This window comes from Ictidomys tridecemlineatus, chromosome 16 (assembly GCF_052094955.1).
Source record: "Ictidomys tridecemlineatus isolate mIctTri1 chromosome 16, mIctTri1.hap1, whole genome shotgun sequence".
Lineage (NCBI taxonomy): Eukaryota > Metazoa > Chordata > Mammalia > Rodentia > Sciuridae > Ictidomys > Ictidomys tridecemlineatus.
The window spans coordinates 25,858,095-26,146,452 of record NC_135492.1 but is presented as its reverse complement, the minus strand read 5'-3'; the positions used below and the strand labels follow the sequence as shown (position 1 = coordinate 26,146,452).

At 36.4% G+C, this 288,358-nt stretch overlaps 1 protein-coding gene across 1 annotated transcript; it reads right to left on the bottom strand.

Annotated features, from left to right (window-relative positions):
- Window positions 1-94,069: 94,069 nt before the first annotated feature.
- Window positions 94,070-231,987, bottom strand: LOC144371266 (uncharacterized). The gene is made up of 9 exons (XM_078033674.1): window positions 231,907-231,987; window positions 198,269-198,388; window positions 191,491-192,601; window positions 154,749-154,856; window positions 153,263-153,351; window positions 131,522-132,780; window positions 128,823-128,825; window positions 94,630-94,934; window positions 94,070-94,311 (listed from the first exon to the last, which is right to left on the bottom strand). The coding sequence occupies exons 1-9, from the start codon at window positions 231,985-231,987 to the stop codon at window positions 94,070-94,072; spliced, it is 3,318 nt and encodes a 1,105-aa protein (XP_077889800.1).
- Between the last annotated feature and the right edge of the window lie 56,371 nt (window positions 231,988-288,358).

The window sequence follows — 288,358 nt, the reverse complement described above, 5'->3', positions numbered from 1 at the left end:
TATAGCTTTGTCATGGGGAACCCAAATCCTGACCTGGCCTGATTGCCACCCACTGGGTGGTGTGGGAAATGGTTAAAAGCCCTAGGCTCCTCACTAAGGCTTGCACTCCTATATACATGGCTGCAAAAAGGCTCAGTAGAGAACTCATGTGAAAATATAGATTAGAAAAAGTCTATTCAACTTCATCCAGGCTGAGACTTAGAAAAAGTCAAAATGATTTTAGAAGTCTCTCTATATATATATATTGCACTCTCATGTTGCTTTTCTAAAATTTGCCACCATAAATGTGTCCCAACTATTGGAGTTGGCCCAGAAGGTTTTAAGAACTATGGCAGCACAGCTGATAAAGCTAAAAAATGTCAGGCTAAAATATTGTTACTGTTATAAAAGAGGCAAGAAAAGCTGGCTTAGAAGCATATTAAAAAATAAAACATACATATCTCTCAGCCTCCATCAATCTATAATAATTGCCAAGATATGGGGCCAATGTGTCAATCTTGCAGTGGATACCCAAGCAGAATACTCTTTCCTGAACTCTCTAATAAATCTCACAAACTCCAGGGACAATGCCACCACACAAGGCACAACAGAACCCAATTTTAAAGGAGACAATTCTCTCTCAAAAGTTTAACTGTTAGACAGATGGAAGCAGGCTCCATTGCTGCTTCTTTGGGGAATTTTTTCAGGGAGGGTGTGGACCCAGCCTTTGTTTATATTCTCTTACAATTAAAAAATCAAAATCCTTCTTTCTCTTAGTTTTCACAAGCCCTCACTTCTTTTGTTAAATGGTTTTTACATTTGAGGCTACATTAGGCCAGACACCTGGAAGGCTTTTATAATTGTACATATTTTTTGAGCTTATATTTTTATCTGTTTTTCTGACTAATCCTATTTTATCCAACTATGGAGGTTTCGTTTTTACACATTGTTTTGTTCAGAGACCAATTTACAAGGGTTAGCCCTCAATGTAAAATGTTTTAAAAAATCTATAAAGCCTTTGTTTATTGTTTTGTTTTGTGTATGTAGGTACACCATGTGTTTGCATGTCTGTATGTGTTTGGTAAATAATACAGGTTCAAAATTGCTGTCTGTCCTCACTGAAAAGAATTGTACTAAGAGTTAAAAGTACCAAAAGCCATATTTAAGTTTCTAAAAGGTGACTCCAAAGTGTTTGCCCCAGCCATGTTGTTTCAATTCCCCTTTTCTTACAGCAGTAGGCATACCTAAAATTAGAGGGGGAAAATTAAAAAAAAAACAATTAAAAGACAGTCAGTGTAGTTGCCTGGTGAAAATATTGGTAGCACTATCTAAGAGATCAGAAAAAAGGGTTTAGTATCAGATTTGGTCAGATCACAGAAATGGAAGCCAGCTTGGATCCAGAAATTGGGAGACCACCTGTGGTAGATTAAAATGTTAATTCCTCCAGGGCCCTACATCCACCCTTACCAAAATAAACTGCTTCTATTTCAAACTGTTGCTAAGTCTCTCCAAGAGGATCAACTTAAAGCTCATTAATTTCTTTGAAGATAACCAGTCCTGAAAGACTGCTGACTTTCAACACCCATTCCAGCCCACAGAATATTCATCACACCTGAGTAAAAAGAGAAAATGTGTGTCCTAAAGAAAGAATGAAAGCTCTCATGGCCCCTACCATCCTAAAAGATAAGACTGAAAAAAAAGTTCATAATGTATTTTTCTGTTTCTAGGACTATGTTAAAAGGCCCAAGCTGGAAGAAAAAACACATTTCACCAGTCACATTAATATTTTTACATGGCCATTGTTAGTTGCAGGGCAGGCTCACCTAAGTTGTTTTCAGGTCAGGCTGAACAAATGTTAGCTGCAGGATAACCCATTCACTCAAACTCTGCTCTGTTGGGTTCTTTATCACTTGTTTGCATCAAGTCTGAACTCTCAACCCCACTCAAGGCTGAATAATGGACCCCTACCTGTCTGATGCAATGGAAACCCATATCTAGCCCCTGCCACTTCTGTCTGAAGGCAGCAAATGACACTACTGTATGATCTAATCACTGTATTCTGCCAAGGCAGCTTGCAGCCCCAGACACCCCATTAGATTCGGGCTATAAATACTCCCTCCTTCTGGGCTCCTCTCTCTTGCTCTTTCTCTCTGTCTCTCTCTCTTGCTCTTGCTCTCCATCTTCTCTCTCTCTCTCTCTCTCTCTCTCTCTCTCTCTCTCTCTCTCTCCTTTCTCCTCTTTTGCACTGCTACAATAGAGATCTCTTGGTCATTTCAATTGTGGTGGTCATAGGTGTAAATGTACCCTACCTGCTGCACAGTGTCAGAGGTTGCAGAGGGGACTTGCTTGCTGCACTTCTCACGTGCCATGACAAATAAAGTTTTATGTCCTGCTTCAAGGCTGACCAGTGATTTAATTAAAATGTGCCAGAATAATGATTGCCCGACTGGAAGAAATATTTCTGAGGGCCTGTTTAGTGCCAGGGGGAACACCTTGTCCCAGAAGTATGATGAAGGTCAATGCAGTCTGGGGCTCTCAGGTTGGTACAGTGTAGTTCACCTCTCAGGAAAATCAATTATAGGGATTTAATTCTGACAAGTGTCTATTTTGCATTGATCCTGTGAGATTCTGCATTCAAGGATTGTGACCAGGAATGTCCTCAGGTCACTGACTCAATAATGAACAAAGAGGAAGGGATAATCAGTGTGGAGACTTTGTGAGGCACAGGGGACACCAGAGGATAATTTTCTGACTAAAATCTTCAAATTTTACCTAGAATTTCAGGGACATGGGAGGCTATAACAGGTTGCTAGGTCTAGGCTTGTCACAGCAGTTTAGGGGGACCCTGCCTCAGGACAAAACAATAAAAAGGATTGGAAATGTAGCTTAGTGGCAAAGCAAACTTTGGTTCAAGTAAAAGTATGAAATAAAGAAAAGACTTTAAAAAAACTTCAAGTAATGATGATTAAGTATGTTGATAATTTAAGTTTGTACTCCGTTTTGTCCTAAAGAATACTGGTTTCTATGTATCCTTGAAGAGATTAGAGGTGGAACAGAGAATCTACTAAAAAATATTAGCTATTTTTTAGGATTATTATGATTAAGTGAACTAAATGGTGTGATGTGGGAGAATGAGGCAAGCAGGTAAAATTTAGGTGGACAAAATAAAAATTCAGTGAATGGTCAAGTGATATCAAATCTTCTCCACAAAATTCAATGTTCTGCAAGCCAAATGTTGAGTCATCAGTTTTCCAAATGGAGTGTGGTTTTGAGACTTCCACAGGAATATTACATAGCCTTATTCAACATGTTTATTTTCCATCATGAAACAAAGAAATATTATTGTGTTGTTGTTGTTTTTAATATTGAACCTAGGGGCACGTTGCCACTGAGCCTTCTCCCCAGTCCCTTTTATTCTATTGTAAAATATTTAGACATGATATAATTTAGTTACTTATGTTCTTACTTAGAATTAGACTGGTCTTGAACTTTAAATCCTCCTGCTTCAGTCTCCTATTTGGAATTCCAGGTATGCAGCCCATTCTATGCAGGGATTATGTACTCTTAAAAGTAGACCTGAGTGGTTGGGACTTTTGGCTTGATGGAACAGTGCTTACCTCATGGTTGTGAGGCACTGGGTTTGATCCTCAGTACCACATAAAAATAAACAAATAAATTAACATAGTATGTTTATATAAAAGTAATAATAATAATTAAAAAAAGCAGCAAAAAAAAGAGTTTACCAGAATGTTGTTGTTTCATAGCCTGCAATTTTCTCTTCAAAACTCCATTATTGCATGGCTCCATCTGGAGGACCTGCTGTGTGCTGGGTTCTTACCTTCACAGACATTTGTAACAAGGATGAAGGATTTAGGTCACATGATCTGAAGCCAAGCTTCACATACAAAGAAGAAGCTCATATTAAGCTTATTAAGGAGAAGAGTCCTTGAGGATGAGAATGCAAACACTATAGTGGAAAGCCATCTCTATTCCAGGAACAGGGTAACCATGTCAAATATCAGAGCATATGCCTGTAACACTTTCTGCTGAAATCAGAAAAGCCAAGATAAACCCAGTCTACATTTGGTTTACTCATAAACTGTTTATTTGAATTATGAATTAGTAAGTTTTCTGGTAGTTTATAATAATTGATAGCTTGGTAATACTTGATAACTTAAATACATTTAAGAAAGACAGGAAGCCAGAATTCAAAACAGTAATTTCAAGTTAACTGCATAGATGTAGGCATAGAAGAAGCACTGAATTCACTTTTCTTGATTTAATTTTGAAAGTCCTATAAAACGATTTTGAGTAATGCCAAAATGCATGTAGATATGAAAATGTTATTCGTACTTTAACTCACAGCATACTCTACAAAAAAAGATAAACCATACAACCATCACTAAATCACTAGGATGAAGGCCCCATGGTAAAAAAAAAAAAAAAGTTTTAATATTTTTGTTCACAACTAACCTTTAATCTCAAAGTGTAGACAGAAATGAAGACATGAGGACACTTCCCTCTAGATTTGCGTCATCCTCTGTTTGCTGTTTAATACATGAAGATGCTACTTACCTTAACAAATATCAGTTTAGAAGAATGGCCTGACTTAAGCAACTCTCATCTTATAGCACACTCCTTGGTCTAAAAATATTATTTCTTTCTCTTTTGATATAAAGGAGAAATATTGTTAAGAAATGCATGTTTTCTCACCTCTAATAAGAAAGGAGGGTTTCAGTTATTGAATTTTCTACAGTCCAGGAAACCACAATACTCAGATATATACGTGTGATGTGGCAGCCATTTGCCACATGTGGCTAATGAGTTCTTGGAATGTGGCTGATCTACATTGAGAAGTATAAGAAGTGGAAATAAGTATAAGATTTGAAAGTTTAATGAAAAATACATGTAGTTAGCTAACAATTTTTATTGTTTTTATATTAGAATAAGAATATTGTGGATATACTGGGTTAAAAGTATAAAATAGTTTTTTGGAAATTATAATCATAATTTTATTATGTAATAAAAATTTTAAATTATTTCATAACTTACATTATTACAAAGTACCAATTATTTGTGATGACTTAATAATTATAATAATTTATAAATGTATTTATAAATTATTATAATTATTAATTTTACTTTTTTACTTATGACCTCTAAATGTTCAGTTGCACATATATTTATCATTTTATTTCTTTCAACTATGATGCTATAGAAGATTGTCTACTTTTTCTAAAAATCTAGCTACATCAAAATTTCTGAACATAAGCTGGATGTGTTGTTGTGTACTTTTAATGCTGGTGACTCAGGAAACTAAAGAAAGTTAATCACAAGCTTAGTGCCAGACTCAAAGACTTAGTGAGATTCTGGAAAAAATAAATTTTGAAGACAACTGGAGATGTACTTCAGTAATGCATCACTGGTGTCTATCCCGGGAACCAAACAAACAAACAAGCCTCATTTAGCCAGAGTATGAAGTTTATGGTACAAAAAAAATGTAAAGTATATTCTCAGTATATTATTTTCATTTGTGAATCTGTCATTTGCTTTATTATCATGAATAATTGATATAACATTATATTCAACATTAAATACTTATGTCCCCTTGTATAGCCTGGTCTTTTTGCACATAGAAAGCTCTGTCTTAGAAGGAATATAATTAATATTTTGATATTTTGAGGTACTATGGGCTGAATTGAAATTCGTTCACCTTATACTCAGAGGTAGAGGGGTGTGAGCTTTGTATTTTTTCTATTCAGATAAAAATTATTAAATCAGATGTGATTGGAGTGATAATTATTGAATCAGAGAAACAACCAAAGAATAGAGGGCATGCTTCAAAATCTGGGAGACAAATCATCCCTGTCTCAGGCAAATTTTTTGATCCATCTCCAGGTGTGATGCCTGGGTGGCTCTGTCACAGTCCTTTTTCCTATGACTTTCAGGGTCTAGAGTATTTTTAAAATGATAAATCTGCAGGGCTGTCAATTATTAAAACAGAAGAAATGAGCTGAGTAAAAGTAGTCAGAAGTAATTGTGGGAATGTGGACTTTTCAGAGGTCACCTTTGTAATATTTTAACACTACTCTAAATTTGATAGAGCTCAATATACTCCCACCTCTGATTCTCAGAATGGGGTTGACAGTCAGGATTCTACTTTTTGTCCTGTGCCAGATTGGTGACCTCTGCCTGGCCTGAAATCAACTCTGTAATTTCTTGCCTACACCGCTTCAGAGTGAATGTTAAAGACAAGATCAGGACATGAGAATTTTGACTAATGTACATAATTTATAGTTGGAAGGAGCTGTGGTCAAGGAAATTTCAGTTTCTTTTTCCTTACCAGGTGGCACCCATTTTTAAGTGTGTTTTCCAAATGTGTGGTAAGCACAATTTTCCTAAATGTCATCTTTTCTCAGCTAATTCACTATATTATGAAGTATAATTCCATGGAACATTTCAAATAACACATAGTTATAATTCTTCTTTTCCTCTTAGTTTTGGATGAAATTTAAAAAAGGGAGTGTGTGTGTGTGTGCGTGTTTGTGGTTGTACTTTTACATGAGAGGAATATATTGATATAACATATAACTCTTTAAAAAGTATTTGTACGTAATGTCAGGTGAGAAGATGCATGTTCATAATCTCAGCATTTTAGTAGGCTGAAGCAAGAGGATCAATATACTGAGAATAAAAAATAACAAGGGGAGGGGGATGTTGCTTAGTATGTAGACACTGCTGAGTTTAATCTTTAGTATTAACATTAAAAATATCTTTGAACCTTCTATTTGTCATTCATAAGCATAGATAGTAAGTTTAAGGTCCCCTTAAGAAACTTTCAAGTGTGATGTCTCTTAAGTATCTGCCATGTCTTTTAGTGGCCATGGTGTAAAAATTACATGCAGCTGAACCAAGGTGACCACAGGTCCCATGTTTGTTGAATTATGTAGAAAATGCCAACCAGTGTGCAATCCTCTCTTCCTTCAGAGCAGCTTAGATCAGGGAATGGAGTACCTTGTTAGACTAGCTGAAAACTCTAGATTCTCTAGAGATTACACAAATATCCTTTATAGGCTATTAAGGATTTCTTTTTAGAAGGAATAGCAAATAAATAAGGTGAAAGAAAAGTGAACCAAAGGAGGTTAGAACATTTGTATCTTCCTGGGCATATTAAGACATTCCAGTAATCCCAACGACCTGGAGGTTGAGAAAGAAAGATCAAAGTTGAAGCTTAGTGTAGCAACTTAGTGAGGGAGCGTCTCAAAAAAAAAATTAAATAGCCAAGAATATACCTTAGTTGTAGAATGCCCCTGAACCAAAAAAAAAAAAAATTCAAAACTTAGGAGTTTTAAGAAATTTGTGTGAATGTTAGTTTGGGCTGACATGAGATGGCTCAATATTCTAAGGATTTCACATAAAGGAAATTACGTAGAGAATACCAACCTTTTTTTTTAGTAAATATTTTGTTCTTATCCCTGAATGTAAAATTGTTCAATTATATATATATATATATATATATATATATATGTATTTTTTTTCTGGAAAACAATGAGAATATTCAGAATGAACATTTGAAACAGCATATTTAAAATAGTGAGGATCTTCTAAATCATATTGGGAAGGGGGCTCTTTTGTAGCAGAACAGAAAATTTGGAGGTAATATCTTCAACCAGTTATTTCCTAAAATGACCTATATATGTCCAATTTTCCTCTGACATTTTTTTATGTTCTATGCAAGGTTTCAATTCTCAACTTCCAGATTTATACAATTTATAAGAAGCTGGTATATAAGTGTGTTCTTTTTTATCAGAATAAGTAACTTGATTGAGTAGACTTAGAGACTCCTGATTTATAGGAAATGAATCATAAATATAAATATTGTTCTGTTCTTGGGCTTGAAACTGGCACTCCAGTTAGTAAAATTTGATAGTAAGGAACACCAAACTTGTGGGATCTGTACTAGATGGTATCAGAATTATTAAACTAATAGTTGTTGAAATATTGGTTGTTTTGCAAGTTTGCACATTTGGTCTCACAAGTGGTTGCAGAGTCAGGAGTGGTGGCACAAACCTGTAAGCATAGTGATGTGGAAAAATGAGGTAGGAAGAAAGAAAATTTGAGTCTAGAATCAGTAATTTAGAGACCCTAGGCAACTTTAAGCCCACTTATCACAATTAAAAAAAAATCAAAACTTCTTTAAATGCATTTCAGGGGTAGAGTGCCCGTGGATTAAATCTCTAATTAAATAATAATAAAATTCTCTTTCAGAAGAAAGACATCACAGATCAGAATGTTAAACTAACTTCATGTATATGTTGGTTCACTAGTGATAATTGAGACCCTGGAAAAAAAGAGTATTTCCATGCTGTCAGAGAGGAGTTTAGGGTGCCAAAACCTTTCAGAATTTTTTCTTAACTGCTTAATATTTTCACACTTTCTACTTTGAATTGAGCCAAGTGAGGATACAGTTTCACAGTGAGAATGGTTTTACAAATTTAGGAATGTTAAACCTGATGTGTCAGTTTCCTTATGAACTGAGAGATTAACAATCTATTCACTTAATTCATTTTTTATTTTTATTTTTTTGTTATAACTTTGTGCCATGTAATTAAGTTTTACTCAAGTACCTAAGAGTTTTGTAATAGTTTGATAATTAAAAATTTTATTCTTTGGTTTTAGAAGTGAGTTGTGATGTTGTGGTCTGCAGAAGTAAAAGTAATTTTTAAAATAAAGTATAGATTTATGGTATATTTAAATAATGAGAAGATAGACAACTTTGGAGATAACTATTCAGATAAATATGTGGACTGTTGAAAGTTTTGGTGTGTTTTTTAGTGATCTCTTATGTCTTCTACACACTAAGGTGACCACTGTTGTATAAGTATAGCTATTACTTTTTTTTTAAAGAGAGAGAGAGTGAGAGAGGTGGGAAGAGAGAGAGAGAGAATTTTTTTAATATTTATTTTTTAGTTCTCGGCGGACACAACATCTTTGTTGGTATGTGGTGCTGAGGATCGAACCCGGGCCGCACGCATGCCAGGCGAGCGTGCCACCGCTTGAGCCACATCCCCAGCCCTTTTTTTAATTTTTATTTTATTTTTTTATAGCTATTACTTATAATTTTACTATGCATGTCTCAAGTACCATTGTTTTGTTTGGTTGTGCTTCTTTTGAATATTCAGTAACTAATTGCAACTATTATTTATCCTTTGAAATTATGTTGGGTATTTTCCCACTTTATTATTCAGTGTTTTGCTTCACATGTGCTGCTTCCTGGGTTTCATTATAACAATATTATCCACCAATTTTACATAATGAATTATTGGGTCTGGGAATGTAGCTAAGTTGGTAGAGTACTTGCTTTTTATGTACAAGGCCTTGGGTTCAATCCCCAGCACCACACACAAAAAAATCTTATTGAATGGTTGACATCACTACCATATGTGAAAGCCACCTCTTTTAAATCTCATTAAAATTTCCATGAAATTAAACACTATGTCATTAATCATATGGTTTATGTGATATGTATTTATTAATTTTTATTTCAGGAACCATTGATATTAAGGGATGTGGTCATTGAGTTTTTGGAAGAGGAATGGACATGCCTGGACTCTTCTCAGCAGACTTTATATGGAGATGTGATGTTTGAGATCTGTAGAAACCTACTCTTTATTGGTGAGCCTAAATTTCATTCAGAACTTCTAATTCAAAACCAATATTTAATTTTTTAACTGTATAGAATATCTTATGCCAGCTTCTATTTTGCTTGAAAAAGTTTTATTTTCTTGTTTTTAGGACAAAGATTGGGCATTTGTTTATAGAGAAAAAAATGTTAAATATTTTTCTTCATGTTTGACTTATCATTTTTAAGTAGTGCTCACAATGTAAAGAATAAAAATGGTTTTAAAGTATTTTAGGGTTTTTTTTTCTAAAAAGAATGATTGGGAAAATAATTGTGTAGAATCTTATAGAGTGTTTTATCTTTTTTTCCTACTGAGGACAACATTAAAAAGACTTCTGTAGTTACTAATAAAATAAAAAAATGTGACATATTCCATTTTCCATGAAAAACGTCTTGCTCTCTGTAAGTTATACTTGGTCACCTTTCTGTCCTCAAAGAAATAACTTTGGTATTTGAAGAAAAAACTGACAGTAGACATATATCAAAGTGGGTAGGAATCAGTGAAGCAAAGAATACAGATAAGCAGTTCAAATGTTAAAGAGGAATTCATATTTTAAAATGTTAATTGATAAGCTAAAATCTGACACAATTATTTTTTTCCAACTTAGGTTTGTTTCTGTTGCAACAATTAAAGAGCATTTTATGCTGTATGTTTACCATGCATAACAATTATTTAAGCTCCTTCTTGCTCTCCAGTGATCTTGCTATATTCAAAATAACAAAACATTGTAAAAACAACAAAACAAAACAAAAAGACAGAGAGAAGAGGCAGGAAAGGTGGCATAATGGCAAGGAGTCCAAGCTGTCAAGTTCTGTTCATATCAATAGGTTAATTTAGGTCTTTAGTATCACTACTACATATTGTTCATTTTATTATTGGAAGGTTAGTAACTTAGCAACATTATGAATTTTATTCCTCAGTTATATACTAAGTTGCAGTGTGCAATGTTAGGACTTTTGTGTAGCTCATAAGAAAGTCCATTGTATAAAATTCCTGTTATGTGGACAGGTTTAGGTTCAGTGAAACATTGTGGTTATCAATGAAGAGAGTTTCTTTAGTCCCAGAAGCTGTGTGCCAGAGATCATACTTGAGGCTGATAACACTCTAGTTCAGAGCATTTTCAAGCAGGAAATTGCCATAGCAGCTTGACATTGCCCATGTCTTTTATTATTTTAGTAGATCCTGGAGAAATTGCAGGGCATTCTAAGGGTGGGAAACAGTGCCTATTACACCTGGAAGTTTGCTCACCAGAGGAATGCTTTTCTTTATATTTCCACAATCAGAATCCCTACAGAGTATTCCACAATGCCTGTGAGGATATTTACAACCTGACACTTACTAGTATTTGAGAGATTCCTAGAAAATTTGCTCATTTCCAAATATTTCTAGGTAAACCATTGTAATATATTAATATTATAGGAGAATTTATTTTATATATTTTAAATATTTAATCATTCAAAATTTTCTCATCAGAATTTTATATGAATGCTTATAGTGGATATTCTGTGAAATTTTTCTGCCATGTAATGAGTAGCAATATTTCACTATACCTGCTTCTAGTGCTTATAAAAGTATAGCTGATCAATGTGGTTTAAAGAAGAATTTTAAGAGCTGCAGCTGTAGTTTAGTGGCAGAGGGCTTTCCTCACATATGTGAGGTACTGTGTTTGATCCTTAGCACTACATATAAGTAAAGAAATATAATGAATGCATTCTGTCCACCTATTACTACAAAAAAAAGTTAAAAGAAATATTTCTATTGTAATACAATTATCCAGAATTTTGTTGGTTATATTTTTAAAATTCTCGTGTTTTTTTTTTTTTTGAGTTTCACTCTATAGAGAGCTTCAGTGTTGTTCATTAGGTTTTCTCACATCAGTGATATTATTTTTATTTTTATATCTATATAATTAAATAGAAATTATCATGATTTGTTACTTTAGGAAAACATTAGTTGAAGTTAAACTACATGTGAACCATGTGCCAATTTTCAATCAAGTTTTCTATGATTTTACTTACATGTATAAATACCACCCCTTTTTATATATGATTTTTATATAGTATCTTGATTGTTTATAATCAGTTCTTGTGCTTAACCATAAAATGTATCTCAGTTTTGATATATATACTGCATATTGAACTCAGAGGTTCTTATAATATTGAGCTACATCATCACCCCTTTTGACTTTTAGTTTACAATAGATTCTTGCTAAGTGGCTGAAGCTGAAATTATATTTCCATGGTTCAGCTTTTTTTTCAAGTGGCTAGAATTTATGTAGTATTCATTATCTCTCTAAATGTGAATCTGTTCTTTTTTCTAGGAGTAAGAATTTAGCATTTTAAAGGTACCATAAAAATGTTTCCAATTCTGTTTGCCTTTTATGTATTTGTCAAATTTTTAATTGTGATCAAAACTGTAACTGTATAACTTTCCTCAACTTACTGTCTTATATATTTTTAATTTACTAGTCAGTAGTGTCGTTTAAATTGTTTTGTAAGATTTTTTTTCTAGAAAGTATGTATCATGTAAAAAATAAGTTCATTTTTTCTCCAAACAAGTACTCATTGTCTCACCTTTTCATCCCTGATGCCACCATTTTGGTCTCTATATTTGGCTACAGTAGATATCTTTCATACATATAATTACCTGGTATTTTTTTGTGAATTACTATTTCACATATTATACTATCTTAAAAGTTGATCATTGTAGATATTATATTAATTTTTTATCTTTCTAAAGTTTTAAAAATTTTTATAGTTCATTCAAAATTTCTTTAATGTAGTCATGTGAAATGTAATTTGATTGGCTTGCCACATTAGTTTCTATTGAATGTTGTTTTATTGAGAATAGATCTATAAATATATTTTAATTTGACCATCAAGTTAACGGCTAATTGTTGTGCTTTCAGTATTATTACTCATGTCTTCTTCATTTAACCTCAAGTTAACATAAATCTTTTGAATATTGTAACTTTTATTATATTTATGTAAGGAAGCATTTTTTTAAAATTTTAATATATGTAGGATATTCCATAGAATTGTTCAGATAGCTTATTTTGTACATGCAAAAATAATATTGATTTTTTTTATCGGTATTACATGGACTTCATAGATTACTTTGCGTACTATAGTTTTTTTTTTTTTTCTGTAGCAGATGTGTTTAACTTCTGAGCCACATCTATACCCCTTTTTTGGGAAGGGTAATGGGGATTGACCTTAGGGGCACTTTCCCCTAAGGTACATCCCATGCCCCATTTTGTATTTTATTTAGAAAAATGGTCTCCATCAGTTGCTTACCACCCTGATTTTGATGAGGCTGGATTTGAACTCACAATTCTGCTGTCTCAGACTCCCAAGCTGCTTGAATTACAGGTGTGTGTTGTCACACCTGGCTGGCAGCTGTTTTTATGTTTCATTTTGTTACAATGTCTAGATAGATTGCTTAGGGCCTTGCTTAATTTTTGAATTTGGCTTTAAACTCATATTCATGAATTTTAAATATCAATTTTGCTTTTGATTTCCCACTTATTATGTTATGTTAGAATGCAACTTCAATATTGTAATATCTGTTAATGTTTGTTTGTGCTTTTAACCTGATCTCTTGGGAAGAATATTCCATAGACTATAGAGAATATTGCCTCTATAAACTGAAATGGCTTTTAATGTTTTTTTTTTGAAGGTTTTTTTTATTCCTTGGGTAATAACGCAATGCTATTTTTTATTCTTTGCATTTTGGGGGAGTTTGATCTCTCCTATTATTATTTTGTTGCTTTTTATGATGTTGAATTTTGTCTGTGTTTTCTTTCAGTATATGTAAAACATTATTTGAATTACAAATAAATTCATTATGATTGTTTTTTAGTGATTTGTCATATTTATTTTTATATAATATTCTACTTTGTCTCTTATTTATATGAATTTTATCAACAATTTAAATGTATTATTTGTTTTATCCTTTTGTTATTAGCCTTTTTGTGACCTTATATCTAAAGAGAATCTTTTGTAGATTTACATCTGACATAGTTAAAATCTTTAGGTTTAATCTTGTTAGTCATATTGTGTTTTGATTAGTTGTTTCTTCAAAATAGTTTAATAATGCTTAATTTACTGGTGAGGAAAAACTCAGTTCTGTAGTTTTCAAGTTGTGTTGTTTTTTTTTTAATATTTTCTACTATTAAAATATGCCTTAATTTGTAGTTCATACATTTTTGTGGTGGTATTTTATTTTTTTCTATTTTTTAATCTTTGATGTTTATTTTGTCATTACTTTAGATTCATTTAAGTACTTAAAAACAGTAGAAATAAATTGGAAATAACATTCTTATATTATTAAATGAATATACAACCAGTGTAACTCCACATACTTTACCACAACCTATTGGTTGTTACAATTTATGAATGTATGATATGTGAAGATGCATTCTACTGTCATGTATAACTAAAAAAAATGAAAAAAATAAAGTACTTAGTTTGCACTACAGTGTAATTTGAATTAATTTTGGTTTTCTAAAACAATCATTGTCTTACATGTGTTGCCATGATTTCTTATTGGTGTCACACGTGCTTTCCTAATTTATACTAATTAACAAAGATTTATGATAATTTTTATGCTTTAGTTTTCCACATTCTATAGTAGAATGAAATGTTTTTGTACAATAATGAAAGTATAAAAAAATATATATATTTGTATATATTTTTCTTTTCCACAGAAGCTCTCAAATATATGGTTTTTGTTGTACAGATTTATTTTAATTGGAAATATTCCACTGATTATTTCTCTTACAGCAGGTCAAGAAATAAAGCAATTTTTGAATATTTTCATATCTTGAAAGATTTATTTTTTTTAAAGTTCAAAAAATGGTATTGATAGATAAGGTATTCTAGGTTCATATTTTCTTTTCCTTTCAACATACATACCTATATATCCCAATTCTTTTCTGGAAGTATTCTGCAAATAAATCAACTGTTAATCATAAAATAATATCTTTGTAAATAAAATTTATTTTTTATATTTATTTTATATTAATTTTTCTTGAAGAGTTTTAAAATTTTGATTATGACTTGATTAACTCTTATTTATTTATTTATTGAGAATTTAACTCAGGGACACTCAACCATTGAGTCACATCATCAGCACTATTGTGTATTTCTTTTAGAGACAGGATCTCACAGAGGTGCTTAGTGCCTCACTATTGCTGAGTTTGTCTTTGAACTCATGATTCTCCTGTCTCAGCCTCCCGAGATGCTGGGATTAAGGACATGCGCCACTTTTTCCAGCATTACCTGTGTCTTTTTTTTTTAAAGAGAGAGTGAGAGAGGAGAGAGAGAGAGAGAGAGAGAGAGAGAGAGAGAGAGAGAGAGAGAATTTTTAATATTTATTTTTTTATTTCTCGGCGGACACAACATCTTTGTTGGTATGTGGTGCTGAGGATCGAACCCGAGCCGCACGCATGCCAGGCAAGCGCGCTACCACTTGAGCCAAATCCCCAGCCCACCTGTGTCTTTTAATTAATTCTAGCCTTTGATATATTTTTTTCTCAAATTTTTAATTTTTGAGACTGTGTGTTTGTGTGTGTGTGGGGGGGTGCTGGAGATCAAGCCCAGCTTTTTGCATGTGAGGCAAGCAGCCTACAATCTAAAATGTATCCTCAGCCTGAGATATTTTTTAAATATTTCTAGTACATAATTTCTACTTTTTTTTTCTAAATTTTTTTCAATTATCCACATTTTTATTTTGTTTAATAAACATCTTTCAAGTGGTTATTGGGCATTGCTTAGATAATAAATAACATCAATTTTTCAACTGTCAATTATTTACTTGAGGTGATTATACCCTTTATTGTGACAGCTATTATTTTCATTATGGTTTTTCTATTTAAAATCTGTTAAAGTAGATCATTATAGTAATTTTGGAAAATATTTGGAAGTTACAATGTAATCAAATACAGGTCACGTGCAATGACATATAAATGTAATTTCATATAATTGGGAATCTAAGGAAGTGGAATGCCAGTTTGAAATAAATTTCAGCATTGTTGTAATAAAGAGTCTCAAAAAAAAGTATAAACGTAGAAAGGTCTATGGATGTAGTTTAGTGATAGAATACCACTGTGTTTAATCCTAAGAAATACTCCCCAAAAAGAAAAAATAAATAAATAAGAAATTTATTTCCTGCAACATTTGAGTCACAGGTGGAGTTCAAATATGTTGAAGTGAAGGACTATGATTGTGATAATATCAGTCAGTTTGAATGCTGTCCTCATCTTTGGTGCTACAAAATTTTAAGATGATTTTGAAAGTTCTCACTGCTTTTGTCAGCATATTGTACTAAATTCTATATATTTCTTGAGTAGTAATGGCCTTAAATCATACTGTTCTTTGGCTTTCCCCAAACATTGTTAAGGTTTTATATATTTGCAGAGTATATTCACCATAGTGTCCTACGAGGAATAATTTGATATTTTAAGGTATTACTTCTAATCCAAACCAAGGATTTTCAGAAGAACAAGAAATAAAATATTTTTTGCAAAATTTGATATAAAGCAGGTATGGATACCAAGACAGTTAATACTTAATTTAAAAAATAGACATTAAAAGAGAGGGAAGTTCTGAAAATTTTTAATAAAAATTTAAAACATCATGAAAATTATTTATACAGAAAATTACAAATTCATCAGGTTATATTATTACAAACATCTCAGAAGACTGACTCCTAAAATTGTGCCAGCCACTTTTTGTTTGGTTAAAACTTTTAAGTATATTAATTGTAAAATATTTACTACTCAGTATTTTGTGTAAAACCACTTACAATGCACAGTATTTTCAAATGCAAAAACATATATCAAACTGCATGTATATTCAATGTTTACAGGCCATTATAAAGCTGAATCTTTGAAATACCTTCAGCAAAATAGTGATTCAACCAGTTTATTCAGCTTTACAAATAACATTAGAATAGAAATGTGCATTTTAGTGAAAAAAAATCTAAACAGTTTTAAAATGCTTATTAATCAGTTTTGTTTTAACTTTAACAATCTCTATGTGATTGCACATTAGATAATAGTCTACAGATCACTAATACAAAATTGCAAAATTCTAACCTGTCTTTTTTATGAAGTAATAAAGAGGTGATTTTCCAGACAGTATAGACAAATTCTCTCATTATTTAAACAGATGTATAGTATTTGTACTTACAGACAAGAAAAATACTTAGATTAATGAGAAATGGAAATGCTACAATAAGCCTCACTAGGACTTGCCATTGAAAAGAACTATTGAGTAATTAAATATGTTTAAGGTGAAGATTTGGTAGGCATTGCTTTTTAAATGCAATAATAATTAATACAAGAGTAGAGATGAAGTTAGATCTTTCTAAAACACATCAAATAAGCATACAGCTCATCTGTCATGTACAGCAAGTGAAACAAAGGAAAAACTCAGAAACTTCTAGCACACTCTTTCAGAAATCAAAAATCCAAATGGCTTGCAGGAATGCATCACACCCAAAAAGAAGATATGAGGGTCTTATGAGAAATGTGTAAGTGTTCTGACACTCTTCTGGGCTCATGCTGAGGGGAAGAAAATACGCCTGGGACATAAGCAATAGGGAAAGTGTGGGGCTACTGAAGAACAATGAAAGACTAAAGCTTCTAATTCTAAAACTATTAAGACAATGAAAACAGCCACATTGGTGAGGTAAGAACTCATTTGAATGGGGCATGGCTTACCATGAAATTTTCTTTATGAAACAAAGATCTATAATGTCTTTGTCATTCCATGATTCTGTCTACTGTTTCAGAATACCATTTTTGTAGACTCTTCTCCCTGAAACTTGATGGTTTGAGTCAAGGGTGCTTGTAAATGTTCATTTATAATTTTAATTCAACTTGAAGCAGTCTTTGTGTAGTTACCTATCTATTTATGTCTTATAAGTTAGCTTAATCATTCCAGGTCATGGGACCTCAAGCATCCCACCTGAGTCATTTTCTTCTTGGAAAGTTATGAACCACCTGAAAAAAAAAAGAATATCTGAAATAAATAGTAAAAGAATATGAGACAGGGCCATAACTTATGTTAAAAGTGGTAAAGCACTTTGTAGATTCTCTAGACCCACATAGGATCTAAAAAACAATGAGTAGATAATTTTTCTGTTCTTTATTTAAGGGAGTGTACATCAAAGGAAGGAATGAGATTTCAAAAGAAAGAGTCTTTCTTTAGACAGGTTGGTTGACATTCTGGCAAGTCTCACCCATCTCTGTGATGATAAGTGGCTATGTGGTTCCAATGAATGATACAATCTACAGTGCCATACAGAATTTAGACAAAACTAGGTAATATATAACATGTTCTGGATAGTGTCCAACCAGCTGGATTTCAACTATGAGTTCCCAGATACCAGTTTTGGTGAGGATGTGGGGGAAGTGGTACACTCATACACTCCTGGTGGGACTGCAAATTGGTGCAGCCAATATGAAAAGCAGTATGAAGATTCCTTGGAAATCTGAGAATGGAACCACCATTTTACACAGCTATCCTGTGGAGCCAACCTAGATGCCCTTCAGTGGATGAATGGATAAAAAAATATGCATTATATATACACAATGAAATTTTATTCAGCAATAAAAGATAAAATCATGTGTGTGAGGGGGAGATTATGGTCTTGTTCTCTTGGTTTCTGACTTTTAGGGAATAGAGTTTTCTGAGATTCTCACCAGTATCTTTGCCTTTGTCAAAGGAGTATTGCAACTTACTTCTATTTCTTGCTGTCTAACTTTTGTGGTTTTCCAAAATGAGGTATGAGATAGAAGTGGATTTTAAGTGGATATTTATAATGTAGGTGTTCACTAATTACTATTAGAAGCAACAGATGAGCTCATTACAGAAATAAAATTTAATATAATCAGTTATTTATGTGCATAAGAAAGTAAGTAGCAAACATAAAATTAAAGACAGTTCTAATGACCATAATATCAAAAGCAAAATACTTGGGAATTTTTCAAAAAATGTGAACACGATTTTATTCTTGTATTGCTGAGTAAAATTCCATTGTGTATATATGCCACATTTTTTAATCTATCCATTCACTTAAGGGAATCTATGTTGGCTCCATAGTTTAGCTATTGTGAATTTTGGTGTCATAAACTTTTATGTGGCTGTGTCCTTGTAGTATGATGTTTTTAAACCTTTGTGCTTAGAATGAGGAGAGGGATAGGTGGGTCAATTGGAGTTTCCATTCCCATATTTCCAAGGAATCTCCATACTACTTTCCATGTTAGCTGCACCAATTTGCAGTCCCACTAGCAGTGTATTAGTGTACCTTTTTCCCCCATCCTCTCCAACACTTATTGTTGTTTGTCTTCATAGAAGCTGCCATTCTGACTTTAGTGAGATGACATCTTAGAGTAGTTTTGATTTGCATTTCTCTGAACCCTAGAGATGATGAGCATTTTTTCATATATTTATTGATTGTATATCCTCTCCTGAGAAGTTTCTGTTCAGGTCCTTTAGCCCACTTGTTGATCAGGTTATTTGGTTTTTCATCTACCAGGATCATTTAAGTCCTCTGTTTTGGACAACAGCTGCTTCATTTGCTTCCTCATATTGTGAAGCTTCCAGCTTCTTGGACTGAGCTGTTACCAGTTTCCCAGTATTACCATCTTGCAGGCAAACATTTGGTAACTATTACTTTCATGATTATGTGAGTAAATAAAATAACCTCTCTTCTGAATACACATGTACATTCTTTGTGTATTCTATTTTTCTGAAAAATCCTAAAAATACAGGCATATTCTCAATGTCTGGGTCATATTGCATCTCTAGTTATAATTTTTTTAAAAAACCCCTTATATTTTTTTAACGTCTATTCAAATTTATATTCCTGGAAAAGATGTCCAAGTGTTTCCTTTTCTGCATACCCTCTGCAGTATGTGTTACCAACCAACATTTTGAGGATTGAGCCCACAAGCATGTGGTTATATCTCATTGTGATATAAACTGAAAGCATAGAAATTCCAGAAGAAAATGAGAATTTTTTTTTTTTTTGCCATTGGTGTTGGCAATGGTTTTAGGTAGAATATGCAGAGACTGTGAAAGGAAAAATGGTTGAGACTATATGAAGCTAAAAATGCTTCTATACAGCAAAGAAATCAATCAATGAAATGTAAAAGTAGACTGGGTTAAAGAAAACTGATTCTAGCCCCATGTCTGAAAAAGCTCAACATCCAAAATATAAGAAACTTGCACAACTCACCAAAATTTAATATAAACCCCTCATAACCTAATTTAAATATGGTAAAATACTTAGATTCTGCCCTAAAAATTAAACAAGTGTGTAAAGACATATGAAAGTTACTCAAGATCACGTATTAGACTACATAAAATGATAATTTAGCTTTTCTGCTTTATTTGTTTCACAGGATAATGGGTGCACACTCTCCAACCTTCACGGGGCATCTTGAGATCAATTAGCAAAATGCCAGGTTCTCATTTTCCCACATTATGCCTCCTTATTATTCCATGTTAATTGCCAAGAAAAATCTCAAGTCTGGAAAACAACAAAATATAGATAAATTGCTAGATAATCATCAACTTTGAAAATTACTTCAGAAATCAATAGAATACATTAGTAGACCCAGATGTGAAAAAATGCAAGATAGACCTACAAATCAACATTTAACTTTACAGCTGCTCAAAAAATACTTGCAGTTATCGTGATATGGGAGCACATGCCACTAGTCTTGACTACCTTGAGACCACAGCAAGAAGAAGATTTAGGCTAAAGAATTTGAGGCCAACCTGGCAAAAACCCAGCTCTAAAAATTGACCCACCAAAAAAACAAACAGTAATCACATTTTTAAAAAGGAGCCTTCACAGGTGATTTCTATGAAACAAGTAATAAGAATCAGTAACAATAATTCATGATCACGTTTAAATGTAGAAGAAGAAAATTGACTAATTCTTTCTGTAAGGCCAGAAATACCAGCTAACACAGCATAAGAATGGAAATTGCAGACCATCTTTTTATAGATGTTGACCCAGATATTCAAAACCCCTAGCAAACTGAGAACAACAACAAAAAAATGATTGGACTTCATGCCCAAGAGAAACATTGTCATATGAGAAGTTTCCAAAAATCATTTTGATAGAGCAAACCTTTGGAAAATCACTGATCAAATTACTGTAAAACTTATGGCCAATTATGACCAGAGAAAATTTTTTTTCAATCTACTTAAGGGCAGCTATGAACTGCTTTCATATTTAAAGATGTTAACTGAAGTTTTTCACAATTTAGTTTTAGAAAAAGATAAAAATGTTTTCTTTTCTGACTTTTAAATATTGTTTGAGACTATTAAACAGGATTTTCATCAAAAATCAAATGGCATATGCAGATGATACTATTATTTTTATAATGTTTCTAAGCAATTTCCATAAACTAATGAAACATAAGAATTAGTTCAATAATGTCATGGTCAACATTAAATCATTTAAATTATATACAATAGCAATGAGCAGTGTTAAAATCACAAATATAGAAAAATAATCTAAATGAAAGTATTAACCAGAGAATTGTTCACTGGAAAGTAAACAGTAAAGGTGAAAATAAAATGCAAAAAAGATAATGGAATCAAAATGGGAAAACTGTTAAAATTAAATGATTAAAAATTTGATTTTGGGTTTTAAGGGTTGATGGGCTTTCTCCAGACTAAAGCTCGGGGCGGGGCCAGCCTTCCTCCTCCCTCTGGCCTGGCATGGTGCCAAGCTTCCTCCTCCGGTCTGATATATATTCTATATATGTCAATAAAGTTATTAATTGTGTTATTGAGCTCTATAGTTTCTTTATTCAACTTCTGTTTGGAAGATCTATCCAATGGTGAGAAAGGTGTGTTAAAGTCACCCCAGATCATGCTGTGGTCAATTTGACTCTTGAACTTGAGAAGAGTTTGTTTGAACATAGGTGCACCATTGGTTGGGGCATATATATTTATGATTGTTATGTCTTGTTTGTGTATGGTTGTCTTGAGCAGTATGAGATGTTCTTCTTTATCTATTTTGATTAACTTTGGCTTGAAGTCTACTTTATGTAAGTATGGAGACCCCTGCTTGCTTTCAAGGTTCATGTGAGAGGTATGTGTTTTTTCAATCTATCACCTTCAGTCTGTCTTTTCCTGAGTCTCCTAGGGGCAGAATATGGTTGGATTTTTTTTAATCCAGGCTACTAGCCTATGTCTTTTGATTGGTGTGTTTAAGCCAGTAACATTTAAGGCTATTATTGAGTCATGATTTGTATTTACAGCCATCTTTGTTTATTTTTGCCACTTGAAGTGTTAATTATTAATTTTTAATTTGTATCTTCATATAGGATCCAGCATTTTAATTGAACATGTGTAGTTATCAAATCTGTGCATCTTCTACCTTATAAAATATCATTTTGATGTTCAAAACGTGTGAACTCTTTTTAGAATGTCCACAGTCTAATAATTACTTATACAGTTCAAATTATGGGATATAAAACCTAAGAGTTACTTTTCCCTCTTAACTGCTTTTGGGCACTTCTTGCCAACTGTCTCTTATAACAGATATAAAAAAATTTTCTAACACTCAATAAATGACATGTTTTAATCACATGGGTCTTCAGGCCATTGGATGAATTTAAGGTCAGTGTAGCTGAGGAATCTGCAATCACACAAACTGGAGTGTGCAGGTGCCATGAATTTGCAGTAATAGTCAACAACTCATGAATAGATTGTTTATTTCCTTGAAACTGTTGGAAAATTGTTTTCTGATGGTAAATTTCTGTATCAGTATTGGGAAGAACTTAGACCCTTTCCTGATAGCATGCTTCATATAAAGGGACACAATTTCTTGCAATAATGAGAAGTAATATTCATACAGATAGTGGCCAGGAGAAAGCACAGTCTGGTCACTCTGCTAGCTCTAGTTTTGAACCACAATCATCACTAAATGATGTGCATTAAGTATGATTAAAATTGTGTAAATGTACCATGGTAGTGTTGTGAAGAAATATCTATAGTAACGTCCCTTCTGAGGCTTCATTGTTGTTAGGAAGCATCCTGGGAATGGGAATGATTCATAGATGACTGAAATCCTGAGCTATGTACCTTCCCAGCAGTGCACATTATGCTTGGCACAACATAGTCCAGGATATCATGAGACATAACACAAACTCACTGATATCAAAGAGGTAATCTGAGAAACACCTCTCAAACAAGGGTCTATGGAGTGATACTTCCAGCTTGGTCCACAGATGCCCTATTGTACTGGGCACTCATGTCCTTTATGCACTGGAGAAATCAAGCTGCCCCCTAGAGTGGGCATTCTGTGTGGAAGAATATGTAAATCACAGGGAATCTAACACAGATTTCTAAAATAGGTTACATTTGAAGAATTCACATATGGTAAGAAGAAGGAAAGGCCAAGTGAGGAGATGAGAAAAAACAGGTCACACATGAAAAAAAAATTAAAAATAATCACAAGTTTTGTTTGTTAGAGATCATAGTAAAGACTCCCTCTAGTATCTGGATCCAAGAAAGAGTCATGTGAGATATGGTGCTCTCACTAAAGTCAGGGGAGGCTGTATGATACATGCACCATCATCTGTGTTGCAACCATCTAGTGAGGACTGCTCAGGCAGTGGACACGAGCTGGTGGTCAGGACAGAAGTAGAGAGAATTACAGGAGAACGACACCCCACTGCAAGTCAGGGTTATTTGGACCCTCTGGGTGGGCACATTCCAGGGAGAAAGTGAGAGGAAGAAGCATCTCTTCTCCCATATGCAGTGTGAGCACCATCCTGTTCATAAAGGGTGAGAAAATAGGATCTGTCACCCCTAACAACACATGTGCAGACTTACAGCTTGGGGTTGTCCTCATCTCACAGCTCAGCTTCTCCACTACTGCCAACCATCCCCATGTCCTCTTTGTATAAACTAACAGACAAAAGGGAGATGGAGAATTGAGACTGGTCTTGCTTCAAGCAAGTGGGCTTGGGACTGATGTCAGCCTTGGCAGAAACCTCTTACTTGTGTCTCTTTGGGTGCTGGGAATCTATAAATAGCACTAGGGAGAAATGAATGACACCTCAGAGAGGGCGACACATCACCCAGCCCGTCTGCTGCAAAACACACCCTCCAGTAACACAACGAGCAAACCCTGGGCAAGACTTGCCTTAATGGCAGCTCTTTGTGAGAAGTAGATATGAGAACCATGGATTGGTTTTGTAAATTGTCAGCATTTGAAAATACAGAAAAGGGTTAACACTTACATCTATGATATTTATATTACTATTATTTTAAATTTCTCCTGAGAAAGGCAACTAAAAGAGAAATTGTTCTTTAAAGTCAAGAAAGAAGCCCCAGAGGTGCTTCTCTGTGGGGACAAGTGCATGGAGTACTGCATATAGGGCATAGGTAAAGGGCGTCTGAGGGGCAGGCCACCCCCTATGCTAGGTGTGTGAGTGGCAAATTGCTTACCCCATCAGCACAACTCTGGTCACAAAGCCATGTGTTGCAGTTCCACTCTTTGATTGTTCACTGCAAGAACAGTTAGCAGACATTACATTGGTGGCTGTCTATATTTTGCTTAGGCACTGCCTGAATACATATAAATGGTAACTGTACAATAAAATCAGGCATGCTTCCTGATTAGACTCTGGAGAACTTGATTAAAGACTCCACAGCCACACTCTCCTCTCCTCTGTTCTGTGGAAATCCTCAGGGATCAGAGAGCCCAAGCACTTCTCTGCAGAACCCAAGCTCTCGTTACTGGAAAACCCACATGATCCTGCAAGAGGGTCCATTTTCCCTGACTGATATTGCAATGGAAGAGTCAAGTTCTGTTTTCAGCTTTCCTGCTTTATCTTGTTCAGTGTGTCTTGGGGTCTCTTTTTTTCCAAAATTCAATTTTTTATGTCATTAGTGCATGCTAATGACATAAAAAATTGAATTTTGGAAAAAAATCTGAAAGTGACCAGGGCAGGATGGATTTCAAGTGTCCAGAATGTTCCTCTAAGCAAAATTAAACTGACACATTTCCATTATTAGATATTGCAAAATGTTTTAGTGATTAAAACAGAATGGACTAATACATAAAAATATTCTTCCAAATTAATATGAATTATATTCACAAGCCTATATTTTGCCACCATGAATTGGAACTTACCAGCACATTTATTTGATTTTCTAAAAGACTTAATGTACTTCCTTTTGATCACGGTTTTTTGTTTGACATTTACCAACTGAAAGTTCTTAACAATGTGAGATTCCACTCTATAAAATGAGGTTTTGAACACAGAACCTCATTTCCCTCTAAAGATTTCAAAATGTATAATTACTCAAACCATAATTGTTCTATGAGTTATGAAGATGACCAAAGCAAGATTATCAATCAAAATATTAAAACTTATTAATTCCCTGGTAATAAGTATACAAATTAGTAGTGTTTAAAATCTCTACATGACATAGTATATGTAAGTTATGGCCCATGAAGTTATTAAATTGAAAATTGAAGAAGTAAAACTGCCATTCCCTATAAGAATAATTGACTCATTTTAGCAGGATCTTAAAGAAGCAAACATCTTTAGAAGACAATATACTCATTACATCATACAGAACATGGTCCTCTGGGCTCCAACAGTTCTAATTATCCCAGAGGACCATGTTCGGTATGGTGCAATGAGGATATTGTCTTCTAAAGATGTTTGCTTCTTTGAGAAGCAAAGAAGCCACTGGAAAAGCTCACTAGTAGATTGAACTTCCTCCTACAATGCCCTTTTTTAGAATCCAAACTAACTCTGCATCTGAGGACACAGAGGTACTTTGTCACCTGAATAAGCTGAGCAGAGCACAAACACTTGTAAGTTTTATGGAAAGGATGTGTTTAAGTTTTGTCTCTGCAGATTTGTAATTTTAATCTCTATAGAAAGGCAAAAAGTACCCACTGGAGAACACAGAACTGTGGCTTTCCCAGTGGGACATGTCATCTCTCTTAATTTTATTGTTTCCTCTGATGGATAACAACAATCCAAGAGATATGGGCTTCAAACCCTTAAATTTTCCTTGACAGATCTGGAAAAGGATCTTGATTGAGATAATTTTCTTATGTTGATAAGGAAACTTAAATTACTCTAATTCTGGTCCTAAAATCAAATTATTACAAACCTGTCTTATAACCTACAATGCCTCTACTTTGATGTGAGGGACTCCTGGCACCTTCATAATTTCCCTGAAGCCCTGAAATGTGTGATGGACCCCTCTTTCCTAGTTTTCACATGGAGCACATCTTCTTGGGGTTAGTGATGGTTTGGTATGTCATCCTTTCCAAAGTGACAGTCCTGTGGCTCAAGCTCTAAGTGAAATATTAAAATTAAGAAAAGAGGAAGACCTATAGGTCACATGTTTTAGAAATTACAGGCAGATGGAATCTAGTCAGAGCTGAGGCAGAGACTGAGCTGGAGTCCACTCTGAGAAACCTACATGATCAACTCCACTTTCTCTGAGAGAAAACAATGTAAAAAGCAGGCTCAGTATCCTGGGTACTGTATATAAATATACATAGAAGCATTAACGTGCTATATTAAAAAGGATCCCCATTATCTGGAGTCAAAAGAAAGGACAGTCATTTCAAGCAGACCCACTTATGTTCCAGTTATAGAAATCAATAGATAGTTCTTGAACACTGCCATTATCAACATGTGAAGGGTAAGTACAAGCGTGATAATGAATTAAACATTTATTTTTTCTAGAGGTAAAGGAAATTTGGACTCAATGGAAATATATAAAATGAAAACTAATATCCACAGACAGAAATTCCACATAGAAGGGATAAGGGAGGTTTGAAAACTAAAAAAAAAAGTCACAATAATTGCCAAAGCATGAGACCTCCAAAGCCACATCAGAGGGAAACATAAAATAGGAAAAGAGTGCAAGTCATTGAACAAGTATTTCAGCATATAAACAGTTAGGAAAGACACATCAAGGGGGTAGGAAAAGTATCCCCTCATGCAGCCCCCATCCTGGACCAGCCAAATGAAAGTTTTGTGCCTTTGGTGAATTGGGCTCTGTCTTATTTCCTGGCATAGCCTATTAATAACCAACGTGCCACCTGGAATTCTGTCCCTCATATATACTCACTTACTTGGAGGCTTCTGAATGAGCCATGGCAGAAGCTTGGCCAGTACTCTCAACTTTGTGGAGCCAAGAATAACTCTTTACACAGGTGGAGAATTGCAGACCACACCTTTGTTGTAATGTGGACATGCTGTGTAATTAGGTGTTGTTGAGTCCAAACTTTTTGTAGCCATGATTTTTCAAAGAGATGAAAATAATTTCATCTCTAGTTGTGATGATTAGACCAAAACATACTGAACAAGTGGGTTCCAACCAGTTAAAGAAGGCTCTCTAAGGAGCTGGGCATGGTGGTATTTTCCTGTAATCTCAGCAGCTTGGAAGGCTGAGGAAAAAGGGTCATAAGTTCAGAGCCAGCCTCAGTGAAAAAAAATTTACTAAGCAGATCAGTGAGATCCTGTCTCTACATAAAATAAGGATAGAGATGTGGCTCAGGGATTGAGTGCCACTGAGTTCAAACTTCACCATTGTACCACCCCCAAAAAAGAAGAATGTCTGGGGAGTGAGTCACAGGCATTGGATTTATAAGAGCTTTCATGTAGGTTATAAAGTGTAGAACTAGTACAGAATAAGTGTTATGGGCCACACTCTGGATTGGATGTGCATGCATTTGAATCCAGGCTTTTATATATTTTTTATATATTATAGATTTTATGTTGATCTATTGATGGAATATTTTCTACCCAAGGCATGCATGTGCTTTATTTAAAGTCTGAAATAATAGATTTATATTTTAAACAATCTGCAGCTACATATTGAAAAATAACAGTCATCAGAAAATCATGTATTTGAAGCTAGATCATTTCATGTCTCTTTAGAACATGTAGATCTATAAGGCAAGATAGTAAGAGAAACAATAAAACTAAAACATTCATGAACTTGGGATGCCATTTAAAAATCTGAGGTGAATTTTGGTACACAATCTGACTTCCATAACAAGACCCCTACAGTACAAAAATTAAAAATCAAGAATAAATAAAGGGGATAGATTCAAACTAAAAAGATGCTTCTCAGCAAAAGAAACAATAATGTGAAGAACGAACCTACAGATTTTATACAAGTCACTTCAGTCAGATTGGCAATCATTAATAATACAGGCAACAATAAATGTTGGTGAGGTTGTGGGTGAAAAGGAACACTCACACATTGCTCATGAGATTGACTCCAAATTGGTGCAACCACCATAGAAAGTAGTATGGAGACGCCTTGAAAAACCAGAATGGAAACATCATTTGACCCAGCTATCCCTCTCTTTGGACTATACCCAAAGGACTTAAAAACAGCATACTACAGGGAAACAGCTGCACCAATGTTTATAGCAGCACAATTCACATTACTTAATCCATAGAACCAACCTATGTTTCCTTCAACAGATGAATGGATAAATAAAATGTGATGTATGTATGTGTGTGTGTGTGTGTGTGTGTGTGTGTGTGTGTGTATTCATATATAAAATTTCCCCCACCAATAAAATATTACTTAGCTTTAAAGATGAATGAAACTATGCCATTTGGTGGTAAAAGGATAGAGTTGAAGAATATCATGCTAAGTGAAATAAGCTCCACCCCCCACACACACACAAACACAAAGGCCAAATGTTCTCTCCAATAAGTGTATACTAATTCACAATGGGTGTGGGGAATAATAGTTATTTATATTAAGTAGAGAGGATTGCAGGGAGGGGAGGGAATATGGGGATAGAAATGATAGTAAAATGAAACAGACATTACATACAATACATAATATATGTAGATGATAAAGCTCTCAACAAGAGAGGGGGAGAGAATAGAAATTCAGTGGATTAGACAAAGTTGGATTGAAGAAAAGAAAAGGAAAATAGGAGTACAAATGACAGTAGAATGAATCAGACACAACTTTTCAATGTTTATATATAAATACACCACCAGGGAAGGTCCACACCATGTACACCTCAACAATGAAATGCTATCTAAAATGAAATTTACTCCATGTATGTCAAAATTTGCTCTACTATCATGTATACCTAAAAAGAGTAAGAAATTTTAAAAATGACAAGGGAAAATTTGTATACTGAGAAGGTTTGTGAGTTAAAAACTCTTCAATGAAAGGTAATGTCATTAAGGTTAAGTAAAAGTATAAAAGAGTACCTTGAGCCCATACAAAACAAAAATGGTAAATAGAGTTGCCCAAGTCAGTCTGTGCAACTAGGTATAATCACAAAATTTTTGGTTTACAACTCTTTTCTATTTGTTTTACAAAGCAGCACAAGAACAATACTTACAAGTTGAGCAGAGAGGAAACATTATATAGCAGTGTTATGAATACTATGAATAGTGCTGTGGGCACTCAAAGAAAGCATTCTCAATTTCCTCCCCTGTGCAATAAAAAATCATGCAGTTGAAAGATACACTACTTACTGATTAGATAACACATACATGTGTTTGTGACATTCAGTATGTGGGCAGCTGCTCAACTTTGCAGGTCAGATGCAATTGATAAGGAAGACACTCTCTTCACACAAGACAGTGTTTCTTTGAGTAATACTATGAAAGCAAGAGAGAAAGCAAAAGTGAAAGACACAGGCAACTGTACTGCCAGACTAGGAAAACCTAACCACTGAACCTATGTACTGGGGCGTCCCAAATAGCTTTTCAGGGTCCTGACTGGGAAGTGCTGGGCAGAGCATCCTCTCCACAGGTGAGAGTCTGAAGTCTTGTTCTAACTTGTATTTAAAATGAGGCTGAATAAATACAAGTTAGAACAAAGAAAACTTCACTCTAACCTCTTGCATGACCTGGTGATCCCCTGAAGAACACCAAGTTCTCTCAAGAACAGGTCAGATCCTAGAGGAGGGAGTGATAGCCTTGAGATGACAAAATAAATTGGGATTTCAATGAGTGAGCCACCCAGCTAGATGCATTGAGAAATCAGCATTCTTTATCTGTTTCATCAAGGATTGCAGACATCATTCAATCAAGAAAAGGGAAGATCTTTAGTATTTTCCTTAGACCTCTAGGACTGAATCTTCCCTCCTGGCTTATAAATAGTTTAAAATCTCATATGTAAAATGAAGCCAGTTTTCTGCATAAAATAATGTGGAGATAAGCATGAAACTTAAGAGATTTACTCTTTGAAATAAAGAATGGTGTGAATATTATTCTCCTAGAACTTATCATTATATTTCAATATTTATTTTCCCAAATTAAGGTAAATGAAATGTTGGTGGGTAGTGTTTGTTGACTCAAGAGGCTCACATATAAAAACAATGTTGTGTTTTTAATTTTTGAACAGGACTTGTAGATGAGAGTCTAGAGGTTTACTTCAATCAAAATTATGTTTCTCTATCTGTGGTGTCATGGTCTGTTGGAGCTATAAGATCTGAGGAGAGAAATGGTTAGTTTATAGTATCTTATAATTACTGGGTTGCAGAGGGTTCTGAGAGACTATGACACAAGCTATCTATCGTATAATCCTATAACAAATATTATATTGTAAATTATTAAGTAGAACCAAAGAATCTACAAAATGAAAATACATAATGAAATAAAAAATGTGGGGGTATAAATGCTCCTATTGTATGTCTTTTTTCTTTTTACAGTCTTTTTCTTTCTACAGTCCTTGATTGGGAGCTTGTATAACTCTCCAGAGTTGTAGATCCCTTAGGGAGTACTGCTACTCTATAAGGTGAAATGTTAAACTCATGATTTAAACTAGGGATATCTGGGCATTATTTTAATATCCCTAGTTCCTTGCTATAACTGTCTTAATTTTTCCATAATTACAAACAAGAGAGTGTATAACTTACATACATAATATTCTCGAAATAATACTTGATTAAACATATGAAATAATTAATGGAGACGTTATAGCATTATTTACCGAACAGAATGTTTTACTATTGCATCGATCCATTAGCAAAGTGAATCGTAGGAGATGGGTGACCTAATAACATCATTAAATGCATGACAAGGTTTACATTTAAAAATTCACACTTTATTTAGTTTCAAATTGCATCTGTAATGACATATAAGTAAAAATGCTATGTAAAACGCACATGGTGGACTATTCCGTGACCCTAGGGATGTGAGAAGCTTTGCAAGTTCAGAGTCAGGCTCCATAACTTAGTGAGGCCCTATACAAGTTAGCAAAACCTATCTCTAAATATAAAAGAAAAAAACCTGAGGATGTGGTTTACTGATTAAGTGCCCCTAAGTTTAAGAGGCTCTTAAAAATTTAAATTTTAAATTTCATATAAATCTTAAGAGACATCTGAAATAATCAACTCTGAATATTATTATTTCTCCAGTTGTGAAAAATGAGACTCCTTAGTAATTGTTGATTTATACTAAAATTATATCCATTTAGAGATGCACAATTATATACTTTTATTTCCTTATTTCTACAATATCAGATAAAGATGTTAAGAAAATTTTCAGCAAATGTCAAAAGCAATTACCCATTTTCTAAATTTAAATGATTTTTTTCCACCTAGGTTCCAAATACTTCAAGGGATGGGCTATAGATAAGAAACTTACTACAATCTTTATATTTGTCTAGTTGTTTTTGTAAATATTTTGCTGTTATCTAAGGTACACACTTTGGACAAATGCTACTCCACATTTGCTACAGGTATGAGGTCAGAAATTCAAAAATGTCAGCTTTTTGAATACAGTCTTGGACACATTCTTTGGGTTTCTATATGCTATAAATCCTCCATTGTTTTAAAAATGTTTGATCAATAGCCAAAAGCTTTGCAAAAATTTTTCCACACGTCCTCTCACTTGTATGAATTCTGAGGTGCTGAGTAGGGTGTGAACAACTGTTGAAGACTCTGACACCTATTTTACACTTGTATGATTTCTGTGCTACCATATCTCTGGTGTGAAATGGTGTTGAACTACTGTGAAATAAGGGTTGATTCATCCTTAAAAACCCTGATGCAATGTTTTCACTTGTAAAGCTTCTCTCCAGTATAAAATCTATAATTTTTAGTAAGATATGATCTTCAATTTGAAAAGGTTTGCAATTCTTTACATTTATAGGACTTCTCTCTAGTATGGGTTCTCTGGTGTCGAGTAAGTATTGATTTTTGATTAAAAGCTTTGCCACATTCTCTACATTTGTAGGGCTTCTCTCCAGTGTGGATTCTTTGGTGCCGAGTAAGTGATATTTTGTGATGAAAACTTTTGCCACATTCTTTACAGTTGTAGGGCTTCTCTCCAGTGTGGATTCTCAGGTGCCGAGTAAGTACTATTTTTTGATTAAAACTTTTGCCACATTCTTTACATTTGTAGGGCTTCTCTCCAGTGTGAATTCTCTGGTGCTGAGTAAGTGATGATTTTTTACTGAAACTCTTGCTACACAATTTACATTTGTAAGGCTTCTCTGCAGTATGAATCCTGTTGTGGTAATAGAGATGTGAGTTTGTATTAAAACTTTTGCCACAAACTTCACATTTGTAGGGCTTCTCTCCAGTATGAATACTTTTGTGCCAATTACGCTGTGAGATGCTATTAAAAGCTTTGCCACATTCTTTACAGCTGTAGGGCTTCTCTCCAGTGTGAATTCGCTGGTGCCGAGTAAGTGATGATTTTTGATTAAAACTCTTGCCACACACTTTACATTTGTTGGGCTTCTCCCTAGTGTGGATTCGCTGGTGCTGAGTAAGTGATGATTTTTGATTAAAACTCTTGCCACACACGTTACATTTGTAGGGCTTCTCTCCAGTATGAATTCTGTTGTGGCGATCAAGATTCGACATTGTATTAAAACTTTTGCCACACACTTTACATTTGTAGGGCTTCTCTCCAGCATTAATTCTCTGGTGATTTTTAAAGCTTGGTTTTTGACTGAAAGTTTCACAAAGTTGTTTACATATGTGGGGCATTTCTTCAGTGTGTGTCCACTGGTGACAAATAAGATTTGAGCTTTTATTAGAAGTTTTGTCACATTGTTTGCATTTGCATGGCATATCTCCTGTATGAACACTGTGATGTTGAGTAACGTTTTTGAGTGTGTTGCATTCTTCACATTTGTAGGTCTTATCTGCAGAATAAATTTTTGGTGTTGAGTAAGAGTTGAAAATTTTTAAAAGCTTTGCTACAGTTTTTACATTTACAGGTCTTTTCTTCAGTATAAATCCTCGGATGCTTAACAAGTTATAATGTTTCACTAAAAGTTTTTTCAAATTCTTTATATTTATAGGGTTTATAACTGTCATAGTATCTACTGTGTTTAGAAGATGTTGAGCAAGCTGATGCTTTGATATTTTTTTTAAAAGTATAGGGCTCTTATTCTCTATAAATTCTCTTGTATTGAGCAAGCTCTGCATTGTGATTAAGAGCCCTTTCACATACCTTACACATACCTTACACTTGAAAGTATTGTCTTGACTATGACTATTTGGATGAGTAATAGTTTTTGAGCACTGAAGGAAGACTTTCCCACATTTTTCATCTTGGTAAATTGTTCTTACAAAATTACTAGGAGTTTCTCTATATTCATAATTTTTATCACCAATGTAAATATCCTGGTAATTACTCAGAGTAGAGACTTGGCTAATGTTGTTACTTATAGCATTATCTATATAGTGCACTTTCCAGAAATCTGTATCAGAATTGTCATTGAGCAATAGTGGGGAAGTGGAAACCTTTCTACAATTCTTAATATTGTCCATTTGTTTTGTTGCAGGAAAAAAAATGGACATTTTGTAAAGAAATTCTCAAAAGAATCACTTTTAGAAATTTGTCTTAAATATTATCTCTGTGCAAATGTTTGATGGGAAGTTTAACTCAGTGCTACATTTATAATGGGCTAAGTTAAAAACTTATGCATGTTCCAGATATCTTTTCAAATTTTCCACATTTCCTTTCAGAGTAAATATAGTCATCACAAATGGCTGTGGATATATGTTTAAGAATATATATATATATGTTTAAGAATATATATATATATATGTTTAAGAATATATATATATATGTTTAAGAATATATATATATGTTTAAGAATATATATATATATGTTTAAGAATATATATATATATATATATATATATATATATATATCTCCTTAATACTAATAGGAATGCATTAAATAATTTTTCAGATATTAATTGTTTATGGTGTATTTTGGCTATAAAATTTATATTGCAAATGCAGACTACTAATTGGTTTCATCCATTATAATATGATTTTTGAGCTTTACTCTCACCTATATTTTCCCATTGTTTCCTTAGTTGTAAATAGTCAAGGTCACACTTTCCATATCTTCTCTCTCTCTCTTTTATTCCCTGCTCTTGTAAAATTGCTCGAGGATGATGAGAAGTCATGGCTGAAATAAATAAAAAGTAAATAAAAAACATTCATGTTTACTTACTGTACTGGGCTGAGTATATTCAGCAAACATAGGAAACTACAGCAATTAAGGAACATCAGCAGGGGAGTGGATTATTAAATCCTAGTCTATCGTTATGGCAGAAATATATATGAATCAAAGAAAAATCTACACAGAAAAATACTTTGAGAAATTTTCAAATCATCTTACTGTTCACAGTATCCAAGATGCATACATTACTGTGAAGAGTAATACAGTAGAGGAAAATACATTGTGTTACACAAAGCCTTTCCTCCTTCACAATATATTTTAAAAATCTACCATCTTTCCTATGCTTCATTAAAAAAATATGAAACATGCAAATATTTGGGGACTGTTCAATAAAGAGGTTCCTGTTTACCACCTAAAAAAACACAACTAAGTCAAGTGTAAGAAAAGTTACGAATTAATCCAAAGGAATAGTATATTATCATTTAAATGAAGTTTACTGAACTAAACCAACACACAAAAACAGAATAAAAATTAGTCAAGAATTGTTAATAGTAACAAGCAGAAAATACGTGTTGAAAGAATTTCTTTAGAAAATGTCTGAAAGTGTCTAGGAGGACACAGCAACATAGGAGGTTGAGCCAGAAGGATCAAAATTTCAAGGCCAGCCAAAGTAAAATAAAAAAAAATGAAAAGTGGGAAATAATCCTTAAGTTTTCTTTCTAGTACTAATAAACACATCTCAGAAAATAGGAAAAATAAAACATCCAAGCCACTTAATTATCACCAAGTTGTAAAGACTCAAAGCAGGTATTCAACTAAGTTTTTAAACTCAGAATATTGAGAGCATCCAAGAGGAAAAGATGGGTCACCTAGAAATGTGTAACTATATAATTGTGAAATCCTTAGTTGAAACTTCACAACACAGAAAGGAATTCAGGGCTATTTTCAAAAAATGAAAGTATAAAATTATCAACCAAGACATTATATTCACAGCTACTATATTTCAATAGAGAAGGAAAATAATGACTTTAAAGATATAAAAATGCACACACTACTCATCAACACTAGCTGTTCTCCACAAGTACAAAAGGTAATCCTTCATACTACAATGTAAATGTGCCCAGCAACACAAGTCATATGAAATTTTAAACATGTCTTGGCACAAACAATTCTATTTTATTGTAATGATGGTTCACAAAATATGTAATTTTGCAATAGAATTTTAAAGAAAAAAGCATAAAAACAAAAGTGTAAATAGGCATATATATCTGTAACAATAATGTAATTTTAAAAGCACACATAAATATATTCAATTTTTTAATAAAGTGACGTCAAGTTGAAACTCATACAAAGTATGCGAAAGAAATAATTCAGTTTTAAGATTTTTTTGTTGCCAAATGCAAGATTACAAAATTCTGATCAAAACAAACCTTGGCTATCTGAATTAACTCTAAAAATTACAACTGTTGGTAGTCCGAAGGATACTCTAAATCTAAAAATACACACATATAGGGAAAGCAGGAGGATATAAGAAAGACACATACAAAGGTGAGCGAACACAATCTGGGCTGTCTAAATTATTTTACACAAAACATAGTTTAAGACAGTAATAGGATACAGAAGACATTTTAAATTTAAAAATAACCTTTGAAAATAGGCAAAATAGAGAAAAGAAACCTTTCCCTAGGTTCTGAATTAAGAGTAAATACATTCACAACAAACATCCTACTTTCCAAAGACACAAAGAAAACATTGAGAGAGTTGAATGAAAACCAAGAATCACTATCATACTAAAAGACATCAATCCCCACTTACTGAAAAGAGAAATACAGTAAAGCAAAATGGTAATTGCAAAGCATAAGACTTTACAATAGGTTCAAAATATTTTCAGACTTATTGAATCACTGTTCTTAATCACAAATGGGATATTATGCTGGATAGACCAATTTTATGTATTTAAAAAAGGTTAATAAATATATAAGTGATAGTTATTGTTTAACCAACATGGAATAAATATTAGACGTCAAAAGTGGTAGGGATTTTCAATAATCACTCAATATGTGTCAGTTGATTGAACACTCTTGGGCATGCTGTTTTCAATAATTGAAAGATAAAAATTAAAAGATGTTTATACTACTTGAAGTTTACTAGAGGCTCAAGGTAATATTCACTAAAATCGCATTGTTAAAAAGGTTTTGGGTTTTTTTTTTTTTTTTTGCAGAGAAATCTGTTAAATTTTATGAATATCCCCCAAATACAAATAAGAAGACTTTTCCTGCTAAAAAATATACTAAAAGTTACAGCATTCAATTGTAAATGCAGACATGGAGTTAGGTAAACGGAGTTCTTAGTGGGTGTGGAAATGAGCCCTCACATCAATAGCAAATTAAAAACGTTACACAACAGTGTTGTTACAATGTTATTCAACAGAGCCATCATGGGGGATGCAAACCAAATATACTTTGAAAAGAATGGATGAGCCAATTTGAAATATAGAAACAATAAAACTTTAAAGTCAAGTAATTTATTCTAATTTTATATTTTACAAAATGTATGTACACTAGGTTAACTGAAATGTCACAGAAAGAATACTGCAGAATTCTAGAACATGACATCTCTAAACTAAAGAATCAGCTTTCTGAACAAAAGAGAATGGTTTTGTGATGGGGAGACAGAAATCAGACCTTGCTTCCTATGCATTGTTGTTGTTGTTGTTGTTGTTGTTTTTGTTGTTTTGAGATGTAAACTTTTTAAAGATATAATGCATAACAATTTGAATTAATGTTACTGAACTGTATATTTAAAATTTTGGAGGCAGTAAGTTTGTCCAACTTGACATTCATATCATGGCAGATAATTTCACAGAAAATCTATTATACATATCAGAAAGAACACTGATAAGGAAATTTTAGTGAAAAAAAATGTACAAATGAGAGAAACTGACTTATGATAGTAATGTATTACAATGGGTGGACCTAGAGGTCTTGAGAAATGTGTAAAAACGTCCTGCAAATAATGAAGAGGGGTTGGAGTTGTAGACTAATGTTAGAGTGCTTGCCTAGCATGTATGAGACCCTGGTTTCAATTCTCAGCACCATATATAAATAAATGGGAAATTCATTAACAACTAAAAAATATTTTTAAATGTTATGGAAGTGTTGTCATATAATATTGACATTTACAAGGCAATTGGTAGTGTTTTGTTGTTAATTTGAATTTATGGAGACATTACTGGAGGAAAAGCAGAAGACTAGGTAATTTTAAAGCACAAAGCACAGGACAGGGTTTTCTATGATAACAAGAGAAAGAAATCAAGGCTTCTCAAAAAATCTTTTCTGTTGCATAACTTCTCAATAAACCTTTTTGAATTTAGGCTTCCTCCTCTACGTCAACTATGTCCTCTGCTATACGTGGGCCACAGGATTTGACATCACTGCATTCCTCTAAGAAAACCATATGTCAAGTGAAGCATATATATTATGCCAACAAAGGAAAACATTAGGGATGAAAAGAAACATTATTATCATTTTCTTGTCGGCACCAAGAACTACCCCATCTTCTTTATTGATAGCATAAATGTGAAACTCATTCTTGTGGAGAAGTTCCCAAAATATATACTTCAAGGGAAGAAAATTAAATAATAGTAATTAGGAATTTTGAAGTCAAGTTATGCTCACCCACAAAGAGCAGGTTGCTGTAGGTCTCCAACATCACTTCTCTATATAAATTCTGCTGAGCAAGATCCAGGCATTCCCATTCCTCCTCAGAGAAATTAATGGCCACATTTCCGAATGTCAATGGCTCCTGAAATAAAAAATTGGTAGGTCAATAGCACATGGACCATACCATTATTTAGTTTTTAGTTTGAATTAAGAGTTAGTAGAACCGACTGTCATGTAATAGAGTGACTTTAATTATGTAAAAATATACTTTCCATTATCGTTCCATTATCTAATTCAGAGGAAAATACATAAGTCCAAAAACAGTGTGTGTGTGTGTGTTTGTGTTTGTGTGTGTGTGTGTGTATTCCATATCAGATTGAAGTGAAGGATATATATACCATAATCCAAGTGCTGAATAAAAGCCCAAATCCTAACTTTCCTGCTATCAATGAATGTGAAATTTGGTAGATATTACAGATGCAAATCAGACTCATCAAAGATATTCTCATAAGGAGATTGTGCCCAAGGGAGACAAAAAGAGTGGTAAAAAAAAGCTTTTAAAAACAGTCTGGTTCCTATTCTCTCTGCTTTATATCCATGAGATAGATTGAGTTCCCAAAACAATTAGTTTCAAGTATTATCCATTACACATTCCCAATGAGTAAAATATTCATATAATATTAATGTTTGGAGACATGTAAAGTGACACTTCGACCTCGTGAAAAGACAAACTTGAATTTCAAGTTCTATAAGCAGTTCAATGAGTAAATAAGATTGGTACAATAGAGGCCCAGGCAACAGCACATATGTGTTCAAAAGACTGAGGCAAAGAAATGGTTAATAAAAGAAAAAATACCTTTTGATATAACTGTTATGGAAAAATAATAGTAACATAAGTTACTTAAGACTAATACAACCAAGTAACTATAACCAAGGAAAACGATGGTTTTGAGAAATACATAATAAAATTATTAGTCATAAGAGGCACAGGACTGTCAACATCTGTGTGTGCAAAAGGAAGATGAGATCAGTAAGACACACCAGAAGTGTCCACACAGGTTTTCTGCATGTGGATGGATCCTAATTACATAAACAGTTAAAAACTTAAACTTTATTGGAACAATTACCTTGACACCAGAGCATAATTACCCCATCTACACAAATAACTAATCAAACATTTTCAATAGCAAAATGTTTAAATAACTGAGCGAATTGGAATTGTAAGGTATCGAGATTTTATGAAAGAACAACCACAGGAAGACAAATCAGGTTAGTAGATGATTAGAGTCACTGTTCAAAAAACACAAAAAATTAAAATCCTGACATGTTAGAATAAATATATTTTCCAAACTGTGGAGCACCTCACTGTAACACTGTAACCTTTTGTGGCTCATTCCTAAGAAGTGAGTGAGGTAATTCTAGACAGCTAAGAAAATAAAGTCCACACACCTCACATACCTTTGGCAAAGTAAGGAAATGCTTAGTCTTCAAGAGTCACAATTCTCACCAGTTAACAGCACATAGCAGTAGTCAGTTATAAGTCACTTATAAGTCTCATGTCACTATAAGTCCAAGAATGTCATCTACACTGCTGATCAATTTCCTGTAAGTTGGTGGACCCTACAACTATCAAACATAGAAAGGAGCATTCAATATTAAGTGTTAGTTATCTACAAGCTTGGTCCATGGATGCCCTATTGTACTGGGCACTCATGTCCTTTATGTACTGAAGAAATCAAGCTGCCCCGAAAAGTGGGCATTCTGTGTGGAAGGATATGTAAATCACAGGGAATCTAACACAGATTTCTAGAATAGGTTGCATTTGAAGAATTCACATATGGTAAGAAGAAGGAAAGGCCAAGTGAGGAGATTAGAAAAAACAGTTCACACATGAAAAAGAATTTTTCAAAAAAAAAAATCACAAGTTTTGTTTGTTAGAGCTGATAGTAAAGACTCCCTCTAGTATCTGGATTCAGGAAGGAGTCATGTTAAATATGGTGCTGTCACTAAAGTCAGGGGAGGCTGTGTGATACATGCACCATCATCTGTGTTGCAACCATCTAGTGAGGATTGCTCAGGCAGTGGACACGAGCTGGTGGTCAGGACAGAAGTAGAGAAAATTAAAGGAGAAGGATACCCTGCTGCAAGTTAGGGTTATTTGGATCCTCTGGGTGGGCACATTCCCTGGTGAAAGTGAGAGGAAGAAACATCTTTTCTCCCATATGCAATCTGAGCACCATGCTGTTCATAAGGGGTGAGAAAATGAAATTTGTCACCCGTAACAACACATGTGCAGACTTACAGCTTGGGGTTGTCCTCATCCCCCAGCTCAGCTTTACCACTACTTCCAACCCTCTCCATGTACTCTTCGTGTTCACTAATAGATAAAAGGGAGATGAAGAATTGAGACTGGTCTTGCTTCAAGCAAGTTGGCTTGGGACTGATGACAGCTTCGGCAGAAACCTCTTACATGTGGCTCTTTGTGTGCTGGGAATCTATGAAGAGCACTAGGGAGAAATAACTGGCACTGCAGAGAGGGCAACACCATCACCAAGCACCTCTGCTGCAAAACACACCCTCCAGTAACATGATGAGCAAACCCTGGGCAAGACACGACTGAATGAATGGCAGCTCTTTATGAGAAGTAGATATGAGAACCATGGCTTGCTTTTATAAATTGTCAGGGTTTTAAAATACAGATCAGGATTCACACTTACATCTATAATATTTATATTTTATCATTTTAAATTTCTCCTGAGAAAAGCCACTTAAAGAGAAATTGTTCTTTAAAGTCAAGAAAGAAGAAGCCCCAGAGGGGCTACTCTGTAGGGACAAGTGCATGGAGTAGTGCGTACAGGGCATAGGTTAAGGGTGACTGTGTGGCAGCCCCCCCCCATGCTAGGCACGTGAGTGGCAAATTGCTTACCCCATCGGCACAACTCTGGGCACGAGGCCATATGTTGCAGTCCCACTCTTTGATTGTTCACCGTAATAACAGTTAGCAGACATTACATTGGTGGCTGTCTATATTTTGCTTAGGCACTGCTTGAGTACATATACATGGTAACTGCACAATAAAATCAGGCCAGCTTCCTGATTGGTCTCTGGAGGTCTTGATTAGAGTCTGCACAGCCACACTCTCCTCTACTCTGTTCTGTGGAGCTCCTCAGGGATGAGAGAGCCAAAGCACTTCTCTGCAGACCCCAAGCTCTCATTACTGAGAAATCCACATGATTCTGCAGGAGGGTCTGTTTTCCCTGACTGTTATTGTGATAGAAGAGTCAAGTTCTCCTTCCACCTTTTCTGCTTTATCTTGTTCTGTGTGTCTTAGGGTAACATTTATCTGTGCATGCTAATGACATGAGAAATTGAATTTTGGAAAAAAATTTGAAAGTGACCGGGACAGGATGGATTTCAAGTATCCTGAATGTTCCTCTAAGCAAAATTGAATTTACACATTTCCATTATTAGATATTACAAAAAGTTTTTAGTGATTAAAACAGAATGGACTAATACATAAAAATATTCTTCCAAATTCTTGTGAATTATATTCCTGAGCCTATAATTTGGCACCATGAATTGGAACTTACCAGCACGTTTATTTGATTTTCTAAAATATTTAATGTACTTCTTTCTGACCACGGTCCCTTGTTGACATTTACCAACTGAAAGTTCTTAACCATATGAGATTCTATTCTATAAAATGAGTATTTGAACACAGAAACTCATTTCCATCTAAAGATTTCAAAATGTACAATTACTCAAACCATAATTGTTCTATGAGTTATGATGATGACCAAAGCAAGATTATCAATCAAAATATTAAAACTTATTAATTTCCTGGTAATAAGTATACAAATTTGTAGTGTTTAAAATCTCTACATGACATACCATATGTAAGTTATGTCCCATGAAGTTATTAAATTGAAAAATAAAGAAGTACAACTGACATTCCCTACAAAAAAAATTGACTCATTTTAGCAGGATCTCAAAGAAGCAAACATCTTTAAAAGACAATATCCTCATTGCACCATATAGAACATGGTCCTCTGGGCTTATGAGAACTGTTGGATTCCAGAGGACCATGTTCTATATGGTGCAATGAGAATATTGTCTTCTAAAGATGTTTGCTTCTTTGAGAAGCAAAGAAGCTACTGGAAAAGCTCACTAGTAGACTGAATTTCCTCCTCCAATGCCCTTTTTAGAATCCACACTAACTCTGCATCTGAGGACACAGAGGTACTTTGTCATCTGAATAAGCTGAACAGAGCACAAACACTTGTAAGTTTTATAAAAAGGATGTGTTTAAGTTCTGTCTCTGCAGATTTGTAATTCTAATGTCTGTAGAAAGGCAAGAAGTTCATACTGGAGAACACAGAACTGTGGCTGCCCCAGTGGGACATGTCATCTCTCTTAATTTTATTGCCTTCTCTGATGGATAACAGCAATCCAAGAGATCTGGGCTTCAAACTCTTGAAGTTTCCTGGACTCATCTGGAAAAGGATCTTGATTGAGATCATTTTCTCATGCTGATAAGGAAACTTAAATTACTCTAATTCTGGTCCTAAAATAAAATTTGTCCAGCCCTGTCTCACAACTTATAATGCATCTACTTTGATGTGAGAAACTCCTTGTACCCCCATAATTTCCCTGAAGCCCTTAAGTGTGTGATGGGCCTCTCTTTCCTAGTTTGCACATGGAGCACACTTTCTTGGAGGTAGTGATGGTTTGGTATGTCATCCTTTCCAAAATGATAGTCCTGTGGCTCAAGTTCTAAGTGAAATATTAAAATTAAGAAAAGAAGAGGAAGAGCTATAGGTCATATGTTGTTAGAAATCACAGGAAGATGGAATCTAGTCAGAGCCGAGGCAGAGTCTGAGCTGGAGTCCACTCTAAGAAGCCTACAGGATCAACTCCACCTTCTCTGAGAGAAACCATGTAAAAAGCAGGATCAGTCTCCTGGGTACTGTATAAAAATATACATAAAAGCATTAAAGCGCTATGTTAAAAAGGATCCCCGTTATTTGGAGTCAAAAGAAAGGACAGTTATTTCAAGCAGACCCACTTAAGTTTCAGTTGTAGAAATCAGAAGACAGTTCTTGAACACTGCCACTATCAACAAGTGAAGGGTTAGTACAAGCATGATAATAAATGAAACATTTGTTTTTTCTAGAGGTAGCTGGAAACTTGGACTAAATGGAAATATATAAAATGAAAACTCATATCCACAGACAGAAATTCCACATGGATGAAATGAGGGAGGTTGGAAAACTGAAGAAGAAAGTCACAATAATTCCCAAAGCATGAGACCTCCAAAGCCACATGAGAGGGAAACATAAAATAGAAAAAGAATGCAAGTCATTGAACAAGTATTTCAGCATATTAACAGTTAGGAAAGACACATCAAGGGGGGAGGAAAAGTGTCCCCTCCTGCAGCCCCCATCCTAGACCAGCCACATGAAAGTTTTGTGCCTTTGGTGAATTGGGCTCTGCCTTACTCCCTGGCATAGCCTATTAATCACCAACGTGTCACCTGGAATACTTTCCCTCATACACACTCACTTTCTTGGAGGCTTCGGAATGAGCCATGGCAGAAGGTTGGCCAGAACTCCCAACTTTGTGGAGCCAAGAAAAGCTTATTGGAGAGGTGGAGATTTACAGACCACACCTTTGTTGTAATGTGGACATGCTGTGTAATTAGGTGTTGTTGAGTCGATTCTCTTTGTAGCCATGATTTTTCATAGAGAGGAAAATAATTTAATCGCTAATTGTGAGGATTAGGACACAATATACTGAACAAGTTAGTTCCAACCAGTTAAAGAAGGTTATCTGGGGAGCTGGGCATGGTGATATTTGCCTGTAATCTCAGCAGCTTGGAAGGCTGAGGAAGGAGGGTCATGAGTTCAGAGCCAGCCTCAGTGAAAAAAAATCACTAAGAAGATCAGTGAGATCCTGTCTCTACATAAAATAGGGATATGGATGTGGCTCAGGGGTTGAGTGCCCCTGAGTACAATCTTTGTCATCGTACCCCCCAAAAAAAGAATGTCTGGGGAGTGAGTCTCAGGCTTTGGATTCATAAGAGCTTTTATGGAGGTTCTAAAGTGTGGAACTAGTATAGAATAAGTGTTATGGGCCAAGCTCTGGGTTAAATGTGCATGCATTTGAGTCCAGGCTTTATATATATATATAAATATATATATGTATGTATTATCAATTTGATGTTGATCTACTGATGGAATATTTCCTTTCCAAGGCATGTATGTGCTTTATTTAAAGTCTGAAATAGTAGATATATATTTTAAATAATCTACAGCTACATATTGAAAAATAATAGTCATCAGAAAATCATGTATGTGAAGCTCGATCATTTCATGACTCTTTAGAACATGTAGATCTATAAGGCAAGATAGTAAGAGAAACAATAAAACTGAAATATTCATGAACTTGAGATACCATTTAAAAATCTGAGGTGAATGTTGGTTCACAATCTGACTTCCATAACAAGACACCTATAGCACAAATATTATAAATCAAGAATAAATAAAGGAGATAGACTCAAAATAAAAAGCTGCTTCTCAGCAAAAGAAACAATAATGTGAAGAAAGAACCTACAGATTTTATACAAATCTTTACCACATGTAATTCAAAAAAAGCACTAATGTCTAGAGTATATAAAGAACTAAAAATTAACACAAACAACAACAACAAACACCAATTAACAAATGGACTCAGTAACTGAACAGACAACGTGACAGAAGAAATATAAGCCATTAACAAATATATGAAAAAACATTCCACCTATCTAGCAATTAGGAAAATGTAAATCAAAATTACTTTAAGATTTTATCTCACTTCAGTCAGAATGGCAATCATTAATAATACAGGCAACAATAAATGTTGGTGAGGTTGTAAGGAAAAGGAACACTCACACATTGCTCATGAGATTGACTCCAAATTGGTGCAACCACAATGGAAAGCAGTATGGAGACGCCTTGCAAAAGCAGAATGGAACCATCATTTGAACCAGCTATCCCTCTCTTTGGACTATACCCAATGGACTTAAAAGCAGCATACTACAGGGAAACAGCTGCACCAATGTTTATAGCAGCACAATTCACAATAGATAAACAATAGAACCAACCTATGTTTCCTTCAACAGATGAATGGATAAATAAAGTGTGATATATATATATATATATATATATAATTTCCCCCACCAATGGAATATTACTTAGCTTTAGAGATGAATGTAACTATGCCATTTGGTGGTAAAAGGATAGAGTTGAACAATATCATGCTAAGTGAAATAACCCTCACCCCCACCCCCTTACACACACAGAAACACAAAGGCCAAATGTTCTCTCCAATAAGAGTATGCTAATTCACAATGGAGGTGGGGCAAAATAGTTATTTAGATTAAGTAGAGATGATTGCAGGAAAAGGAGGGAATATGGGGATAGAAATTATAGTAGAATGAAACAGACATTACATATAATACATAATATATATAGATGCTAAAACACTCAACAAGGAGGGGGAATAGAAAATCATTGGTTAGACAAAGTTAAATTGAAGGAAAGAAAAGGGAAATAGGAGTACAAATGACAAAAGAATGAATCGACACAAATTTTCAATGTTTATATATAAATACACCACCAGGGAAGGTCCACACCATGTACACCTCAAGAATGAAATACTAACTAAAATGAGTTTTACTCCATGTATAATATGTCAAAATTTGCTCTACTATCATGAATACCTAAAAAGAGTAAGAAATTTTAAAAATGACAAGAGAAAATTTGTATACCGAGAAGGTTTGTGAGTTAAAAACTCTTCAATGAATGGTAATGTCTTTAAGGTTAAATAAAAGTATAAAAGAGTACCTTGAGCCCATACAAAAAAACAATGGTAAATAGAGTTGCCCAAGTCAGTCTGCGCAACTAGGTATAATCACAAAATTTTTGGTTTACAACTCTTTTCTATTTGTTTTACAAAGCAGAACAAGAACAATACTTACAAGTTGAGCAGAGAGGAAGCATTACATAGCAGTGTTATGAATACTATGAATAGTGCTGTGGGCACTCAAAGAAAGCATTCTAAATTTCCTCCCCCATGCAATAAAAAATGATGCAGTTGAAAGATACACTACTTACTGATTAGAAAACACATACATGTGTTTGTGACATTCAGTATGTGGGCAGCTGCTCAACTTCGCAGGTCAGATCCAATAGATAAAGAATACAATCTCTTCACACAAGACAGTATTTCCTTGAGTAATACTATGAAAGCAAGAGAGAAAGCAAAAGGGAAAGACAAAGGCAACTGTATTACCAGACTAGGAAAACCCCAGCACTGAACCTATGTACTGGGAAGTCCCAAAGAGCTTTTCAGGGTCCTGACTAAAAAGTGCTGGGCAGAGCATCCTCTCCACAGGTGAGAGTTTGAAGTCTTGTTCTAAAAAAGTTACGCCGAATAAATACAAGTTAGAACAAAGAAAACTTCATTCTAACATCTTGCATAACCTGGTGATGCCCTGAAGAACCTCAAGTCCTCCCAAGAACAGGTCAGATCATAGAGGAGGGAGCGATAGCCTCGAGATGACTAAATAAATTGGGATTCCAATGAGTGAGCCACCTAGCCAGATGCATTGAGGAATCAGCATTCTTTAGCTGTTTCATCCAAGATTGCAGACATCATTCAATCAAGAAAAGGAAGATCTTTAGTATTTTCCTTAGACCTCTAGGACTGAATCTTCCCTCGTGGCCTTATAAATAGTTTAAACTCTCATCTGTAAAATGAAGCCAGTTTTCTGCATAAAATAATGTGGAGATAAGCATGAAACCTAGAGATTTATCCTTTGGAATAACAAATGGTGTGAATATTATTCTCCTTGAACTTATCATTATATTTTAATATTTATTTTCCCAAATAAAGTTAAATAAAATATTGGGGGTGGTGTTTTGTTGACCCAAAGGGCTCACATATGAAGAGAATATTGTGTTTTTACTTTTTGAACAGGACTTGTAGACGAGAGTCTAGAGGTTTATTTCAATCAAAATTGTGTTTCTCTCTCTGTGGTGTCATGGGCTCTTGGGGCTATAAGACCTGAGGAGGGACATGGTTAGTTCATAGTATCTTATAATTACTGGGTTGCAGAGGGTTCTGGGAGACCATGACACATGCTATCTATCGTATAATCCAATAAGTATAACAAACATTATATTGTAAATTATTAAGTAGAACCAAAGTGTCTAAAAATCAAAATATATAATGAAATAAAAAATGTGGGGACATAAATGCTCCTATAGTATGTCTTTTTTCTTTTTACAGTTATCATTTTACATATTTCTAGTTACACATTTTTACTGGGTATGCAAAACTAAAGAAGTGGTTCCAAATTGTGATGTTTTTCCTACACTAGAGGCGAGTATAGTCACCTCAGTGATGAACGTCATAGAATTCATGAGGAACTGCATAGTTTCTTCAGTCCAAGAGTCAGGATGGACCTATGGACCATATGGATTCCCCAGGAAACATAAAGACTATTGCCCCCTTCAGCAACCCTGCTTTATTGCCTGAATATGCACGTTGGCTCCTAGTCTCTTGGGTCTTTCTTTTCTCCTTGATTGGGAGCTTGTATAACTCTCTGGAGTTGTAGATCTCTTAGGGAGTACTGCTACTCTATAAGGTGAAATGTTAAACTCATAATTCAAACTAGGGATATCTGGGCATTATTTTAGTATCCCTAGGTTCTTCCTATAACTGTCTTAATTTTCCCATCATTACAAACAAGAGAGTATATAATTTACATAAATAATATTGTCCAAATAATACTTGATTAAACATATGAAATAATTAATGGAGATGTTATAGCATATTTACAAAACAGAATGTTTTACTATTGCATCGATCCATTAGCAAAGTGAATAGTGGGAATGTGCGACCTAATAACATCATTATATGCATGACAAGGTTAACATTAAGAAATTTACACTTTATTTACCAACAAATTACATTTGTTATAAAATATAAGTAAAAACGCTCTGTAAAACTTGCATGGTGGACCATGCTTTGGCCCTAGGGATGTGAGAAGCTTTGCAAGTTCAAAGTCAGGCTCCATAACTTAGTGAGGACCTATGCAACTTACCAAACCCTATCTCTAAATAAAAAAGAAAAAAATCTGAGGATGTAGTTTACTGATTAAGTGTCACTAACTTTAAGGGGGCTCTGAAAATTTTAAATTTTAAATTTCATATAAATATAAAGAGACTTCTGAAATAATCTACTCTGAGTATTATTATTTCTCCAGTTGTGAAAAATGAGACTCTTTAGTAATTGTTGATTTATCCTAAAATTATATCCTTTTAGGGATGCACAATTCTATACTTGTATTTTCTTATTTCTACAATATCAGCTCAAGATTTAAGAAAATTTTCAGCAAATGTCAAAAACAATTACCCATTTTCTACATAAATGATTTTTTTTCCTCCTAGGTCCCAAATACTTCAAGGAATGGGCTATAGATATGAAACTTACTACCATCTTTATATTTGTCAGGGTGTTTTTGTAAATATTTTGCTGTTTTCAAAGGTACACACTTTGGACAGATGCTACTCCACATTTGCTACAGATATGAGGCCAGTAATTTAAAAATGTCAGAAATTTGAATACAGTCTTGGACACATTCTTTGGGTTTCTATATGCTATAAATCCTCCAGTGTTTCAAAAATGATGGATCAATGGCCAAAAGCTTTGCAAAAGTTTTTCCATACATCCTCTCACTCGTATAAATTCTGAGGTGCTGAGTAGGGTGTGAACAACTATTGGAGACTCTGTCACCTATTTACATTTATATGATTTCTGTGCTATCATATCTCTGGTATAGTGTTGAACTACTGTGAAATAGGGTTGACTTATCGTTAAAGACACTGATGCAATGTTTTCATTGTAAAACTTCTCTCCAGTATAAAATCTATAATGTTTAGTAAGATGTGATCTTCAATATTAAAAGCTTGGCCATTCTTCACATTTATAGGTCTTCTCTCTAGTGTGGGTTCTCGGGTGTCGAGTAAGTATTGATTTTTGATTAAAACTATTGCCACATTCTCTACATTTGTAGGGCTTCTCTCCAGTGTGGATTTGCTGGTGCTGAGTAAGTAATGATTTTTGACTGAAACTCTTGCCACACAATTTACATTTGTAGGGCTTCTCTCCAGTATGAATCCTTTTGTGACAATTAAGCTGTGAGATGGTATTAAAAGCTTTGCCACATTCTTTACAGCTGTAGGGCTTCTCTCCAGTGTTGATTCGCTGGTGCTGAGTAAGTGATGATATGTGATTAAAACACTTGCCACACTCTTTACACTTGTAGGGCTTCTCTCCAGTGTGGATTTGCAGGTGATGAGTGATGATATTTGACGGAAACTTTTGCCACACACTGTACATTTGTAGGGCTTCTCTCCAGTGTGGATTCTCAGGTGCTGAGTAAGTACTATTTTTTGATTAAAACTTTTGCCACATTCTTTACATTTGTAAGGCTTCTCTCCAGTGTGGTTTCGCTGGTGCTGAGTAAGTGATAATTTCTGACTGAAACTCTTGCAACACACTGTACATTTGTAGGGCTTCTCTCCAGTATAAATCCTGATATGGTAATAAAGATTTGAGTTTCTATTAATACTTTTGCCACACACTATACATTTGTAGTACTTCTCTCCAGTATGAATTTTCTGGTAATTTTTTAGGCTTTATTTTTAACTGAAACCTTTGCAAAATTGTTTAGATATCTAGGGCATCACTCCAGGGTGTGTCCACTGGTGACAAATAAAATTTGAGCTTTCATTAGAAGTTTTGTCACATTCTTTGCATTTGCACAGCATATCTCCTGTATTAACACTGTGATGTTGAGTAAAGTTCTTGAGTGCATTGCATTCTTCACATTGGTAGGTCTTCTCTGCAGAATAAATTTTTTGGTGTTGAGTAAGGGTTAAAAAACTTTTTAAGTCTTTCCCACACTTTTTACATTTACAGGTCTCTCCTTCAGTATAAATCCTCTGATATTTAACAAGTTGTAACTTTTCACTAAAAGTTTTTTCACATTCTTTAAATTTGTAGAATTTATTACTGTCATAGTATCTGCTGTCTTTAAAAAAATATATCAAAGCATTTGCTGTCTCAATATATTCTATACTTATAGGGCTCACTTTCTGTATAAATTTTCTTGTATTAAGCAAGCTCTGCACTGTGGTTAAGATCCCTTTCACATATCTTACACTTGCAGGTTTTGTCTTGGCTATGAATATTTTAATGAATACTAGTTTTTGATCACTAAAGCAAGACTTTCCTACATTTTTCATCTTGGTAAATTTCCTTTAGACAAGGACTAGGTTTTCTCTACATTCATAATTTTTATCACCAATGTAAATATACTGGTCATTACTCAGGGTAGAGACATGGCTTATTGTGTTACTTATAGCATTATCTATATAGTGCACTTTCCAGAAATCTGTATCAGAATTGTCATTGAGCAATAGTGGGGAAGTAGAAACTTTTCTATAATTCTTAATATAATCCATATGGGCACAAGAAGAAATTCATCTTTTGTTTCAGAAAAAATGGATATTTTATAAAGAATATCCCCAAAGGATCACTTTTAGAAATATCTTTTCTGTACAAATGTTTGGCTGGAATATTTAATCAGTGCTACTTTTATAATTGGCCAAGTTAAAAACTGATGCATGGACTAGCTTTTAAATTTTTCACATTGCCTTTCAGTTCAAAAATGGCTGTGGATTTATTCTTAAAGACATATAAAACTCCTCAAAATAATTGGAATACATTGAATTTTTGTTTCAGATATTAATTGTCTCTGGTGTCTTTTGACCATAAAATTATTATCATAAATAGGGACTACTGATTGATTTTGACTATTATAATACAATATTTGAATTCTACTCTCACCTATATTTTCCCATTGTTTTCTTGGTTGTATATAGTCAAAGTCACACTTTCCACATCTTCCCTCTCTCTCTTTTATTCCCTGCTCTGGTAAAATTTGTCGAGGATGATGAGAAGTCATGGCTGTAATAAATAAAAATAACAAACATGTTTACTTACTGTACTGGGCTGAGTATATTTTGCAAACCTAATAAATCACAGAAAAAAGTAACATCAGCAGGGGAGTGGATTATTAAATCCAAGTCCATCAGTACTGTAGAAATATATAAATCAAATAAAAATACACACAAAATATTACTTGAAGATTGTCCTAATCATCTTTGTGTTCACAGTATCCAAGATGAGCACATTACAATGGAGAGTAATATAGTAGAGAAAAATACATTGTGTTACACAACGATTTTCCTCCTTCAGAATATATTTTAAAAATCTACCAACTTTCTTCTGTTTCATTAAAGATAAAAATATGAAACATGTAAATATTAGGAGACTGTTCAAAAAGGGGTTCCTGCTTACCAACAGATAAAAACATGGCTAAATCAACTGTAAGCAAAGTTATGAATCACTCAAAGGGAATAGTCAATTATCATTTAAAAGAAGTTTACTGAACTAAACCAACACACAAAAAAACAGAATAAAAATTTGTTAAGAATTGTTAATAGTAATAATCAGAAAATGTATGTTGAAAGACTTTCTTTAGAAAACGTCTGAGAGAGTCAGGGGTGGTTGTACATAGCAACATAGGAGGTTGAGCTAGAGCATCAAAATTTTATGCAAAGTGCTAAATCACCCTTTAGTTCTATTTCCAGTACTAATAAACACATCTCAAAAAATAGAAAAAATGAACATCAAGCAGCTCATTTTTCTCCAAGTTATAAAGACTCAAAGTAGGTTTTAATCCATTTTTAAAAACTCAGAATACTGAGAGCATCCAAGAGAAAAAGATGGGTCACCTAGAAATGTGTAACTATATGTTTGTAAAATTCTTAGTCGAATCCTCACAACACAGGAAGGAATTCAAGTCTATCTATATTCAAGGGATGAAAGAATAAAATTATCAACCAAGACATTATATTCACAGCTACTACCTTTCAAAAGAGAAGGAAAATGAAAACTTTAAACATATAAATATACACACACTATTCATCAACACTTGATCTGTTCTCTAAAAAGTACTAAAGGTAATCTTTCATAATAAAATGTAAGTGCACAGCATCATAAGTCATATGAAATTTTAAATATTTCTTGGCAAAAACAATTCTATTTTATAGTAATGATGGGTCATAAAACATGTAATTTTGCAATAGAATTTGAAAGAAAAAAGCATAACAAAAATGCTGTCAATAGGCATATATACCAGTAACAATAATATAATTTTAAAAGAACACATACATATATTCAGTTTTTTAATAAACTGAAGTAAAGTTGATACTCATAAAAAGTATAAGAAGGAGATTCTTCATTTTTAAAGATTTTCATTGGCAAATGCAAGATTACAAAATTCTGATCAAAACAAAACTTGGATATCTGAATTAACTCTAAATATTGCAACTGTAGGTAGTCTACAGGATACTCTAAATCTAAGAACACACACATACTGAAAGCAAAGGGATATAATAATGACACATACAAAAGTGGTTGAACAAACCCTGGGCTGTCTAAATTATAGTACACAAAACATAGTTTAAGACAGTTATAAAACATAGAAGACGTTTTAAATTAAAAATAACTTTGAAAAGAGGCAAAAGAGAGAAAATTACCCTTTCCCTAGGTTCTGAATTAAGAGTAAATACATTCGCTACGTACTTCATACTTCCCAAACACACAAAAAAAACACTGAGAGGGTTGAATGAAAACAAAGAATCACTGTCATGCTAAGAGACATCAATCCCCACTTACTGAAAAGGGAAAAACAGTGAAGCAAAATGGTAATTGCAATGCATAAGACTTTGAATATATTTTGAAACTACTAAATATAAATATTTAAGTGATAGTTATTTTGTAACCAATATGGAATAAATATTTGAAGTCAAAAGTGGTAGGGATTTTCAAAAATCCATAAATATATGTCACTTGATGGAACACCCTTTTGCATGCTGTTGTTCAAAATTGAAAGATTAAATTTAAAGATGTTTATACTACTTAAAGTTAACTAGAGGCTCCATGTAGTATTCAGAAACCTCCCATAGTTAATTTTTATTGAAGACAAATCAATCCTTTAAATTGTATGAATATACCCCAAAATACAAATAAGACTATTTCCCTGCCAAAAAAAAATATATATATTAAAAATTACAGCATTCAATTGTAAATGCAAACATGGAGTCAGGTAGACGGAGTTCTCAGTGAGTGTGGCAATAAGCCCTCACATCAATAGCAAATTAAAAACATTGAACACCAGTGTTGTTACATTGTTATTCAACAGAGCCATCATGAGGAACGCAAACCAAATAGCCCTTGAAAAGAACGATGAGCAATATTGGAATATAGAAACTACAGAGCTTTGAAGTCAAGAATTTATTCTAAGTATATATTTTACAAAATGTATGTACACTAGATTAACTGAAATGTCACAGAAAGAATACTGCAGGATTTTATGAACATGACATCTCTAAACTAAAAAAGAAGCTTTCTGAACAAAAGAGAATAGTTATGTGATTAGGAGACAGAAATGAGTCCTTGCTTTCTAGGCATTCTTTTTTAGATGTAAACTTTGTACAGATATATTGCATAACAATTTGAATTAATGTTACTGAACTGTATATTTACAATTTTGGAGACAGTAAGTTTTACTTTGTGGTTTTGATTACACTGAAAATTAATAGATAAAGAGAATTGCAACATTTCTCAAAGCTACATTTAAAATAATGTGGTCTTTATCCTATAAATAAGAACAAGCTCATCAATATACAAATGATGAGCATGAATGTAATCTCAGCTACTAGGAAGTCTGAGGCAGGCGAATTGCAAATTAAAGACATCCTCAATAACTTAATGAGAACCTCTCTCCAAATATGAGTGAAAAGGAGCTCGGGGTGTAGTTCCACATGAGAGTATCACAGCCATCAATCCCCAATAGAATTACACATAGAAAATTTCAATTTGTACGTACATGGGCATAATGAAAAGCCAATCAAGATAAAATACAAAAGTCATGGACAAAAGAGGCTTTATATTTATACAAGCAAAAGCACATATAATATTTTTGGCAATGCAAACAAGAATCAGAGATATCTTAGTTTGTGAAGCAATAAACTTATATGAGGAAACTCAGTCTATAACATGGAACCTACTGTACACAATTTAAGAAAGAGGAAAAAACAACTAACTTGTACATATCCACAGATATATTATTTTACAAATCCTCTCACTCAAATAAAACTTACACCATCTCTCAAAACAGCAGTCTTTGTCCAACTTGACATTCATTCCATGGCAGATAATTTCACAGAAAATCCATTACAGATATCAGAAAAAACACTGATAAGAAAATTTTAGTGAAAAAAAATGTACAAATAAGATTAGAGACACTGACTTATGATAGTAATGTATTACAATGGGTGGACCTAGAGGTCTCCAGAAATGTGCAAAACTTTCCTGCTAATAATGGAAGAAGGGCTGGAGTTGTAGAGTAGTGTTAGAGAGCTCGTCTAGAATGTGTGAGGCCCTGGGTTCAATTCTCAGCACCATATATGGATAAATAGGAAATTCATTAACAACTAAAAATATTTTTAAAATTATGGAAGTGCTGTCAGATAACATTGACACTCACAAGGCAAGGGGAGTGTTTTGTTGTTAATTTGAATCTATGGAGACATTACTGGAGGAGAAGCAGGATACTACATAGTTTTAAAGCACAAAAAAGGACAGGTTTTTCTATGATAACAAGAGAAAAAATGCAAAGCTTCTAAAAAATGTTTTCTGCAGGATAATGGCTCAATGAACCTTATTGAATTTAGACTTCTTCCTCTACCTCAATCATGTCCTCTACTACATGTGGGCCACAGGATTTGACATCACTGTATTCCTCTAACTCAACCATATGTCAAGTGAAAGATATATATCATGCCACAAATAAAAAACATTAAGAATTAAATGAAACATCATTAACATTTTCTTGTCAGCACCAAGAACTACCCCATCTTTATTATTGAAAGCATAAATCTGCAACACATTCTTGTGGAGAAGTTCCCAATAGATATACTTCAAGGGAAAAAAAACTAAATAATGTTAATTAGGAATTTTGAAGGAAAGTTATGCTCACCCACAAAGACTAGGTTGCTGTAGTTCTCCAAAATCACTTCTCTATATAAATTCTGCTGAGCAGGATCCAGGCATTTCCATTCCTCCTTAGAGAAATCAATAGCCACATCCCTGAATGTCAATGGCTCCTAAAATAAACATTGTTAGATCAATAGAACATGGACCAAACCATTATTCAGTTTTTAATTTGAATTAAGAGTTAGTTAACTGACTGTCATGTACGAGAATGAATTTAATTATGTAATAAGATACTTTCCATTATGTAATTCAGAGGAAAATACATAAGACCAAAAACAGTATATATATTCCATATCAAAGTGAAGTGAAGGATATATACCATAATCCAAGCACTGAATAAAAGCCCAACTCCTAACTTTTCTGCCATCAGTGAATGTGAAATTTGGCGGACATTCCAGATGAAAATCAGACTTGTCAAAGATATTCTCATAAGGAGATTGTGCACAAGGGAGACAAAAAGGCTGGTAAAAAAGTTTTTGAAAACAGTCTGGTTCCAATTCTCTCTACTTTCTATCCATGAGATAGATTGAGATCCACAATACAACTAGTTTCAAGTATCATGCATGACACATTCCCAATGTGTAATATATTCATAAAATATTAATGTTTAGAGACATGTAAAGTCACACTTCCACCTTGTGAAAAGACAAACTTGAAATATTTCGGGGCTGGGTTTGTGAATCAGTGGTAGAGCACTTGCCTAGCATGTGTGAAGCACTGGGTTCGATTCACAGCACCACATATCAATAAATAAAAATAAAAGTCCATTGGCAACTGAAAACATTTTTTTAAAAAAAGAAATATTTCAAGTTCTATAAGCAGTTCAACGAGTGAATCAATTTGGTACAATAGAATGAAGAATGGGTTACAGAAGACTTCAAGGAGGAGATTAGAAAATTCTAAGGGGTAAAAAAGAATGTAGACACAACATGTCAAAATCTCTTGGACTATGAAAGCAGTACTAGGAGGAAACTTCATTGCATGGAGTTCATTCCTTAAAAAAAGCAAAAGTCAATAATTAATCTCATACTTCATCTCAAAGCCCTAGAAGAACAAATCAAAAGTAGTAGAAGGCAACAAATAATTAAAATTAGAACTGAAGTTGAATTAAAAGAAACAATTAAACCTTGACAAAAAGTTGGTTCTCTGACAGAGACCTATCTATGCTAATGAAAAGAAGAAGAGAGAAAATTCAAATTACCAGCATACATGATTAAAATGGCAATATCCCAACAGACACTACAGAAATAGAGAGGATATTTAGAAATTATCTTGAAAATGTATACCCCAATAAAATAGAAGACATTGAAGGCATAAACAAATTTCTTAAGTCATATGATATGCCAAGATTGAATCAGGAAGACATTCACAATTTAAACGGACCAATATTAAATGATGAAATACAAGATGCCATCAGAAGCTTACCAACCAAGAAAGCTCAGGCCCAGATTGATACACTGCCAAGTTAAACAAGACCTTTGAAGAAGAAATTCAATAATACCAATATTCTTCAATTTATTTCAGAAAATACAGAAAGAAGCAGCACTTAAAACTCATTCTTTGAGGCCAACATCACCCTGATCCCCAAACCAGGCAGGGACAAATGAAAGAAAGAAAACTTCAGGCCAATATCCCTAGTGAACATAGATGCAAAAATTCTGAATAAAATTCTGGCAAATTAAATACAAAAACATATTAAAAACGTCGTGCACTAAGATCAAGTGGGGTTTGTCCAGGGATACAGGGTTGGTTCAACATATAGAAATCAATATAGTTAATTTATCACATCAATAGACTTAAAATTAAGAATCATATGATCATCTCAAGAGACACATAAAAACCATTTGACAAATACAGCACCATTTCATGTTCAAAAAATTAGAAAAACTTGATAACAGGAACATACCTTAACATCATACTGGCTCTCTACTTTAAGACTAAAGCCAACATCATTGTAAAGGGAGAAAAACTAGAGGCATTCCCTCTAAAAACTGGAACAAGACAGGGGTGCTCTTTCTCACCATTTCTACGCAATATATTTCTTTAATCACTGGCCAGAGCAATTAGAAAGATGAAAGAAATTTTAAAAAATAACTACAGGAAAAGAACTTAAATTAGCACTATTTGATGACAATATGATTCTATACCCAGAAGACCCCAAAAGCACCATCAGAAAATTTCTAAAACTAAAAATTTAATTCAGCAAAGAGCAGGATATAAAATTAACACACATTTAAAAAGGCATTTCGTTGTATCAGGGAAAAGGCTCAAGAAAAAAATAAGAAAAACTACCCCATTTACAGTAACTTCAAAAAAAGAAAACATAAGATACTTGGGAATCAACGTAATGAAAGAGGTGAAAGATCTATACAATGAAACCTAAAGAACCTTTAAGAAAGAAAACAAAGAAGACCTTAGAAGATGGAAAGATCTACCTTACTCTTGCATAGGCAGAATAAATATTATCAAAACAACCATACAACCAAAAGCACTATAATGATTGAATGCAATTATGAACAAAATCCCAATGACATTTCTCATAGAAATAGAAAAAGCAATCATGAAATTCATCTGGAAAAATAAGAAGCCCAGAATAGCTAAAGCAATTATAAGCAGGAAGAGCAAAGCAGGTTGTATCACTATACCAAACCTTAAACTATACTACAGAGCAATAGTAACACAAACAGCATGGTAATGGCACTAAAACAGGCCGGTAGACCAATGGTACAAAATAGAGGACACATAGACTAACTCACAAAATTACAATTATCTTATATTAGACAAAGGTGCCAAGAACATGCATTGGAGAAAAGATAGCCTCTTCAACAAACGGTGCTGTGAAAACTAGAAATCCATTTTTTAAAAAATGAAAATAAAACCTTATCTCGCACAATGCACAAAACTCAACTCAAAGGGGATCAAGGACCTACAATTTAAACCAGAGACTCTGCATCTAATAGATGAAAAAGTAGGCCATAATCTTCATCACATGGGGCTAGGCTGCCACAACTTCCTTAATAAGATGCCTACAGCACATGAATTAAAACCAAGAATCAACAAATGGGATGGATTCAAATTAAAAGTTTCTTCTCAGAAAAAAAAATCTGAGGTGAACAGAGAGCCTACATCCTGGGAGTAGATTTTTACCCCTCACACATCAGATAGAGAACTAATATCTAGCATATAAAGAACTCAAAATGCTAAGCACCAAAAAAACCAATAATCCAACCAACAAATTGACCAAGAACCTGAACAGACAATTCTCAGAAAAGGATGGGAATCAATTAACGAATATTTTAAAAAATGTTCATCCTCTCTTGCAAGTAGAGAAATGCAAATCAAAACAACTCTAAGATATCGTCTTACTCCAGTCAGAATGGCAGCTACCATAAAGACAAACAACAAGTGTTGGCAAGGATGTGGGGGAAAAGGCACACTCATACACTGCTAGTGGGACTGCAAATTGGTGCAAACAACATGGAAAACTGTATAGAGATTCCTTGGAAATCTAAGAATGAAAACACCATTTGACCCACCTATTTATTCCTCTTCTCACAATATTCTCAAAGGACTTGAAAACAGCATACTACAGAGTCACAGCTATGTCAATGTTTACGGCAGCACAATGCAAAATAGCAAACTGTGGAGCCAACCCAGATGCCCTTCACTGGATAAATGAATAAAAATACGGGGCATATATACACAATGCAATTTTACTCAGCAATAATAAATTCATGGCAATTGCGAGTAAATGGATGGTATTGGAAAAGTGAAGTGAGGCAAACCCAAAAAATAAATGTTGAATGGTTTCTCTGATATAAGGAGGCTGACAATAGTGGGTTTGGGAGGGGGAGCATGGGAGGAATAGATAAATTGTACATAGGTTAGAGGGGTTGGAGGGGAGGGGAAGAGGCAGGGGATTAGCAGTGATTGTGGAATGTGATGACACCATTATTCAAAGTACATGTATGAAGACCCAAATAGGTGGCAACATACCTTATATAGAACCAGAGATATGAAAAACTGTCATATATATGGGTATTAAGAGTTGTATTGCAGAAAGAAATGAGTACATATATTATGGCATAAATTAGCATGAATATACTGTCTGTACAGAGATACGAAAAATTGAGCTCTATGTGTGTAATAAGAATTGTAATGCATTCCACTGTTGTCGTGTATTTTAAAAAATAAATTTTTAAAAAAGAAAGGTATTGAAACCCATTGGGAAAAAAAATAAAACTACATGGTTATATATCTTAAAAACTCAGAGCTGGAAGAGAAAATGCATGAACAATAGGAGAAACCAAAAAAGAATGTACCCCAAACAAAGATGCTACATTATTAGAATCCATGGTCAGAATAGCAGGATAAATGAAAGAAGGTACATGATTTTCTGTGAATTAAAGGATGATATGAGAGAAAATACAGGCAGCAAAGGATCACTTTGATAAAGAGCTACATAAGCAAATACAGAAAGAAAAAGATTCTTTCAATAAGGAGATAGAGATTTAAAAAAAAAACACATAACAGAGATCCTTTAAATGAAGGAAACAGTAAATCAAATTAAGAACTCAATAGGAAGCATCTCCAACAGAATAGATCACTTGGAAGACAGAACCTCTGACATTGAAGGCAAAATATATAATCTTGAAAAAATAAAGTTGACCCCAGTGAAGATGGTAAGAAACCATGAGCAGAAGATTCAAGAATTGTGAGATAATATGAAAAGACCAAATTTACCAACTATTGGGATAGATGAAGGCATAGAGGTCTAAACTACAGAAATAAACAATCTATTCAATGAAATAATACCAGAAAAATTTCCAAACACGTAGAGTGAATTGGGAAATCAAATACAAAGATTGTATAGGACACCAAATGAACAAGATCACTACAGGTCTTCACCAACGCAAATGATAATGAAAATACCTAGCATACAGGAGAAGCAGAGCATTTCAAAAGCCACAAGAGAAAGGAATCGAATTACATATGGGGAAAACCAGTCAGGATCTCTGATTTCTGAACTGAGACCCAGAAACCTACAAGATCCTCCAACAATATAAACCAAGCTCTGAAAGAAACTGATGCCAACCAAGAATCATACCCAGCAAAATTAAATTTTGATTAGCAATTAGATTTCGATTCAGATGTGATTTTATGACAAAATAAAAACCTTCCATCATACACAAATTTAAAAGAATTTACAACCAGAAACCTGCACTACAGAACACCCTTGGCAAACATTCCATTCGGAAGAAATGAAAAACAATAAAAAATCAGAAAAGGGTAGTTTCACTCTAAAGAAAAAACCTATCAAAGAGAAACTGACTTAGTTAAATACCAAAAAATAAACAAAAATAACTGGGAATTCAAATCTTGTCTCAATAATAACCCTGAAAGTTTACTTCCAAGTCAGCAATCAAAAGACAGGCAGATTAGATTAAAAAACACCAACAATATGCTGCCTCCAAGAGACTCATATCATAGAAAAAGACACCCACACACTGAAGGTGACAGGTTGGAAAAAATATATCACTCAGGCTGGGGCTAGGGCTCAGTGATAGAGCACTGGCCTAGCACATGTGAGACCCTGTATTGGATCCTCAGCACCACATAAAACTAAATAATAAAGGTATTGTGCTCATATACAAAAAATAAATATTAAAACACATACTTTCACTCACATGGACTGTGGATGGAAGCAGGAGTTTCCATTCTTATATCAAATAATGTGGACTTCAAGTGAAAGTTAATCAAAAGGGATAAAGAAGGACACTACATACTGCTTAAAGGAACCATACACCAACAAGACAGAACAATTGTAAATATACACACCCCTCAAACAATGGAGCATCTATGTCCAAACAGACTCTTCTCAAGTTTAAGGGCCAAGTAGACCACAAGACAATAATTCTGGGTGACTTTAACACACCTCTTTTACCACTGGATACATATTCCAAACAATATCCAGACAGAAACTATAGCACTCAATAATACAATCAATAACATAGATTTAACTGACATACATAGACTATTTCATCCTTCAACAGGCGAAGACACTTTCTTTTCAGCAGCAAATGGATCCTTCTCTAAAATAGACAATATGTCATGCCAAAAAGAAACTCTAAGCAATACAGAAAAGTAAAGATACTACACTGCATTCTATCAGAACATAATGGAATAAAATTAGAAATCAATGATAAAAATAAAAGCTACTCCTATACCTGGAGACTAAATAATATTCTAGTTAATGAACAATGGGTTTCAGAAAATATCAAAGAGGAGATTTAAAAATTCTTAGAGGTTAATGAGGAGACAGATACAACATATCCAAATATCTGGGACACTATGAAGTCATTACTAAGAGGAAAGTTCATTGCATGGAGTTTATTCCTTAAAAAAAGAAAAAGTCAAATAAATGACCTAAAATTACATCTCAAAGCCCTAGGAAAAACAATTAATCAACACCAAACGCAGTAAAGGAGAGAAAATAATTACAATCAGAGTTGAGATCAATAAAATTGGAACAAAATAAGCAAATAAAAATTGACGAAGTGACTGGGAATGGAACCACCATTTGACCCAGCTATCCCACTCCCTGGTCTATACCTAAAGGACTTAAAAACAGCATACTACAGGGACACAGTCACAATGTTTTTAGCAGCACAATTCACAAGAGTTAAACAGTGGAGCCAACATAGATGTCCTTCAGTGGATGAATGTATAAAGAAAACAAGGCATTTGTACACAATGGAATATTACTCAGCAATAAAAGAAAATAAAATCATGACATTTGCAGGTAAATGGATGGCATTGGGGAAAATAATGCTAAGTTAGCCAAACCCAAATAACAAGTGCTGAATGTTTTCTCTGATATAAGGAGGCTGACTCATAGCAGGGTAGGAAGGGAGTAGCATGGGAGGAATAGATGAATTCTATTTTGGGCAGAGTGGTGGGAGGAATAGGGTGGGGAAAGGGATTAGCAAGGATGGTGGAATATAATAGACATCATTATCCAAAGTACACGTATGAACACATGAATTGATGTCAACCTACTTTATATACAGAGATATGAAAAAGTGTGCTGTATATGTGTAATAAGAATTGTAATATATTGTGCTGCCATATATTTTATTTTTTTTTAATTTTCAAAATGAAAAATTGGCTCTTTGAAAAACAAATACATTTGATAAAACCTTATCCATGCTACTGTAGAGAAGGAGAGAAATACTCCAATTACTAAAATCCATGATGAAAAAGGAAATATCACCATGAACATTAGAGAAATACAGAAGATAATTAGAAATTATTTTGAAAATTTGTACTGCAATAAAACAGAAAATATTGAAGTCATCAACAAATGTCTAGAATCATGTGACTTACACAAACTTAGTATGTTAAACAGATCATTTTCAAGCAATGAAATAGAAGATACCATCAAAAGCCTACCAACATAAAAATAAAAAAATAAAGCCCAGGACTCAATGGATACAAGACCTTCAATAAAGAACTAACCCGAAAACTCCTCAAATTATTCCATGCAATATAAAAAGAGCGAGCACTACTAAACTCACTCTATAAGGCCAATATCTCCTTCATTCTAAAATGAGAAAAGCACAGAAAAGAAAGTATACTTCAGACCAATACCTCTAAAAAGCAGAAGCAAAAATTCTGAATAAAATTCTGGCAAATCAAATACAAAAACATATCAAAAAGATGGCTCATCGTGATGAAGTGCAATTCATCCCAGAGATGCAAGGTTGGTTCAACATACAGATATCAATAAATGTAATTCATCACATCAGTAGATTTAAAGATAAGAACGTTACGATCATCTCAACAAATGCAGAAAAAATATTTGACAAAACACAGCACCCCTTCATGTTCAAAACACTAGAAAAACTAGGGATAACAGGAACTTATGTCAACATTTTAAAGGCTATTTATGCCACGCCTCAGGCCAACATCATTCTAAATGGAGAAAAACTGAAGGCATTCACTCTAACATCAGAAACAAGACAGGGATTCCCTCTCTCACCCCTTCTTTTAAATATAGTTCTTGAAACACTGGCCAGAGCAATTAGACAAATGAAAGAAATTAAAGAATAAATATAGGAAAAGATGAACGTAACCTAGCACTATTTGCTCATGATATGATTCTGTACATAGACGACTCAAAAACTCCACTAGAAAACTTCTAGAACTAGAATTCAGCAAAGTAGCAGGATATAAAATCAACACCCATAAATCAAAGGCATTTCTGTATATCAGTGACAAATCCTCTGAGAGAGAAATGAGCAAAATTACCCCATTCACAAAATCCTCAATAAAAAGGATACTTGGGAATCAACAAGAGGTGAAGGATCTATACAATGAAAACTATGAAACACTAAAGAAAAATCAAAGACCTTTGAAGATAAAAAGATTTAACTTGATCTTGAATAGGCAGAATTAATATTATCAAAATGTCCCTACTCCCAAAAGCACTCTACAGATTTAATGCAATTCTGATCAAAATCCCAATGGCATTCCTCATAGAAATAGAAAAGCCATCATGAAATTTATCTGGAAAAATAAGAGACCCAGAAGAGCTAAAGCAATCCTTAGCAGGAAAAGGGAGGCAGGTGGCATTGCTACACCAGACCTTAAACTATACTACAGAGCCACAGTAACAAAAACAGCATGGTTCTGGCATCAAAACAGGCTGGTAGACCAATAGCCCAGAATAGAGGACACAGAGACCAGCCTACAAAACCACAATTATCTTATATTAGACAAAGGTGCTAAAAATATGCACTGGAAAAAAGAGAGCATCTTCAATAAATGGTGCTGGGAAAACTGGAAATCCATATGCAGCAAAATAAAATTGAATCCCTCTCTCTCACCATGCATGAAAGTTATCTCAACATGGATCAAGGATCTAGGAATTAAACCAGAGACTCTCCAAATAGAAGATAAAATAGGCCTTATCTTCATCATGTGGGCTTAGGCTACAAATTCCTTAAGAGCACTCCTATAGCACAGGAATTAAAACCAAGAATCAACACATGGGATGGATTGAAACTAAAGATTTTTATCAAAAAAAAATAGAATAGAGAGCCTATTTTCTGGGAGCAATTTTTTACCCCTCATACATCAGATAGAGCACTAATATCTAGGGTATATAAAAAACTCAAATGTCTTAACACCAAAAAAATAATCCAATCAATAAATGGGCCAAGAACCTGAAAACACACTTCTGAGAAGAGGATACACAATCAATCAACAATTATATAAAAAAAATGTTCATCATCTCTAGCAGTCAGAGAAATTCAAATTAAAACCACTCTAAGATACAATCTCACTCCAGTCAAAAGGGCAGATATTATGAAGACAAACAACAATAGGTGTTGGCGAGGATGTGGGGGAAAGGTACACTCATACACTGCTGGTGGGAGTGCAAATTGGTGCAGCAAATTTGGAAATCAGTATGGAGATTCCTTGGAAATCTCGGAATGGAACCACCATTTGACACAACTATTTCTCTTCTCAGACTATACCAAGAAACAAAAAGAGCACACTACAGGGACACAGCCAGGTCAATGTTTATAGCAGGACAATTTACAATAGCTAAACTATGGAGTCAACCTAGATGCCCTTCAGTGGATTACTGGATAAAATAAAATGTTGCTTATATACACAATGGAATATTACTCATTATTTAAAAAGAACAAAATCATGGCCCTTGCATGTAAATGGATGGAGTTGGAGAAGATAATGCTGACTGAAGTCAGCCTATCCCCCCAAAAAAATGCCAAATGTTTTCTCTGATATAAGGAGGCTGAATCATAGTGGGTTAGGAAGGGGGAGCATAGGAGGAATAGATGAATTCTAAATATGGCAGAGGAGTGAAAGGGAAAGGGAGGGCACAGGGGATAAGCATGGATGATGGAATGTGATGGACATCTTTATACAAAGTTCATAAAAATTTGAAATATGAAAAATTGTGCTCTATGTGAAATAAGGATTGTAATGCATTCCACTGTTGTCATGTATTTTTAAAAATAATGAAAACCATAAAAATCAGGATCTAAAAAACATCTAGATAAAAGAAAGTGTAAAAAAAGAAAGAAACAAAGAAACAAACTAACTGAGATAGGATGCATTTGGTGAAACATACCTGATATATCCAGTGGTCTGGAGGCTGAGGCTGGGGTATCAAAATTGTGAAGCTTACCCTAGCAACTGAGTGAAACCTTGCCTAAATTTAAAAATAAATAGGCAGTAATAATTTTTAAAAACTAAGAAAAAATTAAATTTTTTAAGTAAAAATTTTAAAATGACTGAGGATAATGTTCAGTAATAGGGCACCCTGATTCCAATCTCCAGTTTCACAAAAGGAAAAAACGAATGAAAAATAGTCCTTTTCAAAGTTACTGAAAAAAAATATTTTTAAATTTATAAATTGTATATATGAAAAGAAAAATTCTATTCGTCAAATGACACCATTAAAGAGAACAAGGAGAAGTGACAGATGAAAGAAACAAATTGCCTCACCTTTAACCAAACTCTTCTAAAAGGAGAACAGAGACTGTGAGAGAAACACAGGCAATATCCGTGAACAGCCCCTTCAAAAGCAGGTATCTAAATGTCCCTTCATCACAAAGCAATCAATGTCTTAAGAAAGGAGGGACTGCACCATAAAGTCACATTGAACAAAAATTGAGACAGTGTTAAAGAACATGTGGGGTTATCATGAAGGTCCACAGAAACAGATGTGGACACTACAGCACCTGTCCATATGGGGACACAGCATGCTCTTCCAGAACTGAGACCCAGGGCCTGGTGACAGAGGATGTCCATTTGGTAATAGATAAATAATAAACTATGGAAAATAACCATTTCTGGCAATCAGCCACATTTTGTTTGCCATATTGCATACAGTTTGACAAATGCTATGAAACACTGTGTCAGTTTTACATGTCTGTCACATAAATGTCACATTTCACATATAAGCATACTTAAATAGTACATCTGCAGAATTTGAAAAAAATACAAATTCAGATAAGCAAAAGACTGAATTACACATCCTGGGTATAGATGATAGGATTCCTCATTATAAAGATGGCTGTGTCCCTCAGGTTCATCTAGGATAACACCCCATCAAAATTTCACCATGGTTTCCTTTTCATTGAAGAAGGGTCCAAAGCAAACAGTTTGAAAATTGTGCTGGAAGGTTGAATCGATATGAAATTAGCCAAGAATTCTGAACTCTAAGAGCAAAAGCAGGAGCTATCATTACCAGGCACTAATGCATGTTATAAAATTATCATATTGCAGTAATTTGAGGACCAAAAAAATCACAATGCAGAAGTTTCATAGATGACACCATATGTATGTAAATGTCATTTTTATTATGAAATGCATTGAAAAAGCTTAGATAAATGCCACCGTCTCCAGCAGAGGATTTGATGTGAATGAACAGGACAACCCAACGTGAAGGGAGGTGTGGGAACTGGAGGCACAGAGCACTGGTAGGGCTTGGGGGCAGGACATGCATGGTAATGGATTACACTCCAGCACCCCGAAGAAGCACATAGAGGAGGATTATGTTTCAAAATTATACCAGAATAGGAGGCTCCTGGATTCCCTTCACACATGGATACAACAAACAAATACCTACTTCTATTTTGAGTCCCTCTTAAATAAAGTTATAATGGACTGAGAGACCTATGCATTAGACCACTCAGAAAATCTCTACCATCCAAAGGGCAGGTAAAGTTGGGGGACACGTGGGCATTAGTCCTGCCTTGAGCAATGTGCCACATAATTGGGACAGAATACCCCCATCCAGTGGCACCCAGAGTAGAGGCAGACTGAATTGGGGTCACAAATGGAGCACATGGGAAACTAAATGACTTGTAGCTGGAAAAGCAATTTGTCTGGTGCTCATAGAAGAAAGAGCTGGGTATACACAAGTACCAGGATGAGAGAAAAAGGAGTGCTTTTCTATGGCTGTGGAGGGTCATGAGCTTTATCCATGGGACCAGGGCAGAAGGGAAGTGAGGTCAAGTCCCAGTTTATCCCTAGAAGAAATTTGCAACATGATCTGCAAACTGTGGTTCCTAACAGTTGAGCTCCTCCCTAGCCAGTCCCTAAGGGTAGACAGGACAAATGCAGTCCACCCAGCAGCCCTGCCTGAGCCCTCTCCCCACTACCTCAGTAATAACTCCAGGTCTAACCAGTTCTTTCTGGAAGTACTATGTCCAGGCACTCAGGGTCTCAACATTTTTCCCCATCTCATGGACTCCATCCAAACCCACCAAGCTTTGGGAGCAATGGCAACTGTGCATGTGCATATCTCCCTGGATCACAAAGGATGGGTTTCACATTGGTGTCTGAGTATTTCCCTGTGCTACAAGACACACAAGGAGTGCAACAAAAGGGGTCAAAACCCTGTTTCTTTCTAGAATATGCTCACACCACCTTCCTGCAGTTAGCACAGGCAGCCTGGGTTCTAACAAATTGCATCAGGAATTCAGTCACCAGCCAAGTAGGAGAGTTTCTGCAGCCCGACTCCAGCTGTGGGAAAGGCTCCTATCAAATAGGCAAAGGAACTAGTCCTCCAATGACGTGGGTATGGAGAAAGAGACCTGCTCACATGGGGCTAGAATATCAGTTTGGTGCAGCCATTTTAAAAAATAGCATGGGGTACTTTAAAAGCTAACAACCACTCTGGATGCATTTCCAAAGGAACTTGAACCAGTGTGTTCATAAATGGCTGCATGCCCACTGATGTTCAAGTATCCACAGGAGTCAGGACAGGGAACTTCTGAAGTGACTTCTGGATAAGGAGACTCCTCCCAGTCACAGGGACATCTCCTACTCCCCTGAGAAACTACTTCCCCTAAATGCACCTGCTCATAGGTCAACAGGTGGCTGATATTTACCAGATGCTCAGGAGACCTCAGATGTGCCAGGTGTGGGATCCTCGTGTCAGGCAGAGCCAAACCAGCACCAGGAAAATATCACACAGGTTATGAGGCCCCTGGTACAAGCAGTCCACAGGGGGGACACTCAGCCCAAAGACATTCTGACAAGGTGTCTGGCCTGGGAGAGGAGGGGAGAATTCACATGCACACAAACATGCACACACATATTTGTACTGGAAATGGGGACAGGGGACTTGAATTTGAGGGATTCATTGATACATGTGTACAGGTTTCGTCTGGGAGATGGGGTTCTGGATCTGACATTTTGCTTCCATTATATTTAGAACATTCAGGGGGCCCCAGGCAGGAGGGAAACACCTGTAATCCCAGCCATTCAGGAGGCTGAGGCCCAAGTTCAAGGCCAGTCTCAGCCTCTGTCTCAAGATAAATGATAAAAAGTAGGAGGGATGTAGCTCAGTGGGAAAGGGGCTGTGCGTTCAATACACTATGCCCCATGCACCCCCCAAAAGAGAGAAAAGCTCAGGGGGAAGAAAAACCTGAGACCCCTGCAGAACCCAGCCTTTTGGGTAGGAAAGAGCCCAAGGAGTGGTGGTTCTCACGGTCCCAAGACTCTGAAATCCACCACAGAAGAAATTTAGGGAGGAGACTTGAGCTGCCAATTTGTACAGGAGATACCCATGTGTTCAATAATGAGAATAAAAAGAATCCAACATCTTTAAAACCTGAGAAATGTGAAATAAACGCCTATCAGAGAGAAAATTAAACAGTATGAATGAAGATAGGAAACAAAAGAATTCTAATAAACTCAAAGAAATTAAGTGCTTCTTAATTATTTGTGGAAAGTGTTTTGCCATTAAAGACACGATAGCCCTCGCCACAGGGAGTTGCTGAAATCAGTTCATAGGAACAGGATAATACATTCTACACGGGTGTTATAATAAGTTCTACACGGGTGCCATATGCATGTGGTATTATGTATAACTATGACGCACTAATAAACAATCCAGCATGCTTTACTCTTAATAGAAGCACCCAATCCTAAAATTCATCAACAAAGTTAAATATATGTAAACTTAACCAAGAAACTTTTGAAGTATAAGAGCAAAAAATTATAAGAGAAAAAAATAATAATAAAAAGTTATTACCTAACACGTGCATTGTGAAGCTGTTCTGTTACAATTGTCATCAAGGAATCACGACGTCAATAGAGTCCACCCAGGAAACCACGTGGTTGTAAAAATCATACACTTAATTGCAACAGAAAAGTCATTATCAATCAAACCCTAACCAGGCCAATCTCAGCAACTTAGCTAGACCAGCGGGCAGAATAAAAACTAAAAACTACCAGGGAGAGAGCTCAGTGGTAAAGCAACCTTCTGTTAACTACCAAAACACAACAACCACCAAATAATAATAATAATAATAATAATAATAATAATAATAAATAAATAAATAAATAAACTCCACAAAACTAGCTTAGGAATAGGCAAGGTCCCTGTTCACCGCAGCTTCCCTCCTGCAGGAAAATGGTGTTTGGAAATTTGATTTTTTTTTGGGGGAGGGGGGTTCTGGGCATTGACTTCAGGGGCACTCCACCACTGAGCCCCATCCCCAGCCCTATTTTGCATTTGATTTCGAGGCAGAGTCTCCCTGAGTCTCTAAGTGCCTCACCCACTTGTGGAGGCTGGCCTTGACCTCGCAATCCTCCTGCATCAGCCCCCACCCCCAGCCTCTGGGAATGACAGGTGTGCGCCATTGCCTGGCTTGGAGATTTGATTCTTCTAGTGGTCCCACCTGTCAATCACCACAGCCCGGGAAGATGCCAGGCTGCCTCCCTCACCTGCCAGAGAGATAGGACTGAGCAGGGGCTGAGGCTGCCCCAGGGGATGGGGAGGCTGCCAGGAGTCTCCACCACTGTCACGCTCTCCACCCGGCTGGCCAGGGAGACAGAGGGGCACTTTCCCCAATGGGCTCAGGCTTATGGTTGCAGAGAGCCCCCGGAGTCAGGGTCGGCCAACTCGGGTTCCCCACACAGCCGGTCCGACCAGATGGACTCCCTGCCCTGCCTACCTCCTGAGCCTCCCTGTCCAGGCACCAGGTGCCACTGCACACTCACCATTTTCTGGTGCCCAGCAGCCAAGCCTGCCCTGGGGAGCTTTGGCTCCTGCATGGCATGGCCACCCGGGATGCAGGGCACGAGCAAAGCCTGGAGTCCAACTCTAGGAATCTTAGTGGAACCATGGACCGCGGAGAAATAAATCCCATTTCGAGCTCGGTGGCCCGCCCCCTTCTACTGGCTACGCTCAGGATTGGACAGCGCTCAGCATGAGGGCTTCTGATTGGACAGAGAATCATTCAGTCTCTGCTCTCCCCAGTCTGAGCCCAGCGAGCTTTCTTTTTGAGTGACAGGGGGGTGAAATCTGCTCCAGGCAGAGGAAACAAGAATGGCAGAGTTTGGGTGCAACATTTTTTCGTTTTTCTTTTCCTTTTGAGGTCTCAGCATTGGGTTAGGGTCAGAGTGACCAGAATTCTAAGTTCTGTTGGGTTTGATATTAGGAAATTGAAGTCAATTCTTGAAAGTTTCATCACCTGGACCTCCTCCTATAATAAGACCACCCAAAGCATCTTGGAAAGGCTGACTTGTCCTCTGTTTATCTGTGCAAAATTCTCCAAACACAACTGGCCTTTCGCCCTATAGGAGTTTACCACCCAGTTGGCAGCCTGAGAGCTGATGTTCCTCCAGCTGACTTGAATCTATTGGAGCCCACAATGAGGCTGGAGGCAGAGTAATGAGATCAGCACAGAAGAGACCCCAGAGTGGAGACCTGAGTAAACTGCAGCTGCACCAGGGCTCCCTCGCTCTCTGGCGCACTGGGGGTTAAATTCAGAGGCCTCGACCTCTGAGCCCCTTCCCCAGCCCTAGTTTGAATTTTATTTAGAGACAGGGTCTCACTGAGTTGCTTAACACTTTGCTTTTGCCGATGCTGTGGTGGCCACAGGATAACAGCCTTGCACAGATCAAGGCCACCCTGGTTCCTGACAGTCCCCTGGATCCCAGGTAATGGGACCCTGCCTCCTCCTAAAACCAAAGACCCCCTGCGCAAGTGTGCATCCTTAGTATCAGCTGAATACTCTGCACTTGACAATAAAAAAGAAACAACAACAACAACAACAACAAAAGACAGACCCTACCTGCTTGTCTTGTTGCAAACAAAGTCAATGTGTTTTCAAAGAGAGCTCTGGTCTTGTCCCCCTAATTCAGTGGTGCAAAAAGTCACATAATACATAGAACACTTCTCATTAAGAGGAGCTCAAGGGTCTCTCTCTTTAAGAAATAACAATTTGTATTTGATTGGGAGTCCAGGAAAGCCAATTCCAGGTTTTCCTTATTTGGTAAAAACTCCATAAATTCCAAAGCACCCTGCTCTGCTCTGCCTTTGTTAACTGTAGAGGCCTGGAGATTACCTGCCCCCTGGAACCCCTGCACCTGCAGATGAATATGGGGGGTTCTATCTTCTCCATGCAGTGCCCTGAACCTCCACAGGCTCCAACACCTTTGGCAGCATCCAATGGGGGAGTGGTTTAGAAAATTCTGGAATATACCTAAAGACATTTCCTTATCCGGCTATGATTCTATCATGATCCTTTTAAGTACTTTTTATCTTTTTCTATTTTATTCATTTTTTAGTTATACATGACCATAGAGTCCATTTTGGTAAAATTATCCAAACATAAAATATACCCTTTTCTCCTTAGGACCCCATTTGTGTGGGTGGCATGATGGACTGATTCACTTAGGTATTTTCATATATTTAAATAAAAATATTATGGTGGACTCATGCTACTGTCTTTCCTGTTCTTATCTCCCCTCCATTCCTGTTGTGCCCCTTTGTCTAATTTACTGAGCTTCTCTTTATGCTGCCCACATTCCTTGTGATGTAGATAACACATGTCAGGGAAAACACTTGACTTTTGGTTTGGGGGGATTGACTTATTTTACTTTAGCATGATAATCTCCAGTTCCATTCATTTACTGGCCATTGTTATGAAGTAATTCTTTTTTAAAGCTGAGTAATATTCCACCATGTATACATACCACAATTTCTTTATCTATTCATCTGTTCATGGGCATTTAGGCTGGTTCTGTAGCTTAGCTAGTGTGAGTTGTGCTATCATGAACATTGATGTGGCTGTGTCCCTGTAGTATGCTGATTTTAAGTCCTCTGGATATATTCTGAGGAGTGTGATAACTGAGTCAAATGGTGGTTCCAGTCCTAGTTTCTTGAGGATTCTCCATCCTGCTTTCCAGAGGGGTTGCACCAATGTGCAGGGCCTCCAACAAGGTGTGAGCATTCCCTGTCCCCGACATCCTCACCAATTTATTGTTACTGTATTCTTGATAATTGCTATAGTAACTGGAGTGAAAGAGAAGCTAAGTGCAGTTTTAATTTGCATTTCCCTAATTGCTAAATATGTTGCCTTTTCAGTATTTATTTCTTAAAATATTTTTTTCTATTCGAGTTGGACCCAATACCTTTATTCTATTCATTTCTTTTTCTGTGGTGTTGAAGATGAAACCCAGGGACTTGCACGTGCTAGGCAAGCACTCTACAGCCGAGCCTCAGCCCCTGCCCTCATTTTCAGTATTTTTTACATTTGCTTCTCAGTAACAGCAGCCCAGGTATTTGGGGGACCAGTTTTGCTGCATTTATGAAATGGGAATATTTCTCTTGAAGGAAAACTGAGAAGGTCAAGCCACATGCCCAGGATTCCAGGGATGAGCAGTACACAGTTGTTTTTCCCATGATGAGGAGAAGATTATGTGGCTGAGAAGAAGGAAAGAGCCAGAGACCCCCTGGGGCCAGAACCCCTTCTTCCCCCATGAGGTAAATGATTCATTATTACTGCTGTTACTTTTATTCACCAAAATGTAAAATTTTTTTAAACTACTAGGTCCACTAAATTTAGGTCTCTGGATGGAGCTCAGATTTGTCTTGAGAGGCAAGGAAAAGTGAATAACCAACCCAGTGGTTCAAAAACCAACAAGCTAAACCTTGGGCTCCTTAGAGACAAAACACTGGGTTTTACCCAATAATTAACAATCCAACAGCACCTGACACCCAATTAATGGGGGATGGAGAATGGATCAGTGGGTGTGGGGTCTGTGGGTGGCGAGCTGCAGGTGCTTGCCTCTGGGTGCATTCCTTGCATCTGGAAGTTTTTTCAACACAGATGAGATAAAGAAAGTGGTGAGAACACTGGCAAAACACTCTGCAATATTCTAGCCAGGAAAATTCATGAGCACTTTAAAAGCATCTTAATGTTTATCCTCAGTCAAATGTGCCTCAATCCGAATGAAACCATTTAAAAAGAGTTGTCAACATGAAAAGTTTCTGAAATCTGCTGGTTTGTGGATCACTGCAAATCTATATGAATCCATGGCTAAATACACAAGTAAAAATATAAATCTAATAATGAACATTTTCTTAAAACTTCTCTCCTGGAAATACTGCCCTATTTGCTTTGATAAAGAAATGATTATTTGGTTATTTCTCTAGCAACACTTGAGGTCCATAAAGAACTGTGGAACACGTCTGGTTGGGGCATAAATGTTGAGATACCAAAAAGAAAGTTACTCTGAACCTCAAAGGAAAATTTTCATAAATCACGAGAATGCAGGAATGCCCACAAAATATTTGAAATGAAAACAAGGTACTCAGGTTGGGGCTCAGTGACAGAGCACCTACCTAGCACGTGTGAGGGACTGGGTTTGATACTCAGCACCACATTAAATAGAAATATATAAAATAAAGGTACCCTGTCCAACTAACAACTATTTTATAAATAAAGATGAGATTTATGAAAAAGCAACTCCCTGCAATGCAGCATTTCTCCTAGACCAGCTTTCTGTACCCCCAAATACTAGCATGATGTGAGCAAGCTTAGAAAACTGGGTGAGAAATTACAGAAGTCTCATCTGGCTCCATCTCCAGTCCAGCTCAACTTAAATGTCCCTCTCCAAATAGCAACACCTCAGACCACGTATTTGCTGTCTCTCCCTTTACAGCTTTCTCACATTTTTCCTTTCTTTCTTCTTGTGGTGCTGGGGATTGAACCTAGGACTTTGTGCATGCAGGGCAAGCACACTACCAACCTCACTGAATCCCTGGCCCCTCACATTCTTTTCTGAGTGTGCATATGTTTTCTAAATAGGTCTGTTTATGCACCTGACAATGATGAAGTTGTTTTCTGCTTTTAAAACCAAGGAACCTACTTTTTCTGAGCTGATGTCCCTCTCTCTCCCTAAAATCCCTTTCCACTACACAACCTCACACAGCAAAAGTCACACTTGAGCTTTGTAATTGTGTGGGGTTTTTTTATTGTTTGGGGTCTGATATCACATATATCACTGGAGGGAGGTAACTAGCAGCCATGAACTTTTTTTTAATAAGCAAAGGACAAGGTTTGGTAGCACATGTCATTAAGGCCAGGGATTTGGAAGGCTGCTTCAGAAGGACATCAAGTCAGAGGCCACAGTTTGCTTCTTAGCAAGACCCTGCCTCAAAATAAAATATTCAGAGTTCTGACACTGGGTGAGTCTTCATGAAAAATGAAGAGTCAGAGTTCCTGTTCAAACAGTCTACCCTTAGGATTCTGTGTGTAGGTGTGTGACTGTTACCTTCCAACAGGACCTAGAGCTGTTGCTGGTGTCCACCTGTATTCATAAATAGATCAAATGAAGTGAGTAAATAAGTAAAGCAATAAATAATCTGACATTTTTTCTGGTAGTTATCCCAGAGATACAAAGGTTATGTTGTGTTTCTTGGATCTTGTGTTCTTGCAAGAGTAAATTTTAGATAATACAAAAATTATAATCAAAGTAGAGCAAAGTTTATTCGCCCAGAAATCACTATCAAGAAGGGGGGAGAAAAACAGTGAGTCTTCTCTGACATCTCTAGGCCTCACACCCCTTTGATCCTCTGGTTTATGGGAGATACTGTGCGTGATTCCAGAGGCCTGCCCATGGACCAAATCCTACTCTTAACTGGCCGTAGGATGACATCGTGTTTGTAGGTTCCTACTCCACGTTGTCTTGTCCAGAGACACCAAAGAAAAACCTGAATGTGTGTGTGTGTGTGTGTGTGCTGTGTGTCTTTGTGAATTTTAGTATAATAAAAATTTTATTATGGCAGCTATTATGAAGACAAACAATAACAAGTGTTGGCGAGGATGTGGGGAAAATGGTACACTCATACACTGCTGGTGGGCCTACAAATTGGTGCAACCAATATGGAAAGCAGTATGAAGATTCCTTGGAAATCTGAGAATGGAACCACCATTTTACACAGCTATCCTGTGGAGCCAACCTACATGCCCTTCAGTGGATGAATGCATAAAAAATATGCATTATATATACACAATGGAATTTTATTCAGCAATAAAAGAATAAAATCATGTGTGTGTGGGAGATTATGGTCTTGTTCTCTTCATTTCTGACTCTTGGTTTTTGACCTTTAGGGAATAGAGTTTTTCTGAGATTCTCACCAGTATCTTTGCCTTTGTCAAATGGTTATTGCAACTTACTTCTGTTTCTTGCTGTCTAACTTTTGTGGTTTTCCAATATGAGGTATGAGGTAGAAGTGGATTTTAAGTGGATATTTTTAAAGTAGGAGTTCACTAATTACTATTAGAAACATCCAATGAGCTCAGAACAGTAATAAAATTTAGTATCATCAGTTATTAATGTGCATAAGAAAATAAGTAGCAAACATAAAATTAAAGACAGTTCTAATGACCCTAATATCAAAAGCAAAATACTTAAGAATTTTTCAAGAAATGTGAACACTTGAACATTTAACATGGCTTGTTTTATAAAATATACCATTATCCCTAAGCCACCTTCTTTTTTGTGGTGACTTTAACTCATAGAAAAAATCCTGAGGACAAGACTTAGGTATGGTCTACCAGTGAGCTCTATCATCATCCCATTCTTATTTTACTTTGAGATATGGTCTTGCCAAGTTAGTGAGGCTAGACTCAAAGTTGTGACCCTCAAGGCTCGACTTCCAGAGCAGCTCGGGTTACGTGCATGTGCCATCACAACCCTGGTAGGGATTAGTCTTTTATATTTTCTTTAGTTGTAGTGCACAGAGTACCTTTATTTTATATATTTATTTTTTTGTGGTGCTGAGGATTGAACCCAGTGCCTCACATGTGCTAGGCAGGTGCACTAACCCTGAGCCCTAGCCCCAGGGTTTCAATTCTTGACTTTCATATTACAGGTTGGCTCAGGATAATATCTAGTTTTGCAAACATGAATAATGTCCCCATTTTGTGAGTAGAAGGTAGAGGCCACAAAGAGACAAAATGTCTATCCTTATCTTTGGAAGAGGAACATCAACTGTGGATTCATCTGCAACTTAGTATTTGAGGATTTCCCAAATATTACAAATATAAGCAAAAGAGAAATGAGATCAAGGCTCTGAGGAAGGGGGACTAGATATTTCAAATTGTGAGGCATAAGACTGAGAAAAACAATGCTAAATTTCCTGGGTATGGAGAATAGGGTCCCTCACATTTAACTGTAGGATCACAGAAGATATATAAGAAAACAAACCATTACAGGGTACATTTTAAAAAGATGATCATGGGTAAAACTTGGTCGATGTCAACATTATCACACCCCACAAACACACCCACACACATTACTTCCCTTTTACCTCTCCCCCACTTGAGCAGTCAAGCCACATCCACTCCTCAAAGTGCAACATTGCATGAAGAGAAAGGACTGAGCCATAGTACCCTGGGGATCACAATGGGCACATCTTTGCCTAGCTTATGGCAGATACTAGCAAAGGAATGGCAGAGTTCAGAAACATCTCTGTCTCCTTTCTCTCACAAACAAATAACTAGAGATTTTAATTATAAATTGATAGATGAAGTGAAATTGGGAGTATTGGGCCAAATATTTGCAACACAGAAAATATAAATGTTCAGCAGCCTAATGTCTTATTTCTTTTTTTATCTTTGTTTTTGTTTTTAATGCTGTGGATTGAGCCCAGGGGCACTCAACCTCTCAGCAACATTCCTGATCTTTTTTTTTTTTTTTTGTAATTTAGTTAGAGGCAGGGTTTCACTGAATTGCTTAGTCCTTTCCTAGGGTGTTGAGGCTGGCTTTTTATCAGCCTCCAGAGACACTGGATTACAGTCTTGCACCACTACACCTTGCTAATGTGTTATTTCATTTTTTGCACAAGATCAGTTTTTCATGTAATATAACCTACTGAATGCTCTCAAAATATTGCACTTTGTGAAAGATTCAGAGAGAGCTTATTAACTTTATATTAACAAACTTAAAGAATATATTTTTTCTTATGCTTTGGCTTATTTTCACTTGATAAAATCAGGTTAGGACATAGTTTTCTAGTTTCTTTATTTTTTGGGGGGGTATACTAGGGATAGGTCCCAGTATCACTCAACTACAAAGCCACTGCCTCAGTCATGTTTATTTTTTTCTTAGAAACATGGTCTCACTGAGTTGTATAGGTCCCTATTAATTTGCTGAGTCTGTCTTTAAACTTTTGGATTTCCTGCCTCAGCCTCCCAAGCCATTGGAATTGAAGGTATGTGCCCCCACTCCTAGGTTCTTCATTCTTTTGTAGTTGTTGCTTTCTTTTGTTACATAAATTCAAGTTAAATAACAGTATGTTTAACAATACAGATATAGAGAAAAGCCAGTGATGTAGGTAAGCAATTGAACATATCCACCAGAAAGTACATTGTATATTCACCATGGTGTATTACTCAGCCATCAATACAAACTCCTTTAACGGTTAGCAAAGTAGATGAAATTGGATGATGTCATGCTAAGGGAAGAAATACACAATAGTGTCACATCTCATATGTTAACTAATATAATATCATGTGCAAGTACAATAATAATTAGTATGGCTGAGGAGTGTGTGGGGGGCATCAAGGGCAGAAGAGGATGTTTGGATATTATGAATACATGTATATGCATATATATAAACATCACACTGAATCCCATAAATATTTGCAATTGCTATGTGATGATCAAAACCATCATCTCTCATAATTATCAAATTCTGCACTAAGAACACAATCCTACTGTCTTTTGGAATTTCCAGTATATGATGCGATATTATTGATGATGCTCCCTGATAACAACCAGGCTCTCCCTACACATCAATTCTATTTTCTTCAAGGCTCTGAACATAGAGTATACAATGCATTTCTTCATCTGAATCATTTCACTTAGCCTAAAGTCCTCTAGTTTGTCTGTGTTATTGGAGAATATTCTTTTGTTTCTGGGGTTTGGACCCAGGGTTGCCTTTCCTGTGAAAGAGATCCACCATCATTATCTTTTTCAGTTTTAAGACAGAATGTTACCAAACTACTAAGGCTAGCCTTCAAATTTTGGCAACACTGCCATATACACCATCCTTATTTTAAAGTTGAGTAATAAGTGAGGTGTGGAGGCACATTTCTTTTGTCATGCTAGGGACTCGATAGGCTGAAGGAGGAGAATCATGATCTTGGAGCAAGCTTCACATCTTGGTGACACCCACTGCACTTTAAAAGACCTTGTCTCAAAATAATTTTTTAAAAAAGAAAAGGTTATATATGTATGTTGATACATTTGTGTGTAAACATAATGACAAATCTATCTTTCTCTATTATCTGTAATATACCATAGGTTCTTCTTCCTGAGTTACTCTTTGGAAATTTAGGTTGTGGATATTATGCAGTTAACTTTGGAGGGTAGATATTTCTAGAGATGGATTTTATTTTCTTCAATCATTGAAGTGGTTAATGTCAGATGTCCATTTGAGTGGATTGAGATACCCAGAGAATTGGTGTGGAAGTCTATCCAGGTGTCTGTGAGTGTGCTTCCAGAAGGCTGAGTCAGAAATCATGGTGAATACCTGTAATGAACATATGTATTGGTGTTCAAAAGGTTTGATTTTAAAAAAGCAAAAGAAGCAGTCACTCACTTATGCTCCAAGCTTCTTGAAGTCCCCTTTGGGGACTTGCACCATTGGCTCTACCTGGGTCTTTGAAAAATTTTCTATTTGTTTAAATTAGTTATCCATGACAGTAGAATGCATTTATATACTATGATATATCATACATAGATGGGATATAATTTCTCATTTTTCTGAGTATACATATTGTAGAATCACATGGGTCACACAGTCACATACATAAATAAAGCAATAATGTCTGTTTCATTCTGTTTTTTATCCCCACATCCCCTGCCTTCCCCTCCTTTCACTTTCCTCTACCTAATGTAAGTTAATGCAATCTTTTTTTCTTTTGCATTACAATTTTTAATACACATATATACCACAATTTTTGTATCTTTTTTTATGCAACACATGTTGACACACAATTCAAGTCTTCATACATGTATTTTGAATGTATGACACATTCTACCAACCTTGCTAATTCCTGTCCCCCTCTCTTTTCCTCCCATCCCTCTGCCCTATCTAGAATCCATCTATTCCTCTTATGCTACCCCTGCATACTCCACTGTAAGTCAGCCCCCTTATGTCAGGGAAATATTCAGCATTTCTTTTTAGAGGCCGGTCATTGGTAGCTTCACTTATCATTATCTTCTTCAACTCCATCCATTTACATGCAAATGCCATGATTTTATCCTTTTATTGCTGAGTAAAATTTCATTGTGTATATGTGCCACATTGTTTTTTTATCTATTCATCCACTGAAGGGCATCTGTTTTGGCTCCATAGTTTAGCTATAGTGAGTTGTGGTGCCATAAACATTTATCTGGCTGTTTCCCTGTAGTATGATGTTTTGAAACCTTTGTGCTTAGACTGAGGAGACGGATAGGTGGGTCAAATGGAGGTTCCATTTCCGTATTTCCAAGAAATCTCCATACTACTTTCCAAATTGGCTGCACCAATTTGCAGTCCCACAAGAAGTGTATGAGTGTACCTTTTCCCCACATTCTTGTCAACACTTATTGTTGTTTGTCTTCATAATAGCTGCCATTCTGTCTGGAGTGAGATGATATCTTAGAATAGTTTTGATTTGCATTTCTCTGATTCCTAGAGATGATGAGCATTTTTTTCATATATTTATTAATTGTATATCCTCTCCTGAGAAGTATCTGTTCAGGTTCTTAGCCCACTTGTTGATCAGGTTATTTGTTTTTTTATCTACCAGAATCATTTAAGTCCTCTGTCCTGGACCACAGCTTTTTCATTTGCTTCCTCATATTGTGAAGCTTCCAGCTTCTTGGACTGAGCTGTTACCAGTTTCCCAGTGTTGCCATCCTACAGGCAAAAATTTGGTGACTATTACTTCCATGATTATGTGAGTAAATAAAATTAGCTCTCTTCTGTATACATATGTACATTTTTATGTATTCTATTTTTCTGAAGAATCCTAAAAATACAGGCATATTCTCAATGTCTGGGTCACATTGCATCTCTAGTTATAATTTTTTGAAAAAAACCTTATAGGTTTTTAAATGTCTATTCAAATTTATATTCCTGGCAAAAATGTCCAACTGTCTCCTTTTCTGCATATCCTCTGAAGTATGTGCTACCTACCAACATTTTCAGGATTGAGCCCAAAAGTGTGTGGTTATATCTCACTGTGAAAGAACCTGAAAGAATAAAAATTCCAGAAGAAAATGATAATTTTTTTGCCATTGGTGTTGGTAATGGTTTTCGATAGAAAATGCAGAGACTGGTCAAGGAAAAACAGCTGAGACTATATAAAGCTAAAAATGCTTCTATACAGCAAAGGAATCAATCATGAAATGTAAAGTAGACTGGGTTAAAGAAAACTGATTCTAGCCCCATGTCTGAAAAAGCTCGACATCCAAAATATAAGAAACTTACACAACTCACCAAAATTTTATATAAACTGCTCATAACCTAATTCAAATATGGTAAAATACTTAAATTCTGCCATAAAAAATAAAAAAGTGTGTAAAGACATATGAAAGTTACTCAAGATCACGTATTAGGCTACATAAAATGATAATTTAGCTTTTCTGCTTTATTTGTCTCACAGGATTCTGGGTGCACACTCTCCATCCTTCATGGGGCATTTGAGATTAATTATCAGAATGCCAGGTTCTCATTTTCCCACATTATGCTTCCTCATTATTCCATCTTAATTGCCAAGAAAGTCTCGAGCCTGGAAAACAAAAAAAATAGAGATAAATTGCTAAATAATCATCAACTTTGAAAATTACTTAAGAAATCAATAAATACATTAGTAGACCCAAATGTGAAGAAATATAAAATAGTCCTACAAATTAACATTTAACTTTACAACTTCTCAAAAAATACTTGCAGCTATGCTGATATGGGAGCATATGCCACTAGTCTTCACTACCTCGAGGCTACAGCAAGAGGAGGATTTAGGCTAAAGACTTTGAGGCTAACCTGGCAAAAACCCAGCTCTAAAAATTGACTCACCAAAAAACCAAACAGTAATCACATTTTTAAAAAAGGAGCCTTCATGGGTGATTTCTATGAAACATGCAATAAAGATCAGTAAAGATAATTCATGATCACGTCTAAATGTAGAAGAAGAAAATTGACTAATTCTTTCTGTAAGGCCAGATATACCAGCTAATACAGCATAAGAGTAGAAATTGCAGATCATATTTTTATAGATGTTGTCACAGATATTCAAAAGCCCTAGCAAACTGAGAACAACAACAAAAAGAATTATTGGACTTCGTGACCAATAGGGACATTGTCATATGAGAAGTTTCCAAAAATCATTTTGATAGAGCAAACCTTTTGGCAAATCACTTATCAAATTACTATAAAACTTATGGCCAATTATGACCAGAGAAAAATTCTTTTTCAATCCACTTAAGAGCAGCTATGAACTGTTTTCATATTTAAAGTTGTTAACTGAAGTATTTAACAATTTAGTTTTAGAAAAAGATAAAAATGTTTGCTTTTCTGACTTCTAAATATTGTTTGAGAATATTAAACAGGATTTTCATAAAAAATTAAATAGCATATGCAGATGATACTATTATTTTTATAATGTCTCTAAGCAATTTACATAAACTAATGAAACATAAAAATAAGTTTAATAATGTCATGGTCAACATTAAATCATTTAAATTATATACAGTAGCAATGAGCAGTGTTAAAATCACAAATATAAGAAAATAATCTAAATGAAAGTATTAAAAGAATTGTTCACTGCAAAGTAAAATGCAAAGGTGAAAATAAAATGCAAATTACATCATGGAAACAAAATGGAAAAACTGTGAATATTCAGTGATTAAAAGTTTGATTTTGGGTTTTAAGGGTTGATGGGCTTTCTCGAGACTAGCGCATGGGGTAGAGCCGGACTTCCTCCTCCCTCTGTCCTGGTATGGTGCCGATCTTTCTCCTCCTGTCTGATATATATTCTATATATGTCAATTAAGTTATTACTTGTGTTATTGAGCTCTATAGTTTCTTTATTCAACTTTTGCTTGTAAGATCTATCCAGTGGTGAGAGAGGTGTGTTAAAGTCACCCAAGATCATGTTGTGGTCAATTTGACTCTTGAACTTGAGAAGAGTTTGTTTGAACATAGGTGCGCCATTGTTTGGGGCATATATATTTATGATTTTTATGTCTTGTTGGTGTATGGTTCCCTTGAGCAGTATGAGATGTTCTTCTTTATCTATTTTGATTAACTTTGGCTTGAAGTCTACTTTATTTAATATAAGTATGGAGACTCCTGCTTGCTTTCTAAGCTCATGTGAGTGGTATGTGTTTTCCCAATATTTCACCTTCAGTCTGTCTTTTCCAGAGTCTCCTGGAGGCAGAATATGGTTGGATTTTTTTTTAATCCAGGCTATTAGCCTATGTCTTTTGATTGGTGTGTTTAAGCCACTAACATTTAAGGCTATTATTGAGTCATTATTTGTATTTCTAGATATCTTTGTTTATTTTTGCTACTTGAAGTGTTAATTATTGTTTAATTTTTAATTTGCATCTTTATATAGAATCCAGCATTTGAATTGAACATGTGTAGTGATCAAATCTGTGCAACTTTTACCTTCTAAAATATCATTTTGATGTTTGAAACGTGTGAACTCTTTTTAGAATGTCCACAGTCTAATAAGTACTTATACAGTTTAAATTATGGGCTATAAAACCTAAGAGTTACTTTTCCCTCTTAAATGCTTTTTGGCACTCCTTGCCAACTGTCTCTTATAACAGATATAAAAAGATTTTCTCTTTTGTGGTTCTTTGTGACAACTTTCTCGGCTTCAACATATGAGTGCAAACATACATGATTTGTGAAATATGAAAAATCACTAGAAAAAAACAGTCTCCCATGGTAAATCCAGAAAAAAGAATATAAATTTTAAAACTGTAAACTATAATCCCAGTGCTTTGTAAGGCTAAGACAGGAGAATTCTGAGTTTAAATCCAGTAACAGCAGGTCCCTGAGCAACTTAGTGAGATTCTGTCTCTAAATAAAATACAAAATAGGAGTGAGGATGTAGCTCAATGTTTGAGTGCCCATGAAATTAATTCCTAGTACCCTCCAAATATATTAGGGTTCACATTTAATCACTAGGCCTTAGTTATTTTTGGTGAGATCTATATATAAATGGCATATGCCAATACTTATGAATTTATTTTATGTACGTCAAATATTATATAAATATTTTTATAGTATAGGCTTAAATTGATATACATTATTATGTAAAAAAAATAACTGAAAATTGCTTTAGATGTAAGTGAATGCCTGAAATCCCCCATTGGCTCAGTAGTCAGAGGATTGCAAGGCCAAAGTTTAGTAACTTAGCAATATTTTTCCCCAAAATAAAAAATGGCTGGTGAGATAGCATAATGAATAAGTGCCCTGGGTTCAATCTGGTGTACAAAGGAAAGGAGGAGGGCTTTAAAATTGCCTTGTTTCACCAACAACAAATGTGAAATTTAAAATCAAAAACTGCATTCTATCACTTTTCTGTGACACACAGAATCTACTTTATTTCATTTTAAACATTTGAATCTTACACAATCCAAGTTTTCTAACATGCAATAAATGACATGTTTTAATCACGTGGGTCTCCAGGCCATTGGATGAATTTAAGGTCAGTGTAGCTGATGAATCTGCAGTCATACAAACTGTAGCATGCAGGTGCCATGAATTTGCAGTAATAGTCAAGAACTCATGAATGGATTGTTCATTGCCTTGAAAGAGTTGAAAAATTTTTTTCTGATGGTAAATGTACCACGGTAGTGTTGTGAAGAAATATCTATAGTAATGTCCATGCTAAGCTACCATTGTTGTTAAGAAACATCCTGGAGAATGGGAATGATTCATAGATGACTGAAATCCTGAGCTATGTACCTTCCCAACTGTGCACATTATGCCTGGCACAACATAGTCCAGGAGATCAAGAGAAATAACACAAGCTCTCTGACATCAAGGAGGTAATCTGAGAAACACCCCTCAAACAAGGATCTACGGAGTGATACTTCCAGCTTGGTCCAGGAATGCCCTATCGTACTGGGCACTCATGTCCTTTATGCACTGAAGAAATCGAGCTGCTCCCTACAGTGGGCATTCTGTGTGGAAGGACATGTAAATTACAGGGAATCTAACACAGATTTCTGAAATAGGTTACATTTGAAGAATTCATATGGTAAGAAGAAGGAAAGGCCAAGTGAAGAGATGAGAAAAAACAGATCACACATGAAAAAGAAATTTTCAAAAAAAAAATCACAAGTTTTGCTTTTAGAGCTGATAGTAAAGACTTTCTCTAGTATCTGGATCCAGGAAGGAGTCATGTTAGATATAGTGCTCTCACTAAAGTCAGGGGAGGTTGTATGACACATGTACCATCATCTGTGTTGCAACCATCTAGTGAGGACTGCTCAGACAGTAGACACGAGCTGGTGGTTAGGACAGAAGTAGAGAGAATTAAAGGAGAAAAACACCCCACTGCAAGTTACGTTTATTTGGACCCTCTGCTTGAGCACATTTCATGGTGAAAGTGAGGAAGAAACATCTCTTCTCTCATATGCAATCTGAGCACCATTCTGTTCACAACGGGAGAGGAAATAGGATCTGTAACCCCTAATAACACATACGTAGACTTAAAGCTTGGGGTTGTCCTCATTACCCAGCTCAGCTTCACCACTACTGCCAACCCTCCCCATGTCCTCTTGGTATTCACTAACGTAAAAACAGACAAAAGGGAGATGGAGAATTAAGACTGGTCTTGCTTCAAGCAAGTGGGCTTGGGACTGATGTCAGCCTAGACAGAAACCTCTTCCTTGTGGCTCTTTGTGTGCTGGGAATCTACAAAGAGCACTAGGGAGAAATGACTGACACCTGAGAGAGGGTGACACCATCACCCAGCCCCTCTGCTGCAAAACACACCCTCCAGTAACACAACGAGCAAACCCTGGAAAAGACTTCACTGAATTGCAGCTCTTTGTGAGAAGTAGATATGAGAACCATGGGTTGCTTTTGTAAATTGTCAGGGTTTGAAAATACAGCTCAGGTTTCACAGTTACATCTATTATATTTATATTACTATTATATGAAATTTCTTCTGAGAAAATGAACTAGAAGCGAAATTGTTTTTTAAAATCAAGAAAGAAGAGGCCCCAGAGGTGCTTCTCTATGAGGACAAATGCATGGAGTACTGCATACAGGGCATAGGTTCAGGGCGTCTGAGTGGCAGACCACCCCCTTTGCTAGGCCTGTGAGTGGCATATTGCTTACCCCATCAGCACAATTCTGGGCACGAACAATGTGTTGAAGTCTCACTCTTTGATTGTTCACTGCAAGGACAGTTAGCAGACATTACACTGGTGGCTGTCTATATTTTGCTTAGGCACTGCCTGAGTACATATACATGGTAACTGCACAATAAAATCAGGCCTGCTTCCTGATTTGTCTCTGGAGGAATTGATTAGAGACCCCACAGCCACACTCTTCTCTACCCTGTTCTGTGTATCTCCTCAGGGATGAGAGAGCCCATGCACTTCTCTGCAGACCCCAAGCTCTCATTCTGGGAAACCTACATGATCCTGCATAAGTGTCTTTTTCCCCTGACTGATGTTGCGATGGAAGAGTAAAGTTCAGCTTTCAGCTTTCCTGCTTTATCTTGCTTTGTGTGTCTTAGGATCACATTTATCTGTGCATGCTAATGACATGAAATATTTAATTTTGGAAAAAAATCTGAAAGTGACCAGGACAGGATGGGTTTCAAGTGTCCTGAATGTTCCTCTAAGCAAAATTGAATTCACACATTTCCATTATTACATATTTCAAAAAGTTTTTAATGATTAAAGCAGAATGGACTAATACATAAAAATATTCTTCCAAATTTTGTGAATTATATTCACAAGCCTATAATTTAGCACCATGAATTGGAACTTACCAGCACATTTATTTGATTTTCTAAAATACTTAATGTACTTCCTTCTGATCACGGTCCCTTGTTTGACATTTACCAACTGAAAGTTCTTAACCATGTGAGATTCCATTCTATATTATGAGGTTTTGAACATAAAACCTCATTTGCCTCTAAATATTTTAAAATGTACAATTACTCAAACCATAATTTTTCTATGAGTTATGAAGATTACCAAAGCAAGATTATCAATCAAAATATTAAAACTTATTAATTCATTGGTAATAAGTATACAAATTAGTAGTTTTTAAAATCTCTGTATGACATACCATATGTAAGTTATGTCCCATGAAGTTATTAAATTGAAAAATGAAGAAGTAAAACTGACATTCCCTATAAGAAAAATTGACTCATTTTATCAGGATCTCAAAAAAGCAGACATCTTTAGAAGACAATATCCTCGTTACACCATAAGGAACATGGTCCTCTGGTCCTTGGTATTCACTAACGTAAAAACAGACAAAAGGGAGATGGAGAATTGAGACTGGTCCATACACAACATTCTTCTCTGACTGCATTAGAACTGTTGGAGCCCAGAGGACCATGTTCCTTATGGTGTAACGAGGATATTGTCTTCTAAAGATGTTTGCTACTTTGATAAGCAAAGAAGCTACTGGGAAAGCTCACTAGTAGACCGAATTTCCCCCTCCAATGCCCTTTTCAGAATCCACACTAACTCTGCATCTGAGGACACAGAGGTAATTTGTCACCTGAATCAGCTTAGCAGAGCACAAACATTTGTAAGTTTTATGGAAAGGATGTGTTTCAGATCTGTCTCTGCAGATTTGTAATTTTAATGTCTGTAGAAAGGCAAGAAGTTCCCACTGGAGAACACAGAACTGTGGCTTCCCCAGTGGGACATGTCATCTCTCTCAATTTTATTGTCTTCTCTGATGGATAACAGCAATCCAAGAGATCTGGGCTTCAAACTCTTCAAGTATCCTGGACACATCTGGAAAAGGGTCTTGATTGAGATCATTTTCTCATGTTGATAAGGAAACTTAAATTACTGTAATTCTGGTCCTAAATCAAATTAGTCCAAACGTGTCCCACAACTTATATTGCCTCTACTTTGATGTGAGGGACTCCTGGCATGCCCATAATTTCCCTGAAGCCCTGAAGTGTGTGATGGGCACCTCTTTCCTAGTTTGCAAATGGAGCACACTTTCTTGGGGGTAATAATGGTTTGGTAAGTCATCATTTCCAAAGTGACAGTTCTGTGGCTCAAGCTCTAAGTGAAATATAAAAATTAAGAAAAGAAGAGGAAGACCCATAGGTCACATGTTGTAGAAATCACAGGCAGATGGAATCTAGTCAGAGCCGAGGCAGAGTCCGAGCTGGAGTCCAATCTGAGAAACCTACATGATCAACTCTACCTTCTCTGAGAGAAACCATGTAAAAAGCAGGATCAGTCTCCTGGGTACTGTATATAAATATAAATAAAAGCACTAAAGTGCTATATTAAAAAGGATCCCCATTATCTGGAGTCTAAATAAAGGACAGTCATTTCAAGCAGACCCACTTATGTTCCAGTTGTAGAAATCAGAAGATAGTTCTTGAACACTGCCATTATCAATATGTGAAGGGTAAGTACAAGCATGATAATTAATTAAACATTTATTTTTTTCTAGAGGTAATGGAAATTTGGACTAAATGAAAATATATAAAATGAAAACTAATATCCACAGACAGAAATTCCACATGGATGGGATGAGGGAGGTTGGAAAACTGACGAAGAAAGTCACAGTAATTGCCAAAGCATGAGACCTCCAAAGCCAAATGAGAGGGAAACATAAAACAGGAAAAGGGTGCAAGTCATTGAACAAGTATTTCAGCACATGAACAGTTAGGAAAGACACTTCAAGGGTGGAGGAAAAGTATTACCTCATGCAGCCCCCATCCTGGACCAGCCACATGAAAGTTTTGTGCCTTTGGTGAATTGGGCTCTGCCTTACTCCCTAGCATAGCCTATTAATCACCAATGTTTCACCTGGAATACTGTCCCTCATATACAGTCATATCCTGGAAGGCTTCTGAATGAGCCATAGCAGAGGGTTGGCCAGTACTCCAAACTTTGTGGAGCCAAGAAGCTCTCTTTGGATAGGTGAAGATTTACAGACCACACCTTTGTTGTAATGTAGACATGCTGCTAATTAGGTGTTGTTGAGTCCAATCTCATTGTAACCATGATTTTTCATAGAGAGGAAAATAATGTCATCGCTAACTGTGAGAAATAGGCCAAAACATACTGAACAAGTGGGTTCCAACCAGTTAAATAAGTCTCTCTGGAGAGTTGGGCATGGTGGTATTTGCCTCTAATCTCAGCAGCTTGGAAGGCTGAGGAAGGGGGATCATGAGTTCAGAGCCAGCCTCAGTGAAAAAAATTTACTAAGCATATCAGTAAGATCCTGTCTCCACATAAATATGGATAGGGATGTGGCTCAGGGGTTGAGTGCCCCTGAGTTCAATCTTCATCATCGTACACCCCCAAAAAAGAAGAATTTCTGAGGAGTGAGTATCAGGCTTTGGATTTATAACACCTTTAATGGAGGTTCTAAAGTGTAGAACTAGTATAGAATAAGTGTTATGGGCCAAGCTCTGGGGTGGATGTGCATGCATTTGAATCCAGGCATTTATATATATATATTATAGATTTGATGTTGATCTACTGATGGAATATTTCCTACCCAAAGCAAGTATGTGCTTTAGTTAAAGTCTGAAATAGTAGATGTATAATTTAATAATCTGCAGCTACATATTGAAAAATAACAGTCATCAGAAAATCGTGTATGTGAAGCTAGATCATTTAATGACTCTTTAGAACATGTAGATCTATAAGACAAGATAGTAAGAGAAACAATAAAACAAAAACATTCATGAACTTGGGATGCCATTTAAAAATCTGAGGTGAATTTTGGTCCAAAATCTGACTTCAATAACAAACTTCTACAGCACAAAAATTAAAAATCAATAATAAATAAAGGGTATATATTCAAATTAAAAAGCTGCTTCTCAGCAAAAGAAACAATAATGTAAAAAAAAGAACCTACAGATTTTATACAAATCTTTACCACACATAATTCAAAAAAATCACTAATGTCTAGGGTATATACAGTACTCAAAATTAACACAAACAACAACAAAAACCAATTAACAAATGGACTCAGTAACTGAACAGACAACTTCACAGAAGAAATATAAATCATTAACAAATATATGAAAAAACATTCCACCCATCTACCAATTAGGAAAATGTAAATCAAAATTACTTTAAGATTTTTATCTCACTTCAGTCAGAATGGTAATCATTAATAATACAGGCAACAATAAATGTTTGTGAGGTTGTGGGGAAAAGGAACACTCACACATTGCTCATGAGATTGACTCCAAATTGGTGAAAACACCATGGAAAGCAGTATGGAGACGCCTTGAAAAACCAGAATGGAACCATCATTTGACTTAGCTATCCCTCTCTTTGGACTATACCCAAAGGACTTAAAAGCAGCATACTAGAGGGGAAACAGCTGCACCAATATTTACAGCAGCACAATTCACAATAGATAAACCATAGAACCAACGTATGTTTCCTTTAACAGATGAATGGATAAGTAAAATGTGATATATATATATATATATATATATATATATATATATAAAATTTCCTTCACCAATGGAATATTACTTAGCTTTAGAGATGAATGTAACTATGCCATTTGGTGGTAAAAGGATAGAGTTGAAGAATATCATGCTAAGTGAAATAAGCTTCAGCCCCCACCCCCCCACACAAAAACACAAAGGCCAAATGTTCCCTCCAATAAGTGTATGCTAATTCACAATGGGGGTGGGAAAGAATAGTTATTTAGATTAAGTAGAGAGGAGTGCAGAAAGGGGAGGGAATACGGGGATAGAATTGATAGTAGAATAAAACAGACATTACATATAATACATAATATAGAGAGATGCTAAAACACTCAACAAGGGGGGAGGAGTATAAAAATTCAGTGAATTAGACAAAGTTGGATTTAAGGGAAGAAAAGGGAAATAGGAGTACAAATGACAGTAGAATGAATCAGACACAACTTTTCAATGTTTATATATAAATACACCACCAGGGATGGTCCACACCATGTACACCTCAAGAATGGAATGCTAACTAAAATAAAATTTACTTCATGTATAATATGTCAAAATTTGCTCTACTATCATGTATACCTAAAAAGAGTAATAAATTTTAAAAATAACAAGGGAAAATTTGTATACCGAGAAGGTTTGTCAGTTAAAAACTCTTCAGTGAATGGTAATGTCATTAAGGTTAAATAAAAGTATAAAAGAGTACCTTGATCCCATACAAAACAACAATGGTAAATAGAGTTTCCCAAGTCAGTCTGCACAACTAGCTCTAATCACAAAATTTTTGGTTTACAACTCTTTTCTATTTGTTTTATAAACCAGCACAAGAACAATATTTACAAGTTGAGCAGAGAGGAAACATTACATAGAAGTGTTATAGTATGAATAGTGATGTGTGTACTCAAATGATTCTCAATTTCCTCCCCCATGCAATAAAAAATCATGCAGTTGAAAGATACACTAGTTACTGATTAGATAACACATACATGTGTTTGTGAAATTCAGTTTGTGGGCAGCTGCTCACCTTTGCAGGTCAGATCAAATAGATAAGGAAGACATTCTCTTCACACAAGACAGTGTTTCATTGAGTAATACTATGAAAACAAGAGAGAAAGCAAAAGTAACAGACACAGGAAACTGTATTGCCAGACTAGGAAAAACCCAACCACTGAACCTATGTACTGGGGAGTCCCAAAGAGCTATTTAGGGTCCTGACTAGGAAGTGCTGGGCAGAGCATCCTCTCCACAGGTGAGAGTCTGAAGTCTTGTTCTAAATTGTATTGAAAGTGAGAACGAATAAATACAAGTTAGAACAAAGAAAACTTCATTCTAACATCTTGCATAACCTGGTGATCCCCTGAAGAACACCAAGACCTCCCAAGAACAGGTCAGATCCTAGAGGAGGGAGTGAGAGCCTTGAGATGACTAAATAAATTGGGATTCCAATGAGTGAGTCACTGAGCCAGATGCATTGATAAATCAGCATTCTTTAGCTGTTTCATCCAAGATTGCAGACATCATTCAATCAAGAAAAGGGAAGATCTTTAGTACTTTCCTCAGAACTCTAAGACTAAATCTTCCATCTTGGGCTTATAAACAGTTTACTCTCATATGTATAATGAAGCCAGTTTTCTGCATAAAATAATGTGGAGATAAGCATGAAACCTAGAGATTTACCCTTTAGAATAACAAATGGTGTGAATATTATTCTCCTAGAACTTATCATTATATTTCAATATTTATTTTCCCAAATAAAGTTAAATGAAATGTTGGTGGGTGGTGTTTTGTTGACCCAAAAGGCTCACATATGAAGAGAATATTGTGTTTTTACTTTTTGAACAAAACTTGTAGATGAGAGTCTAAGGTTTATTTCAATCAAAATTGTGTTTCTCTCTCTGTGGTGTCATGGGCTCTTGGAGCTATAAGATCTGAGGAGGGACATGGTTAGTTTATAGTATCTTATAATTACTGGGTTGCAGAGGGTTCTGGGAGACCATGACACATTGTATCTATCATATAATCCAATAAGTATAACAAACATTATATTCTGAATTATTAAGTAGAACCAAAAGTTCTACAAAATCAAAATACATAATGAAACAAAAAATGTGGGGGCATAAATCCTCCTACAGTATGTGTTTATCTTTTTACAGTCATCATTTTACATGTTTCTAGTTAAATTTTTCACTGGGTATCCAAAACTAAAGAGGTGGTCCCAAATTGTGATGTTTTTCCTACACTAGAGGTGAGTATAGTCACCTAAGTGATGAACGTCATAGAATTCATGAGGAACTGCATGGTTTCTTCAGTCCAAGAGTCAGGATGGGCCTATGGACCATGTGGATTCCCCAGGAAACATTAAGACTATTTTCCCCTTCAGCAATCCTCCTTTATTGCCTGAATACGCACTATGCACATTGACTCTTAGTCTCTTGGGTCTTTCTCCTCTCCCTGATTGGGAGCTTGTATAACTCTCCAGAGTTGTAGATCCCTTAGGGAGTACTGCTACTCTATAAGGTGAAATGTTAAACTCATAATTCAAACTAGGGATATCTGGGCATTATTTTAGTATTCCTAGGTCCTTCCCATAACTCTCTTAATTTTCCCATAATTACAAACAAGAGAGTATATAATTTACATGAATAATATTCTCCAAATAATACTTAATTAAATATATGAAATAATTAATAGAGATGTTATAGCATTATTTACCCAACAGAATGTTTTACTATTGCATCGATCCATTAGCAAAGTGAATAGTGTGAGATGTGTGACCTAATAACATCATTAAATGCATGACAAGGTTAACATTAAGAAATTCACACTTTATTTAGCAACAAATTACATCTGTTATGAAATATAAGTAAAAACGCTCAGTAAAACTTGAATGGTGGACCATGCTTTGACCCTAGGGATGTGAGAAGCTTTGCAAGCTCAAAGTCAGGCTCCATAACTTAGTGAGGACCTATGCAACTTACCAAACCCTATCTCTAAATAAAAATGAAAAAAAAAATCTGAGGATGCAGTTTTCTGAGTAAGTGCCCCTAAGTTTAAGAGGCTCTTAAAAATTTAAATTTTAAATTTCATATAAATCTGAAGAGACTTCTGAAATAATCAACTCTGAGTATTATTATTTTTCCAGTTGTGAAAAACGAGACTCTTTAGTAATTGTTGATTTATACTAAAATTATATTTTTTTAGGGATGCAAAATTCTATACTTGTATTTCTTTATTTTTATAATATCAGCTAATGATGTTAAAAAAAATTTCAGCAAATGTCCAAAGCGATTACCCATTTTCTCATTTAAATGATTATTTTCCCTCCTAAATACCAAATACTTCAAGGGATGGGCTATAGATATGAAACTTACTACCATCTTTATAATTGTCAAGGTGTTTTTGTAAATATTTTGCTGTTATCTAAGGTACACACTTTGAACAGATGCTACTCCACATTTGCTACAGATATGAGGTCAGTAATTAAAAAATGTGGGAAATTTGAATACAGTCTTGGACACATTCTTTGGGTTTCTATATGCTATAAATCCTCCAGTGTTTTTAAAATGATGGATCAATAGCCAAAAGCTTTGCAAAAATTTTTTTGTACATCCTCTCACTCGTATGAATTCTGAGGTGCTGAATAGGATGTGAACAACTATTGGAGACTCTGTCACTTATTTTATATTTATATGATTTCTGTGCTAACATATCTCTGGTGGGAAATAGTGTTGAACTACTGTGAAATAGGGTTGATTCATCCTTAAAGACATTGATGCAATGTTTTCATTGTAAAACTTATCTCAAGTATAAAATCTATAATGTTTAGTAAGATGTGATCTTCAATATTAAAAGCTTTGCCATTCTTCACATTTATAGGACTTCTCTCTACTATGGGTTCTCTGATGTCGAGTAAGTGATGATTGTTGATTAAAATCTTTGCCACATTCTCTACATTTGTAGGGCTTCTCTCCAGTGTGGATTCTCTGGTGCCGAGTAAGTACTATTTTTTTAATAAAACCTTTGCCACATTCTTTACATTTTTAGGGCTTCTCTCCAGTGTGGATTTGCTGGTGCTGAGTAAATGATGATTTTTGATTGAAACTCTTGCCACACAATTTACATTTGTAGGGCATCTCTCCAATATGAATCCTTTTGTGACAATCAAGATGTGAGATGCTATTAAAAGCTTTTTCACATTCTTTACATTTGTAGGGCTTTTCTCCAGTGTGGATTCTCTGGTGCTGAGTAAGTGGCCATCTTTCCCTAAAAGTTTTGCCACATCCTTCACATTTGTAGGGCTTCTCTCCAGTACGAATCCTATTGTGACAATTAAGCTGTGAGATGGTATTAAAAGCTTTGCCACATTCTTTACATTTGTAGGTCTTCTCTCCAGTGTGGATTCGCTGGTGCTGAGTAAGTGATGATTTGTGACGCAAAATTTTTCCACACACTGTACACATGTAGGGCTTCTCTCCAGTGTGCATTCTCAGGTGCCGAATATGATCTATTTTTTTATTAAAACTTTTGCCATATTCTTTACATTTGTAGGGCTTCTCTCCAGTGTGGATTCGCTGGTTCTTAGTAAGTGATGCTTTTTCACTAAAACTCTTGCCACATACATTACATTTGTAGGGTTTCTCTCCAGTATGAATCCTGTTGTGGCAATCAAGATTTGAGATTCTATTAAAACTCTTGCCACACACTTTACATTTGTAGGGCTGCTCTCCAGTATGAATCTTTTTGTGACAATTACGCTGTGAGATCCTATTAAAAGCTTTGCCACACTCTTTACATTTGTAGGGCTTCTCTCCAGTGTGGATTCGCTGGTGCTGAGTAAGTGAAGATTTTTCACTAAAACTCTTGCCACACACATTACATTTGTAGGGTTCCTCTCCAGTATGAATTCTGATGTGGCGATCAAGATTGAGTTTGTATTAAAACTCTTGCCACACACTTTACATTTGTAGGGCTTCTCTCCAGTATGAATCCTGTTGTGGCGATCAAGATTTGATTTTCTATTAAAGCTCATGCAACACACTTTATATTTGTAGGGCTTCTCTCCGGTATGAATTCTCTGGTAATTTTTAAGGCTTGGGTTTTTACTGAAACCTTGGCAAAATAGTTTACATACGTGGGGCATCATTCGAGGGTTTGTCCACTGGTGACAAATAAGATTTGAGCTTTTATTAGAAGTTTTGTCACATTCTTTGCATTTGCATGGTATATCTTCTGTATGAACTCTGTGATGTTGAGTAAAGTTCTTGAGTGCATTGCATTCTTCACTTTGGTAGGTTTTCTCTGCAGAATAAATTTTTTGGTGTTGAGTAAGGGTTGAAAAACTTTTTAAGCCTTTCCCACAATTTTTACATTTACAGGTCTCTCCTTCAGTCTAAATCCTCTGATACATAACAAGTTGTAACTTTTCACTAAAAGTTTTTTCACATTCTTTAAATTTGTAGAATTTATCACTATCATAGTATCTTCTGTGTTTAAAAAATATATCAAAGCATTTGCTGTCTCAATATCCTCTATACTTATAGGGCTCTCTTTCTATATAAATTTTCTTGTATTAAGCAAGCTCTGCACTGTTGTTAAGAGCCCTTTCACATATCTTACATTTGCAGGTTTTGTCTTGGCTATGAATATTTTAAAGAATACTAGTTTTTGATCACTAAACCAAGACTTTCCTACATTTTTCATCTTGGTAAATTTACTTTAGACAAGGACTAGGAATTCTCTATATTTATAATTTTTATCACCAATATAAATATACTGGTAATTATTCAGGGTAGAGACATGGATTTTGTGTTACTTATAGCATTATCTATATAGTGCACTTTCGAGAAATCTTTATCAGAATTGTCACTGAGCAATAGTGGGGAAGTAGACACTTTTCTACAATTCTTAATATTATCCATTTGGGCACAAGGAGAAATTCAACTTTTGTTTCAGAAAAATGGACATTTTATAAAGAAACTCCCAAAAGGATCACTTTTAGAAATAACTTTTCTGTGCAAATGTTTGACTGGAATTTTAAATCAGTGCTACTTTTATAATTGGCCAAGTTGAAAACTGATGCATGGACTAGATTTCAAATTTTCCACATTGTCTTTCAGTTCAAAAATGGCTGTGGATTTATTCTTAAAGAAATATAAATCTCCTCAAAATAATTGGAATACATTGAATTTTAGTTTCAGATATTAATTGTCTCTGGTGTCTTTTGACCATAAAATTTTTATCATAAATAGGGACTACTGATTGATTTTGTCTATTATCATACAATTTTTGAACTTCACTCTCACCTATATTTTCCCATTGTTTTCTTGGTTGTATATAGTCAAAGTCACACTTTCCATATCTTCCCTCTCTTTCTTTTATTTCCTGCTCTGGTAAAATTTGTCGAGGATGATGAGAAGTCATGGCTGTAATAAATAAAAATAACAAACATGTTTACTTACTGTACTGGACTGAGTATATTTTGCAAACCTAAGAAATTACAACAAAAAATAACATCAGCAGGGGTGTGGATTATTAAATCCAAGTCCATCATTACTGTAGAAATATATAAATCAAATAAAAATTCACACAGAAAATTATTTTGAAGATTTTCCTAATCATCTTTGTGTTCACAGTATCCAAAATGAGTACATTATTATGGAGAGTAATATAGTAGAGAAAAATACATTGTGTTACACATAGATTTTCCTCCTTTAGAATATATTTTAAAAATCTACCAACTTTCTTCTGTTTCATTAAAATATAAAAACATAAAATATGTGAATATTTGGGGACTTTTGAAAAAGGGGTTCCTGCTTACCAACAGGAAAAAAAAAAAACATGGCTAAATCGACTGTAAGCAAAGTTATGAATCACACAAAGGGAATAGTCAATTTAAAATAAGTTTTCTAAACTAAACCAAAACACAAAAAAAAACAGAATAAAAATTAGTCAAGAATTGTTAATAGTAATAATCAGAAAATGTATGTTTAAAGACGTTCTTTAGAAAACGTCTGAAAGAGTCAGGGGTGGTTGTACATAGCAACATAAGAGTTTGAGCTAGAGCATTAAAGTTTGAAGGCCAAAGTAAAAAATGCAAAGTGCTAAGTCGCCCTTTATTTCTTTTTTCAGTACTAATAAAGACATCTCAGAAAATAGAAAATATGAAATATCCAAGCAGCTCAGTTTTCTCCAAGTTGTAAAGACTCAAAGTAGGTTTGAATCCAAGTTTAAAAACTCAGGATACTGAGAGCATCCAAGAGAAAAAGATGGGTCACCTAGAAATGTGTAACCATATAATTGTGAAATCCTTAGTTGAATCTTCACAACACAGGAAGGAATTCAAGTCTATCTATATTCAAGAAATGAAAGAATAAAATTATCAACCAAGACATTATATTCACAGCTACTACCTTTCAAAAGAGAAGGAAAATGAAGACTTTAAACATATAAGAATATACACACTATTCATCAACACTTGATCTGTTCTCCAAAAAGTACTAAAGGTAATCTTTCATAATAAAATGTAAGAGCACATCATCATAAGTCATATAAAATTTTAAACATTTCTTGGCAAAAATAATTCTATTTTATTGTAATGACAGGTCTCCAAATATGTAATTTTGCAATAGAATTTGAAAGAAAAAAGCATACCAACAATACTGTTAATAGGCATATATACCTGTAACAAAAATATGATTATAAAAGGACACACAAATATATTCAGTTTTTTAATAAAGTGAAGTCAAGTTGATACTCATACAAAGTATGAGTATGAGATTCTTCATTTTTTGAGTTTTTTTGTTGGCAGATGCAAGATTACAAAATTCTGAACAAAACAAAACTTGGATATCTGAATTAACTATAAATATTGCAACTGTACATAGTCTACAGGATACTCTAAATCTAAGAACACACACATAATGAAAGCAAAGGGATATAATAATGACATATAGAAAAGTGATAGAATAAAACCTTGGCTTTCTAAATTATAGTACACAAAACATAGTTTAAGACAGTTATAGGACATAGAAGACATTTTAAATTAAAAATAACTTTCAAAAGAGGCAAAGAGAGAAAAGGACCCTATTCTTAGGTTCTGAATTAAGAGTAAATACATTCGCTACATACTTCATACTTCCCCAAAACACAAAGAAAATACCAAGAGGGTCGAATGAAAACAAAGAATCACTGACATACTAAAAGACATAAATCCCCACTTACTGAAAAGGGAAATACAGTGAAGCAAAATTGTAATCACAAGGCATAAGACTTTGAAAATATTTTGAAACTACTATAGACTTATAGAATCCCTGTTCTTAATGACAAGTGGGATATTATGCTGGCTAGATCAATTTTATATATTAAAACAAAGGTTAATAAATATTTAAGTGATAGTTATTTTGTAACCAACATGGAATAAATATTTGAAGTCAAAGTTGTAGGGATTTTTAAAAATCCCTAAATATGTGTCAGTTTATTGAACACCGTTGGGCATGCTGTTGTTTAAAATTGAAAAATTAAATTTAAAGATGTTTATACGACTTAAAGTTAACTAGAGGCTCCATGTAGTATTCGTCAACCTCATATTGTTAAAAAATTTCTTGCAGAGAAATCTATCCTTTAAATTGTATAAATATTCCCCAAAATACAAATAAGACTATTTCCCTGCTAAAAAAAATATACTAAAAGTTACAGCATTCAATTGTAAATGCAAACATGGTGTCAGGTAAACGGAGTTCTTAGTGAGTGTGGCAATAAGCCCTCACATCAATTGCAAATTAAAAACATTGCACACCAGTGTTGTTAGATTGTTATTCAACAGAGCCATCATAAGGGACAAAAACAAAATATCCCTTGAGAAGAATGATGAGCAATACTGGAATAAGAAACTATAGAACTTTGAAGTCAAATAATTTATTCTAATTATATATTTTACAAAATGTATGTATACTAGGTTAACTGATAGTCACAGAGAGAATACCGCAGAATTCTAGAACGTGAAAACATCTGTAAACTAAAGAAGCAGCTTTCTGAACAAAAAAGAATAGTTTTGTGATGAGATGACAGAAATGAGCCCTTGCATTCTAGGCATTCTTTATATTTTTTGACATGTAAACTTTGTAGAGATCTATTAATAAAAATTTGAATTAATTTTACTGAAATGTATATTGAAAAGTTTGGAGACAGTAAGTTTTATTTTGTGGTTTTCATTACAATGAAAATTAAAAGATAAAGAGAATTGCAACATTTCTCAAAGCTACATTTCAAATAATGTGGTCTTTATCCTATAAATAAGAACAAGCTCATTTATATACAAATGATGAGCATGCATGTAATCTCAGCTACTAGGAAGTCTGAGGCAAGTGAATTGCAAATTCAAGACATCCTCAATAACTTAGTGAGAACCTCTCTCCAAATATGAGTGAAAAAGATTTTGGGGTGTAGTTCAGCATGAGAGTATCACTGCCATCAATCCCCATTACACTTATGCATACAAAACTTTAATTTCTACATACATGGGCATAATCAAAAGCCAATCAAGATAAAATACAAAAGTCATGGACAAAAGAGGCTTAATATTTATGCAAGCAAAAGCACATATAATATTATTGGCAATAAAAACATGAATCATACATATCTTAGTTTGTGAAGCAATTAACTAATATAAGAAAACACAGTCCTTAACAGGGAACTACTGTATACAATTAAAAAAAGAAAAAAAACAAGCAATTTGTAAATATCTACCAATGTATTATTTTACAAATTCTTTAACTCAAATAAAACTTACACCATCTCTCGAAACAGCAGTCTTTGTCCAACTTGACATTCATTCCATGGCAGATAATTTCACAGAAAATCCATTACACACATCAGAAAAAAAACTGATAAGGAAATTTTAGTGAAAAAATGTACAAATAAGATTCGAGAAACTGACTTATGATAGTAATGTATTACAATGGGTGGACCTAGAGGTCTCCCGAAATGTGCAAACTTTTCTGTAAATAATGGAAGAAGGGCTGGAGTTGTAGAGTATTGTTAGAGAGCTTGCCTAGAATGTGTGAGACCCTGGGTTCAATTCTCAGCACCATATATGGATAAATAGGAAATTCATTAATAACTAAAAATATTTTTAAAATTATGGAAGAGCTGTCAGATAATATTGACACTCACAAGGCAAGGGGAATGTTTTGTTGTTAATTTGAATGTATGGAGGAAAAGCAGGATACTACATAATTTTAAAGCACAAAACACAGGACAGGTTTTTCTGATAACAAGAGAAAGAATTCAAAGCTTCTCAAAAATAATTTCTGCTGGATAATGTCTCAATGAACATTTTTGATTATAGGCTTCCTCCCCTACCTCAACTATGTCCTCTGCTATATGCGGGCCACAGGATTTGACATCACTGCATTCCTCTAAGTCAACCATATTTCAAGTGAAAGATATATATCTTGCCACCAAAAGAAAACATTGATGGTGAAAATAAACATCATTAACATTTTCTTGTCAGCACCAAGAACTACCCCATCTTCTTTATTGAAAGCATAAATCTGCAACACATTCTTGTAGAGAAGTTCCCAAAAGATCTACTTCAAGTGAGGAAAATTAAATAATGATAATTAAGAATTTTGAAGGAAAGTTTTGCTCACCCACAAATACTAGGTTGCTGTAGTTCTCCAACATCACTTCCCTATATAAATTCTGCTGGGCAGGATCCAGGCATTCCCATTCCTCCTCAGAGAAATCAATAGCGACATCCCCGAATGTCAATAGCTCCTGAAATAAAAATTGTTAGATAAATAGAACATTGACCAAACTACTATTCAGTTTTTAATTTGAATTAAGAGTTAGTAGAACTGACTGTCATGTAGGAGATTGACTTTAATTATGTAATAAGATACTTTCCATTATCTAATTCGGAGGAAAATACATGAGTCCAAATACAGTATATATATATATATATATATATATATATATATATATATATATATATATATATATATATATATATATATATATATCATATCAGAGTGATGTGAAGGATATATATCATAATCCAAGCACTGAATAAAAGTCCTTCTAACTTTTGTGTCATCAGTGAATGTGAAATTTGGCAGACATTCCAGATGCAAATCAGACTTGTCAAAGATATTCTCATAAGGTGATTGTGTACAAGGGAGAAAAAGACTGGTTAAATAGCTTTTGAATACAGACTTGTTCCTATTCTCGCTTTCTATCCATGAGATAGATTGAGATCCCCAATACAATTAGTTTCAAGTATCATTCATGAAACATTCACAATGTGTAAAATATTCATAAAATATTAATGTTTGGAGACAGGTAAAGTGACACTTCCACCTCGTGAAAAGACAAACTTAAAATATTTCAAGTTCTATAAGCAGTTCAACGAATGAATCAATTTGGTACAATAGAATGAACAATGGGTCACAGAAGACTTAAAAGAGGAGATTAAAAAATTCTTAGAGGTAAACAAGAACACAGACACAACATATCAAAATCTCTTGGACACCATGAAAGCAGTACAAGGAGGAAACTTCGTTGCATGAAGTTCATTCCTTAAAAGAAGAAAAAGGCAATCATTAATCTCATACTTCATCTCAAAGCCCTAGAAGAAGACATCAACAGCACAAGCAGTAGAAGGCAAGAAATAATTAAAATTAGAACTGAAGTTGAATTAAAAGAAACAATTAAACCTTGACAATAAGTTGGTTCTCTGACAAACCTCTAGCTAGTCTAATAAAGAGAAGGAGAGAGAAAATTCAAATTACCAGCATACATAATGAAAAAGACAGTATCCCAACAGACACCTCAAAAATAAAAAGGATATTTAGAAATTATCTTGAAAATATATACCCCAATAATATTGAAGACATTGAAGGCATCAACAAATTTCTGAAGTCACTTGATGTGCCCAGATTGAACCAGGAAGACATACACAATTTAAAAAGACCAATATTAAATGATGAAATACAAGAGCCATTAGAAGCTTATCAACCAAAAAAAGCCCAGGCCCAGAAGGTACAATGCCAAGTTAAACAAGACCTTTAAAGAAGAAATTCAAAATACCAATATTCTTCAATTTATTTCAGAAAATACAGAAAGAAGCAGCAATTTCAAACTCATTCAATGAGGCCAATATCACCCTGATCCCGAAACCAGGCAGGGACAAATGAAAGAAAAAAAACTTCAGGCCAATATCTCAAATGAACATAGATGCAAAAATTCTGAATAAAATTCTGCCAAATTAAACACAAAAACATATTAAAAAGTTCATGCACCAAGATTAAGTGGGGTTTTTCCAGGAATATAGGGTTGGTTCAACATATAGAAATCAATAAAGGTAATTCATCACATCAATAGACTTAAAAGTAAGAATCATATTATCATCTCAAGAGACACAGAAAAGAAATTTGACAAAATACAGCACCCTTTCATGTTCAAAAAATTAGAAAAACTTGAGATAACAGGAAAATACCTCAACATCATACTGGCTCTCTACATTAAGCCTAAGGCCAACATCATTCTAAAGGAAGAAAAACTAAAGGCATTCCCTCTAAAAACTGGAACAAGACAGGGGTGCTCTCTCTCACCATTTCTATTCAACATATTTTTGAAACACTGGCCAGAGCAATTAGACAGATGAAAGAAATTAAAGAAATAACTAAAGGAAATAAACTTAAATTAGCACTATTTGCCGACAATACGATTCTATACCTAGAAGACCCCAAAAGCACCACCAGAAACTTCTAGAACTAAAAATGAATTCAGCAAAGCAGCAGGTTATAAAATTAACACACATTAAAAAAGGCATTTCTGTATATCAATGACAAAGCCTCAAGAAAGAAATAAGAAAACCTACCCCATTTACAGTAACTTCAAAAAAAGAAAACATTAGATACTTGGGAATCAACTTAATAAAGAGGTGAAAGATCTATACAAGGAAACCTACAGAACCCTAAAGAAAGAAATCAAAGAAGACCTTAGAAGATGGAAAGATCTACCTTACTCTTGCATAGGCAGAATAAATATTATGAAAACGACCATACAACCAAAAGCACTATACTGATTGAATGCAATTATAAACAAAATCCCAATGACATTTCTCATAGAAATAGAAAAAGCAATCATGAAATTTATCTTGAAAAATAAGAAGCCCAGAATAGCTAAAGCAATTATAAGCAGGAAGAGCAAAGCAGGTGGTATGACTATACCAGTCCTTAACTATAAGACAGAGCAATCGTAACAAAAACAGCATGGTATTGGCACTAAAACAGGCCAGTAGACCAATGGTACAGAATAGAGGACACATAGACTAACTCACAAAATTACAATTATCTTATATTAGACAAAGGTGCCAAGAACATGGATTGGAGAAAAGATAGCCTCTTCAACAAATGGTGCTGTGAAAACTGGAAAAAAAAACTGAAATTAAAACCCTATCTCTCACAATGCACAAAACTCAACTCAAAGGGGATTAAGGACCTACAATTTAAACCAGAAACTCTGCATCTAATAGATAAAAAAGTAGGCTATAATCTTCATCACATGGGGCTAGGCCGCCCCAACTTCCTTAATAAAATGCCTATAGCACAAGAATTGAAACCAAGAATCAACAAATGGGATAGATTCAAATTAAAAAGTTTCTTCTCAGAAAAAAATCAGAGGTGAACAGAGAGCGTATATCTTGGGAGTAGATTTTTACCCCTCACACACCAGATAGAGAACTAATATCTAGTATATAAAGAACTCAAAATGCTAAGCACCAAACAAACCAATAATCCAATCAACAAATTGGCCAAGTACTTGAACAGACACTTCTCAGAAAAGGATGTAGAATCAATCAACAAATATTTAAAAAATTGTTCATCATCTCTTGCAAGTAGAGAAATGCAAATCAAAACAACTCTAAGATATCATCTCAGTCCAGTCAGAATGGCAGCTATCATAAAGACAAACAACAAGTGTTGGCAAATATGTGGGGAAAACGGCACACTCATACACTGCTGGAGGGACTGCAAATTGGTGAAAACAACATGAAAAACTGTATAGAGATTCCTTGGAAATCTGGGAATGAAAAAACCATTTTACCCAGCTATTCCTCTTCTCGCACTATTCTTAAAAACTTGAAAACAGCATACTATAGGGTCATAGCCATGTCAATGTTTATAGCAGCACAATGCAGAATAGCAAACTCTGGAGCCAACCCAGATGCCCTTCAGTGCATGAATGGATAAAAATATGGGGCAAATATACACAATGCAATTTTACTCAGCAATAATAAAATCATGGCAATTGCAAGTAAATGGAGAAGTGAAGTGAGGCAAACCCAAAAAATAAATGTTGAATGGTTTCTCTGATATAAGGAGGCTTACTATAGAGGGGTAGAAAGACGGAGCTTAGGAGGCATAGATGAATTCTACATAGGGCAGAGGGGTTGGAGGGGAGGGGAAGAGGCAGGGGATTAGCAGTGATTGTGGAATGTGATGATACCATTATCCAAAGTACATGTATGAAGACCCAAATTGGTGCCAACATACCTTATATGAAACCAGAGATATGAAAAATTGTGATATATATGGGTATTAAGAGTTGTATTGCAGAAAGAAATAAGTACATATATAATGGAATAAATTAGCATGAATATACTTTATGAAAAATTTAGCTCTATGTGTGTGATAAGAATTGTAATGCATTCCATTGTTGTTGTGTATTAAAAAAATAAAGTTTTAAAAAAGAATGGTATTGAAACCCATTAAAGAAACGATAAGCCTACATGGCTATATATCTTAAAAAAAGAGCTGGAATGGAAGATGCATGAACAACATGAGAAACCAAGAAAGAATGTACCCCAAACAAAGATGCTACATTATTAGAATCCATGGTCAGAATAGCAGGATAAATGGGAGAAGGTACATAATTTTCTGTGAATTAAAGGATGATATGAGAGCAAATACAGGCAGCAAAGGATTATTTTGATAAAAACTTACATAAGCAAATACAGAAAGCAAAAGATTCCTTCAATAAGGACATAGAGGTTTTGAAAAAAGAAACAGAGATCTTTGAAATGAAGGAAACAGTAAACTAAATTAAGAACTCAATAGGAAGCATCTCTAACAGAATAGATCACTTGGAAGACAGAACCTCTGACATTGAAGGCAAAATATATAATCTTGAAAAAATAAAGTTGACCCCAGTGAAGATGCTAAGAAACCATGAGCAGAAGATTCAAAAACTGTGAGATAATATGAAAAGACCAAATTTACAAACTATTGGTATAGATGAAGGCATAGAGGTCTAAACTACACTAATAGACAATCTATTCAATGTAATAATACCAGAAAAATTTCCAAACATGTAGAGTGAATTGGGAAATCAAATACAAGGATTGTATAGGACATCAAATGAACAAGATCACTACAGGTCTACACCAACGCACATCATAATGAAAATACCTAGGATACAGGAGAAGCAGAGCATTTCAAAAGCCACAAAAGAAAGGAATCAAATTACATATGGGGAAATCCAATCAGGATCTCTGATTTCTGAACTGAGACGCTGAAATCTACAAGATCTTGCAACAATATAAACCAAGCTCTGAAAGAAATGGATGCCAATCAAGAAGCATACCCAGCAAAATTAAATTTTGAATAGAAATTAGATTTTGATTCAGATTTTATTTTATGAGAAAATAAAAGCTTTCCATCATACACAAAATTTTAAAAATTTACAATGAGAAACATGCACTACAGAACATCCTTGGCAAATATTCCATGAGGAGGAAATGAACAACAATAAAAAATCAGAGAAGGGTAGAATCACTCTAAAGGAAAAAGCTATCAAAAAGAAACTGATTTAGTTAAATACCAAAAATAAACAAAAATAACTGGGATTACAAATCTAGTCTCAATAATAACTCTAAAAGTTTAGTTCCAACTCAGCAATCAAAAGACAGGCAGATTGAATAAAAAAAAGACCAACAATATGCTGCCTCTGAGAGACTCATCACATAGGAAAAGACACCCACATACTGAAGGTGACAGGTTGGAAAAAATATATCACTCAGGCTGGGGCTGGGACTGGGGCTCAGTAATAGAGCACTCACTTAGCATATGTGAGGCCCTGTATTTGATCCTCAGCACCACATAAAACTTAATAATAAAGGTATTGTGTTCATATACAAAAAAATAAATATTAAAACACATACCACTAACATGGACTGTGGAGGCAAGCAGGGGTTTCCATTCTTATATCAAATAATGTGGAAAGTTAATCAAAAAAGACAAAGAAGGACACTACATTCTGCTTAAAGGAACCGTACACCAATAAGACAGAACAATTATAAATATACACACCCCCAACACAATAGAGCATCTATGTTCAAACAGACTCTTCTCAAGTTTAAGGGCCAAGTAGACCACAAGACAATAATTCTGGGTGACTTGAACACACCTTTTTTACTACTGAATTGATCTTACAAACAATATCTAGACAGAAAATATAGAACTCAATGATAAAATAAACACAAAGAAGTGGCTTCTTTGGATCACAAAGAAGGGGCTTCACATTGGTGTCTGAGTATTTCCCTGTGCTAAAATCCACACCAGGAGTGCAGCAAAAGGGTCAAAACCCTGTTTCTTTCTAGAATAGGCTCACACCACCTTCCTGCAGTTAGCACAGGCAGCCCGGGTTCTAACAAATTGCATCAGAAATTCAGTCACCAGCTAAGTAGGAGACCTTCTGCAGTCCCACTCCAGCTGTGGGAAAGGCACCTATCAAATAGGCGAAGGAACTAGTCCTCCAAAGACGTGGGTATGGAGAAAGAGACCTGCTCACATGGGGCTAGAATATCAGTTTAGTGCAGCCATTTTAAAAAATAGCATGGAGTTCTTTAAAAGCTAACAACAACTCTGGATGCATTTCCAAAGAAACTTGAACCAGTGTGTTTATAAATGCCTGCATGCCCATCACTGTTCCAGGATCCACAGAAGTCAGGACAGGGAACTTCTGAAGTGGCTTCTGGATAAGGAGACTCCTCTTAGCTGCAGGGCAGTCACCTGCTCCCCTGAGAAACTACTTCCCCTAAATGCACCTGCTCATAAGTCCACAGGTGGCTGATATTTACCAGATGCTCAGGAGACCTCAGATGTGCCAGGTGTGGTATCCTCATGTCAGGCAGAGACAAAACAGGACCAGGAAAATATCACAGAAGGCATGAGACCCCTGGGACATGTAGTCCACACGGGGGACACTCATCCCAAAGACATTCTGACAAGGTGTCTGGCCTGGGAGAGAAAGGGAGAATACACATGCACAAACACATGCACACACATATTTGTACTGGAAATGGGGACAGGGGACTTGAATTTGAGGGATTCATTGATACATGTGTACAGGTTTTATCTGAAAGACGGGGTTCTGGATCTGACATTTTGCTTCCATTATATTTAGAACATTCAGGGGGAACCAGGCAAAAGGGCACAGACCTGTAATCCCAGCCAGTCAGGAGGCTGAGGCCCAAGTTCAAGGCCAGTCTCAGCCTCTGTCTCAGGATAAATGATAAAAAGTAGGAGGGATGTAGCTCAGTGGGAAAGGGGCTCTGCGTTCAATACACTATGCCCCATGCCCTCCCCCAAAAGAAAGAAAAGCTCAGGGGGAAGAAAAACCTGAGATCCCTGCGGATCCCAGCCCCCTTGGGTAGGAAAGAGCCCACGGAGTTGTGGTTCTCGCTGTCCCAAGACTCTGAAATCCATCACAGAAGAAATTCAGGGAGGAGACTTGAGCTGCCAATTTTTACAGGAGATACCCATGTCTTCAATAATGACAATAAAAAGAATCCAACATCTTTAAAACCTGAGAAATGTGAAATAAACGCCTATCAGAGAGAAAATTAAACAGTATCAATGAAGATAGGAAACAAAAAAATTCGAATAAACTCAAAGAATTTAAGTGCTTCTTAATTATTTGTGGAGAGTGTTTTGCCATTAAAGAAACTATAGCCCCCGCCACAGTGACTTGCTGAAATCAGTTCATAGGACAGGATGATACATTAATAGTCATGGGATATTCAGCTTAAAAATAGTGTAAAATACCATGGGTCAGTTTTGCACACGTACCATATGCAGGTGGTATTATGTATAACTCTGATGCACTAATAAACAATCCAGCATGCTTTACTCTTAATGAAAGCACCCAGTCATAAATTTCATCCACAAAGTTAAATATATGTAAACTTAAGCAAGAAACTTTTGAAGTATAAGAGCAAAAAATTATAAGAGAAAAAAATAATAAGAAGAAGTTATTAGCTAACACGTGCATTGTGAAGCTGTTCTGTTACAATTCTCATCAAGGAATCACGAAGTCAACAGAGTCCACCCACGAACCCACATGGATGTAAAAATCATACACTTAATTGCAATGGAAAAGTCATTATCAATCAAACCCTAACCAGGCCAATCTCAGCAACTTAGCTAGACCAGCGGGCAGAATAAAAACTAAAAACTACCATGGAGAGAGCTCAGTGGTAAAGCAACCTTCTGTTAACTACCAAAACACAACAACCACCAAAAATAAATAAATAAATAATAAATAAACTCCACAAAACTAGTTTAGGAATAGGCAAGGTTTCTGTTCACCGCAGCTGCCCTCCTGCAGGAAAATGCTGTTTGGAAATTTGATTTTTTTGGGTGGGAGGGGGGGTGCTGGGCATTGAACTCAGGGACACTCCACCACTGAGCCCTATCCCCAGCCCTATTTTGCATTTGATTTCGAGGCAGGGTCTCCCTGAGTCTCTAAGTGCCTCACCCACTTGTGGAGGCTGGCCTTGACCTCGCAATACTCCTGCATCAGCCCCCACCCCCAGCCGCTAGAATGCCAGGTGTGCACCATCGCCAGGCTCAGAGATTGGAGTCTTCCAGTGGTCCAACCTGTCAATCACCACAGCCAGGAAGACGCCTGGCAGCCTTTCTCACCTGCCAGATAGATAGGAGTTGAGCAAGGGCTGAGGCTGCCCAGGGGATGGGGAGCCTGCGAGGGGTCTCCACCACTGTCACGCTCCACACAGGCTGGCCAAGGGGACTGATGGGCGCTGTCCACAACGGGTTCAGGCCTGTGGTCTCAGAGAGCACCCAAAGTCAGGGTCAGCCAACTCGGGTTCCCGTCACAGCCAGTCCTACCGGACGGCCTTCCAGCCCGACCTCCCTCCGGATCCTCCCTGTCCAGGCACCAGGTGCCACTGCACACTCACCATTTTCTGGTGCCGAGCAGCCAAGCCTGGACTGGTGAGCTTCAGCCCCTGCATGGCAGGGCTACCTGGGATCCTGGGCAGGAGAGAAGCCTGGAGTCCAACTGCAGGAATTTGAGTAGAATCCCGGACCGCAGAGAAATAAATCACATTCCGAGCGCGGAGGCCCACCCCCTGCTGCTGGCTACGCTCAGGATTGGACAGCGCTCAGCACGGGGGCTTCTGATTGGACAGGGAACCAGTCAGTCTCCGCTCTCCACAGACTGAGTCAAGAGAGCTTTTTTTTTTGAGTGACAGGAGGGTGATCTCTGCTCCAGGCAAGGAGGAAACAAGAATGGCAGGTTTGGGTGCAACATTTTTCTTTTTTCTTTTCCTTTTGAGGTCTCGGCATTGGGTCAGGGTTAGGGTGACCAGAATTCTAAGTTCTGTTGGGTTTTGATGTTAGGAAATTGAAGTCATTTCTTGAAAGTTTCACCACCTGGGCCTTCTCCTACAATAAGAACACCCAGAGCATCTTCGGGTGCTGACTTGTCCTCTGTTCATCTGTGCAAAATTCTCCAAGCAGAACTGGCATTTTGCCCAGTAGGAACTGCCCAGTGCATTAAGGCCAGCGCTGGTGGAGGCTCCCTGGGGACCTGGCAGGCGCCCTGGAGGAGTTTACCACCCAGTTGGCAGTGTGAGAGCTGATGTTTCTCCAGCTGAGTTGAATCTATCTCGAGCCCACATTGAGGCTGGAGGCAGAGTAAGGAGATCAGCACAGAAGAGACCTGGAGAGCACAGACCTGGGTAAACTCCAGATGCACCCAAACTCCCTCACTCTCTGGAGAACTGGGGGTTGAGGACTCCACCTCTGAGTCCCTTCCCCAGCCCTAGTTTGAATTTTATTTAGAGAAAGGGTCTCACTGAGTTGCTTAGCACTTGCTTTTGCTGAGGCTGGCTTTGAATTCACCATCCTCCTGCCTCAGCATCCCCAGCCACTGCAATGACAGGTGTATGCCAATTTTTTTTCTTTTTGAGAGAAATATCTGCGGTGGCCACAGAATAACAGCCTTGCACAGATCAAGGCCACCCTGAGTGTTCTCCCTGGTTCCCACCAGTCCTCTGGATACTAGACAATGGGATCCTGCCTCCTCCAAAAACCAGAGATACCCTGCCCAGGTGTGCATCCTTAGTATCAGCTGAATATGCTGCACATACCAAGAATATGAAAGGGAATCTCAGGGCAGTTTTAACTTGCATTTCCCTAATTGCTAGATACATTGCCTTTTCAGTACTTATTTTTTTAAATATATTTTCTAGTTGGAGTTGGACCCAATATCTTTAATGCATACATTTATTTTTCTGTGGTGCTGAGGATGGAACCCAGTACCTTGCATGTGCTAGGTGAGCACTGTATGGCTGAACCCCAGCCCCAGCCCCCATTTTTAGTATTTTTACTTTTGTTTCTCAGTAACAGCAGCCCAGGTCTTTGGGGAACCAGTTTTGCTGCATTTGTGAATTGGGAATATTTCCCTTGAAGAAAAACTGAGAAGGTCAAAGGCACATGCCCAGGATTCCAGGGATGAGCAGTACACAGTTGTCTTTCCCAGAATGAGGAGAAGATTATGTGGGTGAGAAGAGGGAAAGAGCCGGGGACACCTTTGGGCCAGAAACTCTTCTTCCTCCATGAGGGAAATTATTCTTGCTGTTAGTTTTCTTAACCCAAATGAGAGATTTTCCTAAGCTACCAGTGCCACTGGATACAGGTCCCTGGATGGAGCTCAGATTTTTCTTGAGAGGCAAAAAAAAGTGAATAACCAGCCCAGTGGTTGCAATAACCAACAAGCTAGACCTTGGGCTCCTTGGGGGCAAAACACTGGGTTTTACCCAATAATTAACAATACAACAGAACCTGACACCCAATTAATGGGGAATGGAGAATTGGATGGCTGGGTGTGGGGTCTGTGGGTGGCAAGCTGCAGGAGCTTGCCTCTGGGGTGCATTCCTTGCATCTGGGAGGTTTTTCAACACTAATAAGATAAGCAGAGTGGCAAGAACACTGGCAAAACCCTCTGCAATATTCTAGCCAGGAAAATTTATGAGCACTTTAAAAGCATCTTAATGTTTACCCTGGGTGGAATGTGCCTCAATCAGAATTCAACAATTTGAAAATAGCTGCCAACATGAAAAGTCTTTGAAATCTGCTGGATTGTGGACCACATTTGTGGATGACTGCAAAAACCACATGAATCCATGGCTAATACATAAGTAAAAATAAAAACCTAATAATGAGCATTCTCTTAAGACTTCTGTCCTGAAAACATTGCCCTATTTGCTTTGATAACTAAATGATCATTTAATCATTACTCTAGCAACACTTGAGGTCCATAAAGAACTGTGGAACATGTCTGGTTGATGCAGAAATATTGGAATACCAAGAAGAAAGTTTCACTGAACTTCAAAAGAGAAGGTTCATTAATCTCCAGAATGCAGAAATGCCCACAAAAACTTAAAATAAAAAACAAGGGACTGGGGTTGTGTCTCAGTGACAGAGCACTTGCCTAGCACCTGTGAGGCACTGAATTGGATCCTTAGCACCACATAAAAAATATATAAAATAAAGGTTTACTTTCCAATTAAAAACGATTTTTAAAAATAAAGATCAGATTAAAATAAAAAAATAAACTCCCTGCAATGCAGCATTTCTCCTAGACCAGCTTCCTGGACCCACATATACTAGCATGATGTGAGCAAGCTTTAAAAAATGGGTGAGAAATTACAGAACACTGCTCTGGCCCCATCTCTAGTCCAGCCCCACTTAATTTTCCCTCTCCAAATAGCAACACCTCAGACCACGTATTTGCTGTCTCTCCCTTTAGAGCTTTCTCACATTTTTCCTTTCTTTCTTTTTGTGGTGCTGGAGATTGAACCTAGCACTTTGTGCATGCAGGACAAGCACACTACCTACCTCACTGAATCCCTGGACCCTCACGTTCTTTCCTGAATGTGCATCTGATTTCTAAATAGGTCTGTTCACGCACCTGACAATGATGAAGTTGTTTTCTGCTTTGAAAAGCAAGGAACCTACTTTTTCTGAGCTGATGTGCCTCTCTCTTCCTGAAATCCCTTCCCATTACACAGCCTCACACAGCAAAATTCAGACTTGAGCTTTGTAATTGTGTGGGGATTTTTATTTTTTGGGGTGTGATATCACATATATCACTGGAGAAAGGTAACTAGCAGCCATGCACTTTTTTTAATAAGCAAAGGACAAGATTTGGTAGCACATGTCATTAAGGCCAGGGATTTGGAAGGCTGCTTCAGGAGAATATCAAGTCGAAGGCCACAGTTGGCCTCTTAGCAAGACCCTTCCTCAAAATAAAATATTCAAAGTTCTGACACTGGGTTAGTCTTCATGAACAATGAAGGGTCAGAGTTCCTGTTTCAACAGTCTCCCCTTAGGATGCTGTGTGTAGGTGTGTGACTGTTACCTTCCAACAGGAACTAGAGCTGTTGCTGGTGTCCACCTGTATTAATAAATAGATCAAATGAAGTGAGTAAATAAGTAAAGCAATAAATAATCTGACATTGGTGCTGGTTGTGATCCCAGAGATACAAAAGTTATGTTGTGTTTCTTGGATCTTGTGTTCTTGCAAGGGTGAATATCAGATAATACATAAAATGTAATCAAAGTAGAGCAAAGTTTATTGGCCCAGAAATCACTATCAAGAAGGGGGGAGAAAAACGGTGAGTCTTCTCTGACATCTCTAGGCCTCACACCCCGTTGATCCTCTGGTTTATGGGAGATGCTGTGGGTGACTCCAGAATTCTGCCCATGGAGAAATTCCTACTCTTAACTGGCAGTAGGATGACATTGTGTTTGTAGGTTCCTACTCCACATGGTCTTGTCCAGAGACACAAAGCAAAACCCGAGTGTGTGTGTGTGTCTGTGTGTGTGTGTGTGTCTTTGTGCATTTTAGTATAATAAAAATTTTATTATGGCAGCTATTATGAAGACAAACAACAACAAGTGTTGGCGAGGATGTGGGGAAAATGGTACACTCATACACTGCTGGTGGGACTACAAATTGGTGCAGCCAATATGGAAAGCAGTATGAAGATTCCTTGGAAATCTGAGAATGGAACCACCATTTTACACAGCTATCCTGTGGAGCCAACCTACATGCCCTTCAGTGGATGAATGGATAAAAAAAATGCATTATTTATACACAATGGAATGTTATTCAGCAATAAAAGAATAAAATCATGCGTGTGTGGGAGATTATGGTCTTGTTCTCTTCATTTCTGACTTTTAGGAAATAGAGTTTTTCTGAGATTTTCACCAGTATCTTTGCCTTTGTCAAATGGTTATTGCAACTTACTTCTGTTTCTTGCTGTCTAAGTTTTGTGGTTTTGCAAAATGAGGTATGAGGTAGAAGTGGATTTTAAGTGGATATTTTTAAAGTAGGAGTTCACTAATTACTATTAGAAGCATCAGATGAGCTCAGAACAGTAATAAAATTTAGTATCATCAGTTATTTATGTGCATAAGAAAATAAGTAGCAAACATAAAATTAAAGACAGTTCTAATGACTATAATATCAAAAGCAAAATACTTGGGAATTTTTCAAGAAATGTGAACACTTGAACATTTAACATGGCTTCTTTTTAGAAAATATAACATTATCCCTAAGCCACCTGTTTTTTAGTGGGACCTTAACTCATAGAAAAAAAGATAGGAATTCAAAACTTTTTCCTGTGATCCTGAGGACAAAAGTTAGGTATAGTCTACCAGTGAACTCTATCATCATCCCATTCTTATTTTTCTTTGAGATATGGTCCTGCCAAGTTAGTGAGGCTAGACTCCAAGTTGTGACCCTCAAGGCTCGACTTCCAGAGCAGCTCGAGTTACATGCCTGTGCCATCACAACCCTGGTAGGGATTAGTCTTTTTTGTTTTCTTTAGTTGTAGTGGACTCAGTAACTTATTTTATATATTTATTTTTATATGATGCTGAGGATTGAACCCAGTGCCTCACATGTGCTAGGCAAGTGTTCTAACCCTGAGCCCCATCCCCAGGGATTAAATTCTTGACTTTCATATTACAGGTTGGCTCAGGATAATATCTAGGTTTGCAAACGTGAATAATTTTCCCATTTTGTGAGTAGAAGGTAGAGGCCACAATGAAAGAAAATGTCTATCCTTATCCTTGGAAGAGGAACATTAACTGTGGATTCACCTGCAACTTAGTATTTGAGGATTTCCCAGATCTTAAAAATATAAGCAAAAGAGACATGAGGTAAAGGCTCTGAGAAAGGGGGACTAGGTATTTCAAATTGTGAGGCATCAGACTGAGAAATACAATGCTAATGTAGCTGGGTATAAAGAATAGGGTCTCTCACATTTAACTGTAGGATCACAGAAGATATATAAGAAAACAAACCATTTAGTGGGTACATTTTAAAAAGATGATCATGGGTAGGACTTAGTAAGAAGTCATCATTATCACACCCCACTCACACGCCCACACACATTACTTCCCTTTTACCTTTTCCCCACTTGAGCAGTCAACATCCACTCCTCAAGGTACATCCTTGCATGAAGAGAAAGGACTGAGCCACAGTACCCTGGAAATCTCAATGGGCACATCTTTGCCTAGATTATGGCAGAAACTAGCAAAGGAATGACAGAGTTCAGGAACATCTCTTTCTCTTTTCTCTCACAAACAAATAACTAGAGATTTCAATTATAAATAGATGGATGAAGTGAACTTGAGAGTATTGGGCCAAATATTTGCAACACTGAAAATATAAATGTTCAGCAGCCTAATGTGTTATTTTTTTATGTTTGTTTTTGTTTTTAATGCTGTGGGTTGAGCCCAGGGGCACTCAACCTCTCAGCAACATTCCTGATCTTTTTTGTAACTTAGTTAGAGACAGGGTTTCACTGAATTGCTTAGTCCTTTCCTAAGTTGTTGAGGCTGGCTTTGTAGCAGCCTCCAGAGACACTGGGATTACAGTCATGCACCACCACACCTGGCTAAGTTTTTATTTCATTATTTGCACAAGAGCAGTTTTTCATGTAATATAACCTACTGAATGCTCTCAAAATATTGCACTTTGTGAAAAATTCAAAGAGATAGCTTATTAACTTTATATTAACAAACTTAAGAATATGTTTTTCTTATGCCTTGGCTTCTTTTCACTTGATAAAATCAGGTTAGGACATAGTTTCCTAGTTTCTTTATTCTCATCTGTTTAGGGGGAGGTATACTAGGGATAGGTCCCAGTATCATTCAACCACAAAGCCACTTCCCCAGTCATGTTTATTTTTTTAAGAAACAGAGTCTCACTGAGTTGTATATTTCCCTATTAATTTGCTGAGTCTGTCTTTGTACTCGTGGATTTCCTGCCTCAGCCTCCCAAGCCATTGGGATTGCAGGTATGTGCCCCCACTCACAGTTTCTTCATTCTTTTGTAGTTGTTGCTTTCGTTTGTTACCTAAATTCAAGTTGAATAACAATATGTTTAACAATACAGATATAGTGAAACGCCAGTGATGTAGGTAACCAATTGAACATATCCACCAGAAAGTACTTTATATATTCACCATGGTGTATTACTCAGCCATCAATACAAACTCCTCTAATGGTCAGCAAATTAGATGAAATTGGATGATGTCATGCAAAGTAAAGAAATACACAATAGTGTCACATCTCATATGTTAACTAATATAATATCATGTTCAAGTACAATAGTGATGAGTATGGCTGAGGAGTGTGTGAGGGGCATCAAGGGCTGAAGAGGGTGTTTGGATATTATGAATACATGTATATGCATATATATAAACATCACACTGAATCCCATTAGTATGTGCAATTGCTATGTGATGATAAAACCCACTATCGCTCATAATTATCCATTTTGCACTAAGAATAGAATCTTGCTGTCTTTTGTAATTTCCAGTATATAATGCAATATTATTAATGATGCTCCCTGATAACAACCCGGCTCTCCCTACACATCCATTCTATTTTTTCCAGGCTCTGAAAATAGAGTATACAATGTATTTCTGTATCTGGATCATCTTACTTAGCCTAAAGTCCTCCAGCTTGTCTGTGTTATTGGAGAATATTCTTTTCTTTCTGGGGTTGCCTTACCAGTGACAGAGATTCACCATCATTTTCTTTTTCAGTTTTAAGACAGAATGTTACCAAACTACTAAGGTTGGCCTTCACATTTTGGCAACACTACCATATACACCATACTTATTTTAAAGTTGAGTAATAAGTGAAGTGTGGAGGCACATTTCTTTTGTCATGCTAGGGACTCGATAGGCGGAAAGAGGAGAATCATGATCTTGGAGCCAGCTTCACATCTTGGTGACATGCACTGCACCTTAAAAGACCTTGTCTCAAAATAATTTTTAAAAAATTGAAGAGGTTATATATGTATGTTGATACATTTTTGTGTAAACACAATGATAAATCTCTCTTTCTCTATTATCTGTAATATAATATAGGTTCTTCTTCCTGAGTTACTCTTTGGAAATTTAGGTTGTGGATAGTATGGCGGTTAACTTGGGAGGGTAGATATTCCTAAAGATGAATTTTATTTCCTTCAGTTGTTGACTTGGTTAATGTCAGCTGTCCATTTGAGTGGATTGAGGTACCCAGAGAATTGGTGTGGAAGATGTCTCCAGGTGTCTATGAGTGTGCTTCCAGAAGGCTGAGTCAGAAAGCATGGGGAATACCTGTAAAGAACATATATATTGGTGTTCAATAGGTTTGATTTTAAATAAGCAAAAGAAGCAGTAACTCACTTATGCTCCAAGCTTCTTGAAGTCCCCTTTGGGGACTTGCACCATTGGCTCTACCTGGATCTTTTTAAAATTGTTTATTTGTTTAAATTAGTTACTCAGGACAGTAGGAAGCATTTATATACTTTGATATATCATACATAGATGAGATATAATTTCTCATTTTTCTGAGTATACATATTGTAGAATCACATGGCTCACACAGTCACATACGTACATAAAGCAATCATGTCTGTTTCATTCTTTCTTATCCCCACATCCCCTGCCTTTCCCTCTTTTCACTTTCCTCTATTCCCTTCCTTTCACTTTCCATTCCCATATTTCCAAGGAATTTTCATTCTACTTTCCAAATTGGCTGCACCAATTTGCAGTCCCACCAGCAATGTATGATTGTACCTTTTCTCCACATCCTCACCAACACTTATTGTTGTTTTTTTTTCATAATTTCTGCCATTCTGATGGAGTTAGATGAAATCTTAGAGTAGTTTTGATTTGCATTTCTTTGATTCCTAGAGATGATGAACATTTTTCATATATTTATTGATTGTATATCCTCTCCTGAGAAGTATCTGTTCAGGTCCTTAGCCCACTTGTTTACCAGGTTATTTGTTTTTTCATCTACCAGGATCATTTAAGTCCTCTATCTTCGACCACAGTTGCTTCATTTGCTTCCTCATATTGTGAAGCTTCCAGCTTCTTGGATTGAGCTGTTACCAGTTTCCCAGTGTTGCCATCCTGTAGGCAAACATTTGGTGAGTATTCCTCTCATGATTATGTGAGTAAATATAATAATCTCCCTTCTGTATACACATGTACATTTTATGTGTATTCTATTTTTCTGAAGAATCCTAAATATACAGGCATATTCTCAACTTCTAGGTCATATTGCATCTCTAGTTATAATTTTTTAAAAAATCACTTATAGTTTTTTAATGTCTATTCAAATTTATATTCCTGGCAATGATGTCGAAATGTTTCCTTTTCTGCATATCCACTGCAGTATGTGTTACCTACCAACATTTTGAGGATTGAGTCCACAAGCATGTGGTTATATCTCATTGTGATATAACCTGAAAGCATAAAAATTTTAGAAGAAAATGAGAAAATTTTTCTGCCATTGGTGTTGGCAATGGTTTTAGATAGAATATGCAGAGACTGGGCAAGGAAAAACAGCTGAGACTATATAAAGATAAAAATGCTTCTATACAGCAAAGGAATCAATCAATGAAATGTAAAAGTAGACTGGGTTAAAGCAAACCATTTCTAGCCCCATGTCTGAAAAAGCTCAAAATACAAAATATAAGAAACTTACACAACTCACCAAAATTTAATATAAACCGCGTATAACCTAATTTAAATATGGTAAACTACTTGGATTCTGCCCTAAAAATTAAAAAAAAAAGTGTTTAAAGACATATGAAAGTACTCAAGATCACATATTAGTCTACATAAACTGATAATTTAGCTTTTCTGCTTTATTTGTCTCACAGGATTATGGGTGCACACTCTCCATCTTTCACGGGCCATCTTGAGATCAATTAGCAAAATGCCAGGTTCTCATTTTCCCATATTAGTCTTCCTCATTATTCCATCTTTATTGCCAAGAAAATCTCGAATTGGAAAAACAACAAAATATAGATAAATTGCTAGATAATCATCAACTTTGAAAATTACTTCAGAAATCAATAAATACATTAGTAGACCCAGATGTGAAGAAATATAAAATAGACCTACAAATCGACATTTAACTTTACAGCTGCTCATAATAATACTTGCAGTTATGCTGATATGGGAGCACATGCCACTAGTCTTCACTACCTCGAGGCCACAGCAGGAGGAGGATTTAGGCTAATGAATTTGAGGCCAACCTGGCGAAAACCCAGCTCTAAAAATTGACCCACCAAAAAACCAAACAGTAATCACATTTTTAAAAAGTAGCCATCACGTGTGATTTTAATGAAACATGTAATAAGGATCAGTAACAATAATTCATAATCACGTCTAATTCTTTCTGTAAGGCCAGAAATACAAGCTAACACAGCATAAGAATGGAAATTGCAGACCATCTTTTTATAGATGTTGATGCAGACATTCAAAACCCCTAGAAAACTGAGAACAACAACAAAAAGAATGATTGGACTTCGTGACCAAGAGGGACATTGTCATATGGGAAGCTTCCAAAAATCATTTTGATAGAGCAAAGCTTTTGGCAAATCACTTACCAAATTACTGTAAAACTTATGACCAATTATGACCAGAGGAAAATTCTTTTTCAATCCACTTAAAAGCAGCTATGATCTGATTTCATACTTAATGGTATGAACTGAAGTGTTTATCAATTTATTTTTAGGAAAAAAAGTATGCTTTTCTAACTTCTAAATATTGTTTGAGAATATTAAACTGGATTTTATACATCAAAAATCAAATAGCATATGCAGATGATACTATTATTTTTATAATGTTTCTAAGCAATATCCATGAACTAATGAAACATAAGAATTAGTTCAATAATGTCATGGGTTAAATGGTCAACATTAAATCATTTAAATTATATACAGTAGCAATGAGCAATGTTAAAATCGAGGCACAATCCATTCACAAATATAGGGACAAAATCTAAATGAAAATATTAACAAAAGAATTATTCACTGCAAAGTCAAAAATTGAGGTGAAATTAAAATGAAAAAAAATATCATGGAAACAAAATGGGAAAACTGTTAATATTCAATAATTAAAAGTCTGATTTTGGGTTTTAAGGGTTTATAGGCTTCCTCCAGATTAACACGTGGGGTGGGGCCAGGCTTCCTTCTCCAATCTGATATGTATTCCATATATATGAGTTAAGTTATTGTGTTATTGAGCTCTATAGTTTCTTTATTCAACTTTTGTTTGGAAGATCTATCCAGTGGTGAGAGAGGTGTTTTAAAGTCACCCCAGATGACGTTGTGGTCAATTTGACTCTTGAACTTGAGACGAGTTTGTTTGAACATAGGTGCCCCATGGTTTGGGGCATATATATTTATGATTGTTATGTCTTGTTGACATATGGTTCCCTTGAGCAGTATGAGATGTTCTTCTTTATCTATTTTGATTGACTTTGGCTTGAAGTCTACTTTATTTAATATAAGTATGGAGACCTCTACTTGCTTACAAGGTTCATGTGAGGGGTATGTTTTTTCCCAATCTTTCACCTTCAGTCTGTCTTTTCCTGAGTCTCCTGGAGGCAGAATATGGATGAATTTTTTTTTAAATCCAGGCTAATAGCCTATATCTTTTGATATATCTTTTGATTGGTGTGTTTAAGCCAGTAACATTTAAGATTACTATTGAGAAATGGTTTGTATTTCCAGCCATCCTTGTTTATTTTTTTCTACTTGATGTGAAGTGTTAATTATTTTTTAATTTTTAATTGGTATCTACATATAGGATCCAGCATTTTAATTGAACATGTGTAGTGATCAAATCTGTGCAATTTCTACCTTCTAAAATATCATTTTGATGTTTGAAACTTGTGAACTCTTTTTAGAATGTCCACAGTCTAATAATTACTTGTCCAATTCAAACTATGGGCTATAAACCCTAAGAGTTACTTTTCCCTCTTAAAGGCTTTTTGGCACTCCTTGCCATCTGTCTCTTAAAACAGATATAAAAAGCTTTTCTAGTTTGTGGTTCTTTGTGATCAACTTTTTCAGCTTCAACATATGAGTGCAAACATACAGGATTTGTGAAATATTAAAAATCACTAGATAAAGACAGGCTCCCATGGAAAATCCAGAAAAAAAGAATATAAATTTAAAAATTGTAGACTATAATCCCAGTGCATTTGGAGGCTACGACAGGAGGATGGTGAGTTCAAATCCAGCAACAGCAAGATCCTGAGCAACTTAGGATTTGCTGTCTCTAAATAAAATACAAAATAGGAGTGGAGATGTGGCTCACTGGTTGAGTGCCCATGAATTTAATCACTGGTACCCCCCTCCCAAATATATTAGGGTTCATGTTTAATCACTATGCCTTAGTTATTTTTGGGTGAGATCTATATAAAAATGGCATATGCCAATTCTTATGATTTTTTTATGTAAGTCAAATATTAATTATTTTATAGTATAAGCTTAAATTGATCTATATTAGCATTTAAAAATAACTTAAAGATGCTTTTAGGTGAGGCTGAATGCCTGCAATCCCATCGGCTAAGGAGTCAGAGGATTACAAGGCCAAAGCTCAGTAACTTAGCAATATTTTCTCCCAATATAAAAAAATGGCTGGTGAGATAGTTTAATGACTAAATGCCCTGGGTTAAATCTGTGGTACAAAGGAAAGGAGGAAGGTTTTAAAATTGCCTTGTCTCAGCAACAAAAACAAATGTGAAATTTAAAACCAAAAAATGCATTCTATCACTTTTCTGTGACACACAGAATCTGCTTTAATTCATTTTAAACATTTGAATCTTACACAATCTAAGTTTTCTAACACTCAATAAATGACATGTTTTAGTCATGGGTGTTTCCAAGCAATTGGATGAATTCAAGATCAGTGTAGCTGAGGAAAATGCAGTCATACACACTGGAGTGTGCAGGTGCCATGAATTTGCAGTAATAGTCAAGAACTCATGGATGGGTTGTTTATTGCCTTGAAACTGTTGGAAAATTGTTTTCTGATGATCAAATTCTATACTAATATTGGGAAAAACTTAGACCCTTTCCTGATAGTATGCTTCAAAGAAAGGGACACAATTTCATGCAATAATAAAGAAAACTAATCTTCATACAGGTAGTGGCTAGGAGAAAGCACAGTCTGGTCATTCTGCTAGCTCCAGTTTTGAACCACAATCACCACTAAATGATGTGAATCAAGTATGATTAAAATTGTGTAAATTTACCATGGTAGTGTTGTGAAGAAATATCTATAGTAATGTCCCTGCTGAGGCTCCATTGTTGTTAGGAAGCATCCTGGAGAATGGGAATGATTCATAGATGACTGAAGTCCTGAGATATGTACCTTCCCAGCTTTGCACATTATGCCTGGCACAACATAGTTTAGAATATCATGAGACATAACACAAACTCTCTGACATCAAGGAGGTAATCTGAGAAACACCCCTAAAACAAAGGTCTACAGAGTGATACTTCCAGCTTGGTCCATGGTTGCCCTATTGTACTGGGCACTAATGTTCTTTATGCACTGGAGAAATCAAGCTGCCCCCTAGAGTGGGCATTCTGTTTGGAATAATATGCAAATCACAGGGAATCTAACACAGATTTCTGAAATAGGTTACATTTGAAAAATTCACATATGGTAAGAAGAAGGAACGGCCAAGTGAGAAGATGAGAAAAAACAGATCACACATGAAAAAAATTTTCAAAAGAAAAATCACAAGTTTTGTTTGTTAGAGCTTATAGTAAAGACTCCCTCTAGTATCTGGATCCAGGAAGGAGTCATTTAGATATGGTGCTGTCACTAAAGACAGGGGAGGCTGTGTGATACATGCACCATCATCTGTGTTGCAACCATCTAGTGAGGACTGCTCAGGCAGTGGACACGAGCTGGTGGTCAGGACAGAAGTAGAGAGAATTACAGGAGAAGGACACCCCGCTGCAAGTCAGGGTTATTTGGACCCTCTGGGTGGGCACATTCCAGGGTGAAAGTGAAAGGAAGAAACATCTCTTTTCCCATATGCAATCTGAGCACCATCCTGTTCATAACAGGAGAGGAAATCGGATCTGTCACCCCTAACAACACATGTGCAGACTTACAGCTTGGGGTTGTCTTCATCACCCAGCTCAGCTTCACCACTACTGCCAACCCTCCCCATGTCCTCTTGGTATTCACTAATAGACAAAAGGGAGGTGGAGAATTGAGACTGGTCTTGCTTCAAGCAAGTGGGTTGGGACTGATGTCAGCCTATGCAGAAACCTCTTACATGTGGCTCTTTGTGTGCTGGGAATCTATGAAGAGCACTAGCGAGAAATGACTAACACCTTAGAGAGGGCGACACCATCACCTAGCCACTCTGCTGCAAAACACACCCTCCAGTAACACGACAAGCAAACACTGGGCAAGACTTGACTGAATGAATGGCAGCTCTCTGTGAGAAGTAGATATGAGAACCATGGGTTGCTTTTATGAATTGTCAGGGTTTTAAAATACAGCTCAGGGTTCACACTTACATCTATACTATTTATATTACTATTATTTTAAATTTCTCCTGAGAAAAGCCACTAGAAGAGAAATTGTTCTTTAAAGTCAAGAAAGAAGAAGCCCCAGAGATGCTTCTCTGTGGGGACAAGTGCATGGAGTACTGCATACAGGGCATAGTTTAAGGGTATCTGCATGGCAGGCCACTGCCCATGCTAAAAGTGTGAGTGGCAAACTGCTTACCCAATCAGCACAGCTCTGGGCACAAGGCCATGTGTTGCAGTCCCACTCTTTAATTGTTCACTGCAAGGACAGTTAGCAGACATTGCATTGGTGGCTGTCTATATTTTGCTTAGACACTGCCTGAGTACATATACATGGTAACTGCACAATAAAATCAGGCTTTATTCCTGCTTGGTCTCTGGAGGTCTTGATTAGCGACTCTATAGCCACACCCTCTTCTACTCTGTTCTGTGGACATCCTCAGGGTTGAGAGAGACCAAGCACTTCTCTGCAGACCCCAAGCTCCCATTACTGGGAAACAAACATGATCCTGCAGGAGGGTTTATTTTTTCTGACTGATATTGCGATGGAAGAGTAAAGATCTGATTTCATCTTTCCTGCTTTATCTTGTTCTGTGGGTCTTAGGGTCACATTTATAAGTGCCTGCTAATGACATAAAAAATTGAGTTTTGAAAAAAAATCTGAAAGTGACCAGGGCAGGATGGATTTCAAGTGTCCTAAATGTTCCCCTAAGCAAAATTGAATTTACACATTTCCATTATTAGATATTACAAAAGGATTTTAGTGATTAAAACCGGATGGACTAATACATAAAAATATTCTTCCATATTCTTGTTAATTATATTTACAAGCCTATAATTTGGCACCATGAATTGGAACTTACCAGCACAGTTATTTGATTTTCTAAAATATTTAATGTACTTCCTCCTGATCATAGTCTCTTATTTGACACTTACCAACTGAAAATTCTTAACCATGTGAGATTCCATTCTATAAAATGAGGTTTGAATGTAGAACCTCATTTCCCTCTAAAAATATCAAAATGTACAATTACTCAAACCATAATTGTTCTATGAGTTATGAAGATGACCAAAGCAAGATTATCAATCAAAATATTAAAACTTATTAATTCCATGGTAATAAGTATAAAATTAGTAGTGTTTAAAATCTCTACATGACATACCATATATAAGTTATGTCCCATGAAGTTATTAAATTGAAAAATAAAGAAGTAAAACTGACATTCCCTATAAGAAAAATTGACTCATTTTAGCAGGATCTCAAAGAAACAAACATCTTTAGAAGACAATATCCTCATTACACCACACAGAACATGGTCCTCTTGAATCCAAAAGTTCTAACAAGCCCAGAGGACCATGTTCTATATGGTGCAATGAGGATATTGTCTTCTGAAGATGTTTGCTTCTTTAAAAAGCAAAGAGCTACTGGAAAAGCTCACTAGAAGATTAAATTTCCTCTACCAATGCCCTTTTTAGAATCCACACTAACTCTGCTTCTGATGACACAGAGGTACTTTATCTCTTGAAAGAGCTGAGCAGAGCACAAACACTTGTAAGTTTTATGGAAAGGATGTTTTTAAGTTCTGTCTCTGCAGATTTGTAATATTAATGTCCGTAGAAAGGCAAGAAGTTCCCACTGGAGAACACAGAACTGTGGCTGCCCCAGTGGGACATGTCATCTCTCTTAATTTTATTGTCTTCTCTGATGGATAACAGCAATCCAAGAGATCTGGGCTTCAAACACTTAAAGTTTCCTGGACACATCTGGAAAATGATCTTGACTGAGATAATTTTCTCATGTTGATAAGAAAACTTAAATTACTCTAATTCTGGTCCTAATCAAATTAGTCCAAACCCGTCCCACAACCTATAATGCCTCTACTTTGATGTAAGGGACTCCTGGCACCCCCATAATTTCCCTAAGCCCTGAAATGTGTGATGGGCCTCTCTGTTCCTAGTTTGCACATGGAGCACACCTTCTTGGGGGTAGTGATGGTTTGGTAAGTCATCTTTAGAAAGTGACAGTCCCGTGGCTCAGGCTCTAAGTGAAATAATAAAATTAAGAAAAGAAGAGGAAGAGCTATAGGTCAAATGTTGTAGAAATCACAGGCAGATGGAAGCTAGTCAGAGTTGAGGCAGAGTCCGAGCTGGAGTCCACTCTAAGAAACCTACATGATCAACTCCACCTTCTCTGAGAGAAAATCATGTAAAAAGTAGGTTCAGTTTCCTGGGTACTGTATATAAATATACATAAAAGCATTAAAGCGCTATATTAAAAAAGGATCCGCATTATCTAGAGTCAAAATAAAGGACAGTCATTTCAAGCAGACCCACTTATGTTCCAGTTGTAGAAATCAGAAGATAGTTCTTGAACACTGCCATTATCAACATGTGAAGGGTTAGTACAAGCATGATAATGAATGAAACATTTGTTTTTTTCTAGAGATAGCTGGAAACGTGGACTAAATGGAAATATATAAAATGAAAACTTATATCCACAGACAGAAATTCCACATAGATAGAATGAGGGAGATTGGAAAACTGAAAAAGAAAGTCATAATAATTGCCAAAGCATGAGTCTTTCAAAGCCACATGAGAGGGAAACATAAAACAGGAAAAGGGTACAAGTCGTTGAACAAGCATTTCAGCATATGAACACTTAGAGAAAGACACATCAAGGGTGGAGGAAAAGAATAACCTCATGCAGCCCCTATCCTGGACCAACCACATAAAAGTTTTGTGCATTTGGTGAATTGGGCTCTGCCTTACTCCCTGGCATAGCCCATTAATCACCAATGTGCCACCTGGAATACTGTCCCTCATATACAATCACTTCCTTGGAGGCTTCTGAATGAGCCATGGCAGAGTGTTGGCCAGTATTCCCAACTTTGTGGAGCCAAAAAGAGCTCATTGGAGAGGTGGAGAATTGCAGACCACACCTTTGTTGTAATGTGGACATGCTGAATAATTAGGTGTTGTTGAGTCCAATCTCTTCATAGCCCTGATTTTTTATAGAATGGAAAATAATTTCATCTCTAATTGTGAGGATTAGGACACAATATACTGAACAAGTGGGTTCCAATCAGTTTAAGAAGGCTCTCTGGGAAGCTGGGCATGGTGGTATTTGCCTGTAATCTCAGCAGCTTGGAAGGCTGAGGAAGGAGGATCATGAGTTCAGAGCCAGCCTCAGTGAAAAAAATTTACTAAGCAGATCAGTGAGATCCTGTTTCTACATAAAATAAGAATAGGGATGTGGCTCAGGGGTTGAGTGCCCCTGAGTTCAACCTTTGTCATCGTACCATTCCCAAAAAAGAAGAATGTCTGGGGAGTGAGTTTTATGCTTTGGATTTATAAGAGCTTTCATGGAGGTTCGAAAGTGTAGAACTAGTATAGAATACGTGGTATGGGCCACACTCTGGGTTGGATGTGCATGCATTTGAATTCAGGCTTTTATATATATATTTATATATATTATAGATTTGATGTTGATCTACTGATGGGATATTTCCTACACAAGGCATGGGTGTGCTTTATTTAAAGTCTGAAATAATAGATTTATATTTTAAACCATCTGCAGCTACATATTGAAAAATAACAGTCATCAGAAAATCATGCATGTGAAGCTAGATCATTTCATGTCTCTATAGAACATGTAGATCTATAAGGCAAGATAGTAAGAGAAACAATAAAACAAAAACATTCATGAACTTGGGATACCATTTAAAAATCTAAGGTGAATGTTGGTCCACAATCTGACTTCCATAACAAGACCCCTATAGCACAAATATTAAAAATCAAGAATAAATAAAGGAGATAGATTCAAACTAAAAAAGCTGCTTCTCAGCAAAAGAAACAATTATGTAAAGAAAGAAACTACAGATTTTATAAAAATCTTTACCACACGTAATTCTGAAAAAGCACTAATGTCTAGGGTATATAAAAAACTCAAAATTAACACAAACAAAAACTAAAATAACCAATTAACAAATGGACTCAGTTACTGAACAGACAACTTCACAGAAGAAATATAAGCCATTAGCAAATATATAAAAAAAACATTCCACCTATCTAGCAAGTAGGAAAATGTAAATCAAAATTACTTTAAGATTTTATCTCACTTCAGTCAGAATGGCAATCATTGATAATGCAGGCAACAATAAATGTTGGTGAGGTTGTGGGGGAAAAGGAACACTCACACATTGCTCATGAGATTGACTCCAAATTGGTGCAACCACCATTGAAAGCAGTATGGAGACGCCTTGAAAATCCAGAATAGAACCATCATTTGACCCAGCTATCCCTCTCTTTGGACTATACCCAAAGGACTGAAAAGCAGCATACTAGGGAGAAACAGCTTCACCAATGTTTACAGCAGCACAATTCACAATAGATAAACCATAGAACCAACCTATGTTTACTTCAACAGATGAATGGATCAATAAAATGTGATATATATATATATATATATATATATATATATATATATATATATATATATGTATATATATAATTTCCCGCATCGATGAAATATTACTTAGCTTTAAAGATGAATGAAACTATGCCATTTGGTGGTAAAAAGATAGAGTTGAAGAATATCATGCTAAGTGAAATAAGCCCCAGCCCCACCTCCCACCCCCCCGACACACAGAAACACAAAGGCCAATTGTTCTCTCCAATAAGTGTATGCTAATTCACAATGGGGGTGAGGAAAAATAGTTATTTGGATTAAGTAGAGATGATTGCAGGAAAAGGAGGGAATATGGGGATAGAAATGATAGTAGAATGAAACAGACATTACATATAATACATAATATATAGAGATGCACAAGCACTCAACAAGGGAGGGGGAGAGAATAGAAATTCAGTGGATTAGACAAAGTTGTATTGAAGAAAAGAAAAGGGAAATAGGAGTACAAATGACAGTAGAATGAATCAGACACAACTTTTTAATGTTTATATATAAATACACCTCAGGGAAGGTCCACACCATGTACACCTCAAGAATAAAATGCTAACTAAAATGAGTTTTACTCCATGTATAATATGTCAAAATTTGCTCTACTATCATGTATACCTAAAAAGAGTAAGAAATTTTAAAAATGACAAGGGAAAATTTGTATACCGAGAAGATTTGTGAGTTAAAAACTCTTCAATGAATGGTAATGTCATTAAGGTTAAGTAAAAGTATAAAAGAGTACCTTGAGTCCCTACAAAACAACAATGTAAATAGAGTTGCCCAAGTCAGTCTGCGCAACTATCATTTATCACAAAATTTTTGGTTTACAATTTTTTTCTATTTGTTTTACAAAGCAGCACAAGAACAATACTTACAAGTTGAGCAGAGAGGAAACATTACAAAGCAGTGTTATGAATACTATGAATAGTGCTGTGGGCACTCAAAGAAAGCATTCTCAGTTTTCTCCCCCATGCAATAAAAAATCATGCAGTTGAAAGATACATTAGTTACTGATTAGATAAAACATGCAAGTGTTTGTGACATTCAGTATGTGGGCAGCTGCTCAACTTCGCAGGTCAGATCCAATAGATAAGGAAGACACTCTCTTCACACAAGACAGTGTTTCCTTGAGTAATACTATGAAAGCAAGAGAGAAAGCAAAGTAACAGACACAGGCAACTGTATTGCCAGACTAGAAAACCCCAACACTGAACCTATGTACTGGGGAGTCCCAAAGAGCTTTTCAGGGTCCTGACTGGGAAGTGCTGGGCAGAGCATCCTCTCCACAGGTGAGAGTCTGAAGTCTTGTTCTAACTTGTATTGAAAGTGAGGTAGAATAAATACAAGTTAGAACAAAGAAAACTTTATTCCATCATCTTCCATGACCTGGTGATTCCCTGAAGAACATCAAGTCCTCCCAAGAGCAGGTCAGATCCTTGAGGAGCGAGTGATAGCCTTGAGATGACTAAATAAATTAAGATTCCAATGAGTGAGCCACCCACCCAGATGCATTGAGAAATCAGCATTCTTTATCTGTTTCATCAAGGACTTCAGACATTATTCAAACAAGAAAAGGGAAGATCTTTAGTATTTTCCTTAGACCTCTAGGACTGAATCTTTCCTCCTGGCCTTATAAAGAGTTTAAACTCTCATATGTAACATGAAGCCAGTTTTCTGCATAAAATAATGTGGAGATAAGCATGAAACCTAGAGATTTGCCCTTTGGAATAAAAAATGTTGTGAATATTATTCTCCTAGAACTTATCATTATATTTCAATAGTTATTTTCCCAAATAAAGTTAAATGAAATGTTGGTGGGTGGTGTTTTGTTGACCCAAATGTTCACATATAAAGAGAATATTGTGTTTTAACTTTTTGAACAGAACTTGTATATGAGAGTCTAAGGTTTATTTCAATCAAAATTGTGTTTCTCTCTCTGTGGTGTCATGGGCTCTTGGAGCTATAAGATCTGAGGAGAGACATGGTTAGTTTATAGTATCTTATAATTACTGGGTTGCAGAGGGTTCTGGGAGACCATGACACATTGTATCTATCATATAATCCAATAAGTATAAGATACATTATATTCTAAATTATTAAATAGAACCAAAGGGTCTACAAAATCAAAATATATAATGAGATAAAAATATGGGGACATAAATGCTTCTATAGTATGTCTTTTTCTTTTTACAGTCATCATTTTACATGTTTCTAGTTACACTTTTTTACTGGGTATGCAAAACTAAAGAAGTGGTCCCAAATTGTGATGTTTTTCCTACACTAGAGGTGAGTATAGTCACCTCAGTGATGAACGTCATATAATTTATGAGGAACTGCATGGTTTCTTCAGTCCAAGAGTGAGGATGGGCCTATGGACCATGTGGATTTCCCAGGAAACTTTAAGACTATTTCCCCCTTTAGCAACCCTGATTTATTGCCTGAATATGCACGTTGGCTCCTAGTCTCTTGGTTCTTTCTTTTCTCCATGATTGGGAGCTTGTATAACTCTCCGGAGTTGTAGATCCCTTAGGGAGTTCTGCTACTTTATAAGGTGAAATGTTAAACTCATAATTCAAACTAGGAATATCTGGGAATATTTTAGTATCCCTAAGCCCTTCCTTTAACTGTCTTAATTTTCCCATAATTACAAACAAGAGAGTATATAATTTACATGAATAATATTCTCCAAATAATACTTGATTATACATGAAATAATAAATGGAGATGTTATAGCATTATTTACCCAACAGAATGCTTTACTATTGCATCGATCCTTTAGAAAAGTGAATAGTGGGAGATGTGTGAACTAATAACATCATTAAATGCATGACAAGGTTAACATTAAGAAATTCACACTTTATTTAGCAACAAATTACATTAGTTATGAAATATAAGTAAAAACGCTCTGTAAAACTTGCATCGTGGACCATGCTTTGACCCTAGGGATGTGAGAAACTTTGCAAGTTCAAAGTCAGTCTTCATAACTTAGTGAGGACCTATGCAACTTAGCAAACCCTATCTCTAAATAAAAAAGAAAAAAATCTGAGGATGTAGTTTACTGAGTAAGTGTCTCTAACTTTAAGGAGCTCTGAAAATTTTAAATTTGCACAATTCTATACTTGTATTTCCTTATTTCTATAATATCAACTAAAGATGTTAAGAAAAATTTAAACAAATGTCCAAAGCAATTACCCATTTTCTACATTTAAATGACTTTTCCCTCCTAAATCCCAAATACTTCAGGGGATGGGCTATAGATATGAAACTTACTACCATCTTTATATTTGTCAAGGTGTGTTTGTAAATATTTTGCTGTTATCTAAGGTACACACTTTGAACAGATGCTACTCCACATTTGCTACAGATATGAGGTCAGTAATTAAAAAATGTGGGAAATTTGAATACAGTCTTGGGCACATTCTTTAGGTTTCTATATGCTATAAATCCTCCAGTGTTTTAAAAATGTTTGATCAATGGCCAAAAGCTTTGCAAAAAATTTTCCCCATCTTCTCTCACTCGTATGAATTCCGAGGTGCTGAGTAGGATGTGAACAACTATTGGAGACTCTGTCACCTATTTTATATTTATATGATTTCTGTGCTATCATATCTCTGGTGTGAAATAGTGTTGAATTACTGTGAAATAGGGTTGATTCATCCTTAAAGACATTGATGCAATGTTTTCATTGTAAAACTTATCTCAAGTATAAAATCTTTAATGTTTAGTAAGATGTGATCTTCAATATTAAAAGCTTTGCCATTCTTCACATTTATAGGACTTCTCTCTAATATGGGTTCGCTGATGTCGAGTAAGTGATGATTGTTGATTAAAATCTTTGCCACATTCTCTACATTTGTAGGGCTTCTCTCCAGTGTGGATTTGCTGGTGCTGAGTAAATGATGATTTTTGATTGAAACTCTTGCCACACAATTTACATTTGTAGGGCTTCTCTCCAGTATGAATCCTTTTGTGACGATCAAGATGTGAGATGCTATTAAAAGCTTTTTCACATTCTTTACATTTGTAGGGCTTTTCTCCAGTGTGAATTCTCTGGTGCTGAGTAAGTGGCCATCTTTCCCTAAAAGTTTTGCCACATTCTTCACATTTGTAGGGCTTCTCTCCAGTATGAATCCTTTTGTGACAATTAAGCTGTGAGATGGTATTAAAAACATTGCCACATTCTTTACATTTGTAGGGCTTCTCTCCAGTGTGGATTCGCTGGTGCTGAGTAAGTGATGATTTGTGACGGAAAATTTTGCCACACACTGTACACATGTAGGGCTTCTCGCCAGTGTGCATTCTCAGGTGCCGAATAAGATCTATTTTTTGATTAAAACTTTTGCCACATTCTTTACATTTGTAGGGCTTCTCTCCAGTGTGGATTCGCTGGTGCTTAGTAAGTGATGATTTTTCACTAAAACTCTTGCCACATACATTACATTTGTAGGGTTTCTCTCCAGTATGAATCCTGTTGTGGCAATCAAGATTTGAGTTTGTATTAAAACTCTTGCCACACACTTTACATTTGCAGGGCTTCTCTCCAGTATGAATCCTGTTGTGGCGATCAAGATTTGAGTTTCTATTAAAGCTCATGCCACACACTTTACATTTGTAGGGCTTCTCTCCAGTATGAATCCTGTTGTGGCCATCAAGATTTGAGTTTCTATTAAAACTCTTGCCACACACTTTACATTTGTAGGGCTTCTCTCCAGTATGAATCCTTTTGTGACGATTACGCTGTGAGATCCTATTAAAAGCTTTGCCACACTCTTTGCATTTGTAGGGCTTCTCTCCAGTGTGGATTCGCTGGTGCTGAGTAAGTGATGATTTTTCACTAAAACTCTTGCCACACACAATACATTTGTAGGGTTTCTCTCCAGTATGAATCCTGTTGTGGCGATCAAGATTTGAGTTTCTATTAAAGCTCATGCCACACACTTTACATTTGTAGGGCTTCTCTCCGGTATGAATTCTCTGGTAATTTTGAAGGCTTGGGTTTTTACTGAAACCTTGGCAAAATAGTTTACATATGTGGGGCATCATTCGAAGGTTTGTCCACTGGTGACAAATAAGATTTGAGCTTTTATTAGAAGTTTTGTCACATTCTTTGCATTTGCATGGCATGTCTTCTGTATGAACACTGTGATGTTGAGTAAAGTTTTTGAGTGCATTGCATTCTTCACATTGATAGTTTTTCTCTGCAGAATAAAATTTGGTGTTGAGTAAGGGTTGAAAAACTTTTTAAGGCTTTCCCACACTTTTTACATTTACAAGTCTCTCTTTCAGTCTAAATCCTCTGATACATAACAAGTTGTAACTTTTCACTAAAAGTTTTTTCACATTCTTTAAATTTGTAGAATTTATCACTATCATAGTATCTTCTGTGTTTAAAAAATATATCAAAGCATTTGCTGTCTCAATATCTTCTATACTTATAGGACTCTCTTTCTCTATAAATTTTCTTGTATTAAGAAAGCTTTGCACTGTGGTTAAGAGCTTTTTCAGATATGTTACACTGCAGGTTTTTTCTTGGCTATGAATATTTTAATGAATAATAGTTTTTGATCACTAAAGTAAGACTTTCCTACATTTTTCATCTTGGTAAATTTCCTTTAGATAAAGACTAGGATTTCTCTATATCCATAATTTTTATCACCAATATAAATATATTGGTCATTACTCAGGGTAGAGATATGGCTTTTTGTGTTACTTATAGCATTATCTATATAGTTCACTTTCCAGAAATCTGTATCAGAATTGTCATTGAGCAACAGTGGGGAAGTAAAAACTTTTCTACAATTCTTACTATTATCTATTTGGGCACAAGAAAAAATTCAACTTTTTTTTCAGAAAAATAAACATTTTATAAAGAGACTCTCAAAAGAATCACTTTTAGAAATAACTTTTCTGTGTAAATGTTTGACTGGAATTTTAAATCAGTGCTACTTTTATAATTAGCCAAGTTGAAAACTGATGCATGGACTAGATTTCAAATTTTAAACATTGCATTTCAGTTCAAAAATGGCTATGGATTTATCCTTAAAGACATATAAATCTCCTCAAAATAAATGAAATACATTGAATTTTTTTTTCAGATATTAATTTTCTCTGGTGTCTTTTGACCATAAAATTTTTATCATAAATAGGGACTACTGATTGATTTTGTCTATTATAATACAATTTTTGAACTTTACTCTCAACTATATTTTCCCATTGTTTTCCTTGTTGTATATAGTCAAAGTCACATTTTCCATATCTTCCCTCTCTCTCTCTTTTATTCCCTGCTCTGGTGAAATTTGTCGAGGTTGATGAGAAGTCATGGCTGTAATAAATAAAAATAACAAACATGTTTACTTACTGTAATGGGCTGAGTATATTTTGCAAACCTAAGAAATTACAGCAAAAAATATCATCAGCAGGGGAGTGGATTATTAAATCCAAGTTCATCAGTACTCTAGAAATATATAGATAAAATAAAAATACACACAGAAAATTATTTTGAAGATTTTCCTAATCATCTTTGTGTTCACAGTATCAAAGATGAGTACATTATTATGGAGAGTAATATAGTAGAGAAAAATACATTGTGTTACACAAAGATTTTCCTCTTTTAGAATATATTTTAAAAATCTACCAACTTTCTTCTGTTTCATTAAATTATAAAAACATAAAATATGTGAATATTTGGGAAATGTTCAAAAAGGGGTTCCTGCTTACCAACAGAAAAAAAAAACATGGCTAAATCGACTGTAAGCAAAGTTATGAATCACTCAAAGGGAATAGTCAATTATCATTTAAAATAAGTTTACTGAACTAAACCAACACAAAAAAAACAGAATAAAAATTAGTCAAGAATTGTTAATAGTAATAATCAGAAAATGTATGTTGAAAGACTTTCTTTAGAAAACGTCTGAAAGAGTCAGGGGTGGTTGTTCATAGCAACATAGGAGGTTGAGCTAGAGCATCAAAATTTGAAGGCCAAAGTAAAAAATGCAAAGTGCTAAATCGCCCTTTATTTCTCTTTCCAGTACTAATAAACACATCTCAGAAAATAAAAAAATATGAAACATCCAAGCAGCTCAGTTTTCTCCAAGTTGTAAAAACTCAAAGTAGGTTTTAATCCAAGTTTAAAAACTCAGGATACTGAGAGCATCCAATAAAAAAAGATAAGTCACCTAGAAATGTGTAACCATATAATTGTGAAATCCTTAGTCGAATCTTCAAAACACAGGAAGGAATTCAAGTCTATCTATATTCAAGGGATGAAAGAATAAAATTATCAACCAAGACATTATATTCACAGCTACTACCTTTCAAAAGAGAAGGAAAATGAAGACTTTAAACATATAAAAATATACACACTATTCATCAACACTGGATCTGTTCTCCAAAATGTACTAAAGGTAATCCTTCATAATAAAATGTAAGTGCACATCATCATAAGTCATATAAAATTTTAAACATTTCTTGGCAAATTAATTCTATTTTATTGTAATGACAGGTCTCCGAACATGTAATTTTGCAATAGAATTTGAAAGAAAAAAGCATACCAGCAATACTGTTAATAGGCATATATACCTGTAACAAAAATATGATTTTAAAAGGACAAATAAATATCAGTTTTTTAATAAAGTGAAGTCAAGTTGATACTCATACAAAGTATGAGTACGAGATTCTTCATTATTAGATTTTTTGTTGGCAAATGCAAGATTACAAAATTCTGATCAAAACAAAACTTGGATATCTGAATTAACTTTAAATATTGCAATTGGACATAGTCTACAGGATACTCTAAATCTAAGAACACACACATAATAAAAGCAAAGAGATATAATAATGACACATGCAAAAGTGATCGAACAAAACCTGGCCTGTCTAAATTATAATACACAAAACATAGTTTAAGACAGTTATAGGACATAGAAGGCATTTTAAATTAGAAATAACTTTGAAAAGAGGCAAATAGAGAAAAGGACCCTATCCCTAGGTTTTGAATTAAGAGTGAATACATTCGCTACGTACTTCATACTTCCCAAAAACACAAAGAAAACACCCAGAGGGTTGAATTAAAACAAAGAATCACTGACATACTAAGAGACATAAATGCCCACTTACTGAAAAGGGAAATAGAGTGAAGCAAAATGGTAATCACAAAGCATAAGACTTTGAAAATATTTTGAAACTACTATAGACTTATAGAATCCCTGTTCTTAATGACAAGTGGGATATTATGCTGGCTAGATCAATTTTATATATTAAAACAAAGGTTAATAAATATTTAAGTGATAGTTATTTTGTAACCAACATGGAATAAATATTTGAAGTCAAAAGTGGTAGGGATTTTCAAAAATCCCTAAATATGTGTCAGTTGATTGAACACTCTTGGGCATGCTGTTGTTCAAAATTGAAAGATTAAATTTAAAGATGTTTATACGACTTAAAGTTAACTAGAGGCTCCATGTAGTATTCGTCAACCTCCTATTGTTAAAAAAAAATTTTTTTTGCAGAGAAATCTATCCTTTAAATTGTATAAATATCCTCCAAAATACAAATAAGACTATTTGCCTGCTAAAAAAATATACTAAAAGTTAAAGCATTCAACTGTAAATGTAAACATGGAGTTAGGTAAACGGAGTTCTTAGTGAGTGTGGCAATAAGCCCTCACATCAATAGCAAATTGAAAACATTGCACACCAGTGTCGTTTGATTGTTATTCAACAGAGCCATCATAAGGGACACAAACCAAATATCCCTTGAGAAGAATGATGAGCAATATTGGAATATAGAAACTATAGAACTTTGTAGTCAAAAAATTTATTCTAATTATATATTTTACAAAATGTATGTATACTAGGTTAACTGATATGTCACAGAGAGAATACTGCAGAATTCTAGAACTTGAAAACATCTGTAAACTAAAGGAGCAGCTTTCTGAACAAAAGAGAATAGTTTTGTGATGAGATGACAAAAATAGGCCCTTGCTTTCTAGGCATTCTTTTTTTTTTTTTTTGAGATGAAAACTTTGTAGAGATCTATTAATAAAAATTTGAATTAATTTTACTGAAATGTATATTTAAAATTTTGGAGACAGTAAGTTGTATTTTCTGGATTTCATTACAATGAAAATTAAAAGATAAAGAGAATTGCAACATTTCTCAAAGCTATATTTCAAATAATGTGGTCTTTACTTTATAAATAAGAACAAGCTCATCCATATACAAATGATGAGCATGCATGTAATCTCAGCTACTAGGAAGTCTGAGGCAAGTGAATTGCAAATTCAAGACATCCTCAATAACTTAGTGAGAACCTCTCTCCAAATATGAGTGAAAAGGAGCTTGGGGTGTAGTTCAGCATGAGAGTATCACTGTCATCAATCCCCATTACACTTATGCATAGAAAACTTCAATTTCTACATACATGGGCAGAATCAAAAGCCAATCAAGATAAAATACAAAAGTCATGGACGAAAGAGGCTTAAATTTATACAAGCAAAAGCACATATAATATTATTGGCAATACAAACATGAATCATACATATCTTAGTTTGTGAAGCAATTAACTGATATGAGGAGACCCAGTCTTTAACAGGGAACCTACTGTATATATTAAAAAAAAAAACAAGCAATTTGTAAGTATCTACCAATGTATTATTTTACAAATCCTAAACTCAAATAAAACTTACACCATCTCTCAAAACAGCAGTCATTGTCCAACTTGACATTCATTCCATGGCAGATAATTTCACAGAAAATCCATTACACACATCAGAAAAAACACTGATAAGGAAATTTTAGTGAAAAAATGTACAAATAAGATTCGAGAAACTGACTTATGATAGTAATGTATTACAATGGGTGGACCTAGAGGTCTCCAGAAATGTGCAAAACATTCCTGCAAATAATAGAATAAGGGCTGGAGTTGTAGAGTAGTGTTAGAGAGCTTGCCTAGCATGTGTGAGACCCTGGGTTCAATTCTCAGCACCATATATGGATAAATAGGAAATTCATTAATAACTAAAAATATTTTTAAAATTATGGAAGAGCTGTCAGATAATATTGACACTCACAAGGCAAGGGGAATGTTTTGTTGTTAATTTGAATGTATGAAGAAAAAGCAGGATACTACATAATTTTAAAGCACAAAACACAGGACAGGTTTTTCTGATAACAAGAGAAAGAATTCAAAGCTTCTCAAAAATAATTTCTGCTGGATAATGTCTCAATGAACATTTTTGATTATAGGCTTCCTCCCCTACCTCAACTATGTCCTCTGCTATATGCGGGCCACAGGATTTGACATCACTGCATTCCTCTAAGTCAATTATACTTCAAGAGAAAGATATATATCTTGCCACCAAAAGAAAACATTAATGGTGAAAGTAAACATTAACATTTTCTTGTCAGCACCAAGAACTACCCCATCTTCTTTATTGAAAGCATAAATCTGCAACACATTCTTGTGGAGAAGTTCCCAAAAGATATACCTCAAGGGAAGAAAATTAAATAATGATTATTAGGAATTTTGAAGGAAAGTTATGCTCACCCACAAAGACTAGGTTGCTGTAGTTCTCCAACATCACTTCTCTATATAAATTCTGCTGGGCAGGATCCAGGCATTCCCATTCCTCCTCAGAGAAATCAATAGCGACATCCCCGAATGTCAATGGCTCCTGAAAAAAAATTGTTAGAAAAATAGAACATGGATCAAACCACTATTCAGTTTTTAATTTGAATTAAGAGTTTGTAGAACTGACTGTCATGTAGGAAAGTGACTTTAATTATGTAATAAGATACTTTCCATTATCCAATTCAGAGGAAAATACATGAGTCCAAATACAGTATATATATACCATATCAGAGTGATGTGAAGGATATATACCATAACCCAAGCACTGAATAAAAGCCAAACTCCTAACTTTTGTGTCATCAGTGAATGTGAAATTTGGCAGAAATACCAGATGCAAATCAGACATGTCAAAGATATTCTCATAAGGTGATTGTGTACAAGGGAGAAAAAAGACTGGTTAAATAGCTTTTGAAAACAGTCTTGTTCCTATTCTCTCTGCTTTCTATCCATGAGATAGATTGAGATCCCCAATACAATTAGTTTCAAGTATAATCCATGAAACATTCCCAATGTGTAAAATATTCATAAAATATTAATGTTTGGAGGCAGGTAAAATGACACTTCCACCTCGTGAAAAGACAAACTTGAAATATTTCAAGTTCTATAAGCAGTTCAACGAATGAATCAATTTGGTACAATAGAATGAACAATGGGTCACAGAAGACTTCAAGGAGGAGATTAAAAAATTCTTAGAGGTAAACAAGAACACAGACACAACATATCAAAAGCTCTTGGACACCATGAAAGCAGTACTAGGAGGAAACTTCGTTGCATGCAGTTCATTCCTTAAAAGAAGAAAAAGGCAATCATTAATCTCATACTTCATCTCAAAGCCCTAGAAGAAGAAATAAACAGCACAAGCAGTAGAAGGCAAGAAATAATTAAAATTAGAACTGAAGTTGAATTAAAAAAAAAACAATTAAACCTTGACAAAATGTTGGTTCTCTGACAGACCCCTAGCTAGGCTACTTAAGAGAAGGAGAGAGAAAATTCAAATTACCAGCATACATAATGAAAAAGGCAGTATCCCAACAGACACCTCAGAAATAAAGAGGATATTTAGAAATTATCTTGAAAATGTATACCACAATAAAATAGAAGAAATTGAAGGCATCAACAAATTTCTTATGTCATTTGATGTGCCCAGATTGAACCAGGAAGACATACACAATTTAAACAGACCAATATTAAATGATGAAATACAAGAGCCATCAAAAGCTTATCAACCAAGAAAAGCCCAGGCCCAGAAGGATACAATGCCGAGTTAAACAAGACCTTTAAAGAAGAAATTCAAAATACCAATATTCTTCAATTTATTTCAGAAAATACAGAAAGAGGCAGCACTTCCAACCTCATTCAATGAGGCCAATATCACCCTGATTCCCAAACCAGGCAGGGACAAATGAAAGAAAGAAAACATCAGGCCAATATCTTGAATGAACATAAATTCAAAAATTCTGAATAAAATTCTGCCAAATTAAACACAAAAACATATTAAAAAGGGCGTGCACGAAGATCAAGTGGGGTTTGTCCAGGAATATAGGGTTGGTTCAATATATAGAAATCAATAAAGGTAACTCATCACATCAATAGACTTAAAAATAAAAATCATATGATCATCTCAAGAGACACAGAAAAGCCATTTGACAAAATAGAGCACCCTTTCATGTTTAAAATATTAGAAAAACTTAAGATAACAGGAACATACCTCAACATCATACTGGCTCTCCACATTAAGCCTAAGGCCAACATCATTCTAAAGGGAGAAAAACTGAAGGCATTCTCTCTAAAAAGTTGAACAAGACAGGGGTGCTCTCTCTCACCATTTCTATTCAACATATTTCTTGAAACACTGGCCAGAGCAATTAGACAGATGTAAGAAATTAAAGGAATAACTACAGGAAAAGAACTTAAATTAGCACTATTTGCCGACAATACGATTCTATACCTAAAAGACCCCAAAAGTACCACCAGAAACTTCTAGAACTAAAAATGAATTCAGCAAAGCAGCAGGATATAAAATTAACACACATTAAAAAAAGGCATTTCTGGATATCAGTGACAAAGCCCCAAGAAAGAAATAAGAAAACCTACCCCATTTACAGTAACTTCAAAAAAAGAAAACATTAGATACTTGGGAATCAACTTAATAAAGAGGTGAAAGATTTATACAAGGAAACCTACAGAACCTACAGAAAGAAAGAAATCAAAGAAGACCTTAGAAGATGGAAAGATCTACCTTACTCTTGCATAGGCAGAATAAATATTATCAAAACGACCATACAAGCAAAAGCACTATACTAATGGAATGCAATTATGAAAAACTCCCAATGACATTTCTCATAGAAATAGAAAAAGCAATCATGAAATTCATCTGAAAAAGAGAGAAGCCCAGAATAGCTAAAGCAATTTTAAGCAGGAAGAGCAAAGCAGGTGGTATGACTATACCAGTCCTTAAACTATAAGACAGAGCAATCATAACAAAAACAGCAAGGTATTGGCACTAAAACAGGCTGGCAGACCAATGGTATAGAATAGAGGACACATAGACTAACTCACAAAATTACAATTATCTTATATTGGACAAAGGTGCCAAGAACATGCATTAGAGAAAAGATAGCCTCTTCAACAAATGGTGCTGTGAAAACTGGAAATCCATTTTCAAAAAACTGAAATTAAAACCCTATCTCTCACAATGCACAGAACTCAACTCAAAGGGAATCAAGGACCTACAATTTAAATCAGAGACTCTGCATCTAATAGACAAAAATGTAGGCCATAATCTTCATAACATGGGGCTAGGCCGCCCCAACTTCCTTAATAAAATGCCTATAGCACAAGAATTGAAACCAAGAATCAAAAAATGGGATGGATTAAAATTAAAAAGTTTCTTCTCAGAAAAAAATCTGAGGTGATCAGAGAGCCTACATCCTGTAGGCTCACACACCAGATAGAGAACTAATGTCTAGTATATAAAAAACTCAAAATGCTAAGTACCAAAAAAAAACAATAATTTAACCAACAAATTGGCCAAGGACCTGAACAGACACTTCTCAGAAAAGAATGTAGAATCAATCAACAAATATTTTAAAAAATGTTCATCATCTCTTGCAAGTAGAGAAATGCAAATCAAAACCACTCTAAGATATCATATCACTCCAGTCAGAATGGCAGCTATCATAAAGAAAAACAAAAATTGTTGGCAAGGGAAAAGGCACACTCATACACTGCTGGTGGGACTGCAAATTGGTGAAAACAACATGGAAAACTGTATAGAGATTCCTTGGAAATCTGGGAATGAAAAAAACAGTTTACCCAGCTATTCCTCTTCTCGCACTATTCTCAGAGGACTTGAAAACAGCATACCATAGAGTCATAGCCATGTCAATGTTTATAGCAGCACAATGCAGAATAGCAAACTGTGGAGCCAACCCAGATGCCCTTCAGTGGATGAATGGATAAAAATATGGTGCATATATACACAATACAATTTTACTCAGCAATAATAAAATCATGGCAATTGCAAGTAAATGGAGAAGTGAAGTGAGGCTAACCCAAAAAATAAATTTTGAATGGTTTCTCTGATATAAGGAGGCTGACTATAGTGGGGTAGGGAGAGGGAGCTTAAGAGAAATAGATGAATTCTACATAGGGCAGAGGGGTTGGAGGGGAGGGGAAGAGGCAGGGGATTAGCAGTGATTGTGGAATGTGATGACACCATTATACAAAGTACATGTATTAAGACCCAAAATGGTGCCAACGTACCTTATATAGAACCAGAGATATAAAAAATTGTGATATATATGATTATTACGATTTGTATTGCAGAAAGAAACGAGTACATATATAATGGCATAAATTAGCATGAATATACTTTCTGTACAGAGATATGAAAATTTGAGCTCTATGTGTGTGATAAGAATTGTAATGCATTCCACTGTTGTCGTGTATTTAAAAAAATAAATTTTTTAAAAAAAAGGTATTGAAACCCATTGGGGAAACGATAAGCCTACATGGCTATATATCTTAAAAACAGACCTGAAAGGGAAGACGCATGAACAACATGAGAAACCAAGAAAGAATGTACCCCAAACAAAGATGTTACATTATTAGAATCCATGGTCAGAATAGCAGGATAAATGGGAGAAGGTACACAATTTTCTGTGAATTAAAGGATGATATGAGAGCAAATACAGGCAGCAAAGGATTATTTTGATAAATAGTTACATAAGCAAATACAGAAAGCAAAAGATTCCTTCAATAAGGACATAGAGATTTTGAAAAAAAAAAAACAGAGATTCTTGAAATGAAGGAAACAGTAAACCAAATTAAGAACTCAATAGGAAGCATCTCCAACAGAATAGATCACTTGGAAGACAGAACCTCTGACATTGAAGGCAAAGTATATAATCTTGAAAAAATAAAGTTGACCCCAGTGAAGATGGTGAGAAACCATGAGCAGAAGATTCAAGAATTGTGAGATAATATGAAAAGACCAAATTTACAAACTATTGGTATAGATGAAGGCATAGAGGTCTAAACTACACTAATAGACAATCTATTCAATGTAATAATACCAGAAAAATTTCCAAACATGTAGAGTGAATTGGGAAATCAAATACAAGGATCGTATAGGACATCAAATGAACAAGATCACTACAGGTCTACACCAATGCACATCATAATGAAAATACCTAGGATACAGGAGAAGCAGAGCATTTCAAAAGCCACAAGAGAAAGGAATCAAATTACATATGGGGAAAACCAATCAGGATCTCTGATTTCTGAACTGAGACGCTGAAATCTACAAGATCCTGCAACAATATAAACCTAGCTCTGAAAAAAATGGATGCCAATCAAGAAGCATGCCCAGAAAAATTAAATTTTGATTAGCAATTAGATTTCGATTCAGATGTTATTTTATGAGAAAATAAAAACCTTCCATCATACACAAAATTAAAAGATTTTACAATTAGAAACCTGCACTACAGAACATCCTTGGCAAATATTCCATGAGGAGGAAATGAACAACAATAAAAAATCAGAAAAGGGTAGTATCACTCTAAAGGAAAAAGCTATCAGAGAGAAACTGACTTAGTTAAATACCAAAAATAAACAAAAATAACTGGGAATACAAATCTTGTCTCAATAATTACTCTGAAAGTTTAGTTCCAACTCAGCAATCAAAAGACAGGCAGACTGGATTTAAAAGACCAACAATATGCTGCCTCCAAGAGACTCATATCATAGGAAAAGACACCTACAAACTGAAGGTGACAGGTTGGAAAAAAAATATCACTCAGGCTGGGGCTGGGACTAAGGCTCAGTGGTACAGCACTCGCCTAGCACATGTGAGGCTCTGTATTTTATCCTCAGCACCACATAAAACTAAATAATAAAGGTATTGTGTCCATATACAAAAAAATAAATATTAAAACACATACCACTCACGTGGACTTGGAGGCAAGCAGGGGTTTCCATTCTTATATCAGATAATGTGGACTTCAACTGAAAGTTAATCAAAAGGTATAAAGAAGGACACTACATTCTGCATAAAGGAACCATACACCAACAAGACAGAACAATTATAAATATACACACCCCCCAAAACAATGGAGCATCTATGTTCAAACAGACGCTTCTCAAGTTTAAGGGCCAAGTAGACCACAAGACAATAATTCTGGGTGACTTTAACACACCTCTTTTACCACTGGATTGATCTTCCAAACAATATCCAGACAGAAACTATGGAACTCAATAATACAATCAACAACTTAGATTTAACTGACATACATAGAATATATCATCCTTCAACAGGTGAAGAGACTTTCTGCTCAGCAGCAAATGGATCCTTCTCTAAAATAGACCATATGTCATGCAAAAAGCAACTCTAAGCAATACAGAAAAGTAAAGAAACTACCCTGCATTCTATCAGATCATAATGGAATGACATTAGAAATCAATAATAAAAATAGAAGCTACTCCAACACCTGGACACTAAATAATATGCTAGTGAATGAACAATGGGTTGCAGAAAACATCAAAGAGGAGATTTTAAAATTCTTAGAAGTGAATGAGGACACAGATACAATATATCAAAATCTCTGGGACACTATGAAGGCATTACTAAGAGAAAAGCTTATTGCATGGAGTTCATTCCTTAAAAAAAGAAAAAGTCAAATAAATGACCTAAAATTATATTTCAAAGCCATTGGAAAAACAATTAATCAACACCAAAAACAGTAAAGAACAGAAAATAATTAAATCAGAGGTGAGATCAATGAAATTGGAACAAAAGAAGCAAATAAAAATTGACAAAGTGACTGGTAATGGTACCACCATATGACCCAGCTATCCCACTCCCTGGTCTATACCTAAAGAACTTAAAAACAGCATACTACAGGGACACAGTCACAATGTTTTTAGCAGCACAATTTACAAGAATTAAACTGTGGAGCAAACATAGATGACCTTAAGTGGATGAATGGATTAAGAAAACGTGGCAGTTCTACACAATGGAATATTACTCAGCAATAAAAGAAAATAAAATCATGGCATTTGTAGGTAAATGGGTGACATTGGGGAAGATAATGCTAAGTTAGCCAAACCCAAAATAACAACTGCTGAATGTTTTCTCTAATATAAGGAGGCTGACTCATAGTGGGGTAGGGAGGGGGAGCATGGGAGGAAGAGATGAATTCTAGATAGGACAGTGTGGTGGGAGGAAAAGAGAGGAGAAAGGGATTAGCAAGGATGGTGGAATACAATAGACATCCTTTTCCAAAGTACACGTATGAACACATGAATTGATATCAACATACTTTATATACAGAGATATGAAAAATTGTGCTGTATATGTGTAGTAAGAATTGTAATATATTGTGCTGCCATATATTTTAAATTTTTTTTTAAATTTTGAAAATGAAAAGTTCGCTCTTTGAAAAACAAATACATTTGATAAAACCTTATCCATGCTACCGTAGAGAAGGAGAGAAATACTCCAATTCCTAAAAATCCATGATGAAAAAGGAAATATCACCATGAACATTAGAGAAATACAGAAGATAACTACAAATTATTTTGAAAATTTGTACGGCAATAAAACACAATAAATTGAAGTCATCAACAAATGTCTAGAATCATGTGACTTACTCAAACTGAATAAGTTAAACAGATAATTTTCAAGCAATGAAATAGAAGATACCATCAAAAGCCTACCAACCAAAAAATAAATAAATAAAGCCCAGGACTCAATAGATACAAGACCTTCAAAGAAGAACTAACACCAACACTCCTCAAATTATTCTATGAAATATAAAAAAAGGGAGCACTTCCAAACTTACTCTATAAGGCCAATATCTCCTTCATTCTAAAATCAGACAAACACAAAAAAGAAAGTGTACTTCAGACCAATACCTCTAAAAAGCAGAAGCAAAAATTCTGAGTAAAATTCTGGCAAATAAAATACAAAAACATATCAAAAAGATGGTTCATCATGATCAAGTGGGATTCATTCAGGGATGCAAGGTTGGTTCAACATACAGATATCAAAAAATGTAATTCATCACATCAGTAGATTTAAAGATAAGAACCTTATGATCATCTCAACAAATCAGAAAATCATTTGACAAAATACAGCACCCGTTCATGTTCAAAACACTAGAAAAACTAGGGATAAAAGGAACTTCCCTCAACATTTTAAAAGCTCTCTATGCCATGCCTCAGGCCAAAATCATTCTAAATGGAGAAAAACTGAAGGCATTCCCTCCAACATTGAAACAAGACAGGGATGCCCTCTCTCACCACTTCTATTCAATATAGTTCTTGAAACACTGGCCAGAGCAATTAAACAGATGAAAGAAATTAAAGAATAAGTATAGGAAAAGATGAACCTAACCTAGCACTATTTGCTGATGATATGATTCTGTACATAGAAGACTCAAAAACGCCACTAGAAATCTTCTAGAACTAGAATTCAGCAAAGTAGCGGGATATAAAATCAACACCCATAAATGAAAGGCATTTCTGTATATCAGTGACAAATCCTCTGAGACAGAAATGAGGAAAACTACCCCATTCAAAATATCCTCAATAAAAAAAGATACTTGGGAATCAACAAGAGGTCAAGGATCTATGCAATGAAAACTATGCAACACTAAAGAGAAATCAAAGACCTTAGAAGATGGAAAGATTTAACTTGATCTTGAATAGGCAGAATCAATATTATCAAAATGGCCCTACTCCCAAAAGCACTCTACAGATTTAATGCAATTCTGATCAAAATCCCAATGGCATTCCTCATAGAAATAGAAAAGCAAACATGAAATTTATCTGGAAAAATAAGAGACCCAGAATAGCTAAAGAAATCCTTAGAAGGAAAAGGGAGGCAGGTGGCATTGCTATACCAGACCTTAAACTATACTACAGAGCCACAGTAACAAAAACAGCATGGTTCTGGCATCAAAAAAGGCTGGTAGACCAATAGCCAAGAATAGAGGACACAGAGACCAACCCACAAAACCAAAATTATCTTATTTTAGACAAAGGTGCTTAAAATATGCACTGGAAAAAAAGAGATCATCTTCAACAAATGGTGCTGGGAAAACTGGAAATCCATATGCAACAAAATAAAATTGAATCCCTCTCTCTCACCATGCATAAAAGTTAACTCAAAATGGGTCAAGGATCTAGGAATTAAACCAAAGACTCTCCAAAGAGAAGATAAAGTAGGCCTTATCTCCATCATGTGCGATTAGGCTACAGCTTCCTTAATAAGACTCCTATAGCACAGAAATTAAAACCAAAAATCAACACATTGGATGAATTGAAACTAAAGATTTTTATCAAAGGAAAAAAACAATAAAATAGAGAGCCTACTTTCTGGGAGCAATTTGTTACCTTTCATACACCAGATAGAGCACTAATATCTAGGGTATATAAAGAACTCAATCGTCTTAACACCAAAAAATAATCCAATCAATAAATGGGCCAAGAACCTGAAAACACACTTCTGGAAGAGGATATACAATCAATCAACAATTATATAAAAAAATGTTCATCATCTCTAGCAATCAGAGAAATTCAAATTAAAACCACTCTAAGATACCATCTCACTCCAGTCAGAAGGGCAGATATTATGAAGACGAACAATAATAGGTGTTGGCGAGGATGTGGGGGGAAAGGTACACTCATACACTGCTGGTGGGACTGCAAATTGGTGCAGTAAATTTGGAAATTAGTATGGAGATTCCTTGGAAATCTGGGAATGGAACCACCATTTGACACAACTATTTCTCTTCTCAGACTATACCAAGAAACAAAAAGAGCACACTACAGGGACACAGCCAGGTCAATGTTTATAGCAGTACAATTCACAATAGCTAAACTATGGAGTCAACCTAGATGCCCTTCAGTGGATGAATGGATAAAAAATGTGGCTTATATACACAATGGAATATTACTCATCATTAAAAAAGAACAAAATCATGACACTTGCACGTAAATGGATGGAGTTAGAGAAGATATTGCTGAGTGAAGTCAGCGTATTCCCCCCCAAAAAAAATGCCGAACATTTTCTCTGATATAAGGAGGCTGAAACATAGTGGGTTAGCGAGGGGGAGCATGGGAGGAATAGATAAATTCTAAATAGGGCAGAGGGGTGGAAGGGAAAGGGAGGGCACAGGGGATTAGCAAGGATGATGAAATGTGATGGACATCTTTATACAAAGTTCATGAAAATTTGAAACATGAAAAATTGTGCTGTATGTGAAATAAGGATTGTAATGAATTCCACTGTTGTCATGTATTTAAAAAAATAATAAAACCCATAAAAAATCATGATCTAAAGAACATCTAAAAAAGAAAGAAAGAGAAAAAAATAAAAAAAATAAAGAAAGAAACTGACTGAGATAGGATGCATTTGGTGCTACATACCTGACATATCCAGTGGTCTGGAGGCTGAGGCAGGGGGATCACAATTGTGAAGCTTATCCTAGCAACTGAGTGAAACCCTGCCTAAATTTAAAAATAAATAGGAAGTAGTAATTTTTAAAAATTAAGAAAAAAATAAATTTTTTAAATAAAAATTTTAAAAGGACTGAGGATAGTGTTCAGTAACAGGGCACCCTGGTTCCAATCCCCAGTTTCACAAAAGGAAAAAAAGAATGAAAAAAAGTCTTTTTCAAAGTTACAAAAAAAAAAACATTTTTAAATTTATAAATTGTATATATGAAAACAAAAATTCTATTCCTCAAATGACTCCATTAAAGAGAACAAGGAGAAGTGACAGATGAAAGAAACCAATTGCCTCACCTTTAACCAAACTCTTCTAAGAAAGGAGAACAGAGACTACAAGAGAAACACAGGCAAGAGCCATGAAAAGCCCCTTCAAATAGCAGGTATCTAAATGACCCTTCATCACAAAGCAATCAACGTCTTAAGAAAGGAGGGACTGCACCATAAAGTCACATTGAACAAAAATTGAGACAGTGTTGAAGAACATGTGGGTTATCATGAAGGTCCACAGAAACAGATGTGGACCCTACAGCACCTGTTCATATGGAGACACAGCACACTCCTCCAGAGCAGAGACCCAGGGCCTGGTGACAGAGCATGTCCATTTGGTAATAGATAAATAATAAACTACGGAAAATAACCATTTCTGGCAATCACCCACATTTTGTTTGCCATATTTCATACAGTTTGACAAATACTAGAACACCATGTCAGTTTTATATAGCTGTCACATAAATGTCACATTTCACATATGAGCATACTTAAATAATACATCTGCAGAATTTGAAAAAAAATACAAATACAGATCAGCACATAACAGACTGAATTACACATCCTGGGTATAGATGATAGGACTCCTCATTATACAGAGGACAGCTCCGCTCAGGTTCATCTATGACAACACCCCATCAAAATTTCACGATGGTTTCCTTGTAATTGAAGAAGGGACCAAAGCAAACAGTTTGAAAATTCTCCTGGAAGGTAGAATAGATATGAAATTAGCCAAGAATTCTGAACTCTAAGAGCAAAAGAAGGAGCTATCATTACCAGGCACTAATGCATGTTATAAAATTATCATATTGCAGAAATTTGAGGACCAAAAAAACTCACAAAGTAGAAATTTCATAGATGAATCCATATGTATGTAAATGTCATTTTTATTATGAAGTGCATTGAAAAGGCCTAGATAAATGTGACCGTCTCCAGCAGAGAATTTGATGTAAATGAACTGGACAACCCAACATGAAGGGTTGTCTGGGAACTGGAGGTTCAGAGCACTGGTAGGGCTTGGTTGCAGGACGTGCGTGGTACTGAATTACTCTCCAGCACCCCAGAGAAGCACATATTGAGTAGGATTATGTTTCAAAATTATACCAGAATAGGAGGCTCCTGGATTCCCTTCACACATGGATACAACAAATAAACACCTACTTCTGTTTTGAGTCCCTCTTAAATAAAGTTGTAATGGACTGAGAGACCTATGCATTGGACCACTCAGAAAATCTCTACCATCTAAAGGGCAGGCAAAGTTGGGGGACACGTGGGCATTAGTCCTGCCTTGAGCAATGTGCCACATAATTGGGACAGAATACCCCCATCCAGTGTCACCCACTTAAGAGGAAAACTGATTGGCATCACAAATGAAGCACATGGGAAACGAAATGACTTGTAGCTGGAAACAGAATTTGTCTGGTGCTCATAGAAGAAAGAGCTGGATATACACAAGTATCAGGATGAGAGAAAGCGGGTGATTTTCAATGGCTGTGGAGGGTCATGTGCTTTATCCATGGGACAATTGCAGAAGGGGAGTGAGATCAAGGGTCCCAGTTTATCCCTAGAAGGGATTTGCAGCATGATCTGCAAACTGTGGCTGCTAACAGGTGAGCTCCTCCCTAGCCAGTCTCTAAGGGTATACATGACAAATGCAGTCCACCCAGCAGCCCTGCCTGAGCCCTCTCCCCCCTACCTCAGTAATAACTCCAGGTCTAGCCAGTTCTTTCTGGAAGAAGGATCTCCAGGCACTCAGGGTCCCCATATTTTTCCCATCTCATAGACTGGATCCTAACCCACCAAGCTTTGGGAGCAGTGGCAACTGTGCATGTGCATATCTCAGAAAGGAGGGGCTTCACATTAGTGTGCAAGCACTTCCCTGGACTATGATCCCCCCTCCCAGGAGGGAAGCAAAAGCTGTCAAAAGCACAGCTCCCTGTTTCTTTCTGGAATAGGCTCACACCACCTTCCTGCAGTTACCACAGGCAGCCTGGGTTCTAACCAACTGCATCAGGAATTCAGCCCCCAGCCAAGTAGGACAGCTTCTCAGTCTGAGTGCAGCTGTGAGAAAGGCTCCTATCAAACAGTCAAAGGAACCAGTCCTCCAATGACATGGATATGGAGAAAGAGACCTGCTCATAAAAGGCTAGAATATAAGCTCAGTGCATCCATTTTCAAAAACAGCATGGAGTTCTTTAAAAGCTAACAGAACAACAACCACTCTGGATGCATTTCCAAAGGAACTTGAACCAGTGTGTTCATAAATGGCTGCATGCCCATCGCTGTTCCAGGATCCACAGGAGCCAGGACGAGGGAACATCTGAAGTGGCTTCTGGATAAGGAGACTCCTCCCAGCTGCAGGGCCATCACCTACTCCCCTGTGAAACTACTTCCCCTAAATGCACCTGCTCATAGGTCAACAGGTGGCTAATATGCACCAGACGCTCAGGAGACCTCAGATGTGCCAGGTGTGGGATCCTCGTGTCAGGCAGAGCCAAATCAGGACCAGGAAAATATCACAGAGGGCATGAGACCCCTGGGACATGCAGTCCACAGGGGGACACTCAGCCCAAAGACATTCTGACAAGGTGTCTGGCCTGGCAGTGGAAGGGAGAATACACATGCACAAATACACACACACACACACACACACACACACACACACACACACAAACTCACACATTTTTTCAAATGTCAAGTGGTTTTGGGTGTACTTTTCTCTTATGTAAAATGCTCATAAACAGAAAAGAAAACCTTTGCTTCTTATTTTATTACATTGGGGACAGGGGACTGGAATTTGAGGAATTCATTGATACATGTTTACAGGTTTCGTCTGGGAGACGGGGTTCTGGATCTGACATTTTTCTTCTCTTACATTTAGAACATTCAGGGGGCCCCAGGCAGGAGGGCCACCCCTGTAATCCCAGCCACTCAGGAAGCTGAGGTATAATTGCAAGGTCAGACTCAGCATCTCAGCATCTGTCAGGAGATAAATGATAGAAAGTACGAGGGATGTAGCCTTGTGGGAAAGGACCTCTGCATTCAATCCACTATGCTCCCCATGCCCCCCCAAAAGAATGAAAACCTCAGGGGTGAGAAAAACCTGAGACCCCTGCAGATCCCAGCCCCCTTGGGTAGAAAAAGGGCCCATGAACTGGTGATTCTCTCGGTCCCAACACTCTGAAATCCACCACAGAAGAAATTCAGGGGGATGACTTGAGCTGCCAATTTGTACAGGAGATACCCATTTGTTCAATAATGAGAATAAAAAGAATTCAACATCTTTAGAAACCCGAGAAATGTAAAATAAAATCCTATCAGAGACAAAATTAAATAGTATCAATGATGATAGGAAACAAAAGAATTCTAATAAACTGAAAGAGTTTAGGTGCTTCTTAACTCTTTGTAGAAACTGTTTTTCTAATAAAGACACATGATAGACCCCCGCCGCAGGGACTTGCTGAAATCAGTTCATAGGACCAGGATGATACATTACTAGTCATGGTACATTCAGCTTAAAAATAGTATAAAATACCATGGGTCAGTTTTACACGGGTGCCATATTCATGAGGTATTACGTATAACTCTGATGCACTAATAAACAATCAAGCATGCTTTACTCTTAATGGAAGCATCCAGTCCTAAAATTCATCCACAAAGTTAAATATATGTAAACTTAACCAAGAAACTTTTGAATTATAAGAGAAAAAAAGTTATTACCTAACATGTACATTGTGGAGCTGTACTGTTACAATTATCATCTAGGAATCACGACGTCAATAAAGTCCACCCATGAACCCACGTGGATGTGGAAATCCTATACTTAAATTGCAACGGAAAAGTCATTATCAATCCAACCCTAACAAGGCCAATCTCAGCAACTTAGCTAGACCCGCGATCAGAATAAAAACTAAAAACTACCAGGGACATGGCTGAGTGGTAAGGCACCCTTCTGTTAACTACAAAACAAACAAACAAAAAAACTCCACAAAACTAGCTCAGGAATAAGCGAGGTCCCTGTTCACTGCAGCTCCCCTCCTGCAGGAAAAGGGTGTTTGGAGATTGGAATTTTTTTTTTTTGGGGGGGGTACCTGGCATTGAACTCAGAGGCCCTCAACCACTGAGCCCCATCCCCAGCCCTATTTTGAATTTTATTTAGAGGCAGAGTCTCCCTGAGTCTCTAAGTGCCTCACCCACTTGCCTAGGCTGGCCTTGACCTCGAAATCCTTCTGCATCAGCCCCCTACCCGCAGCCACTGGGATGACAGGTGTGCGCCATCCCCTGGCTTGCAGTTGATTATTGGTTCCACCTGTCAATCACCACAACCCAGGAAGACGCTGGGCAGCCAAGCTCACCTGCCACTTAGGACTGGAGCAGGGGCTGAGGCTACCCCAAGAGATGGGGAGGCTGGAGGGGTCTCCGCCACTGTCACGCTCTCCACCCGGCTGGCCATGGAGACTGAGGGGCGCTGTCCCTAATGGGCTTGGGCCTGTGGATGCGGAGAGTCCCCGGAGTCGGGGTCGGCCAACTCAGGTTCCTGCCACTGTGGGTCCCACCTGATGGCCTCCCTGCCCCGCCTCCCTCCGGAGCCTCCCTGTCCAGGCACCAGGTGCCACTGCACACTCACCATTTCCTGGTGCCCAGCAGACAAGCCTGCCTTGGGTTGCTTCAGCCCCTGCATGGCAGGGCCAACCAGGATCCCGGGCACCACGAAGCCTGGAGGCCAACTGCACAGACCCGGGAAAAATAAATCCCATCCCGAGCGCGGAGGCCCGCCCCCTGTTCTCTGGCTGCGCACAGGTTTGGACAGCGCTCAGCATGGGGGCTTCTGATTGGACAGGGCATCAGTCAGTCTCCGCTCTCCCCAGCCTGAGCCCCCTTCTTTTTGAGTGACAGTGGCAAGAAGGAGGCCAGAATGGCAGGGTTTGGGTGCAGCTTTTTTTCCTTTCTTTTTGGGGTCTGGGCATTGGATTAGGGTTGGGATGACCAGAATTCTAAGTTCTGTTGGGTTTTGATGTTAGGAAATTGAAGTCATTTCTTGAAAGTTTCACCACCTGGGCCTCCTCCTATTATAAGACTACCCAGAGCGTTCTAGGGAGGCTGACTTGTCCTCTGTTCATCTGTGCAAAATTCTCCAAGCAGAACTGGCCTTTCGCCCTGTAAAAACTGTCCAGTGCATCACGGCCATCACTGGTGGAGGCTCATGGGGGGGAGGGGGGACGGGGGGGGGGCTGGCAGGCCCCTTGGAGGAGGTTCTCACCGGGTTGGCAGCCTGAGAGCTGATGTTCCTCCAGCTGAGTTGAATCTATATCTGGAACCCACATTGAGCTGGAGGCAGAGTAAGGACATCAGCACAGAAGAGACCCCCAGAGAGCAGACCTGGGTAAACCCCAGCTGCATCCGGACTCCCTCTCCCTCTGGCCACTGGGGCTTGAATTCAGAGGCCTCGACCTCTGAGCCCCTTCCCCAGCCCTAGCTTGAAGTTTAGAGACAGGGTCTCACTGAGTTGCTTAGCACCTTGCTTTTGCTGAAGCTGGCTTTCAATTCACCATCCTCCTGCCTCAGCCTCCCTAGACGCTGCAATGACAGGCGTGTGACACTTTTTTTTCTTTTTTTCTTTTTGAGAGAAATACCTGCGGTGGCAACAGGATAACAGCCTTGCACAGATCAAGGCCATCCTGAGTGCTCTCCCTGGTTCCCACCAGTCCCCTGGATCCCAGGAAATGGGATCTTGCCTCGTCCAAAAACCAGAGACCCCCTGCCCAGGTGTGCATCCTTATATCAGCTGAATACTCTGCACTTGACAAAAAAAGAAAGAAAAGAAAGAAGACAGACCCTTCCTGCTTGTCTTGATGCAAACAAAGCCAATGTGTTTCCAAAGCGAGCTCTGGTCTTGTCCCCCCAATTCAGTGGTGCAAAAAGTCACGTAATACAGAGAAGACTTCTCATTAAGGGGGGCTCCAGGGTCTGTCTATTAATGAAAAACAATTTGGGTTTGATTGGGAGTCCAGGAAAGCCAATTCCAGGTTTTCCTAATTTGGTAAATAACTCCGTAGATTCGAATGCACCCTGCTCCTCTCTGCCTTAATTAATCATGGAGGCCTCGAGGTTACCTGCCCTCTGGGACCCCAGCTCTTGCAGATAAAAGCGGGGGTGGGGTCCTTTGTTCTCCATGCAGCACCCTGAATCTCCACTGCGATTTAGAAAATTCTGTAATGTACCTAAATTTGGACCATAGGACCAAATCACACTCCTCATCCGAGTGTGATTTGGTCCTATGGTCCTGTTTAGTATGTTTTATGTTTTTCTATTTTGTTGGTTCTTCTTAGTTATACATGACCATAGAGTCCATTTTGGTAAAATTATCCAAGCATAAAATATACATTATTCTCCGTAGGACCCCATTCATGTGGGTGAGCATGATTTGTACTGTATTCTGGATAAATGCCATTTTGACTTGAGTGAAAGGGAATCTCAGTGCAGTTTTAATTTGCATTTTCCTAATTGCTAGATACATTGCCTTTTCAGTATTTATTTTTTAAAATATATTTTCTAGTTGTAGTTGGACCCAATACCTTTAATCTATCCATTTATTTTTCTGTGGTGCTGAGGATGGAACCCAGTACCTTGCATGTGCTAGGCAAGCACTCTATGGATGAGCCCCAGTCCCAGCCCCCATTTTCAGTATTTTTGACTTTTGTTTCTCAGTAACAACAGACTAGGTCTTTGGGGAACAAGTTTTGCTGCATTTGTGAATTGGGAACATTTCTTTTGAAGAAAGACTGAGAAAGTCAAGGCACATGCCCAGGATTACAGGGATGAGCAGTACACAGTTGTCTTTCCCAGGATGAGGAGAAGATTATGTGGGTGAGAAGAGGGAAAGAGCTGGGGACACTTTTGGGCCAGAAATTCTCCTTCCTCAATGAGGGAAATTATTCTTGCTGTTAGTTTTCTTAACCCAAATGAAAGATTTTCCTAAGCTACCAGTGCCACTAGATATAGGTCCCTGGATGGAGCTCAGATTTGTCTTGAGAGGCAAGGAAAAGTGAATAACTAACCCAGTGGTTCCAATACCAACAAGCTAAACCTTGGGCTCCTTGGGGGCAAAACCCTGGGTTTTCCCAATAATTAACAATCCAACAGCACCCGACACCCAATTAATGGGGGACTGAGAATTGGATCAGTGGGTGTGGGAGTCTGTAGGTGGCAACCTGCAGGAGCTTGCCTCTGGGTGCATTCCTTGCATCTGGGAGGTTTTTCAACACCAATGAGATAAACAAAGTGGTGAGAACACTGGCAAAACCCTCTGCAATATTCTAGCCAGGAAAATTCATGAGCACTTTAAAAGCATCTTAATGTTTACCCTCAGTCAAATGTGCCTCAATCCGAATGAAATCATTTGAAAAGAGTTGTCAACATGAAAAGTTTCTGAAATCTGCTGGTTTGTGGATCACTGCAAATCCATATGAGTCCATGGCTAAATAAATAAGTAAAAATAGAAATCTAATAATTAGCATTCTCTTAAAACTTCTCTCCTTAAAACACTGCCCTATTTGCTTTGATAACTAAATGATCATTTAATTATTCCTCTAGCAACACTTGAGGTCCATAAAGAACTGTGGAACACGTCTGGTTAAGGCAGAAATGTTGGGATACCAAGAAGAAAGTTACTCTGAACCGCAAAGGAAAAGATTCATAAATCACCAGAATGCAGGAATGCCCACAAAAACTTGAAATTAAAAACAAGGGACTTGGGTTGTGGCTCAGTGACAGAGATCCTGCCTAGCTCCTGTGAGGCACTGGGTTCAATCCTCAGCACCACATTAAACAGAAATGTGTAAAATAAAGGTATACTGTCCAAATAAAAACTATTTTAAATAAATAAAGATCAGATTTAAAATAAAAAAGAAAAGCAACTCCCTGCATTGGAGCATTTCTCCTAGACCAGCTTCCTGGACCCCCATATACTAGCATGATATGAGCAAGCTTAGAAAAATGGGTGAGAAATTACAGAACTCTGCTCTGGCCCCATCTCTAGTCCAGCCTCACTTAAATGTCCCTCTTCAAATAGCAACACCTCAGACCACGTATTTGCTGTCTTACCCTTTAGGGCTTTCTCACGTTTTTCCTTTTTGCTTTTTGTGGTGCTGGGGATTGAACCTGGGACCTTGTGCACGCAGGGCAAGCACACTACCAACCTCACTGAATCCCTGGCCCCTCACGTTCTTTCCTGAATGTGCATGTGTTTTCTAAATAGGTCTGTTCAGGCACCTGACAATGATGAAGTTGTTTTCTCCTTTGAAAACCAAGGAACCTTCTTTTTCTGAGCTGATGTCCCTCTCTCTCCCTGAAATCCCTTCCCACTACACAACCTCACACAGCAAAAGTCAGACTTGAGCTTTGGAATTGTGTGGGGTTTTTATTGTTTTGGGTCTGATATCACATTCATCACTGGAGGGAGGTAACTAGCAGCCATGCAGTTTTTTTAATAAGCAAAGGACAAGGTTTGGTAGCACATGTCGTTAAGGCCAGGAATTTGGAAGGCTGCTTCAGGAGGATCTCAAGTCTGAGGCCACAGTTGGCCTCTTAGCAAGACCCTGCCTGAAAATAAAATATTCAAAGTTCTGACACTGGGTGAGTCTTCATGAACAATGAAGGGTCAGAATTCCTGTTTCAACAGTCTCCCCTTAGTATACTGTGTATAGGTGTGTGACTGTTACCTTCCAACAGGACCTAGAGCTGTTGCTGGTGTCCACCTGTATTAATAAATAGATCAAATGAAGTGAGGAAATAACTAAAGCAATAAAAGATCTGACACTGTAGCTGGTCGTGATCCCAGGGACACAAAAGTTATGTTGTGTTTCTTGGCTCTTGTGTTCTTGCAAGAGGATTTTAGATAATACATAAAATGTAATCAAAGTAGAGCAAAGTTTATTGGTCCAGAAATCACTATCAAGAAGGGGGGAGAAAAACAGTGAGTCTTCTCTGACATCTTTAGGCCTCACACCCCTTTGATCCTCAGGTTTATGAGAAATGCTGTGGGTGACTCCAGAGGCCTGCCCATGGACGAATTTCTACTCTTAACTGGTAGTAGGATTACATTGTGTTTGTAGGTTCCTACTCTGGTCTTGTCCAGAGACACCAAAGCAAAACCCGAGTGTGTGTGTGTGTGTGTGTGTGTGTGTGTGTGTGTGTGTGTCTTGGTGAATTTTAGTATAATAAAAATTTTATTATGGTAGCTATTATGAAGACAAACAACAACAAGTGTTGGCGAGGATGTGGGGAAAATGGTACACTCATACACTGCTGGTGAAACTGGAAATTGGTGCAGCCAATATGGAAAGCAGTATGGAGATTCCTTGGAAATTAGAGAGTGGAACAACCACTTTACCCAGCTATCCTGTGGAGCCAACCTAGATGCCCTTCAGTGGATGAATGGATAAAAAATATGCATCATTTATATACAATGGAATTTTATTCAACAATAAAAGAATAAAATCTTGTGTGTGTGAGAGATTATTGTCTCTTTCACTTGGATTTTGACTTTTAGAGATTAGAGTTCTTCTGAGATTCTCACCAGTATCTTTGCCTTTGTCGAAGGGTTATTGCAACTTACTTCTGTTTCTTGCCGTCTAACTTTTGTGGTTTTCCAATATGAGGTAGAAGTAAATTTTAAGTGGATATTTTTAATGTAGAAGTTCACTAATTACTATTAGAAGCAACAGATGAGATCAGTACAGTAATAAAATTTAATATCATCAGTTATTTATGTGCATAAGAAAATAAGTAGCAAACATAAAAATAAAGACAGTTCTACTGACCATAATATCAAAAGCAAAATACTTGGGAATTTTTTAAAAAATGTGAACACTTGAACATTTAACATGGCTTGTTTTTAGAAAATATACATTATCCCTAAGCCACCTTCTTTTTTTGTGGTGACCTTAACTCATAGAATAAAGATAGGAATTAAAAACTTCCCCCTGTGATCCTGAGGACAGGACCTAGGTATGGTTTACCAGTGAGCTCTGTCATCATTCCATTTCTATTTTTCTTTGAGATATGGTCTTGTCAAGTTAGTGAGGCTAGACTCAAAGTTGTGACCCTCAAGGCTTGGCTTCCAGGTCAGCTCAGGTTACATGCATGTGCCATCACTACCCTTTAGGGATTCACCTTTTTTGTTTTCTTTAGTTGTAGTGGACAGAGTACCTTTATTTTATATATTTATTTTTATGTGGTGCTGAGGATTGAACCCAGTGCCTCACATGTGCTAGGCAGGTGCATTAACCCTGAGCCCCAACCCCAGGGATTAAATTCTTAACTTTCATATTACAGGTTGGCTCAGGATAATATCTAGGTTTGCAAACGTGAATAATGTCCCCACTTTGTGAGTAGAAGGTAGAGGCCACAATGAGAGAAAATATCTATCTTTATCCTTGGAAGAGGAACATCAACTGTGCATTCACCTGCAACTTAGTATTTGAGGATTTTCTAGATATTAAAAATATAAGCAAAAGAGACATGAGGTCAAGGCTCTGAGGAAGGGGGACTAGGTATTTCAAATTGTGAAGATTCAGACATAGAAATACAGTGCTAAGGTAGCTGGGTATGGAGAATAGGGTCCCTCACATTTAACTGTAGGATCACAGAAGATATATAAGAAAATAAACCATTTACTGGGTACATTTTAAAAAGATGATCATGGGTAGGACTTGGTCAGAAGTCATCAATATCACACCCCACCCACATGCCCACACACATTACTTCCATTTTACCTCTTCCCCTCTTTAGCAGTCAAGTCAACATCCACTCCTCAAGGTACATCCTTGCATGAAGAGAAAGGAATGAGCCACAGTACCCTGGGGATCTCAATGGGCACATCTTTGCCCAGCTTATGGCAGAAACTAGCAAAGGAATGGCAGAGTTCAGGAACATCTCTCTTTTCTCTCACAAAAAAATAACTAGAGATTTCAAGTATAAATTGATGGATGAAGTAAAATTGGGAGTATTGGGCCAAATATTTGCAACACTGAAAATATAAATGTTCAGCAGCCTAATGTCTTATTTTTTTATCTTTGTTTTTGTTTTTTAATGCTGTGGATTGAGCCCAGGGGCACTCAACCTCTCAGCTACATTCCTGATCTTTTTTATAATTTAGTTGAAGACAGGGTTTCACTGACTTGCTTAGTCTCTCCCTAAGTTGTTGAGGCTGGCTTTGTATCAGCCTCCAGAGACACTGGGATTACAGTCATGCACCACCACACCTGGCTAAGGTTTTATTTCATTATATGCAGAAGAGCAGTTTTTCACATAATATAACCTACTGAATGCTCTCAAAATATTGTACTTTGTGAAAGATTCAAAGATAGAGCTTATTAACTTTATATTAACAAACTTAAAAAATATGATTTTTCTTATGCCTTTTCTTTTTTTTCACTTGATATAATCAGGCTAGGACTAAGTTTTCTAGTTTCTTTATTCTTTTTTTTGGGGGGGGGTTGTATACTAGGGATCAGTCCCAGTATCACTCAACCACAAAGCCACTGCCCCAGTCATGGTTAATTTTTTTAGAAACAGGGTCTCACTGAGTTGTATAGGTCCCTATTAATTTTCTGAGTCTGTCTTTGAACTCGTGAATTTCCTGCCTCAGCCTCCAAAGCCATTGGGATTGCAGGTATGTGCCCCCTCTCCCAGTTTTTTCATTCTTTTGTAGTCGTTGCTTTCTTTTGTTACATAAATTCAAAATGAATAAAAGTATATTTAACAATACAGACATAGAGAAAAGCCAGTGATGCAGGTAAGCAATTGAACATATCCACCAGAAAGTAGATTATATATTCACCAGGGTGTATTACTCAGCCATCAATACAAACTCCTCTAATGGTCACCAAAATAGATGAAATTGGATGATGTCATGCTAAGTGAAGACATACACAATAGTGTCACATCTCATATGTTAACTAATATAATATCATGTGCAAGTACAATAGTGACTAGTATGGCTGAGGAGTGTGTGAGGGGCATCAAGGGCAGAAGAGGGCATTTGGATATTATGAATACATGTATATGCATATATATAAACATCACACTGAATTCCATAAGTATTTGCAATTTCTATGTGATAATAAAAACCATCATCTATCATAATTATCAAATTCTGCACTAAGAACACAATCCTTCTGTCTTTTGGAATTTCCATTATATGATAGGATATTATTGATGAAGCTCCCTGATAACAAACAGGCTCTTCCTACACATCCATTCTATTTTATTCCAGGCTCTGAACATAGAGTATACAATGTATTTCTGCATCTAAATCATCTCACGTATTTTAAAGTCCTTCAGCTTGTCTGTGTTATTGGAGAATATTCTTTTGTTTCCGGGGTTTCAACCCAGGGTTGCCTTACCTGTTACAGAGATCCACCATCATTTTTTTTTCAGTTTTAACACAGAATGTGGAAGATCTCTGCAGGTGTCTGTGAGTGTAATTCCAGAAGGCTGAGTCAGAAAGCATGGGGAATACCTGTAATGAACATATATATTGGTGTTCAATAGGTTTGATTTGGAAAAAAGCAAGAGAAGCAGTCACATGCTTATGTTCCAAGCTTCTTGAAGTCTCCTTTGGGGACTTCCACCATTGGCTCAACTGGGGTCTTTTAAAAAGAATTTATTTGTTTTAATTAGTTATCCATGACAGTATAATACATTTATATACTTTGATATATCATACATAGATGGATATAATTTCTCATTTTTTTGAGTATACATATTGTAGAATCACATGGGTCATACAGTCACATACATACATAAAGTACTAATGTTTGTTTCATTCTCTTTCTTATTCCTACATCCCCTCCTTTCACTTTGCTCTACCTAATGTAAGTTAATGCTATTCTTTTTTTTCTTTTGCATTACAATTATTAATACACATATAAATCACAATTTTGTATCTTTTTTATGTAACATATGTTGACACCCAATTCAAGTCTTCATACATGTACTTTGGATGATGTTGTCCATTACATTCCACCATCCTTGCTATTCCCCGTCCTCCTCCCTTTTCCTCCCACCCCTCTGCCTTATCTAGAATTCATCTATTCCTCCTATGCTCCCCCTGCATACTCCAATATGAGTAAGCCCCCTTATGTCAGGGAAATATTCAGCATTTGTTTTTTGGGGAGGGGCATTGGTAACTTCACTAATCATTCTCTTCTCCAACTCTATCCATTTACATGGAAATGACACGATTTTATTCTTTTATTGCTGAGTAAAATTTCATTTTGTATATATGCCACAATTTTTATCTATTCAACCACTGAAGGGATTCTGTGTTGGCTCCATAGTTTAGGTATTGTGAGTTGTGGTGTCATAAACATTGATCTGGCTGTGTCCCTGTAGTATGTTGTTTTTAAACCTTTGTGCTTAGACTGAGGAGAGGGATAGGTGGGTCAAATGGAGGTTCCATTCCCATATTACCAAGGAATCTCCATTCTACTTTCCAAATTGGCTGTACCAATTTGCAGTCCCACCAGCAATGTATGAGTGTACCTTTTCCCCACATGCTCACCAACACTTATTTTTGTTTGTTTTTCATAATTGCTGTCATTCTGATGGAGTTAGATGAAATCTTAGAGTAGTTTTGATTTGCATTTCTCTGATTCCTAGAGATGATGAGCATTTTTCATATATTTATTGATTGTATATCCTCTCCTGAGAAGTATCTGTTCAGGTCTTTAGCCCACTTGTTGAAAGGGTTATTCATTTTTTTATCTACCAGGATCATTTAAGTCCTCTATCCTCGACTACAGCTGCTTCATTTGCTTCCTCATATTGTGAAACTTCCAGCTTCTTGGACTGAGCTGTTACCAGTTTCCCAGTGTTGTCATCCTCTAGGCAAACATTTGGTGACTATTCCTCTCATGATTATGTGAGTAAACATAATGAGCTCCCTCCTGTATACACATGTACATTTTGTGTGTATTCTATTTTTCTGAAGAATCTTAAATATACAGGCATATGCTCAAGGTCTATGTCATATTGCATCTCTAGTTATAATTTTTTGAAAAACCCCCTTATAGTTTTTTTAATGTCTATTCAAATTTATATTCCTGGCAAGGATGTCCAAATGTTTCCTTTTCTGCATATCCTCTGCAGTATGTGTTACCTACCAACATTTTGAGGATTGAGCCCACAAACGTGTGGTTATATCTCATTGTGATATAACCTGAAAGCATAAAAAGTGCAGAAGAAAATGAGAATTATTTTTGCCATTGGTGTTGGCAATGGTTTTAGATAGAATATGCAGAGACTGGGCAAGGAAAAACAGCTGAGACTATATAAAGCTAAAAATGCTTCTGTACAGCAAAGTAATCAATCAATGAAATGTAAGAGTAGACTGGGTTAAAGCAAACCATTTCTAGCCCCATGTCTGAAAAAGCTCAACATCCAAAATATAAGAAACTTACACAACTCACCAAAATTTAATATAAACCCCTCATAACCTAATTTAAATATGGTAAATACTTAGATTCTGCCCTAATAATTAAACAAGCGTGTAAAGACATATGAAAGTTACTTGAGATCACGTATTAGGCTACATAAAATGATAATTTAGCTTTTCTGCTTTATTTGTCTCACAGGATTATGGGTGCACACTCTCCATCCTTCACAGGGCATCTTGAGATCAATTAGCAAAATGCCAGGTTCTCATTTTACCACATTATGCTTCCTCATTATTCCATCTTAATTGACAAGAAAATCTCAAGTCTGGAAAACAACAAAATATAGATAAATTGCTAGATAACCCTCAACTTTTAAAATTACTTCAGAAATCAATAAATACATTAGTAGACTCAGATGTGAAGAAATATAAAATAGACCTACAAATCAACATTTAACTTTACAACTGCTCAAAAAATACTTGCAGTTATGCTGATATGGGAGCACATGCCACTAGTCTTCACTACCTCGAGGCCACAGCAGGAGGAGGATTTAGGCTAAGGAATTTGAGGCCAACCTGGCAAAAACCCAGCTCTAAAAATTGACTCACCAAAAAAAAAACCAAACAGTAATCACATTTTTAAAAAGGAGCCTTCACGTGTGATTTTTATGAAACATGTAATTAGGATCAGTAACAATAATTCATGATCACGTCTAAATGTAGAAGAAGAAAATTGACTAATGCTTTCTGTAAGGCCAGAAATACCAGCTAACACAGCATAAGAATGGAAATTGCAGACCATCTTTTTATAGATGTTGATGCAGATATTTAAAATCCCTAGCAAACTGAGAACAACAACAAAAAGAATGATTGTACTTCATGACCAAGAGGGACACTGTCATATGGGAAGTTCCCAAAAATCATTTTGATAGAGCAAAGCTCTGACAAATCACTTACTAAATTACTCTAAAACCTATGGCCAATTATGACCAGAGGAAAATTCTTTTTCAATCCACTTAACGGCAGCTATGAACTTCTTTCATACGTAATAGTGTGAACTGAAGTATTTATCAATTTAATTTTAGGAAAAGAAAAAAAATGTATGCCTTTCTAACTTATAAATATTGTTTGAGAATATTAAATGGTATTTTATACATCAAAAATAAAATATCAAATGCAGATGATACTATTATTTCTATAATGTTTCTAAGAAATTTCCATGAACTAATGAAACATAAGAATTACATGAATAATGTCATGGGTTAAATGGTCAACAATAAATCATTTAAATAATATACATTAGCAATGAGCAGTGTTAAAATCGAGGCACAATCCATTCACAAATATAGGGAAAACATTCTAAATGAAAGTATTAACAAAAGAATTGGTCACTGCAAAGTCAAAAATTAAGGTGAAAGTAAAATGTAAAAAAGATCATGGAAACAAAATGGGAAAACTGTTAATATTCAATAATTAAAAGTTTAATTTTGGGTTTTAAGGGTTGATAGGCTTCCTCCAGATTAGCGCATGGGGTGGGGCCAGACTTCCTCCTCTAATCTGATATGTATTCTCTCTATATATGAGTTTTTAATTGTGTTATTGAGCTGTATAGTTTCTTTATTCAACTTTCGTTTGGAAGATGTATCCAGTGGTGAGAGAGGTCTGTTAACGTCACCCCAGATCACGTTGTGGTCAATTGGACTCTTGAACATGAGACGAGTTTGTTTGAACATAGGTGCCCCATTGTTTGGGGCATATATATTTATGATTGTTATGTCTTGTTGGCATATGGTTGCCTTGAGCAGCATGAGATGTTCTTCTTTATCTATTTTGATTAACTTTCGCTTGAAGTCTACTTTATTTAATATAAGTATGGAGACCTCTGCTTGCTTTCAAGGTTCATGTGAGGTGTATTTTTTTTTCCAATCTTTCCCCTTCAGTCTGTCTTTTCCTGAGTCTCCTGGAGGCAGAATATGGTTGAATTTTTTTTAAATCCAGGATACTAGCCTATGTCTTTTGGTTGGTGTGTTTAAGCCAGTAACATTTAAAGTTACTATTGAGAAATGGTTTGTATTTCCAGCCATCCTTGTTTATTTTTTTCTACTTGACTTGAAGTGTTAATTATTGTTTAATTTTCAATTGGTATCTACATATAGGATCCAGCATTTTAATCGAACATGTGTAGTGATCAAATCAGTGCAATTTCTACTTTCTAAAATATCATTTTGATGTTTGAAACCTGTGAACTCTTTTTAGAATGTCCACAGTCTAATAATTACTTGTCCAAATCAAACCATGGGCTATAAAGCCTAAGAGTTACTTTTCCCTCTTAACGGCTTTTTGGCACTCCTTGCCATCTGTCTCTTAAAACAGATATAAAAAGCTTTTCTCCTTTGTGTTTTTTTCTGATCAACTTTTTCAGCTTCAACATATGAGTGCAAACACAGGATTTTTGAAATATGAAAAATCACTAGAAAAAGACAGTCTCCCATGGTAAATCCAGAAAAAATAATATAAATTTAAAAATTTTAGACTATAGTCCCAGTGACTTGGGAGGCTAAGACAGGAGGATGGTGAGTTCAAATCCAGCAACAGCAAGACCCTGAGCAACTTGGTGAGATGCTGTCTCTAAATAAAATACAAAATAGGAGTAGGGATGTGGCTCACTGGTTGAGTGCCTATGATTTTAATCCCTGGTAACCCCCCCAAAAATATATTAGGGTTCACGTTTAATCACTAAGTCTTAGATATTTTTTGGTGAGATCTATATATAAATAGCATATGCCAATTCTTATAATTTTTTTTTATGTTAGTCAAATATAACATAAATATTTTTATAGTTTAAGCTTAAATTGATCTATATTAGCATTTAAAAATAACTTAAAAATGCTTTTAGGTGAGGCTGAATGCCTGCAATCCCATCGGCTCAGGAGTCAGAGAATTACAAGGCCAAAGCTCAGTAACTTAGCAAGATTTTCTCCCAATATAAAAAATGGCTGGTGTGATAGTTTAATGACTAACTGCCCAGGGTTCAATCTGGGGTACAAAGGAAAAGAGGAGGTTTTTAATACTGCCTTGTCTCAACAACAAAAAGACATGTGAAATTTAAAAACAAATACTACTTTCTATCACTTTTCTGTGACACACAGAATCTGCTTCAATTCATTTTAAATATTTGAATCTTACACAATCTAAGTTTTCTAACACTCAATAAATGACATGTTTTAGTCATGGGTGTTTCCAAGCCATTGGATGAATTTAAGATCAGTGTAGCTGAGGAAAATGCAGTCATACAAACTGGAGTGTGCAGGTGACATGAATTTGCAGTAATAGTCAAGAACTCATGGATGGGTTGTTCATTGCCTTGAAATTGTTGGAAAATTGTTTTATGATGGTAAATTTCTGTATCAGTATTGGAAAGAACTTAGACCCTTTTCTGATAGTATGCTTCAAGGAAAGGGACACAATTTCATGCAATAATGAGGAGAACTAATCTTCATACAGGCAGTGGCCAGGAGAAAGCACAGTCTGGTCATTCTGCCAGCTCCAGTTTTGAACCACAATCATCACTAAATGATGTGCATCAAGTATGCTTAAAATTGTGTAAATGTACCATGGTAGTGCTGTGAAGAAATATCTATAGTAATGTCCATGCTAAGCTACCATTGTTGTTAGGAAGCATCCTGGAGAATGGGAATGATTCATAGATGACTGAAATCTTGAGCTATGTACCTTCCCAGCTGTGCACATTATGCCTGGGACAACATAGTCCAGGAGATCATGAGACATAACACAAGCTCTCTGACATCAGGGAGGTAATCTGAGAAACACTCCTCAAACAAGGGTCTACGGAGTGATACTTCCAGCTTGGTCCACAGGTGCCCTATTATACTGGGCACTCATGTCCTTTAAGCACTGGAGAAATCAAGCTGCCCCCTAGAGTGGGCATTCTGTGTGGAATGATATGTAAATCACAGGGAATCTAACACAGATTTCTGAAATAGGTTACATTTGAAGAATTCACATATGGTAAGAAGAAGGAAAGGCCAAGTGAGGAGATAAGAAAAAAACAGATCACACATGAAAAAAAATTTTTCAAAAAAAAAAATCAAGTTTTGTTTGTTAGAGCTGATAATAAAGATTTCTTCTAGTATCTGGATCCAGGAAGGAGTCATGTTAGATATGTTGCTATCACTAAAGTCAGAGGAGGCTGTGTGATACATGCAGCATCATCTGTGTGGCAACCATCTAGTTAGGACTGCTCAGGCAGTGGACACTAGCTGGTGGTCAGGACAGAAGTAGAGAGAATTACAGGAGAAAGAAACCCCGCTGCAAGTCAGGGTTATTTGGACCCTCTGGGTTGGCACATTCCAGGGTGAAAGTGAGAGGAAGGAACACCTCTTCTCCCATATGCAGTTTGAGCCCCATGCTGTTCATAACGGGAGAGGAAATAGGACCTATCACCCCTAACACACATGTGCAGACTTACAGGTTGGGGTTGTCCTCATCTCACAGCTCAGCTTCACCATTACTGCCAACCCTCCCCATGTCCCCTTGGTGTTCACTAACAGATAAAAGGAAGATGGAGAATTGAGACTGGTCTTGCTTCAAGCAAGTGGGCTTGGGACTGATGTCAGCCTTGGCAGAAATTTCTCTCTGGTGGCTCTTTGTGTGCTGGGAATCTATGAAGAGAACTAGAGAGAAATGACTGACACCTCAGAGAGGTTGACACCATCACATAGCTTCTCTGCTGCAAAGCACACCCTCTAGTAACACAACAAGCAAATTCTGGGCAAGACTTGACTGAATGAATGGCAGCTATTTGTGAGAAGTAGAGGTGAGAACCATGGCTTGCTTTTACAAATTGTCAGGGTTTTAAAATACAGCTCAGGGTTAACACTTACATGTATAGTATTTATATTACTATCATTTTAAATTTCTCCTGAGAAAAGCCACTAGAAGACAAAGTGCTCTTTAAAGTCAAGAAAGAAGAAGCCCCAGAGGTGCTTCTCTGTGGGGACAAGTGCATGGAGTACTGCATATAGGGCATAGGTTAAGGGTGTCTGTATGGCAGGCCACTCCCCATGCTAGGTGTGTGAGTGGCAAAATGCTTACCCCATCAGCACAGCTCTGGGCACAAGGCCATGTGTTGCAGTCCCACTCGTTAATTGTTCACGGCAAAAACAGCTAGCAGACATTGCATTGGTGGCTGTCTATATTCTGCTTAGGCACTGCCTGAGTACATATACATGGTAACTGCACAATAAAATCAGGCCTGCTTTCTGATTGGTCTCTGGAGATCTTGATTAGAGACTCCACAGCCACACTATCCTCTACTATGTTCTGTGGATATCCTCAGGGTTGAGGGAGCCCAAGCACTTCTCTGCAGACCCCAAGCTCCCATTTCTGGGAAACCCACATGCTCCTGCAGGAGGGTCCATTTTCCCCGACTGATGTTGCGATGGAAGAGTCAAGATTTGCTTTCATCTTTCTTGCTTCATCTTGTTCTGTGGGTCTTAGGGTCACATTTATCTGTGCATGCTAATGACATGAAAAATTGAATTTTGGAAAAAAATCTGAAAGTGACCAGGATAGGATGGATTTCAAGTGTCCTGAATGTACCTCTAAGCAAAATTGAATTTACACATTTCCATTATTAGATATTACAAAAAGTTTTTAGTGATTAAAACAGAATGGAGTAATACATAAAAATATTCTTCCATATGCTTGTTAATTATATTCACAAGCCTATAATTTGGCACCATGAATTGGAACTTACCAGCACAGTTATTTGATTTTCTAAAATATTTATGTACTTCCTTCTGATCATGGTCCCTTATTTGACACTTACCAACTGAAAATTCTTAACCATGTGAGATTTCATTCTATAAAATGAGGTTTTGAACGTAGAACCTCATTTCCCTCTAAAGATTTCAAAATGTACAATTACTCAAACCATAATTGTTCTATGAGTTATGAAGATGACCAAAGCAAGATTATCAATCAAAATATTAAAACTTATTAATTCCCTGTTAATAAGTATACTAATTAGTAGTGTTTAAAATCTCTACATGACCTACCATATGTAAGTTATGTCCCATGAAGTTATTAAATTGAAAATTGAAGAAGTAAAACTGACATTCCCTATAAGAAAAATTGACTCATTTTAGCAGGATCTCAAAGAAGCAAACAGCTGTAGAAGACAATATCCTCATTGCACCATACAGAACATGGGCCTCTGGGCTCCAACCATCCTAATGAGCTCAGAGGACCATGTTCTGTATGGTGCAACGAGGATATTGTCTTTGAAAGATGTTTGCTGCTTTGAAGAAGCAAAGAAGCTACTGGGAAACCTCACTAGTAGATTGAATTCTCTCCTCAAATGCCCTTTTTAGAATCCAAACTAACTCTGCATCTGAGGACACAGAGGTACTTTGTCAACTGAATAAGCTGAGCAGAGCACAAACACTTGTAAGTTTTATGGAAAGGATGTGTTTAACATCTGTCTCTGCAGATTTGTAATTTTAATGTCTGTAGAAAGGCAATAAGTTCCCACTGGAGAACACAGAACTGTGGCTTCCCCAGTGGGACATGTCATCTCTCTTAATATTATTGTCTTCTCTAATGGATAACAGCAATCCAAGAAATCTGGGCTTTAAATCCTTAAAGTTTCCTGGACACATCTGGAAAAGGATCTTGAGTGAGATCATTTACTCATGTTGATAAGGAAACTTAAATTACTCTAATTCTGGTCCTAAAATCAAATTAGTCCAAACCTGTCCCACAACTTATAATGCCTCTACTTTTATGTGAGGGGCTCCTGGAACCCCCATAATTTCCCTGAAGCCTGAAGTGTGTGATGGGCCCTTCTTTCCTAGTTTGCACATGGAGCACACCTTCTTGTGGTTAGTGATGGTTTGGTAAGTCATCTTTTCCAAAGAAACAGTTCTATGGCTCAAGCTCTAAGTGAAATGTTAAAATTAAAACAAGAAGAGGAAGACCTATAGGTCACATGTTGTAGAAATCACAGGCAGATGGAATCTAGTCAGAACCGAGGCAGAGTCCGAGCTTGAGTCCACTCTAAGAAACCTACATGATCAACTCCACCTTCTCTGAGAGAAAACCATGTAAAAAGCAGGATCAGTCTCCTGGGTACTGTATAAAATATACATAAAAGCATTAAAGCACTATATTTAAAAGGATCCCCGTTATCTGGAGTCAAAAGAAAGGACAGTCATTTCAAGCAGACCCACTTATGTTCCAGTTGTTGAAATCAGAAGATTGTTCTTGAACACTGCCATTATCGACATGTGAAGGGTTAGTACAGGCATGATAATGAATGAAACATTCGTTTTTTCTAGAGGTAATTGCAAACTTGGAGTAAATGAAAATATATAAAATGAAAACTAATATCCACAGACACAAATTCCACATGAATGGGATGAGGGAGGTGGAAAACTGAAGAAGAAAGTCACAATAATTGTCAAAGCATGAGACCTCCAAAGCCACATGAGAGGGAAACATAAAACAAGAAAAGGGTGCAAGTCGTTGAACAAGTATTTCAGCATATGAACAGTTAGGAAAGACACATCAAGGGTGGAAGAAAAGAATCCCCTCATGCAGCCCCCATTCTAGACCAGCCACATGAAAGTTTTGTGTCTTTGGTGAATTGGGCTCTGCCTTACTCCCTGGCATAGCCCATTAATCACAAACATGCAAACTGGAATACTGTCCCTCATACACACTCACCTCCTGGGAGGCTTCTGAATGAGCCATGGCAGAGGGTTGGCCAGTACTCCCAACTTTGTGGAGCCAAGAAGAGCTCTTTGGAGAGGTGGAGAATTGCAGACCACATCTTTGTTGTAATGTGGACATGGTATGTAATTAGGTGTTGTTGAGTCCAATCTCTTTGTAGCCATGATTTTTCATAGAGAGGAAAATAATGTCATCTCTAATTGTGAGGATTAGGACAAAACATACTTAACAAGTGGGTTTTAACCATTTCAAAAAGGCTCTCTGGGGACCTGGACATGGTTGTATTTGCCTGTAATTTCAGCAGCTTGGAAGGCTGAGGAAGGAGGGTCATGAGTTCAGAGCCAGCCTCAGGGAAAAACATCTACTAAGCAGATCAGTGAGATCTTGTCTCTACATAAAATAAGGGTAGGGAAGTGTATCAGGTGTTGTGTGCCCCCGAGTTCAATCTTCATCATCGTACCCCCTCGCAAAAAAGAAGAATTTCTGAGGAGTGAGTCTCAGGCTTTGGATTTATAACAGCTTTCATGGAGGTTCTAAAATGTAGAACTAGTATAGAATAAGTGTTATGGGCCAAGCTCTGGGGTGGATATGCATGCATTTGAATCCAGGCATTTATATGTACATTATAGATTTGATGTTGATCTACTGATGTAATATTTTCTACCCAAGACAAGTATGTGCTTTAGTTAAAGTCTAAAATAGTAGATATATAATTTAATAATCTGCAGCTACATATATAAAAATAACAGTCATCAAAAAATCATGTATGTGAAGCTAGGTCATTTCATGACTCTTCAGAACATGTAGATCTATAAGGTAAGATATTAAGAGAAACAATAAAACTGAAACATTCATGAACTTGGATGCTATTTAAAAATCTGAGGTGAATGTTGGTCCACAATCTGATATTCATAACAAGACCCCTACAGCACAAAAATTAAAAATTAAGAATAAAAAGGGGGATATATTCAAACTAAAAAGCTGCTTCTCAGCAAAAGAAACAATAATGTGAAGAAAGAACCTACAGATTGTATACAATCTTTACCACACGTAATTCAGAAAAAGCACTAAAGTCTAGGGTATATAAAGAACTAAAAATTACCACAAACAAAAATAACAAAAACCAATTAACAAATGAACTCTATAACTGAACAGACACTTCACAGATGAAATATAAACCATTAACAAATATATGAAGAAACATTCCACCCATCTAGCAATTAGGAAAATGTAAATGAAAATTACTTTAAGATTTTATCTAACTTTAGTCAGAATGGCAATCATTAGTAATACAGGCAACAATAAATGTTAGTGAGGTTGTGAGGGAAAAGGAACACTCATACATTGCTCAAGAGATTGACTCCAAATTTGTGCAAGATTCATGGAAAGCAGTATGGAGACACCTTGAAAAACCAGAATGGAAACATCATTTGACCCAGCTATCCCTGTCTTTGGACTACACCCAAATGACTTAAAAACAGCATACTACAGGGAAACAGCCTTACCAATGTTTATAGCAGCACAATTCACAATAGATAAACAATAGAACCTACCTATGTTTCTTTCAAGAGATAAATGGATAAATAAAATGTGATAAATTATATATATATAATTTCCCCCACCAATGGAATATTACTTAGCTTCAAAGATTAATGAAACTTTGCCATCTGGTGGTATAAGGATAGAGCTGAAGAATACCATGCTAAGTGAAATAAGCCCCCCTCCCACCTCACACACACACACACACACACACACAGACAAACACAAAGACCAAATGTTCCCTCCCATAAGTGTATGCTAATTCACAATGGGGGTAGGGAAGAATACTTATTTAGATTAAGTAGAGAGAAGTTCAGAAAGGGGAGGGAATATGGGGATAGAAATGATAGTAGAATGAAACAGACATTACATATAATACATAATATATAGAGATGCTAAAGCACTCAAAAAGGGAGGGGGAGAAAATAGAAATTCAGTGGATTAGACAAAGTTGGATTGAAGAGAAAAAAAGGGAAAAAGGAGTACAAATGACAGTAGAATGAATCAGACACAACTTTTCAATGGTTATATATAAATACACCACCAGGGAAAATCCACAAACTGTACATTTCAAGAATGGAATGTTTACTAAAATGAGTTTTACTCCATGTATAATATGTCAAAATTTGATCTACTATCATGAATACCTAAAAAGAGTAAGAAATTTTAAAAATGACAAGGGAAAATTTGTATACCGAGAAGATTTGTGAGTTAAAACTCTTCAATGAATGGTAATGTCATTAAGGTTAAGTATAAGTATAAAAGAGAACCTTGAGCCCCTACAAAACAACAATGTAAATAGAGTTGCCCAAGTCAGTCTGCGCAACTATCATTTATCACAAAATTTTTGGTTTACAACTCTTTTCTATTTGTTTTACAAAGCAGCACAAGAACAATACTTACAAGTTGAGCAGAGAGGAAACATTACAAAGCAGTGTTATGAATACTATGAATAGTGCTGTGGGCACTCAAAGAAAGCATTATCAATTTCCTCCCCCATGAAATAAAAAATCATGCAGTTGAAAAGAGAAGAACATGGCTGCCAGTGAAGAGGCAGCACATACAATGCCTCCGTGGTAAGGGGATCAGAGAGACTCATTAATACACCCACATGTGTCCTGCTGAGAAACTTCAAGCAAAATTCCTCTGAAAGGAGACCTTCCTGGAACTAGTAAGTTTAATAGGAGGTGTCAGATTGTCACAGAATACTGAATCTCGGCAACCCAGAGCAGGAGCACAGTCCCGCCGGGGCCGCCAAATGGCCGCTGCCTACACATTGCAGTGAATATAGGAGCGGACACTGACCACCTGGACCCCCGCGGGCGGGCTCTGTGAACCGCAGCCGACCGCTGCCCACACGCTGCAGCATTCGTGGGAACGGTCGCTGCCTGCCTGGACCCCCGCGAGCGGGCTCTGTGAACCCAAGCCGACCACCGCCCACACGCTGCAGCGAGTTTAGGAGCAGGAGCTGCCTGCCTGGGCCCCCGGGAGCTGGCTCTGTGAATCGCAGCCGGCCGCAGACCACACGCTGTGCTGCTTGGGAATTTTTCAAGAAATGTGAACACTTGAACATTTAACATGGCTTCTTTTTAGAAAATATAACATTATCCCTAAGCCACCTTCTTTTTTGTGGGACCTTAACTCATAGAAAAAAAGATAGGAATTCAAAACTTTTCCCTGTGATCCTGAGGACAAAAGTTAGGTATAGTCTACCAGTGAACTCTATCATCATCCCATTCTTATTTTTCTTTGAGACATGGTCCTGCCAAGTTAGTGAGGCTAGACTCCAAGTTGTGACCCTCAAGGCTCGACTTCCAGAGCAGCTCGAGTTACATGCCTGTGCCATCACAACCCTGGTAGGGATTAGTCTTTTTTGTTTTCTTTAGTTGTAGTGGACTCAGTAACTTATTTTATATATTTATTTTTATATGATGCTGAGGATTGAACCCAGTGCCTCACATGTGCTAGGCAAGTGTTCTAACCCTGAGCCCCATCCCCAGGGATTAAATTCTTGACTTTCATATTACAGGTTGGCTCAGGATAATATCTAGGTTTGCAAACGTGAATAATTTCCCCATTTTGTGAGTAGAAGGTAGAGGCCACAATGAGAGAAAATGTCTATCCTTATCCTTGGAAGAGGAACATCAACTGTGGATTCACCTGCAACTTAGTATTTGAGGATTTCCCAGATTTTAAAAATATAAGCAAAAGAGACATGAGGTAAAGGCTGTGAGAAAGGGGGACTAGGTATTTCAAATTGTGAGGCATCAGACTGAGAAATACAATGCTAATGTAGCTGGGTATAAAGAATAGGGTCTCTCACATTTAACTGTAGGATCACAGAAGATATATAAGAAAACAAACCATTTAGTGGGTACATTTTAAAAAGATGATCATGGGTAGGACTTAGTCAGAAGTAATCATTATCACACCCCACTCACACGCCCACACACATTACTTCCCTTTTACCTTTTCCCCACTTGAGCAGTCAACATCCACTCCTCAAGGTACATCCTTGCATGAAGAGAAATGACTGAGCCACAGTACCCTGGAAATCTCAATGGGCACATCTTTGCCTAGATTATGGCAGAAACTAGCAAAGGAATGACAGAGTTCAGGAACATCTCTTTCTCTTTTCTCTCACAAACAAATAACTAGAGATTTCAATTATTAATTGATGGATGAAGTGAACTTGAGAGTATTGGGCCAAATATTTGCAACACTGAAAATATAAATGTTCAGCAGCCTAATGTTTTATTTTTTTTGTTTGTTTTTGTTTTTAATGCTGTGGGTTGAGCCCAGGGGCACTCAACCTCTCAGCAACATTCCTGATCTTTTTTGTAACTTAGTTAGAGACAGGGTTTCACTGAATTGCTTAGTCCTTTCCTAAGTTGTTGAGGCTGGCTTTGTAGCAGCCTCCAGAGACACTGGGATTACAGTCATGCACCACCACACCTGGCTAAGTTTTTATTTCATTATTTGCACAAGAGCAGTTTTTCATGTAATATAACCTACTGAATGCTCTCAAAATATTGCACTTTGTGAAAAATTCAAAGAGATAGCTTATTAACTTTATATTAACAAACTTAAGAATATGTTTTTCTTATGCCTTGGCTTCTATTCACTTGATAAAATCAGGTTAGGACATAGTTTCCTAGTTTCTTTATTCTCTTCTTTTTAGGGGGAGGTATACTAGGGATAGGTCCCAGTATCACTCAACCACAAAGCCACTTCCCCAGTCATGTTTATTTTTTTAAGAAACAGAGTCTCACTGAGTTGTATAGTTCCCTATTAATTTGCTGAGTCTGTCTTTGTACTCGTGGATTTCCTGCCTCAGCCTCCCAAGCCACTGGGATTGCAAGTATGTGCCCCCACTCACAGTTTCTTCATTCTTTTGTAGTTGTTGCTTTCGTTTGTTACCTAAATTCAAGTTGAATAACAATATGTTTAACAATACAGATATAGTGAAACGCCAGTGATGTAGGTAACCAATTGAACATATCCACCAGAAAGTACTTTATATATTCACCATGGTGTATTACTCAGCCATCAATACAAACTCCTCTAATGGTCAGCAAATTAGATGAAATTGGATGATGTCATGCAAAGTAAAGAAATACACAATAGTGTCACATCTCATATGTTAACTAATATAATATCATGTTCAAGTACAATAGTGATGAGTATGGCTGAGGAGTGTGTGGGGGGCATCAAGGGCTGAAGAGGGTGTTTGGATATTATGAATACATGTATATGCATATATATAAACATCACACTGAATCTTATTAGTATGTGCAATTGCTATGTGATGATAAAACCCACTATCGCTCATAATTATCCATTTTGCACTAAGAATATTATCTTGCTGTCTTTTGTAATTTCCAGTATATAATGCAATATTATTAATGATGCTCCCTGATAACAACCCGGCTCTCCCTACACATCCATTCTATTTTTTCCAGGCTCTGAAAATAGAGTATACAATGTATTTCTGTATCTGGATCATCTTACTTAGCCTAAAGTCTTCCAGCTTGTCTGTGTTATTGGAGAATATTCTTTTCTTTCTGGGGTTGCCTTACCAGTGACAGAGATCCACCATCATTTTCTTTTTCAGTTTTAAGACAGAACGTTACCAAACAACTAAGGTTGGCCTTCACATTTTGGCAACACTACCATATACAACATACTTATTTTAAAGTTGAGTAATAAGTGAAGTGTGGAGGCACATTTCTTTTGTCATGCTAGGGACTCGATAGGCTGAAAGAGGAGAATCATGATCTTGGAGCCAGCTTCACATCTTGGTGACATGCACTGCACCTTAAAAGACCTTGTCTCAAAATAATTTTTAAAAAATTGAAGAGGTTATATATGTATGTTGATACATTTTTGTGTAAACACAATGATAAATCTCTCTTTCTCTATTATCTGTAATATACTATAGGTTCTTCTTCCTGAGTTACTCTTTGGAAATTTAGGTTGTGGATAGTATGGCGGTTAACTTGGGAGGGTAGATATTCCTAAAGATGAATTTTATTTCCTTCAGTTGTTGACTTGGTTAATGTCAGCTGTCCATTTGAGTGGATTGAGGTACCCAGAGAATTGGTGTGGAAGATGTCTCCAGGTGTCTATGAGTGTGCTTCCAGAAGGCTGAGTCAGAAAGCATGGAGAATACCTGTAATGAACATATATATTGGTGATCAATAGGTTTGATTTTAAATAAGCAAAAGAAGCAGTAACTCACTTATGCTCCAAGCTTTTTGAAGTCCCCTTTGGGGACTTGCACCATTGGCTCTACCTGGATCTTTTTAAAATTGTTTATTTGTTTAAATTAGTTACTCATGACAGTAGAAAGCATTTATATACTTTGATATATCATACATAGATGAGATATAATTTCTCATTTTTCTGAGTATACATATTGTAGAATCACATGGCTCACACAGTCACATACGTACATAAAGCAATCATGTCTGTTTCATTCTTTCTTATCCCCACATCCCCTGCCTTTTCCTCTTTTCACTTTCCTCTATTCCCTTCCTTTCACTTTCCATTCCCATATTTCCAAGGAATTTTCATTCTACTTTCCAAATTGGCTGCACCAATTTGCAGTCCCACCAGCAATGTATGAGTGTACCTGTTCTCCACATCCTCACCAACACTTATTGTTGTTTCTTTTCATAATTTCTGCCATTCTGATGGAGTTAGATGAAATCTTAGAGTAGTTTTGATTTGCATTTCTTTGATTCCTAGAGATTCATATATTTATTGATTGTATATCCTCTCCTGAGAAGTATCTGTTCAGGTCCTTAGCCCACTTGTTTACCAGGTTATTTGTTTTTTCATCTACCAGGATCATTTAAGTCCTCTATCCTCGACCACAGTTGCTTCATTTGCTTCCTCATATTGTGAAGCTTCCAGCTTCTTGGATTGAGCTGTTACCAGTTTCCCAGTGTTGCCATCCTGTAGGCAAACATTTGGTGAGTATTCCTCTCATGATTATGTGAGTAAATATAATAATCTCCCTTCTGTATACACATGTACATTTTATGTGTATTCTATTTTTCTGAAGAATCCTAAATATACAGGCATATTCTCAACTTCTAGGTCATATTGCATCTCTAGTTATAATTTTTTAAAAAATCACTTATAGTTTTTTAATGTCTATTCAAATTTATATTCCTGGCAAGGATGTCGAAATGTTTCCTTTTCTGCATATCCACTGCAGTATGTGTTACCTACCAACATTTTGAGGATTGAGTCCACAAGCATGTGGTTATATCTCATTGTGATATAACCTGAAAGCATAAAAATTTTAGAAGAAAATGAGAAAATTTTTCTGCCATTGGTGTTGGCAATGGTTTTAGATAGAATATGCAGAGACTGGGCAAGGAAAAACAGCTGAGACTATATAAAGCTAAAAATGCTTCTATACAGCAAAGGAATCAATCAATGAAATGTAAAAGTAGACTGGGTTAAAGCAAACCATTTCTAGCCCCATGTCTGAAAAAGCTCAACATCCAAAATATAAGAAACTTACACAACTCACCAAAATTTAATATAAACCGCGTATAACCTAATTTAAATATGGTAAACTACTTGGATTCTGCCCTAAAAATTAAAAAAAAAGTGTTTAAAGAAATATGAAAGTACTCAAGATCACATATTAGTCTACATAAACTGATAATTTAGCTTTTCTGCTTTATTTGTCTCACAGGATTATGGGTGCACACTCTCCATCTTTCACGGGCCATCTTGAGATCAATTAGCAAAATGCCAGGTTCTCATTTTCTCATATTAGTCTTCCTCATTATTCCATCTTTATTGCCAAGAAAATCTCGAATTGGAAAAACAACAAAATATAGATAAATTGCTAGATAATCATCAACTTTGAAAAGTACTTCAGAAATCAATAAATACATTAGTAGACCCAGATGTGAAGAAATATAAAATAGACCTACAAATCGACATTTAACTTTACAGCTGCTCATAATAATACTTGCAGTTATGCTGATATGGGAGCACATGCCACTAGTCTTCACTACCTCGAGGCCACAGCAGGAGGAGTATTTAGGCTAATGAATTTGAGGCCAACCTGGCGAAAACCCAGCTCTAAAAATTGACCCACCAAAAAACCAAACAATAATCACATTTTTAAAAAGTAGCCATCACGTGTGATTTTTATAAAACATGTAATAAGGATCAGTAACAATAATTCATAATCTCGTCTAATTCTTTCTGTAAGGCCAGAAATACAAGCTAACACAGCATAAGAATGGAAATTGCAGACCATCTTTTTATAGATGTTGATGCAGACATTCAAAACCCCTAGAAAACTGAGAACAACAACAAAAAGAATGATTGGACTTCGTGACCAAGAGGGACATTGTCATATGGGAAGCTTCCAAAAATCATTTTGATAGAGCAAAGCTTTTGGCAAATCACTTACCAAATTACTGTAAAACTTGTGACCAATTATGACCAGAGGAAAATTCTTTTTCAATCCACTTAAAAGCAGCTATGATCTGATTTCATACTTAATGGTATGAACTGAAGTGTTTATCAATTTATTTTTAGGAAAAAAAGTATGCTTTTCTAACTTCTAAATATTGTTTGAGAATATTAAACTGGATTTTATACATCAAAAATCAAATAGCATATGCAGATGATACTATTATTTTTATGATGTTTCTAAGCAATATCCATGAACTAATGAAACATAAGAATTAGTTCAATAATGTCATGGGTTAAATGGTCAACATTAAATCATTTAAATTATATACAGTAGCAATAAGCAATGTTAAAATCGAGGCACAATCCATTCACAAATATAGGGAAAACTATCTAAATGAAAATATTAACAAAAGAATTATTCACTGCAAAGTCAAAAATTGAGGTGAAATTAAAATGCAAAAAAGATCATGGAAACAAAATGGGAAAACTGTTAATATTCAATAATTAAAAGTCTGATTTTGGGTTTTAAGGGTTTATAGGCTTCCTCCAGATTAACACGTGGGGTGGGGCCAGGCTTCCTTCTCCAATCTGATATGTATTCCATATATATGAGTTAAGTTATTGTGTTATTGAGCTCTATAGTTTCTTTATTCAACTTTTGTTTGGAAGATCTATCCAGTGGTGAGAGAGGTGTTTTAAAGTCACCCCAGATGACGTTGTGGTCAATTTGACTCTTGAACTTGAGACGAGTTTGTTTGAACATAGGTGCCCCATGGTTTGGGGCATATATATTTATGATTGTTATGTCTTGTTGACATATGGTTCCCTTGAGCAGTATGAGATGTTCTTCTTTATCTATTTTGATTGACTTTGGCTTGAAGTCTACTTTATTTAATATAAGTATGGAGACCTCTACTTGCTTACAAGGTTCATGTGAGGGGTATGTTTTTTCCCAATCTTTCACCTTCAGTCTGTCTTTTCCTGAGTCTCCTGGAGGCAGAATATGGATGAATTTTTTTTTAAATCCAGGCTAATAGACTATATCTTTTGATATATCTTTTGATTGGTGTGTTTAATCCAGTAACATTTAAGATTACTATTGAGAAATGGTTTGTATTTCCAGCCATCCTTGTTTATTTTTTTCTACTTGATGTGAAGTGTTAATTATTTTTTAATTTTTAATTGGTATCTACATATAGGATCCAGCATTTTAATTGAACATGTGTAGTGATCAAATCTGTGCAATTTCTACCTTCTAAAATATCATTTTGATGTTTGAAACCTGTGAACTCTTTTTAGAATGTCCACAGTCTAATAATTACTTGTCCAATTCAAACTATGGGCTATAAACCCCTAAGAGTTACTTTTCCCTCTTAACGGCTTTTTGGCACTCCTTGCCATCTGTCTCTTAAAACAGATATAAAAAGCTTTTCTAGTTTGTGGTTCTTTGTGATCAACTTTTTCAGCTTCAACATATGAGTGCAAACATACAGGATTTGTGAAATTTTAAAAATCACTAGATAAAGACAGGCTCCCATGGAAAATCCAGAAAAAAAGAATATAAATTTAAAAATTGTAGACTATAATCCCAGTGCATTTGGAGGCTACGACAGGAGGATGGTGAGTTCAAATCCAGCAACAGCAAGATCCTGAGAAACTTAGTGATTTGCTGTCTCTAAATAAAATACAAAATAGGAGTGGAGATGTGGCTCACTGGTTTAGTGCCCATGAATTTAATCACTGGTACCCCCCTCCCAAATATATTAGGGTTCATGTTTAATCACTAGGCCTTAGTTATTTTTGGGTGAGATCTATATAAAAATGGCATATGCCAATTCTTATGATTTTTTTATGTAAGTCAAATATTAATTATTTTATAGTATAAGCTTAAATTGATCTATATTAGCATTTAAAAATAACTTAAAGATGCTTTTAGGTGAGGCTGAATGCCTGCAATCCCATCGGCTAAGGAGTCAGAGGATTACAAGGCCAAAGCTCAGTAACTTAGCAATATTTTCTCCCAATATAAAAAAATCGCTGGTGAGATAGTTTAATGACTAAATGCCCTGGATTAAATCTGTGGTACAAAGGAAAGGAGGAAGGTTTTAAAATTGCCTTGTCTCAGCAACAAAAACAAATGTGAAATTTAAAACCAAAAAATGCATTCTATCACTTTTCTGTGACACACAGAATCTGCTTTAATTCATTTTAAACATTTGAATCTTACACAATCTAAGTTTTCTAACACTCAATAAATGACATGTTTTAGTCATGGGTGTTTCCAAGCCATTAGATGAATTTAAGATCAGTGTAGCTGAGGAAAATGCAGTCATACACACTGGAGTGTGCAGGTGCCATGAATTTGCAGTAATAGTCAAGAACTCATGGATGGGTTGTTTATTGCCTTGAAACTGTTGGAAAATTGTTTTCTGATGATCAAATTCTATACTAATATTGGGAAAAACTTAGACCCTTTCCTGATAGTATGCTTCAAAGAAAGGGACACAATTTCATGCAATAATAAGGAAAACTAATCTTCATACAGGTAGTGGCTAGGAGAAAGCACAGTCTGGTCATTCTGCTAGCTCCAGTTTTGAACCACAATCACCACTAAATGATGTGCATCAAGTATGATTAAAATTGTGTAAATTTACCATGGTAGTGTTGTGAAGAAATATCTATAGTAATGTCCCTGCTGAGGCTCCATTGTTGTTAGGAAGCATCCTGGAGAATGGGAATGATTCATAGATGACTGAAGTCCTGAGATATGTACCTTCCCAGCTTTGCACATTATGCCTGGCACAACATAGTTTAGAATATCATGAGACATAACACAAACTCTCTGACATCAAGGAGGTAATCTGAGAAACACCCCTAAAACAAAGGTCTACAGAGTGATACTTCCAGCTTGGTCCATGGTTGCCCTATTGTACTGGGCACTAATGTTCTTTATGAACTGGAGAAATCAAGCTGCCCCCTAGAGTGGGCATTCTGTTTGGAAGAATATGCAAATCACAGGGAATCTAACACAGATTTCTGAAATAGGTTACATTTGAAAAATTCACATATGGTAAGAAGAAGGAAAGGCCAAGTGAGAAGATGAGAAAAAACAGATCACACATGAAAAAAATTTTCAAAAGAAAAATCACAAGTTTTGTTTGTTAGAGCTTATAGTAAAGACTCCCTCTAGTATCTGGATCCAGGAAGGAGTCATTTTAGATATGGTGCTGTCACTAAAGACAGGGGAGGTGTGTGATACATGCACCATCATCTGTGTTGCAACCATCTAGTGAGGACTGCTCAGGCAGTGGACACGAGCTGGTGGTCAGGACAGAAGTAGAGAGAATTACAGGAGAAGGACACCCCGCTGCAAGTCAGGGTTATTTGGACCCTCTGGGTGGGCACATTCCAGGGTGAAAGTGAAAGGAAGAAACATCTCTTTTCCCATATGCAATCTTAGCACCATCCTGTTCATAACAGGAGAGGAAATCGGATCTGTCACCCCTAACAACACATGTGCAGACTTACAGCTTGGGGTTGTCTTCATCACCCAGCTCAGCTTCACCACTACTGCCAACCCTCCCCATGTACTCTTGGTATTCACTAATAGACAAAAGGGAGGTGGAGAATTGAGACTGGTCTTGCTTCAAGCAAGTGGGTTGGGACTGATGTCAGCCTATGCAGAAACCTCTTACATGTGGCTCTTTGTGTGCTGGGAATCTATGAAGAGCACTAGCGAGAAATGACTAACACCTTAGAGAGGGCGACACCATCACCTAGCCACTCTGCTGCAAAACACACCCTCAAGTAACACGACGAGCAAACACTGGGCAAGACTTGACTGAATGAATGGCAGCTCTTTGTGAGAAGTAGATATGAGAACCATGGGTTGCTTTTATGAATTGTCAGGGTTTTAAAATACAGTTCAGGGTTCACACTTACATCTATACTATTTATATTACTATTATTTTAAATTTCTCCTGAGAAAAGCCACTAGAAGAGAAATTGTTCTTTAAAGTCAAGAAAGAAGAAGCCCCAGAGGTGCTTCTCTGTGGGGACAAGTGCATGGAGTACTGCATACAGGGCATAGTTTAAGGGTGTCTGCATGGCAGGCCACTGCCCATGCTAAAAGTGTGAGTGGCAAACTGCTTACCCAATCAGCACAGCTCTGGGCAGAAGGCCATGTGTTGCAGTCCCACTCTTTAATTGTTCACTGCAAGGACAGTTAGCAGACATTGCATTGGTGGCTGTCTATATTTTGCTTAGACACTGCCTGAGTACATATACATGGTAACTGTACAATAAAATCAGGCCTGATTCCTGCTTGGTCTCTGGAGGTCTTGATTAGAGACTCCATAGCCACACCCTCTTCTACTCTGTTCTGTGGACATCCTCAGGGTTGAGAGAGACCAAGCACTTCTCTGCAGACCCCAAGCTCCCATTACTGGGAAACAAACATGATCCTGCAGGAGGGTTTATTTTTTTCTGACTGATATTGCGATGGAAGAGTAAAGATCTGCTTTCATCTTTCCTGCTTTATCTTGTTCTGTGGGTCTTAGGGTCACATTTATAAGTGCATGCTAATGACATGAAAAATTGAGTTTTGAAAAAAAAATCTGAAAGTGACCAGGGCAGGATGGATTTCAAGTGTCCTAAATGTTCCCCTAAGCAAAATTGAATTTACACATTTCCATTATTAGATATTACAAAAGGATTTTAGTGATTAAAACCGGATGGACTAATACATAAAAATATTCTTCCATATTCTTGTTAATTATATTTACAAGCCTATAATTTGGCACCATGAATTGGAACTTACCAGCACAGTTATTTGACTTTCTAAAATATTTAATGTACTTCCTCCTGATCATAGTCTCTTATTTGACACATACCAACTGAAAATTCTTAACCATGTGAGATTCCATTCTATAAAATGAGGTTTGAACGTAGAACCTCATTTCCCTCTAAAGATATCAAAATGTACAATTACTCAAACCATAATTGTTCTATGAGTTATGAAGATGACCAAAGCAAGATTATCAATCAAAATATTAAAACTTATTAATTCCATGGTAATAAGTATAAAATTAGTAGTGTTTAAAATCTCTACATGACATACCATATATAAGTTATTTCCCATGAAGTTATTAAATTGAAAAATAAAGAAGTAAAACTGACATTCCCTATAAGAAAAATTGACTCATTTTAGCAGGATCTCAAAGAAACAAACATCTTTAGAAGACAATATCCTCATTACACCACACAGAACATGGTCCTCTTGAATCCAAAAGTTCTAACAAGCCCAGAGGACCATGTTCTATATGGTGCAATGAGGATATTGTCTTCTGAAGATGTTTGCTTCTTTAAAAAGCAAAGAGCTACTGGAAAAGCTCACTAGTAGATTAAATTTCCTCCACCAATGCCCTTTTTAGAATCCACACTAACTCTGCTTCTGATGACACAGAGGTACTTTATCTCCTGAAAAAGCTGAGCAGAGCACAAACACTTGTAAGTTTTATGGAAAGGATGTGTTTAAGTTCTGTCTCTGCAGATTTGTAATACTAATGTCCGTAGAAAGGCAAGAAGTTCCCACTGGAGAACACAGAACTGTGGCTGCCCCAGTGGGACATGTCATCTCTCTTAATTTTATTGTCTTCTCTGATGGATAACAGCAATCCAAGAGATCTGGGCTTCAAACCCTTAAAGTTTCCTGGACACATCTGGAAAATGATCTTGACTGAGATAATTTTCTCATGTTGATAAGAAAACTTAAATTACTCTAATTCTGGTCCTAATCAAATTAGTCCAAACCCGTCCCAAAACCTATAATGCCTCTACTTTGATGTAAGGGACTCCTGGCACCCCCATAATTTCCCTAAGCCCTGAAATGTGTGATGGGCCTCTCTGTTCCTAGTTTGCACATGGAGCACACCTTCTTGGGGGTAGTGATGGTTTGGTAAGTCATCTTTAGAAAGTGACAGTCCCGTGGCTCAGGCTCTAAGTGAAATAATAAAATTAAGAAAAGAAGAGGAAGAGCTATAGGTCACATGTTGTAGAAATCACAGGCAAATGGAAGCTAGTCAGAGTTGAGGCAGAGTCCGAGCTGGAGTCCACTCTAAGAAACCTACATGATCAACTCCACCTTCTCTGAGAGAAAACCATGTAAAAAGTAGGTTCAGTTTCCTGGGTACTGTATATAAATATACATAAAAGCATTAAAGCGCTATATTAAAAAAGGATCCGCATTATCTGGAGTCAAAATAAAGGACAGTCATTTCAAGCAGACCCACTTATGTTCCAGTTGTAGAAATCAGAAGATAGTTCTTGAACACTGCCATTATCAACATGTGAAGGGTTAGTACAAGCATGATAATGAATGAAACATTTGTTTTTTTCTAGAGATAGCTGGAAACGTGGACTAAATGGAAATATATAAAATGAAAACATATCCACAGACAGAAATTCCACATAGATAGAATGAGGGACATTGGAAAACTGAAAAAGAAAGTCATAATAATTGCCAAAGCATGAGTCTTTCAAAGCCACATGAGAGGGAAACATAAAACAGGAAAAGGGTACAAGTCGTTGAACAAGCATTTCAGCATATGAACACTTAGAGAAAGACACATCAAGGGTGGAGGAAAAGAATAACCTCATGCAGCCCCTATCCTGGACCAACCACATAAAAGTTTTGTGCATTTGGTGAATTAGGCTGTGCCTTACTCCCTGGCATAGCCCATTAATCACCAATGTGCCACCTGGAATACTGTCCCTCATATACAATCACTTCCTTGGAGGCTTCTGAATGATCCATGGCAGAGTGTTGGCCAGTATTCCCAACTTTGTGGAGCCAAGAAGAGCTCATTGGAGAGGTGGAGAATTGCAGACCACACCTTTGTTGTAATGTGGACATGCTGAATAATTAGGTGTTGTTGAGTCCAATCTCTTCATAGCCCTGATTTTTTATAGAATAGAAAATAATTTCATCTCTAATTGTGAGGATTAGGACACAATATACTGAACAAGTGGGTTCCAATCAGTTCAAGAAGGCTCTCTGGGAAGCTGGGCATGGTGGTATTTGCCTGTAATCTCAGCAGCTTGGAAGGCTGAGGAAGGAGGATCATGAGTTCAGAGCCAGCCTCAGTGAAAAAAATTTACTAAGCAGATTAGTGAGATCCTGTTTCTACATAAAATAAGAATAGGGATGTGGCTCAGGGGTTGAGTGCCCCCGAGTTCAACCTTTGTCATCGTACCATTCCCAAAAAAGAAGAATGTCTGGGGAGTGAGTTTTATGCTTTGATTTATAAGAGCTTTCATGGAGGTTCGAAAGTGTAGAACTAGTATAGAATAAGTGGTATGGGCCACACTCTGGGTTGGATGTGCATGCATTTGAATCCAGGCTATTATATATATATTTATATATATTATAGATTTGATGTTGATCTACTGATGGGATATTTCCTACACAAGGCATGGATGTGCTTTATTTAAAGTCTGAAATAATAGATTTATATTTTAAACCATCTGCAGCTACATATTGAAAAATAACAGTCATCAGAAAATGATGCATGTGAAGCTAGATCATTTCATGTCTCTATAGAACATGTAGATCTATAAGGCAAGATAGTAAGAGAAACAATAAAACAAAAACATTCATGAACTTGGGATACCATTTAAAAATCTAAGGTGAATGTTGGTCCACAATCTGACTTCCATAACAAGATCCCTATAGCACAAATATTAAAAATCAAGAATAAATAAAGGAGATAGATTCAAACTAAAAAAGCTGCTTCTCAGCAAAAGAAACAATTATGTAAAGAAAGAAACTACAGATTTTATAAAAATCTTTACCACACGTAATTCTGAAAAAGCACTAATGTCTAGGGTATATAAAAAACTCAAAATTAACACAAACAACAACAAAAATAACCAATTAACAAATGGACTCAGTTACTGAACAGACAACTTCACAGAAGAAATATAAGCCATTAGCAAATATATAAAAAAATTCCACCTATCTAGCAAGTAGGAAAATGTAAATCAAAATTACTTTAAGATTTTATCTCACTTCAGTCAGAATGGCAATCATTGATAATGCAGGCAACAATAAATGTTGGTGAGGTTGTGGGTGAAAAGGAACACTCACACATTGCTCATGAGATTGACTCCAAATTGGTGCAACCACCATTGAAAGCGGTATGGAGACGCCTTGAAAATCCAGAATAGAACCATCATTTGACCCAGCTATCCCTCTCTTTGGACTATACTCAAAGGACTTAAAAGAAGCATACTAGGGAGAAACAGCTTCACCAATGTTTACAGCAGCACAATTCACAATAGATAAACCATAGAACCAACCTATGTTTTCTTCAACAGATGAATGGATCAATAAAATGTGATATATATATATATATATATATATATATATATATATATATATATATATATATATATATAATTTCCCACATCGATGGAATATTACTTAGCTTTAAAGATGAATGAAACTATGCCATTTGGTGGTAAAAAGATAGAGTTGAAGAATATCATGCTAAGTGAAATAAGCCCCAGCCCCACCTCCCACCCCCCCGACACACAGAAACACAAAGGCCAATTGTTCTCTCCAATAAGTGTATGCTAATTCACAATGGGGGTGAGGAAAAATAGTTATTTAGATTAAGTAGAGATGATTGCAGGGAGGGGAGGGAATATGGGGATAGAAATGATAGTAGAATGAAACAGACATTACATATAATACATAATATATAGAGATGCACAAGCACTCAATAAGGGAGGGGGAGAGAATAGAAATTCAGTAGATTAGACAAAGTTGGATTGAAGAAAAGAAAAGGGAAATAGGAGTACAAATGACAGTAGAATGAATCAGACACAACTTTTTAATGTTTATATATAAATACACCTCAGGGAAGGTCCACACCATGTACACCTCAAGAATAAAATGCTAACTAAAAGGAGTTTTACTCCATGTATAATATGTCAAAATTTGCTCTACTATCATGTATACCTAAAAAGAGTAAGAAATTTTAAAAATGACAAGGGAAAATTTGTATACCGAGAAGATTTGTGAGTTAAAAACTCTTCAATGAATGGTAATGTCATTAAGGTTAAGTAAAAGTATAAAAGAGTACCTTGAGTCCCTACAAAACAACAATGTAATTAGAGTTGCCCAAGTCAGTCTGCACAACTATCATTTATCACAAAATTTTTTGTTTACAATTTTTTTCTATTTGTTTTACAAAGCAGCACAAGAACAATACTTACAAGTTGAGCAGAGAGGAAACATTACAAAGCAGTGTTATGAATACTATGAATAGTGCTGTGGGCACTCAAAGAAAGCATTCTCAGTTTTCTCCCCCATGCAATAAAAAATCATGCAGTTGAAAGATACATTAGTTACTGATTAGATAACACATGCAAGTGTTTGTGACATTCAGTATGTGGGCAGCTGCTCAACTTCGCAGGTCAGATCCAATAGATAAGGAAGACACTCTCTTCACACAAGACAGTGTTTCCTTGAGTAATACTATGAAAGCAAGAGAGAAAGCAAAGTAACAGACACAGGCAACTGTATTGCCAGACTAGAAAACCCCAACACTGAACCTATGTACTGGGGAGTCCCAAAGAGCTTTTCAGGGTCCTGACTGGGAAGTGCTGGGCAGAGCATCCTCTCCACAGGTGAGAGTCTGAAGTCTTGTTCTAACTTGTATTGAAAGTGAGGTCGAATAAATACAAGTTAGAACAAAGAAAACTTCATTCCATCATCTTCCATGACCTGGTGATTCCCTGAAGAACATCAAGTCCTCCCAAGAGCAGGTCAGATCCTTGAGGAGCGAGTGATAGCCTTGAGATGACTAAATAAATTAAGATTCCAATGAGTGAGCCACCCACCCAGATGCATTGAGAAATCAGCATTCTTTATCTGTTTCATCAAGGACTTCAGACATTATTCAAACAAGAAAAGGGAAGATCTTTAGTATTTTCCTTAGACCTCTACGACTGAATCTTTCCTCCTGGCCTTATAAAGAGTTTAAACTCTCATATGTAACATGAAGCCAGTTTTCTGCATAAAATAATGTGGAGATAAGCATGAAATCTAGAGATTTGCCCTTTGGAATAAAAAATGTTGTGAATATTATTCTCCTAGAACTTATCATTATATTTCAATAGTTATTTTCCCAAATAAAGTTAAATGAAATGTTGGTGGGTGGTGTTTTGTTGACCCAAATGTTCACATATAAAGAGAATATTGTGTTTTAACTTTTTCAACAGAACTTGTATATGAGAGTCTAAGGTTTATTTCAATCAAAATTGTGTTTCTCTCTCTGTGGTGTCATGGGCTCTTGGAGCTATAAGATCTGAGAAGGGACATGGTTAGTTTATAGTATCTTATAATTACTGGGTTGCAGAGGGTTCTGGGAGACCATGACACATTGTATCTATCATATAATCCAATAAGTATAAGATACATTATATTCTAAATTATTAAATAGAACCAAAGGGTCTACAAAATCAAAATATATAATGAGATAAAAAATATGGGGACATAAATGCTTCTATAGTATGTCTTTTTCTTTTTACAATCATCATTTTACATGTTTCTAGTTACACTTTTTTACTGGGTATGCAAAACTAAAGAAGTGGTCCCAAATTGTGATGTTTTTCCTACACTAGAGGTGAGTATAGTCACCTCAGTTATGAACGTCATATAATTTATGAGGAACTGCATGGTTTCTTCAGTCCAAGAGTGAGGATGGGCCTATGGACCATGTGGATTTCCCAGGAAACTTTAAGACTATTTCCCCCTTCAGCACCTCTGATTTATTGCCTGAATATGCACGTTGGCTCCTAGTCTCTTGGGTCTTTCTTTTCTCCATGATTGGGAGCTTGTATAACTCTCCGGAGTTGTAGATCCCTTAGGGAGTTCTGCTACTTTATAAGGTGAAATGTTAAACTCATAATTCAAACTAGGAATATCTGGGAATATTTTAGTATCCCTAAGCCCTTCTTTTAACTGTCTTAATTTTCCCATAATTACAAACAAGAGAGTATATAATTTACATGAATAATATTCTCCAAATAATACTTGATTATACATGAAATAATTAATGGAGATGTTATAGCATTATTTACCCAACAGAATGCTTTACTATTGCATCGATCTTTTAGAAAAGTGAATAGTGGGAGATGTGTGAACTAATAACATCATTAAATGCATGACAAGGTTAACATTAAGAAATTCACACTTTATTTAGCAACAAATTACATTAGTTATGAAATATAAGTAAAAACGCTCTGTAAAACTTGCATCGTGGACCATGCTTTGACCCTAGGGATGTGAGAAACTTTGCAAGTTCAAAGTCAGTCTTCATAACTTAGTGAGGACCTATGCAACTTAGCAAACCCTATCTCTAAATTAAAAAAAAAATCTGAGGATGTAGTTTACTGAGTAAGTGTTTCTAACTTTAAGGAGCTCTGAAAATTTTAAATTTGCACAATTCTATACTTGAATTTCCTTATTTCTATAATATCAACTAAAGATGTTAAGAAAAATTTAAACAAATGTCCAAAGCGATTACCCATTTTCTACATTTAAATGATTTTTTCCCTCCTAAATCCCAAATACTTCAGGGGATGGGCTATAGATATGAAACTTACTACCATCTTTATATTTGTCAAGGTGTGTTTGTAAATATTTTGCTGTTATCTAAGGTACACACTTTGAACAGATGCTACTCCACATTTGCTACAGATATGAGGTCAGTAATTAAAAAATGTGGGAAATTTGAATACAGTCTTGGACACATTCTTTAGGTTTCTATATGCTATAAATCCTCCAGTGTTTTAAAAATGTTTGATCAATGGCCAAAAGCTTTGCAAAAAATTTTCCCCAACTTCTCTCACTCGTATGAATTCTGAGGTGCTGAGTAGGATGTGAACAACTATTGGAGACTCTGTCACCTATTTTATATTTATATGATTTCTGTGCTATCATATCTCTGGTGTGAAATAGTGTTGAATTACTGTGAAATAGGGTTGATTCATCCTTAAAGACATTGATGCAATGTTTTCATTGTAAAACTTCTCTTCAGTATAAAATCTTTAATGTTTAGTAAGATGTGATCTTCAATATTAAAAGCTTTGCCATTCTTCACATTTATAGGACTTCTCTCTAATATGGGTTCTCTGATGTCGAGTAAGTGATGATTGTTGATTAAAATCTTTGCCACATTCTCTACATTTGTAGGGCTTCTCTCCAGTGTGGATTTGCTGGTGCTGAGTAAATGATGATTTTTGATTGAAACTCTTGCCACACAATTTACATTTGTAGGGCTTCTCTCCAGTATGAATCCTTTTGTGACGATCAAGATGTGAGATGCTATTAAAAGCTTTTTCACATTCTTTACATTTGTAGGGCTTTTCTCCAGTGTGAATTCTCTGGTGCTGAGTAAGTGGCCATCTTTCCCTAAAAGTTTTGCCACATTCTTCACATTTGTAGGGCTTCTCTCCAGTATGAATCCTTTTGTGACAATTAAGCTGTGAGATGGTATTAAAAACATTGCCACATTCTTTACATTTGTAGGGCTTCTCTCCAGTGTGGATTCGCTGGTGCTGAGTAAGTGATGATTTGTGACGGAAAATTTTGCCACACACTGTACACATGTAGGGCTTCTCGCCAGTGTGCATTCTCAGGTGCCGAATAAGATCTATTTTTTGATTAAAACTTTTGCCACATTCTTTACATTTGTAGGGCTTCTCTCCAGTGTGGATTCGCTGGTGCTTAGTAAGTGATGATTTTTCACTAAAACTCTTGCCACATACATTACATTTGTAGGGTTTCTCTCCAGTATGAATCCTGTTGTGGCAATCAAGATTTGAGTTTGTATTAAAACTCTTGCCACACACTTTACATTTGCAGGGCTTCTCTCCAGTATGAATCCTGTTGTGGCGATCAAGATTTGAGTTTCTATTAAAGCTCATGCCACACACTTTACATTTGTAGGGCTTCTCTCCAGTATGAATCCTGTTGTGGCAATCAAGATTTGAGTTTCTATTAAAACTCTTGCCACACACTTTACATTTGTAGGGCTTCTCTCCAGTATGAATCCTTTTGTGACAATTACGCTGTGAGATCCTATTAAAAGCTTTGCCACACTCTTTGCATTTGTAGGGCTTCTCTCCAGTGTGGATTCGCTGGTGCTGAGTAAGTGATGATTTTTCACTAAATCTCTTGCCACACACAATACATTTGTAGGGTTTCTCTCCAGTATGAATCCTGTTGTGGCGATCAAGATTTGAGTTTCTATTAAAGCTCATGCCACACACTTTACATTTGTAGGGCTTCTCTCCGGTATGAATTCTCTGGTAATTTTGAAGGCTTGGGTTTTTACTGAAACCTTGGCAAAATAGTTTACATATGTGGGGCATTATTCGAAGGTTTGTCCACTGGTGAAAAATAAGATTTGAGCTTTTATTAGAAGTTTTGTCACATTCTTTGCATTTGCATGGCATGTCTTCTGTATGAACACTGTGATGTTGAGTAAAGTTTTTGAGTGCATTGCATTCTTCACATTGATAGTTTTTCTCTGCAGAATAAAATTTGGTGTTGAGTAAGGGTTGAAAAACTTTTTAAGGCTTTCCCACACTTTTTACATTTACAAGTCTCTCTTTCAGTCTAAATCCTCTGATACATAACAAGTTGTAACTTTTCACGAAAAGTTTTTTCACATTCTTTAAATTTGTAGAATTTATCACTATCATAGTATCTTCTGTGTTTAAAAAATATATCAAGGCATTTGCTGTCTCAATATCTTCTATACTTATAGGACTCTCTTTCTCTATAAATTTTATTGTATTAAGAAAGCTTTGCACTGTGGTTAAGAGCCCTTTCAGATATGTTACACTGCAGGTTTTTTCTTGGCTATGAATATTTTAATGAATAATAGTTTTAGATGATTAAAGTAAGACTTTCCTACATTTTTCATCTTGGTAAATTTCCTTTAGACAAAGACTAGGATTTCTCTATATCCATAATTTTTATCACCAATATAAATATATTGGTCATTACTCAGGGTAGAGATATGGCTTTTTGTGTTACTTATAGCATTATCTATATAGTTCACTTTCCAGAAATCTGTATCAGAATTGTCATTGAGCAATAGTGGGGAAGTAAACACTTTTCTACAATTCTTAATATTATCTATTTGGGCACAAGGAAAAATTCAACTTTTTTTTCAGAAAAATGGACATTTTATAAAGAAACTCTCAAAAGAATCACTTTTAGAAATAACTTTTCTGTGCAAATGTTTGACTGGAATTTTAAATCAGTGCTACTTTTATAATTAGCCAAGTTGAAAACTGATGCATGGACTAGATTTCAAATTTTCCACATTGCCTTTCAGTTCAAACATGGCTGTGGATTTATCCTTAAAGACATATAAATCTCCTCAAAATAAATGAAATACATTGAATTTTTTTTTCAGATATTAATTTTCTCTGGTGTCTTTTGACCATAAAATTTTTATCATAAATAGGGACTACTGATTGATTTTGTCTATTATAATACAATTTTTGAACTTTACTCTCAACTATATTTTCCCATTGTTTTCCTGGTTGTATATAGTCAAAGTCACATTTTCCATATCTTCCCTCTCTCTCTTTTATTCCCTGCTCTGGTGAAATTTGTCGAGGTTGATGAGAAGTCATGGCTGTAATAAATAAAAATAACAAACATGTTTACTTACTGTACTGGGCTGAGTATATTTTGCAAACCTAATAAATTACAGCAAAAAATATCATCAGCAGGGGAGTGGATTATTAAATCCAAGTTCATCAGTACTGTAGAAATATATAGATAAAATAAAAATACACACAGAAAAATATTTTGAAGATTTTCCTAATCATCTTTGTGTTCACAGTATCAAAGATGAGTACATTATTATGGAGAGTAATATAGTAGAGAAAAATACATTGTGTTACACAAAGATTTTCCTCTTTTAGAATATATTTTAAAAATCTACCAACTTTCTTCTGTTTCATTAAATTATAAAAACATAAAATATGTGAATATTTGGGAAATGTTCAAAAAGGGGTTCCTGCTTACCAACAGAAAAAAAAAAAACATGGCTAAATCGACTGTAAGCAAAGTTATGAATCACTCAAAGGGAATAGTCAATTATCATTTAAAATAAGTTTACTGAACTAAACCAACACAAAAAAACAGAATAAAAATTAGTCAAGAATTGTTGATAGTAATAATCAGAAAATGTATGTTGAAAGACTTTCTTTAGAAAACGTCTGAAAGAATCAGGGGTGGTTGTTCATAGCAACATAGGAGGTTGAGCTAGAGCATCAAAATTTGAAGGCCAAAGTAAAAAATGCAAAGTGCTAAATCGCCCTTTATTTCTCTTTCCAGTACTAATAAACACATCTCAGAAAATAAAAAATATGAAACATCCAAGCAGCTCAGTTTTCTCCAAGTTGTAAAGACTCAAAGTAGGTTTTAATCCAAGTTTAAAAACTCAGAATACTGAGAGCATCCAATAAAAAAAGATAAGTCACCTAGAAATGTGTAACCATATAATTGTGAAATCCTTAGTCGAATCTTCAAAACACAGGAAGGAATTCAAGTCTATCTATATTCAAGGGATGAAAGAATAAAATTATCAACCAAGACATTATATTCACAGCTACTACCTTTCAAAAGAGAAGGAAAATGAAGACTTTAAACATATAAAAATATACACACTATTCATCAACACTGGATCTGTTCTCCAAAATGTACTAAAGGTAATCCTTCATAATAAAATGTAAGTGCACATCATCATAAGTCATATAAAATTTTAAACATTTCTTGGCAAATTAATTCTATTTTATTGTAATGACAGGTCTCCGAACATGTAATTTTGCAATAGAATTTGAAAGAAAAAAGCATACCAACAATACTATTAATAGGCATATATACCTGTAACAAAAATATGATTTTAAAAGGACAAATAAATATCAGTTTTTTAATAAAGTGAAGTCAAGTTGATACTCATACAAAGTATGAGTACGAGATTCTTCATTATTAGAATTTTTTGTTGGCAAATGCAAGATTACAAAATTCTGATCAAAACAAAACTTGGATATCTGAATTAACTCTAAATATTGCAATTGTACATAGTCTACAGGATACTCTAAATCTAAGAACACACACATAATAAAAGCAAAGAGATATAATAATGACACATGCAAAAGTGATCGAACAAAACCTGGCCTGTCTAAATTATAGTACACAAAACATAGTTTAAGACAGTTATAGGACATAGAAGGCATTTTAAATTAGAAATAACTTTGAAAAGAGGAAAAGAGAGAAAAGGACCCTATCCCTAGGTTTTGAATTAAGAGTGAATACATTCGCTATGTACTTCATACAAAAACACAAAGAAAACACCCAGAGGGTTGAATTAAAACAAAGAATCACTGACATACTAAGAGACATAAATCCCCACTTACTGAAAAGGGAAATAGAGTGAAGCAAAATGGTAATCACAAAGCATAAGACTTTGAAAATATTTTGAAACTACTATAGACTTACAGAATTCCTGTTCTTAATGACAAGTGGGATATTATGCTTGCTAGATCAATTTTATATATTAAAACAAAGGTTAATAAATATTTAAGTGATAGTTATTTTGTAACCAACATGGAATAAATATTTGAAGTCAAAAGTGGTAGGGATTTTCAAAAATCCCTAAATATGTGTCAGTTTATTGAACACTCTTGGGCATGCTGTTGTTCAAAATTGAAAGATTAAATTTAAAGATGTTTATACGACTTAAAGTTAACTAGAGGCTCCATGTAGTATTCGTCAACCTCCTATTGTTAAAAAAAAAAAATTTGCAGAGAAATCTATCCTTTAAATTGTATAAATATCCTCCAAAATACAAATAAGACTATTTGCCTGCTAAAAAAATATACTAAAAGTTAAAGCATTCAACTGTAAATATAAACATGGAGTTAGGTAAACGGAGTTCTTAGTGAGTGTGGCAATAAGCCCTCACATCAATAGCAAATTGAAAACATTGCACACCAGTGTCGTTTGATTGTTATTCAACAGAGCCATCATAAGGGACACAAACCAAATATCCCTTGAGAAGAATGATGAGCAATATTGGAATATAGAAACTATAGAACTTTGAAGTAAAAAAATTTATTCTAATTATATATTTTACAAAATGTATGTATACTAGGTTAACTGATATGTCACAGAGAGAATACTGCAGAATTCTAGAACTTGAAAACATCTGTAAGCTAAAGGAGCAGCTTTCTGAACAAAAGAGAATAGTTTTATGATGAGATGACAAAAATGGGCCCTTGCTTTCTAGGCATTCTTTTTTTTTGAGATAAAAACTTTGTAGAGATCTATTAATAAAAATTTGAATTAATTTTACTGAAATGTATATTTAAAATTTTGGAGACAGTAAGTTGTATTTTCTGGATTTCATTACAATGAAAATTAAAAGATAAAGAGAATTGCAACATTTCTCAAAGGTACATTTCAAATAATGTGGTCTTTACTTTATAAATAAGAACAGGCTCATCCATATACAAATGATGAGCATGCATGTAATCTCAGCTACTAGGAAGTCTGAGGCAAGTGAATTGCAAATTCAAGACATCCTCAATAACTTAGTGAGAACCTCTCTCCAAATATGAGTGAAAAGGAGTTTGGGGTGTAGTTCAGCATGAGAGTATCACTGCCATCAATCCCCATTACACTTATGCATAGAAAACTTCAATTTCTACATACATGGGCAGAATCAAAAGCCAATCAAGATAAAATACAAAAGTCATGGACGAAAGAGGCTTAAATTTATACAAGCAAAAGCACATATAATATTATTGGCAATACAAACATGAATCATACATATCTTAGTTTGTGAAGCAATTAACTGATATCAGGAGACCAGTCCTTAACAGGGAACCTACTGTATATATTTAAAAAAAGAAAAAAAAAACAAGCAATTTGTAAGTATCTACCAATGTATTATTTTACAAATCCTAAACTCAAATAAAACTTACACCATCTCTCAAAACAGCAGTCATTGTCCAACTTGACATTCATTCCATGGCAGATAATTTCACAGAAAATCCATTACACACATCAGAAAAAACACTGATAAGGAAATTTTAGTGAAAAAATGTACAAATAAGATTCGAGAAACTGACTTACAATAGTAATGTATTACAATGGGTGGACCTAGAGGTCTCCAGAAATGTGAAAAACTTTCCTGCAAATAATAGAATAAGGGCTGGAGTTGTAGAGTAGTGTTAGAGAGCTTGCCTAGCATGTGTGAGACCCTGGGTTCAATTCTCAGCACCATATATGGATAAATAGGAAATTCATTAATAACTAAAAATATTTTTAAAATTATGGAAGAGCTGTCAGATAATATTGACACTCACAAGGCAAGGGGAATGTTTTGTTGTTAATTTGAATGTATGAAGAAAAAGCAGGATACTACATAATTTTAAAGCACAAAACACAGGACAGGTTTTTCTGATAACAAGAGAAAGAATTCAAAGCTTCTCAAAAATAATTTCTGCTGGATAATGTCTCCATGAACATTTTTGATTATAGGCTTCCTCCCCTACCTCAACTATGTCCTCTGCTATATGCGGGCCACAGGATTTGACATCACTGCATTCCTCTAAGTCAATTATACTTCAAGAGAAAGATATATATCTTGCCACCAAAAGAAAACATTAATGGTGAAAATAAACATTAACATTTTCTTGTCAGCGCCAAGAACTACCCCATCTTCTTTATTGAAAGCATAAATCTGCAACACATTCTTGTGGAGAAGTTCCCAAAAGATATATCTCAAGGGAAGAAAATTAAATAATGATGATTAGGAATTTTGAAGGAAAGTTATGCTCACCCACAAAGACTAGGTTGCTGTAGTTCTCCAACATCACTTCTCTATATAAATTCTGCTGGGCAGGATCCAGGTATTCCCATTCCTCCTCAGAGAAATCAATAGCGACATCCCCGAATGTCAATGGCTCCTGAAAAAAAATTGTTAGAAAAATAGAACATGGATCAAACCACTATTCAGTTTTTAATTTGAATTAAGAGTTTGTAGAACTGACTGTCATGTAGGAAAGTGACTTTAATTATGTAATAAGATACTTTCCATTATCCAATTCAGAGGAAAATACATGAGTCCAAATACAGTATATATATACCATATCAGAGTGATGTGAAAGATATATACCATAACACAAGCACTGAATAAAAGCCAAACTCCTAACTTTTGTGTCATCAGTGAATGTGAAATTTGGCAGAAATTCCAGATGCAAATCAGACTTGTCAAAGATATTCTCATAAGGTGATTGTGTACAAGGGAGAAAAAAGACTGGTTAAATAGCTTTTGAAAACAGTCTTGTTCCTATTATCTCTGCTTTCTATCCATGAGATAGATTGAGATCCCCAATACAATTAGTTTCAAGTATCATCCATGAAACATTCCCAATGTGTAAAATATTCATAAAATATTAATGTTTGGAGACAGATAAAATGACACTTCCACCTCGTGAAAAGACAAACTTGAAATATTTCAAGTTCTATAAGCAGTTCAACGAATGAATCAATTTGGTACAATAGAATGAACAATGGGTCACAGAAGACTTCAAGGAGGAGATTAAAAAATTCTTAGAGGTAAACAAGAACACAGACACAACATATCAAAAGCTCTTGGACACCATGAAAGCAGTACTAGGAGGAAACTTCGTTGCATGCAGTTCATTCCTTAAAAGAAGAAAAAGGCAATCATTAATCTCATACTTCATCTCAAAGCCCTAGAAGAAGAAATCAACAGCACAAGCAGTAGAAGGCAAGAAATAATTAAAATTCGAACTGAAGTTGAATTAAAAAAAACAATTAAACCTTGACAAAATGTTGGTTCTCTGACAGACCCCTAGCTAGGCTACTTAAGAGAAGGAGAGAGAAAATTCAAATTACCAGCATACATAATGAAAAAGGCAGTATTCCAACAGAAACCTCAGAAATAAAGAGGATATTTAGAAATTATCTTGAAAATGTATACCACAATAAAATAGAAGACATTGAAGGCATCAATAAATTTTTTATGTCATTTGATGTGCCCAGATTGAACCAGGAAGACATACACAATTTAAACAGACCAATATTAAATGATGAAATACAAGAGCTATCAGAAGCTTATCAACCAAGAAAAGCCCAGGCCCAGAAGGATACAAGGCCGAGTTAAACAAGACCTTTAAAGAAGAAATTCAAAATACCAATATTCTTCAATTTGTTTCAGAAAATACAGAAAGAGGCAGCACTTCCAACCTCATTCAATGAGGCCAATATCACTCTGATTTCCAAACCAGGCAGGGACAAATGAAAGAAAGAAAACTTCAGGCCAATATCTTGAATGAACATAGATTCAAAAATTCTGAATAAAATTCTGCCAAATTAAACACAAAAACATATTAAAAAGGGCGTGCATGAAGATCAAGTGGGGTTTGTCCAGGAATATAGGGTTGGTTCAATATATAGAAATCAATAAAGGTAACTCATCACATCAATAGACTTAAAAATAAAAATCATATGATCATCTCAAGAGACACAGAAAAGCCATTTGAAAAAATACAGCACCCTTTCATGTTTAAAATATTAGAAAAACTTAAGATAACAGGAACATACCTCAACATCATACTGGCTATCCACATTAAGCCTAAGGCCAACATCATACTAAAGGGAGAAAACCTGAAGGCATTCTCTCTAAAAACTGGAACAAGACAGGGGTGCTCTCTCTCACCATTTCTATTCAACATATTTCTTGAAACACTGGCCAGAGCAATTAGACAGATGTAAGAAATTAAAGGAATAACTACAGGAAAAGAACTTAAATTAGCACTATTTGCCGACAATACGATTCTATACCTAAAAGACCCCAAAAGCACCACCAGAAACTTCTAGAACTAAAAATGAATTCAGCAAAGCAGCAGGATATAAAATTAACACACATTAAAAAAAGGCATTTCTGGATATCAGTGACAAAGCCTCAAGAAAGAAATAAGAAAACCTACCCCATTTACAGTAACTTCAAAAAATGAAAACATTAGATACTTGGGAATCAACTTAATAAAGAGGTGAAAGATTTATACAAGGAAACCTACAGAACCTACAGAAAGAAAGAAATCAAAGAAGACCTTAGAAGATGGAAAGATCTACCTTACTCTTGCATAGGCAGAATAAATATTATCAAAACGACCATACAAGCAAAAGCACTATACTAATGGAATGCAATTATGAAAAACTCCCAATGACATTTCTCATAGAAATAGAAAAAGCAATCATGAAATTCATCTGAAAAAGAGAGAAGCCCAGAATAGCTAAAGCAATTTTAAGCAGGAAGAGCAAAGCAGGTGGTATGACTATACCAGTCCTTAAACTATAAGACAGAGCAATCATAACAAAAACAGCATGCTATTGGCACTAAAACAGGCTGGCAGACCAATGATACAGAATAGAGGACACATAGACTAACTCACAAAATTACAATTATCTTATATTGGACAAAGGTGCCAAGAACATTCATTAGAGAAAAGATAGCCTCTTCAACAAATGGTGCTGTGAAAACTGGAAATCCATTTTCAAAAAACTGAAATTAAAACCCTATCTCTCACAATGCACAGAACTCAACTCAAAGGGGATCAAGGACCTACAATTTAAATCAGAGACTCTGCATCTAATACACAAAAATGTAGGCCATAATCTTCATAACATGGGGCTAGGCCGCCCCAACTTCCTTAATAAAATGCCTATAGCACAAGGATTGAAACCAAGAATCAACAAATGGGATGGATTAAAATTAAAAAGTTTCTTCTCAGAAAAAAATCTGAGGTGATCAGAGAGCCTACATCCTGTAGGCTCACACACCAGATAGAGAACTAATGTCTAGTATATAAAAAACTCAAAATGCTAAGTACCAAAAAAAAAAAAAAACAATAATTTAACCAACAAATTGGCCAAGGACCTGAACAGACACTTCTCAGAAAAAAATGTAGAATCAATCAACAAATATTTTAAAAAATGTTCATCATCTCTTGCAAGTAGAGAAATGCAAATCAAAACCACTCTAAGATATCATATCACTCCAGTCAGAATGGCAGCTATCATAAAGAAAAACAAAAATTGTTGGCAAGGGAAAAATCACACTCATACACTGCTGGTGGGACTGCAAATTGGTGAAAACAACACGGAAAACTGTATAGAGATTCCTTAAAAATCTGGGAATGAAAAAAACAGTTTACCCAGCTATTCCTCTTCTCGCACTATTCTCAGAGGACTTGAAAACAGCATACCATAGAGTCATAGCCATGTCAATGTTTATAGCAGCACAATGCAGAATAGCAAACTGTGGAGCCAACCCAGATGCCCTTCAGTGGATGAATGGATAAAAATATGGTGCATATATACACAATACAATTTTACTCAGCAATAATAAAATCATGGCAATTGCAAGTAAATGGAGAAGTGAAGTGAGGCAAACCCAAAAAATAAATTTTGAATGGTTTCTCTGATATAAGGAGGCTGACTATAGTGGGGTAGGGAGAGGGAGCTTAAGAGGAATAGATGAATTCTACATAGGGCAGAGGGGTTGGAGGGGAGGGGAAGAGGCAGGGGATTAGCAGTGATTGTGGAATGTGATGACACCATTATACAAAGTACATGTATTAAGACCCAAATTGGTGCCAACATACCTTATATAGAAACAGAGATATAAAAAATTGTGATATATATGATTATTACGATTTGTATTGCAGAAAGAAACGAGTACATATATAATGGCATAAATTAGCATGAATATACTTTCTGTACAGAGATATTAAAATTTGAGCTCTATGTGTGTGATAAGAATTGTAATGCATTCCACTGTTGTCATGTATTTAAAAAAATAAATTTTTAAAAAGAAAGGTATTGAAACCCATTGGGGAAACGATAAGCCTACATGGCTATATATCTTAAAAACAGACCTGAAAGGGAAAACGCATGAACAACATGAGAAACCAAGAAAGAATGTACCCCAAACAAAGATGTTACATTATTAGAATCCATGCTCAGAATAGCAGGATAAATGGGAGAAGGTACACAATTTTCTGTGAATTAAAGGATGATATGAGAGCAAATACAGGCAGCAAAGGATTATTTTGATAAATAGTTACATAAGCAAATACAGAAAGCAAAAGATTCCTTCAATAAGGACATAGAGATTTTGAAAAAAGAAACAACAGAGATTCTTGAAATGAAGGAAACAGTAAACCAAATTAAGAACTCAATAGGAAGCATCTTCAACAGAATAGATCACTTGGAAGACAGAACCTCTGACATTGAAGGCAAAGTATATAATCTTGAAAAAATAAAGTTGACCCCAGTGAAGATGGTAAGAAACCATGAGCAGAAGATTCAAGAATTGTGAGATTATATGAAAAGACCAAATTTACAAACTATTGGTATAGATGAAGGCATAGAGGTCTAAACTACAATAATAGACAATCTATTCAATGTAATAATACCAGAAAAATTTTCAAACATGTAGAGTGAATTGGGAAATCAAATACAAGGATCGTATAGGACACCAAATAAACAAGATCACTACAGGTCTACACCAACGCACATCATAATGAAAACACCTAGGATACAGGAGAAGCAGAGCATTTCAAAAGCCACAAGAGAAAAGAATCAAATTACATATGGGAAAAACCAATCAGGATCTCTGATTTCTGAACTGAGACGCTGAAATCTACAAGATCCTGCAACAATATAAACCTAGCTCTGAAAAAAATGGATGCCAATCAAGAAGCATGCCCAGAAAAATTAAATTTTGATTAGCAATTAGATTTCGATTCAGATGTTATTTTATGAGAAAATAAAAACCTTCCATCATACACAAAATTAAAAGATTTTACAATTAGAAACCTGCACTACAGAACATCCTTGGCAAAATATTCCATGAGGAGGAAATGAACAACAATAAAAAATCAGAAAAGGGTAGTATCACTCTAAAGGAAAAAGCTATCAGAGAGAAACTGACTTAGTTAAATACCAAAAATAAACAAAAATAACTGGGAATACAAATCTTGTCTCAATAATTACCCTGAAAGTTTAGTTCCAACTCAGCAATCAAAAGACAGGCAGACTGGATTTAAAAGACCAACAATATGCTGCCTCCAAGAGACTCATATCATAGGAAAAGACACCTACAAACTGAAGGTGACAGGTTGGAAAAAAAATATCACTCAGGCTGGGGCTGGGACTAAGGCTCAGTGGTACAGCACTCGCCTAGCACATGTGAGGCTCTGTATTTTATCCTCAGCACCACATAAAACTAAATAATAAAGGTATTTTGTCCATATACAAAAAAATAAATATTAAAACACATACCACTCACGTGGACTTGGAGGCAAGCAGGGGTTTCCATTCTCATATCAGATAATGTGGACTTCAACTGAAAGGTAATCAAAAGGGATAAAGAAGGACACTACATTCTGCATAAAGGAACCATACACCAACAAGACAGAACAATTATAAATATACACACCCCCCAAAACAATGGAGCATCTATGTTCAAACAGACGCTTCTCAAGTTTAAGGGCCAAGTAGACCACAAGACAATAATTCTGGGTGACTTTAACACACCTCTTTTACCACTGGATTGATCTTCCAAACAATATCCAGACAGAAACTATGGAACTCAATAATACAATCAACAACTTAGATTTAACTGACATACATAGAATATATCATCCTTCAACAGGTGAAGAGACTTTCTGCTCAGCAGCAAATGGATCCTTCTCTAAAATAGACCATATGTCATGCAAAAAGCACTCTAAGCAATACAGAAAAGTAAAGAAACTACCCTGCATTCTATCAGATCATAATGGAATGACATTAGAAATCAATAATAAAAATAGAAGCTACTCCAACACCTGGACACTAAATAATATGCTAGTGAATGAACAATGGGTTGCAGAAAACATCAAAGAGGAGATTTTAAAATTCTTAGAAGTGAATGAGGACACAGATACAATATATCAAAATCTCTGGGACACTATGAAGGCATTACTAAGAGAAAAGCTTATTGCATGGAGTTCATTCCTTAAAAAAAGAAAAAGTCAAATAAATGACCTAAAATTATATTTCAAAGCCATTGGAAAAACAATTAATCAACACCAAAAACAGTAAAGAACAGAAAATAATTAAAATCAGAGGTGAGATCAATGAAATTGGAACAAAAGAAGCAAATAAAAATTGACAAAGTGACTGGTAATGGTACCACCATATGACCCAGCTATCCCACTCCCTGGTCTATACCTAAAGAACTTTAAAACAGCATACTACAGGGACACAGTCACAATGATTTTAGCAGCACAATTCACAAGAATTAAACTGTGGAGCCAACATAGATGACCTTCAGTGGATGAATGGATTAAGAAAATGTGGCAGTTCTACACAATGGAATATTACTCAGCAATAAAAGAAAATAAAATCATGGCATTTGTAGGTAAATGGGTGACATTGGGGAAGATAATGCTAAGTTAGTCAAACCCAAAATAACAACTTCTGAATGTTTTCTCTAATATAAGGAGGCTGACTCATAGTGGGGTAGGGAGGGGGAGCATGGGAGGAAGAGATGAATTCTAGATAGGGCAGTGTGGTGGGAGGAAAAGAGAGGAGAAAGGGATTAGCAAGGATGGTGGAATACAATAGACATCCTTTTCCAAAGTACACGTATGAACACATGAATTGATATCAACATACTTTATATACAGAGATATGAAAAATTGTGCTGTATATGTGTAGTAAGAATTGTAATATATTGTGCTGCCATATATTTTAAATTTTTTTTTAAATTTTCAAAATGAAAAGTTGGCTCTTTGAAAAACAAATACATTTGATAAAACCTTATCCATGCTACCGTAGAGAAGGAGAGAAATACTCCAATTCCTAAAAATCCATGATGAAAAAGGAAATATCACCATGAACATTAGAGAAATACAGAAGATAACTACAAATTATTTTGAAAATTTGTACGGCAATAAAACACAATAAATTGAAGTCATCAACAAATGTCTAGAATCATTTGACTTACCCAAACTGAATAAGTTAAACAGATAATTTTCAAGCAATGAAATAGAAGATACCATCAAAAGCCTACCAACCAAAAAATAAATAAATAAAGCCCAGGACTCAATGGATACAAGACCTTCAAAGAAGAACTAACACCAACACTCCTCAAATTATTCTATAAAATATAAAAAAGGGAGCACTTCCAAACTTACTCTATAATGCCAATATCTCTTTCATTCTAAAATCAGACAAACACAAAAAAGAAAGTGTACTTCAGACCAATACCTCTAAAAAGCAGAAGCAAAAATTCTGAGTAAAATTCTGGCAAATAAAATACAAAAACATATCAAAAAGATGGTTCATCATGATCAAGTGGGATTCATCCAGGGATGCAAGGTTGGTTCAACATACAGATATCAAAAAATGTAATTCATCACATCATCAATAGATTTAAAGATAAGAACCTTATGATCATCTCAACAAATGCAGAAAATCATTTGACAAAATACAGCACCCGTTCATGTTCAAAACACTAGAAAAACTAGGGATAAAAGGAACTTCCCTCAACATTTTAAAAGCTCTCTATGCTATGCCTCAGGCCAAAATCATTCTAAATGGAGAAAAACTGAAGGCATTCCCTCCAACATTGAAAAAAGACAGGGATGCCCTCTCTCACCACTTCTATTCAATATAGTTCTTGAAACACTGGCCAGAGCAATTAGACAGATGAAAGAAATTAAAGAATAAGTATAGGAAAAGATGAACCTAACCTAGCACTATTTGCTGATGATATGATTCTGTACATAGAAGACTCAAAAACGCCACTAGAAATCTTCTAGAACTAGAATTCAGCAAAGTAGCGGGATATAAAATCAACACCCGTAAATGGAAGGCATTTCTGTATATCAGTGACAAATCCTCTGAGACAGAAATGAGGAAAACTACCCCATTCAAAATATCCTCAATAAAAAAAGATACTTGGGAATCAACAATAGGTCAAGGATCTATGCAATGAAAACTATGAAACACTAAAGATAAATCAAAGACCTTAGAAGATAAAAAGATTTAACTTGATCTTGAATAGGCAGAATCAATATTATCAAAATGGCCCTACTCCCAAAAGCACTCTACAGATTTAATGCAATTCTGATCAAAATCCCAATGGCATTTTTCATAGAAATAAAAAAGCAAACATGAAATTTATCTGGAAAAATAAGAGACCCAGAATAGCTAAAGAAATCCTTAGAAGGAAAAGGGAGGCAGGTGGCATTGCTATACCAGACCTTAAACTATACTACAGAGCCACAGTAACAAAAACAGCATGGTTCTGGCATCAAAAAAGGCTGGTAGACCAATAGCCAAGAATAGAGGACACAGAGACCAACCCACAAAACCAAAATTATCTTATTTTAGACAAAGGTGCTTAAAATATGCACTGGAAAAAAAGAGATCATCTTCAACAAATGGTGCTGGGAAAACTGGAAATCCATATGCAACAAAATAAAATTGAATCCCTCTCTCTCACCATGCATAAAAGTTAACTCAAAATAGGTCAAGGATCTAGGAATTAAACCAAAGACTCTCCAAAGAGAATATAAAGTAGGCCTTATCTCCATCATGTGCGATTAGGCTACAGCTTTCTTAATAAGACTCCTATAGCACAGAAATTAAAACCAAAAATCAACACATTGGATGGATTGAAACTAAAGATTTTTATCAAAGGAAAAAAAACCAATAAAATAGAGAGCCTACTTTCTGGGAGCAATTTGTTACCTTTCATACACCAGATAGAGCACTAATATCTAGGGTATATAAAGAACTCAAACGTCTTAACACCAAAAAATAATCCAATTAATAAATGGGCCAAGAACCTGAAAACACACTTCTGGAAGAGGATATACAATCAATCAACAATTATATAAAAAAATGTTCATCATCTCTAGCAATCAGAGAAATTCAAATTAAAACCACTCTAAGATACCATCTCACTCCAGTCAGAAGGGCAGATATTATGAAGACGAACAATAATAGGTGTTGGCGAGGATGTGGGGGAAAGGTACACTCATACACTGCTGGTGGGACTGCAAATTGGTGCAGTAAATTTGGAAATCAGTATGGAGATTCCTTGGAAATCTGGGAATGGAACCACCATTTGACCCAACTATTTCTCTTCTCGGACTATACCAAGAAACAAAAAGAGCACACTACAGGGACACAGCCAGGTCAATGTTTATAGCAGTACAATTCACAATAGCTAAACTATAGAGTCAACCTAGATGCCCTTCAGTGGATGAATGGATAAAAAATGTGGCTTATATACACAATGGAATATTACTCATCATTAAAAAAGAACAAAATCATGACACTTGCACGTAAATGGATGGAGTTAGAGAAGATATTGCTGAGTGAAGTCAGCGTATTCCCCCCCAAAAAAATGCCAAACATTTTCTCTGATATAAGGAGGCTGAATCATACTGGATTAGGGAGGGGGAGCATGGGAGGAATAGATAAATTCTAAATAGGGCAGAGGGGTGGAAGGGAAAGGGAGGGCACAGGGGAATAGCAAGGATGATGAAATGTGATGGACATCTTTATACAAAGTTCATGAAAATTTGAAACATGAAAAATTGTGCTGTATGTGAAATAAGGATTGTAATGAATTCCACTGTTGTCATGTATTTAAAAAAATAATAAAACCCATAAAAAATCATGATCTAAAAAACATCTAAAAAAAAAGAAAGAAAGAGAAAAAAATAAAAAAATAAAGAAAGAAACTGACTGAGATAGGATGCATTTGGTGCTACATACCTGACATATCCAGTGGTCTGGATGCTGAGGCAGGGGGATCACAATTGTGAAGCTTATCCTAGCAACTGAGTGAAACCCTGCCTAAATTTAAAGATAAATAGGAAGTATTAATTTTTAAAAATTAAGAAAAAAATAAATTTTTTAAATAAAAATTTTAAAAGGACTGAGGATAGTGTTCAGTAACAGGGCACCCTGGTTCCAATCCCCAGTTTCACAAAAGGAAAAAAAGAACGAAAAAAAGTCTTTTTCAAAGTTACAAAAAAAACATTTTTAAATTTATAAATTGTATATATGAAAACAAAAATTCTATTCCTCAAATGACTCCATTAAAGAGAACAAGGAGAAGTGACAGATGAAAGAAACCAATTGCCTCACCTTTAACCAAACTCTTCTAAGAAAGGAGAACAGAGACTACAAGAGAAACACAGGCAAGAGCCATGAAAAGCCCCTTCAAATAGCAGGTATCTAAATGACCCTTCATCACAAAGCAATCAACGTCTTAAGAAAGGAGGGACTGCACCATAAAGTCACATTGAACAAAAATTGAGACAGTGTTGAAGAACATGTGGGTTATCATGAAGGTCCACAGAAACAGATGTGGACCCTACAGCACCTGTTCATATGGAGACACAGCACACTCCTCCAGAGCAGAGACCCAGGGCCTGGTGACAGAGCATGTCCATTTGGTAATAGATAAATAATAAACTACAGAAAATAACCATTTCTGGCAATCACCCACATTTTGTTTGCCATATTTCATACAGTTTGACAAATACTAGAACACCATGTCAGTTTTATATAGCTGTCACATATAAGCATACTTAAATAATACATCTGCAGAATTTGAAAAAAATACAAATACAGATCAGCACATAACAGACTGAATTACACATCCTGGGTATAGATGATAGGACTCCTCATTATACAGAGGACAGATCCCCTCAGGTTCATCTATGACAACACCCCATCAAAATTTCACCATGGTTTCCTTGTAATTGAAGAAGGGACCAAAGCAAACAGTTTGAAAATTCTCCTGGAAGGTAGAATAGATATGAAATTAGCCAAGAATTCTGAACTCTAAGAGCAAAAGAAGGAGCTATCTTTACCAGGCACTAATGCATGTTATAAAATTATCATATTGCAGAAATTTGAGGACCAAAAAAACTCACAAAGTAGAAATTTCATAGATGACTCCATATGTATGTAAATGTCATTTTTATTATGAAGTGCATTGAAAAGGCCTAGATAAATGTGACCGTCTCCAGCAGAGAATTTGATGTGAATGAACAGGACAACCCAACGTGAAGGGTTGTCTGGGAACTGGAGGTTCAGAGCACTGGTAGGGCTTGGTTGCAGGACGTGCGTGGTACTGAATTACTCTCCAGCACCCCAAAGAAGCACATATTGAGTAGGATTATGTTTCAAAATTATACCAGAATAGGAGGCTCCTGGATTCCCTTCACACATGGATACACTAAATAAACACCTACTTCTGTTTTGAGTCCCTCTTAAATAAAGTTGTAATGGACTGAGAGACCTATGCATTGGACCACTCAGAAAATCTCTACCATCCAAAGTGCAGGCAAAGTTGGGGGACACGTGGGCATTAGTCCTGCCTTGAGCAATGTGCCACATAATTGGGACAGAATACCCCCATCCAGTGTCACCCACTTAAGAGGAAAACTGATTGGCGTCACAAATGAAGCACATGGGAAACGAAATGACTTGTAGCTGGAAACAGAATTTGTCTGGTGATCATAGAAGAAAGAGCTGGATATACACAAGTATCAGGATGAGAGAAAGCGGGTGATTTTCAATGGCTGTGGAGGGTCATGTGCTTTATCCATGGGACAATTGCAGAAGGGGAGTGAGATCAAGGGTCCCAGTTTATCCCTAGAAGGGATTTGGAGCATGATCTGCAAACTGTGGCTGCTAACAGTTGAGCTCCTCCCTAGCCAGTCTCTAAGGGTATACATGACAAATGCAGTCCCACCCAGCAGCCCTGCCTGAGCCCTCTCCCCCCTACCTCAGTAATAACTCCAGGTCTAGCCAGTTCTTTCTGGAAGAAGGATCTCCAGGCACTCAGGGTCCCCATATTTTTTCCATCTCATAGACTCGATCCTAACCCACCAAGCTTTGAGAGCAGTGGCAACTGTGCATGTGCATATCTCAGAAAGGAGGGGCTTCACATTAGTGTGCAAGCACTTCCCTGGACTATGATCCCCCCTCCCAGGAAGGAAGCAAAAGCTGTCAAAAGCACACAGCTCCCTGTTTCTTTCTGGAATAGGCTCACACCACCTTCCTGCAGTTACCACAGGCAGCCTGGGTTCTAACCAACTGCATCAGGAATTCAGCCCCCAGCCAAGTAGGACAGCTTCTCAGTCTGAGTGCAGCTGTGAGAAAGGCTCCTATCAAACAGTCAAAGGAACCAGTCCTCCAATGACATGGATATGGAGAAAGAGACCTGCTCATAAAAGGCTAGAATATAAGCTCAGTGCATCCATTTTCAAAAACAGCATGGAGTTCTTTAAAAGCTAACAGAACAACAACCACTCTGGATGCATTTCCAAAGGAACTTGAACCAGTGTGTTCATAAATGGCTGCATGCCCATCGCTGTTCCAGGATCCACAGGAGCCAGGAGGAGGGACATCTGAAGTGGCTTCTGCCTAAGGAGACTCCTCCCAGCTGCAGGGCCATCACCTACTCCCCTGAGAAACTACTTCCCCTAAATGCACCTGCTCATAGGTCAACAGGTGGCTAATATGCACCAGACGCTCAGGAGACCTCAGATGTGCCAGGTGTGGAATCCTCGTGTCAGGCAGAGCCAAATCAGGACCAGGAAAATATCACAGAGGGCATGAGACCCCTGGGACATGCAGTCCACAAGGGGACACTCAGCCCAAAGACATTCTGACAAGGTGTCTGGCCTGGCAGTGGAAGGGAGAATACACATGCACAAATATATATACACACACACACACACACACACACACACACACAAACTCACACATTTTTTCAAATGTCAAGTGGTTTTGGGTGTACTTTTCTCTTATGTAAAATGCTCATAAACAGAAAAGAAAACCTTTGCTTCTTATTTTATTACATTGGGGACAGGGGACTGGAATTTGAGGAATTCATTGATACATGTTTACAGGTTTCATCTGGGAGACGGGGTTCTGGATCTGACATTTTTCTTCTCTTACATTTAGAACATTCAGGGGGCCCCAGGCAGGAGGGCCGCCCCTGTAATTCCAGCCACTCAGGAAGCTGAGGTATAATTGCAAGGTCAGACTCAGCATCTCAGCATCTGTCAGGAGATAAATGATAGAAAGTACGAGGGATGTAGCCTTGTGGGAAAGGACCTCTGCATTCAATCCACTATGCTCCCCATGCCCCCCCAAAAGAATGAAAACCTCAGGGGTGAGAAAAACCTGAGACCCCTGCAGATCCCAGCCCCCTTGGGTAGAAAAAGGGCCCATGAACTGGTGATTCTCTCGGTCCCAACACTCTGAAATCCACCACAGAAGAAATTCAGGGGGATGACTTGAGCTGCCAATTTGTACAGGAGATACCCATTTGTTCAATAATGAGAATAAAAAGAATTCAACATCTTTAGAAACCCGAGAAATGTAAAATAAAATCCTATCAGAGACAAAATTAAATAGTATCAAAGATGATAGGAAACAAAAGAATTCTAATAAACTGAAAGAGTTTAGGTGCTTCTTAACTCTTTGTAGAAACTGTTTTTCTAATAAAGACACATGATAGACCCCCGCTGCAGGGACTTGCTGAAATCAGTTCATAGGACCAGGATGATACATTACTAGTCATGGTACATTCAGCTTAAAAATAGTATAAAATACCATGGGTCAGTTTTACACGGGTGCCATATTCATGAGGTATTACGTATAACTCTGATGCACTAATAAACAATCAAGCATGCTTTACTCTTAATGGAAGCATCCAGTCCTAAAATTCATCCACAAAGTTAAATATATGTAAACTTAACCAAGAAACTTCTGAATTATAAGAGAAAAAACGTTATTACCTAACATGTACATTGTGGAGCTGTACTGTTAAAATTATCATCTAGGAATCACGACGTCAATAAAGTCCACCCATGAACCCACGTGGATGTGGAAATCCTATACTTAATTGCAACGGAAAAGTCATTATCAATCCAACCCTAACAAGGCCAATCTCAGCAACTTAGCTAGACCCGCGATCAGAATAAAAACTAAAAACTACCAGGGACATGGCTGAGTGGTAAGGCACCCTTCTGTTAACTACAAAACAAACAAACAAAAAAACTCCACAAAACTAGCTCAGGAATAAGCGAGGTCCCTGTTCACTGCAGCTCCCCTCCTGCAGGAAAAAAGTGTTTGGAGATTGGAATTTTTCTTTGGGGGGGGGTACCTGGCATTGAACTCAGAGGCCCTCAACCACTGAGCCCCATCCCCAGCCCTATTTTGAATTTTATTTAGAGGCAGAGTCTCCCTGAGTCTCTAAGTGCCTCACCCACTTGCCTAGGCTGGCCTTGACCTCGAAATCCTTCTGCATCAGCCCCCTACCCGCAGCCACTGGGATGACAGGTGTGCGCCATCCTCTGGCTTGCAGTTGATTATTCTCTGGTTCCACCTGTCAATCACCACAGCCCAGGAAGACGCTGGGCAGCCAAGCTCACCTGCCACTTAGGACTGGAGCAGGGGCTGAGGCTACCCCAAGAGATGGGGAGGCTGGAGGGGTCTCCCCCACTGTCATGCTCTCCACCCGGCTGGCCATGGAGACTGAGGGGCGCTGTCCCTAATGGGCTTGGGCCTGTGGATGCGGAGAGTCCCCGGAGTCGGGGTCGGCCAACTCAGGTTCCTGCCACTGTGGGTCCCACCTGATGGCCTCCCTGCCCCGCCTCCCTCCGGAGCCTCCCTGTCCAGGCACCAGGTGCCACTGCACACTCACCATTTCCTGGTGCCCAGCAGACAAGCCTGCCCTGGGTTGCTTCAGCCCCTGCATGGCAGGGCCAACCAGGATCCCGGGCACCACGAAGCCTGGAGGCCAACTGCACAGACCCGGGAAAAACAAATCCCATCCCGAGCGCGGAGGCCCTCCCCCTGTTCTCTGGCTGCGCACAGGTTTGGACAGCGCTCAGCACGGGGGCTTCTGATTGGACAGGGCATCAGTCAGTCTCCGCTCTCCCCAGCCTGAGCCCCCTTCTTTTTGAGTGACAGTGGCAAGAAGGAGGCCAGAATGGCAGGGTTTGGGTGCAGCTTTTTTTCCTTTCTTTTTGGGGTCTGGGCATTGGATTAGGGTTGGGGTGACCAGAATTCTAAGTTCTGTTGGGTTTTGATGTTAGGAAATTGAAGTCATTTCTTGAAAGTTTCACCACCTGGGCCTCCTCCTATTATAAGACTACCCAGAGCGTTCTAGGGAGGCTGACTTGTCCTCTGTTCATCTGTGCAAAATTCTCCAAGCAGAACTGGCCTTTCGCCCCGTAAAAACTGTCCAGTGCATCACGGCCATCACTGGTGGAGGCTCACAGGGGGGAGGGGGGACGGGGGGGGCTGGCAGGCCCCTTGGAGAAGGTTCTCACCGGGTTGGCAGCCTGAGAGCTGATGTTCCTCCAGCTGAGTTGAATCTATATCTGGAACCCACATTGAGCTGGAGGCAGAGTAAGGACATCAGCACAGAAGAGACCCCCAGAAAGCAGACCTGGGTAAACCCCAGCTGCACCCGGACTCCCTCTCCCTCTGGCCACTGGGGCTTGAATTCAGAGGCCTCGACCTCTGAGACCCTTCCCCAGCCCTAGCTTGAAGTTTAGAGACAAGGTCTCACTGAGTTGCTTAGCACCTTGCTTTTGCTGAAGCTGGCTTTCAATTCGCCATCCTCCTGCCTCAGCCTCCCTAGACGCTGCAATGACAGGCGTGTGACACTTTTTTTTCTTTTTTTCTTTTTGAGAGAAATACCTGCGGTGGCAACAGGATAACAGCCTTGCACAGATCAAGGCCATCCTGAGTGCTCTCCCTGGTTCCCACCAGTCCCCTGGATCCCAGGAAATGGGATCTTGCCTCCTCCAAAAACCAGAGACCCCCTGCCCAGGTGTGCATCCTTATATCAGCTGAATACTCTGCACTTGACAAAAAAAAAGAAAGAAAAGAAAGAAGACAGACCCTTCCTGCTTGTCTTGATGCAAACAAAGCCAATGTGTTTCCAAAGCGAGCTCTGGACTTGTCCCCCCAATTCAGTGGTGCAAAAAGTCACGTAATACAGAGAAGACTTCTCATTAAGGTAAGTTCCAGGGTCTGTTTATTAATGAAAAACAATTTGGGTTTGATTGGGAGTCCAGGAAAGCCAATTCCAGGTTTTCCTAATTTGGTAAATAACTCCGTAGATTCGAATGCACCCTGCTCCTCTCTGCCTTAATTAATCATGGAGGCCTCGAGGTTACCTGCCCCCTGGGACCCCAGCTCTTGCAGATAAAAGCGGGGGTGGGGTCCTTTGTTCTCCATGCAGCACCCTGAATCTCCACTGCGATTTAGAAAATTCTGTAATGTACCTAAAGACATTTCCTCATCCGAGTGTGATTTGGTCCTATGGTCCTGTTTAGTATGTTTTATGTTTTTCTATTTTGTTGGTTCTTCTTAGTTATACATGACCATAGAGTCCATTTTGGTAAAATTATCCAAGCATAAAATATACATTATTCTCCGTAGGACCCCATTCATGTGGGTGAGCATGATTGGTACTGTATTCTGGATAAATGCCATTTTGACTTGAGTGAAAGGGAATCTCAGTGCAGTTTTAATTTGCATTTTCCTAATTGCTAGATACATTGCCTTTTCAGTATTTATTTTTTAAAATATATTTTCTAGTTGTAGTTGGACCCAATACCTTTAATCTATCCATTTATTTTTCTGTGGTGCTGAGGATGGAACCCAGTACCTTGCATGTGCTAGGCAAGCACTCTATGGATGAGCCCCAGTCCCAGCCCCCATTTTCAGTATTTTTGACTTTTGTTTCTCAGTAACAACAGACTAGGTCTTTGGGGAACAAGTTTTGCTGCATTTGTGAATTGGGAACATTTCTTTTGAAGAAAGACTGAGAAGGTCAAGGCACATGCCCAGGATTCCAGGGATGAGCAGTACACAGTTGTCTTGCCCAGGATGAGGAGAAGATTATGTGGGTGAGAAGAGGGAAAGAGCTGGGGACACTTTTGGGCCAGAAATTCTCCTTCCTCAATGAGGGAAATTATACTTGCTGTTAGTTTTCTTAACCCAAATGAGAGATTTTCCTAAGCTACCAGTGCCACTAGATATAGGTCCCTGGATGGAGCTCAGATTTGTCTTGAGAGGCAAGGAAAAGTGAATAACCAACCCAGTGGTTCCAATACCAACAAGCTAGACCTTGGGCTCCTTGAGGGCAAAACCCTGGGTTTTACCCAATAATTAACAATCCAACAGCACCCGACACCCAATTAATGGGGGACTGAGAATTGGATCAGTGGGTGTGGGGGTCTGTAGGTGACAACCTGCAGGAGCTTGCCTCTGGGTGCATTCCTTGCATCTGGGAGGTTTTTCAATACCAATGAGATAAACAAAGTGGTGAGAACACTGGCAAAACCCTCTGCAATATTCTAGCCAGGAAAATTCATGAGCACTTTAAAAGCATCTTAATGTTTACCCTCAGTCAAATGTGCCTCAATCCGAATGAAATCATTTGAAAAGAGTTGTCAACATGAAAAGTTTCTGAAATCTGCTGGTTTGTGGATCACTGCAAATCCATATGAGTCCATGGCTAAATACATAAGTAAAAATAGAAATCTAATAATTAGCATTCTCTTAAAACTTCTCTCCTTAAAACACTGCCCTATTTGCTTTGATAACTAAATGATCATTTAATTATTCCTCTAGCAACACTTGAGGTCCATAAAGAACTGTGGAACACGTCTGGTTAAGGCAGAAATGTTGGGATACCAAGAAGAAAGTTACTCTGAACCTCAAAGGAAAAGATTCATAAATCACCAGAATGCAGGAATGCCCACAAAAACTTGAAATTAAAAACAAGGGACTGGGGTTGTGGCTCAGTGACAGAGATCCTGCCTAGCTCCTGTGAGGCACTGGGTTCAATCCTCAGCACCACATTAAACAGAAATATGTAAAATAAAGGTATACTGTCCAAATAAAAACTATTTTAAATAAATAAAGATCAGATTTAAAATAAAAAAGAAAAGCAACTCCCTGCATTGGAGCATTTCTCCTAGACCAGCTTCCTGGACCCCCATATACTAGCATGATATGAGCAAGCTTAGAAAAATGGGTGAGAAATTACAGAACTCTGCTCTGGCCCCATCTCTAGTCCAGCCCCACTTAAATGTCCCTCTCCAAATAGCAACACCTCAGACCACGTATTTGCTGTCTTACCCTTTAGGGCTTTCTCACGTTTTTCCTTTTTGCTTTTTTGTGGTGCTGGGGATTGAACCTGGGACCTTGTGCATGTAGGGCAAGCACACTACCAACCTCACTGAATCCCTGGCCCCTAACGTTCTTTCCTGAATGTGCATGTGTTTTCTAAATAGGTCTGTTCAGGCACCTGACAATGATGAAGTTGTTTTCTCCTTTGAAAACCAAGGAACCTTCTTTTTCTGAGCTGATGTCCCTCTCTTTCCCTGAAATCCCTTCCCACTACACAACCTCACACAGCAAAAGTCAGACTTGAGCTTTGGAATTGTGTGGGGTTTTTATTGTTTGGGGTCTGATATCACATTCATCACTGGAGGGAGGTAACTAGCAGCCATGCAGTTTTTTTTTAATAAGCAAAGGACAAGGTTTGGTAGCACATGTCGTTAAGGCCAGGAATTTGGAAGGCTGGGTAGGACTTGGTCAGAAGTCATCATTATCACACCCCACCCACATGCCCACACACATTACTTCCCTTTTACCTCTTCCCCTCTTTAGCAGTCAAGTCAACATCCACTCCTCAAGGTACATCCTTGCATGAAGAGAAAGGAATGAGCCACAGTACCCTGGGGATCTCAATGGGCACATCTTTGCCCAGCTTATGGCAGAAACTAGCAAAGGAATGGCAGAGTTCAGGAACATTTCTATCTCTTTTCTCTCACAAAAAAATAACTAGAGATTTCAAGTATAAATTGATGGATGAAGTAAAATTGGGAGTATTGGGCCAAATATTTGCAACACTGAAAATATAAATGTTCAGCAGCCTAATGTCTTATTTTTTTATCTTTGTTTTTGTTTTTTAATGCTGTGGATTGAGCCCAGGTGCACTCAACCTCTCAGCAACATTCCTGATCTTTTTTATAATTTAGTTGAAGACAGGGTTTCACTGACTTGCTTAGTCTCTCCCTAAGTTGTTGAGGCTGGCTTTGTATCAGCCTCCAGAGACACTGGGATTACAGTCATGCACCACCACACCTGGCTAAGGTTTTATTTCATTATATGCAGAAGAGCAGTTTTTCACATAATATAACCTACTGAATGCTCTCAAAATATTGTACTTTGTGAAAGATTCAAAGATAGAGCTTATTAACTTTATATTAACAAACTTAAAAAATATGATTTTTCTTATACCTTTTCTTTTTTTTTTCACTTGATATAATCAGGCTAGGACTAAGTTTTCTAGTTTCTTTATTCTTTTTTTGGGGGGGGGGTTGTATACTAGGGATCCGTCCCAGTATCACTCAACCACAAAGCCACTGCCCCAGTCATGGTTAATTTTTTTTAGAAACAGGGTCTCACTGAGTTGTATAGGTACCTGTTAATTTTCTGAGTCTGTCTTTGAACTCGTGAATTTCCTGCCTCAGCCTCCAAAGCTATTGGGATTGCAGGTATGTGCCCCCTCTCCCAGTTTTTTTATTCTTTTGTAGTCGTTGCTTTCTTTTGTTACATAAATTCAAAGTGAATAACAGTATATTTAACAATACAGACATAGAGAAAAGCCAGTGATGCAGGTAAGCAATTGAACATATCCACCAGAAAGTAGATTATATATTCACCAGGGTGTATTACTCAGCCATCAATACAAACTCCTCTAATGGTCACCAAAATAGATGAAATTGGATAATGTCATGCTAAGTGAAGACATACACAATAGTGTCACATCTCATATGTTAACTAATATAATATCATGTGCAAGTACAATAGTGACTAGTATGGCTGAGGAGTGTGTGAGGGGCATCAAGGGCAGAAGAGGGCATTTGGATATTATGAATACATGTATATGCATATATATAAACATCACACTGAATTCCATAAGTATTTGCAATTTCTATGTGATAATAAAAACCATCATCTATCATAATTATCAAATTCTGCACTAAGAACACAATCCTTCTGTCTTTTGGAATTTCCATTATATGATAGGATATTATTGATGAAGCTCCCTGATAACAAACAGGCTCTTCCTACACATCCATTCTATTTTATTCCAGGCTCTGAACATAGAGTATACAATGTATTTCTGCATCTGAATCATCTCACATATCCTAAAGTCCTTCAGCTTGTCTGTGTTATTGGAGAATATTCTTTTGTTTCTGGGGTTTCAACCCAGGGTTGCCTTACCTGTTACAGAGATCCACCATCATTTTTTTTTTCAGTTTTAACACAGAATGTGGAAGATCTCTGCAGGTGTCTGTGAGTGTACTTCCAGAAGGCTGAGTCAGAAAGCATGGGGAATACCTGTAATGAACATATATATTGGTGTTCAATAGGTTTGATTTGGAAAAAAGCAAGAGAAGCAGTCACATGCTTATGCTCAAGCTTCTTGAAGTCTCCTTTGGGGACTTCCACCATTGGCTCAACTGGGGTCTTTTAAAAAGAATTTATTTGTTTTAATTAGTTATCCATGACAGTATAATACATTTATATACTTTGATATATCATACATAGATGGATATAATTTCTCAGTTTTTTGAGTATACATATTGTAGAATCACATGGGTCATACAGTCACATACATACATAAAGTACTAATGTTTGTTTCATTCTCTTTCTTATTCCTACATCCCCTCCTTTCACTTTGCTCTACCTAATGTAAGTTAATGCTATTCTTTTTTTTCTTTTGCATTACAATTATTAATACACATATAAATCACAATTTTGTATCTTTTTTATGTAACATATGTTGACACCCAATTCAAGTCTTCATACATGTACTTTGGATGATGTTGTCCATTACATTCCACCATCCTTGCTATTCCCGTCCTCCTCCCTTTTCCTCCCACCCCTCTGCCTTTTCTAGAATTCTTCTATTCCTCCTATGCTCCCCCTGCGTACTCCAATATGAGTAAGCCCCCTTATGTCAGGGAAATATTCAGCATTTGTGTTTGGGGGAGGGGCATTGGTAACTTCACTAATCATTCTCTTCTCCAACTCTATCCATTTACATGGAAATGACACGATTTTATTCTTTTATTGCTGAGTAAAATTTCATTTTGTTTATATGCCACAATTTTTATCTATTCAACCACTGAAGGGATTCTGTGTTGGCTCCATAGTTTAGGTATTGTGAGTTGTGGTGCCATAAACATTGATCTGGCTGTGTCCCTCTAGTATGTTGTTTTTAAACCTTTGTGCTTAGACTGAGGAGAGGGATAGGTTGGTCAAATGGAGGTTCCATTCCCATATTACCAAGGAATCTCCATTCTACTTTCCAAATTGGCTGTACCAATTTGCAGTCCCACCAGCAATGTATGAGTGTACCTTTTCCCCACATGCTCACCAACACTTATTTTTGTTTGTTTTTCATAATTGCTGCCATTCTGATGGAGTTAGATGAAATCTTAGAGTAGTTTTGATTTGCATTTCTCTGATTCCTAGAGATGATGAGCATTTTTCATATATTTATTGATTGTATATCCTCTCCTGAGAAGTATCTGTTCAGGTCTTTAGCCCACTTGTTGAAAGGGTTATTCGTTTTTTTATCTACCAGGATCATTTAAGTCCTCTATCCTCGACTACAGCTGCTATATTTGCTTCCTCATATTGTGAAACTTCCAGCTTCTTGGACTGAGCTGTTACCAGTTTCCCAGTGTTGTCATCCTCTAGGCAAACATTTGGTGACTATTCCTCTCATGATTATGTGAGTAAACATAATGAGCTTCCTCCTGTATACACATGTACATTTTGTGTGTATTCTATTTTTCTGAAGAATCTTAAATATACAGGCATATTCTCAAGGTCTATGTCATATTACATCTCTAGTTATAATTTTTTGAAAAACCCCCTTATAGTTTTTTTTAATGTCTATTCAAATTTATATTCCTGGCAAGGATGTCCAAATGTTTCCTTTTCTGCATATCCTCTGCAGTATGTGTTACCTAACAACATTTTGAGGATTGAGCCCACAAACGTGTGGTTATATCTCATTGTGATATAACCTGAAAGCATAAAAAGTGCAGAAGAAAATGAGAATTATTTTTGCCATTGGTGTTGGCAATGGTTTTAGATAGAATATGCTGAGACTGTGCAAGGAAAAACAGCTGAGACTATATAAAGCTACAAATGCTTCTATACATCAAAGGAATCAATCAATGAAATGTAAAAGTAGACTGGGTTAAAGCAAATCATTTCTAGCCCCATGTCTGAAAAAGCTCAACATCCAAAATATAAGAAACTTACACAACTCACCAAAATTTAATATAAACCCCTCATAACCTAATTTAAATATGGTAAATACTTAGATTCTGCCCTAAAAATTAAACAAGCGTGTAAAGACATATGAAAGTTACTTGAGATCACGTATTAGGCTACATAAAATGATAATTTAGCTTTTCTGCTTTATTTGTCTCACAGGATTATGGGTGCACACTCTCCATCCTTCACAGGGCATCTTGAGATCAATTAGCAAAATGCCAGGTTCTCATTTTACCACATTATGCTTCCTCATTATTCCATCTTAATTGCCAAGAAAATCTCAAGTCTGGAAAACAACAAAATATAGATAAATTGCTAGATAACCCTCAACTTTTAAAATTACTTCAGAAATCAATAAATACATTAGTAGACTCAGATGTGAAGAAATATAAAATAGACCTACAAATCAACATTTAACTTTACAACTGCTCAAAAAATACTTGCAGTTATGCTGATATGGGAGCACATGCCACTAGTCTTCACTACCTCGAGGCCACAGCAGGAGGAGTATTTAGGCTAAGGAATTTGAGGCCCACCTGGCAAAAACCCAGCTCTAAAAATTGACTCACCAAAAAAACCCAAACAGTAATCACATTTTTAAAAAGGAGCCTTCACGTGTGATTTCTATGAAACATGTAATTAGGATCAGTAACAATAATTCATGATCACGTCTAAATGTAGAAGAAGAAAATTGACTAATGCTTTCTGTTAGGCCAGAAATACCAGCTAACACAGCATAAGAATGGAAATTGCAGACCATCTTTTTATAGATGTTGATGCAGATATTTAAAATCCCTAGCAAACTGAGAACAACAACAAAAAGAATGATTGGACTTCATGACTAAGAGGGACACTGTCATATAGGAAGTTCCCAAAAATAATTTTGATAGAGCAAAGCTCTGGCAAATCACTTACTAAATTACTCTAAAACCTATGGCCAATTATGACCAGAGGAAAATTCTTTTTCAATCTACTTAACGGCAGCTATGAACTTCTTTCATACGTAATGGTGTGAACTGAAGTATTTATCAATTTATTTTTAGGAAAAGAAAAAAAATGTATGCCTTTCTAACTTATAAATATTGTTTGAGAATATTAAATGGTATTTTATACATCAAAAATAAAATATCAAATGCAGATGATACTATTATTTCTATAATGTTTCTAAGCAATTTCCATGAACTAATGAAACATAAGAATTACATGAATAATGTCATGGGTTAAATGGTCACCATTAAATCATTTAAATAATATACATTAGCAATGAGCAGTGTTAAAATCGAGGCACAATCCATTCACAAATATAGGGAAAATTTTCTAAATCAAAGTATTAACAAAAGAATTGGTCACTGCAAAGTCAAAAATTAAGGTGAAAGTAAAATGCAAAAAAGATCATGGAAACAAAATGGGAAAACTGTTAATATTCAATAATTAAAAGTTTAATTTTGGGTTTTAAGGGTTGATAGGCTTCCTCCAGATTAGCGCATGGGGTGGGGCCAGACTTCCTCCTCTAATCTGATATGTATTCTATATATATATGAGTTTTTAATTGTGTTATTGAGCTCTATAGTTTCTTTATTCAACTTTCGTTTGGAAGATGTATCCAGTGGTGAGAGAGGTCTGTTAACGTCATCCCAGATCACGTTGTGGTCAATTGGACTCTTGAACATGAGAAGAGTTTGTTTTAACATAGGTGCCCCATTGTTTGGGGCATATATATTTATGATTGTTATGTCTTGTTGGCATATGGTTCCCTTGAGCAGCATGAGATGTTCTTCTTTATCTATTTTGATTAACTTTTGCTTGAAGTCTACTTTATTTAATATAAGTATGGAGACCTCTGCTTGCTTTCAAGGTTCATGTGAGGTGTATTTTTTTTTCCAATCTTTCCCCTTCAGTCTGTCTTTTCCTGAGTCTCCTGGAGGCAGAATATGGTTGAATTTTTTTTAAATCCAGGATACTAGCCTATGTCTTTTGGTTGGTGTGTTTAAGCCAGTAACATTTAAAGTTACTATTGAGAAATGGTTTGTATTTCCAGCCATCCCTGTTTATTTTTTTCTACTTGACTTGAAGTGTTAATTATTGTTTAATTTTCAATTGGTATCTACATATAGGATCCAGCATTTTAATTGAACATGTGTAGTGATCAAATCAGTGCAATTTCTACTTTCTAAAATATCATTTTGATGTTTGAAACCTGTGAACTCTTTTTAGAATGTCCACAGTCTAATAATTACTTGTCCAAATCAAACCATGGGCTATAAAGCCTAAGAGTTACTTTTCCCTCTTAACGGCTTTTTGGCACTCCTTGCCATCTGTCTCTTAAAACAGATATAAAAAGCTTTTCTCCTTTGTGTTTTTTTCTGATCAACTTTTTCAGCTTCAACATATGAGTGCAAACACAGGATTTTTGAAATATGAAAAATCACTAGAAAAAGACAGTCTCCCATGGTAAATCCAGAAAAAATAATATAAATTTAAAAATTTTAGACTATAGTCCCAGTGACTTGGGAGGCTAAGAAAGGAGGATGGTGAGTTCAAATCCAGCAACAGCAAGACCCTGAGCAACTTGGTGAGATGCTGTCTCTAAATAAAATACAAAATAGGAGTAGGGATGTGGCTCACTGGTTGAGTGCCTATGATTTTAATCCCTGGTAACCCCCCAAAAAATATATTAGGGTTCACGTTTAATCACTAAGTCTTAGATATTTTTTGGTGAGATCTATATATAAATAGCATATGCCAATTCTTATAATTTTTTTTTTATGTTAGTCAAATATAACATAAATATTTTTATAGTTTAAGCTTAAGTTGATCTATATTAGCATTTAAAAATAACTTAAAAATGCTTTTAGGTGAGGCTGAATGCCTGCAATCCCATCGGCTCAGGAGTCAGAGAATTACAAGGCCAAAGCTCAGTAACTTAGCAAGATTTTCTCCCAATATAAAAAATGGCTGGTGTGATAGTTTAATGACTAACTGCCCAGGGTTCAATCTGGGGTACAAAGGAAAAGAGGAGGTTTTTAATACTGCCTTGTCTCAACAACAAAAAGACATGTGAAATTTAAAAACAAATACTGCTTTCTATCACTTTTCTGTGACACACAGAATCTGCTTCAATTCATTTTAAATATTTGAATCTTACACAATCTAAGTTTTCTAACACTCAATAAATGACATGTTTTAGTCATGGGTGTTTCCAAGCCATTGGATGAATTTAAGATCAGTGTAGCTGAGGAAAATGCAGTCATACAAACTGGAGTGTGCAGGTGCCATGAATTTGCAGTAATAGTCAAGAACCCATGGATGGGTTGTTCATTGCCTTGAAATTGTTGGAAAATTGTTTATGATGGTAAATTTCTGTATCAGTATTGGGAAGAACTTAGACCCTTTTCTGATAGTATGCTTCAAGGAAAGGGACACAATTTCATGCAATAATGAGGAGAAATAATCTTCATACAGGCAGTGGCCAGGAGAAAGCACAGTCTGGTCATTCTGCCAGCTCCAGTTTTGAACCACAATCATCACTAAATGATGTGCATCAAGTATGATTAAAATTGTGTAAATGTACCATGGTAGTGTTGTGAAGAAATATCTATAGTAATGTCTATGCTAAGCTACCATTGTTTTTAGGAAGCATCCTGGAGAATGGGAATGATTCATAGATGACTAAAATCTTGAGCTATGTACCTTCCCAGCTGTGCACATTATGCCTGGCACAACATAGTCCAGGAGATCATGAGACATAACACAAGCTCTCTGACATCAGGGAGGTAATCTGAGAAACACCCCTCAAACAAGGGTCTACGGAGTGATACTTCCAGCTTGGTCCACAGGTGCCCTATTATACTGGGCACTCATGTCCTTTAAGCACTGGAGAAATCAAGCTGCCCCCTAGAGTGGGCATTCTGTGTGGAATGATATGTAAATCACAAGGAATCTAACACAGATTTCTGAAATAGGTTACATTTGAAGAATTCACATATGGTAAGAAGAAGGAAAGGCCAAGTGAGGAGATAAGAAAAAAACAGATCACACATGAAAAAAAATTTTTCAAAAAAAAAAAAATCACAAGTTTTGTTTGTTAGAGCTGATAATAAAGATTTCTTCTAGTATCTGGATCCAGGAAGGAGTCATGTTAGATATGGTGCTATCACTAAAGTCAGAGGAGGCTGTGTGATACATGCAGCATCATCTGTGTGGCAACCATCTAGTGAGGACTGCTCAGGCAGTGGACACAAGCTGGTGGTCAGGACAGAAGTAGAGAGAATTACAGGAGAAAGACACCCTGCTGCAAGTCAGGGTTATTTGGACCCTCTGGGTGGGCACATTCCAGGGTGAAAGTAAGAGGAAGGAACACCTCTTCTCCCATATGCAGTTTGAGCCCCATGCTGTTCATAACGGGAGAGGAAATAGGATCTGTCACCCCTAACACACATGTGCAGACTTACAGCTTGCGGTTGTCCTCATCTCACAGCTCAGCTTCACCACTACTGCCAACCCTCCCCATGTCCCCTTGGTGTTCACTAACAGATAAAAGGAAGATGGAGAATTGAGACTGGTCTTGCTTCAAGCAAGTGGGCTTGGGACTGATGTCAGCCTTGGCAGAAATTTCTCTCTGGTGGCTCTTTGTGTGCTGGGAATCTATGAAGAGAACTAGAGAGAAATGACTGACACCTCAGAGAGGTTGACACCATCACATAGCTTCTCTGCTGCAAAACACACCCTCTAGTAACACAACAAGCAAACCCTGGGCAAGACTTGACTGAATGAATGGCAGCTATTCGTGAGAAGTAGAGGTGAGAACCATGGCTTGCTTTTATAAATTGTCAGGGTTTTAAAATACAGCTCAGGGTTAACACTTACATGTATAGTATTTATATTACTATCATTTTAAATTTCTCCTGAGAAAAGCCACTAGAAGACAAAGTGCTCTTTAAAGTCAAGAAAGAAGAAGCCCCAGAGGTGCTTCTCCATGGGGACAAGTGCATGGAGTACTGCATATAGGGCATAGGTTAAGGGTGTCTGTATGGCAGGCCACTCCCCATGCTAGGTGTGTGAGTGGCAAAATGCTTACCCCATCAGCACAGCTCTGGGCACAAGGCCATGTGTTGCAGTCCCACTCGTTAATTGTTCACGGCAAAAACAGCTAGCAGACATTGCATTGGTGGCTGTCTATATTCTGCTTAGGCACTGCCTGAGTACATATACATGGTAACTGCACAATAAAATCAGGCCTGCTTTCTGATTGGTCTCTGGAGATCTTGATTAGAGACTCCACAGCCACACTATCCTCTACTATGTTCTGTGGACATCCTCAGGGTTGAGGGAGCCCAAGCACTTCTCTGCAGACCCCAAGCTCCCATTTCTGGGAAACCCACATGCTCCTGCAGGAGGTTCGATTTTCCCCGACTGATGTTGCGATGGAAGAGTCAAGATCTGCTTTCATCTTTCTTGCTTCATCTTGTTCTGTGGGTCTTAGGGTCACATTTATCTGTGCATGCTAATGACATGAAAAATTGAATTTTGGAAAAAAATCTGAAAGTGACCTGGATAGGATGGATTTCAAGTGTCCTGAATGTACCCCTAAGCAAAATTGAATTTACACATTTCCATTATTAGATATTACAAAAAGTTTTTAGTGATTAAAACAGAATGGAGTAATACATAAAAATATTCTTCCATATGCTTGTTAATTATATTCACAAGCCTATAATTTGGCACCATGAATTGGAACTTACCAGCACAGTTATTTGATTTTCTAAAATATTTATGTACTTCCTTCTGATCATGGTCCCTTATTTGACACTTACCAACTGAAAATTCTTAACCATGTGAGATTTCATTCTATAAAATGAGGTTTTGAACGTAGAACCTCATTTCCCTCTAAAGATTTCAAAATGTACAATTACTCAAACCATAATTGTTCTATGAGTTATAAAGATGACCAAAGCAAGATTATCAATCAAAATATTAAAACTTATTAATTCCCCGTTAATAAGTATACTAATTAGTAGTGTTTAAAATCTCTACATAACCTACCATATGTAAGTTATGTCCCATGAAGTTATTAAATTGAAAATTGAAGAAGTAAAACTGACATTCCCTATAAGAATAATTGACTCATTTTAGCAGGATCTCAAAGAAGCAAACAGCTTTAGAAGACAATATCCTCATTGCACCATACAGAACATGGGCCTCTGGGCTCCAACCATCCTAATGAGCTCAGAGGACCATGTTCTGTATGGTGCAACGAGGATATTGTCTTCGAAAGATGTTTGCTGCTTTGAAGAAGCAAAGAAGCTACTGGGAAACCTCACTAGTAGATTGAATTCTCTCCTCAAATGCCCTTTTTAGAATCCAAACTAACTCTGCATCTGAGGACACAGAGGTACTTTGTCAACTGAATAAGCTGAGCAGAGCACAAACACTTGTAAGTTTTATGGAAAGGATGTGTTTAACATCTGTCTCTGCAGATTTGTAATTTTAATGTCTGTAGAAAGGCAATAAGTTCCCACTGGAGAACACAGAACTGTGGCTTCCCCAGTGGGACATGTCATCTCTCTTAATATTATTGTCTTCTCTAATGGATAACAGCAATCCAAGAAATCTGGGCTTTAAATCCTTAAAGTTTCTGGGACACATCTGGAAAAGGATCTTGAGTGAGATCATTTTCTCATGTTGATAAGGAAACTTAAATTACTCTAATTCTGGTCCTAAAATCAAATTAGTCCAAACCTGTCCCACAACTTATAATGCCTCTACTTTTATGTGAGGGACTCCTGGTACCCCCATAATTTCCCTGAAGCCTGAAGTGTGTGATGGGCCCTTCTTTCCTAGTTTGCACATGGAGCACACCTTCTTGTGGTTAGTGATGGTTTGGTAAGTCATCTTTTCCAAAGTAACAGTTCTATGGCTTAAGCTCTAAGTGAAATGTTAAAATTAAAAAAAGAAGAGGAAGACCTATAGGTCACATGTTGTAGAAATCACAGGCAGATGGAATCTAGTCAGAACTGAGGCAGAGTCCGAGCTTGAGTCCACTCTAAGAAACCTACATGATCAACTCCACCTTCTCTGAGAGAAAACCATGTAAAAAGCAGGATCAGTCTCCTGGGTACTGTATAAAATATACATAAAAGCATTAAAGCACTATATTAAAAAGGATCCCCGTTATCTGGAGTCAAAAGAAAGGACAGTCATTTCAAGCAGACCCACTTACGTTCCAGTTGTTGAAATCAGAAGATTGTTCTTGAACACTGCCATTATCGACATGTGAAGGGTTAGTACAGGCATGATAATGAATGAAACATTCGTTTTTTCTAGAGGTAATTGCAAACTTGGAGTAAATGAAAATATATAAAATGAAAACTAATATCCACAGACACAAATTCCACATGGATGGGATGAGGGAGGTGGAAAACTGAAGAAGAAAGTCACAATAATTGTCAAAGCATGAGACCTCCAAAGCCACATGAGAGGGAAACATAAAACAAGAAAAGGGTGCAAGTCGTTGAACAAGTATTTCAGCATATGAACAGTTAGGAAAGACACATCAAGGGTGGAGGAAAAGAATCCCCTCATGCAGCCCCCATTCTAGACCAGCCACATGAAAGTTTTGTGTCTTTGGTGAATTGGGCTCTGCCTTACTCCCTGGCATAGCCCATTAATCACAAACATGCAACCTGGAATACTGTCCCTCATACACACTCACCTCCTGGGAGGCTTCTGAATGAGCCATGGCAGAGGGTTGGCCAGTACTCCCAACTTTGTGGAGCCAAGAAGAGATCTTTGGAGAGGTGGAGAATTGCAGAACACATCTTTGTTGTAATGTGGACATGGTGTGTAATTAGGTGTTGTTGAGTCTAATCTCTTTGTAGCCATGATTTTTCATAGAGAGGAAAATAATGTCATCTCTAATTGTGAGGATTAGGACAAACATACTTAACAAGTGGGTTTTAACCATTTCAAAAAGGCTCTCTGGGGACCTGGGCATGGTGGTATTTGCCTCTAATCTCAGCAGCTTGGAAGGCTGAGGAAGGAGGGTCATGAGTTCAGAGCCAGCCTCAGGGAAAAAAATCTACTAAGCAGATCAGTGAGATCTTGTCTCTACATAAAATAAGGGTAGGGAAGTGTATCAGGTGTTGAGTGCCCCCGAGTTCAATCTTCATCATTGTACCCCCTCGCAAAAAAGAAGAATTTCTGAGGAGTGAGTCTCAGGCTTTGGATTTATAACAGCTTTCATGGAGGTTCTAAAATGTAGTACTAGTATAGAATAAGTGTTATGGGCCAAGCTCTGGGGTGGATATGCATGCATTTGAATCCAGGCATTTATATGTACATTATAGATTTGATGTTGATCTACTGATGTAATATTTTCTATCCAAGGCAAGTATGTGCTTTAGTTAAAGTCTAAAATAGTAGATATATAATTTAATAATCTGCAGCTACATATATAAAAATAACAGTCATCAAATAATCATGTATGTGAAGCTAGATCATTTCATGACTCTTCAGAACATGTAGATCTATAAGGTAAGATATTAAGAGAAACAATAAAACTGAAACATTCATGAACTTGGATGCTATTTAAAAATCTGAGGTGAATGTTGGTCCACAATCTGATATCCATAACAAGACCCCTACAGCACAAAAATTAAAAATTAAGAATAAAAAGGGGGATATATTCAAACTAAAAAGCTGCTTCTCAGCAAAAGAAACAATAATGTGAAGAAAGAACCTACAGATTGTATACAAATCTTTACCACACGTAATTCAGAAAAAGCACTAAAGTCTAGGGTATATAAAGAACTAAAAATTACCACAAACAACGATAACAAAAGCCAATTAACAAATGAACTCTATAACTGAACAGACACTTCACAGATGAAATATAAACCATTAACAAATATATGAAGAAACATTCCACCCATCTAGCAATTAGGAAAATGTAAATCAAAATTACTTTAAGATTTTATCAAACTTTAGTCAGAATGGCAATCATTAATAATACAGGCAACAATAAATGTTGGTGAGGTTGTGGGGAAAAAGGTACACTCACACATTGCTCATGAGATTGACTCCAAATTGGTGCAACCACCATTGAAAGCAGTATGGAGACGCCTTGAAAATCCAGAATAGAACCATCATTTGACCCAGCTATCCCTCTCTTTGGACTATACCCAAAGGACTTAAAAGCAGCATACTAGAGGGGAAACAGCTGCACCAATATTTACAGCAGCACAATTCACAATAGATAAACCATAGAACCAACGTATGTTTCCTTCAACAGATGAATGGATAAATAAAATGTGATATATATATATATATATATATATATATATATATATATATATAATTTCCCCCACCAATGGAATATTACTTAGCTTCAAAGATGAATGAAACTGTGCCATCTGGTGGTATAAGGATAGAGCTGAAGAATACCATGCTAAGTGAAATAAGCCCCCCTCCCACCTCACACACACACACACACAAACACACAAACACAAAGACCAAATGTTCCCTCCCATAAGTGTATGCTAATTCACAATGGGGGTAGGGAAGAATACTTATTTAGATTAAGTAGAGAGAAGTTCAGAAAGGGGAGGGAATATGGGGATAGAAATGATAGTAGAATGAAACAGACATTACATATAATACATAATATATAGAGATGCTAAAGCACTCAAAAAGGGAGGGGGAGAGAATAGAAATTCAGTGGATTAGACAAAGTTGGATTGAAGAAAAGAAAAGGGAAATAGGAGTACAAATGACAGTAGAATGAATCAGACACAACTTTTCAATGTTTATATATAAATACACCACCAGGAAAGGTCCACACCATGTACACCTCAAGAATGGAATGCTAACTAAAATAAAATTTACTCCATGTATAATATGTCAAAATTTGATCTACTATCATGAATACCTAAAAAGAGTAAGAAATTTTAAAAATGACAAGGGAAAATTTGTATACCGAGAAAATTTGTGAGTTAAAACTCTTCAATGAATGGTAATGTCATTAAGGTTAAGTATAAGTATAAAAGAGAACCTTGAGCCCCTACAAAACAACAATGTAAATAGAGTTGCCCAAGTCAGTCTGCGCAACTATCATTTATCACAAAATTTTTGGTTTACAACTCTTTTCTATTTGTTTTACAAAGCAGCACAAGAACAATACTTACAAGTTGAGCAGAGAGGAAACATTATAGTGCAGTGTTATGAATACTATGAATAGTGCTGTAGGCACTCAAAGAAAGCATTCTCAATTTCCTCCCCCATGAAATAAAAAATCATGCAGTTGAAAAGAGAAGAACATGGCTGCCAGCGAATAGGCAGCACATACAATGCCTCCGTGGTAAGGGGATCAGAGAGACTCATTAATACACCCACATGTGTCCTGCTGAGAAACTTCAAGCCAAATTCCTCTGAAAGGAGACCTTCCTGGAACTAGTAAGTTTAATAGGAGGTGTCAGATTGTCACAGAATACTGAATCTCGGCAACCCAGAGCAGGAGCACAGTCCCGCCGGGGCCGCCAAATTGCCGCTGCCTACACATTGCAGTGAACATAGGAGCGGACACTGACCACCTGGACCCCCGCGGGCAGGCTCTGTGAACCACAGCTGACCGCTGCCCACAAGATGCAGCGTTCGTGGGAACGGTCGCTGCCTGCCTGGACCCCCGCGGGCGGGCTCTGTGAACCCAAGCCGACCACCGCCCACACGCTGCAGCAAGTTTAGGAGCAGGAGCTGCCTGCCTGGGCCCCCGGGAGCTGGCTCTGTGAGTCGCAGCCGGCCGCAGACCACACGCAGTAGCGAGTTTAGGAGCAGGAGCTGCCTGCGTGGGCCCCCACAGCCAGGCTTTGTGAACCGTCCACACGTAGCACCGAACTTGGGAGCCATTGCTGGCTGGCTGCCTGCCTGGGACCCCTCCCCCCCGCTGGCTTTGTGAACCGCAGCCAGCCGCTGCTCACACGGTGCAGTGAACTTGGAAAGTGGCGCTGCCTGCTTGGACCCCCGCAGACCGGCTCTGTGAACCGCCACTGGCTACCGCCATGCGGCTGCTGCCTACACCCTTGCGGTGAGTGGGGAAGCAGGCGCTGCCTGCCCGGCCCCGCCGGCCCGACTCTGTGAACCTCCTCTGGCGGTCTGGAGCTGCAGACGACCACCCTCCACCTGCCAACCCAGTGCTGCAAATGACCCCTGACCAGCTATGCAAAAGGCCTCGCCCACACGGTGAACAGCAGGAATGGAGACCCGCCCAATCCGGGAGGAAGAACTGCTGCACAGTGATTGACTCCCGCCTACTGAGAGGAGAAACTTGGCCCGGTGGGCATAGCTCCATCCACTGGAAGAGCAGTTAATCCAATTCTAGGACTGCATTTATAAAATTTTTTTTTGCTGTCTTTTTAAATGATTTTTAATCCATGTTATTTTATTTTGTTCTATTTTTTTAATTTCATTTTCCATTTCTACTATTATTATTTTTCTTTAAATCCCTTTTAATCTTCTATTTTTTTCTATCCTTCTTTTCTTCTGTCTTTACATTTCTTTTCAATTTTCTTATTCCCCCTTCCTTGAATTCTACCTGCTTACTCTTATTCTCTTTAGTGACTTCTACCCATCCCTTCTAATACCTTTTCTCCCAAGCTTCAAATATATTTATAGGAGTAAACAGTAACTCAGCAGTCAAACAGAACAAGAAACAATATGAACAGCATGAAAAAGCAAGGAAGAAAAGGAGTGCAAACAATGCAGGGCAGCCTAAATATTCAGGAGGATATATAGAGTCATCAGAAAAATGGTCATATAAAGAACTCATGGAACACCTGAGACAGATGGAACGGAACCTTAAAGAGGATACAAAACAGCAAATTCAAGCAGCGAAAGAACACATTGAGAATGTATTACACAAACAGATAAAGGAAGAAGTTAAGCATCTTTATCAGGAGATAGAGACTATAAAAAAGAATCAAACCATAATCTTAGAAATGAAGAAAACTATAAACCAAATTAAGAACTCAAATGAGAGTATCATTAATAGAGTGGAGCAAGTAGAAGCTAGAACGTCAGATAATGAAGACAAAATATATCATCTGGAAAAGAGTCTAGCCATCTCAGATAGGCTGGTTAAAAATCATGAGAGAAGCATACAAGAGATATGTGATAATATAAAAAAACCAAATTTAAGAGTCATTGGGATAGAGGAAGGGATAGAGATTCAAACAAGGGGAATGAGTAATCTACTAGATGAAATAATTACAGAAAACTTTCCAGAAATAAAAATGGAAACAGATATACAAATTGTAGATGCATACAGGACACCGAACATACAAAATCACAGTAGACCAACGCCAAGACACATTGTTATGAAGATATCCAATATACAAAACAAAGAGAAAATATTAAAAGCTACAAGAGAAAAGAGAAAGATTACATTCAGGGGTAAACCAATAAGGTTAACAACGGACTTCTCAACTCAGACGCTGAAAGCAAGAAGATCCTGGAACAACGTATTTCAAACACTGAAAGACAATGGATGCCAACCAAGAATTCTGTACCCAGCAAAATTAAGCTTCAGATACGACAACGAAATAAAAATCTTTCATGATAAACAAAAACTAAAAGAATTTGCAGCCAGAAAACCAGCGTTGCAAAGCATCTTGAGCAAAACACTTCACGAGGAAGAAATGGAAAACAATAACCAAAGCCAACAGTGGGAAGTACCTCAGTAAAGACAGACGGAGGGGGGAAAACTAATCATGGTGAAACAAACGCAATTAAAAAAAAAAAAGATAAATAATCAAACATGGCTGGAAGTACAAACCATATATCAATAGTAACTCTAAACATTAATGGTTTAAACACTCCAATAAAGCGACATAGGATGGTAACATGGATCAAAAAAGCAAATCCAACAATATGCTTCCTCCAGGAGACTGACCTGACTGGAAAAGACATACACAGGCTGAAGGTGAAAGGTTGGGAAAAAATATACCACGCACACGCTCCTCGCAAGCAAGCAGGGGTGGCCATCCTCATATCGAATAAAATCGACTTCAAGACTAAGTTAATCCAAAGGGATAAGGAAGGACATTATATACTGTTAAAAGGAACCATTAAACAATAAGACATAACAATTATCAATATTTATGCACCAAATAATGGCGCTTCGAAGTTTATAAAACAAATTCTCCTCAAGTTAAAGAATCAAATAGACCACAACACAATAATTATGGGTGACTTCAACACACCTCTCTCACCATTGGACAGATCCTCCAAGCAAAAGTTGAATAAAGAAACTATAGACCTCAATACCACAATCAATAACCTAGACATAACTGACATATATAGAATATACCAACCATCATCGAATGGATATACTTTTTTCTCAGCAGCACATGAATCCTTCTCAAAAATAGACCATATATTATGACATAGGGCAACCCTCAATAAATATAAAGGGGTGGAGATTATATCATGCATTTTATCTGATCATAATGGATTGAAACTGGAAATTAATGATAAAAGTAGGAAGGGAAAATCCAATATCACATGGAAAATGAACAATATGTTACTGAATGATCAAAGGGTTACAGAAGACATAAAGAAGGAAATCAAAAAATTCTTAGAGATAAACGAAAATGCAGACACAACCTATCGGAATCTATGAGACACAATGAAAGCAGTTTTAAGAGGGAAATTCATCGCCTGGAGGTCATTCCTCAAAAAAAGGAAAAACCAACAAATAAATGAGCTCACACTTCATCTCAAAGCCCTAGAAATAAAAAAGAAAAACAATAGCAAATGCAGCAGAAAGCAAGAAATAATTAAAATCAGAGCGGAAATCAATGAAATTGAAACAAAAGAAACTATCGAAAAAATTAACAAAACTAGAAGTTGGTTCTTTGAAAAAATAAACAAGATTGACAAACCTTTAGCCATGCTAACGAAGAGAAGAAGAGAGAGAACTCAAATTACTAACATAAGGGATGAAAAAGGCAATATCACAACAGACGCCATAGAAATACAGAAGACAATTAGAGATTATTTTGAAAACCTATATTCCAATAAAATAGAAGATAGTGAAGACATCGATAAATTTCTTAAGAAATATGATTTGCCCAGACTGAGTCAGGAGAACACACACGATTTTAACAGACCAATATAAATGGATGAAATTGAAGAAGTAATCAAAAGACTACCAACCAAGAAAAGCCCAGGACTGGATGGGTATACAGCAGAGTTTTACAAAACCTTTAAAGAAGAATTAATACCAATACTTTTCAAGTTATTCCAGGAAATAGAAAAAGAGGGAGTCCTTCCAAATTCATTCTATTAGGCCAACATCACATTGATTCCGAAACCAGACAAAGACACATCAAAGGAAGAAAACTACAGACCAATATCTCTGATAAACCTAGATGCAAAAATCCTCAATAAAATTCTGGCAAATCGGATACAAAGACACATCAAAAAAATTGTGCACCATGATCAAGTAGGATTCATCCCTGGGATGCAGGGATGGTTCAATATACGGAAATCAATAAATGTTATTTACCATATCAATAGACTTAAAGATAAGAACCATATGATCATCTCGATAGACGCAGAAAAAGCATTCGACAAAGTACAGCATCCCTTTATGTTCAAAACATTAGAAAAACTAGGGATAACAGAAACTTACCTTGATATTGTAAAAGCTATTTACGCTAAGCCCCAGGCTAGCATCATTCTGAATGGAGAAAAATTGAAGGCATTCCCCTTAAAATCAGGAACAAGACAGGGATGCCTTCTATCACCACTTCTATTCAATATAGTTCTCGAAACACTGGCCAGAGCAATTAGACAAACGAAAGAAATTAAAGGCATAAAAATTGGAAAGGAAGAACTTAAATCATCACTATTTGCAGATGACATGATTCTATACCTAGAAGACCCAAAAGGGTCTACAAAAAACTACTAGAACTAATAAATGAGTTCAGCAAAGTGGCAGGATATAAAATCAACACGCACAAATCAAAGGCATTTCTGTATATCAGCAACAAAACCTCTGAAATGAAAATAAGGAAAACCACTCCATTCACAATATCCTCAAAAAAAATTAAATACTTGGGAATCAACCTAACAAAAGAGGTGAAAGATTTATACAATAAAAACTACAGATCCCTAAAAAGAGAAGTAGAAGAAGATCTTAGAAGATGGAAAGATATACCCTGTTCATGGATAGGCAGAACTAACATCATCAAAATGGCGATATTACCAAAAGTCCTCTATAGGTTTAATGCAATGCCAATCAAAATTCCAATGGCATTGCTTGTAGAAATAGATAAAGCAATCATGAAATTCATGAAATTCATATGGAAAAATAAAAGACCCAGAATAGCAAAAGCAATTCTAAGCAGGATGTGTGAATCAGGTTGTATAGCAATACCAGATTTCAAACTATACTACAGAGCAATAGTAACAAAAACAGCATGGTACTGGTACCAAAACAGGCGGGTGGACCAATGGTACAGAATAGAGGATACAGAGACTAATCCACAAAGTTACAACTATCTTATATTCGATAAAGGGGCTAAAAGCATGCAATGGAGGAAGGATAGCATTTTCAACAAATGGTGTTGGGAAAACTGGAAATCCATATGCAACAAAATGAAACTGAATCCCTCCTCTCACCATGCACAAAAATTAGCTCAAAATGGATCAAGGACCTTGATATCAAATCAGAGACTCTGCATCTGATAGAAGAAAAAGTTGGCTATGATCTACATATTGTGGGATCAGGCTCCAAATTCCTTAACAGGACACCCATAGCACAAGAGTTAATAGCAAGAATCAACAAATGGGACTTACTTAAACTAAAAAGTTTTTGTCACAGCAAGAGAAACAATAAGAGAAGTAAATCGGGAGCCTACATCATGGGAACAAATTTTTACCCCTCACACTTCAGATAGAGCCTTAATATCCAGAGTTTACAAAGAACTCAAAAAATTAGACAATAAGACAACAAATAACCCAATCAACAAATGGGCCAAGGACCTGAACAGACACTTCTCAGAGGAGGACATACAATCAATCAACAAATACATGAAAAAATTCTCACCATCTCTAGCAGTCAGAGAAATGCAAATCAAAACTACCCTAAGATACCATCTGACTCCAGTAAGATTGGCAGCCATTATGAAGTCAAACAATAACAAGTGCTGGAGAGGATGTGGGGAAAAGGGTACTCTTATACATTGCTGGTGGGACTACAAATTGGTTCGGCCAATTTGGAAAGCAGTATGGAGATTCCTGGGAAAGCTAGGAATGAAACCACCATTTGACCCAGTTATTGCCCTTCTTGGTCTATTCCCTGAAGACCTTAAAAGAGCGTACTACAGGGATACTGCCACATCCATGTTCACAGCAGCACAATTCACAACAGCTAGACTGTGGAACCAACCCAGATGCCCTTCAATTGATGAATGGATTAAAAAAATGTGGCATTTATACACTGTGGAGTATTATGCAGCACTAAAAAATGACAAAATCATGAAATTTGCAGGGAAATGGATGGCATTAGAGCAGATTATGCTACGTGAAGCTAGCCAATCCCTAAAAAACAAATACCAAATGTCTTCTTTGATATAATCAGAGCAACTTAGAATAGAGTAGGGAGGAAGAGCAGGAAGAAAAGATTGACATTAAACAGAGGCACGAGATGGGAGGGAAAGAGAGAGAAAAGGGGAATCACATGGAAATGGAAAGAGACCCTGATTTTTATAAAAAACTACATAAAAGAGGTTTTGAGGGGAATTGGAAAAAAATAAGGAGAGAAATGAATTACAGTAGATGGGATAGAAAGAGAAGATGGGGGGAAGGGGATAGTAGAGGATAGGAAACGTAGCAGAATACATCAGTCACTAGTATGGCATTATGTAAAAATGTGAATGTGTAACCTATGTGATTCTGCAATCTGTATTTGGGGTAAAAATGGGAGTTCATAACTCACTTGAAACTATTGTTCGAAGTATGATATGTCAAGAGCTTTGTAAGGTTTTGAACAACCAATAAAAAAAAATATGATATGTCAAGAACTTTGTAATGTTGTGAACAACCAATAAAAAAAGTTAATCTGACAAGTATCAGGATGTTCTCAGAGTATAGTTATAGCAACATTGGATACTAAAGGTTTAAGTTATAATCTTTAAACTTTTTTATGTTTTCACGTAGAAGCAGTTTTGTCACAATATAACTTATTGAATTACACAACTTCAAAAATACTTAACTAAAAGTCTAATAGACCAGATTACATATAGAAGAACACTAAGATAAGAAAGTTTGGTAGTTTGCTTCCATATGTAAAATGGAAAAGTGGGTGAAAGATGAACTTCCTAGATTAACATTTCAAAACTACATTCATTTCCTAACATTACTTTTACAAATTATATGGTCTAGTTAGCTTTTGCATGCTACTTATATCACCTTGAGTAAATTTATATCTCAACAAGATAATCACTATGCAAACACTGTTGGTGACAGAAAAGTCAGAGAAAATGCATAAAAATATTTTTATGTGAGCCTTGAATAAAATAGAACAAGTGAATAAAAACAGACAAGACCAAAAGCACAGCATGAGTAAGACAGAGATATGGTACAATCAGCACAATTCATGAAAACCACAAAGAGGCATGGTAATAAAAACATGTCCAAACATTTACTTGTAAATATATGTTCCCACCTATGTACTACTGGTGTAGCCAAGAGGTGGAAGCATTTTAAGGTTCACTAACTGAAAATTGGCTAAGTGACATAGTCATAAAACAGAATTCTACTAGACAAAAAAAATAAATAAAATAGGGATGCTTGCTACAACACAGAGAATCCTGAAAACAGTATTCTAAGCCAAAGAAACTGGTAAAAAAGACACTGTTGTATAATCTACTTGTATTAAATATCCACTACAGAGTGATTTTAGAGTTGAAACCAAAAGCCAACTTCCTCAAAAAGATTCACAAAGAGCAAGAATTAATATCAAGAATCAGTAAATGGGAGCTGATAATTCAGTGGTAGAGTGCTTGCCTAGCATGTGTGAGGCTCTGGGTTTGATTCTCAGTACCACACATGAATAAATAAAGATATCTTGTCCATCTAAAACTAAAAATATGTTTTAAAAGAATCAATAAGGGACTGGGGTTTTAGCTCAGTGGTAGAGTGCTTGCTTCCCATGTGTGAGGAATTGAGTTTGATCCTCAGCACCAGATATAAATAAATAAAGATATTGTGGTGTATATATAACTAATTTTTTAAAGGAATAATAAGTGGGTTCATATAAATCTAAAAAACTTTTTTGCACCAAAGGAAATCATCAAGAATATAAACACAGAGCCTACAGAATATAAGAAATCTTTGCTATGTGCACCTCAGATAGAACATTAATCTCCAGAATATACAAATAGTTTGAATTATTTAATACCAAAAGAACAACAAAAACAACAGCAAACCCCAAATAACTCAATCAATGAATGGGCAAAAGAACTGAAAAGGCACTTCACAGAAGTACATATGCAAATGGTCAACAGATATATGAAAAAAAATTCAACAATCTTAGCAATTAGAGAAACGGAAATGCTACACTGAGATTCCATCTCACTCGGGTCAGAATGGCAATTGAGAAAAATACAAGTAATGATAAATGTTGGCGGCAGTGTTGGGAAAATGTTCACTTACACCTTGCTGATGGGACTGCAAATTTGTACAATCTCTCTGGAAAGCAGTGTGGAGAGAATTCAGAAATTTTGGAATGTAACCACCATTTGACCCACTTATCCCATTCTTTGGTTTACACACAAAATCCTTAATATCATCATACTACAGTGGCAGAGCCACAGCAATGTCTACAGCAGCTCAAATCACAATAGCTGAGTTATTAAAACAAAAGAGGTGCTCTTCAATAGTTGAATAAATTTAAAAAATGTGTCATATATGCATAATGGAATATTATTCAGGTGTGAGAAAGAATGAAATTATGTAATTTGCCAGTAAATAGATGGAACTGGAGATTATCATGCTAAGTGAAATAAGCCAATCCCCCAAATCCAAAGGCTGAAAGTTCTCTCTCTCATAAGTGGATGGTAATACACAGTAAGGATTGGGAGAGGGGAAAGAATAAAAGTTTATTGGATTTGACAAAAGGGATGGTAGTGAGAACAGAAAAAGAAGAGACAGTAGAAAAAATCTGACATGATTTTCCTCTGTTCACATATGAATACTTGATCAGTGTAACTCCAACTTATGTATAAATATAAAAATGTGAAGTTATACTCCATGCATATAAATGTCAAAATACAGTCTACTGTCATGTATATCTTAAAGAACAATAAATAAAAAATAAATAAAATTACTTTTGTTTACATTTATAAATTACTAAAAAAATATATTGGCAGTTTTCTAGGACTTTGGATGTGTAGGGATTAGAAAACTGACAGCTAAGAGGTTCCATGTTTCTTTTCAAGAACATGAAAATCTTCTAAAAAATGTTTAAATGGTTATATAACCATATATAACTATCAATGAACTAAGAGACACTGAATTTTACATGTTAAATAGGTAATTTGTATTGCATGTGCATTTCACATATCACAAAAATGCCTTTTAAGAGATCTACTAAAAAAAACTTAGCTAACACTTTTCATTGTATAGTTTATATGTCCATTCAGACATAATACAAATATTTATATGCTTTCATAATGTATCTAAAATAAAAGAAAAAAATAAACAGTCAAAGTTTTTCAATACTTAAACAATAACCTAACACATATCTGTATTTTGAGAAAATCATAAAAAATCTTTTACCCTTTTTTTAAAAAAAAATAATTTAGTAATTACCTGAAGATTCTGTATAGATGTATAAAACTGAAGATATAGATAACAAAATTTGCTGAAACTTTCTATTAAATAGTACCTCTGATTAATTTTCTTTGTTGTACCATGAAAGTAGAGATAGCATTAAAAGCTTCTGGGTTACAGAATAAAAGTCTCAGCTTTCTTCAGACTAGATATTTTAATGAATGATCCACGATTTTGTAAGAGGAAAATTCCAAAAAAAATTTAAGTGTAAGAAATAATTACAGTATAAAGATACCAAAATATAATAAAAATCAATTATAATGAAAATGTAAAGGAAGCTGTTCACTGAAATTAGTATCCCAAAACACTTTTTATTACTTAAGCATGTGTAGATTTACAGTTGACATGTTCAATTTTGTACATATTTTCATTATAATTCCTTGAAATGTTCACATCACTCATGACACGTTGACATAAATGCTGAATAATTGTAATGAGGGAATTTTGCCTCAGGATAATATGGTTTAATTATGTAATTGCTATGTGTAGAAGGTTCTTGGGAATTGTCCCCATTGAGATATGTGTATGTTAAAATGCATTTCTTATTAGTGATGTCTATGCATGAGGTTTGTGGGAACATGTATGAAAAAAAGAGTAATAGGAATTTTAATTCTGTAGCTCTTTTGTATTTTTAATTCTGTAGGCCTTTTCCCCTAGGTTCCAGGGTGCCAGGCCTAAGTTCTTCTAGGATAAAAGCTGGTTCTGTCTCAGGGTCTGTTCTGTCCATTTCTTGGCCTGGTGTGTGGGCAGAAGGCTGCCTTTTTGCTGCCCCTCTCCACTTGTCTTCACACAAAAGAAGCCATACAATTGCTAGCAGGACTTGTTTGGTGTCTATATTGTGCTATGTGTGGCAGAAATTAGTGGTGGCCCTTGTCCCCTGGCAACAAACAGTGCACCACCTCCATACTTCAGAAGGAATTGGGGAATGGCAGGGTGCACGTGGATGGTTGTGCTCTGGGCCACACTGGGCTCAGCTGGGTGCCAATGTGTGTTTTAGCTGACTTGGAAAGAACCAGATCACTGTGTAATGCTGAAAGTGGTAGGAGGTGGGCACAAGAGGTTAGACCTAGCCCTGAATGAACCCAGGGATACTGGGAGCTCAGGACAGGGGTTTTTGCAGCAATGTGGCCCACCATGGTATGGCAGTAGAGGGGCTGTGGGTTACCTGAGAGGCCAGAGTCATATTCACTTTCTAGGCCAAAGGGTGGGGTGGTGTGTGGGGAAGGAAAGTAGATGTTATGGTGCCCAAAAGAATTATGTATGGTAGGAGGGCTTAACATAATCTTCAATTATGTAAATGCAAATCAAAATTTTATTAGGGTTTTATTTCACCCCAAGAAAAAATGGTATATGCAAACTGGTGAGAAATTGGAAAAAAGAAAATGCTTATACAATGTTGGTGGATATAAAAATTATTTATTCAGTATAAAGAAAGAATATCTATATCTATATATCTATATCTATATCTATGTAATTATGTATATGTAGAGATATTATTTATATCTCTACATTAATGCTTCAATGACATCAATTCTATAATTAGCGATTTGACTATTCTATTTGTATACCTCCATATAGCAGATTTTGATTTAATACACCTTATATATATATATTCTCAGGTATATATCTTTGGTAAAAATGTAAGCATACAAATGAGATACCTTCATAACCATGTCTATTTTGGTACTATTCACAATAAGTTATGGAATTAACTTTGGTGCCTTTCTAAAGATTAATGAAGAAAAAATAATGGCATATACACAGGATGAAGCTATATTTTGTCATAAGAAAGAATGAAACTTCTCATTTACAGGACAATAATTGGAAATGTACATTACCATGTCACATAAAATTAGTCATAAAAACATTTTTAACATACAAATTCTCTCACTTGTGTAAACTAAAGAAAAACAATGTGGAGAAGAAGGAGAAAACAAATTATTTGTATAACATAATTGGATGTGTGAGAGAGAGAGAGAGAATAAAGACATCCGGAGAAGTGTATTCAATCAAAGCCTTATATATGCAAGTGTGCAAATAGAATAGTCAACCCATTAATTATAGAATTGATGTCATGAAAGCATTAATGTAGAGATATAAATAAAATGCAAATTCAGTAATTTAAAAAAAACTGATGAGCAAGAACTGAAATTAAAACTGTTACAAAAAACAATACTTGGATATTTTTATAGCAATGATATTGACAATGATTTCTGGGAAATGACATACCTTAGTTAGTTGCACATTATACCACAAAATACCTGAATAAAACAATTTATAAAGAAAAAGGGCTCATGAACCTCAGTTTTTAGTGTTGAACTCCATAGTGCCTTTTTTGCTCAGTTCTGGAGAGGGCTCTGAATTATGGCACACCCTGGCAAGACCATGTGTGCAAGAAAATGCTCACACCTCAAACCAGGAAGCAAATAGAGAGCACAGTTGGGTTACACAATCTAGTGGGAATGCCCACTGACCTATGTGCCTATATCTGAGCCCTTCCAAGGGTCTCACTACCATCCAGTTGCATCACTGGGAAAGCAGATATTTAATACATAGGTCTTTAGGGGACATTCAATGTGTGGTCTTTAATGTGATGCCAGAAGCATGAGCCACAATTCAGAAATAGACAAGCAGGACTATGTCATAACTCAAAGGTCCTTTTAGCAAAGAATACAAGAGTGAAAAGTCGACAGAATGGGAGAATAGATTCCCAAACCAGATATATGACAAGGAGTTAATATCCAAAGTAAATGGTAGGAAGTTCTATCTCAAGAATAAGTAATAAATAAAAACTTAATTGAAAATGGTCAAACAATCTTAATAGATATTTCCTCCCAAAAGCATAGAAATGAAAAAAAAATGTATGAAGAGACTTTCAGTGTTAAGCATCATCATGATAATGATAACTAGTTGAAACAATAATGATCTTAAGTAAAGCCTGGTATAAAGGCTATCATTGTAAAATATGTGGTTCAGACTTTGGGGGAGTATGGACACTTTTTTACTGGACTTTCAATTTTGGCCATGCAGGTATTTACATATTTATGTCATATATATTAAGAGGACAGATATCATCAAAATATTTTTACCATGATGTAAAGTTAAGGGTATATCCTCAAGTGATAGATCAGATTCTGATTGTTGCACAATTTTGAATGTTTACCAAAAAAAAATTAGATTCTCTAAATATTTGGATGTGTAAACTTCAACAAAAAATTTGTTTTAAAATAACTGACTAAATATTTCTACTTCCAGTGGAAATAAAAACATGTTTTTAAAAGAACATATTTATGTACAACTATTCATAACTTTCTAAATAATTTAATTGACACATGTGCATCTTCTTTTTAATTTACTTTTTTAGTTGTAGATAAATGCAATACCTTTATTTTATTTTTTAATTTTATGTGGTACTGAGAATTGCATACAGTGCCTCACATGTACAAGGCAAGCACTTCAAAGCTGAGCCACCACACCGGTTTTACACATGTACATCTTTCTTGTACAATATAATAATTTGATACATATATTAATTAAAATGGTGTAATTAGTATGTTGCCTCCTTAAATACTATCATTTCTAATTGTTGACCACATTTATTATTTTTAGTAAATTTGAATCATATCATAAATTGTTGTAGGTATGCAATAGAACACCAGAACTAGTCACTCCTACATGTTTGTGTCCATTTTAAAATTTGCCTACAACTGAAGTTTCAAGTGTTTAACACTTTTTTTTTTACATATCCATATAATGTCAAACTATTTAGACATAAAGAAAGTGATGCCTGTAATTTCAGCAGCTTGGAAAGCTGAGGCAGAAGGATTACTATTCAAATCGAGCCTCAGTAACTTAGCAAGGCCTTAATCAAATTTTAAAGACTCTTTCTTACAATAAAATAAAATGAACAAAAATGGACAAAAGATTTCTGTTCTCTGAAAACTTTAATTTATCTGAGATACAGAAAATATGTTCAACATATAAGTTACATAAAATGTTTGATTTGAAATAAAGTATAAATAAGAAAATTTTTGAATGTCCCCTCATGGTAGAAATTAAATGATGCTAACAAATTTGGGAAAATGATTTGTACAAGAAATGAAAAAAACTGAAATGTCCTCTGCAGTTAAAAATTCACGAGAAATTCTATGGTGAGTACAAAGCCGCATTGCAGCACACTGTTTTCAACTGACAGAAATGTTACTCTAAAAAACTGTGTTTTTATATTTATACATGCCTTATAATGTGTGTGTTTGTGTGTGTGTGTGTGTGTGTGTGAGAAATAGAGAAAGAGAGAGAGAGAGAGAGAGAGAGAGAGAGAGAGAGAGAGAGAGAGAGAGAGATTCATAATTGCTTAGGTAAGAAAAATTTTAAAATGTGATATCAATAGTTAAAAATGACCTGGAATACTGTTTCCCCATTATTTATGCAATAACCAATTCTTGGGATTTATGTTATTGTTGTTGTTGGTGGTGGTTGTATGTATCTTATTTCAACAGAATCCCCTGCTTGTAACAGAGTTGGCTTGAGTCATGTTCTTCTATAACCTGTTCTAAAAACAGCCTAATCTCCTAATTATTGGAGTCTGCTGGAGCAGAGGTTTTCTAAGTGTGGTTTCAATGTCAGCAGCTTCAGACTCATAGAATGGCTATGAAAGCCCATTCACAGGACTTATCTGGAGTGGCAGTGCTAGTGGTCCTCTGCCAGGCCAGTTTTTTTTTTATTAGCCTAGAAGGTAAGAGGCACTCTGAGAAAGAACATCTTAGAAGTCACTGGCATTTACCAGAATGGGAGGGGTCCTCCAATGGAGGTGGTTGGAATCCTGTGATTGGATAAGTTCAGATAAAATTTGGTAGATCCTTTTGAACAGAATTCATAAAAGTAGCACCTAAAGGCTCTATCCACATCACTCTATTACATTTATTTATTAATTCTTTGGGCAAAAATTTGTATCAAAACACAGTTACACCATGTGTTTGTGGCAAGGTACTAGATTTGAACTCTAAATATCTCGTATTTTCAATAATCTTTGCAGCTTATGATTTATAGAACATCACCATTCAATATATTTTGCTATTATGGAAATACCCTGTGTCTATCCTGTCTAATCCTGTAGCTCCAAGAACATGATATTATGGTATATATATCCCACAACAAAAGAACAGAGTTTATCACTTTGATAGATTACATAGCCAATGGCCACAAAATTGGGTTGCATCATTCTAGGACACAAAAGCAGAAAATGGACCTTTATTTATATGTAGTGCTGAGAGTCAAAACCAGTTCCTCACACGTGTTATGTGAATGCTATTCCTCTAAGCCACAAGTCTAGCCCCTTTATCATGTTGTTTATAAAGAAGTAAACCAAAAATATTATTGTATGAGTAAAGATAAGTGAGGGTTTTTAGTTTGTTTCTTTCTTTCTTTTTTTAACATTAATTTTTTAGTTGTAGGTGGAAACAATACATTTATTTATTTATTTATTTATTTATTTATTTATTTATTTATTTATTTATTTATTTAATTCAGTGGCACTAAATATCAAACTCAGTGCCTCACACATGCTAGGTGAGGGCTCTTCTTCTGAGCTACAACCCCAGCTCCAAGTATTTTTAAAATTACCTTTGGCCCTCTGATTTTTGGTATAAAGAATCTAAGAAATAACCTAGTCCAGATCTTCTCATTTTGTAATAAAAAAGGGGGAATTCAGAAAAATGTCTAAATCATATTGAGTTGCATCTCACATTAATGGAAGATTAAGTTCATTTACAAATAAATAATAGGACCTCAAATAAAACAGCATTTTTTTCTGTAATTTGATTATGTTCTTTTCCATATGATTCTGGAAAATGTGGCTTTAATCAGCATTTGAACCTATTTGTATATCTGAAAAAAGTACTACCTGGACACTATGTATTTAAATAATCATTTACAGTAGGCTTAAATGAAAAAATCTATTTTACAACACTTTTACAGAGGAGTACTGGTAACCCTTCTTTGATTCATTTTTATGTTTTATATGTATCACTTTCAAAAATTTCCTTACATTGAGGTTGTTTAGATACCTGAGGCGTCAATTTCATGGGTGTTTCTGAACCATCTAAAATCATGTGCCAGATTCAACTAGAAAGTTTTTAAAGTTCAACTTCTCTCAAGGTAAAAATGTATTTTCATTCTATGGTTTTTCTCACTACTTTTTCTTATCTTTCTTGGAAGATGCTTACTTTTCTCCATAAGATAGTGCTGGTGTTACCTTAATTTAGAATTCAGTATTAATCTAAATAAAAATGTCAGATTGTGCGCTGAGTGTGTGGCTCAAAAGTACAGCACTTACCTAGCACATGTAAGGAACTGAGTTCAATCCTCAGCATCACATATTAGCTATCTATTGAACACTTTCAGAGTTCTTCATGAACTTGAACACCAAAAAGTCAAAAATGAGAAACTGTATTAAGAACTATATAATTTAGGATCTTGGCTCTTCTAACAATAGTGTCAAATGGTTAAAGGAAGTAACATAGAACTGCTGAGTCAAGCAATGGTCAGACACCATGAGAAGTTAGCAAGGCCTCAATGGAAAAAAAAATAGGGTAAGAATCTTGTGCAACTAACAAGTGGGTGAAGCAGAAGTATTGCAAGTTCAAAGCCAGTTTTAGCAAAAGTGAGGCACGAAACAACTCACTGATAGCCTGTCTCTAAATAAAATGCAAACAATTTATAGGGATGTTGCTCAGGGGTTGAGTGCCCTTAAGTTCAATCCTTAATACTAAAATAATAATAATAATAATAATAATAATAATAAAATATTCAAAATAAACTAATCCCTAGTAATGGGCATTAATATTTTACTGTTTGTGCTTTGATAGACTAATAAAATTACAAGTATGCTCTGGTAAGTCTGAGATTTAATAGTCATACAAAAATTATATCTCTTTTTGCAATGTATAGTATATGTAAAAATGCCTCATTAAATGACAGGCATACACTCTTAAAAATGCACTCAAAGTGATTTTGCCATTTTTTCAAATATCATACTGTGTACTGATATTTAGATTGTATATTATTATAACCCAAGGCTATATATCATAGTTATTGTATATGATGTCCATCACTGACTAAAAGGTCACTATGCTACACATTATTGTATACTATAAACTTAGAGAGATCAGTGTACATATCATAATGTTATAAATAAATAGACCTGTAAAACTAAAGAGAGATTCTTATTTTATTTTTTATTTATTTATTTTAGTTGTAGGTGGATGCAATGTCTATATTTTATTTTATTTTTTATGTGGTGATGAGGATTAAACCCAGTGTTTCACTTGTGCTAAGCAAGCACTCTACTAGCCCTAAAAAAAGAATCTTTCAAAAGCAAAATCTTTACAATCAGACATGAAAAATGAAAGTTTTCACTTATGAGAAATAGAAAATATTCATAATTTCTAAAGAAAGCTGCTGGAACTATGGGGTATCCGTGTGATACGAAACAAAGTGATTATAATTATGCTTAATATAAAAATAAATCTTTCAGAGATAATCAATATGTAACTATAAAACATTCAATAGTATATAAAAAGGAAATTTATTGTGAATCTGTTGGTACATGCTCAAAATATCAACTGCTTGAGAGGTTATGGAAAAACTAATTTTCTCAGAAAAAATGCTGAATATCTTATTTGATATAAAAAGGCTGATTCATAGTGGGGTAGGGAAGGGGAGCATGGGAGGAAAAGACAAACTCTAGATAAGGCAGAGGGGTGGGAGGGGAAGTGAGGGGGTATGGGGATAGAAATGATGGTTGAATATGTTGATCATTATTCAAAGTATATGTAAGAAGATACAAATTGGTGTGAATATACTTTGTATACTACTGAGATATAAAAAATATGCTCTATATGTGTAATAAGCATTGTAATGCATTCCACTGTCACATATAAATAAAAATAATAATAATAATAAAAAAAAAGAAATTTCAAGAAGAGGATGAACAACTTACTGAGACTCTATTTCATTTAACATTAAGACTGGGGTCTAGTTTTGAACAGAAAAGCACCCTTTGTTTCAATTGTAAGAATGACACAGCAACATGGAACTTATTTCTTTTCAAAGTTGTACAAAACAAAATGTTATCCAATTAATAAATTGGGTATTAAAATAATCACTTAATTAAGTCATACCTTTAAAGAGTATGATAAATTTCCTGACACATGACTAAATACACTTAATAAGAAAGTGACAAGTAAGATAAATTACCTGACATGTGACAAAATGCATTTAATAAGAAAAGACAAAAACACTAAGAAAAGAACAGCCAAGTTATTTGAATAGCCTCTTTATACAGGTGATATCTAAGTGCTCAGTACTCATAGAAATATCAGCATACTAAGAAATTAGAAAAAGACTAAATATAATAAAACCAAATACATACAATTAAACAGTACTCATAAAAATGTGGTGTGAAAAGTTCTTATAAACTACAGATAAAGTATAAGTTGCTGCTTCTTTGTAGAAATTGTGTGCTTATTGAAGTACATGATTCTTCCCCACCAGTAGTACTAAAATATAGAAATGATTGCCCTTATAAACCATAATAACATATAAGAGTAGAGCTGAATGGTCCATAGAGTTGAAATCTGTAGGGTGGAGGAAAAGAGAATGTGCATATTTGTAAGAAGATACAAATAATAAAGGGTGAGTAAAATGATTTCTAAAGTTGAGACACATTTTGTCCACACTACATTTAACCTAACCAATAGTACAAAACATGATGTCAGTATTATATAAATGTAACATTTGTATACTACTTCAAACACTGTACATATATTGTAAAAGAAAATATGTAGAATTTATGGGAAAATAAAAACTTGGACAAGTACATAAAAGGCCCAATTACACACATGTGTTTAGATACTACTCATCATTACAAAGACAATGATTTTTCCCTTAATGTAATCTTTAATATTTTTCATCAAAATTTTAGCATGTGGGGCTGGGGTTTTTGCTCAGCAGTAGAGCGTTCACCTAGCACATGTGAGACACTGAGTTCAATTATCAGCACCACATAAAATTAAATAAATAAAGGTATTATTTATAACTACAACTATGAAAAAGAAAACATTTACAAAGAAATTTTGTCATGATTAAAGGAAAGAGACCAGAAAGAAGAAATTCTTTGAAGGAAAAGGATATATGAACTATCCCCAAAACCTTTGCTTCAGAGGAGCAAATAAACTAGTACTATCATTAATTTCAGTGATGTATATTATAAAACTATAATACAATAATAAAGAGCAAGGAGACATAATATGAACCAAACACAAAGATGAATTTATATCCATGTAATTTTTTTTGTATTGGTAAGAGCAATCGAAAGGTCTAAGCTTATCCATATCCAAAATAAAACTAGAAGTAAATGGATAATACAGTACAATCTAAAATTAGATGTTTGGGCTGAGGTCACAGTTTCCTGAGTGTCTGTGTGCAGAATATGTAAGGTACTGGTTAAAACTCATCACAAAGAGTAGATGTTCAGGTGAGGTGAAGTTAGAAGTTTTATTAGTCAGCCTTTTTTCACAACTATGACTAAAGAAATTGAACAGAGAAATTACAGAGGAATAAAAGTTTATTTGCCTGCTTAGGGTTTCAGATGTCTTAGTCTACAGAAGACTGCTCCATTTCTCAAGAATCAAGGTGAGGCAGAATATCATGGCAAAAGGATGTGGTAGAGGGAAAAACTTACATGGTGATCATGATGCAGAGAGAGACTCTGGGGGAACAATACAAATTTACAATCCTAAGCCAAATCTCAACTTTTTACTTCCTCCAATGACTTCACTATGACTTCATTTACCACAGTTAATTCACTCAGGGATTAATTCACTGATGAGGTTAAGGCTATGACCAAATCATTTCTCCTCCTAACCTTTCTGCATTATCTCACATGTGAGCTTTTCGGCGACAACTACAACTGAACCATAACAAAAATTTAGCAGAATATGAGGCTTCTAACCCTTTCTTTCTTTACTGATACATTGAATACACATCTACTCATATTATATGTCCTTCTTTGACAAAGTCATAAATGAGTTCAGATACATTGGGCAATTGAAATTTAAATACAATGGACAATTGAAAAAATACCTACAATGAAATGAGTACTAATAGCTGGTATACACCTGGGCATCTGAGTTGCTGAGTGAAGTGCCACATATGTGACAAAAATCCCCCCAAATTCAGGGGTCACCTTAAATAAGAAGAGATTGAGATAATATATAAGCTGACTTTGAAATTTTCTGTGATTCTCATCTTAATTTATCCACTGGTTAGAGAAGAAGTAATATATAAGTATGAAAATGACAAAGTGGTATTCTTCTACTTGGTGTCTTTTCATTTGCATCACAATCTGAAGTCAGGGCAGAAAAGTTAAATATCAAAGATGTCAATTTGTATCAAAAAAAGACATTTACCAGTGGTTTTGCTAACTTCTGTTGTTGGAAGAATTGCTTCTCTCTCAACTCAATTATAGGTACCAAATGGAAAAATTAAGCAAACTACTGATAGACTCAATAATGTTTGAGCACTTTCTGAGCCATGGCCTACCCTTGTTCACTCCAGTAATAATTCCAGGACTACCAATTGTTTTCAAAAGAAGTTTCTCTATGTATTGAGCATCTAAAATTAGTGACTTCTGTTCTAGGGAGTATATTCTAAACATCCAATTTCTATAATAATAGATACTGAGCATGTTCAAATATTCATACATTACAAACAGTTGGATTTGCATTGTTTGTAACTACTCCCCCAAACTAAAATTTGCAGCAGTAGTATTAAAAATGTGTTAGAAATCACATATTTTTGTATCATCTCAAAAAATACTTATAGTATACTCTTCTTCTAGCTTCTTTACAGCCTTGGATAAAACACACTTGCATCAGAAATTTAATGCATCAGTCAATTGAAAACTTTCCTGCACCCTGTGCAGTCTTGTTAGAATGCCTATGATAAAAATCTGAAAGATAAAGGCTGGTGTTTTGGCTCAATTATAGAGTGCTTTCCTAGCACATGGAAAAGACTGTGTTTAAGCATCAGAACCACATTAAAATGAGTAAATTAATTAAAAGTAATTTGTCTATCTATGACTAGTAAATAAATAAGTAAAATATTTAGAAGTAAAAAATAAAAATCTAAAAGGTAGTAGGTACTCCAGAGCATATGAGCATGGGTACAAAGACTCAGTTGTAAAAATGCTTGTGAGAATTAAATAGAATAAAACTATTTTTGAAAATGCTATTAAGGATCTTCAATAAGTTAAAATAAAAATGCCACATGATTCAGTAGTAGTAATTCTGGGTATGTACCTTAAAAAAATGGAGTCAGTAGATCATAGAAAACACTACATTTATATTTTCATTGAATTATTTTTCACAGAACCTGGTAAAAGAACTGAAGTACCTTTAAGGTAAATGGTAGTTTGGGCATGGTGCCACATACCTATATTCTCAACAGCTTGGGAGGGTGAGACAGGAAAATCATGAATTTAGAGCCAGTCTCAGCAACTTATCAGCCAGTCACTAAGCAAATCAATGAGAACTTGTCTCTAAATAAAATATAAATAAGGAGCTGATGATTTAGCTCACTGGTTGACTAGCTCTGATTTCAACACACAGCAAAATAAATAATTAAATAAATAAATAGGCCCAATACATTGGTCCTATGCTTTATTTTCCAAGAAGCAATTTACTTGCACCCTTTCTGGATTAACTGGACAGGATGTGTCACATTCTTTACCAAACTATTATCTGAAGGAGAAATGCAGTTTCAAAATAATGTTTGTATGAGGAACACAAGTTACACTGAAATCGAGAATTGTGTCATCCTGTTAAAGACCAGATTCTGGAACTCAGAGAAATAAAGATAATTCCTACTAAACATAAAATCTTCAAGAGTTTATGATTAAGAATTCAATTAGAAATCATGAACATGAGGTTAATTTACCTAAAGTTGTCATGGCAGTACTTGAGAGTTTGATATTATCCTGCTGTCAGTCCAAAGTCAAGAAGTGTACCTGGGCAGGACTCTTTAGAATTTTTTTTTTCTCTCATGTTTAATGCTCACAAAGAGAAATCAAAATTTGTAAACTGTCATCCATTTCTTAAAATATACATATATTTTAGAGGCACTTCAGAATAGTAGGCTTTTAAGTAATAGGCTTTAACTTCTTTAAGGGTTTTATTGGGATGTAGAAACATTGCTGCCTCAGGGAATTACTTATGAGTAGAAATCTCAAGCTTTTTTCTCATCAGATGTTTAGAAGTAATAAAGCTTACCAATAATCACAGGTATTCTTTTAATTGTAAAAAAAATTATAAAAATAAAGGCCCCTCTAGGGTCAACAGGCACTTCTGAAGGCTGCTCATAAATTACAACTATATTCCTGTCTCCTTTTTTTCACTGAAGCCACTCATCTTTCAGGATCCCTGGATCTCTGGTAGCTAGGGCTTGACCCCAGCAAGAGATTTTTTTTTCCTTTAAATTTAATGTAGACTTTGTTGATGGGCTGTATTGAGCTATAGTTGTGTGTGTATATATATACATGAGCACAAATAACAGGTATATATATACCTGTTATTTGTGCTCATGTTCTCATAGTACCCCATATCAATGGCGGGGGGGAGGGACATCATAATCCTACCATTATGCTCAAGACAAAATTGCAAATAAGTGTGTTTCTAATTGCTTTTACTCCAGAGTCTGGGATACTGACAGATCTAGAGACCTGGCATTCTCCATTTCTTTTTTCATTTTTAACGTTAATACTAGAAACTTTAAATTTTATTTGTGCCTCATTTTTTTTCAGGAAGTAGAAACATTGCTGCATCAGGGAATTACTTATGAGTAGAAATCTCAAACTGTTTTCTCATAAGACCAGTGAACAGAAGTATTAAAAAAAAATTAAATTGTGTTTTTAATAAAAATATATACATATGTATTCACAAATTGATTTATCTTTATATACAGTGATAAATTTAAATGCACTTCTGTCTGGGCTTGGTCTATGTATTGGGAGAAAACAATGCCATGATATGATTTCATCCTGAGACACTTAATGCAATTCATAGCAAAGTATGAAAAATAAAAAGATTCCAGGGCTATGAAACATTATTTTATATCAGTTAGTTTAAAATCAACCTCAGGAGAATTAGAGACCCTGTCCCAGGAATATATATATTTAAGAATGTTTCAATCTGTCCATCAATCTATATATCAATCTGTGGTCATTGGGGCTCTGTAGAAAGTACCCATGGATCTGATTCCCTTATTTTTTTTTTCTATTTTCTTTTTTTTTTTTTTTTTTTGCTACTGGGGATTTAACTCCATGTCACATAACTGAGCCACATCTCAGCCATATTTTTATTTTATTTAGAGGGAGTGTCTCATTGAATTTCTTAATACCTAACCATTGCTGAAGCTGTCTTTGAACTTGCAATCCTCCTTCCTCAGCCTCTCCAGTTGCTGGGATTACAGGCATGCACCACAGCTCATGGTTGATCCCCATTCTTTTATCAACAACATCAAAAAAGAGCAGCCAAGAACCTGTCTTCCTGACATTATTTCTTTCTGGACTGGATTCAACTTAGTGTCACTCAAACATTTGGCCTGCTAGGCTTTGTTTGGAGGAAGTGCCTGATCTGTCTCTTAGGTGAGAACTGTACAATCCTCACACAGCCAGTGATGAGGGGCAGGCTTGCACAATCTTCTGTTTCTTTTGTTTCTGGAGCCTGCATTCTTTGAATCCATTTCTATGATTTCAGTCCTCGATCAGAAGCCCCAGGTTTCTGAACTACACAGGAGCTGAAAGAAAATATGGGGGAAAGAAAATAAGCATACTGAAAGCCAGGATGTGGTAAGTGTGTGTTTGTATGTTGAGACTGGGTAGGTAGGCTATTTGAAGCCAGTGGGACTGGCGATGGCAGGAAATGGAATTGGTGGTCAGGGACTCCTTAGACTTCTCTCCAGAGTCTGGTGGCCAGAAGGTCTCTCTGTGGCAATTAAGTCTTCAGTTTGCTCTGACTAGTCTAGTGGAGCTTAGATCAGCATTTGAGATACCTCTGGCATTCTTTTCCATCATTGTATGGTGTTTTTAGGGCCTTCCTGAATTCCTATGTGGGAATCTGTGTGCCACTAGCCTGGCATGACCCCAGATTGTGTGTTGAAGACTTGGATAATCATCATGAGAGGTTCCCCACTCCATTGGCTGTGTTCCTGCAAGAGAGAAGCTGTGGTTTTTATGAACCCCTAGTTTTGCTCCTCCTGAAGTTTTTTTTTTTTTTTTTTTGTTCAAGTTTGTTGGTAACCAGGAATTAATTCTAGAAATATTTATCTACTGATTCACAATCCCAGTCAATTTTTTTATATTTTTATTTAGAGACAAGGTCACACTGGGCTGCTTAGGGCCTCAGTAGGTTGTAAGGCTAGCTTTGAACTTGCCATTCTCATGCCTCTTGAACTTTATAAATGTAGGGTTAGCAGTATCTCAAATCCTGAACAGCTATCTGACATCCAGAATTCCAGTTTAGCTATCCTTAGGTCTGAGAATAAATCTCTAAATTTTCAGCTCTCCCTTCAAATTCCCCAAACAAGGTTTCCAAAATGACCAGGCTGCTTTATAATGGAGAGCTTTCTCCCACACCCAGAGGCTAATGGATAGATATGTTAATGAGCACCATTAAGGCCTATTTCAAATGTAAAGCACATTGAGGCTCACTTGAGGGAATACCTTTAACCAAATTATTTGTCCCTGGGGTGAATCCAGATGGAAGTTACAGGAAGGAGGATGGGATTCAGAAAGAACAGATGTAAACCTAGGTGGTAGCCTAGATGCTTTTTTAAATATTTATTTTAAGTAGATTTTGTCTAGTGCTCTATCCAAAACCACACATATACTTCAAAGCTGGCACTGAAAACCAGCCTCTACCTCAGAGAAAAGCCTTTCCAAGGAATGGGCATGAACTTTGTCCTTGGAAAGACCCAAAGAACACTCCTAGGCACACACCCACCCTGCAGAGATTTTAATCTACAAATAATAGAAGAGATCTGATTCATTCAGGCTAGGTGAGGACCCATAGCACCCTCTAGAAACCACCAATCAGCATGAGGCAGGGAAAATACCTGCAATGCCAGAAGACCCGCCCAGTACTTTGTGGTGGTTGATAATATGTTGGACAACCATGTAGTACAGCACATCTTCGCTTTGTGGTTTAAACCAATCATTTCAAACAAATCCCCCTCTTGTACTAACCAATCACCCTACCCAACTTGTTTGCTGTTGGGTGCAGAGCAGGCTGAACTGTGTTGTCTGCAGGGCAGGCTGAACAGTTGTTGGTTGCAAGATAGCCCACGCACTAAAACCCCCCTCTAACTGGTCCTTTATCACTTGTTTGCCTCAAGTCTGAACATTCAACCTTGCTCAGGGCTGAGCACTCAACCCCTCTTGGGCCAACAAGGAAGCTTGCAGACCCAGAGGCCTCATTAGATTTGGGCTATAAAAACTCCCTCCTGCCAGGACACTCTCTCTCTTGCTCTTTCTCTCTCTCTCTCTCTCTCTTACTCTCTTTATCTTTCTTGCGCACACTCTCTGTCTCTTGCTCTCTCCCTCTTTATCTCTTCTCTTTTCTCTCTTCTTTCTTTTCTCTTTGTTGCACTGCTGCAATAGAGATCTTTTGGTTGCTCAGAGTGTTGTGGTTACTTTCCTTTTATTTCCAACAGTGAATATGCTAATCATGTTTTAGAGTTGTTTTATTATTTTCCCGCAGTGCGTGATGGTTTGCTAAGAGACGCTATGATGTATGTGAAGTCCTGCTTTCCCCAAAGAGCATATAAAACTGCTGCAAACCCTGGGCTCGGGGACTCTCAGCATCACCAGTTGCTTTGTGCACATGGATGACTGAGCTAGTGAAAATGTAAAGTTTCTAAGCTGCAAAGCCTGAGTTAAAATGTAAAGGACCAGGCATGGTAAACCTGCTTCTAAACTGCAAAGCATGGGTTAAATTCCTGAGGCAGTTAAGACAAGGCCCTACTGGAAATTTAGTTGATTTTTGGCCTGGGATCCTGTGTAACTCCTCACATAAGCATTCAAGACCCTGTGCTGCTTGTCATTTAGACATTCAGGGCCCGAACCAATCAGTTAAAATGTATCCCCTTCCTCAGGAATGACCTATCACTCCAGCTCACCCTGTTCCCGCCAATGAATGTACTAATCAAGTCTAGGAGTTGTTGTTTGATTTTCCCCTGGTGTATGGTGATTTGTTAAAGGATACTATGATGTATGCAAAGTCCCCGCTCTCCCCAAAAAGTGTACTTAAGCATTGTTCAACTTCTGCTCTAGGCTCTGGGCTGTTTTCCCTTCCTGAGTGAACCTAGAGCCTCAGCGCGCTGAATTAGATCCTCAATAAAAATCCCCGTCTGCTTATTGCATGAAGCCAGTGTCTTTCTCTTTCTTGTGCTCGCTCGCTCTCTCTCTCTCTCTCTCTCTCTCTCTCTCTCTCTCTCTCTGTCTCTTGTGGTCTCTTCCTCCGACGTTTCGCCGGTCCCTTACACTAGCTTAGAATAAACACCTCTTTGCTGCTTACATCGATCTGGGTCTCTGGTGGTCTTTTGGAGGTCCAGAATTTGAGCATAACAGCACACCAAAATGGTGTTTTTGTTTGTTTGTTTGTTTTTTGTTTGCTATTATTCCCTCTCCCATGTCGTGGAGTTCTATTTTTTCTTCTTAAATAAATTTTATTATTTTTACTCTTACCTTCCCTGAGTGTCCAAAGATTATAATCTTCAAATTTTATGATACAGGATCCCAGTGAAAATTGGTTAAATGGGAAATTTAGTTTCATCTCAAAACTCCAGTTTCAACATGATTAATTATTTTTTTCTCATGTTTAATTTTGAAGGGATGCCTTATTTGTAATTTTTTTCTCCATGAACTGGAGGGCAGATATTGCTTTATCCTTGTGAGTCTGTCACATAAAAAAGAAGAAAAATTAGAAAAGCATGTGACGTTAAAAAGAATGACTCTCTTCTAAATAAAATAGTATAGTTAATGTGTCCTAATTAAGGATTTTTCCCCTTATATTTGAGACCATTTTTTTAAAATGACCTGCAGAATCATTCCGAACATTCCAGCTAACATCTTTGTGGTGGTGTGGAGGAAAATAGTAATGAGACTAGACTTGTTATAAACTAAAGAAAAGTTTAATCACAACGGCTAGAGTACACAGTAAATTTGAAGGTCAGAAGCCATGTAAATAACCTTGTACACTTTAATAACCTGTTGTTGCTTCTGTTTATTACTGATTAGTTCTTGCTTCCCTGAATGCTGAAATATAACACTAGAGGAGCATGCCTAGGCAAGTGTAGAGTGGAAAGTGGAAGGCTTTATTAAAGGATAGCAGAAAAGTTTTCCTCCCAGGGAAAGAAGGGGACCCAAAAGGTGGAATCTGTTGAAGGGGGTGGTCTTCCCTTTTTTGTAGTTAAAGTCTTCTTTTAGTTCTCTCACATTTATGTCCTTTGTTTCCCTCTATCCTGCAATATATAATGCTACTGGGAAGGCCAAAAGATGGGAGATAGGTGGGCTGCAGGAGTAATCTGGGCAGCAAGGGCCTGGGGTGGTTTGATCAGCACCTCCCTGTTTGTTGGGAGCTACTTTATTAACAGTTCTTTAGGTTGGGTTCAGGGCCTTGGGAACATTAACACATCGATATCCCTAGCTGTTCTTCTGGTTTCCTTGATCCCATTCTTAATAATGGTCTCCATTTTCTTTATCTTACTCAATATTAGACCCAATTTACCTAACTACAGTAACTACCTATCTTGATCTGGCTTCACTGTTTTACATTAATATTAACCAGTAGCTTAAATAGTTTTTCAACAACTATTTGGATTGAATCAATAGCCCAGGATGGGATTATAAGAATTCCCACCATGGCTGACTGAAAGATTTTTTTCTTATTTTATTAAATACTGTGAGTAAAGCTGCAATGAAAATGGAACTACTCTTATTTCTCTGAGAAATAAGAAACTGTATGGCATTTTAAACCCAGATTTATTATTATTTTACATTATTTAGGTACTACAGATTTACTCATGGTCATTTCGTCACTGTGCTATAGCTCAACCTGTTCCCCATTTTTGAGAAAGTGTCTCACTCATTTGCTTAGGACCTTGCCAAATTGCTGAGACTGGTCTTGAACTTAAGATCATCTCTTCTTATCCTCCTGAATCACTAGGAGCACAGGCATATGAAACCTTACTCTCTTACCCAAAATTATTATTAGTGGAATATATGTCATTTTTATCTTAAGCTTTTGAAATACATTAACATTTTTTTCAAAAATATGTTTATTAAATTTATATTTCTCCAATATTTTTACATGTATATGTACTCTGGCATCCCTATAATCTTTCATGTATTTGTTTGCTTTTGTTTGGTTTGGTACTAGAAAATAAACCCAGGAAGGCTTTCCACTGAGCAACATCCCCAGTCTTTTTTATGTTTCATTTTGAGACAAGGTTTTACTAAGTTGCTTAGAGGCTTGCTAAGATGCAGAGACTCTGTTTCAAATCACAATTCTAAACCTCTGAGACTACAGGCCTCTTCCACTACACCTGTCTCTCATATTTTTTCTAAAGCCAAACTAAGAGCCCTAAGAAGGTGCAAGAAATTTATTCGACTCATGTATTAAATTTTACAGGCAAGTGAAGTAGCCAGTTTAGGAGTGTTCTGCAAAGATTTGTTGGAATAAACATCAATTTCTTGTTTCTCACACCTATTCTGAACCACCATAGGGTATCATAGTCCACAAAGGTACTAGAAAAACAATGTAAACTCATTAGTTTTCAATCTGTAGATTTGTATATGCTCAGTTACCTTTGCTTCCAGAGCTTGGAACTTCAGAACATAGTGACTTAAATAAAACATGTTCACGTTGAGAAACTCAGTGTACAAGCGAACTCTTTTTAGGAGCAATTTATAGCTCTGGCTTTATTACTATGGAGAGCAGGTTTGGGGCTGGGCTCATGAAGTGCTAAAATCTCACCTAGGGTACTAGTGGTTTATTGTGTTCCCTTCTGTTACACCAACAATACAAACTCGGGAGAATCTCCTCTGACAGCAATAGCAATTGGAAAAATATGTTGGCAAATGTCTTTTTGAAATAAACTTACAGCTTTGGTATTTGGCTATTTCTCTGCCTTGAACCCAGATGATAAAACACTTGCAGAGTCATTCATGGTCCCTAGAAATCATCATAATTTCTGTGGCTTGAACCCTTGTGTATCACTTCTCCTACATTTCTGTTTACTGTGGGTGATGCTGGCCATTGGGGATTTGGTCCCAAATGCAGTGCTTTGCTTAAGACAGGACTAATATTCAGTGTACCCCCATTTTTTATTCTGATTAAAGGTAGATATTTTCTAAATTGTTGAATGTATTTAAGTCTCTCTACTCATTTATAACTTGGTCAAAAAGACAATCAGAACATGAGTGACATTTTTATTAACTGATGGAGGGAGAGCCCAGCATTTTAATATTCTGCTTTATCATCAACACCATCCCCCCAACCTTAACATCTATCTTTTATTGTGTTTCTAAGTTTGGAACCAAGAACCTTCTGCACACACACTCTACCAGTGAACTGTGCTACCAATCCAAAAGTCTAACATCAGATTGGATTATTTCACCATCATGTCTAATATTAATTTATATATGGATGGTTTCATTTAGGCCTTTCTATTTCTCTTAACAATGCCAAAAATGACATATATATGAATTCAGATTTGGTTAATTTATGATTCATTTGTTTGTATTATTGCCACATAGTTTCATAATAAACATTAATGTTACATAACAATAGCAACTTTATTTTGTCTTTAAAATTGAAGGTTTGGGGCTATTTTACATATTTTTTTCTTAGACAAATTTCAGTAAAGTAATATAATCATAAAATTTTAATGGAAGTATATTATACATTAAATTTTGATAATTTTTTTGTAATTATGAGTTTTATTTACACACATAGTGTTTATAATGGAGCATTTTAGGTCCTCTGTAAATTTCTGTTTTGTGATAAGTTGCACATATTGTCCTTGAAAGCCTCTATATATGTGTTGTGTTACACAAATATTAGTTGATATGTTACACAGATATCACTTGATGTATTACAGAGATATCACTCCTATTCTGGATACATGTTTGTGAGAAACTAATATTGGGTTGTCCAGCATCTGGAATGCTAATTTTTTCCCAGTCAGTTGCCAAGTAAAACAGGGCAACATGAAAATTGGAAGTTTCTCTACATTGAACTGACAGTCCTAAAATTAGCCAAAGTGAAGATTTCTGGAGAAGCCCAGTTAAGACTTTTCTGTGGAGAAAGGGGGTACCAATTCAATAAAACTAAAAATGTGTCTGATTTCAAGAAAGAAATTTTCTGAACTTAATTATTTATTTTATTTTGAATGTACCTCTTCTTTGCACCTATTTTCCTGGTTTTAACTGCATAGACTAACATAGCTGTGACCTTATGCTATCGAGTAACTATATATTACCAGTGTTCAGAAGCACTGTAATTTCTATAGGCTATGCTATTGGTTAAGGAATATTGCTGAGGGCCATTACCAAGTAGGAATGACGCATCGAAATTTCCTTGCCAAGCGTACCCCATGCTGCTTAGAGGACATTTGATGGAACATTGCATGCATGCTTATAAGGTGACCTTGCTCAAGGACCAAGGCGGATTCGGGTTTAGAGCTGATCAGGTTTGAGGAAGTAACCGGCTCCTTGAGTTTAAGGCGTTGCCAGTTTAAGATAATGGGTTTTAGGGAAGTTGGAAGTTGAAGATTATTGCTGGGATTAGGGTGTTCCTGCTGCTTGTTCCCATTGAGTTCTCGTGAGATTAAAATGGGATTTGGAGAGAGCCTCGTGGAGTAGGTGGTTTGTGCGGGAGACAGGAGAACGCGTTTGCCCCTGGACCTGTGTGGAGGCGGTGTGAGAGCTGGAATAAAGAATTGCTGTTTGAACCTACAAAGCTGTGAGTGCCTCGTGATTCTGGTGCCAAGCCGAGACATTGGCCTTGGCATTTTGGTGGCCCGTACGCGGAACGTCTGAAATTTGGAGGTGAGTAAAATCGCTCCCCCCTGAGGGAAGGCGAGAGAATGGGTGACCATTTCAAAAAACAATGTGTTCTTGTTTTGATTTATTTCATTTTTGTTTCAAGCTGCCTATCCCTAGAAATTTCTCAGGCAAACTGGGAAAAATGGTTGGCTCAAGGTTTGAAGTTTGTGAGCCCCGAGAAAGAGAAAATTGATACAGTGAATTTTTATTCAGTTTTTGTTTCATTCAGTTGTGGTTTTGTTTTGTGTTATCTTATTGGATTGAGTTATCTTTATAGAAGATTAGAAATTATTAAAAAAGAAGCCGAAAAAGTGTTAAGTAAATTGTTAGAGATTCAGACCATGGAGGAAGACATTTTAGGTCAAGCAAAAGAGAAGGTCTCTCAAGCTAGTCAGAGAAAGGGAGAAAATTTAAAGGAAAAGGGGTTATTAGAAAAAAGGCCACAACAAGAGGCTGTCACTAACTCCGTTTTACCAGAGGGTGTAATTCAACCAACAGCCCCACCGATGGAGACAGCTGAGTGGCCCTCAAACCCCGTAGTTGATAGATGGGATCGTGAGACAGGACCTCAAAGATTAGCATGCCCTGTATTTGAACAGGCAGGAGGGCGGCGAATTCACCGTATTTTAGAATTTAAAACAGTGAAGCAGTTAAAGGAGGCTGTAACAACCTATGGTCCTCAAGCCCCCTTCACGGTAAGCATGGTGGAGTCCATTACTAACTTGGACATGACGCCAGCAGATTGGGCTAGCATGTGTAAATCTGTGCTAAATGGAGGACAATATTTGTTATGGAAGGTTGCCAATGAGGAATTTTGCATGGAGACAGCTAGGCGAAATGCAGCAGCCGGTTACCCTCAAAGAAGTCTTGAAATGTTATTAGGAAGGGGACCTTATGAGGGTCAGCGGCAACAAATGGAATATGATCCTGCTGTATATGTACAGATTGCTGCAGATCCAGTTAGGGCATGGAAGACTTTACAAGGACATGGAGATTTACAAGGTCAGCTATCTAAGGTAATACAGAGACCTAATGAACCTTACGCTGACTTTGTAGATAGGCTTATTCAAACGGCTGCCAAAATTTTTGGTGACACAGAACAAGCAATGCCATTAATAAAACAACTGGCTTATGACCAAGCAAATCGTTGCTGCAGAGAGGTTATTAGACCATGGAGACATGAAGATTTAAACACATATATTAAATTATGTAGAGATGTTAATGAACAAGGGCAAGTCTTGGCAGCTGCAGTACAACAGGCTTTAGATGCCAGGCTAGAAACATGCTATAATTGTGAACAAACAGGACATTTTAAAAGGAGTTGCCCCATAAGAGGAGGGTTTAACAAAACTAGAAATCAAAGGAATAGAATACCGGGTATTTGCCCACGATGCCGTAGAGGGAGACATTGGGCTAATGAATGCTGTTCTCAAACCACCATAGAAGGTACTCCCTTATCAAAAAACGGACAAGGATCAGGTATTTACCCACGATATCGTGGAGAAAGGCACCAGGCTTCATTGCCAAAAAACGGACCGGGGGGCCCAATGCTCCGGGGCCCACAACCACAAATATACGGGGCAGTGGAGGAACCCAGAAACCCCATCAGGGTGGTGCCCAGGACACATTGTCCATTAAATCCCTCATCAGACAAACCCGAGGGAGCGCAGGGTTGGACATCTGCGCCTCTGCCAGAGCAGTATTAACTCCAGAAATGGGAGTTCAAATCATTCCCACAGGAGTAAAAGGACCTCTTCCCCAAGGAACAGTAGGCTTATTGTTGGGACGTAGTTCATCTACATTAAAAGGACTTATGATAAGTCCTGGGGTAATTGATCCCGATTATGTAGGTGAAATAAAAATTATAGCTAGTTCTCCAGGAGGTATATCAGTAATTTCACCTGGAGATAGAATAGCACAGTTGTTAATACTACCCAGCCTACATAATAAGTTCTCTAGTCTTAATGTAGAAAGAGGTTCCAAGGGATTAGGCTCCACAGGTGTAGATTGGGCTATGTTGTCTTTAAATTTAGATTCTCGCCCAATGTTAAAACTAAATATTCAGGGTCGTGACTTTAATGGACTGCTGGACACAGGTGCTGACCTTAGCATCATATCTCTTCAAGAATGGCCAAAACATTGGCCATTACAACAAGCCACTCAAACGCTTCGAGGCCTAGGAGTGGCGACTAATCCCCATAGAAGTGCTATGGTATTAGATTGGAAGGATCCTGAAGGATGTGAAGGAACTATACAGCCATATGTTTTGGATCACCTTCCTATTAATTTATGGGGACGAGATGTCCTAGATCAACTAGGTTTGATGTTAACAAATAACATCAATCCTAATGTGCCCACTACTAGGGCTAGACAAGGTATCAGGAAAGAAAAAAGATTAGGAAAACAAGAACAAGGTATAGCAGCGCCAATTCAAATAGATCAAGGAACAGACAGACATGGGTTGGATTTTCAGAAAGGGCCACTGAGACAATCAAAATTACTTGGAAATCAGAAAGACCAGTGTGGGTTCCTCAGTGGCCCCTGACTAAAGAAAAGATACAAGTAGCCCATGATCTGGTCAAACAACAATTAGCGGAAGGACATTTACAACCTTCCGTAATACTCCCCATAATACTCCCATTTTTGTTATCAAAAAGAAATCGGGTAAATGGAGATTATTACAAGATTTAAGAGCAATTAATAATGAAATGGTCATTATGGGACCTGCTCAATCAGGGATTCCTCAATTGTCTGCTTTACCAAAAACGTGGCATGTTTTAGCTATAGACATTAAAGATTGCTTTTTTTCGATTCCAATTCATTCCGAGGATAGTCCACATTTTGCATTTACTATCCCTGCATTAAATCATGAAGGTCCTGATGAGAGATATGAATGGAAAGTACTCCCTCAAGGAATGGCTAACAGTCCAACTATGTGTCAAATATATGTTAATAAAGCAATCCAGCCACTTAGAAATCAAAATCCTGAACTAAAAATATTTCACTATATGGATGATGTATTATTGGCACATAAAGATAAAAACACATTGCTGGAATGTTATGCCACACTTACAAACTTGTTAAAAAATTATAATCTAGAGATAGGAATAGACAAAGTACAATTAAATTTTCCAATTAATTATTTAGGAGTTCTATTATCCTCAACCATGGTCCGTCCACCTAAAATTCAAATACGAGTAGATCAACTCAAATCACTTAATGACTTTCAAAAGTTGTTGGGAGATATAAATTGGATAAGGCCTTATCTAGGCATACCAACAGGAGAGTTGGGACCTTTATTTGATATTCTACAAGGTCCATCAGATCCAAATTCACCCCGAATGTTAACTCCTAAAGCTAGAAAGGCATTAAAAATTATTGAGACATATATGGAAAATATGCATTTAGATAGAATTGATATAAGTTTGCCTTTATTATTTATTGTACTACCAACAAGAAATATTCCTACAGGAGTATTTTGGCAGGAAGGTCCATTATTGTGGATACATTTATCTTATTCTCCTAACACTATTCTTACTAGGTATCCTGAGGCTGTAGGACAATTAATACTCAAAGGTATAAGAGCAGCAAAGACAGTGTTTGGAATTTCTCCCAATAAAATTATTACTCCATATACTATGGAGCAAATTGATGAGTTAGCTAATGAATTAAATACTTGGGCAATAATCATGTGTAAATCGAATGTTTCATTTGATAATCATTTACCATCTAATCCTTTGTTGTCTTTTTGGTCTAAGCATCCTGTAGTTTTTCCTAAAATGACAAGAAAAACACCTATCATGAATGCTCCAAATATATTCACTGATGGGTCTAATAATGGTACAGCTGCAGTAGTTACCCCTGATCAAACTTTTACATTTTTAGTTCCCAAACAGTCAGCTCAAAAGGTAGAGCTTAATGCAGTTCTACAAGCTTTTGTGATGTTCAAAGATTCTGTATTTAATTTATTCTCTGATAGCCAGTATGTAGTTAATGCTATAACATCCCTTGAAGATGCTGGTAGGATTTCCCCTTCCTCTACTGTTTTCTCTTTGTTTTCCACTATACAAAGTCTAATCTGGGATAGAAAAGATCCATTCTTCATAGGACATATCAGGGCACATACAGGATTGCCTGGAGCCCTTAGTTTGGGCAATGATTTAGCAGATAAAACTACACATGATATACATATTTTTTCTACTGTAGAAGAAGCTACAAATTTTCATAAAAGGTTTCATGTTAATGCTAATACTTTACAAAAGCGTTTTAAAATAACTAAGGAACAAGCCAGGCATATAATAAAACAATGTCAAAATTGTGTGACCTTTTTACCACAAGTTAATCTTGGAGTCAATCCTAGAGGATTGATACCTAACCATATTTGGCAGATGGATGTCACACACTTGCCAGAATTTGGAAAATTAAAATATTTACATGTTACAGTTGATACTTCTTCCGGATTTTTGATGGGCTCCCTTCATGCCGGAGAAAAAACTAAAGATGTTATAGCTCATTGCTTACAAAATTTTGCCACTGTGGGTGTTCCTAAACAGTTAAAAACTGATAACGGTCCTGGTTATACGTCTAAATCTTTTAAACAATTTTGCTCATCATTTGGTATTACTCATATAACAGGAATCCCATACAATCCACAGGGACAAGGCATAGTTGAAAGAGCTCATCAAACTATTAAAACGTACCTATTAAAGCAAAAAGAGGGAATTGGAAAGGGGTATATATCCCCCAAAGATAAACTTAAAATAACCCTTTTTACTCTAAACTTTCTAAATTTGGATTCATCAGGACTTAGTGCTGCGGAAAGACATATGTATCCGAAAAATGTACATAAGCCTAAGGTACTTTGGAAAGATATTCTAACAGGACAATGGAAAGGTCCCGACCCAGTTATTGTCTGGAGTCGGGGTTCCGTTTGTGTGTTCCCACAGGGAGAACAGCAGCCGATTTGGATTCCAGAGAGGTTAACCAAAACAATTTCTACAGAAAAAGAAGATGATTTGACTGAAATCCATAACAGCTGAAATCCAGAGCTCCAGCTTGGCTATTCTTACATCTGCGACAGTGATTAACCACGGTGCCTTTTTTTTTCAATATCTATTTTATTATTGCATTTTTCCCACATCGTAGTTCTATTTTATTTTTGAGCTCATACAAACCTAGGTTAATGTTTTTCTGATCAGTTTTGTTTTTTGACTGTTTTTTATTTTTTGACTGTGGAGTTTTTAAACATTGCAATGGAGATTTTACCTAGGTAAAGCTACAAGGCTGTTATTATTCTTATATGTTGTATGTTATGTGTGCCCTGTTTTGTGTTGCATGTCAGTATGTGTGTATGTCCATATTTTTATATGAGGAGCGCTCATGAAAAAATGGATCCGAATTTTTTTTTTATTCACGTGATTTAAGTGGTTTAATTTAAATTAGGTAAACAGCTGTTAATGATTGCTTTCAAAGGTGATTAACAGATCTGTTTGCTTACTCTTGTTTTTAAAGGTGATTAACAGATCTGTTTGTTTACTTTCACTTTTCCTTTTCATCATATTTAATAATTCTGTTCAGGATAATGTCTCTTTAACATCATTGCCAGAATTCCCATCTCCATCCCAGTGCCGGTGAAGACTAAGAAAACCAAACTACAGCTTCTATGATAGCTACCACAGTAAACTGTATAAACTGATGCATCAATGAATATAATTCAACAAGTAATGCTCAATCAAGGACTTGATTTACTTTGGGAGGAAATGGACATATTGATAGACTCCTCCGATTTGAACTGCCTGCAGAACTTGCCTGGACTATATATCAGTTGCATGCATTGTGAACTATCGTCTGGTGCAGCGAATTGTGGTAATGCTGGCATATTTTTGCTGATGGTGTCGCCAGTGATGCAATTTCCTTGCCAGCACACCCCATGTTAATTGTGGTAATGCTGGCATCTTTGCTGATGGTGTCACCAGTGATGCAATTTTTCCAAAGGAGCCGTCAATTGGCTTGGTGTCGTGGCATTTCTGTATCTTCCTCCCTTCTACTAGTGATGGTCTAAAATTTGGGGGCCAACAGAGGTGAGGCAAGAACCTCACCCCCCCACTGGCACCAAGGTTAAATTTGGGGGCCAACAGAGGTGAGGCAAGAACCTCACCCCCCCACTGGTGCTTAGGCCTATCCACAAGCATGGCTGAATGCTGGACCGGTAGTCAGCGATGGGTTGATCTGATTGCAGTGGATTCAACCTAAGACAGGGGACTGACGCCTAGAGGTCAGTTCATCCAATGACGGGTAAGAACCATATGTTGAATTGGACAACCTACCAGGCACGGTCCTAAGCCGCATTGCTTGTTGTTTAATTAATCAGAAGGGGGGAGATGCTGAGGGCCATTACCAAGTAGGAATGATGCATCGAAATTTCCTTGCCAAGCGTACCCCATGCTGCTTAGAGGACATTTGATGGAACATTGCATGCATGCTTATAAGGTGACCTTGCTCAAGGACCAAGGCGGATTCGGGTTTAGAGCTGATCAGGTTTGAGGAAGTAACCGGCTCCTTGAGTTTAAGGCGTTGCCAGTTTAAGATAATGGGTTTTAGGGAAGTTGGAAGTTGAAGATTATTGCTGGGATTAGGGTGTTCCTGCTGCTTGTTCCCATTGAGTTCTCGTGAGATTAAAATGGGATTTGGAGAGAGCCTCGTGGAGTAGGTGGTTTGTGCGGGAGACAGGAGAACGCGTTTGCCCCTGGACCTGTGTGGAGGCGGTGTGAGAGCTGGAATAAAGAATTGCTGTTTGAACCTACAAAGCTGTGAGTGCCTCGTGATTCTGGTGCCAAGCCGAGACATTGGCCTTGGCAGAATATCATATATATTAAACAAACACTTTACAAACACACACACACACACAAAAAAAAATAGCAATTTACACTTGTTTAATTCAAAAGAATTTGTTTTTTGTCCTCACAATACTGTGTAATGTTTTGTGTCTGATTTTAGTTTGTATTTTTCTAATTTGTTAGGATGTTGAGAGGTTTTAATTTTTGAACCTTTTTTTCTACCAAAAGTTCATTTCCTTTTTTATTAAACATACTTAATTTTAAGTGAGGATATTAGTTCTCCCACTTTTTCACTTCTCTTTGTAACTATTCTCTGTTTAAAAATTATTATTTAGTTGTGGCTGTACACAATGCACTTATTTTATTTATTGATTGATATGGGTGCTCAGGATGGAACCAAGGGCCTCACATGTGCCAGGTGAGTGATCTACCACTGAATCACAACCCCAGCTCATCTTTGTACTGTTTAATGAACAAAATTTCTATTTTATTTTATTTTAATATTGTTTTATGAATTTTTAACATATTTCTATAACTTTTGAAAATAAATATCTGTCCTGTTTTTTGGTTCTTGAGATTCAAACCAAAGCTGCCATTACAGTGATTAACATTCTTAGTCATTTTTTTTTAATCTTAGCCATTTTTTTTAATCAGGTTGTCAACAACTGGCTCAGGCTGACCTTGAAATTTTAATCTTCCTATTTCACTCTCTCAAATAGATGGCATTAGAGATATTTACTATGAGATTTTCAATATAACTCCCTTTAATTCATACTAGGGTTTCAATACAGGGGCACTTGACAAATGAATAACAATCCCAGTATTATTTTATATGTTATTTAGGGACAGGGTCTCACTGAGTTTCTTAGTGACTCATTTGGTGAGGCTGGCATTGAACTCACAATCCTCCTGCCTCAGCCTTCAGAGTTTTGGGATTGTAGGCATGTGCCACCAGACCTAGCATAAATCCTTTGTTATAGTAACTTTTGACAGATATATATCAGATATTGAAACTAGGGGTGGTATACTCTTAAGGCACAACCATATACCCAGGCCACTTATTATTATATTTGGAGACAGGAAATTCCTCATGGTGGTCATGGCGTTGATAAGTTGCTGAGACTTGCTTTAAACTTTTAGTTCTTCAGCCCCTGCCTCTCAAGCCATTAGGATTATAAGTGTAATACAATTCACAGCTATATTTTATTTTTATATGAAGTACATATTACTTCGAAAAATGATTTTTTTGGTATTAAGAAAGCATATAATATAGTTTTTCCCAAAAAATATTCCCCAATTTCAACAATTTTCTTTGGAAACAATGTCATATTTCTATTTCTTCACAGTATTGCAAATTTTCCCTAAATTTTAAAATTTTTTGTTTTCTTTCTAAATAAAGGTTCTATGTTCTATTTATTCATATTATTATAAGGTGTATACTTATTTCTATAACTGTATAGAATAAAATTATCAGTTGTTCAGTGTTTACTGTTGTTTACTTCAAGTAAATATAATATGTAGCCTAAGAATTTGGCAATACAAAAATCAACATGTTAGTGTTTACTATGGCATTTCAAAAAATAAAATAATGTTAGATATAATAAAAAAATTTAGAGTGCTTTTTTTGCAATATATATCCATCATTAAATGAGGCATATTTCATATTGGTACTTATATATTAACGTTATATACAATTAATATATTACTGCTACATCTCAAATTAATCATATCTCTTTAAATTTAATTTGTCTTTTGGAAGCACCCATATATGACACATATATGACACTCTATGCATATGAAAATTTTGTGCATTTTGAAAATTTTTGCTTTTGCTTATTGTTATGTTCTGTTCTTTACTCTTCTTTTTATGAAATTCTTTTTAAAATTCTTGATAATCATGAATTTTAGACCCTTTATTTTAACTAGTAAAGTCTGCAGATTTTTTTTTACCTTCAGCTTTAGATGCATTCCACTATTTATAGTTTTATTGTTATGTAATTGACCTCTAATATTCTGCATTTTTTAACCCCCAATTTGAGCACCCTTAACTATTGATGTCTGAATGGAGGGGATCTAAATATCATGCATGCACAAGGCAGGAAATAAATGAAGCAGGATGTAAGACTAGTGGCTGCTTAGTGTATAGGTGTCATTATTTAAAAAAAATTGTGGAAGGGCTGAAGTTTGGTTCAGCTGTAGAGTGCTCACCTAGCATGTGAGAGGTCCTGGGTTCCATCCTCAGAACCATAAATAAATAAGTAAATAAATAAAATATATTGTATCCATCTTCAACTGAAAAATAAATATTTAAATTAAAATTTGGGGAAATATGGGGTAGTGAGGAAAAGAGCAATGAAGAATAAAAGAAAATCTTGAGAAATAGAAGGGTTCAGATGCAACAAGTCTACAATGGCAGCATGAGGGCAGAGGGGTAGTGTTCTTGGAAGTAGAAATAAAATTTGGGGAGAAAGGAAATGGTAACTGTTGCACAGTTTCCAAGTGAGAGAGCCAGGTGAATGGGTTCATTGTTTTACTCTTTCCATTTAGACGTGGAATTCATAGTTCATAAGTTCTCAGCAAGTAGTAAAAAACCATATTCAAGTACCTTTGCACTTTTTCAAGGCTACAAGCTGTCTTTGACAATTCCAGTCACATTACATCTTTATACTTTTTAGTTATCCATTCTTCATTCATTCCATTGTTTATTTGTTTTTTATTCATTCACGTTTTCTTTAGTTGTCATTGTTTTGACATTCCGGGTTATTATATAATGATATAAATATTTTTAATGTTAACTTCTCTATATTACTGTATGTGTTTATTTATATAGTTACATGTTATTTGAATGTTGTTTTCATTTTCCAAGCAGATTTATATTAGGTCTTAATCTTGTTTTATGGATACTTGAAAAAAACTCATTATTTCTAACAGTTCAAGGATCTATCACCTGGTCATAACTCCAATTTCCAACTAAAGTGGGCCTTTGGGTCAACTAAAAGCTGTGCCAAAACTCTTCTTTGTTCCTGTACACACCTTAAAATAGGATTCCTCTCCCATTTCTATATGTTTGAGGGGCTGGGGATGTGGCTCAAGTGGTAGCGCCCTCGCCTGGCATGTGTGCCTCCCGGGTTCGATCCTCAGCACCACATACAAAGATGTTGTGTCTGCCGAAAACTAAAAAATAAATATTAAAAAAAAATTCTCCCTCTCTCTCCCCACCTTTCTCTCTCGCTCTCTCTCAAAAAAAAATCTTTATAGGTCTGAGAGCAAACTAACTTCTCAAAGCAGCAGTTAATAAACATAGATGAGTTTCCATTGACTAACCTACTATAGTTTTTAAATTGTTTAAAGCCTTGATCCTGAAAGTGTCACTGATTACTTTTTTTATTCATTCTCTCTCTCTCTTTCTCTCACTTTTACAGATTGAATCCAGAAATGCTTTTCTGCTAAGACACATCTTCAGCTCTTTATTAAATATTTTATATAGAAAAAGGGTTTTGTTGAGTTTCTTAGAGTCTCACTAAATTGCTGGGGATGGCTGCCTTTAAACTAGTGATCTTACACCCACAGCCTCGGAAGTCTCCAGTATTGTAGTCATGCACTACACACAGCTTTTGATACTCTTTTTAAAATAATCAGTCACAACTCTAAAAATTAAAATTGCATTTATATGACCTTTTCCTAATGCAGTAAGATATTACCAACTGAAATATTTTTGAAACAAATTTAATGAATGACTACTATTTTATTCCCAGAGTTTATTTTGTACCTCTTTAGGACTTGGCGAATGGTCTTTTCCTTTGTTTTTAGAGTATAGGTGTTTTCTGTTATCAAATGGGTCTAGAGTAAGTATGTTGAAAATTATGATTCTAAATTTATCACCAATCCCCACATTTCTAAGAGTATTGAGGGCAGAAAAAGAATGATATTCATAACTAATGAAGCACTTTCAGTAAAAGCATAGTAACAGTGTTCAAGGTGAAATTCAATCAAGATGCTTCAGTGGTAAGCTGATGTCACAACTAACATCCTAAGGATTTGGGAACCTCTAAAGAACCATGTAAGACTTGGAATGCAGTCTTTTCTTTGTCTTATTCATTTTAACTTCTTGAATTTACACATAGAATTAGTTTAACCATGTTATATTTTATTTTTGTTTTAAATATTTCAAGGAGTCTACATTATTTTTACAGATAACTTTCCTAAACTTACATTTTCACTAAGAGTGTGCAAGCATTTTCTTTTTCACATATCTATAGTTTCTTGACCATTTTTTGTAATTATATTGTTTATAAAACTATTCTCTCCCTTTTTGGGGAGTAGGAACTGATGATTGAACTCAGGGGCACTCAACCACTTAGCCACACCCCAAGCCCTATTTTGCATTATATTTAGAAACAGGGTCTCACTGAGTTGTTTAGTGCCTCACTTTTTCTGAGGCTGGGCATTTAACTTGAGGTCCTTCTGCCTCAACTTTCCAAACTGCTAGGATTACAGGCATGTGCAACCATTCCTGGTGACAAAAGCTACTCTAAAACCTGTGCTGAGTATACAAGTGTCCACATTTTGACTTGTGCATCAAATCTGTCATGGAGGATTGTAGAGTTCAGTCTGTTAAGTAGCCATAGAGAGTGTGTGGAAACTTTTTCTGAGAATTAACAACTGTGTTTGCTTTCTAACACCTGCTTGGGATTTTAGAAGCCCATTGAGATGTTTGCCAACCAATGAAAAACCAATAGTGTGTGAGCTAGAGGAGACTTGCATATGATCAGTAAACTTTATTCCCAGAACTCGAGCATCTGGAATGGCTTTCTGTTTGAGGTCCTCCTGCCTAAGCCTTCTACATTTCTTTTGAAGAGTGGGAGGTAATTAGTTTCTTCCATTGAATAGAAGATGTTAAGAGATTAAAAACCTTTGGTGGAAAAAATAAAATCTTGCTGGGAAAAATTGGCTGTCATGGAATTTTTAAAGGGGAAAGCTGGAGACTGGAGCTCTTTGTGTGCTGAACACCCATAAATGCATAAACCAAATTATTTGTGATTTAACTTCTTTCTCCTGATCCCAGGGTTTTGAGCCCATAGATTCACTTTCATGAACATAGATAACTATCACATTTTCTGTGTTCGTAGCACTTATGAATGTGAAAATCCTTCTTTAGCACAAACAAAATTAAGATCTGAAGCACAGAAAATTATTTAGAGGTAGGTGACACTTCTCGGGGTGACACTGGCTTTTGGTAATTCTTTTCCAATTACATAGTACATTGCCTAAGGCTGGAATGTCTCAAGTCTACCCTAGCTTTTAAAAATCATCAAGTGTTATGTACATATACATTTAACTATGGATTTTCTTTTTTTTTAATATTTATTTTTTAGTTATCGGTGGACACAACATCTTTGTTTGTATGTGATGCTGAGGATCGAACCCGGGCCGCAAGCATGCCAGGCTAGCGCGCTACCACTTGAGCCACATCCCCAGCCTCTAACTATGGATTTTCTATTGCATTATAATTCTTTGTCTTTTATTATTGTAAAATAAGTTCTTTTAATTCAGAATTTGGAGGCTGAAAATCATGTATAACATATAACATTCCAAAAGAATTTTACAATATTTGCTCTGGTAACTTCTTTCTTAAAAAGTAAAATTTGCTAACATTTAAATGAGGTGATTTTGTAGAGTTAGGGGGAATTTTACATCTTGGAAATGATGAGTTTTATCATGTACACAAGTCTTTTTTTTTGTATACTTTTATTTTCTCAAACTACCTATTTTTAAACATGCATGCATAAAAAATATTACATGTTAATGACATACATAAAATTATGTAATGACTAACATTTACAAAACTGGATATATTATGATAAAAATGGGTTTGGGAAATTATTATTCTCACCCTAATCTCTATCTTTCTCACCCTATTCTCTTTATATTTTTCTTTATATACATTGCCTTTTCTGCATGTCATGGATTTTATCTGTTTGGACAAATACTACCATATCATTATATGTTATCATGTTTCAGATATGCAGTAATTTTTATAAATATATGCTTCTACTGGGAAATGAACATGTATTTTCAATAGCTAGTTTTTTTTAAAATAAATAACAACTTTTACTCTCTCATTAGTTCCTAAGAATTTGTTTGCTCCATGTGTTTGCTGATACTATTTAATTTTGTCTCACAAATATTATTTTATTTGAAATTTTCAAATTGAGCTATTTTGTAATTATTGAACACTTATGTTTTCTATTGAAAGGTGGCTATTGAAGTCTATTCCCTTTTATTAGTACTAGGGATTGAATCCAGAGGCACTTTACCACTAAACAACATTCTCCTTTTTTTAGTATTATATTTTGATATATGGTTTCATTTAATTGCTTTGGACCTCAATAAATTCCTGAAACTGGGATTGAACTCACAATTCTCATTTCTGAGTATCCCAGGGTGCTTGAAGTATAGAAATATGCCAACATGAATAGCTCTTACCTTCTTCTTTTTTTGGTGGGGGGTCTCTGATTTTGATATTTTTTTCTATATTTTTATTTACCTTTTGGCACCCAGTTTTAAAATCAGGCATGCTTAACTACTGTGCAACATACGCTGCTCTTTTTATTTTAATTTTCTCCCTTTTTCATATTTAGGCATACATTTTGTCCTACATGAGGCAATTAGTTTTTCCCAATTGGTTACTTCAGTTTGTACCCTTTAATGATATGATATTATGAATATGAATTGCATTTAATTTTTTTTTCTGTTTTGTTATAAAGGTATCATTTAACTTTGAAAACACACAGCCATAAATCTGGCTTTTATTATTATTATTATTTTAGATGATTAAAGAAAAGTGTAATGTACTACTTGCCAACATTTACAGTCCTATCTAAAGTATATTTTAAGTATGCATTGAAAGACCTCCAGCCCAAAAGCCTGAAGCTTAATGTTAAGAAATACAACCTTTTGCCCTACAAGATGCTTCCTTCTAACCCCACACCCCCCCTTGTAACCCATATGTTAACACACTCATGTCAAAACTCCACCAGTTGCACGTAACACTCCAAGCCCTATACAATGCTCCCACCAGATGTCCCCTATAGATAACCCTGGGAAATCCAAGCTTGAGGAAATAAGGTAAAAACAGGAACTAAAAGGACAGAATACAATTTATAGGCTTTTGTCCGAGAACATAAAGTAGAAAAACGAGTTTACCCCCCAGGTGACCCCAGGGCTGGATTCAGAGGAACCAATAGAATGGCTGTTGCTGTGCCAAACTAAAAACTAACCCCTTGCTCCCTATAAAAAACCCTGTAACCCCAAGCCTGGGTGTGCAAGCTACCGAAGCTACGGCCGAGGTTTTGCTGTGCACCCACAGACGACGCCTGTGAGAATAAAGCCTCTGCTGTTGCATCCAGTGTCTCGCGTGCTCCATTCTGGATTGGGGTCTCGGGGTCTTTCAGCATCTCACTAAGCTGCTTAAGCTGATCTTGATTTTGCAATTTTTTCTTCCTTTTCCTTTGATTCAAAATTGCTGTGTCCGTCTAACGGAGCTGAGTCCGGCTAGAGAAGGTGGGGTTAACAAATACACAGGACACCAAGGTTCTTCATCCAGGAGGAGGCGTGTGCGCCTTTATTGCCAAATTTGTTCTTATATATCTTTATTAACAGCTGCGGGAAATTACTCCAAAGCAAGGAGGGAAGAGTGGTAACTGCGTCCTTGGGTTACACCAACGTCCCCTATCAGAAAGCTCGAACAGGTCAAGCTGTTCCGAGAGACACCTATGCTCGAGGCAGATAAACAGGAAACCCAAGCCTGTGTCACGGCCTTGTGAGCTGGCCACATTGACATGAATAACAAAAGACTGGGGGTTGAATCCCCAGGGGCCAGGGCAGGCCTGCTATCAGCACAAAATAAGATTTTTCTATTTGTTAGTTGATTATCACAAGTATTTTTTAAGCTAAAACCAAAACAAGACAAACAAACAAACAAACAAAAAAACTCAAAAATTGGTTAATTGGGTGGCCAAAGTCATGAGCACACATTATATATCTCTTGGAAGCTCATTCATTAAAAGATGTTAATTTAAAATATATTTTTTTTAGTTTTACTACACATGATAATTTCTTTCCAATCTTTCAAAAACACTGATGCCTGGGTTTCTCTCCAGGGATATGAATTCCACAAATATGGATTACATTGTTTTAATGCATTTTTTTTTTAAATTGAAAAGCCCTTCAGGTGAACATACCCTTAAGTCAGACCTAGGAACCACTGAATCACAGTTGAAAATACATTAGCTCATTTGGTTTCCTTGTGTGCTGTGTGGATTTGTCTACTTAAGCCTTTTATGTGTGAGTTTATAGAGAACATATTTACCGTGATGAGGAAAATAAAATGGTTTTCTTAAATCTTCAGGTGTTTAGTCAAACTGCTGCTGGAGAAAGTACTTTTTTCAGTAGATGTATCTTGTTCTCTTGCTTTCATACCAAGAAACTATTTTATGAAAAGAATGTCTAGGTTTAGTCTAGGTTAAAAATCATAAGTAGAGTACAAACACCAAATAAAAACATAAACTAAGTTGAAAATATACTGTGTGTTAAGCACATTCGTAAAATTATCTCATGGTGAGAAATAAAATGAAGCATTTAGCTTCATTTTCAAACATAGTCCAAATTGATTAACTTAAATTATACGCTCTTAAAAAAAAATCTTGAGTGTTCTTGAAAGTATTTGAATAGTAAATACTAGTAAATGATATGAAGCTTAAAAAATATGCTTCTATAGCAGAGGTGTAATTCTTCAGTTCCTAAATTCCTAAAAAAAAAAATTATGATTTTTTTTGATGCTGGGCATTCATCCCCGGGTTTTTTGCATTCAAGCCAAGCATTATATCAATTGAACTATATTAAGAGCCCAAGTTACCAACTTTGCTTCATTTTAATAGTAGGCAGGGAGAGGAAAGAAAGGGGAGAAGAAGTTCTCCCTTTCTCAGGTGTTGTCTTTGAAGAGGTAACACGCTCATACTAGTAAAAGAATAAAGCTGCTTTTATGTGAACTTATTCAGACTGTGAAATTCTGAGCCTCTGCCTTTACATGCTGGGTATAAAACTCTGAAACTCCCTCAACTAGGGGTTCAGGGGATTAATTGATTACAGCAAAACCTGTGCCCTCTGAACCTGGCTGCAGCCAAATAAAACTATTTCCTGCTATTTTTTGTGCCTTGCCTCTTTTGTTCCTACAACAGGAGGTGGGTCTTCCTGCCCTCTGAAGTCTTTAGCTACTACTTACTTGAGACTCCACCTCCAGCAGCATTCCAAGTGCCTGGGAAAATTCCAATGCCAGTGCAAAGATATCATCAAATTCCTAGGACCTTATATTCTTATGACACTTAGGGTTCAATTTGTCTTGGCTGACATCTTGTTGGTCCTCTGAGTCCTGTGACTTTTTATGTGAATATAAGGAGACCTAATTTCGGGTTATGGTATAGTTTCTCACAGCTTCTTTTACTTGATTTATTTTTTTGGCCTCTTGCACACCTTCTGCCTTCTGCTTAATTCAGGGCAGCTCCAGAAGAACTGGACTGTGTCCTGCCCATCGGTTCTTTGTTTGGATTGCCAACACACACACACACAAACACATACACACACAAGACATACAGGCTCAGAAAAACATATGCACACACAGATGCACTCTTATAGATGAACCCAAACACATAAAAATAAAGACACAAATGCACACACACAGAAATGGACTGTCTCACAGACACACAAAAACATAGAAATATAGATATACATACTTGTAGACACTCAAATACTTAGACATACACACACACATACAAATTGATAGACCCACAGAACCCCATGGACACTCACAATGGGCCTATGTGTGCAGCAGACTTTATAAGGGTCTGGAAATCTAGAAGTTTTCAATGCAAACAACTTATACATAAATGTTAGGTATCTTCTTTCAAACCTCCTTTAACATTTGTCCCTTTCCACCTTTTATATTACCTTCCCCTCCCCAATATTCTCCTCCATTTTGTCCATTATCAGAACAATTAATTTCTTTTAAACTCCCTAATTTCAAAGGCTGCTCTGGACTTCCCTTTACACCTTGCTCTTCTAATGACCTAGCTAAGCTACGAAACACCTTGTGATTTGGTCTCCTGCACTCACATCAGGTTTTGCAAGGGTAAAAGTGCAGCGAAGAAATTTATTTGCCCACTGATGTAAAATATGTCACACACCCTCACACAGACCTAATATAAAATGCTGGCAGGTAACTCACCACTTGGTTACTACCCTTGTTAATGAAGGGTTTTGTCCTGGTGCTGTTGGAAGTTTCCGTCACCCTATACAAAACCACAGAATGTTCCCATATTTCTTTTACCCAGTTTCCTATAATATTGACTCTTAAAAAATTAAATAGGCTGGGCAGGAGGATTGCAAACTTAAGGCCAGCCTCAGCACGTAAGCAAGGCTCTAAACAACTTAGAAATACCCTTTCTCAAGATTTAAAAAAAAAAGCTACTGGGATGTCTCTCTGGCCAAGCACCTCTGACTTCAATCCCCAATATAAATACATAAATAATTAACTATAGTATAATGATCAAAACAAAAACATAAACCTGGATTCAAAACTATCAACTAACCTATAGACTTTATTTGAATTTCACCAATTTTCACCAAAAGAAAAAATACCAAACCCAAGGCCTCTCCTCTTGGGGTTGGTGTTTACTTATGAATGGGCCAGGTTATGGATTTTGTAGGGAGATGCCACAGAGGTGAGAGGTCCTTATGAAATTATTTGGTGGGAAGGGGAATACATCAACATGACTGGTAAGGAGTGATATTAATTTTAATTATTTGATTAATGTGATGCTTCTTGGACTTCTTACTATATTCTTACTATCTCTCCTTTTGTGATTAATAAATATTTTGGGGGAGATACCTTGAGAATATCTTATTTCTATCCCAATTCTTATTCACTTAGGGGATTTGGCTCAGTGGTAGAACACTGGCCTGTCATGGGTGAGGACCTGATTTGAATTCCCATACTAGAGGAAGAAAAATTTGCTTTTGCTCACTTAGATTTTGGCATCCATTCATAGATCTTACCCATAACAATTCTTATTATGGTCTCCTGAAGGTGATTTTGTTTTTATTTCCCTCATTTTTTCTTTATTTATAAACTTTAATTCTCTTTAAGGAAACAAATCTCTCTTTTTCTATTCTTTCTTATTTTTTCTATTCATATGGTCTCATGGTTTTCTATTTAATTCTATCACTTATAATCCAGTACTATCATTATTTAGTTGCTCAAACTGTTCCAACTTTGGCTGGTGGGAACTCTTTCAGATTGGTTTCTGTATCCTTTCAATAAGTCCCTATCATATTGACCAAGTTATGCTGCATGCATTACAAATATGTCTCAATTAATCCTCCTGATATATATAATTATAATGTACTAATTTTAAAAAAATAAGCCCCTACCCCTTATTAAGCAGCTCTCTATCTTTTGCACCACAAAGTGTTTCAGGATTATTTTACATTTTCCCTGCTCCAGCTCTGGGAGCAACCATTTCTTCAAGAGCCCTGGTCTCTTTTATTGGAGAATAGTATTTTAAAGCCAGATCTGGGTGGAGATCTGTCCTGCTAATTGCTATGGAACAAGAGTTCTAAGTCCTCTTAGTGTTCAGAAATTGGAACTATGTTATATCTATAGTGCATGCATATATGTACATCTCTTTTTCTTTGTTTACTTTTTTCTTTCATTAAAAATCTTTAGTTCTTAATGATACTACGGAAATTTATCACCATAGTGTTCATTGTAAAGCCATGTTTTTTTCTTTTTTTTTAATACGTGGGATTGAAGTCAGGGGCACTCTACCATTAGGCTACATCCCCAGCCCTTTGTATTTTAATTTGGGACAGAGTCTCACTAAGTTGCTGGGACTGGCCTTAGACTTTCAATCCTGCTGCATCCGCTTCCTGAGTAGTTGCAATCACAATCTTGCACTACCACACCCAGCTAATGTCCTCTTTCTTTACTTGTAACTGTGGAATTTGTTCTTCCTTTTTTTTAATTGAAAGGCTGTTGCTTACATATTGCTAAATTGTGAAAAAAATTTTTCTTGAACATGCCTCTCTAACTTTTTTTCTCCCCTAGAAATGATGAATATAAGAACACTAGATATGTTGCTAGATATTTTCTCTGATATATGGGGGTGACTCAGAGTTGTGTAGAGAGGAAGATCATGGAAGGATTAGATTAATTCTAGATAGTTAAGAGGGGTGGGAGAAAAATGAAGGGGGAATGAGATTAGCAAGGATGGTGAAATGTGATGGTTGTCATTATACAATGATATGGTCGACATCATTCAAAATACATGTATGAAGACTTGAATTGGGTGTCAACATACCTTATATACAAAGAGATTAAAAATTGTGGTATATATGTGCATTAAGTATTGTAATGCAGAAATAAATGAGTACATGTATAATGGCATAAATTGATGTGAACATACTTCATATACAGAGATATGAAACATTGTGCTCTATGTGTTTAATAAGGAGTGTAATGCATTCCACTGTCATTGTGTATTTAAAAATAATAAATACTATATATATATATATATATATATATATATAAAATCATGACATAAAAACATCTAAAAGAAAGAAATTGTGAGATAGGATGCATGTGGAGCTACACAACTCATATATACAGTGGTCTAGAGACTGAGGCAGGGGGATCACAATTGTGAAGCTGACCCCATCAACTGAGTGAAACCCTGCCTAGATTTAAAAAAAAAAGTAGGCAATAGTAATATTAAAAAATTAAATTAAAAACAAATTTTAAATTTTTAAAATTTCTAAGTAAAATTTTAAAAAGGGCTGAGGATATAGTTCAGTAATAGGACACCCTGGAAATTCAATCCAGAAATAACCATTTCTGGCAATCAGCCACATTTTGTTTGCCATATTGCATAGAGTTTGAAAAATACTATGAAACACCTTGTCAGTTTTATATCTATGTCACATAAATGTCACATTTCACATATAAGCATATTTTTAAAAGGACACCTGCAGAATTTGAAAAAAATGCAAATACAGATCAGCACATAAGAGACTGAATGATAAAATTCCTCCTTATAAAGATGGCCTCTTTTCTCAGGTTCACCTATGATAACACCCCACCAAAATTTTACCATAATTTCCTTTTCATTGAAGAAGGGACCAAAGAAAACAGTTTGAAAATTTACCATGGTAGAAGGGGAGTGAGATCAAGGGTCCCAGTTTATCCCTAGAAGGGATTTTCCAGCATGATCTGCAAACTGTTGTTGCTAGCAGTTGAGCTTCTCTCTAGCCAGTCCCTGAGGGTAGACAGTGCAAATGCAGTCCATCTAGCAGCCCTGCCTGAGCTCTCTCCCCCCTATCTCAGTAATAACTGTAGGCCTGACCAGTTCTTTCTGGAAGGAGTATGTCCAGGTACTCAAGGTCCCAACATTTTTCTCCATTCATGGATTCCATCCTTACCCACCAAGCTTTGGGAGCAATGGCAAATGTGCATGTGCAAATCTCTCTGCATCATAAATGAGGGTCTTCACATTGGTGTGTAAATATTTCCCTGTGCTACAATCCCCACAAGGAGTGAAGCAAAAGGGGTCAAAACCAAAACTCCCTGTTTCTTTCTAGAATAGGCTCACACCACCTTCTTGCAGTGAGCACAGGCAGCTTGGTTCTAACCAATTGTGTCAGGAATTCAGTCACCATCCAAGTAGGAGACCCTCTTCAGCCTGAGCCCAACTTTGGGAAAGGCTCCTTCCTACCAAACTAGTCCTCCAATGACATGGATATAGAGAAAGACCCACTCACACAGGGCTAGAATATAAGCTTAGTTCAGCCATTTTTAAAAATAGCATGGAGTTCTTTAAAAGCTAACAGAGTAAGGACCACTCTGGAGGCATTTCCAAAGGAACTTGAACCAGTGTGTTAATAAATGGCTGCATGCCCATCGCTGTTCCAGGATCCACAGGAGCCAGGATGAGGGAACATCTGAAGTGGCTTCTGGATAAGGAGACTCTTCCCAGCTGCAGGGCAGTCACCTACTCCCCTGAGAAACTACTTCCCCAAAATACACTTGCTCATAGTCAACAGGTGGCTGATATTTACCAGATGCTCAAGAGACCTCAGATGAACCAGGTGGGGAATGCTCATGCCAGGCAGAGCCAAAACAGGACCAGGAAAATCTCAGAGGGCATGAGAACCCCTAGGACATGCAGTCCACAGTGGGGACACTCAGCCCAAAGATATTCTGACAGTGTCTGGCCTAGGAAATAAAGGGAGAATACACATGCACACACACACATGTGCACACATATTTTTACTGGAAATGGGGACAGGGGACTTTAATTTGAGGAATTCATTGATACATGTGTACAGGTTTCATCTGGGAGATGGGTTCTGGATCTGACATTTTGCTTCCCTTACATTAAGAACATTCAGGGGGGCCCAGGCAGGAGAGCACACACCTGTAATCCCAGCCAGTCAGGAGGCTGAGGCCCAAGTTCAAGGCCAGTGTCAGCCTCTGTCTCAAGATAAATGATAAAAAGTAGGAGGGATGTAGCTCAGTGGGAAAGGACCTCTTTGTTCAATACACTATGCCCCCCTGCCCCCCTCAAAAGAAAGAAAAGCTCAGGGGGAAAGAAAACCCTGAGACCCATGCAGATCCCAGCCCCCTTGGGTAGGAAAAGGACCCATGGACTGGTGATTCTCACGGTCATGACACTCTGAAATCCACCACAGAAGAAATTCAGGGAGGAGACTTGAGCTGCCAATTTGTACAGGAGATACCCATGTGTTCCATAATAAGAATAAAAAAAATCCAACATCTTTAGAAACCCGAGAAATGTGAAATAAAACCCTACCAGAGAAAAAATATAATAGTATCAATGAAGATAGGAAACAAAAAAATTCTAATAAACTCAAGGAGTTTAAGTGCTTCTTAACTATTTGTGGTAACTGTTTTGTTATTAAAGACTCATGATAGACCCCCGCCACGGGGACTTGCTGCAATCAGTTTATATGACCAGGATAATACATTAATAATCATGGGATATTCAGCTTAAAAACAGTATAAAATACCATGGGTAAGTTCTACATGGGATCCATATGCAGGTGGTGTTATGTGTAACTCTGATGCACTAATAAACAATCCAGCATGCTTTACTTTTAATAAAAGCATCCAGTCCTAAAATTCATCCACAAAGTTAAATATTTGTAAACTTAACCAAGAAACTTTTTAATTATAAGGGAAAAAAAGTTATTACCTAACATGTACATTTTGAAGCTGTACTGTTACAATTATCTTCAAGGAATACGACCTCAATAAAGTCCACCCATGGACCCACGTGGATGTGAAAATCCTATACTTAATTGCAACGGAAAAGTCATTATCAATCAAACCCTAACTAGGCCAATCTCAGCAACGTAGCTAGACCCGTGGTCAGAATAAAAACTAAAAACTACCAGGGACATGGCTGAGTGGTAAGGCACCCTTCTGTTAACTACAAAACAAAAAAACAAACTCCACAAAACTAGCTCAGGAATAAGCGAGGTCCCTGTTCACTGCAGCTCCCCTCCTGCAGAAAAACAGTGTTTGGAGATTGGATTTTTTTTCTTTTGGTACCTGGCATTGAACTCAGAGGCCCTCAACCACTGAGCCCTATCCCCAGCCCTATTTTGAATTGTATTTAGAGGCAGGGTCTCCCTGAGTCTCTAAGTGCCTCACCCACTTGCCAATGCTGGCCTTGACCTCGCAGTCCTCCTGCATCATCCCCTTACCCCTAGCCACTGGGATGACAGGTGTGCACCATCCCCTGGCTTGGAGTTGATTATTCTCTGGTCCCACCTGTCAATCACCACAGCCCTGGAAGATGCCAGGCAGCCACTCACCTGCCACTTAGGACTGGAGCAGGGGCTGAGGCTGCCCCAGGGGATGGGGAGGCTGGAGGGGTCTCCGTCACTGTCAACGCTCTTCACCCTGCTGGCCATGGGGACTGAGGGGCGCTGTCCCCAATGGGCTCGGGCCTATGGACACAGAGAGCCCCCAGAGTTGGGTTGGCCAACTCGGGTTCCTGCCACAGTGGGTCCCACCTGATGGCTTCCCTGCCCAGGCTCCCTCTGGAGCTTCCCTGTCCAGGCACCAGGTGCCACTGCACACTCACCAAATCCTGGTGCCCAGCAGCCAAGCCTGCTCTGGGGAGCTTCAGTACCTGCATGGCAGGCCCACACGGAATCCCTGGCAAGGAGTGAATCCTGGAGTCCAACTGCAGGAATCCTAGAAGCACTGACTGCTGAGAAATAAATCCCACCCTGAGCCCGGAGGCCCGCTCCCTTCCTGTTGGCTGCATTCAGGATTGGACAGCGCTCAGCACGCGCACTCATGATTGGACAGGGCATCAGTCAGTCTCCGCTCTCCCCAGCCTGAGCCCAGCAAGCCTTCTTTTTGAGTAACAGCAGGTGATATCCGCTTCAGGCAAGAAGGAGGCCAGAATGGCAGAGTTTGAGTGCAGCTTTTTTTTCCTTTCCTTTTGGGGTCTGGGCATTGGGTTAGGGTTGGGGTGACCAGAATTCTAAGTTCTGTTGGGTTTTGATGTTAGGAAATTGAAGTCATTTCTTGAAAGTTTCACCACCTGGGCCTCCTCCTATAATAAGACAACCCAGAGCATCTTCAGGAGGCTGACTTGTCCTCTGTTCATTTGTGCAAAATTCTCCAAGCAGAACTGGCCTTTCGCCCCATGGGAACTGTCCAGTGCATCATGGCCATTACTGGTGGAGGCTCACGAGGGGGGAAGGGGCAGAGGGGGCCTGGCAGGCCCCCTGGAGGAGGTTCCCACCGGGTTGGCAGTATGAGAGCTGATGTTCCTCCAGCTGAGTTGAATCTGTTTCTGGAGCCCACATTGAGCTGGAGGCAGAATAAGGAGATCAGCACAGAAGAGACCCCCAGAGCGCAGACCTGGGTAAACCCTAGCTACACCAGGGCTCCCTCTCCCTCTGGCCACTGGGGGTTGAACTCAGAGGCCTTGACCTCTGAGCCCCTTCCCCAGCCCTAGCTTGAAGTTTAGAGACAGGGTCTCATTTAGTTACTTAGCACCTTGCTTTTGCTGAAGCTGGCTTTCAATTCACCATCCTCCTGCCTCAGCCTCCCTAGACGCTGCAATGACAGGCGTCTGACACTTTTTTTTTTTTGAGAGAAATACCTGCAGTGGCCACAGGACAACAACCTTGCACAGATCTAGGCCACCCTGGGTGCTCTCCCTGGTTCCCACCAGTCCCTTGGATCCCAGGCAATGGGATCTTGCTCCTCCAAAAACCAGAGACTCCCTTCCCAGGTGTGCATCCTTATATCAGCTGAATACTCTGCACTTGACAAAAAAAAAGAATAAAAGAAAAAAGACAGATGGTACCTGCTTGTCTTGATGCGAACAAAGCCAATGTGTTTCCAAGCGAGCTCTGGTCATGTACCCCCAATTCAGTGGTGCAAAAAGTCACATAATATAGAGAAGACTTCTCGTTAAGGGGGGCTCCAGGGTCTCTCTATTAATGAAAATCAATTTGGGTTTGATTGGGAGTCCAGGAAAGCCAAATCCAGGTTTTCGTAATTTGGTTAAGAACTCCATAGATTCGAATGCACCCTGTTCCTCTCTGCCTTAATTAATCATGGAGGCCTCCAGGTTACCTGCCCCCTGGGATCCCAGCTCCTGCTGATAAAAGCGTGGGGGGTCCTTTGTTCTCCATGCATCACCCTGAACCTCCACCTTCCCTTCAGACTCCAACACCTTTGGCAGCATTTAATGGGGGAGCGGTTTAGAAAATTCTGTAATGTACCTAAAGACATTTCCTCATCCGAATGTGATCCTATCAATTTGTTCCTATGTTCCTGTTTAGTATGTTTTATGTTTTTCTATTTTGTTGGTTCTTCTTAGTTATACATGATCATAGAGTCCATTTTGGTAAAATTATCCAAGCATAAAATATACCTTATTCTCCTTAGAACCCCATTCATGTGGGTGAGCATGATTGTTATTGTATTCTGAATAAATGCCATTTTGACTTGAGTGAAAGGGAATCTCAGTGCAGTTTTAACTTGCATTTCCCTAATTACTAGATACATTGCCTTTTTAATATTTATATTTTAAAATATACTTTCTAGTTGGAGTTGAACCCAATACCTTTAATCTATCCATTTATTTTTCTGTGGTGCTGAGGATAGAACCCAGTACCTTGCACGTGCTAGGTGAGAACTCTATGGCTGAGCCACAGGCCCAGCCCCCATTTTCAGTATTTTTTACTTTTGTTTCTCAGTAACAGCAGCCCAGGTCTTTGGGGAACCAGTTTTGCTGCATTTGTGAATTGGGAACATTTCTCTTGAAGAAAGACTGAGACGGTCAAGGCACATGCCCAGGATTCCAGGGATGAGCAGCACACAGTTGTCTTTCCCAGGATGAGGAGAAGCTAATATGGGTGAGAAAAAGGAAAGAGCTGGGGACACTTTTGGGCAAGAAACTCTCCTTCCCCCCATGAGGGAAATTATTCTTGCTGTTAGTTTTCTTATCCCAAATGAGAGATTTTCCTAAGCTACCAGTGAAACTAGATATAATTCCCTGGATGGAGCTCAGATTTGTTTTGAGAGGCAAGGAAAAGTGAATAACCAACCCAGTGGTTCCAATACCAACAACCTAGACCTTGGGCTCCTTGGGGACAAAACCCTGGGGTTTACCCAATAATTAACAATCCAACAGCACCTGACACCCAATTAATGGGAGATGGAGAATTGGATCAGTGGATGTGGGGGTCTGTGGGTGGCCAGCTGCAGGAGCTTGCCTCTGGGGTGCATTCCTTGCATCTGGGAGGTTTTTCAACACCAATGAGATAAACAAAGTTTCTAGAACACTGGCAAAACCCTCTGAAATATTCTAGCCAGGAAAATTCATAAGCACTTTAAAAGCATCTTAAGGTTTACCCTCAGTCTAATGTGCCTCAATCCGAATGAAACCATTTGAAAAGAGTTGTCAACATGAAAAGCTTCTGAAATCTGCTGGTTTGTGGATCACTGCAAATCCATATGAGTCCATGGCTAAATACATAAGTAAAAATAGAAATCTAATAATGAGCATTCTCTTATAACTTTCGTCCTGAAAACACTTCCCTATTTGCTTTGATAACTAAATGATCATTTAATCATTACTCTAGCAACACTTGAGGTCCATAAAGAACTGTGGAACATTTCTGGTTGGGACAGAAATGTTGCGATACCAACAAGAAAGTTTCACTGAACCTCAAAGGAGAAGGTTCATAAATAACCAGAATGCAGGAATGCCCACAAAACTTGAAATTGAAACCAAGGGCCTGGGGTTGTGGCTCAGTGAGAGAGCACCTGCGTAGCACCTGTGAGGCACTGAGTTAGATCCTTGGCACCACAGAAAAAAGAAATATATAAAATGAAGGTATCCTGTCCAAATAAAAACTATTTTAAA

Coding starts and splice junctions, on each gene's coding strand:
- LOC144371266 (XM_078033674.1), bottom strand. CDS start 231,987: ATGGCGGTAGCCAGTGGCGGTTCACAGAGCCGGTCTGCGGGGGTCCAA. Junction 192,602..198,268: donor AGAACTACAGCAACCTAGTC/TTTGTGGGTGAG, acceptor AGGATTCATACT/GGAGAGAAACCCTACAAATG. Junction 132,781..153,262: donor CTGCTGGGCACCAGGAAATG/GTGAGTGTGCAG, acceptor ATTTGTCACCAG/TGGACAAACCTTCGAATGAT.